A 288358-nucleotide genomic window follows, 5' to 3' on the forward strand; every position below is an offset into this window, starting at 1 on the left:
GATTGTTCTAAAAAATAAAGATATTTAAACTCCTCGACGTTTGATTGTGGACATTAGGTTTTAACAGGTAAGTTTCCTTTTTTCAATTAAAACCATCCAGGTAGGCTTCATGAACTATTGTATCCCAGCAGATTATTTGGGAATAAAAGTCTTTTTTTTTTTTTTAAACCATTCCCAAATGAACCAAATGAAGCGTCCCAGGGTCGTCCTCATCCTGAAAGTAAATAAAATACAGAAACAACTTTTACCAACACATGAAAATAACATTTCCATCTGTTGTGGATCATTTCACTCTTATCAGATCTTATTATTTGACAGAAATCTCATAATTTATAATAAATGATTCTGTTAGATTAACAAATGAAGGCATGATAAAGAGCAAATAAAGCTGTTTTTGTTTTAGAAAACATGAAAAAATTGATTCAAATCTGACATTTATATATAAAACCCTGTTTGCAAAATGATAAAATCCAACAATAATTGCAATGACTTGCATTAATGTCTAATATCTAAAAATATTTCTGCATAACAAAAAAAAAAGTTATAAAAAGCATAACCTGGACATCGAAAACAAAGAAAATGGATTTAAACCTTTATTTTCATGTCAGCATGGTTGAAGGTTTTATAATAAATGCCTCAATATTTGCACTGAAACACACATTTAAAGGAAGGACACTGTTTACCTGCATAAAGTATTAATATGTGTTTGCATTTTGTCACATTAGTCACAAACTTCAGGTTGTTTTAGTTGGAATTTTGAAGGACAGGCCAACCTCACGTAAAATCAGGTGGCTGCATTTTCCTCATCCCATGTGAATTGACCATGTTTCGTCTGCATGTGAAGTGTGACTGCAGAGCGTTGGTTCTACCTTGGGTTCAGGTGTGGAAACAGGGACGCTTCTTAAAGGCGCAGGACATCTGACCTCCAGGACAGGATCTAACCGGACTTTATAATTCTTTGTTCTGCTGAACCTCCAGTCTCTTCTGAAGCCTCCTGATCTGGACATGTTCATGTCTTACATAAGCATCCCCACAGCATGACACTGCCACCACCATGTCTTACTGTTGGGATGGTGATGAACAGGGTTTGATCTAATCCAACCTGAGCTCCTTTTTACCCTAAAAGTCTTGTACCCAGCTTTAATCATGGCTTCCTCTGGTTTTCTTTAAACAACAGAGACTTTCTTCCCTCTATAGTTCTACAGATGACAGATTTGTGAGGCGGATTGAGTAAACCACCAAAACACAAATCTCCACACGCTCCGATCTGACCCGTTTGAAACATACCACTGAACTCAAGCTGTTTATGTCAGCAGCAGAGATCACGCAATAACAGGCCGATTTATCCACACAAACCTAAGTGAATGCAGAACTTTAGCGTTATCTCCATGAACTGAAATAGTTTCATTTTTATGTCCCCATTTTGACCACTTTACTTTGTACAGCGCCTCACTTCCTGTCCGGTCACGATGCAGCGTAGCTCTGACCTCTGATCCTTCACCTGACATACGGTCGCAGGGACTCGCTCACAGTCAGTCCCACTCACATCAGAATGTTTCCACTTCTACAGACCTCATAAAAGCTCATTTTTATACCAAATGCTGCTTTTCGAGACAATGCTTTCCATGTGGGAGCAGTGAGTTTAGGAGGAGGGAGCTGGTTTTAAAACCCTGATTTCCAATGAATCCACTGAAGTGATGGGCAGTAATGTGACAAAATGCGGCGTGCTTCTCCATCAGTCGGTCCACTTACATCGCCTCCATCTGCGTCGCCTCCACTGCTTCCTGCATAAACACAAAAGCACTACTGTTGTTTCACTTCAGCATCAAACAGGGACGATCACAGCCGCTTCACATGTTCGCTCAGAGTCCAACGCATCGCCTTCCTGCCTTCTAATAAACGTAAAGAAATGTCACTTCTGGAGATCTCCCTTTGCTTTGAGCTCATCGTTAATAAGGCTGTGATTGACATTAAAACCCGGCATGCCTTAAACAGATATTCAAGCTGCTGATGCTAATTCCCCCCCACCCTTCAATAGCATACAGTCGGGATTATAAAGCGAATAAAGCGACAGAGTGATTTGGTACAGAGGCGATTGCTCAACGTAAATAAAATGGAATGACTAAACTGTAAAGAGCAGGAGGGAGACGAGAGACAGAAGAGATGTTTTTCTTAATGGATGTTTCCCTAAAAGACCGGCTGATGATCTCAGACATTTGAAATAAAAGCACTCAGGCCACTTTTAGAGAGGCCGTATAAGCAGGACGCCGCCTGAGAACCCTTGGTTTGGACGCTTTAAAAGCTCTGAGTCCTCAAAAAGTGTTTACAAATCTGTTTAAAAGTATTTGCCAGCTTACAGATTTCATGTTTGCTTTTTTCTCCTCACACCTACATGTTTTAGCCAGTCTAACAGATCACATGGTGTTAACCTTTTATTAGTTGTGAATCGACGACTCATTCAGGAATCTGAGCCCAGAATATCATCTACAGGCCTCATTTCTTCACTTTTAATGCTGAGATGGAAATGGGGGAGAATGAAGGCTAAACCTGCCGCTGACCGGCAGGAACAGAAAGGTCCGTCACATGTTAGCCTCAAAACCTTAAATGATCCCCGACTCTTTGTTCTGCAGACTGACAGGAAAAGGTTTTAACCTAACTACAGCCAAACATGGAGGTCAGGGGAGCCTTTGCTGCAACAACATCCAGCAGCTTAGTGGCTAAAGAAATAAAAGTGCCTAATCAAAGCTTAGACTATGATGACTGATATGCTGCATATTAAGCAGTGATGTAAAAAAAAACCTTCCTAATCATCACAAACACCTGATGTTGCTATCAAGTGTCAAAAAAGTGAAATAAAATCGATGATCTAAAACATTTTAAGGCAAAAACTAAAACAGAGGAACATTGGAAAGGGGTTGAAATCCCTCTTCAAACCGCTGCACATCTCTATTTAATTTAAGTGCTTTTATTTTGTGCTTCCTACCATAGAGGACCCACCTGTGTGACTCAGCGTCCGGAGCAGATCTGGACTGACGACCACATGGATGGACTCGGCCTGTGCTCTCCTCTGTGGGCGCCGCTCATCAGCTCTAAACAATGTCAATAACAGAGCTGGATTAGTTGGTCATCTATCAAACATAACAACTTCAGTATCGGATCAAACATTCTAACATAAGATAAAAAAAAAAAACTGCTTTACTGGGGACAGAGCTATGAGTTCAGGTAAACTACAGCTCATCAGTTTACAGCCTGTTTTTATAAACTTTAGTGGGAATTTCCTGATTTCTTTAAGTACCAAACCTTATAATTATGTCTTGATTAACACTATTTGATGTTCTGACAATAATGAGATCAGAACCTAGTTTCATAGCTGCAGGAATGAGTCCTCAGAGGCTGTGGCAGGTGGTGGATATGGTAGCAAGGTCTTCAATGGCATCCCTCACTTAATCTACATCTTATCCCCTGATGTATGTATGTATATATATATATATATATATATATATATATATATATATATATATATATATATATATATATATATATATATATATATATATATATATATATACATTTAGATACAATATGCATCTAATTATAAGATGAAATAGCGAATAAAGCATGAAAATAAAATATATCACACTCATCAGAGATGCTGATTATTTCTAAACAACATCCATCCTTCTGTCTTTGTGAAGGAAGCTTAGCCGAGATGGAGTAGGGGAGGCATTATAACGCCGCTGCTCTCTCTCGTTTGGCTCGGCCAGAAAAGAGCAGCGGCGTTATAATGCCTCCCCTACTCCATCTCGGCTAAGCTGCCACATGCTTCACATGAGAAACAATGAAACTTCATTGGAGACCAGATTACAGAGAGAGGGGGGGGTTCAGAGTAATTTTTCCTCTAAAGGAGGAGGGGGGAGCTTTGTTTCCTCTTCTCCCAGGCCATTGTCTTTGGGGGATCTGCCTTCTTTGCCTGTCGGCGAAGTAGACGAAGGCCTGGGGTTCGTACGGTTGAGATTCTGGCACCAGATCCCCTTATTTTTTATATTTTTCTCCTCTTTGCTTCTTTTAGTGTTTTTAAAAAAAAGAGCTTAGGCCACAGCATCTCTCTTTACCTCTCTCTGGACCCAGATTGCTTAAATTGGAGGGGATTTGGGAAGGATGGAGGAGGCTTAGTGTGTGTGGGGGGGTGGGGGGTGAGTTCAGAGAGTCATCACTGTTACAGTCAAACAGCCATGAAAGCCTACGAGGATGAAGAGGACAAGAGAGCCTTTTTATCTAAAGCACGCAAATCCGGTATAAATGCTCTGATATGTTAGATGGAGTATCCATCACTCCCATCCGCATGCTTCAATCTGTGTCTTCACTCCTATTTGTTGTAAAGTCTGATTTTAGGAGGGAGGAAGAATGGGACCAGTGGGCTGACTGGAAGCGTTACGAAGTGGAACTGTGGCTTTGACATTTGAAGTTTCACAGGGGAGAGGGAGCCGATTTAGGCTGCGCTGCGCTCATCTGGTCACTTCTACGAAGCATAAACACACCATGATGAATCTCTGAGCCTTCAGTCATCCTACAGGTCTCTGTGGGGTCTGAAAATCCAGCCATGCTGCTGTAAACACACAGTCGGTCATAAACTTCACTTAAATGTTTTGGAAAATCTGTTAAATTTTAGCATCTAGCAAAGATAAGAAGATTCAACAGCAAACGCAGTAAGGATCACTAAATGATTGCAGGCAGTTCTTAAATTCATAGTCTACCACCTCTTCCAGCCCCTGAAAGAGGCTCCAGAGCATCACTCTACCACCACCATGTATGGCAGTAGGTCTGATGGTCTTTTTCTGAAGGGCTGTGTTACTCCTGTTTCTCATACTTTCATTTAAAAATGGCCACGCATAATGATCAGAGACCGTTTGCTCCTAAAGTGGGTGGTGTATAGACACACAGTGGAAACAAACAGATTTCACTCAGGAAAACTCACAAAATCTCTAGAGATCAAACGTGAGCTCAGATTAAATAAACGTGGCCAACTAGGTCAGTGAGGGCGGGGCCTGAGTCAGCCGTTCATGTACTTACGTTTTGGGGGTCTCTGAGGGAGAAGGGCCTGAAACCGCGACGCTACCCTCTGCTCCTCCTCGACTAAAGCTGGATCCACATAGACCGCTCCTGTCTCTCTGAAGATCATCTGGCAACAAACATGAAAACAAACAGTTTAACAATGAATAACAGGAGCAATTATCACTTAAACTCTTTAGTGTATGTGATCCATTGAAGACAAGACAACTAATATTGGGGAATTCATAAATGAAAGGATGAGTTGTTACATGTAAGGAAGACACCAAAGATGTGGAGGAACCAGCTCTGTCGAACAAGAATAAAACTTTTTAAAAACACTACATGCGACAAATAACCGATTTACACTAAACAGATATGGTGGTGGCAGCATCATGCTGTGGGAATCCTTGTGTTAAAGAGGGACAGGAAATCTGAAAATACAAGTTGAGCTAAAACCTGAGTAAACCTGCTAGAAAGATCTTTATATGCATTAACACCAGTTTTCTGCCTGGTTGAACTTCACATATTTTTCCTCTCTCTTCTAAACATGAGAAGGGAAACCATCATCAAATACACCATCGGACACCAGCATCGATTAGCGCAGTGGTTCCCAAAGATTTTCTTCTGGGCCCCCCTTTGGATTACAATAAAATTGCCACATTGAAACTGAATTGAAATTGCCACATATTTTAAACATATTTCTTTTTTTTATTTGTAACAATATTTAACTTTGCTATAATCTATACATTAAAAAAGCCTCTGTGCAAAATGGAGTGAAAACATTGAACAGCTCCCTGAGAGTTTTTTCTTTGTACTTTAATCCTCCCATCTTTTCAGTGGCTGTAGTGAGCCTGCTTGTTGCTGCAGATCTTCTCAAATCTGGGTTGCATTGTTACAACTGTCCATTATGCTCAGTCAAGCAAGCGCTGTTTTTTTTTCTTTTTTTTTTTCTTCATTCATCCATACCGCTTCCCGCGCCCCCCCTGCAATGGCATTGCACCCCCCCTAGGGGGCGCGCCCCACACTTTGGGAACCACTGGATTAGCGAGTGTAACTATAAATTTACTGGTTCCTCTAAACTGTTCCATAGTTGCTGGACCTCGATTTTACAAAACAATGCTGGTCCCACAGATCCACTCCCAGTTCTAACAGTACCACCACCTGCTCCAGGAGGTGCAGCTGGATGATCGACTCCAGCGGTTCAGGATCCAGTGTCCATGGCTGCTGTCTTATTTAAAGAGATAACATATGAGCTTTTAGTAACAAAAACCTCCATCTCCTCTGCACATTATAACCTGATGAAACGACCACATCCAAGCCCTACAGTGGTTAACTTAATGCCACATGAAGGGACAGAAAAAAGTTATTTTTTGGAATTCCAGGGAAATCGCTTTGTTCTGTCTGCATTGCCGCATGGCTCCGTTTGCATCACTCAAAACGTCATATGTGCATCGACAATCACTCCATAACACAATAACACGTAAATCCCTGGGCAAATTCACGTTTGGTGTGTATGAGGCTGTAAGGCTACACAACTCGGTTGGAAATCCACCTTCCAACAGGTAATTTACCCTAAAGACACAGCTAAAGGTAAATATACAAGCTCAAGACATAAATAAAATGTCTTGTTCTGACTCTAGAAGGACATTTTTCTGCTGCTCTGCAACTCCCTGACCTCCCTGATCTGTCTCTGCTTTGCTGTGTCTTGTCGTTTCTGAGCTCTCTCTTCATATCAGCCAAACTCAAACAATGGATCTGGTCAGGTGGTCTCTCAATGCAATTGTCCTGTCCTGCCGGGATATACTTCATGGGATACACCATGGACTCCTGGAAGGCTTGGAGGATGGTGTGTTTTACAATGCTGTCAGTGGAGGATATTGAAGATTTATGGATTTTCAGATTTATGATACTTGGATTTGCTGATGGGAAATTCCTGTGCAGCCTGCTCTCGAAACAATAAGTGTTATTCTGGATTCGGCCTCCCTCCTTATCAAAATCTCCCCTAGATGTTATGGCGAAAGGGCACAGAAGAACCTCTCCCTCCCCAATGTGTCTCCTATCTTTCCACAGAATAAAGGCAGTGTTATAGGGAACCACCTATGGGTTGTGGGCCTGGGCAGCCATAAGAATGCGCCAAAGGCAGCGTTCTTTAGCACACGTGGCCTCAGTAAACCGTTCCCCCTCTCAGCCCCCCCACCCACCCAAATGTATGTGATAAACGGTTTGCCACAGCATCTCTCTTTACCTCTCTCTGGACCCAGATTGCTTAAATTGGAGGGGATTTGGGAAGGATGGAGGAGGCTTAGTGTGTGTGGGGGGGTGGGGGGTGAGTTCAGAGAGTCATCACTGTTACAGTCAAACAGCCATGAAAGCCTACGAGGATGAAGAGGACAAGAGAGCCTTTTTATCTAAAGCACGCAAATCCGGTATAAATGCTCTGATATGTTAGATGGAGTATCCATCACTCCCATCCGCATGCTTCAATCTGTGTCTTCACTCCTATTTGTTGTAAAGTCTGATTTTAGGAGGGAGGAAGAATGGGACCAGTGGGCTGACTGGAAGCGTTACGAAGTGGAACTGTGGCTTTGACATTTGAAGTTTCACAGGGGAGAGGGAGCCGATTTAGGCTGCGCTGCGCTCATCTGGTCACTTCTACGAAGCATAAACACACCATGATGAATCTCTGAGCCTTCAGTCATCCTACAGGTCTCTGTGGGGTCTGAAAATCCAGCCATGCTGCTGTAAACACACAGTCGGTCATAAACTTCACTTAAATGTTTTGGAAAATCTGTTAAATTTTAGCATCTAGCAAAGATAAGAAGATTCAACAGCAAACGCAGTAAGGATCACTAAATGATTGCAGGCAGTTCTTAAATTCATAGTCTACCACCTCTTCCAGCCTCTTCTCAGCCCCCCCACCCACCCAAATGTATGTGATAAACGGTTTGTACTGAAACTGAAATCTCGATTACAATGTAAATTGTAGTTTACAATAACGAAATTGAGTTATTGATTGATTGATTGATTAAAATGAAAATAAAATTGTGCAGAAAATATTGAAGATCAAGCTCTTTGATGATCTAGACCTAAACAACGGGAAAGAGAGTCATTTAGAACAGAAGCGTCCTAAGTTTAGACCTCTTTATGTTGAGGAGAAGCAGCTCTTCCCCGAGCCTCTCCTAGATGGCCAACCGTAGGAAGCTAATATCTAGAATCCAAGGTCTCTTTCTTTAGGTGATGACAAATATTTTACAACCAAAGGTGAAGGTAGGACCTTAATCCAGCTGGTAAATCAGGAGGGTCACCTTTTGGCTCAGCTCGCTCTTCACCGCAGCAGCAGAAACAATCAAGGCCTAGACCTTGGATCCAGCCTTGGATACACAAAGCTAAACCATTAGGTAGCGATGAAAGATCTCAGTTACCCTTCTTGAATCGCCATCTCAACTTGGTGAAGACATATGAGAGGAACACCAAACTTTCCATATGGTTCTTTGTAAAAGATGTTTAATGCCCTTATTTCCCTTCCACTTCACACTACTTTATGTTGGTCTATCACATAAAATCTAATGTATTTGCCATTGGCGGTTAAAAGGCTGCAAAATGTGAGCAGGTTCATGAGCTAGGAATACTTTAGCGAGGCTTTGTCGGTGAGAGTGAGCTGCCACTTGGGAGAATTTCTAGATTGAGACAAGAAGTCAAACAGTAATGGAGGATGTGCAAACAAAGCAGCTGGAAAAGAGAGCAGAAACAACCACGTCTTTCCCTCAACGCACAGCGGAGCTAACAGGCTTTCAGCGGAACAACAAAGAGAAGATAGAAAGGCAGAGAGGAGGTGGAGAAGTGGATCTTCAGATAAAGCTCTCTCCCCTGCCCGTTGAAAGGCCCTGCAGTCACATCAGCCTTTGTGAGGGGGAGACACGACCAGCGTAAAACCCAGTTGGCTTTTCCACTTGGCACTGCGAAGGAATAAAAAAAAAAAGAGCGACAGAAGGGGAAAGAGAAAGGCCTTCCCTCGCACTTGTTCGCTGCTCTGCCTCTTACAGCGCCATATCAATTCAAATCAGCACACTTGTCAGCCAGACGGCTATAAGCGATTTCCAAAGCTGTTATGAAACGGAGCATTTCTAAGCTGCGATCCGTGTTCTCTATTGTGCACTTGTGTGCGTACAAGCGGCGGCAGAATCTCTGCGGATCGGGACTTACAATCAATGCACATAAATACGAGAGGAGATGCAGAGAAATGTGGCATCTATCACTGGCATCCACTGTAAACAACCACTCAATCTGGTACTGAGTCAATTCTTAAAGAAAAAAGACATGCAAAATGATCTAAACAGGATGGTGTTACATCTTTTAAATGCAAATCGTCTCAGTTCTCTTTGGTTTTTTCAAGAAGATACAACATCAGCAATTATTGCTTCTGCTCTATTCGTCTGCAACTAGTTCAGTGGCTGCATCTCACACCTGGAGTAAAACCCTCTTCACACACAATCAACATTCTAGCTGGCTTGTTTTTACTTTAATAAACAACTGCTACATGCTTTACAAAGACATGATGATCAGAGCTCAAACCCAGAGGAGTATTATTTATTTGTCTTATCTCTTCTGATTTAAGCTGTAATGGTGCTTTTTATGATGACATATGTAAGTAGGAAGCATCTCAAGAAGAACTCAAACTGGAGCCAATATGCACACCTCCAAACTGCATTGTGAAAACGTTTGGAGGCGGCTTAAAGCACACAGGAACAGGCGATATATGCATAAAATTTAAAAGTCAAAATGTTTCTCTGCAGCTACATGCCTATAGAGATCTTGTTTTCAAAACAAGCTAATGCGTTTAAATGGAAAAGAAAAACTGCTTTATGGAAGGAGTTGGCTAATTAAGTAACAACTTAAATATGAGTTTGTTTAGTCTAAAATGAACTTTACTTTGTTCATGCTGGTAACCGGTTGCACCTTCACTGTTCTACATATATGGCACTGATAATGCAGCTCTGTCAAAACAACCTGATATTTAGCCCAGGCCTCATTTGCTGCTTCCCCACTTTGTCTTGCAGACTCATTTTTCCAATTTTCAACGTTTTTTGTTGAGTTATTTTTTGAGACAGCCGATAAAGGAGTCCATGTTTATGCTAAAGGAAAACAATGCATCAGTAAGAAAAGACTTTACAAACATAAAGCTGTAAAAGCTACAGTGTGCCTCCCTTCACCATCCAATCACCTCTAACCTGCAGCAGTAAAATATTCCACAGCATGACGGCGCCACTACCCTGTTTCACCACAGGGATGGTGCATTCACTGTAGTTTACAAGATATTAATTTTCCATTAAATAAAAATAAAACATTAGATCGTTCTTCCAACCATATTTCTGTCCTGGCTGCTTTTCCGACTGCAGTTTTATATCCTCACCCCTTTCAAAACCACCTCATAATATTATAACGTTTCTTCCACAGCACATATATATGCACTATGTTTATCACATGAAATCCAAACAAGTATGTTAAGCATTTATGACTGTAAAACATTTAAACAAAATACAAAAAAGCACTTAAACTCTTGCAGGAACTTCTGTTAGGTGTGTAGAAATGACACCCGTTATCAGAAGAAGGTCAGAAAGACCCAATCGGAATCAGTGTTATGGTTTTATTTATCTCATGAATCGTCAAACTCTTAAACTGCCTGTTTCTTTGGTGAAAACATATCCATGACTGATTCTATTTAATCATAAATTAAATGTAAAAATAAAGAATTAATTCAAATGTTACACTTCTCTGTCCATAGCTGTAAGACCTATTTATGTTTGTGACTAGTATTAAACTAATCCAGGCTATTTGAAGTTTTCTTGAAGAAAAAGACAAATTTGGTTTATTTATAGTTATAATTATTAAACTGTATTGATCTCACATTGGAGAAATTTATCTCTGCATTTAACCCATCCCCTTGGGGAGCGGTGGGCTGCCATCATGGGGCGCCCAGGGAGCAGTGTGGGGTTAAGGGTCTTGCTCAGAGAGCCAGAGTGTCATTCAGTGGGAGTGGGGCTCGAACTCAGAACCTCAGGAATCCAAGCTCTATAGCCTATCCACTAGGCCGCCTCTCACTTGTGGAGTTTAGGAGCTTTTTCAATTAGAATCATCCAGAATAGAGACTGACAAGGCCTGAAAAACAGGAAAACTCTGAAAATAGATTTTTTTTTAGACACCCTGAGGAAATAGTTATTATGACTGAAGACAATGAGATAGTAATATAAAGGACAGAGTTTCAACCACATTTAAATGAATTAAACAGAAAAAAGAAGTGTAATAAAAGCAGAATAAGAAGAAAACATGACAAAAGCAGGACCATAAATAATAATACCTCAGTTAACAGGTGAACAGTCAAAGGCACTTCAAAGAAAATGGGCTTTTAACTTTGACCTGTTAACTTCCCCTACTGTTGCTTTCCCTCAGTTCACTCACTGCTTTTAACTTTCCTTCACCTCCCTGCAGGTTATTCTGCTGATGGTAAATGTGTGCATGTGAGGGTGTTAAGTGAGACACCTGTTCACTGGGGCCCTGCGCTTGAAGAGCAGCCCTTATTATTGATGACCTGCCTTTCACGTGCTGTTGATATGCACACTTACACGCCAGCAGACTGCACACACGCCACTGAGGTTTTAAAGACGGAGAGTAGGTTACTGTTCCTTATGGACTAGCATAATCAGTGCCTTGCAGTTGTTTCTATGCACTCTGAGGCTGGAAAAAAAAAAAACACAGATCCACACTGATGATCCCAAAATCTGGAGCTGTGAATGGAAGTATTCAGGTTTGGACTTTATTCAGTGGAAGCAGGTTTGTATTTGCATATTTTTTATTCTAAATAAGCTTAAGTGTAAATACTGACATTCCTCGTTACTTTGATCATCCGTTTATTTTTTTTTAACATTATGCTCCATCATGTTTCATTTGTGACGGAAAAGATTGACACACAGATTGAAACTGAACGATTTTACCTTAAAGCGTCAATAAAAACGATGACAATCTTCAGCTTATAATCTCCTAAAACATCTGCTTTATTTAATAAAGAAAAATACGATCACTGTCAGGAACAAACGCTTTGACGCACAAATAGGTATAACGCTGCAACCCATTCACTTCCTGTATGACTTAAAATCAATCAAATGCACCTTCTTTTCTTTTATTTTTGTCCTAAGACCAAAAATGGAACCATTCAAAGTTAGGAATTTGGAAGAAACTACAGCTTTTTAAAAAATAAGTGAAAACAAATCTAATTCTATCAGTAACTGAAAACTGTTTTTTCTGTTTTTACCAAAGTTAAAACCAAGATGTAACTAAATGTAAGTACTGAAGTACAGTTCATCATCCTTTGATATCGTATAACCGTAGAAAAGATCTCATCCAACATTAGCATCAGCCCAGAGTCTTAAATCTTTGTTATATTTTAATGTTGACATGATATTTATGTTTTTTTTTTATATATCAGTCCTTCCATCTATCCCTCCTCTTTCCACCTGTGTCCCTGCCTCCCTGCTCCACAGTGCTGCTGTCCAAGGATAGGACATGCTGCGGGTGATGGAGCTAAATCATCGAGGACATAATTAAGGGAGCTTATGAAGGAGGGGGCGTGTGCGTGTTAAGCATCACATTAGTAAAATGAAAAAAAAAAAGGGAAAACAGATGCAAAAAAGGCCTTAGAGTTACACAAATGCTCATTTTCATTCCCAGCCAGGCAGACGAGACGGTCAGCCTGGGGGGTTTGACCTTATACGGTGGAGTTAAATAGCTCATCAGCGAACACACAAACAAGCCTGCGCAGCCGTTCTGCTGCGCTTTTAAGCATCAATGAAGGACTCATCCGACATGTTCATCTAGTTCCCTCGCTGAATGTTTTTCTGTCCAGCCGTCGGCCCTTGAAGCCTCTGTGAGGACTGAGTGTGTGTGTGAGAATGTGTCTGTAATCAGGAACTCGGCTTGATCCCCTCTGGTATGTGCTTTGGGGAGTGTTTGTCAAAGGCCAGCAGCACAGGCTGAAAAAAAGAGAAAGGAACTCGGGGCCTTGGTTGAGTTTTTCTCCCATGCTGGGTTACACAGAAAAAACTTTCATCTCATGCCTCACATTAGATGTTGTGCAGATTTTAAAGTTTCTATGTAGAAGGGAGGAAGAAAAGCACGGCAACCTGTTGTGTGTTTTTTGCGGCCAAATCTTTTATTCAAACGTGATCTGATTTGATTCTCATTTGATTCTTCCTTCTTGCTGGTAAAAGGTATCTCAGCTGTGTCACCAGGGCTGAGCTGTCATTCAGATGTAAGGAGGAATAATGGGCTTTATTTTATTTTTTATTAAAAAAAATTTTTTTTTTGGTGACAAGTGATTATTTTCTTACCGTTGCCTGCGATGGCCCGGGCTTCGATTTCATTAGCCTTCCTCTTGGCCACGTCCGCGAGCACCACCTCGCCCTTATCACTGGCGACATAATGGAGGTCCTTTGAGGGTAATGCAGGAAAGAAAGAAATGTGAACGTTAATCTAAAATGAATCTAGACTCAGATGACAATAGTTTTTCCTTTTTTTTTTAATGGAGGGGTGGCTGCGGTATTTTGGCAGGAGGGGAAAGAAACAGATGAAATAAGAAGCAGAAAAAAAATAAAATGAAGCCCGTTTGAAGTCCAACATCTGAAACGACACCGGTTTGGATAAAATGCCGCTTCCTCTAAAGAAAAAAAAACTTTGAAATCAGCCTTCTTGCTGCCTGTGCCTCAAACTACACACACACACACACACACACACAAACACACACACACACACACACACAAACACACACACACACACACACACATTTTTTAAACAGGGCTGGATGTTATCAGCCCCATTTCAAAAGTAGGAGAGGAACTGCTCACCTTCTCATATCCTCCTTTTACAAGGAAACACATCCAGCCGAGCATATTATTATATCAGCCGGTCACAATATTAGAAACAGCGTGTATCCTCTGTATCTCTCTGTTTGAGCCTCAAATGCTCCTAAAGGGAGATAATATGGCAAAACATTCGTCATTTACTGCACAGCATCTGACTTCTGGTGCTCTGCTCCGATGTCTGAGGCTGAAAACCACCTTTTCAAATAAGCTAAATAATAATAACAAAAGATGCTTTCATTGATATATCGCTGTTGGATGTTATTTTCACTGGAAGTACTGGACATTTTTTTTTTCTAAATGGTAGATTGATTTTGAATTGATAAAAAAATATTTACTTAGAGGGTGAACAAACAAACATCTGCATCAATTTCATAGAATTTAGTTGTAAAAACAGTCAGTTTATAGATATTGTAGTTTTTTATTTTGCGTTTTCATTTATTTCATAATTAATTTGGATTTTTAAGCCCCTACTCTAGCTTTTTTCTTACAATTACTTCATACTGTATGTATATATTTAAACAATATCTATAACTGTATAATTGAATGATTGTGTTAGAAAACTAGTATGAAGACATGAAACATATTTAATCATATACCTTCTCCTTCCTAATGGCCTTAACATAAATTATCTCCTTATTCCTACATTATTCATGAGTCCATATTACTCAGAAGTCCATTAAGTGAACAAAGAAATTAATAAATTTGATCATAAAACTGGTCAGGACTCTTTAGCCAAAGCGGATGATATGTCATCATCTGCCAGCAGTAGGTAGGAAGAGGGTCCTTTATGTTTCTTATCATATTCCCTTAGCATGGGGAGTTTGCAAGGTTCCTAACTAGCTGCTAAGGAACTATTAGTTTTATAAGCAGAAGTATAGTCCTAATTTGACAAGCATCAGCTATGTGTGTTTTCCATATGTAACAACTTACAGCTTATAATCTGCTGTATTTCAAACTAGAATTTCAGCTAAAAACATAATTGGGAAACTCAGTCTTGGTGGTAAAATAATGTTTTGTATTTTGAACGCAGGATTAATGAAATTCATCAGACTGAAATTTTTAGAACCAACCCCCTTTTTTTACAATGTCTACATGGCGACATAATTTTTTTTTGTAGAAACATGAATGTGTGGATAATGTTTCCCCTCCTTGAACTGCCACCTTAATGTAGTGGAGGGGTTTCAGTGCCTGGATGATCCCAGAGGGTATGTGGTGGGGGCTACATTGCCCTTGGTAGGCAAATAGGCTCTGATTGACAGGTCAGGAAAAAAAGCGGTTCGCAAAGCCCCATGATAAGTAAAAATAATAATTAATAATAATTGAAACTTTATTAATCTCGCACTGGAGAAATTCCCCTCTGCATTTGACACATCCCCTTGAGGAGAACTCGGCTGCCACTGTGTGGCGCCCTGGGAGCAGTGTCGGGTTAAGGGTCTCGCCCAGGGACCCAAAGTGCAAGTTGTGGGGATAGAACCGGGTACTTGCAACCTTCTCATAGCACAAGTGCACTGCTCTAACCACAAGGCCAACACTCCCCTGAGGAGTGGCAGGAGATGTTGCACGGTGTGGAGCAGCCGTGGTCCCATCCTGGAGCCAGTCCTGGGGTTGGGGTTCATTGACAAGCACCTTGTGGTGGAGGAGTGATAGGAGTCCAAAGTTGCGAAGAGGATTGGGTGTCAATCAGCGGCAGAGGCGACCCAGTGCGCGGGTGCTAAGGCTGACTGTGTGCATGTGGAATGTCACGTCGCTGATGTGGAAGGGGCCAGAGCTTGTGCAGGAGGTGTAGTGATACCAGCTAGAAATAGTTGGGCTCTCCACCATGCATTGCATGGTCTCTGGAACCCAGCTTATTTAGGTCTGGGACATTGCCCTTGGTTTGACATGCGGAAGTGGTGGTTCCCCTGCATAAGAAAGGGGAATGGAGGATGTGTTCCAACTATAGGAGAGTCTGGCTGATGGTCGAACCTTGGCTTCAGGAAGAGCATGTGGTTCTCCTACTGGCCGTGAAACATCTCTACACCCTCTGAAGGGTGATTGAGGCTTCATGGGAGAATGCCTAACCAGTCCACAAATACTTTATGGTCCTCGAGAAGGCATGGGGAACTTTGCAGCCAAGTGTGAAGAAGCTGGGAGGGGAATCAGCTCCTTGAAGTCCAAGGCCATGGTTCTCAACCGCAAAAAGGTTGCTTGTCCCCTTCAGGTTGAAGGAGAGTTTGTGCCTCAAGCAGAGGAGTTTAAGTATCTGGAGGTCCTGTTGATGAGTGAGGGGAGAATGGAGTGGGAGATCGAATTGGTGCGGCTGCTGCTGTAATTCAAACTGCCGTGGTGAAGAGTGAGCTGAGCAAAATGGCAAAGCTCTCGATTTACCGGTTGGTCTACGTTCCTACCTATGGTCATGAAATCTGGATCATCCAGAAAGAACGAGATCCCAGATACAAGCGGCTGAACTTAACTTTCTCCGCAAGGTGGGGGTACTCCTTTAGAGATAGAAAAGGATTACGCTGAGGTGTCTTGGACATCTTTTTTCAGATGACCCTTGGATACCTCCCTCAAGAGCAATAAAAGTGAAACGATGCATAGAAAAACAGGTAGACATAGGTCACTAAGATGGCCATTCAAAGAAGGAAGATTTTGTGCCTAGTCAGCTATCCCTTCATGATTAGGTCAAATGTTTGGTTTCCAGTTCTCGGATAGGGTCAAGCAGAACGTTTTTAAATCTTCTCAGAAAAAAAAGTTTACTTTGTGACGTTTGGGTGTGTGATGCTAAGGCATAAAGAGGTTCACTTGGTAAATCTCCCAAACAACCAGTCTTATTGTAAATATGTATATATTGTCTAATGGTTGCTATGGATTGGATGACTTTATGTTTCCACCCTTTCGCAATGTTTTCCGACATCGATCATTTTGCTCAATATCAGAGGTGGAGAAACATGCAGCCTTGTTAAAGAAATATTTAAATGAACGTTTTTGGCTGCAGAAAAGGGTTAAAATCATTTTTGGTTAACTGATTATTTCCTTAGGAACAAAATGTTTTCTGGTTGTTCCCATTTGTTTCCATTCCAGGTAAACAGGAATTCATTGTAATCATTATTTATTGGTTTCAACGTAGGCAAATTAATAAAAAATATAAATAATACCAGTTATATTTACCTAATATGATATATGATATGAATAAAAGTAACTTGAGTGGTGAGTTAAATTAACCAATAAAAGTTAAATGTATTTACCAAGTTTGTCAATAAGTGTTGAGGAAGCCTTATGTTGTTAATAAAAGATTTTTATCAGGGGAAACTGAAAGAATTTCATTATTTCTGCGGTTACAGTGAATGAAATGCTCATCCAGATAGCCAACAGGTGGCCGCTGCCAGAGTGCAGGGTCTGAGGGTTCATCAAAGAGTACAGCGCGTTAAGCAAAGTCTTCCGCCTCAGCAACATCACAGGACAGCAGTGCTATGACTCAGGGCTCGTCATGGATAACCCTCAGCTGGCTAAAGCCAGCCCCCAGCTGAGCCAGCACCTTAATACCCCCATATTGTAAACCCCTGACTCCCGCAATGGCAAGAAAAGGATAGAATTGGGGGGGTGGGGGGTGGCACTGGATCCCAAAAGATGTGTGGAGTAAAGAGGGGGAGTAAAGGGGAGTGAGAGAGGGGTGAGGAGCCTGAATAGGAACAGATTGGGTAATTATAGTGTGGTGCCTGGCCTCTGTGGAGTAGAGTTAGGAGGAAATGTGAAAATGGACGACAACAAAATGGCCTCTAAGATGCCTAAATCGGCTCCCAGGACTGAAGTGACAGATTCAGCCCCCACAAACGATGACTGAGGATTTTTAATTGACAACAAACAGAGCGGAGAAAACTGAGGAAGCAGGACATGGGGAAAGAAGGAGAGTAAATTAGAAAGGGAAAAAAAAAGAACGACAACGAGAGAGAGAGGATGAGACTGTGTGACAGACAGATCGGAACAATATGAACATTTGATGCTGAGGCGCTTTATTCCAGCTTAGCCCCTCATAATACTGTCTGAATCTGTAGAAAGAGACCCAGAGAAAGAATCAGTGAGTGAACAAACGCAGAATGAGGAGAGAGAGAGAGAGGCAGCAGTATCAGCCAGACTAAGAGGGGATAACAATAATACTGCATATAAAACCATCAGATATTACACCTCTTATTCCCTGACGCTCAAACGCGACACTAATCTTATTTATATAAGAGCTTTAGGGGTTGCAGAGAGCCAGCTAACTGCGCTGATAAAGAGGGGCGTTTTACTGGGCCGCTTTTTTTTTTTAAGGGAGCAGAGGGGAGGGGAAAGCAGTGGTGGACACTAAGAACTTGATATTGACTGATATTTGGGTTTCCTCCAAATAAACCAGGGATTAGGTAGACTGGCACGTTTTTCAGTTTGCCAAAGAGACAGGCTGGTGTTCTTTATGGAGTTATACCTAATGGCTGCGGGTTAGAGGGCAAAGATATACAGCCAATAAGGTGTGAGGTAATCTGCATCTAAAGCACATCTGGAAGATCCACTGATGTAGTCACAGAGCATCATGATAAATATTTCTGGTTTTAAGCCTCCACATATATGTTGTAATTTTACATAGACTCAAAAGCAAATGGCTGCATTAAGTACAAATAGGAGTACAAGAGGTTAATTATTTCAGTTAGGGATTATCCCTAAAGTACAGTCTTAAAATGCCTTCCGAACACATCTTTCCCCTTTACGGCACAACCACAAATGTAATGAGTCAAGGTTGTCCACCTAAACAGGCTGGTCAACGTGTATTTTATTAGAAAAATGGGAATAAGGTATGGTATTTCAGTCATGTAAGCTACATCTGGGTTTTATTGCATGAGGAAGGACGTACAAAAAATATTTTTAGTTTGCCCTAAACCACGTAGGGGACACAGCAGACACGGAGGAAGTTAAACTGTTAAAACTGAGCCAATATTAAGATTTTGGTTTCATGTAGCATAGGGTTGGGTGGGGCATTTTGCAACCTGCAGTGGCTCTTGGTAACAGTGATTTTAAATACAGAAGCAATAGGATGGCTGTTTTAATGCAATTTCTACTCAGAATCTTTATAATGGTGCTGCAAGGATATCTTTTTTAGGCTCTTTAATAGGCTGCAAATTATATATCATTCTGAACGATACCATGTTATATGTAACTAACTAATAAGTAAGAAAGCTTGAAGCATTGTTTGAATTGAAACCAAAGCACAGAAAAGTAAGGAATTTTTTTTTTTACAATCGCATACAATGAAAAAAATATCTCATTAGACATAAAAGGTGGCAGACTCCTGACATATATGCTGGTGAAAGTATGATGCTTTGGATAGGGAGAAGGTCTGATGGGGAGATTAATGACGTTCAACTTTAGAAAAAAAAAAAAATGGACAGACAATGTTAGATCTTCCAGCACAACAACCTTACATATTTACCCACAGCGACAGTAGAATGGTTAAAATTTGGACAGATTTGAGTTGGAGCTGCTTTGCAGGTTGAGTTGGAGCTGAAGCCCTGCTGAAGGCTGTCTGGGAAAGTACTGACCCCGGAGGCCTGATGTCTAATGCAAGTTTCTTAATTCTATTTAAGTAAGTAAATAAGTAAAATTTATTTGTTTAGCAACTTTCACAGATAACAAAATCACATTGCAAACTAAAAATACATGCAGTCTAACTGAAAGCTTGTTAATGTAAAAATGCCTTAGAAAAAAATGTGTAAACATTTTAATAATTTATTTATAAGTATTTATTATGTAATAATTAAGGATGAGCGAAAGATAAAACTGACTAGTTTCTTCTTTAACAGTGAGGCTAATCTTTTCAACCATAAATAACACTTTTGTACGGTGACCATGAGTGCCCAGAAAGGTGCCTTTAAAATAAAATGTCTTATTATTATTACTATTATTATTATAATTATTTTATTCAACATTTCAGACTAAATTATTACCTTTTAAGCACAATAAACATTTGAAACATAGTATGTTGAGTGCTTAATAAACACTTATAAATGAGTTTTAGATAAATACAAAAAATAGAATACATTTTAAAAGTTACCCTATATTGTGCAGAGAGCAACTGCAGTGATGCCAGAACAGAATCTGCTCTCATCTAACATCTATTTAAATAAGAAAAAAACAACAGCACTAACAAAGCATCCCTTTACTTCCAACATATAAATCTCTAAACTTCTTAAGGCTTGTGGTTGTAAAAAGTAAAACCATTAGAAGAGCTTCAAGTAGGATGCTGAATTAAATCAAACATGTTTGCAACAAACACTTCAATCCAACATTCAACACCCACGTTTTAAATGATTAATCCTCCAAGTTATAATTAGGTGATAAAGTTTCAAATAAAGTGTAAAGACTTTTTTTTTCTGATACAATATTTGGTATTTTCCAGGTGAAGATCAATTTCTCAGCGACGTTTGTTTATTTGCTCGGAGGGAGATAATAAGTCATTTAAAAAGTTTCCTCCTTTGATAAGTTCGTCGAACTGTCATATATCAGGGAGAAACAGATCATTTATAAAAGTGTGAAATTTGAAAATGTAAGGATTAGTGAGTGAGTAGTCTGGGTAAGGCTGTGCTCTTTGATTCTGAGGAACTGGCAGCCAAATCCTGTTGACTTCCTCAGAGAAACACTCATTGCATAAACAACAACAAATCGAGAATAAATAAATCTAGGTGTGTTCAAATTATCTGCACTTCTTTATTCTTGGCAAGACAAAAAAAATAACTAATCAACAATCGCTCTCACCGACTCTAATTAACGTAATAGTGTTTGGTGTTTTTTTAAATGATGAATGCAATTTTCCATCAGCGTTTGCCAACAATACTGGCAGCAACATACAGGCAGAAATATGCAACCATCGTCAGAAATCAACATAATTAGTTTCACACTTGTCTCACGGCACAAATAACAGCCCAAAGTGTTATGTTAGAGAGGCGTCAAGAGTTTTAAGGGCTAATTAATCATGAGAGAGACAACAGTGAATATGTTGCCAAAGACGCGGAAGCAACATCTCCACCCCTTCCTCCTCCCTGGCATCAGATAGGAGGAGAAGACAACAGCTTCGCTTGAGGATATCTGCGGAGGAAACGCATAGGACCTCGTTCATAGACAGAGGAGCGTGCATTCAACTCAGCTATCACCAAAAATTTGATTTAATTAACAAGTTCTATCAAGACCCGTTTAGAAGGCGGGGAGAAATGGGAGGGAGGTGTTGCGGGCTCGTCTAGCCTGACGAATGACCTAATTGGTTACATTATCAACTCATTATCAAAGGCTAATTAGGGAGTTACAGAAGAGCACCAATAATGAAAATAAAAAAAAAAGAAATTGCCAATGAATTAGTAGCCCCCCTTCCTAACCACCAGCAACCAACCTCCACCCCCCTACCGTTCCTCCTCCCCCTCAATTTAACCCAACACTAAGTGCTTCACTTTAACAAAAGCTTTCTGTTTTTTGGGGGGAGAGAAAGCTTGAAGGACCTCTATTGTTAGCTCGGAAACAATGGAGGGTCGTGTCATGGTGGGGAGGAGGGCATCATGCTGAGCATTTCTAGGAGAGGCCATGGCGTCCATGTTATCTTGGAGTGCATTCTGTCAGGTCGACGGGGCGTTATTGAGTTCTGCGGGCAAGTTAGTAAGTTACAAAGAGTTTGGTGAGGGCGGTGGGGGGGGGGTTGCCCTCATTAACCCTCGCAACCTCAGCCCAATCAGCCAAGCAGCGGGTTAAAGCAACAACACAACCTAATTAGAGCGAAGGACAGGGCGAGGGGTGAAATGTCAATGCGCCCCCTTTCTCTTTCTCCTTACGCTCTTTGCAGACAATGAGCTGCTGCTCTCTTGGTCGCTGAGGTTAAAAAGTGCTTGAAACAGTTTGCTGTGAATGAGCATTAACTTTGTTACGGATCTGGGATGATGAGGGTCGACCGGTATCTTCTGAAACCACTGAACCAGATATGAGCAGATTTCCATTGTTGCCACTACAAAAGGGGCTCATGTTTAAAAAGATGGTAAAAGAGTCAAAGGCTGCAACAGCTTGTGTTTCATTTAAAAAGATGTTCCACAAATGAGGATGTATCTTCAAAAAGAGCTCAGAAGTATGTTGTTTCACTTGTATGGAACATGTGATGAGATCTTTAATTTTAACACCCTGTTGTTACCAAGTTTATAATTTTCAGCTGACTAATTAAGAGGCGTTGTCAATACTTGGTGAAATGACTAAAACCTGGTGACAAACCAAATTCAAAGTATTGTAAAGCTCTGCATGAACAGCGCAGCTTGCTGACTGTCAGCAAATAGCAAGTTACTTTACTGTTGATCAGGTAATTATAGAAAATGATGTTAATACTTCACAGTCCTGCACTGGTCTGATTTTTCAAAATTTTATCCGCCCGCACCCATAGAGTTCATAAACAAGACCTTAACTGCTACCGGCAAGTATCCCGTTTTAAAACCCGGGTTTGACAGCACCTGTTGTTTTCTACCTATAGATGACTTTACACGAGTGAATAAATTGAATGAGATTGGCGTTTATCAAGAGGGCGGGATTGTTGTAGCATCTTAGTGCTAGTAGGTTCCCAATGGGAAATTCCATTGGGACCAAGTAGCACTAAATTTTTGACTTAGAAACGACACTGTCAAGGAACGCTATGGACAGCAGAAACATGCAAGAGGAGTTTTGTGTTGGAGGTCGTGGTTATTTAGAGGAGGAAAGCGGGGATGAAGTTGTCGTGGAAGAGGACGCCAGGGCGGCAGAAGCTTGGTTTGGTGTAGAAGGCTTACAGCCGTACATGTTTGAGCCCTTGCCTCGCAACGCTGCCAGTTCTGTTAGCTCTACGCCTGCTGAAGACACAGACGTCCATCCCCGTGAACACTGGGACGGAACTCAATGGGAAAGGAAATGATTCTCATTTCTGATTTCAACCATTGCGTATATTAACTGCAACATATGAATCAAGATGCTATGACCGAAAAAAAATATGATTGACAGATGGCCCTTGATATATGGTTGGACAAATTTAGGTGTACAGGCTGACGTATAATTAATTGGCCTGCATAAGATAACGGAAAAAACCAAACAGATTTTAAGACAGGTTTTTTTTTTTATATATATAGAAATTATCTAAATTTTGGTAAAATATGGTCTGATAAAGAGTACATTTATATACATGTTTAAGCCAGAATGATTTGACTTTTAAATATGATTTCCCTACGACTTTAAACTTTTGGATAAAAAGTTCATATGACCAGATTTGGTGTTTTGATTATCTTACACAAAGTTAAGGGGCAGGATTTCTGGATGAGAAAAACCAAAATTGCATCATAAATAATTTAAAAAATGATCTACAAAGATGAGGGTGACTCTGTGTGAAGGCCGTGATGCATGCAGCCATGACAGTTCTTCTAACATCAGAATTCACCGATTTGGACCCCATGATTCTAGCAATCTAGTTTATGTTTACGCCTGTTGGTAATTCTTTAGGTTCCATTTTAGCTACGGATACATTTTGTTTGGCTTTAAGCTTTAGATTGATTCCCAGATGAAGCCACCTCCTACTGTTTAATCTACCTTAAATCAGACCAGTTATAGGCAGACATTGCAGTTTTCTTGTCTTGTTTTCTTATCTTTTAAGACTTCAAAAAAGAAACAGCAGTTTTTATTTGTTTTTAACCTTTCTGATGCAAAATAAAATCTTAAAATGTAATGTTAACCTTCTATCTACTCAATGACCCCCCCACCCGGCCCCTCTTTCCTTCACTCTTTCAAGGTTCACCGGCTTGACTCCACCTTTTCAATTCGGCTTCCCTGCAGCCCTGCCTATTAGTGGGGAGGGAATTGGAAGCGGCGCTATCAGTGTGATTGAGGGATAGAGAGGAGCATGAGTGAGTGTTTTTTGTGTTGATGCTGGTGAAGCATGGCGCAAAAAGGTGGCCGCCACTTTAAAAAAAAAAACACCTAGAGAAACATGTGGAAGAAAGAACAAGTTTGAGTTAGATGAGCAGAGCTGAGGCCGAGCTGAGGCCCTGGAGTTGTGAAAAGACAGGGGCCCACACTGAGATCACACCTGCTCTCTGACACGCAGCACACACACTAGCACACACACACACACACTTTTGTGGGTTACAAGTCATGTGCAAATGCAAGTAAGAAGGGTTTAACAGTGAATGAACAACTAAAATAGGGTGTATGGCGCTGAGGGGCCTGCAGGAAGCTCGTATAAAAGGTGCTGGAGAGTGAGCCGATATCTAATCCTCTGGAGGCCAAATATTAATCAGTTGGCCTAATCTGATTAATGTCAAAAGCAAAATATGGTAATCATTTAAAAAGGCTTTAATCCTAAGGTTTTAATGTTTTACAAAGCAACAATATCCCCAGTTTTTAAAACCTTTCCAGATCTTCAGAAAACTGTCAGGTAGGACGGGATATTAGTTTTCTTCTCACAGCTTTAACACTGTGGTGCTCCAAACCTTCTTCCGTTTCCAAAGAGTGGAGACTTTTTTCATATCCTTACCCATATTTGTGCCATGAAACAATTTGTACAACAGAAACTTCCTGTGATTACATCACAAGGTTCTGTTCTATGCCACACCTTATATGGTCTTTCCAATTTAGGTCATATCAGCTGTATTTGAAAACAGATGGTTGTAGCAGCATGTGGAGGAGAGGCAGAGGAAACGGTGTGTCTTTTTTGGCTATTTTCATGGTAAAAAATGTAAATAATTATGAACAGATGTTTTTTATGGCTTAAAATCCTAAATATATTAGTGAATATTTTTAAGAATTGAATTGTAATTGTGTAATCCACAATAATAGCCTTGACTTGTTTTACCAGACAGAGTCATGTCAACAAAGAACCTGGAAAAATACTGAGATAGACTTCGCTTTGAAAGGAAGGTAGGCGTTTTAATATCAGGAGATGCTCATGACAGGAAATCTAATCTGATATTCAGTTTGTAATAACTTATTATTACTTTGCATACATTTGCTTTTGAACTCATATTATGATGCAAATATCCAGATTTGTATTTCAAGGAGTTTATTTCACCAAGCTTAAATCTTCTACAGAGGCTGATTTTAAACAGGAGTTTGTAAATATGGAGGATGCATGGATGGATGGATGAATGGATGGATGGATGGATGGATGGATGAATGGAAAAGTGGATGGATGGATGGATGGATGAATGGATGGATGGATGAATGGGTGGATGGATGGATGGATGGATGGATGGCTTAATTGATGGATGAATGGGTGGATGGATGGATGGAAGAATGGACGGATGGATGGATGGCTTAATGGATGGATGAATATGTGGATGGATGGATGGATGGCTGGATGGATGGATGGATGGGTGGATGGCTTAATGGATGGATGAATGGATGGATGGCTTAATGGATGGATGAATGGGTGGATGGATGGATGGAAGAATGGATGGATGAATGGGTGGATGGATGGATGGATGATGGATGGATGGGTGGATGGCTTAATGGATGGATGAATGGATGGATGGCTTAATGGATGGATGAATGGGTGGATGGATGGATGGAAGAATGGATGGATGAATGGGTGGATGGATGGATGGATGATGGATGGATGGATGGATGGCTTAATGGATGGATGAATATGTGGATGGATGGATGGATGGATGGATGGGTGGATGGCTTAATGGATGGATGAATGGGTGGATGGATGGATGGATGGAAGAATGGATGGATGAATGGGTGGATGGATGGATGGATGGATGATGGATGGATGGGTGGATGGCTTAATGGATGGATGAATGGATGGATGGCTTAATGGATGGATGAATGGGTGGATGGATGGATGGATGGATGGAAGAATGGATGGATGAATGGGTGGATGGATGGATGGATGGAAGAATGGATGGATGAATGGGTGGATGAATGGATGGATGGATGGATGGGTGGATGGCTTAATGGATGGATGAATGGATGGATGGCTTAATGGATGGATGAATGGGTGGATGGATGGATGGAAGAATGGATGGATGAATGGGTGGATGGATGGATGGATGATGGATGGATGGATGGCTTAATGGATGGATGAATATGTGGATGGATGGATGGATGGATGGATGGATGGATGGATGGATGGAATAATGGATGGATGAATGGGTGGATGGATGGATGGATGATGGATGGATGGAAGAATGGATGGATGGATGGCTTAATGGATGGATGAATATGTGGATGGATGGATGGATGGATGGGTGGATGGCTTAATGGATGGATGGATGGATGGATGGCTTAATGGATGGATGAATGGGTGGATGGATGGATGGATGGATGGATGGAAGAATGGATGGATGAATGGGTGGATGGATGGATGGATGGATGGATGGATGATGGATGGATGGATGGATGGATGGCTTAATTGATGGATGAATGGGTGGATGGATGGATGGCTTAATGGATGGATGAATGGGTGGATGGATGGATGGATGGATGGATTGATGGATGGATGGATGGATGGCTTAATGGATGGATGAATGGGTGGATGGATGGATGGATGGCTTAATGGATGGATGAATGGGTGGGTGGATGGATAGATGGGTGGATGGATGGCTTAATGGATGGATGAATGGGTGGGTGGATGGATGGGTGGATGGATGGAAGAATGGATGGATGGATGGGTGGATGGATGGATGGATGGAAGAATGGATGGATGGATGGATGGCTGGATGGATGGATGGATGGATGGATGATGGTTTGATGCAATGATGGATGTATGGATTATGGTTGGATGCAGTCATGGATGGATGCTTGGATGGTCAAACACACATAAACCGTCTTCTTTTTTGCATTATTATCTGTCTACGGTAGCCCAGAGAGGACAAACAGAAGCTGGTATAAAAAAACTATGTAAAGGATGTTTTAGAATCTATTTCATTGTTTTCAGTTCCACTATTTTTACTGTTTACTTCTCAAAATCTAAATTTCTTTCAACTCACCATGAATAAATCTCGGTCCTCCAAGTCTACAGCGAGGAGGAAAGCTTTCTCAAAACGCTGATGCCTGCAAAGGAAAACAGAGAAAAATAAATCCCTCACTAAGATTTAGAGATGAATCAGCCTGAGGTACATTTTCCCTCCTAGCTTTTTATTGTTGCACACAGACAATTAAATCCAGCGATATGCACATAATTCGCTGTGCACTACACTGCCAATAAGTGTACAGTAAATAGTGAGCTTTTTTTTTTTTTCTAGAATTAAAGCCAAAAGAGAGAGCGAACCACCGCAACTTTCCCCGTCTACATCCAACATGAAACAAATAAACAAGTAGAAGGGGGGGAGCTTCGTTATTTGATGTTAATGGAGAGAAAAAGAATGCAGGCAGGTGATAAGGGAGGAGGAGGAGGAAGAGGAGGGAGTCCAAACAACACTCCAGCTCTGGTACAGAGGAGGAGAGAGGAGGTATTTGCTAGATGGAGAGCTGTGAGCAGCAGTGTGTGGGAACAACAGGGTCTATTTCAGTCAAACAGGCGTTTCAAAAGGCTCTAATGGCAGAAGGGAAAATGAAACGACAGTTAAACAGGTCTATGTGTGATGCTTTGCCTCATGAATGACTCAAAGCGGCACTGCTGTGTGTGTGTGACTGATGAAATTCAAAAGCTACGTCCTTTTTAGAAATGTCAAAATAGAACGAGCAAGAGGAAAACAAGGAGTGTTAAATTTGTTTTCTCAACGGTTGTCATTTTTAAAAGACGTTTTTGGACGCAGATAAAGCCAACAATGTGCTCCAGTAGTGTGTTAAAAATACTCTCTGAATGGGTTTTACATTTCACATCACTGAACTGTGGCCCGCGAAAGAATTACATCCTTTTCTTTTACTGCCAGAAGAGCTCTACAGAAGCTGACCTGGACCCCAGTGGGGATGCACAAAGCAGATTTCTCACTCAGAGCATCAAATTAAGAACAGAGCAGCAGCGGCATGGAGAAAGTGTTGTTACCTGAGGAGGTGGTGAAAAAGGCGGCGAGCATACTTGCTGACTGGCTCCCTGTACTCCAGTATCACTGTATCAGAAAGGGGGGCAGCCGGAGCGTAAAACACCCGCAGAGCAGCTTCCAGCTGGGCTGAATGCAGGGCAGAGACACACCAAGATCTATTTAATACATATATTTTTATCACGTTTCTTTTAATGCACATTATGCCTGGTTCATATAGGAACAACTGGCAGTCTAAAGTGGATATCAACAGTGTAAAAAGACTAAAGAGATCAATATAGAGCTTATTTTATCAAACAAAAAAATCTGGGGTAATAACCTGCCTGCACACTAATGTACACATTTGAACTGATCCTTGTTGAAATACACAAAAAACAAACTGTCATTTGTGAATGCACTGTATATACTGTATATATCATATGCACCTATTTCTTCCTTTGGCACATTCTTCTCCTTTGACTATTTTAACTGATGTAAGAAGTACATTTCTCCACTCTGAGATCAATCAATCAATCAATCAATTTCCTTCAGCCTTCTTTGAAATATCGTAAAATGGCAATAAGTATCTACTCTGAGTTATCCTATCCTCCTGTGAGGACATATCAGCTGAGCCCTCAGATTTTATTATGTATCTGGCCTCTCATTAAACATAGACTTCCATTACTTGATTTGGAAGAGGACACAAACAAAGATTGGAACTTTTTCTGAACGCCTATGTTAGCCTCCCTCGCTCCACCTGGCATTTATACTAATTTCAGAGAAATATCCAGTTTATGTAAAGCCATTACTACCTTCCTTCCTGCATTATGTGGTATATTAAACCTTTAGATTTTTTTACAGCCTTCCCCTGACTGATGCTTGTGTACAACAAGACCCCTCTAAACCATTGCAAACTCATTTAGCTCAAAGCTACAGGTTCCAAAATTTGGATTCCAAATACTAGAAATAAACTAAAATGTGGTTTTAAGTTATCAAGAATCACAATTACTGATTATACATGTGAAATTAACAAGACTGAATGCTTATTTAAGCAAATGTTTTACTTTATATATTAGATCGCACCGATGGTGCCTCCTAAACTGATCTAATCAAAGGATGGCCAATGTTTTTACACCTTCCAACATTCTGGCATTATAGAATGGAATAGAACACATATCCTTTATTGTTCCATAATGGGGAAATTCTTGTGTTATGCAGCAGCAAAAAGATTATAGAATAAATGGTCACACAAATGTGGACCTTAGAAAAATGCATAAGAATAACATAAGAGTGAAGTGTTAAAAGATAAAAAATAAAATACTGTGCTGTAGACTGTGCACCTGGAGAGCAAATAACCAATATACAGCAATGGACATTTTTACACTAATGCATATTTGAAATAGCAGCAACATCAGAGATGTGGAAAATCACAGCAGCATATTATTCAACAAGGGCTGTAGATGTTTATGGTCAATGGACCAACAAATAGCTAACCTAGCTGACAGGCTAAATTTCTGCTCGGGAATGAAAAACCAGAGATATACCCTCTCTGTCTGCGTTCAGCGGCAGCCTCAGCAGGTGGTTGGTGACAGAGCTCAGGCCTTGGTAGCTCTCGTCCCCCATGGTGCTCCAGTCCATGGCCTCCAAGATGCCCAGCGCCTCTCTGACCTGACCGCAACGAAGCCTCTGCTGGAGCAGCTCCACATGACCCAGCTGGCCTCCAGTTAGAGCTCCTACCACGTGGAGACAGAGTTCAGGTAAGGTTGAATTAATAAATGTCAGAGTAAATGAAAAAGAAACATCAATTTAAAAAAAATCAGTTGTGAAAGTCACCTGAATAGATGATTAAATTAAATCACAAATAACTTCATCCTACATCTGTTATATTCTCATTATAAAAGAAGCAACCTTTAGGTTTAAATTTGGTTATATAATCATTGCACTTGATGAAATAGGTTCATTGTCTTTTCATGTTTTTATATCTTGTTATTTTTTGTTGTCCTTTTTCTTATTAACCAATATGGAGCCTCCTTGTGTCTGCAATAAAGAATTGGATTTCTCATAAAAGATTTGTGCAGCTCTAAGCTCATGAAAAGAGCAGCTAACATCCGAGCAGAGCCCACACATGCTGGACATAAACTGATTAGACTTTTACTTTTATGGTTTAAAATCACACAAAGAGTTAAAATGTTAAAATATATATATATATTTCTAAGAAGAAAAGCTATGGAAGCTCACTGAAGATAATTTTTCGTACGTAACATTAAGTTATGTTGTTTTTATTTCACTTTTCATTGTCCAGAAAAAGGAAAATGTTTGTTGCAAAGACAATTAAACAGAAAATATATATATATATTGGAGGAAAAATAAGCAACCAATTGAAATCAAAATATTCCCATAAACCAGTAAATACAAAATATAAAAGAGGTATTATAAGAATGTTTATAGAGGTCCTTTCTGAAAATTATGACTCTACATAAAGATGGAATATACGATAATAATAAATTGGCCCATTATTATGTTTTTTAATTGGATAAGATCTTATCCTCAGTTTTCAGCCAAACAGATAAAAAAATGTATCTCTTTAAAGCTGAAAATACTACTTTATTTCTGCAAAAATGTGTTAGAATATTTTCAAAAGATTAATTAAAGGAAATTATAACAAAGTGTGACCTAGGTGCCAATTTACACGTTGAATGATTCACAGGTCAGTGTTAAGCAGCTTACAAAAAAAAACAAAAAAACAACTTTACCCTGAAAATTGGCAAAGAGGCCGAGCAGAAAGCCTGAAGAGTTGTTGATTAAGACAACTTTAAAGGATTACCCGTAGTTCTGACTCCTTAGAAGCTAAAAAATACAAAGAAACAAACCTAAAATTGTTTTACACAGCATTGTTTTTAATCATTTATTGCTTCCTGAAGTCACAATGAAATATTCAGATAAAAGAAGGTCATGGATAGTGAGCGTTTATTGTCGGTGCAGCAGGCTGTTCGAAGTCTTGTTAAAGTAGCTGAAGAAGTTGTGTGTAGATGGGGGAGGTGGAGAGGGTGGTAAGGGCAATTAAAATGACAAGCTGGCAATTAGCAAACCTCCAAATCCCCTAAAGAGAAGGCTAATGTGGCTAATACATCAGCTTGTTTGTGTTTGTGGGTGCTGTTTGTGTGTGGCTGTGTGCAGGAGGGCTAGAGTTGGGTGTTGACTGCTGCTCTAACTAAACTTTTTAGCAGAAACAATGGATCCTTGTGGCGTGAAGGCGTGATAGCTCCCTCTCACACCTGTCTATGCTGGTTTAATTGGCCAGCTAAGAAAAGAACACATAAAAACAAGTAGAAAACAAAAAGAAGAGACCTTCATGTCGAGCAAACATTAAATAAAAAATTGTTTTAAGCTTTATCTTGACTTTATTTTGACTTTAAGATCTACGGAAAGCACACAAGAGAAACAATCAGAGAAATAATTTGATTGAACATCCAATATTTGATCACTAGTTTATATCCTTCAGTGCACGAAAGGTGTTGGTGTCTAATAGGTTAATCCAAAGTGTATCTACTGTATTAAACTAACTAGAAAATTGCCCTTGCTTTCTTTGCTTTGTCCCCTAAATATCCTGTGGCTTGGTTTAAAAGGGTCTTCTGTGGCTTCCTAGTAACAATTTCTTTAACAGTGCCAATCATTTTTAATAACAGATTTAAATAATTGTCAACAGATCATTTTACTACAGTAGCTGTGGATCTCTGGAGCTCCTCCAGTCTGTTGGCTTTGTGGTTGGTTCTTTGTTCAATGTTCTCCCTGTCCTGCATCCTCCAGCACCACTGTCCTGCAGCTTTAGCATGCATCGCAAAGGCATTCAAATTACAGCTTCACTGGGAGAGCAGCCAAAACGTGTCTGACCCTTCCAACATATACATCCCCGAGTGGAAAAAAGTCCAGCGCATTTACTGTCTCCACAGGCAGGAAAAATACAGGAGCCTTAACTGATTTACAAATGAAAGAAAAATGTTAGAAAACAGACATAAAACCTCTGTTACACAGTAAAACCCATTGCTTAAATTAAAGATTAATTTATAAAACATATATAGGTGTAAATATTTGTGCTCAAAAGATAGTTTGAGTGTTGTAGATTTAGCCATGAGAAGCAGTCAGCCAAAAGAATAGATCTGGAAGAGACATGTTGCTTTCGAGGATAGCCGCTGTAACTTTAAGCTCTGAAATCAGTTCTGTACAGTAATTGAAGTTGATGTTACTTATTGTTTTATAACTGATTTTTTTTTCTTTAAAGTAAAAATCTTAATGACTTCAACTCAAAAACACTTAATTGATCCCAATGTTATACTCCAAAAACTCCATCTAACCAAGCTTTTCAATCTTAAATCGAACACAAATGTCGTTTTCATCTTGTTTTGAGATTGATAGACTATGTAGAAGCAGATTCTGCTGGATTATTAATCTTCTTTTAAGGAGGAAATAAGTATAATAATCTGCTAGTGCAGCAAGAGGTCCCACCGAAAGCCACTGCCTTACTGCACTGGCAGATAATTAGATGTATTCTGAGTAGAAAATATTCATACTTTATCCTCTCAGTAAACGTCTCCAGAACAAGTTTGGTCAGTGATGGAAATAAAGTCAGTCCAAATGGAGGCAGATGCCGCAAAATTGTTGCAGCTTACATTTTCATATAAAAGAATAGTTGGTATCCATGAAGTATGGGTGTACCGGGCAGGTCTGCCCAGTAACAGCTCCAACCAGTGGGCCTGTGCAACTCTGACAGCACTGCCTTCTCCAGGCTGTCCCAGTTGTTTACAGTCAGTCCATAGAGATGAGTGAATCAACAGAGTGCAGGTTTTATCCAGGAGCAGAGGAAGTTAGAGCATTAGGTGCAGGAATTAAACAGGAATGCATTAAATCAGACTACAGAGAAATGAAAACTGGGAAAATATCAGTTTAGAAACAAACCTGAGCTTAAAGATAACCCAGCGTTAAATTCTTATATTAACATGTTTTGTTCAGTATTAAACAGTTTCTTAAATGATGCCTGTCTCTAAAGCACCATCAGGCTGGACTCATTGTAAGTAAAGCAGGTCAGTGCAATAAACGTCAAATTAAAACTAGATTTCATTTGTGATCAAAAAACATTATTTCGTTTTGAACATAATTTTAACCAAGTTCTACTATACTGACAATGATGTCATCATTATCTGCTGCATTTATACTGAGACACATTATTGAAGCGGGTGTCAGAGTGGGACCTGTGAAAGTATCAGGGTGCGATGGGGAAATTGTGTTATTAACCTGCTTAAAACCAAGTAAAATATAATTATTTCAAGACAAATAATTTTACTAATATTTCAGTTTTTGCAGGGTTAGCCCACACTGTAAAAATGTATAAAAAAATAAGTAAATCTTTCATAATAAGTGTTTTTACCATTAACTTAAGCAGGAGATTAAGGCGATCAGCTCTTGGAATTAATATTTTTCTCTTAAAATACGATAATTAGATATTATGCACATAAAATAAGACATTGAAGTTGTTGTTTTCTTTTATTTTAAATATAAATCATCTTATTTCACTGGCAAACTGTCAAGGGAAAACACTTAACTCAAGAACAAAATGACATACATAAGTTTTTGCTGTTTGATATTTGTACCGATTTCTAAATATATGAGAGAAGTTAGAGAACATGTTGGGTCTTTTCCAGCATGAATGGAAACCTTTCATGTCTACTTCCTATTCTTTCTACAGACAGCCATTGTAAAGCTTATTGACTAATTAATTGTTCAGGTAGATGATACTTCATTATATACTTCATAAACCTAAACATTTTGATGCATAATGAAACCATAAACATTCACATAAAAAGGTGGTTATAAATATGTAAATATAGTAACTGATCAATCTGATCTCAGACTAAAATGTAGAATGCATTGTTGTGGGGAACAAATAGCACATTTTGATTTCTCCTTTCTTTACTGTCTGTTATCATAATGGCCATATTTTGGTTATGTTTTGTCTAAATCAATGGTTTGAATTTTTGGGAGTAAATCCACCAATTTCTTTGATGATAAGGGTGAAAGCACATAAGAAAAAGTACTACCTACTGTACAGCAGCCCATTTAAAGCTGATAGTTGGGGCTTCTAGTTTTAAAAAATAGTAAGTGATATTTGCCTTTTCTTTGCATTATAATTATTATTTTATATTACTTTGGCTTCCTTCCATTATTCCAGTTTTTCCAAACCCAGATTCATCATTACATCCTGTTTTACTGTCTTCCAAGCCCTGAGTGAAAAATCCTTTTTTCTCTCTTGGTTGCAGCACATTTCCTGGTCTGCTTCTCTACACCGTGTACCGTTGCAGGCCCAGCAGCGGCCAACGCGTGCCCAGATGAGATAACGCGGTGCAGGATGGGGGTGGTGGGTGTGGGGATGGCACAGAGGAGGCCTGCCTCCAGAGGGGAAAAAAAAAGACGAAGGGAGAACTTGGAGCATGGCCAAGTCTTTCTTCCACGCCGCCTTCCGACTCGCTCCTTCTGTCATGTAGCAGGCAGCATGAAACAAGTCAATACAGAGCAGGAGCACAAGCAACAAACGAGTTGGAGAGAGAGAGAGTGTATGTGTGTGTAAAGAAGCACATAAATAGGAGAATGCACACTAATGTACATGCGTATGTTGGGGGAATTATCATAGAGAAAAGACGTGCAGTCACTTTCTTCATCGGAAACCTTGGCAGAGGATCAGAGGAGTCGAAGCTATTGTTGGAAGATCACCCCCCACCCCCCCTTCCTGGTCACATACACAAACAGCACACACATTTACTAGACCCCCCCCCAAACCTGCCTGGTTTCAAACTTCAGCAGAGCTACATGACATCATCTTTCCGAAGTTCCAATTAAAGATGCTAAAAGAACTTGGTGTGTGAGAATGACAGGGATAGACGTCTGTCTCGCAGAATAAACTTTGATTGGCAAACTTTATCTAGGGTTCCCGAGGGACTGTGCAGCCACTGTAAACGATTTATCGGAAAAATGCATCCCAGAATGCACCTGAGGGCGTGGGAGCTCGTGCCCCGGGGCGATTATTGAATGACCTCTGAGAGCGTGACTCCCGCTAACCTTCCCTACGAATTAACTTCCTTCTGCAGCGGGGAGGTTCTGTAACAGGGCGACCCGCTCGCCAGCCTGGTTCTCACAGATCCAAAACAGAGGCGGAGAACTTGGAGGGAACAGGGCGCCTGGTGGAAACAGGGGCAGCCATCAGGGGCTCATATTTACGGTAAATACAGGGCAGGCATGCTCCAGTTTCAGAGGCACATGTTGACCTTTGTCACACTTCTCATTTAATCTATCGCAGATTAGACAAAGAACAACATGGCAACAATATTTCAGCTGTGGCTCTGGGGGGCGCCATCATCCTCCACCTACTGTCGGTCTTCTTCTTATTTTTAAAAGGCAGTAAGGTCCAGCTCCAGATCACATGACTCATGTGATGAGGAAAAGTGTCTCCATTGCAGTTTTGCGAAATATAACAATTTTGATACGATTAAAAAAAAACCAACTCATCGAAGTGTAAAAATTTATCTAAAGACGGGAGTTTCTTTTTATTTGCAGGGTTTTCCATTAAGGGAATTATTTTTCATAATTTGATGGTGACGTAACCACATCTACTGTTTGACAGAGATCACCTGATGCTAACTGGTTCGCTGCTTCCTGCTGAAAGATTCACAACATTCAGCCAGGAGGTCAGAATCTATTCATACGGTGCAATGATTTTTAATAAAATAAACGTAAAGAAGTAAATTTTTTTATCAAAACGTTGATGACTTACCTAGTCTGAATTTTAAGGTGACTAGTGGTCCTCCATTAAAGACTAATGTTAGCGTATCTGTCCCCTCCGGGCCACCGTCAAAACCAGCCCCCCACTGCAGCCCAACCAGGCCTCCGGAGCAGTTTATGTGCTGAGTTAGTCTCAATGTGGCGGCTGGAGATGCTTCTTCTGCTACGAGAGCCATGTTTAAAGGTGCCAAGCCCACATCAAAGCACATCACTTCCTCTTGTCCCCCCACCATAACGACGACAGCCCCCGTAGGGTGCCAGGCCATGTAGGAGGGCGGTACAGGGCAGGAGGCCAAGACCGAGACCGCCCGTCTCTGGTCGTAGAGGACTAAAGAGGAGTCACTCAAGCCTAGAAGGAGAGCGGTCTCTGATGGGTGCCGAGAGCAGGAGATAGGAGGTGATGGCAGTGGGATGGTGGTGAGGGATATGCGCTGTAGGCGACCTCGTGCACATTCATACACGCAGCTATCAGCGGAGAAGCCCTCTCTGGATCCCTGAGGTCCTGCAGGTAACTCTACTGTCAGCAGCTGGTAGTGTTGAAGCTGACTGAAGCTGCTGTCCAGTGGGTTTTCTGGGGTCCGGACAGAGCAAAGGACCTGAGGAGAGAAAAAACTAAATATAAGATAAGATATAGGAAGTAATTGCATGATATTTGAACACATCTAAAATCCATCCTTGTCTCCCCTAAAGAGACCGTACCTGGTAACCAAGAACCCAAGATTATATAATCTTGGTTGGTAGTTCCTTTTTAGTCAACTGTCTTAAAACTCCCTTAAAATTATCAAAATTATATATTCAGAGCATTTTTCCACAAGATTTTACTTCCCGTCAGTGTTAAAAAAAATCCAGATGTGCTGATTGGAGGTAAAACTAGCGAGGATGCTATGTGGGTAGTAAACAGTTTCAAAACTTACTTTTAGAATCATTTTTACTTTTACATAAGTAATATCTTACTAAAATATTGCTCCCCAACAGTGCTCCAGCCCAAGACATCTTCACATATAATGATTAGGTAAACAAGCTTACTTTCTATGTGGTGAACCAACCTTAAATGGTCAAGCTATTATACAGTAAGGATTAGATCATGTCACTGGAGCTAATTTACACTTTTATCATCTCTGTGACCTACTAAATGGACTGGATTTACAAGTTTTTTCTAAAAGAATATATATAATTTCGTCTGCCTGGATTTGTTATTACCATAATCCATTATCAGTAACATTATTCCTTTGTTTTATTTTTTGCTAATAGTGTTTACAATACCAGATTAGTTTTATTGTTTATTTAAAGTGGGTGTTATAATGAGTTACTCAGTACTTGAGAAATGGTATTCCCAAATACATTTTTTACTATTAGTCAGTGGGGTTAAAAGTACACACATTTGTTACTTAAGTAGAAGTATAGATACTGCAGCTTAAAAACACTCTGGTAAAAGTTAAAGTATCAACTTGACCTTATTACTCAAGTAAAAGTGAAAAAGTATGTGCTCCAAAAACTACTTCAAGTATAAAAGTATAAAGTAACCTTTAAAAAAACAGCCAGATGCCACTATATGAATTGAAAGCTCAATTTTTTAACTTTTTTGAAAAAAATTCTTTGAGATAGGTCCAAGGATGAGGGAGGTCTTGTTGGTCTCCGTCTCCCGATACGCTCTCGCCTGTGTCCGACCTTTCAGACATTTCAACATCTTTTCCTGAATCCTACATTGTAGCATGGCATAGACAATTCACGGTTGCAGTTTGAAGAACACCTGCTTGTTTCTGATGATTTCCGTTAGCTAACCAATGAGTCTTTGTGTTATATGATCTATCCAATTACACTAGTTTTTACTAGATGTGGATTTCGCTGGAGTACTTAATTTAAAATAAGTGGGGTCCGAATAAAGAAAATCATCAACCAGTAAAGGTCCGAAGACATTTTGTAATGATCTGTAACTATAAACAGAATTTAACACTGAAATAAAATGAGGTGTTTATGCATCCATGTTATACATTGATTTTTTTAATAAAAATATCTAAAAAAAAAAAAAGAAAGAAATATTTTCCATTTTAAAATCGAAAGTGTTTTTTGAAGCAGAGAACAACAATTGTTCAGTTTGGTATATAGACATTTTCCTAATTCATATTTTTTTAAAACACCTGAACTGACCGTTATTTTCTCTTTTTCTGTCTTATTGAGAGCAGTGGGCTTTATGCTGCCCTGCAAGGCTTTAAACCTGGGTTTGAATGGAGACAAAGCCATTCTAAAGCACATATCAAGTTGCTCATTTTGAGCCTGGATCCATATTTATTTCTAATTCTGTTCATGGTGGAGAATCCTGCCTCACAGCAGCAGGTTGAGCCAAACATACTCAAAATGTTCAGGCTCCGCTCCGGTCCGGCCAGGTCAAGATCCGCTATTGTAATTGAACCAAACAGGAAAAAGAACGGCGAGAAGATCCGGTTTGTCAAATTAAATATTGTAACAACAGATCGGTAACTACAAACTAGAGCATAATTCTTATATATTTGAAAACTAAAACCGTTTATTTAAAATATTGGATGCAAAATATTGGTACTTCAACAGACCAGAAAGCAGATTTCTCTTCTCCATCAGAAACCGCACATATGCTGGATGCCGATGGGGATTATTTTAATATGTCATATTAAATTAAGCGTTCATTTCTGGATGTTCTGCGATGGAGTGGCGACCTGTACAGGGTGTACCCGGCCTCTCGCCCATTGGCTGCTGGAGATAGGCACCAGCACCCCTCGCGACCCCACTCGGGACAAGCGTGTAAGAAAATGGATGGATTTCTGGATGTTTTGCTCCTACGAATTTAATGATAGTATCGCGCATGCTCTCCTTGAGCTCCGAGGATAAGTTGGAGCGGAGCAATGTGGGAGGAACAGCGCAGCCTGGAGGCTTTGCTTTGCGCAGGCAGTCTGGAACGCTGCGGAGCGGAGACGGAGGATGTAGGATTCATGGTAACAGGAGAAGTGGCGCAAGTGACGTTTAGACACTGTCATCAGACAGATATGTGGAAATTTATAAATTTATAAATGTTTTAAATCATGTTGGGTCCGGATTAGCCAGCAGGTGGGTCCGGATCCGGAGCGCGGTCCGCTAATTCATGACCTCTGCATTAAACCAAAGCCAAGAGTAACGAGTAATGTTTGTTTTAACAATGTAATAAATAGAAAGTACGGATACTTGTGTGAAAATGTAATGAGTAGAAGTCAGAAGTAGACAGAAAAATAAGTAATGGAGTAAAGTATAGATACCTAGAAAGTGTACTTAAGTACAGTAACAAAATATTTGTACTTCGTTACTTGACACCTCCGCTATTAGTTGAGTAATTTTTGGGATGGCTATTTTTTACTTTTACTTAGTAAAAATATGTAGTATTGCTACCAATAGTAGAAGTAGAATTCATGGGTACTCTACCCATCTCTGGTTACTTATTAGAAGAAGAGGAGCTGATGGAGGCGGAGATAACTATGCTTACATACAACTTAGATTTAAACATGACCAAAAATAGTCATAACTATGTTTTTAGGAAGCAACAATTGAGTCAGGTTTGGACCAATTGCATATGCCAGCCTTTCAGATTCGCCCACAAATTGTCTATCGGAGTAAAATCACATAGTGGTCGAGTCCAAAACACTGCCTTGCAGTCCATGCTCCACTCCGTAGCTAATTTGGTGGTGTGTTTAGGCTCACTGCTCATTTAATAGAACAATTTTTTTGTGTTTCAGTATCGGCACAAAATCTATTTGCCTTGTTTCTGTTCATGTCAGCTCTATTTTCCATTATCATTTTAGTTAGACTCAGAGACAGCCAGAGGCACTCCATCATGAGGGACTCTGGATAAAGACGGGATTAAAGGATACAAGCTAGACGACACAAGCGTAAGCTAATGCTAACTTGATGTAGCGGTCATACACACAATAAGGCCGTCGGTTTAATGGTGAGGTTATTAACTATAATTTCCATGATGTCAAATATCCATGTAAAACCAGAGGCTCCACTCCAAGACCAGCAGTGCTTTGACTTTACATTTTCAACAGGACCCTTCACGGTTGAAACTGCATATAAGCAGGTACTACAACGGAGAACAGGATTATGCAACAATAATGGAAAAGCTTAAAAAGTGGGTGAAGCTGTACAGAAAGGTGATTTGGTGGTATTAATGGAAAGAAGGATATTTGATGCTACTTTTGTACATTATAGTTAGCTAGGTTTTTCTAAGGCTTGCTAACTTCCTTTACCTTTTCTCTTCCAAATATAACAACAGGTTAGTTTTTAACCACTGGACATGGTTTTGAAAATTCAAGCTTAGGTATCTGTTGGAAACTACTGTCTGATTTTTCTGTTGCTTCGGTATAAAAGCGTCTTTCTTGTCTTTTAGCCCACGCAGGTACTGGTTTGTTTTCTGCTAAGTGAATACATTTCTTGCCAACCTTAACCAGGACTTTTGCGAGGTCTTTTGCTTCTCCCCTGGGTTTGGTACAGACCAAAATACCTCCACCTCTGGGACACATACCCAATCTCTTTTCTATCATGTTTAACCTTCTGTAAACGTATCTGTAAAACATTTTGAATGGATTAATCTGGCACCTTTATCCATCTGTACATTACACATATGGAAGAACCAAGATCTCTTTTCAGATTTTGGGCATGTTTTTCTTGCTTTTCCTCCAATTTAACACAAGTTAACAGCATAGTTGCAGTTTTGCCTTAAATAAACCCCATATATTACCACTTTTGCATTGCTAAATAGAAAAGTTTCTGGTCTTCCTATCTGAAGAAGTCTGATTTAATGTTGCAGAGTGTGAAGAAAATGTTACATCATTTAATAGATGTATGTAAATATTTGATGTCAAGGGAAAACAAGAGCAGTAGTTATAATTTAATCGATTTGTGACTAATTATTCCCAAAACCACATTTTGGAAGGGCACGTTTATTTATTAGTATCAATACAATACAGCATCAATACAGACACTATTCTGCGTTTCACTATGCTGCAAAGCATTTGATATGAAGTGATGCTGTTACAGAATTACCCATTTTTAAATGCGAATAAGGATGGGGAAATAAAGAAAAAGCATTTCAGAGAAAGAAAGACAGAAAGAAAGAGTCAATAAAGAGTCACCTCTTGGCAGGAGCTCTAAACCCCCAGAGATGAAGGGAAAAAAGGTCTGCTCATAAACACCCTGCTGTCAATCAAGACAGCTAATGATAAGAGCTCTATTTTAACTCAAGGTCAACAACATCTTCTCCCTGAGCATGCCAGGGCTTGGCACAAAGTGATAAACAACCACCACTGTTTACCTGTGTGAGGAGCCAGGGGCTCAGTATCAGAAAATGACAGGGAAATAAAACGTGCTTCATTCGATATAAGAGGAAACCTTCGAGTCTTTGGACAAAGGTGAAAATCCAGGAGGAAGATTATTTGTTGCTGGACTTAAACCAGGTAGTGGGCACAAAGACCCTGCTAAAGAAAATGACAGAAAAGAAGACAGTCCATGTCATACTGTTTGATAAAACACCCACCTTGAACCAGAAACCGGAGGAGGAGACAACAGCCTGCGATAAACAGCAGTCCAACAGTCACTAACAGAGCCTTTTAGAAGGGATTTCACCTTACCAAAGCCTCTATCAGAGCCTTGCATTGACCGTGGAAGCTTTGGCTAAACGAGCCTATTTCATTTCGCCATGTAGACAGAAAGAGGGATCGGCTGCTTGCCAGCCTTTCCTTTCCTTTTGCAAAGCTGCTCGGCCCAGTTTTTTGGCAGGCATTGCCAAAAAGGGACTTAGAGGGAGGAAATCTTTTTTTTCACTGCCTGCCCATGGTCTACAGCAGGAAAGAAGCAGATGACTGTCCTCCTGAAAGCCTTTTTTTCCCTTCTCTATAATCCCTCACAGCTAGCTCCTGCTGCTGCCCGGGGGGCCAACACTGTGTGTGTTTATTTGAGGCATCAGGCAAGAGGGGTTCGATTGGGGTAAAAGGTGGTTTATCCCTGGGAGAGCTGCACTGCTGTAGGGACAGAGTGCATTAAATAAACAAGCAGGCAATGATCCATTGAGTTAGTCCAACAGAAATCTATCACAGGTATTATCAGACCAACTACTGTGCCACAAACCCTGACCTCGCCAGACACATCCTATCCTTTAAGCATTTGGTCCCATGCTAGAGCTTCGCTGTGCCAGCATGCCATCACGCCACCATCACTGCGAAAGAAATGCTGTGAGTGCACAGATGGGTATCCCTTTGAAAAATGTGCACCAAAAAATGGTTACGTTTTAAAATATGTCAGCATTTGTAAAACAGCTGCAACCAATGAGCAAATCTTTGTTGTAACTTTTGCTGAAGATTAAAAATAAAATATGCAAAACACACAAAACCCTGAGAAAGGCTTTGAATATCATAAGTAGCGCAGTCTGGATTTTTTTAAGTGAGGTACAAGAAATCCTTAAGGAGGTGATGGGCTGCTGGCTAATAATTATCTTATATCGAGCTTTTTAAGCCCACCAGAGTCTGTATAGGCATTATATGATGAAATAATGTTTGCACTATGGAAGGTAGCTGCTTTCTGGTGATATTTTTCCAACTGGGAAGAAAGACAACCTGCAATGGCGGCTCTAGCCCTCTTGGTGCCCCACATTTCCTGACGTCGCCCTAGAGCCGCTGCAACATGCTATCATGCTTCTCCTGGCGATTAGGCTTCTCTTTAGGAAGGCTGAACAAAGTCCAAGACATCTCTCAGCTGTAAAACACATTTTCTAGACTTAAACATTAGCTGAAAAGGAACAGTTTCTGCCTGTAAAAGAGCCAGGTAGTCTAAACTTTATGAAGAAATGATGCGGCTTTGCCTCACATGACCGCTCACTAATCAGGGAAAGTTTGTTGCTTCCAAGCGGGTAACCAGTGCTTTGCCCAAGTGGTAATAGTTTATCGTTTTCCCAGGACTACTTTGACATAAATGAATCAAGCGAAAAAAACACTTCCTGAGCTAAACTACCTCTGTGTTACTAGGTGTTTTTGTATATACTTAGCACTCCTCCCAGAATCCTCAGATTGTAAAACAAACTGTGAGGTTTGTTAGTTTCACATCAAAGATGGATGCGTCCTGAGCTTTTCTAGGTCTTGTAGTAATTTGGAAAATATCCACACCTTTATTTGGAGCTTAAAGTCATGCTCTACCTCTTTTTTGTTTTTAAAGGAACAAGGCATAAAAAAAAGTGAACATTTCTTACTTCCTTTCAACCTATAAGAAGATTCAAGAGATATTAAGCTTTAATTCTTTGGTTTTTAGTTGCAAGCCAAGGAGTCTTAAAATTCACGAGAGGAGAAGTATCTGGCCGTAGATACTTGTTGATGGAAGGAATACCCTTGTTTGCATATACACGGTTTGGCAGGTTGAGGTAAATCAACCCATAGTTGGTCGTTGCTCTGCTTCAACAGAAGCATCTCACATGATCATGATCATCTCACAACGGCCGACTGAATTTTAAACGTCGGACTTATATCTCGGCCTGATCCCAAATATTCGCTCATAATTGATAATAAGTTTTAGGAAAATCTTTTCAAACACAAGTTGTACAGAACGGTTGAAAAACATGTATAATTTGTCTACCAATTAATGGCTACTATGTCAAAATAACATCTGAATTAACTCCTTAGAAGCGATTGGAGTGATCAGACTCAATGAAAAACTGCAGAGGGTCAGACTATTTTTGTGAGACACTCTTTGGGATTATATGAACAACAACAGTTCTACACAATTAAATTAAATTTGTTTTATATTATCTTTACAATCTAGACACTAAATTACAAGCATGCATAAAGCTGTATGAGCTTGTGAACTCTCTGAAGTTCCTAGTTGAGCATGAGAATGTAAAATATACCTAATATTTCTGGGAGCACAATATAGGAGAAAAGGGGATTAAGGTCAAAGAAGGACAAAACATACTGAAGACAAAGAGAAATGTATACAAAAAATTATAAGAGGAAATAAAAAAAGATTTGGAAGGCAAAGCACAAGAGAAAAGAAGAAATTGAGTGCAAGCATGACAAGAAGAGATGCAAAGAGAGCAGAGGCGAGGAGAAGGAGACAAAGAGGCAGAGAGAGACCTCTGGTAAGTAGCTTTCTCCTGGTTATTGGTTTCAGTGACTGGTCAAAACTATTCTTCTCTATTCTTTCTCCCTCCCTCTTGCCGGCACCCTTTCTCCCCCTCAGTGGCGTGAAAGATAAAGCGGACGGGCCCAACTGTGTGGCTGGCCCTTGTTCACAGCAGTGGCCTTTTGAAGCCAATTTTCCAGCTCACGGAGCAGATGAAGACAGGGAGAGAAGCACGGAGAGAGACGGAGGGACTTGGAGGAGACCGGAGGGATGAGGGGCTGCTGAGAGAGAGGAGAGGAGGGGGACCAGGTGGGACCAGGATGTTTTAGGTATGAAGAAAAAGGGTCAGATATGGGGCACTGATGTGACAAAATGCCTCAGAACAGCAGGAGCACAAAAAACTATGCCCCACATTTTCTCTTTAGCAGCTGCTACCTAACATACTGCATGGTACTTTAACTTGGCAGGTATAAATCCTACGTCAGAACAAGTAATATCATGATATTATACAATTTTTTTTGCCGGAAGCCTTTGAATTGAAGGAAAAGACATGACTGTTCCTAAAAGTCTCTTCCAGGTATCAGAGAGGTGTTGAAAAGGAAGAATAAGCAATATAAGGTAATAAAGTGTATTTTTGGTTGACATGATGAGTTTTGGACTCTGGTTTAGACTGAATAAAAATCAGTCAGTTGGGTAGAAAAAGTTTTTTGGCTTGAATTCTTTGAGCTCCGTAAGTACATTTCTTCAATTTAGAAGTTTTCTAATGGCCTTACTCTTTAAAAAAGAAAAATAATAGTATTCTTACTCTAGAATTTTATCCAAACTATTTTCATTCTCAGTAACTGGCAAAAAAAAAAAAGCTGAAATGAAATAAAACGTTTTAGACATTTTATTACAAAAGTTAGAGACGAGTTTCTAGAATGTGAAAATCTCTCTGTGCAAAACGTGGTTATTATGATAATGTTTGGTTTTCAAACAAACAAGAAAATATTAATAAATACATTTTTTCCCTTTCTGTGTACAGTTTGCATGTTCTCCACAGATGTTGCTGCTTCCTCCCTCACTCCAGAAACATGACTGTAATGTCATTGGGTTCCTCTAAAATAACTATGTTTGCTCTTAATTTGAACAGGTTATTAAGATGAACCGCCAATGAAATTAGTATTTTAATAGTTTGATATGTAAATTTTAAATGTATAAATGTTGATACATTTAAAATAAGGTAATTAAAAATATGTTGTCAAATGGTCTTATTTACCTGCTCAAATCAAGGAAAAATATACTTCTTTAAAAAAGACTTATTTAAATTCAAATATTGTTGGTTCTTTTATGATTGATTGTTATTTGGTCTGAAAACCTATACAGGGTGTTTTTCTCACCCAGTGACAAACTGGAGAATGTGCTAAAAATCACAGTAGTTTCAGGCAAAGTTTGGATAAATTTTTTTCATCAGAGTCCGGTCTTGTTCAACTGCAAAATGCACCTGAAATCCCAACGGCCCCTTAAACCTACATAGACATGTGATTATAAGAAGCTTGTCTTAAATTTTCACATGTCTGAAAACTAACATAGCTTTTTCTTCAAGCTTTCTGTTTACTTTGTAATCATTGGGAAAAATACCATACTGTAGTAAACAACCCAAAAAATAAAAACAACAATGGTTTGAAAGAGGAATAAAAGTATGTTTATAAACAGGAACAAAGTAGCTTAAGATATAAAAGATAAAAAGACCTTAAATCATTAAAACCTGGAAATATTTAGAGCAAACATACTTATTTTGAGAGTGACGGAGTCATGAATGATTAAAAAGGCTAACTGCCTGGAATAAAGTGTATGTTTTCCCCTACCTCTTCCTACCGTGTGCTTTTGGCTCCACTTATCAGCACTGGGGAGATGGAGGGGGGTGGAGGGTTTATGAATTGAGACCACATACAAAATAAAAAGAAAATCAGACTTTTTTTTTTAAAGCAGAGACTGGCTAGAAAATTGGCTTAGTGCTGCAGATAGCGAACTGAACAAAAGGAACATATATATGAGCTTGAAGTGATTGAAGTAGCTGGCGTCTCCTGATGTGTGCCCGCCGTTTGATTCCTGCCACGGCTCTTACATAAACTGCTCGCTTAATTTCACACCGTGCATCTGAAAAATGACAACAAACGCTTTCATTAGAGCCCGATGCCGCAGCCCCACGAAGAGACTTTAATGTTCTTGAGGCGACGGGGAAAGGAGGAGGAGGAGGACGGTGGGGAATGTCGGGGGAAGACACAGAGGACTTAAACTTGGTGAAGGAGTGTGATAAATGGAGAGCGCCTTCCCCAAAAACAAGAAGCAGCAAACAACATCTGCTCTGATTTGTTTTCTTTTTTATATTCATGTGCCACCTTCCCTCCTACACCTCGCCTCATTCTCTCCTGCATGAATTTATTCTCCCTGCCGCCAGTTGTTAATGCTCATCTCTCCTCCCTTTGCACACATTTCCTACCCTCTCACTGCTGTGGTGAATTTTTTGCATCCGCTTAGAGAAGCAGTAGAGTTGAGCTGGGCTTGGTAATGTAGGATCTTTCATCTGGTTTCGGCATGAGGCCCAATCCTGAAATGATCCTTCATCACGGGTATGGTTTAGCCAGAGGCCGTGGATATGTGTGAGTGGAAACCAGCGTACACGTAGGCGTCCTCCTTCATGCTGCACCACAGATTACCTCTCCTTTTTATTTCACATGGTGATGCATGGAGCTGCAACAGAGGTACCACCCTTGAGGTGGCTAACACACCGTCCCCAATCCCATCCATGATGTGAGTCTCAGCTCAAATCGCCAGCTTTTATTTTCTCCTCTGTGTTATAGTCTTTGCCTCCGAGTCTGCAGGAATCGTAACTGGAGTTTTATGGTGGGATGGAAACATTCAATTTGATTTAAGAACTTTCATCAAGGACACTAGTTTTAAGCTCTTCAGTTTTTTTTTCTTCATTTCTTTACCTACTGCATGCCTAGTGCTTTTAAACTCCCCCCCTATGTATACCATTTGACTTGCATGGATTACTTTAATGCTACACGACGATAAAACCTCATTACCTTAACAGGACATAAAGGCAACTAAAATGTTAAGCAGATTTGATTCCTCATGCAAAAACTTCTCAGAGCACAAAGAAGGCATGAAAATATCAGCCAAGAACACTTTCTCACTTTGTTTGAATAAACCTTTAAATGTGTTCAGGTTTTGTCAGGTGACAAAAAAATGTGATAGAACAACACAGGGTATGTGAGCTTTAAAGTTTCTACAAACAAAACTATGACAAGAGTTGCATGAATCCGTATTAGGCCTTTCTGATTCATGCTTTGCATCAAAGCTTTCTGCTAGAATTACAGTAAAAGTGATGGTGAACATCGTTACAGTATCACCACATATACGTAAATCACGTTTAGATTATGTTTCAGTGTTGGACTGTGGGTCCAGTTTTGGTTTTTTACAACACCTAGAGCCTTGCATGTTGGTCAAAAAGTTGAATTTTGATTTGACCTAAAGAAAAGCACTGTCTACTGTACCAGGGCGACAGTGGCGTCGCCCTGGTACAGTAGACAGTGCATGTTGGTCAAAAAGTTGAATTTTGATTTGACCTAAAGAAAGAACAGTGGCGTCGCCCTGGTGTTGTCCTGGTGTCGCCCTTGTCCTTGGGCAAGACACTTCACCTGCATTGTCTAGTGATTGTGGTCAGAGGGCACGGTGGCACCAGTATACGGCAGCCCCGCTTCTGTCAGTGAGCCCCAGAGCAGCTGTGGCTACAATGTAGCTTGCCACCATCAGTGTGTGAGTGTGTGTGTGTGTGAATGGATGAATGACTGAATGTAGTGTAAAGCGCTTTGGTCAAGTCTCCTGACTTGAAAAAGCACTATATAAGTACATTTATACACACATTTACCATATTCATGTTGTGTCCACTAGGTAGCACCTTCCAAGACTTAATGTTTTTCTTTCACCAATTACTTTCCTTTTAGCACTCTCCTATAAGACTAGATTTGAGGAATGCAAGACTAAAGGCTGATTTATATTTGAGGTGTCAAGGTCCTCCCTGGAATGTTGCTGAGACAGTCTTTGCAGCATTTTATATTCGGTGTGGTTTTCCAGGCTGTACCGAATTCATACAAGGCAGTGTAGGACACATCCAAGCTTACAACACCACACTACATGTGGAACTAGAGAACACCGCTGTTTCAAGCATTTAGTCAATCCAATTTCATCAAATCAGTGAGGACTCTTATGCAAAGCAAAGTGCATCAGCGGTCGCCATGACAGGTGCTGTCCAAATTAAGGTGGCAGTAAGGGAGGAGATACTGTAGGAAAAGGAAGCAGGGTGCTTCCTCTTGATAGTTCATTTAGCATAATGACCTCCTGGCATTCCTATCTGACAGTTAGGAGCTACACAAATTCCCACAATCCTTTAAAAGACTAAACATATAAGCACAGCCAGACTCACACTAACAAACATGTTTGATTTTTTGTATATACTCTGTGTGGTGCACGCTAAAATACACACCTTCACAGTGGAGAACATTAGTTGTAACTACATTTATGTCTTTTTTGCAATCCCAATTTGAGGAGCATCATCAATGAGCTTCCGTCGCTTAATGGCATCCAGATTTGGAACAGCAGTGGGGGATTCATTTGCGTTCTGTTCACCACGCAAAAGATGAAGATTTTTTATATCTACAAACTCTCACTAGTAAGAGCTGTCGCTCATTCACGTCCATGTTTTACTTTGCAAAACTTTTCATGAAGTTACAAAATTTCAATGGTTAGAGGTTGGGAAATCTGAGTAGGTGTGATGTCACATACATTATAAGAACTAATCAATTCAACTGAGCAGCTGCCTATGGCTCAGTGGTATTTGGGACCCTTCAAATCCCATTAAGTTCCTTTTTGGGACTGTGGGGCCAACATTGCTCCTTTGCTTCCTGTCTTTTATTGCTGGTGTTAATATAATTATCATTGAGGATGTGTGAGCGTATTACACTTTGATATTGGCTGTCTGATGCATGTCAGAACTGATGTTTTCCACTATAGTTTATCTGGTTAAGACAGTTCCTCTGTCCGGATATAAAATTATAATCATTCTGTACGTGGAAAATATTTGGGAATACATTGAGAGCGGTGTCCTTCTGCTAAGAACAAAGTTTCATATTTTGATAAGGCTGGAGCTTCATCTGCTAACATGTATGATGTAATGATGTGACGATATGGCAGACTGGAGATGTATAAAATGTCTCTTTATCTGATAATCAGGGACACTTCCTGAGAGGGGAGCCAGGATGTGAGCAGCTGCCTTCTGTAAAATCTAAGCAACTTCTCTGATCTGAGTAAAATTACAATTTCTATCAGAATCTGTTGTCATGTCTCCTGGTTATTTAATAGATATAAGTTATTCAATGTTATTTAAAGAGTTTGTCCCAAGTGATCTCTTTTCAGGAATAAGAACTGGAGAGATAGAGCTTTAAGGTGCATACACAGAGCCTATCTTTACCACTAGAAAGACTGATTAATCCAGGTTAGTCTTTGTCGTTATGGTTACTGAGGTCAGACAAACCTGGATTAATCAGTCTGTCCAGTAATGAAAGATAAGAAAAAGAAAGAAGCTGGTAGAAGTTTGGTGGAGTTGGGCAAAGCCAATTTGGTAGAAGAAAAACTGAACCCTGTAGAACAGAGTCGAACCGAGACAAGAGACTTATCCATTCATGTTGGGTCAGTTCAGTTTGGATTACTTTATTTTCCATAACATTAGCATAGTATCTCAGTGGGAGCTGGATTTTTATAACAGGACAGTCCTACAGTAGGACATGTAGTAGTGCATAGCTAAATAAACTTGGCCTTGATAGATTTACAGATGTATCATCTTCTTTCCATTTCCTGGATTTAAAGTAAAACTAATTACACAAGGGTAGATTTTCTTATATTAGATTGCTGCAGTCTAAGGGCCAGTTGTTGGTATTAATTATTGGTGCGTAAATGAAAGGAAGAAATAAAAATACACACCATTGTTTTTAGAGGTTTTTGTTTGAAGGCATCCCAAACAACTTTTTAAGACTTTCCTTGCTTAGTTATAAATCTGCATTTCACACGACATTTTATGACGAAGAAAAGACCTAACAACGAAAGGATTATGTGTTCTCCAGGTTGTATTTTGTATGACAGTAGCATCCATCAAATTAGATTTTCAAATAAAAATCACTGGGGATAAAGGGTTTTTTTTTTAAATTCAGTTTTTTTTTCACAATTTGAAACTTGAAAATTACATATTTACATAATTAACATAATTTCTTTTTTTCTAAATTAATTTTAATTGTTGATTTTTAGGGGCTGAATGATGGCACAGTTTGTGGCACTTTGGCTGATTCCCAGCCTGGGGTCTTTCTGAATTCAGTTTGCACATTCTCCCAGTGCATGCTTAGCTCTCTGTGGTTACTACAACTATCTTTTACAGTCCATAAACATGACTGTTAGGTCAATTGATGTCTCTAAATTGCTCTTAAGTGTGTGCTTGGATGTTGCAATGGACCAGTTCATTTGTTTGTAGTTAAATAATTTTAAACAATTTATAATTCTTTTGTATCTGTTAAAACATTTTTTAGCACTTCCACTTATCTTATACTGCCAGGTTTAAAAGAAAACAATACAAAAGTAACCAAACCAGACAATTAAACTATTTCCCTGATGGGGAATTTCATTGAGCAAAATGAAAATAAAAGATGGAAAGATGCAACTTAACCTTGACAGACCTAATACAGAAAAAGAGTTAATTAATTAATCTATTCATAACAAATCCCTTTAATGAGGGTCTTCTGCTTTTGAAGACAGCACCTCGCCTTCAAAGTTTCCTTCAGAACTATGAAGTGATCAGATAACTGATAGAAAGTGAACACAGTGAACAATGAAGGAGTTTTTGCCATGAGCTATAATGTGGATGTGAATTAGTCTCATCATGTGAGTCAAGTTTAATAATATGTTCAAGAGCAGGAGTGAAAAAAAGTCACTCCAGCTGTGGAGCTGGTTGACAGTTGCCTTTTGTAACTCTGCTTCTGTCTCCTTGAACCCTTGTCAGCCTCGGCAGATGGCCGCTCACACTGAGTCTGGTTCTGCTGGAGGTTTCTTCCAGTTAAAAGGGAGTTTTTCCTCTCCACTGTCGCTACAAGCATACTTAGTGTGATTGCCTTCGAGTCAATGAGTCGAAGCAATCAACTGGTTTTCCTTAGATAGAAAACTTTGAATCAATTTCACTGGATGATCTGGTGAACTGTAAAGTGCCTTGAGATCAAATGCATCGTGAATTGGCGCTATAGAAATAAACTGAATTTAATTTAATTGGATATATAGCAAAAGGGATAATAAAAGAAGCTTTAATTGAAAACTTTTCAAACAAACGTTCATATTAGGGGAGTGTTGGCCTAGTGGTTAGAGCAGAGCGCTTGTGCTCTGAGAAGGTTGCAAGTACCCCGGTTTGATCCCCACAGCATAGATAGATGTATTCGTAGAAGCACAAATAGTGCTGTAAAAACAGAGAATAAAAACAAAAAAACAAAACAAGATTTCACATGAAAAAAAGTTATTTTTTCTTTTATGGGCTGCATCCGTTATTCGTGTGAATGGTGATACCTTGAGTCCTTCAGTAGGCGAGCAGCTTATCAAGAAGAGGTTGTTTCTGTGTGTGTCTGTGGGGCTCCAGGGCCACAGCCCCTCACTAAGTTCGTCCAGTTTCCACCAGCAGAGTGCCATGTCCTGCAGACGGCTGAGAGCGACGTGTCTTTGAAGCCTTCGACTTGGCCCACCCACCTCTGCACACATCACCTGAAAACAGAAACCCACAGATGCAAAAACCTCACTGACTGCACTGAGAAAAGGGGTCAAGAAGCCTGCAGAATAAAACAAATCTTGAGGGGAAGTCATTAGTGATTAATCCATTTTTCTTCACGTTCCTGGTCTGCTGTTTCATCACCTCGGGGCTCTGACGCCTCCTCAGCCCCAGATGCACCTCTTGTCCTTCCCCCATTCTGTTTCTGTTGATGTCTAAGGTTGTGTTTTATCTTCCATTATTAATGTCTGCGAGGGCTTGTTGTTTTAGCCATGTGCATATTTTTTAGGAAGGTCCGCCACGCTCTATGGGCCACAACAAAGAGACGCACAGTAATGAGCTCTCGTGGCGCTTGCAGGGGGGAGGTAGGAGCAGACTCACAGAGACACACATAAGTTTGAGCATGTATGTTTAGAAACATGCAAATAGAAATATAAGCAGAAGCGTGTTTAGAAAATGCTTTTCTAGATGTACACATCGTTATTGCATGATTGCAAAGATTTACACTTTCACCCAGTTTTTGATCAGAGGAAAGATGAAAGAGAGAGGAAGTAGTAAGACATATAAGACATATTATATAAGATGTATAGAACATATTCTGTCTGATCTAAAATGAAAAAAAACATATCAAGAGATATAAAAAATATTCTTCCTTGGCATGTTTTCTTAAAACTTTTATTATTACAACTTTTATTATATTAGCTGGAGCAAATTTTATATGTGTGGTAGAGAACTTGATCCTGCTTGAACCGCCACCCTGACGTAGCTACAGTATGTTGTCGAGGGTTTACGTGCCCCTGGAAGGTTCTCCCACGGCAAACAGGCTTTACGTGATGGGTCAGAGAAATGGCAGCTGAAAAAGCCCTTATGATGACCAAGAAATCATGGCAAGCAATGTTGCCTGGTACAGCAGAGCTGGGGTTCGTCAGCAGCGCCTGATGGTCATGTTCTCATTTACGGGCCCGAACCGGGCCAAGAGCAAATGAGTTATTGGAGGCCTTGTGGGTCCACCACATGCAGGGGGAGTCATTATGAACCAGAGGAAAGAAGACTAGGCATCAGGCAGAGGCAGTGGCCTAAGCAACCTTTTTGACAATCCATTAGCAAGGGCGGCAAGCACTCCGCTAGAGATAAGATAAGTAGCATTTGGGAGAGGCTCAGAGTAGAGTCGCTTCTCCTCCACATCGATAGGAGTCAGCTGAGTTGCTCAGTCGATAAGTACAGGATTATTGCAATGATATATACAGTAAAGTGAAGTCTTATTGGCTAAAGCTTTTACACAGCTTATTCGTTTAATTTGTGCATCTAGCATTACATAGAAATAACTTTTTATTTGTGTGAGACCTAAAATATGGAAAGCAATAGGTAATGAGAAATTTATTTAAAGGCTCTTGACCAATTTTTTATGTAAAAGAGAGGCTGAAGGCTCAGAAAGATGAAGCAGCAACTTGCAGGGCTTTTTCAGCCTTCCTGTTAGTTGATCAAAGGCTTGCTCTCTAGCAGCCTTAAAAATGTTTGACATGCCACCGAAAATACAGTTTCATGTTAATTTGCTTCTTTTTCTTTCCTCCAATTTGATTTTAAACACCTCCCTGATTGCCTGATATGTCTTCTCTTGGTAAGTGTGTCAATTTAGGTTCAATAATACTTTAACAATCGCAGAGAACTTCAGGGAAATGCAGCCCATCTATAAGACAAAAAACTCAGAAAGACAAAAACACTGATGTCATACATACATACACTCTGTAGAATTAGTTAGTTCAATCTCGAATACTATGCTCTGTCTACTTTTTCTCATAGTAGCTTCATCTGGTCTGTTCCTGTTCGGCTGTGACTCCATCAGAAATATAAGTGAAGAGAAGTATCAGCTGAGCTACTGCCATCAACACCTTTGTTTATCGATGTTGAAGCGCTGCCTATTTTTCAGTGTAGTTCTGTTTCTCTGACTGTGGCTGGCTGGATGTGCCCTTTTCATCCTCTGAGATTGGAGCTGGCTCGGAGCTCGTCTTCCTGGCTGTGTGTATCCTGTGGAGCTGGTTTACAGTTGCCTTTTTGTGTCTCTGCTTCTTTCTCCATTTCTGCTTCTGCCTCCTTGAACCCCAGTCGGCCTCGGTAGATGGCCGCTCACACTGAAGCTGGTTCTGCTGGAGGTTTCTTCCTGTTTGAAAGGAGTTTTTCCTCTCCACTGTCACTACAAGTATGCTTAGCGTGAGGGATTGCCTTTAAGTCAATAAGTCGATGCAATCAGAGGGTTTTCCTTAGATAGAAAACTTTGAATCAATTTGACTATATGATCGGGTTGAATTGTAAAGTGCAATGAGATGACATGTGTTGTAAATTGGTGCTATATAAACTAACTGAATTGAAATGTAATTAAAATTGAATTGGGGGGACGCTGTGCCCGAGGCCTTACTGCCATGAAAGGCCCTGCCCTTACAATTAGAAGAAAAAAAATGGATCACACTGGATGAGGGGAGGGAAATCATATATTTCACTCTATCCTTAGCAGGATGCAGTTTGAGATAAAGCCTCAGCACATAAACATCACAGAATCCTGCAGGAAGAATGGTGGAGGAGTATGTCTGCACTGAAGAGTGGCAACACAAACTGCTGGGACTTTTTGGCATCCTCACTGGTGGATAATGATTGTGTTTCTGACCAGATGTAAGACCAGATGTAAGTACATCTCTAGGAATAATGAAGAGTTTTCAAGACAAAGAGGGAGGAGATCATATTTGAAGAGAAGTTTGGAGATTGCAGTAAGAAAAATAAAGTATTGAATAATGGAAAGAAAAGAGAGGAAAGGGATTTAATTTGGAAGATGTATGGGAGATTTTTTTTCTTCCAAAACACATGTTTCTTTTAATATTAAAATAGCCCCTAAAACTCGCTCTATCAGGAGGATGAATATGGCAATATCTCTTTACAAATGAATGTATCAACATAGAAAATGATTTAAAAGCCTAAAAACCTGCAGGAACTCTGTGTTGTATGAGTAGAGAAGATTTGAGATGCACTGGTCCGTGTCTGCCCTCCTTGCTCCCTGAGGGGGCAGAATTTTCCTTGGACATAAAGTATGCCTGTGAATGATAGAAGTACATGTGATGATAAAGGGAACAAAGAGTTTCCCCCAAATAGCTGAACTGGAGATCACTGACAGATTAGAAATGAAAAAGAAGAAGAAAAAAAAACTTAAAAATCACTGGTCTAATAACACACTCTATCTCTACCCCCCGTATGCCCCCTCCAACCCTACCCATCTCCTTGCTCTTCAATTTTTTTCTTTTTTTTCTGCTGGCGTTTGCTGGTCAGCAATTATCAAAAACCACTTTCTGTGGGCCGGATTAGTTTAGCCCCCCTCCCTGCTAAAAGCACCCCCCAACTCTCCCTTTTCCAGCTTAGCCCACTGGACCAGGGCAATGTGTCCGTGTTTGTGCATGTGTGTGTGTGTATTTGTGTGCTGACGTGTGTATGTTGCAGGTTACATGCATTAACGTGCATGTACACTGACACTGGTGCACAGGGTGTGCAGAAATGAGTGGTGCTGGTGATGAAGGTGGTGCCTTATCAGGACTCCGCTTCTGGAAACAGACGCTCGGCGGGAACGATTGCATTGACGCACACACACCATCATGAATGTACGCACACACACACACATGCACACCTTGGAAAAAAAAAAGGGCCTGGCAGTAATGTGATAATGCCTGGTTTAGCTGTGAGGAGCTACAGAGGAAGGAGGCTGTTATTAGGGAAGAAGGGGACTGCTCCTGATCAGATCTATTACCAGCATCCATTAAAACATTTCCAGACCAGAAGGAAATACAAAGGAACATTTAGGATATGTCAACGTTAACATTATATTACATCTGGTCGCAAAATGATTGTTCTACCAACCTATTTACAGGGAGCCCACTTACTAATCCTACATCCAAACAAACAGCTTCTCCATGGAACAAGTGAGGTTAAATCCAGATGCTACGACTGGAGGTGACCAGCTCGATGGGCTTCCAAAACAGTAACTGATGGTTTTAAAAGGATGGGAAACAACTTAATTTTTACTGCAACAGGCTGCAATCTCCCAATGATCACAGTCAACCTAAACAACATTATCTAAAGAATAAAGATATTTTCTTGGTTATAAGAAACGATCAAAAACTGAATGTTTAAAGGGAATATTTCAGCTTCTGAGACTCACATTAAACAGCGATGACAGTCATTTCCGTTTGGAGAATCAGGTGAAAATCTCACTGAGGTAATCTTCACATATTTTCAATTAGGAGCAAATATCTGCAAATATCTCAGGGTGGATGTTCTTGTTTCAAAATACTATGGATGGTTGCTTAAGACAGCACTTTTATTGGTATTGACCGAATCCATGAAGGCAGTATTGCACACGTCAGAAGAGGCTGCTACAGTAAACAAAGCTTTTAGGAGGGCCCCATTTCACAAAATGCAGCATATATTACTCACGCTGCTAAATCTGGGAAGAGAAATGCAAAGCTAACTGCAGGAATACTTCAAATCTGAAGAAGCACCTGATTAAAAGCAAGATTAAAAGCGCAGATCCCAAGCTAAAATGCCTGTGTTCAATGCCGATAGCATCTGTTTGGACTGGTGCTCTGCAGCCAGCAACATGAGGCATCATCATCATCATCATACTTTTCCCATCAGATGTTGGTGAATAAACCAAATACTTCTGAGAGAAGTTCAACAGAGCAAAAACTAAACATAAATGCTATATATTTTAAAGGTAAAGAAAATGTCGTACTTATCTGTCCATTGATCCATCATATTGTTTGTAAATAAAGTGGGGAAACGGAGAATATCACTGCTATCACTAGTATCAATATTAATGAGCAAGTTTACACATACATCAATCAACTTAGCAGCCACAGTTGAATACCTCGGCAGCTTTATCTTTCACTTCAGTGAACACTTGGAATCAAGTGTTTTTCACACTGAATCTTAACTTTTCTTCAGTGTTTCCACAGTTTGTTGGGAGCTGTTCAATGGCTTAGCCGTGGTAACCACTTCCTTGTTTACCCCCTGCACACATTGGCAGTGTAGTACCTCTGTTGTTATTGTAAATATACACAAAGGGCTTTATTAACTATTAAACAAAAAAAAGCATTAAACACCAAGCTAATAAATAATACAACAGCAAAACATGGTAATCTTTCAGAAACACTTTGTATGAAACTAGAGTAAGGCGTATACATTTGAAAATATCAAATAACGTGAATATAAACCTTTCCATCACTACTATCACTTATGTGACTAGATTTGTTAAACTGGTAATAATAATTTGTCTCTCAAAAGAGGCTGATTTCATGTGTTTATTAATCCAAGAGAAAATGTCCCTGCTGTTGGAAATCCAGTGGGATGAAGAGAAAAGAAAAATAAAAACTGGCCCAGGGACACAGAGCGCTTTTCTTTTGTGTCTCATTTCAGTTGTGATGCTTCCTCCTCTTTTGGCCACAAAATTCAACCTGGAAACACACAAACACACATCAGTGCAATCCACTGTACCTTAATCTCAGAAGGTGAGAGTTTGTCTGTTCGCCTGCCAGTCTCCAGGGAATCCTGGCTCTTCCTGTTCAGGAACACTGCAGCGACCTGGCTCTCCTCCAGGAAGGACAGCAGAATCAGCCCGTCGTTCAGCACCGCTGGAAATGACATCACCACACTTAATATTACAACGCTCACCTAAAAAAAGAAGACAGCAGCTTCACACAGTAGAGGTGACCCTAAAAGAAGCTGCTGTTTAATAAGCATTAAAGAATCATTTTATGTATAATGGTTTGAATATTAAGATCCTGAAAATCAATAGAAAATATAGTTTGTACTAACACTGTAATGTTTTAATCGCTGCTATGGCTTCACTCATCCTGTTTTTATACATACTTTGTAGAAGTCCTTTTTGAGGACAGCTATTTAGCTTTCAGAGTAAGTTTCTAAAAGCTTTCCAAATTTAAAGACTGACCGTTTACCAATTCTTCTCTGTAAATTGTTCCAAACTAGGTCAGAAAAAGGATGGTAAGAATACATTTTCAAGTTCGGTCAAAGGTTATCATATAAATCTAGGTCTGGACTTCAGGTAATTATAACAAAGAAACAAGCTTAATTGAAATGATTCCATTGTGCGGTTGCTCTAATTGTTAGTCTTCTATTTAGAGAACATATGGTACATATTCGCTCTTCAGCTCTCACCAGCTTCCCTGTCCATGCAGGAGAAAAGCTTCCCCGCAGCTTTACAATAGCCTGGGTGCCATTCCGAACTTAGTCCCGCCCACAACGTTTGAGGTCGGGAAGTTCGGTCTGGCATTGCTCAATAGTAGCGCGAGTATGCTCGCTCAATTTCTGGCGGGCCAATCAAATTGTCAGGGCGGGCTTTATACGATGATGGACAGATGATCAACAGTAACGTAATCAACCACATCACCAAAGCGCTTGGGTGACAACAACAATGGCTGCCGCTGGAGAGTTGAGGTGAGTAGATTCTGCTATTAGGTCTGTTCTAGAAGATATCGACAGCAAATTAATTTTAAAAGAGGAACAGAGAAACGCGACCAAGGCTCATCTTCTTATTCTAGGCGTGCAACTGCACGCTTTGATTTTTGTTGACAACAACTATGCGTCGCTTAACATACGTCACGCACTCCATTGCTCTTATTGGTTGTAGGTCTATCCAAATTAGTGCATTTTTTTTCCTGGTTCATTCGAAACACGCCCCATAATCACAGCTCTATGGAGCAGTATCAGACTCATATTCTGACTAGAATTGAGTAGGAATACGTCAGGCTAGCTTTATAAGGCCACCACCACAAGTTTTTAATGACAGAGGTTATGTAGTATTTGTTGCATACTACATTTGTAGTGTTTTGGAATATAATTTAAGCGTTACTTTTGCTGAATTTGATAGTAAATAAAGCCTTCCTGTGTATATTTACCATAACCACAACATGTGACCGGGATTACGTCACTGCGGATGTGTACCATTGGTTGACAAGTGGAACTGATGGAGGCAAGTGAGCACGGAATTCCGGAGTTGAGTGAGAAGATGACTGACAAGAAGATAATTGATTCCAAGAAGAATAAAACTGGATTTGCACTGGGAAAAAAGTCTGACCATTGGTGCACACTGCAAAGTTGATGAGCACGAGAACACCTCCTTGCTAGAAGTACTACTGCTGTTAGCCCTATCCTCTGAGCCATAATTTTTTCCAACAGCATTAGAAAATGGTTGGACTCATTTAGTAGCTGCGTAGATGGACACCATCTGGCTTACTACTAGTTCCGCAGTACTGGAGGTAGATGTTGCCACGTCTGCTTACATCAGCTAAACCCATCCGGTGCTGGAGTTCTATGTAGCCTCAAAAAGGACGATCTAAAAACTATTGGGACGGACGCCTTGAGTTTATCCTTATTGTGTCACAATCCACTGGATTCTATTGTTTTGTTTCAGGCATGTTGCCAAATAGTTAAGATTTTTGTCTCATCTGAGCAGCAACCAACATCTGCAGGACTTTGGCTTTTTTACGACCGATGGGTTCTTCTTGGTGCTTTACAATGAAGGTCAGGTTTGATCCGGAAAACGTGTTGAAATTATTTTATGGCTGTATAAGCAAACTGATTTAAAGTTGTGCACAGCCCTATCCCTGACATGTGCGATGTTTTCCTTGGTCAGTAGAGGTGACAGAAAAAAAATTAACTTCTCAGAATAATAAAAAGAAAATCTATTTAAGCCATGTAATCTTTTACTGCAATGTGTTACCTGGTGCTGATCTATCACAGAAGATATCATGTTGTAATGTGTGGAAATATTGAACATTTAGTCTTCATACCTTTCTTCCTTTAAACACGCTTGTTTTCTCTTTCCTTTCCAACCTTTTATGAGTTATTTTTTTTTTGTATCTTCTTGTCAGTGTAGTAAATGCTGTGAGCTCCCCTCCTCCCTTTTTTTAATGGTAGAACACACTTGATCCTGTTCAACTCTTTCTGGAGCTGCATGGAAACGCTGATTAGCAATTAAGCCCCCCTCTCCTTCAAATTAATCTGTTTATGAAACCAATTAAATGGAAAGGGGGAGGGGTTTTGTTGGTGGGGGGGTTCTGCTACACATGTCTCTGAGAAATCCTGCTTTGAGTTGAACGAGTGAGGCTGCACCCCGAGATTTAAACATCTAACCGGCGATTAGCGGTGCCGTGTGTATTTATAAACAGGAGGATATTGGCGTGATTGCGCCTGGAATCATCCTGTTGTGTGGAAATTTCAAATTAATATGCTAATTTTCAGAAGAGAAGAGCAAACACGGCTTGAAAAACACATAAAAAACTAGCATCTTAAATCAGGTCAACTGAGTCAGTCGGCTGGATTATGCAGTTAAGAACTGGTTCAAAGCCTAACTGTTACAAAAAAAAAACATGTACAGCCATTGACGAGCCTTAGTTTTTTTGAAACAACATTTAATGCAATAGTAAGCGTCTTTGTGATAGATTACAGACGAATCAAGTTAAATGCAGTTTAGTATTGATCTCTGTGGGTGTCTATAAACGGGATTAAGAATAATCTCATTCTTTCCCAAACGGGGTCTGTGGCCCAATCTGCGACCAGGTGGCTGATTTGGAATTAGCGGCCAGGCTTGCATGACCTATCCTAGAACAGCACCCACACACACCCACACATGCAGAACACCCCACCCTCAGCCACATAGACAGAGAGCTACATTTTATGGATTTATACACGGAGGTCTGCAACAATATTTTATGCATGCACATTTACTCACACTAACATGCACAAACGCATTCACAGTCAGATGCAGAAAGCAATCCCGTCACATACACACAGACAAAGCCGCACACGAACACAGAGCCCCCTAAATCCATTTAATGCCATCTCCTCTGCAGCATGTTGACATAAGAGGCCAATGGGCTTAAGCAAAGCACATTTAAACATGGGTAAATGAAACCTGCTATGAAAAATCACTTAAGGATGCTTAATCGTGGAGCATATGCTCAACTTGGCCCAGGCATCGGCCAATGGAAACCTGTAATACTTTGATGGTGTAAAATATTTGTAATCTGCTGCTTTGTATGATGCAATCGTAGCTCGCTGTTCCAGCAGCGTTCAACTGGCCTCCAGGTTGCAAAGTTCAAACCAGAACAGCAAACCTGCTTCCAAATAAAAGAAAATAAAAAATAAGATTTGGTTCCCTTTTGCTTCAATCTTTAAAAACAAATCAGGCCTGATGTTTGGTTAAATCCACGCAAATCGGAGAATTTAAATACTCGTTACGCTTTGCACAAAAAGTCAAATCCTGACCTGAAAATGAATAATTGCTGTAAACCGTTGTGGAAATTTCTAAATGATATCAGCCAAAACAATTAGATTCAGATTATAAAGACAAGGCATGGAGCGGAAGAACACAAAACACCTGGACTCTGCACAACCAAGGTCTGCGTGGTTGAAATTATCTTTTTTTTTCAAGTTTATGAAGACTTTTTTGCCCTTTTAAATGTATGATTGGATATTATAAATGTGTGATTCATATATGTCGATATTTGATTCTCACGCTCACATTTGTGGCTTTTTCTTCTATTCGTAAATTTGAGATTCTTTAAAATGTGTGATCTAATCGTAAATTAGTGATTTGTGCTAAAAGACTTGTGAATCATAATCGTAAATTTGTGATTATGACTTACATATTTGTGATTTGAATCCTACTCACTGATTTATTTGTACTCAAAGATTTGTGATTTGTTCTCATATATTTGTGTACTACTTGTAAACTGGTGATTTGTACTTTTCAATGCTGCAACTTTGTGAATTCTAATTGTAACTGCTAGTCTTGAATTCCTACAAATGAAACATCTGATCTCATGCAAGCACACAAGATCCACATATGCGCAGAAAAAGATTCACCAAAGTATTTCTGGTCCATAAACAATTCTAAATTAAATTTCAAAGTACCAGTAGTCTTTAAACTTCACTGCATTTGTATGTGGATTTTTGAGGGCAGTATAAAAATCTGTGCAGTGAAATTTAAAGACTACTGGTACTTTGAAATTTGAAACATCTTCAAGTAAAGAACATTCTAAATGACTGCTATGATGTTCAAGTCTGGCTAGGCAAGTTATCCCACTCTGATTGGACAGTGCAGATACAACGATAAGTGTCCAAATACCCTATTTTCAAGATTTCGAGATGGGAAATTCCACGCTGAACAATCAGAAAGAGATAGCAAAGTTTTGCCTTGTCATAAAAACATAAGCATGAGACTAAAGTTTGCCAGGAGAACATGGGCAAGTTGTTGGTGGGACAAAACGTACCCTATAACCCGTGCTTTAAAACTTTGCAACATATTGAATTTCCTTACTTAATTTAGTAAATAATATTATGAACAAAATAACAGCTGTTTATAATTATTAGTCCAACATTTTTAGAATGTTACAAAGCGCCATATGAACCCTAAACTTTGGGATTGATGAGAATGAAGTTGGTATACAGTAAGTGGCCATAGTTTTGTCAAAATTAAAGGACTGGTAGATGGCTGCCAGAAATATAAATATATCGTATAATTTTTGCTTATTCTCTTCTGCTTTTAGCACTGTAAATACTGCCATTTTTCTGTGGCATCTTTTTGCACCTACAGGTTCGCCCATCACATATTATACAGAGCAGAAAACAACAAGTCCTTTTTAAAGCCACTCAAAGTTGTGTTTTATTTTCTGCTTTTGCATTATGTCAATTTAGATACGCAGATGACATAATGCTGTTATGCCTTTTTTCCATTGATATTTATCTGTTCAGGTTGGGTCAGCTCACTTCCAATTGATTCAGTTTCCATTAAAATTGAGTAATATCCCAATGGAGGACAGATCTAGAACGGCAATGCCACTTTACAGTCCAACCTTAATGCGGTTTGTTGGAGACAAACAGCAGCCTGCTCTGCTTATCGCTGTTGTTTGACTCAGAGTAAAACAGCAGAGCCAAGATGAGCTGTTGAAAGTTCCAGGAAGTGATCTGGAAACAAAGCCACATTATCAAATAAAAGTAAAAGGAGCTACAGCATGTGACAATAAGCTAATGCTAACAACTGGTAGCTTGGTATGATAGTGCTCATATGCATTAGAAGCCCAGAGTTAAAATAGTGTCAGCCTAATGACTGAAAATATTAGTTCAGACGAGTGACACCTGCCACCTAATCAATCAGTGATCAGCATCCGACGTCACATTTTCTGCACAACTTTCAATGGTTGGAACCATATAATGCTAATAAAATCATAGTGAATTGCTCTGAGGTTGTAGTAGTGGAAAAGTGGCATTAGCTCACATCATGCTCTGCCCTGGGACCAATTTTTTTTTTTTTTAGACATTTCCTTGGAATCGATTGTGTCAAACACTAGAGAGTTGTGCTGCTCTGAAAGACAAAAAAAGTTCAGGTCATTTGTACTTTAGCCACTCAGCATCCAGAGCCAGCAGATGGAGCAGGTGGAGCTTTTAAGTTTCCTGGGGCCATAAAATGATGTCAGCTGTAGAAATTTGATTCCCACGCTCACATTTGTGGCTTTTTCTTCTATTCGTAAATTTGAGATTCTTTAAAATTGTGATCTAATTGTAAATTTGTGATTTGTACTCATAGACTTGTGAATCATTATTGCAATTTGTGACTCACATATTTGTGATTTGAATCCTACTCACTTTAATTTATACTCACTGATTTATTTGTCCTCAAAGATTTATGATTTATTCTCATACATTTGTATACAACTTGTAAACTGGTGATTTGTACTTATAACTTGTACTCAGGCTGCACTGCTCCTCATCGCTGTAGATCAGTGCCCTCTGACCTATAAAATATCACCTAACTTGCTTTTAGAACAGGTTAATAAAAACCATTTGGTTGTATTAGCATACTGTTCTGCTTTCATTCAGATTAACCATGAAGGTAAAATTTAGCAATTTCATTTTTCTGTTGATTTTAAGATGTACAGTATCTTCCATGCCCTGAAAGTTATTATTAAACCACAATGTTTTACCAATATTTTTTCCTTATCTTAAAGAGCACGCAGAGACAATTCAACAACAGAAAACGTCTAAATCTGCATGTAAATAGTGATCTTTTACAGATTTATAAACCCCTTACTTACATTTTATCCCAGTGCAACTTTTCTCCCAAAGAGACAAAAAGTCAAATGGTACTAGAGCACAAAGCGTTCCAGCAAAACCATTAGTTTGCCCCAAACTTCCCTCTCTCAGATGAAAAACCAGAGTGTGATCAGCAGAACCATCCTGAGCACAGATCCTTCTCAGCTCCTCCATCTCCCATTCCAGCTGCTTCTATCAGCAGCTTTAATTTATTCTGAGCCAAAAATATTTCTTTCCATTTATTCTAAAATAAATATTGGCAATGTCTACCTTAAACCTTAAAAAGAACTTCACTTTTACACGTGTTTAACCATCATTTTAAACAGTCAACTTTAAAGTGTTTTAAAGTGTTTTTCATGTAGGTGATACGGAGTTTATTGTTCTTTAATGTTGTTATCGGAGCTACCTCAAGGGAATATTTCAGTCGCAGAAACCAGATCTTTTGCATATGAAAGTAAATGTAAATTTTACCAGCATGTTTTTACATAGAGGATCTGTGGCAGGAGCAATGGATAATGTGTCATTGCAGCCTTAAAGATTGATGTCACCACCACCAAAGACAAATGATCAAAATAACAGAGAAACAAGCAGATATTTGGTCAACAATTAGGTAGTTATTGTAAAAAAAAAAAAAAATCCATTGATCATTAAGAATATAACCAATTTTCAGACATTTAAAAAAAAATAAAAGCTAAATAAACAGGTTATATCAAAAATATTTTAAAAATCTTGCTAGAAACAAACTTTTGAGTTAAGAATGTATAAAACTGAAGGAAGTACAAACAAGTTTGGCCTCAACAACCTTTTAAATCTTTCAGTGGATGACTTTATAAACCTTTTTTTTACGTGGGATACCACACAAATCCAGAGATGACACCTGGATTGATACTGTAAACTGTCCCAGTAATCATAAATGTGTTGTGATCTGCTCTGACCCTCTGCTCTTAATTGTCTCAGCCTAATTTAACAAGTGGCAGATGTGAGACCCCCAATCCGACTACAACCCCCCCATTACACACGCACACAAAATCCCCGGAACCCACCCTCTCACAACCATTACTCTAATAATTAGTGCCCTCTGAGGCTTTGAATGAAGCACAGCGGGAGGTGAGTGTGTACCTGAGTGTGTGTTAGCAAGCCTGGCTATGAGCATGTGAGTTCAAGTCTCTTTCTTTTTTTTTTACGTGTGTTAATGTAAGTGGACGTACAGTGTGTGTTTGTTGCTCTTTGCTGGAGGAAAAATAAAAGGAGTGTGTATGTAATTACATGCGTGTGTATGTGTGCGCTGTGGGGGCTTTATCAAGTGTCTCGAGACCTCGGGCGGAAGTGGGTAGGGTGGTGTTATGAACAAATAATTGATACAGAAAGAAAGAAATAATTAGCAGATTTGGGCCGCTGTCCACGGCCTCTTGTTCTCTCCTTCCAGGTCTGCAGAGCGAGGGAGCCCAGAGTGGGGATGGGGGGGTGGACGGTGCTCCCTGGAGGAACGCGCAATGGAAGAAAAACACTGATGGATGCTCTTAAGGGAAGGCCCCTGGACACACGCAGCACAAAAGGATTTGCCCGCAATTAGCTAGCAGAGTCGCCTGGCTCACCTGTGGCACCTGTTATGGTGTGAGTCGCCGCTTGTGTGAAAGAGTGATTGCGTGACAGAGAGTGGGGAGTGGGGAAGTGTGTGGTGGACGTGAAAGTGCATGCAGGGAGCACAGGTGTGGGCAAACAGTCTCTAACAGCAAGCTGAGAGAAATCGAGTGGATGATGATGATGATGCTTTGTAAAATACAAAACTGTTAATAAAAGACATCCAGAAAAAAAACATTTGGACAGTTTGAGTGATATCAAACATAATTTTATGAGTAAATAATATAAGTACTTTTATTGCAGCACTAATTAGCTTTAGTTAGTCTTTGTTTTCTTAAAGAAAATGCATTTACTCTATTTTTTATTACTCTATTTTAGTACACCTTAATATTAGCTGCATGCTGCGTGTCAGAACTAATGTTTTCCACAATAGTTAATCTAATTAAAACAGTTCCTGTGTCCGGATATAAAGTTATAATCTTCGTTTTGTACGTGGCAAAGATTTGGAAATAGAATGAAAGCGGTTTCCTTTATCTTATGTATTTTGATTGTTAGGTTTTATTATTTCTACATCATGTGCATTGTTATTTTGTTAGTCAGATTAGACAGAGCAGAAGGCCTTCCTTCACATTGTGGATGTCACGGTGTGTACGGAGGTCATCTAATCAGGACAGCCTTCCTTACAAGGGGACAAATCCTTCTCACTTTAACATGATAATGCAGGAGCAATGATGTATCCTCATCTGCTAAGGTGTATGATGTAATGATGTGATGATGTGTCAGACTGGAGATGTATTAAATGTCTCTTTAACTGATAATCGGGGCCACTTCCTGGGAGGTGAGCATGGAGGTGAGCAGCTGTCTTCTGTGAACTCTAAGCAATTTCTCTGATCTGAGTAAGATTACAATTTCTATCAGAATATGTTGTCCTGTCTCCTGGTTATTTAATACATATAAGTTATGAAGTGTTATTTAAAGAGTTTGTCCCGATTGATCTCTTTTCAGGAAAAAGAACCAGAGAGATAGAGCTTCAAGGTGTAGACACACAGAGAGCCTATCTATAACAATTATTAAACAGTTATTATACAGTTCACAGCTGCTATAAATCTATATTGAACAATTGCAGTTATCTTTTTATCAGACAAAATACAAAGACTTTGTGACATATTGCATTTCCTCCTGTAATGCTGTAAAAAAAAAAAAAAAAAGTACGATAAAAATAACAGCTGTTTTTAATTTCAATTAAAGAGATATTTTAAAAATCTTTTTTGGGACATATTCGTGATTTTCGGCTGCCCGATATAGTATCGAATTTTCAGTTCCTGGTACCGATTTTAAAAACAAAATTTTACCTAAAACAATGAGGGAAAAATGCACTATGAAAGATGGTGCTGTGGAGCCCTTTTGCTGTGCGGCGCAGCACCATATCTGTAGTTGAGGTCGTCACAGTGGAAGACGTAGACTGACTACAACCCCAAACAACATGAATGCCAAAAATAAATAAATGATCAATATCTTCTGATGAACATAAACAACACTTGGTTTTTCATCTAAACATGTAATTGTGATTGTTGGGAAAAGTAATGTAATATTTAGTGATATTGCAATATCGGGATATTGTATCGTGACCCAAGTATTGTGACATGTATTGTTTTGAATGTGACTAAAGCCCCATATTAAGCTCAAAATGCTTTGGGATTGATTAAGATAAGACAGTTAATGAGAGGAACTTTGGATGAATTGAAGAAATCAGGATCTCATCGTTAAACAGAAACAGACAAAATAGTAGAAGAAGCAAAACACCCAAAAAATAAGACAAAACCATTTTTTTGTTTGCAAATACTAATTTAACAGAGATGATCGTTGTAAGGTTTCTGCCTGTTAGGTAGATAGATTATGCTGATAAAAAACCGAGTAATTAATCACTGATGTGGTTAAACAGAAGCATGTATATTTTGTGGGGAACATTCCAAGGACTGAAGTGAGGAAGAAGCTGAGAGCTGCATGGAAATGGTTTGTTTGAGTGAAAGATGCTGAATTCCATACTCTGGGCAATAGATTTTAGCATTCTTTGGAGAGTGTGAAACCTATTTTTTAATGATTAATATGCACAACAGAAAACTAGAAAAACCAAGCATTGTTATCATTCTTCAGTCAATTATATATAATAGACTGCCATATAACTGTCATATTAGCAAACTCAGGTCATCATTATCTTGTAGCTAAATGTAATTCTAGATTAATTGTGTGCAGAGCCAGACATTGATTTGTCATTTTTTATATCTGGTACTAATCTTTTACCAGAAACAGGTATAAATAGTGGAAGCAATAATAGTTTTTTCTAACCTAATGATTTCTTTTTTTCCCAGTGGCTGATCTAAAGCTCTTAATTGCTTTCTGTGTAAAATCATATATTATAACTGCTTTAATCCATCATATTATTACACAACTGCACACATCATCATGCCTAAATGGAGAATTTGTTTGAAAAACAATGGTTTGTTAAAGAAAACACAATGACATGTTTGAAGCTAAAACCTGGAGTAACATTATTTAAATCCCTCTGGGAATTTTGTGTTTCATATGTTATCATGCACCTGCCACACCAGTAAGCTGCTTAATGGTGGAAAACACATGAGGTCTCTTGTGATTGAAATGTTTTATTGTGAAACTCACCATCAGTCACAGTGTTGGCAGGAAGTCGACCCACTAAGGTTCGGTCTATGCACACCTGATCGAGCTGAGGTCCTTTTAGGGTGACCGTCACCAGCACCGCATTGCTCAGCATCATCTGCATACAGTATATCACATACATTTAGGGCTTTTAGGTGTTTAGGCAGCTTTTATTGATGGAAAAGAAGAATAAAATCAAAAAACTGAAATAAAATGAAACATTCATTTAATAGTGTTGGTAATAAAAAGGTTAAAACTTAGACTTTTATGAACCACAATGGATATTTTAACAAGTTGTTTTAAACACATCATGAATTTCCTTTAGTATCCTGATGCAATTAGCTTCAGATTTCATGGTCCCCTTTTTTTAACGCCACTCTGCTACGTTTACATTGCAAAAACTATATATCTTATCAAGTTTTAAAATCTAATAACATCCCAAAAAGCATTTTCTTAAATGGTTTTGGGATTGATATACTCAGCAAAAAGCTGATTCTGCTAGATTATTAATCTACCTTTGAGATGATACAACTCCAAATAAGCAGAGGTGTCCAAATTAATACTCAAGTAGAATTATAAATTATAATTTTTAAAAACACTTTTGTAGACGTTAGAGTGTCAACTTAAGCTTTTTACTCAAGTAAAAGTGTAAAACTAAGATTTTGAAAAATACGTTAAGTATAAAAGAAAAAGAAACGAAAAAAAATTTAGGGGCAGCTGCTGTAACAGCAGCACTGACCTATTAAAGGGACATTTTTCTACAATTCTGGATGATAACTTCCTTATACGTATAACCAATGGCAAAAGTGTTAAATTTAAGTTTGCATCATCTTGAAAAACTCTTTATGTATGTGGGGAACAACAAGTTGGTGCAGTGAGTTCAACCACAAAGAAATTAATTGTCTGGAGGAAACTAATTATTTTGATGATTTTTGTTTGAAATACCAACAGGCCAAAACCAAAATGAGCTTTAAAAAAAAAAAAAAAAAACAAGTCCAAAAATAATAATTCCAGTAAGGTAACTAAGTATTTGTACTTCCTTACTTGCCACCTCTCCAAATGAGTGCAATATCTGCCAGCGCAGTGAGACAATTTCACTCAGTAAAACTTCTTGTTATGAGTACTTTTATTATGGTTCCGAGAAGTGATATTTTCTTACAGCATCCGCAGATTATCACACTATTTTGAGTACAATCTGCTCCAAAGAAGATAAGTAATCAAATAGAATCTGCCGTTTTTAGCATATCAGTCTCAAAACAAGATCAAAAAGATTGCCTGGCTACATCTAAGATTGTAAAAGTTAATTACATAGACCTTGTTTGCAGTGTTGCTGCATTTTTAAATGTTCTGTGACTATTTCAAAAGTGCAAAAAACTTGCATCGCAAAAAAAGTTTAGACTCAAGACTGTTTTTATCCAAACCTTTAAAAGCTTTATTTATATGCCTGTGGTTCTCTTATTAAAAGAGATACAGTACTTTGGAAAATAACTGATAAAACTTGATGTTTTCCACATGCTTATTAGTTGGTGTTTGAATTAGGTTTAATGTGGCCAACAAACACGAATAAGAGCAAAAAACAAACAAACTAAGGAATAAAAAGAAAGATTTTTTTCCTTTTACAACTAAAGAGAGGCATGGATTTCTACTCACTGATGTTATTTCTTCCTATGTAGAATCATGTAACCAAATGCCAATAGCAATTGCATGAGCAGCCAATACAGTCTGTAGTTTAATACCAGAATTAATGCAGTTACTGTGTGAAGGTCTAAGAGGTTCATTAGAGCACATTAGGGACCAAACAGCATCATGAAAACCAGTGAAAAATATCACATAGGTGAAGTATTACAAACCCAGGAAATGTTATAAAACAACATCAGCAAGACGTGAATAAATAAAATAAAAATTGCACTTTCCTGCACATAACAAATGTTATATGTGGTGAAACATAATATTGCACGCTACATATAACCCACAGGCCCCAGAGTGAAACATAACAGGGCCTCAACAGAAGGCTTTTCAACATTGATTCCCAAAGGTCATGACCCCACTCAGGGTCCAGTATATGGCCTTCAAATCCATAACAGAAATTAAGCTAAACAATAAATATACAAACTAAAGGCTTAAAGTGTTATGGTTTTCTCCATTTGGGACTCTGAGTTTTTAGTTTTCTGTTTCTGTTCTTTGGTTTATTTTCCATTATATTCAAACAATCTTTACTTACTCTCTGTTGCCTCCTTGTGCTTGTTTCCTTTCCCATTGGCTTCCTTCTATTTAGTTCTACACACCTGCTCCTTATTTAGCTCATTAGTCCGTCCTTTGTTCTGTGCCCCTTAAATACTCCACCTCTGCAGTTACTCAGTGCTGGTTCCTTGTTGTCGTTTATTGTTTCCTCATCTCTGGTTTCCCACGTGAGTTTTCCCCTGTAGTTTTTTGGTTCTTGGTATTTTTTTTCTTTGGATTTTACCTCAGTTTATTGAATAAACCTTCAAGACTCACCTCTGCCACCTGATGTCTGCATTTGGGTCTGTAAGCAACCTCACCACCCATTGCTGACATAAAGATATAAAAGCATCACTTAAACAAAGATGTTGATGCTGTTTTTGTATTGTTTTATACCTGTAGCTAATTGATGTTGGGTTGTTTTTTTTGCTCAACCTCTAGTTTGGATCATGAGTCGACTCTAGTACCATTTTTAAAGGGTCAGAAGAGCAAAAGCTTGGGAACTTCTTTAGAAAACAGCATATTCATGTTTTATAACGGCCTAGTCAAAGTTCACAGCACCTAATTCAACTTGTTTGTAGAAAAAACTACTTAGTTTAATAATAATTTATCCAAATCAGATTTTTTCACAGGTGATGGCAGGAAGGATCTTCTGTAGTGGTCTGTGTTATAGCTGAAGCCTCTGACTGAAGACCATCCTGTCTAAGAAACATCACTCTCCATGTTGGTTATTTATTCAACAAAGGATCTAAATATGCTTAGGCAGCTTTAGAGGAAGAATATTTACATGAAAAATTGTCCTGAAGAATCTGACAGACCCTAATAGTGTGTATGAGCAAACTATGGTTGTTCAAGTTCTTGGTTTAATGGGGGCTGAATACAAATGCATGACACACATTTAAATTTTCTATCAGCAACATAAAAAAAAAAAAATACTTTTGTGCTGTTCAATCACATAAAATTCAAATAAAACTGTAAAAATCAGTGTTATGTGACAAAATATAAGATATACGAACAGATTAAGGCTGCAAATAACGATTATTTTGCAGATCAATTAATCTGTTGATTATTTTTGGATGAAATTATAAATAATCGGATAGCCAAAGACTCTTTAAAGAAGAAATTAAATCAGGTGAAACCCAAACTTTTCCACTTGATGAGTTTTTTGATAAGTTTTTTTAATCTTAAATGCAAAATGTTTGTATATATATATATTTTTTTTATCTTGGTGTAATTGCTGCTCTAAGTGGGTCGCTCTGTCAGCTACAGGCATCTTTTAGAGTCTCTAAACTCCATTTAACGATTAATCTGTTACTAAATTAGTTAACGATTATTTCAATAATCGATTAATCTTATTTTTTCATCCCAAGAACAGATATAAGAAAATATAATATAAGAACGTATAAGGTTTAAGATTATTTCTTTTGTGTAACCCCACAAAAAGGTACCAAGTAGAATAGGTTTTGTTGCATTCATTAAAATCACTGTGGCTAAAAGTTGAATATATTAAAACAAATAGAATTGATAGAAAATACACTTCATAATAAAAATAGAAAGAAAAACAGACATGTAGTCAGTTTTACCAGCTAATACGGATCTATTTAGTATGGTCTTCCTTTATGTGTTAATGTTCAGATTAAAAAACACTCTTTCTACCAGAACCTTATAGCTCACCTACATAATGAGCTAACAATGATCTTAGCAGTGATTTCACCCTATAGTCCAGCTCTTTGACCAACACGCTCCGCATTAACAGGTTGGTGTGTGTCTGCTTGAACCCAGTGGGTGTTGAGCTGGGGAAGGGTGTGTACCTGGCAGCAGTACTTGTTTCTCCATCTGGTGTGAACGCAGGTGTTGCTCTGCAACAGCTCCTGAATGGGCAAAAAGGGAGAAAAAGTGAGAGGCAGAGAGTGCAGTAGGTTGAAAAGGGACTCCGTTTGTGACAGTGGACACTTGTCCCAACAGGTGGTCACTCCTGCAGTTCCTGCTCTCAGAGGGGAGGGGGGGAGACTTGGAAACGGATGCAGGTAACCACTGTGTGAGAGTGTAAGGTCAGTCATTCCTGCAGCATTCCAGACCCAGCTGGGCTGATTGGATGGGAGGAGAGAGAGGAGGTGTGCTGGGTGTTTCTGCTTTCAGACAATGGTTACGGGTGAGAGGAGGGAGGTGGTTGGGGTTGTAGAGTGTGTGTGCATGTGTGTGTGTATAACAGCCACAGACAGGTTCCAGCAAACAAAGCTAGGTCTGTACTGACACAAGTAGGAGAAGGAGGTGAATGAGGAAGGAGTCAGGGACAGAGGTGGAAGAGAAGGAGGGAGGAGGAAGGGGGGGGTCCGCTGCCCCTCAAATATCCCGTTCGATGACAGAACCTAGCCGAAAGAGAGGTGATGAGAGAGGGGAAGGGGGAGACGAGAACAAACGGGGGGGACAGGGAGAGTGAAGGCCGAGGGAGAGCAGACAGAGAATGCCCCTATTTGTTAATCAATCAGCCGTTTCGGAAAGGGAAACCGGTAAAAATCCCCAGAGGGAGGAAGAAGCGGGATAGGGATGGTGGAGTAATGAGGTGGGGTGAGGTTACCTCCAACTCCTTCAGCGAGTCGCGCAGCTTTTCTGGTCGGCGGTTCCTGGGGGTCCACGGATAGCCTCGAGCTACGGAGGGGGGGTCAAAAACAAAAAACAAACGGGAGAGTCAAGAGATCATGAGGCTAAACATTTAAACACGGCAAAGAGAGGAATAGTCTTGAAAACAACACCCATGGGAGTCCGTGGGAACAAAACCGGAAAGAATTGAATAACCTGGGAGCAATTCATGCATTAAAACGGTGATAAAGGTGATGTGGAAAGAAAAGGTAGAGGTAGTGAAGCCAGGGGATAAAAACCCTTTAATAAATACAGATATAGCTCTTCTTTAGTTCATTAACATGCTTCTTTATTTACCAAGATAGTTAAAAAGTAAAGCTTTGCTGCTTTTCTGGTTCTTTTGAACTGATTTTTAAGTTTTATATTAGAGACAAATACAGGTTTCAGATGTTTATGTACACTTTTTAAATGATAGAGCGCTTAATTGTGAGACAGTTTGGAAACAAAGTTCTCAAATTTACCTTAAAGTATTTTTTGTTTAACCATTAATAGGACACTCAGTGAAATACTTTTAAAATCAAAATTTCAAGCCAATAGTTTTATAGGAATCAGGGACAAGAACTTATTAGCTTTGTAACATTCAAAACATATGGATATTCTTATGGCAAAAATTAAGGTCAATGTAATAAAAAGAAAAGGCAACTTGCCCGGTGATACAAAAAAAGAAGTAACAAAAGTGCTTCTATAAAAAGTCATGAAAAAGAGAGTAAAAGAAACATTTTTTTTTTTTGGTACAACATAACCTTAGACGTATGCAACTTGTTTTATTTAGAGTTCAAGGTCTGAAGACTGTGACCATAGAAGAAGGCTGATTTGATGTCTGGCTAAACATGTTTGTGTTCCTAAAGCTGTCAGATTAAAATATTCATTCTGCTGTTGACTGGCAAGTTGTATTTCAAATCTTCAGATGTTTGTTATGCGAACACTGTAACACAGGTCCTCTGAAAAAGAACAAGCCACCAGCATCACAGATCCTCCTCTGTACTTGAAGTTCTTTTCGCAACAAACCCAGCTGGACGGTTTGCTGCCTCTGTTCTGTTGTCAAAAAAAAAGAAGAAAAAAAAAAGGTCTGATTTTATTTTTATTTTTTTAACGCTCTCATCATCTGATTATTATGCTACTGCAAGAAAAGGTGGATGCAGTTTTAGACTTTCAAAATACCTTTACCTTTGTCACTTCTGGTTTGATTCTGAATTTGGGTATCTGCAGATTCCAATACTTTTTCTAGACCTAAGCTCTATTTACTTTATTGTTATCAAAATTACAGCAGATATTTTAAAGAGCTGTCATTAGCTCTTCTCTACAAGCAAGTATATGCATGAATGCACACAAGTATCCAAAAAACAACCTTATATATAAGGTAATAAAAACACAAATCATGTTAAAATTCATTACTGAGAAAAATATTTAAATGTTAAAGTTGAAATTTGCCATATTTAAAAAATAAAAATATGTTCACAGAATCTCTGTATTAAGTTTACTGAGAAAAGTGAATAATATAAATAATATCTGTAATGCATTTTTGGGAGGCCCCCAATATATACATATTTACGTCTGATCATGATGCCAAAGTTGTCAAGAATGAATTCTTGAATACCAATAGGAACATTAGGTTGAATTCAGTTGAGTCGGAGCCCAGGTGTCTCCCGGTCCTAGCAGCTCCATGACAGAGCTCAGAAATGACCATCTTTTTAGATTTAAATAAAAAAAAGAAGGAAAATGAGGATGAGCTTTGATTAAACTGTTGAGGTAACAAAGAGATTTAGAAGACAGACAGAGGTTGCTGCTTTTCTTTTGAACAGGTGATTAAATGTTGGCGGTCATGGCAACAATTTGGCAAATTGTACAGAACAAAACTGAACTGAAAAAGTTAAATTATCACCTTTAAATCAACAACAGGTGTTTATAGAGGGGTAAACTTATCTGCTGGAATGAGATTACAACTTAAATTCCTTATAGAAGTACAATGAATAGATCAGCCACTATGGACAGGAACATTTTTGCTGACACGGATTCTCACTTTTACTTCAATATTGGGACCGATATGGATACTAATCAGTGCATCTGTAATGTGGTGTTATGAATCACAGCTGCATATTCAAAGTAGCTATGTCGGTCATTTTATTAGGATTATAAATATGAAAGAGGAAAAAAGATTAATTTAACTGATAATTCTAACAAAATTAATGATCCCTAAATAATAAAATCTAGAATAATTAATACGTTATTCAAGAGTAAACATGGCAAAAACTGGTTGATGAGAAATTACTGAGTAGTAATTCAATTTACTTTTCCTCCATGCAAATATAAGGAATTAAACATGATCGTAGTGAATATAAGATACTATTTTCAAATGTTCATTTCTTTTATTAAAGGAAAACATCTCTCCAAAGCAGCTTGCTTCTATATAGTAATCAACCAAATCATTTTAATAAAGTAAGTTTATAACACCCCTCACAACCTGGCCTAAAAATGTCCAAACATGTAAATCAAGAAATCACTTTAGAAAAAAATCTAACTCTCTGACAAAATGAATCCAGCTCAAATAAACAACAAAAAACACGCACAGCTGACCAGAAAAATACAAAGGATGTTTCACAGTTGCTAAATAATATTTTGATATTTTCCATTTTTGGTCGACATTAGCATTTTTTTGTGTGTTGGATTGGCATCCGTTCGCAGATTCATTGGAGCATTCAGCAGCCAGGCCTTTTGATCAAGTAAACAACTTCCTCCATTTTCTATCTATTGTTCATATTTAGTTTGATATGTTAATTTTGTTTAAATTAAAACTTGTGCCATTTTTATTATAAAATAATATAAATGGCACAAGAATAATAAATTAGTAGTAGCCTACATATCATCAACTTTAAAAAAAAAAACAGTATCTGCTTTTCTCTGGTGTTTATCTCTTCTTCATACGAGGAACATGACACCAATGGTGAAACAAGGTGGTGGTAGTGTAATGGTGAGGGGCTGATTAAATGAAACGTCTAATTATCCTTCAGCTCAAACTTAATCCCACAAAAAAAAAAAAAAAAATCAGCCTCTGATGGGCTGAAATCAACCAGCATCAGATCAGCCTAGTCAAAGTCAAATGGAGATTCTGTGGCGCCACCTTAAACAGAGAGCTCAGACTGAAAACTCCTCCACTGTTGTTGAATTAAACCATGTTTTTGTAGGAATAGTGGAGCCAAATCTCTGATAGAGATTTTAAAGCCTCCATTCCAGTTATCTGAGGCACTTCATAGCAGCAGTGATCCAGAACGGCACAGTTTAGAGGTTAAGGACGGCACTAATCAAATATTCAGAGGATTGACTCTCCCCACATATGTCAATAAATCCAATAAATCATCTCTTGAAAACCATTTTTTCTATTTACTTAGCTTCTACTGGTTTGATTCAACATTTAGTTTGATGATCTTGAACATTTATGTGATTTTCAAACAAGCTGGAACAGGAAAAATCTATTAAGATGAAAAGAGTCAATTAGAGAAACTGCTGCTTTGTTAATTTCAGTTTTGATTGGTTAAGAATGTCACTGAGACTCGGATAGAAGAATGCAAAGGCTGCAGCCAATTTCATTTTGAGTTTGTAACCCAAGTGCTGCCCTTTCATTTAATTTCCAAGCCCTCTATTCCCCACCGATCCCATCTCTGGAGGTTCAACACACAGAAGGAAGCATATAGAAAAAAACAACCCTGTTAATTGAATTTGAGCAGCAGCCTCTGTCAATGCACATCCAAAAATAAGTAAATGAAAATCAGGAGGAAAGGAAGCGTTGCTGCTGCAATCAGGCTCTTATCTGTTTATTTTACAGTCTCTCATTTCATCTTTACAGAAACGAATGATTAGGGAGGAGAGTGCTCTATTTAGAATGAGTTGGACGTAAACAGATGCATGCAAATGAGGGTGTGGAGGATGGGGGGGCAGGAGAGAGGAGAGGGAGGTGAGGGCAGGAGGAAGAGTGTTTGTGTTCTGATAACGCTGTTTGTATTTTACAACTGGGTGAGGAGCAGAGACGGGAGAGAAGAGCACGCAGAGGACGACTGCCGACTGGTCACTCCATCAGAGCCCATGCATATGTGGTTAAACGGTTCATTTTTGATTCACTGCTTTGTAAACTTACCCTCACAGAAGTGGAGTTTCTCATTGTAGTAGTGATGCTCCAAGGGATTGGCTGGAGGAGGAAGACAGAGGCCACATTAGCTGATTGGATACTACTTTTCTTTACGGTGCAGCTAAATAAAAACAGAAGGCTAAGATGTGGCTCCAACAAGCCCCTCAGTTTTAACGGGGGACAACGCTGGCAAAGTGGAAGCCCTGGTCTGGCTGCCCCGAGCGTGAAAGTGGACAGCCTGGTGGCCGGCCTCTCTGGCAGGCAGGGACACCTCCAGGATTAGTAGTATTAATCAGATAAGGGGGTGAAGGGCCAGACAGGCCCAGACATGGGCACCTGCTCTGGGGCTGGATGAACAGGGGGGGTGGAGGGGCACTGGCAGCTGGGGACCCCCCCAGAGCAGCTCTAATGATCCTAGGTCTCCCTCTAGTGGAGGTCAGTGAACAGGATAAGCACTGTGACCACTGACAGGATGCTGCTTTATGTTTGGCTCAAAGCTGAAGCTTAGAATAAGATCTACATGTTGCCTCCTCAGCTTCTCCTTCTGCTGCTTGGTTCTATAAAGGGAAATTATCCAGAACAAAATATGTCATTAAATTCACATTAAGATTTAACTAGACTCCAAAAAGAAGGTCCTGTTAGAAAGTGGATTCTGTTGATGACACAATCCACTTTCTAACCAGGAAATTAAGGTAATTAGTTCACTGTAATGCTATGTTTGATATGTAAAAAAAAAAAAAATGAAATCGGTGCATCTCTATCTATTACATAAAAAGCAATCCAAAGGAGAAAGATTGAATCCCACAATTAAAACATATAGTCCTATAATGCTATGTTTTATTAATTTATAAGAGAATACAGTTTTATTTTATCTAACTGTGTAAGATTGAGTGATAAACTAAGATTCGTGTAAAAACCTGTTGCAAAAGTCAATATGTTAATCTTCTAAACTGTTTTAAGTATTTTTATCCAATAAAAACAAACATCAGGACAAAATAAAATCAAAGATTTCCAGCACCTGTAAACCTAAACATTTAGTAACAAGTGATTTTCTCCCTTATATTGGCTTGAACAGTCCGGCCATGTAAACAAATCTTTTGTTTCATTTAATAGAGTCAGCTGTCATTAAAATGCAACCTCTCAGTAAGTTAGCGCTAAAAGTGAAATCAGCTCCAAATACCTTGATTATAACTAAAACGCTGCTGTATGACGGTTATGATGATTCTGGGTTGGGATTTTGCCTCCCTGGTCTGCTTCTCCTCCCTCCTCCTTCACTATGATATCGAGCTACACTTTAGTAATCCTCCAAATGAAAGGATTTGGGAGGAAAAGCACCGTCCTTCCACTGAGGAGTGGAATGAAAAGAGAAGGCAGCCTCTAGGATGAGGCCTGTGACGAGGATGGGGGACTAACTGCATGCAGTGTGAAAAAAATCCCTAAAGAATAATTAATGAAAAAAAGAGAAAGAAATTAATGAAAGACTGGAGGGACAATGCAGAGTCGGGGAATCAATCAATATCTCCAGATAATATGAAATATATAAGAACTATACATTATGTGTGTGTATATATATATATATATATATATATATACATACAGAAGGAAAATGAAAATACATATATAAATAAAGTCTATATAAAGACTAGAAAGTTTCTATTTTGCTTTAACACTACTAATACATTTACTCAGCTTTATTAGAAAAATGACACAAAAAAAAACGAACAAATCCCTTTAACCTGTTTTCTACAGTCAGGACAGTAAAAAATTGAACAAACGGTTAATAAACAAAACTTGTTATTTGGTTCAGGTTTTTGTAAAATTCACATGAGGACTACTCGATAAATATCTATGAATATTTATTAAATAAACTGAAAAATTACTCCTAAAGAGGCATCCCCATTACAGTGTTACTTTTATTTTGTCCTTTCAGGACCTCTGAATTAAATCAGAAGCAACGGGAAGAGGCAAAGCAATCAAGGTCTATGGAAGCAGTATTTATTAAGATACCTACACAGTATAATAAGGCATCCATATTGGGTTCTGTCCTGGTATTCAGCCACATTTTGTCCCATTAGAAATACTAATTAAAATGTGTTTTATTGGGATTGATGTAATCAACTAACACAAAGGAGCATATGAATAATAAAAATCATGAGCATCATAGACTATTTTTCCAAGCCTCGGAATTAGAAATAAGCTGGGATTATTATTGGCTGTGCAAAAATGGGCAAAAAATCTGGCCTGGAGATTAACTAAAATCACTATAGGGTGCGGTGCGATCACCAACATGATTTATTTGAGATTTTATATGACAGTCTTAACATAAAGTACTGCATTAAAGGATCTATGTTTTTGATCTTTCTGTATTAATAAAATCTGAAAAGTTTGTCAGGCATTTGTAGGAAGCCCTTTCAACTCGGACATCCCAACATAAAGATAATCCTGAACAAACACAGTCTTCAGTTTTTCAGTCTAATCTCACTTCAGTAAAAATAGAAAGTGTATAGCAGCCCAGAGTAACTGCAGGAGCTGCATAGATGCTCAGCTCAGGTGGGAGATTGACCGGGGGTATTTACTGAATAACAGTAAATAATCATGAACGGAAAGCTTTCTAATCTTGCTTGTCTTAAAAAAAAAGATTTCAGAAAAAGAATAATCACTCGAAACGTCTGCTGGAGAGAGATTTTTCTAGTTCTTACATTTATTTTACTTTTTCTTGTAGCCATCGTTCTTTTATTTGGAAAAACAGAACAGTTAAGAAGCTAAAGTCTCCAATAAAGTATTAAAACATTTTTAGAAAGATTACAATAAAAGGCGGAAGCACACAGTGGAAGTTACAAAGGCAACTAGATCCTTATAAACTAGAATATCGCTAAAGAGTTAACCTTCAATAACGACATTCAAAAAGATAAACTCTTTTTATTTAATGAGTGATTCTTTACACCAACTGTGATATTTTAGGTTTTTATTTCTTTAAACTTGAAGATTATGGCTTTAAGCTAAAGAAAAATCTCCTAATTATTTTTATTAAACATATATTTAACATAAGACCAATAAAAAGGATTTTAAACGCAACTAGAACAAATGGATGCAGATGTAGGAGACCATCAGCTGCTCAGGAAGCCATTTTTCTTCCTCACCACCAGGGTGACAGAAGCAGATTTTAGTACCATAGGACTTGTAGGGGGGGAATCTCCATAGAGCTTGTCAGAAGAATAAAGCATTAAGCTCTCTAAAATATTGTAGGTGATTTCTGTGAGCCCTTTTTTTTTTTTTACCACACTTTATCCTTCCACCTAACTTTCTATTTACAAGTGCAGAGACAGCAATCTTAACACCCACAGCTCCATTAGCTTCATCTTTTAGTGGCTTATGCTCTTTGAGGAACTTGTCACTGGCCATATGTAGGCATTAATCAAAGATTCATTTTGATTTTTCATTATTTGAATGCCACAATCATCACAATTAACAGTAAATACATGCTGATAATACTTTACCGTGCTCATAGAGACTCCATATAATGACAAAGTTACACTTGAATGACTAACTGGAAAAAAAACACCCAATTTTCTTCTTTATAATAAGTTTCCAAGGTGTGGCATTTGGACAGAAACACACAAGGGATGCCGCTCAGTGTAAATATGACTTATTTTCTAAATGTATCATTTATTTAGCAAGGAGAAAAAAAAGATATAGAGCATGTTTCTGCTGCAGTGCTGCAGGGTGACGATCTTAGCGCTTCCTGATTACAAGAAAAACCTCCAGGCCTCGAAGTAAAATGAGGCTGGACCGCATGGGGCTTCTTGCTACGAGATCTAGGAGAAAGTCAACAGTTTAGTTTTCCTATCGCCGTATGTCAGGACCCCAGGGTCAACAGGAACACAGGGAGTGTAAAAGATAGAACCGCAGAGACCTTATAATCTGTGTGTGTGGTATGTGCATGTGTATATAAGGTTTTAGGGTGTAAATCCTACACACTAATAGCCTTTGTGTGTACATGTGTATGTGTGGTTAGGGGCTGTAAGACTCTGAATCGTGCTCGACCAATAATCTGGGTGTCAGCAGGCAGCGCAAAGCTCTTCTTTATATATAGGGAAATCACATGCATTCCAAAAACAAGACACATGCAACTTATCTGGAACGCAAACACACATCCAATATAAACACTATTTACCTGGCTCTCCTTTATCGTAGTACTGATAGGTGCCAATATCTGTATCTGAGGGAGGAGAGAGAGAGAGATGAGCATCTCGCTGTCAGGGAAAAGCAGACGACAGATCAGCAATTTCGCACCGTGGGATAAACAATCGCTATCAGCCAGTGGCCTGTCCTGTCTGGTAGCACCACGGCTTAGATAAGACCCAATATGGAAAGTGGGAAGGGAGGGGTTCAAGACAGGATGGCGGGACATGCATACAGGGCTAATAATAAAGACAGGAGAGGGCCTTAACCCGTCCCACCTGAGGGAGAAATCTGATGTTTAGAAGTAGATGCAACTCCAGAGACACATGACCAACGTATGTGAGGCATGCAGCAATTCACAAACACACATATGGTAGATATGGACACGTAACGCAGACAAACTGCTGAGCCGAAGCATTTTTCTGAGTGTTATTCCTGCAGGCCCACGAAACCATAAGCAGACGGTCTTAGATTTGCACGACGCATCGTTTCTTTATCGCTCGCCCCACTGCTGCTGCCTCTGCTGCTCCTGAGGCAGGGTCATGCTAATACAACAGGAGAGCTGAAGAGACGCACACAGGGATGCTATACTCCCTCTCATACAACTTACTTTTATTTCTTCAGAAGATCTGCGACAGGAAAGAGCTAACTCAAGGCCCACGCCCACTTTTTCTTTTTATAACATTTTTCTATTCTCTTTGGCAAATGTCAAGCTTTAGTCCTCAACGGCCAATGTCCTCATTATTTTAGATATTTTCCTACTTTAGCACACCTCGATTTAATAATGAGGGTCATTAGCAGGCATCTGTGGAACCAGACTGAATTCTAAGGAGACAGATCCCCAGCAGCAATCCCACCCCCCCACTTTTAAGTCTGCAAAATACCTGTAATCAATACAAACCAATTTCAAATTTAACATAAATTCACAAAAAATACACAACTGTAGATGAAAGGCTTGTAAAATATATTTAAAAAAAAAAACAAGAATCAGCTGCCCTCAGTAATTGCCATTTGGCTGCCCTGCACAATTATTGCCTTAAGCTCTCCTTAAAGTCACAGCGAAAGATCAGCCCTGTATTTTCATTTGAGGCTGCTTTTTTTTGTACAATGATATTTTTCTTACATTTCTGTGTAATCCTTTATACAATTTTCTAGATTCGCCACTGGAATGGTTATATTTGTAGGTATGGCAGACAGACTTATAGCTATAAGAAAAGTAGAACTGGTCGGACAGTCATTACAGCACACGTTCCTCAGACAGTTAACCCTAAATATTGGGAAGCCTTTCTATGAAATCAGAGTGAGCTACTGGAGTAAAAATACAAAAGTTCATATACATGGATCCATCATAGGGTCCTTCCTATTCAATAGCTAAATGACTCTCCCACTCAGAACTTAATAAACAACAAAGTAAGTTGTCACACTATGCAGACGACAACAGTAATACATTAAAATGTCATCAGGTGACTATGAACCCATTCAAGCACTGGATAAAGGAATGGAAGGAATCGATGCATCAATGTTCTTCAGCTAAATAAAAAAAACACTGACTTCCCATATCTCAGAGAATAGACAATATCATACTTCTGTTATCTTATAAATCACTAAATGGTTTAGCTCCAGAACAGATTATAGAATTGATGTCTGTATATCAATTTTCCCTCTACTCATCCCTAGTGGGATCGCGAGGGTGGCTATCAATGGGTGAGAGGCGAAACACAGAGACAAACAGGACAAACAACCATTCATGCCACACTCACACCTAAGGAGAATTTAGAGAAGCCAATTAACCTAACAGTCATGAGTGGGAGGAAGCCGGAGTACCCGGAGAGAACTCACGCATGCACAGGGAGAACACGCAAACTCCATCCAGAAAGACCCCAGGCTGGGAATCAAACCTGTAACCTTCTTGCTGCTCCCAATTGCATCACTTTGCAGCCTCAAAGCACCATTCAGATTTTTTGGCTCTAATCTACTCAGCAGAATCAGAACCAGAAATGGAGACAAAGCAATTTTTAGTCTTATGCTCAACTAACATTAAAGTCGTAGTGAAACGGCCGTTCCAACCGTTGCATTTCAGAATTCTCCCAAGTGGTGCACAACTTTACACGAGTGAAAAAAGTGAATTTGATTATCAAGGGGGCAGGATTGTTGTGGCGGAAGGTTTGCAAGCAAGTTTGATTGTGGCTGGTATCTATGAGGCATCTTGCTAACCAGTTAGCAACTTAGTGCTAGTAGGTTCCCAATGGGAAATTCCATTGGGACCAAGTAGCGCTAAATTGGTGACTTAGCAACGACACTGTCAAGGAACGCTATGGACAGAGGAAACATGCAAGAGGAGGAGAGTTTAGTGTCGGAGGTCGTGGATGAGTCTCCTCCGTCATACATTTTTTATTTAGAGGAGGAAAGTGGGGACGAAGATGTTGTGGAAGAGGACGCCAGGGCGGCAGAAGCTTGGTTTGGTGTAGGAGGCTTACAGCCGTACATGTTTGAGCCCTTGCCTCGCAACGCTGCCAGTTCTGTTAGCTCTACGCCTGCTGAAGACACAGACGTCCATCCCCGTGAACACTGGGACGGAACTCAGTGGGAAAGGAAATGATTCTTATTTCTTATTTCAAACGCTGCGTATTTTAGCTGCGACATATGAATCAGGATGCTGTGACCAAAAAAATTTGATTGACAGATGACCGTTGATATATGATTGGCTGAATTTAGATGTTCAGGCTGACGTATAACTAACTGGCCTGCAGAAGATAATGGAAAAAACCCCACAGATTTTATGACAGGATATATTTTTGAATAGAAATTTTCTAAATTTTGGGACAATATAGTCTGATAAAGACAGAATGATTTGACATTTAAATATGATTTCCCTACAACTTTAAACTCCAAGAAAACTGTAAAAGCTCTGGAAAGTTGCTTTAAATCAAGATGAAAAACGTATTTCTTTTGTGGACTTTGACAGAGGTACGGGAACATTATTAGTTGAGCTATTGGTCTAACTTTGAATTCTTTTTACAAGTCTTGTATTTTACAATAACATCATCCAACCATTCATTTTTTGTCTTTAATTTAGGCTAATTGTGATGCCTTTATACCTCTGCTATGTCATTTTCTTTTTATTCTCATGCACTTTGAATAGAATTGTGCTATATAAAATAAACTTGCCTTACGTTGTGACTAGGACCCTTTAAAACATAATTTTAATTAGGCTTAACCCTACAGGAAGCTCCTCTCTCAACCACATATTGATACCTTGATCCTGAGGAAAGTGAAACTCTACTAGATAATGTTATCAAACGGTCATTGCCCTGATATTTGTGCTGCTGTTTTGTAGCCTTCAATTAAACAGTCATGGATTGTTTGAGGGGCATATTGATGCACCAAAACATTTTATACAGCCAAATAAATGTATGACAACATGGGTTAACTTGTATTCAAATTGTGTGCCTTAATGTTGAACACACTGGAAGGTAATCAGGAGCATTATTCTCCTACAGCATCTTAATATATATTGGTATATTGGTATATTTTATACTTGGTGTGTTTTAGAGGAACTGTTCCTTGATAGCCTGTCAGAAACTGGAACTCTGACCATCTAGAGCAGCCAGCACAGCCCTACATTTTTAGATGTACAAGAGGAGGAGAATAAAGGTATTTACGGTATAAAACTGTCTAATATATAAAAAATTATATTTACTTTAATTCTAATTAACTGGATTTTATTTGTGCTGATTCTGTCCAATGAGTAAGAGCTACAAGTTTAAATCTCTTCCAGGAACCTCATCTAAATTAAGGTTATGTATAAATCATTTTTCTGTGTAATTACGCTTACTGGTTGGCAACAAAACAAACGGCATTAAATCATAGCAATAAGATGCTTTTTTTCAATTTATATTTTTGATTTCAGACCGATGTGAGGAAGGTAAAGATAGGGAGTGTCACACTCTGGCGACCAGGTCTTCTTTCTCCGTATTCTTTAAGATAGCAGACAAAACACAGCAGGAAAACAAACAGAAAGAAATGTGTCACCATCATCTGAGATATACAGCCTTTCATAGATACAAAGATTTTATAGGCACACACATTTCCACACAGACGGCCACTGAGAGACACTATCTTTGCCGAAAGCTCAGTAGAGTGTGAAAGACGGGACAAAATGGAGGCAAGAAATCAAGAAAATGGAAGAAAGAAAGGTAAAAGAAAAAATACAGAGTTTGCTGTTTGACAGAAGAGATGGACCGATAGGCGGTTTACACAGGATCATAAAAAATAAATAAAAAAAAACTGACAAAAAAGTTCAACTAAAACAACCTGAAAGGAAAGCAGACTGACAGTTTTCTATTGCTTCTAAATAGAAAACAAACAAAAAGGAGCTTTTTTTTAGTACAGATAGATGAGTTACAGGGAAAAATATATTTACTTTTTGCTTCTGTGAAAAAATATGAATTTAAAATAATTTATGTAGTTTCTTTTACTGTGAACATTATTGTGATGTATATTTATAGTTGTTATTCATGCAAACCGAATGAGACAAGAAGGGTAAACTGGAGCGCACCATCAGCTGCTGCTAATGAGGGGAAGAGGACATTCTTTGAGAGACGCATTTATGCATTTCTTGTGTTTAGCTACACCTATTGTGCTGCAACATTCATCAGCTAACACACAATGTGTTATATTCTTTGTCAGGTAAGTTGTGTTATGTCGGTATGCTTTTTTTTTAGTAAAAAAAAAAACTGATTTCATTATGAGCCATGGTTCATTTTTGTATGACCGAATTAAAATAACTGGAAAGAAAAGTAGACAAAAAATGCTCTGTAGTGCTATAAACATATCTGCTGTCTTTTTGTCCTATCTAAATTTAATGGTAACCAGGGGCGATTCTAGGACCAGAGGTTTAGGGGGGCTGAGCACCCAGAGAGCAGTCTGGCCAGACAAATTTAATTTCACTGTTTTCTGCATATATTTTTGAAACTTGTTCAGTGCGTTTTTCTAATGACTGCCTCCATCATTTACTAATGCATCGTATCTGAGATGTGTGCCAAAAACCCCACGAGCAAGGCATTTTTTTGAAGAATATTCCAACCAATTACAGCTTTAAAATCAACTCATTCCATGGAAACCGCTGAATCAGTTTTCAATGAGTTTGCTCTATTGTGTGCCAAAATGACTTCCATGATATATGGAAAATAACCTACTTAAGGAAATGTTTTTCTTTGCTAGTTTAACAGCTGCTGCTATTCTGTCTGTTCTTGGTTTTTCCTGACCTTTCACTTTGCACACTCCCTGCTCCTCTGCTCCCCCTTCTACACATCTCCCACTTTATGCAATCATAAAATGGATTGTAAATTCAAATAACTAGAAATTGAAAAAAAATTATAACGATTTACTAATGATTTGGTAAATTTAGATATTGATATTGAGTTGTGGTTTTAAGGATAATCAAACAAACCCGTCTCAGACACATTAGAGCACCATCTCACCAACACAACATCAATAGGTGCAGAAATCTGACTGAACATTTAAGAAACACCTGAATGCAGCGTTTTCATAAAAGAGTTGGTCAAAATTTTAGTTTAAGAGCTCCATCATCTTTTTTACTTTTTGTTTGTTTATTATTATTTCTGATGAACCAGAACATAATTGAAGGGGTTAAATTACCAAATACTGTATAAAGTTTTTACAATGTCACATTTTTTTATTTTCTTTGTTTTTTTTTTTATTCTAAAAAGCACATATAGTATTAAAAAAAAACGACTCTTATTTTAGAGGTGCTTTGATTCAAATTATTGTTGCTTCAGCAACCCCAAAAATAGGCTAAAAACACCTATGGGGTTAACAAACGCTCAAAATAAAATGTTTTCACCTAATTTCCACTTATTTTTTTCTGTGAAAACTAACAAGCTGCCAATTATTCATTCATTTATTACTAATATTGTTTAAAAGTAGGGTTTAGGCAGCAAAAAGTAACTAATTTAATTTTTCTTTAACTAACTGTATTTTCCCTTGTTTAGAACAGACAAGAATCAGATGATTTATGTTTAAAATAAGTAAATAAAACAACTCCACTATCTTATTTCAAGTGCATACAATAATATCTAATTGTCTTATTTTAAGGACAAAAATACTTTCCAATGATAGATCTATACAAATAAACTTATTTTAAAGACATTTTTACAAATCCTTAGATGAGTTTTTTCAGTGTGTCTAGATTTCAAAAAAGAAAAAGAAAATAAATATATTGTCTGAAAAGCTGTATTAAACAAAATTTCTGTTTTCATACACTCAGTGTATAAAAAAATGACAATAAAAGTTGTCTAAGTCTTAAAAATCTGATTCATGGAAAAAACACTTTATGTTAACAAAGAAAGTGAGGCACAATGCTGTGAAATCACTGATGAGGAGAAAGAGTCAGTGTCAGATTGCTGAAGTAGATATAAGTGAGGACAATGTGCCAAAACAAAGTGACTGTTGACAGGAACCACCAGAACAAGACCGAGTGGGTTGGAAGAGAAAGGAGACAACAAGAAACTTTATAAGAGGGAGGAAGATTGAACATGGTGATAAGTGGCACCTTTAACTTGGAGCGAGTTCTTCATGGACCACAAGTGCAGCTCAGCCAGGCAGAACGCCATCTGAAGGAGGAGTGTAACCCGAGTCTGCAGCGGGGGACTGGAGGCAAATAAAAGATGGAGAGTGAGGCAGGGCGCTCCGAACACAATCGCTGCTGCATATCTTGATGCCAACACAAATAGCCTGGTCTGTTTTAGTCAAAGGCAGAGCATGCATGAAGTAGCACATGTTTAGTAAAAACACTGGTTTTTAAATCACTTACCGGACAGAGAACAGACACCACTCAAAAAAAAGCCTGTCTTTATTTTTCGTGTGTCAAATCCACGACGTTTTTATTCACCTTAAAAACTGTAATGAACAATGAAAAGCTCATCTACAAATGAATTGGACATTGCTGACCCTTTAACTGTCTGCAGGTATTTCTATGCGCTATCCTATAATATAACAGTCAAAACAAAACTATTCTATATTGAAACTAAAAAAACTGGACTTTGTGGGACCTTTTAAAGCAAATGTATTTCTAATGAAAAAGAAATAAAACTTATAAGACATAAAATAAAATTTGAGGATGTTTGTATTTTGTTTCTAGTGGCCATTTATTTTTTTATTTTAGAAAAAGTCTAGGTTTCTGGCATCCTGTCTTAAAATGCTGATCCCGGACAAATATGGTAACCAGCTCAAAATATGTGAAAATTGGATGAGGTTGAAGGGCAGTTTGACTTTCATATGTTCCAGGACAAAGGTTTGTTCTTCATTAAGCCTGTGTGGAAGGGAATGACCTTTTACAAATCTGGGGTGATTAAAGGAGGCAGTGACAGTATTTTGTTTTGCAATGTATCTTCCATATAAAGCATAAAAAGCAAGATAATTGTCATTAAATTCAAATACATGAATGTCAAACACCTAATTATTCATTTATAACTGACAGCGTGAGGTGTTACAAGGCCACAATCACAGTTTCAATATAATTTTACTGGTTGGGAAGGTTTGTCCATTATACCACAGTTTACAATGGTTGAACTACACAACTGGAAAATGTTTTTACTTGCTTATTTTTTTCTTTAAAATAATCCAGCCCAGGTCATAAAGTATTTCTATGGTAAACATTTTGAGGTGTTGAACTCAGAGAGTTGTGAATTTATTTTAAGTGATGCTGTAATCAACCGTCTCATCCCTGACTGACTTTAACTATTAATTGTGAGTTTAAAAAGGGAAATTGACGCAGTGATAATTCTGAACTATTTTCAATGTGTTCATTAAACTCCTCCAATGGTGGGGCTATATAAACCCTGAAAACGTTCTGTGTTGTCGAAAACAGACCTATCAGCCGAAGTAACAGCAGTTACAGCAGTGGCGGCTGGTGAAAAATATTTTTGGTGGGGCTGATATAGCCTAGTGTATGTCTCCAACTAATCCGGAATAAGAATTCAAATAAACAATTGGACAATACATACAATTTAACAGTAATGATTTAATTTACTATATAATAACAGTAACAGTGATGATTTGGGTCACTGTGACGGGGTTCTTTGGCCTCCAAGAATCCAGTCTCAGTCGGGTTACCGGTGTTGGTGATTTATTGAGCTCAAAAACTCAAAACAGGGTGCAAAAGAAACTAAACATGTACAAGATACTCTGGGCCTCAGCCTCCCTCCAGTTACCAGCAATGTAACAAAGAAACAGAAAACAAAAATTGCCGCTTTTCTTCCCACAGCCCTCATTAAATAGTTTAAGCCCCTCACATCAGGCTCTCTTATTTCTGATTTCTTCTCATTAATCAGTTTTGTCCATATATTACCTCCACAAACAATTGATGTAAAACAAAACAAATAATTTTTACAACTTAATTCTTTTACACAGATTCATTGACTTATTCAATTACACCAAACTGGGTTTGAACCCAGCAAAGACGCAGCCAGACTGAAGATGACAAGTCCCCCCCCCCCCCCCCCCCCCCCCACACACACACACACACACACACACACGGCTAACCCCACTGAAATAATAAGTGTGCACCCTCAATATGCCAGCAGGTAACCAGGAACAGCTTGTGTGTTTTAAGTTCATGGAGCTACTGGTCTCAGCGCGAGTGTATTGGTCCTCACAAACACAGTATAACAGGAATGTGTGTGTGGTGCGCAAAGTTAGAGAGGTTGTTTTAAGCGACGAGGTGGATTCGTCACAGTCACAATAACCATGACATGAAATGTTCATATCCTACAACAGGGATATTCTTCTGGCAAACGGGTAGATAAATAAGGATCTCACCGAATTTGGTGGAAGCTGCATCTCGGTCGTTACATTCGCCATCTTCCCTCTAATTGTCTGCACCTGCGCTTGGGTTCAGAAGCCTGTTAAAGCGCAGTATTTTCAGCGCCCCAAGACCATAAAGTTCCGAGACGCTGATTGGCCATTAAATTCACCTAGCAATAGTACATGATTGACAGATTCTCTGCAAATGTGGGTCAGTCTGATCAGCGCCCCCAGAACAGAGACGGTAGGAGTCTGTCTGTGGAAATCCACAAATTAATGACAGTAGATAGGGAAATGTAGTTTATATAATTTGTTTTGCTTATAGGTACACAGTCTAGAGAGTAAAACTGACATTTATGAGTTAATTTCTAAAAATATATTTTACGTTTCTCTCTTCTTATCAGGGAGGGCGGTGCCCCAGCGCCCCCTATGGGCCGGCCGCCACTGAGTTACAGCCATATCAGAGCACAAATTCAAGCTAAAGTAACTTGTCAACCTGTAGTTCTAGTGAAATCATGAGAAAATAATATTGGTAATTGGTGAAAACTGCAAAAATGACAAAGACAGACATGCTCATGACCTCAGACTGACATTTAGAGGGGTCCAGGGTGACAATGCGGGTGATGAAAGATGCCCACTTTGGAGCTGACAGCTTAAAAAGAAGAGGCTGCATTACTTAAATGGGCAAATGAAGCTGCAGCAGGTTAGACACTGATGCTTTCCTTCCATGTTTATCACAGGTCATAGCAGGCAGTTTCAAACTTAAGGGTTAAACTCTTCCATCTTCTGGCCCTAAAGTGTTCAAAGCAGCACTACTATATCTTCTTCTATGTCCCTGTGATGGTAATATAAGTATTTATGAGACGATTACGGGTCTGTGACTTTTGGCAGCTTTTTGCTTGCTGTAAGCAAACAGCTATACGGCAGCCCAGGCTATTAACATCAACATCAATAGCCAACCAGAACCTCTCTTGCTACTTGCAGGTGATTATAGAACGCTTTTAGATTGAGAAGGTTTACAATGTGGCAGAGACCACAAAATAGGAAATAGGTCAGCAAAGGAAACCCATGTCTGAAGAGCAATGGAAGAGAAATCATGAATCGGATTGGGAGGGGCTCGAGCAAGGGAGAATTTGGGCAAAACATTTACTCCATGTCGAGACCTCAAACAAAAACAAGTATCCAAAACTTATGCAGAGCTGGCAGTACTGTTATCACTCCATTTAGTACCATACTTGCCAGCCCTCTTAGTGTTATGTGACTTTAGAGAGATGGAGTTTTGGTGTGGCATTATTTAAACACGATGAGGCTGAATCTTGTTTACCCGAGAGGTAGACTTATAGTGCTTTCAAAGCATCTGATTTACATGCAAAGTCTATGGGGGGCATTGAGATGTCTAGTGGTGCGTCAGAGCATCGGGAGCGTCACATCGTAGCATTTGACACTGGAGTTCAGAAATTTGACCTTTTGCTGCTGGACGCTAGAACGTCAACCAATCAGGAAAGCTGATCCAGGAGTTTTTTTTGGGGAGACAGACACTACAAGCAAGCTGTTATCGCTTCTACTGAGCTGTCTGCATATAAACAATAAATAAATGTAAAGGGGTTAAACTCAAAAGGTATATAAAAAAGCCAGGAGAATGGATTATGTTCAATGAACAGAGAGTGAGCTCTGATCATTATTACTGCACTGAAACATTTATCAATAAACTATTGTAAAACAGTTCATAAATACCCAAATTACATAAAATATTACATGTCGACAAAGAAATTGTTGCTTGTATATTCTAGCGCTTGCAGTTTTTCCAACAAACCTTAAAAACTCTTTATATTCACTTCCAGCCACTACGAGCATCAGGGAGAAATCCCCACCTGGCTGGCCGCTTCAGGGAGCTTTCAGTGGGGATTCCCAGCCCTGCGGGCCGGCGCCATGCTGGCGGTCTGGTGCTCAAAACAAGAACTGCATATTTTAGTGGGAGCATAATCCTCATGAATTGACTGCACAGATGATCTTTGGAGGTGGACTTTGCGACTAAAAAACAATTTTTTTTCAACTCATTAAAGTTGGAGAAACCTGCTCTTTAGCTTGTAGCTACAGAACAGCGCAAGTAAACAACCAGTGCATCGAAGCATCAAATAAACTTGACCAGCGTTTGACCCCACGCAACAATTACGTTGTTTAAGCGTTTTTGATGCCCAGATCGCCTTCGGTGTGAATGCACCTTAAGACATCACTGACTTTATAAAGGGAACAATTTGCACTCAAAAGGCTGCTTTACACTAGTTTAAATTAGATAATGTTCAATACAACCCACCAATTCAGGTATTTCGTTTTTTTATGCCCTGACGGTGAGTGCGCTGTAGCTGTGGGGTGCGATGTAGGCAGTCAGTGTTTACGACTGTTGAAAGATTGTTCAGGTAGCAAACCACACAAGGGCCTAGCAGGAAAAGTTTCAGTACCATAACGTTACATTGCATCTAAGGCTAGAGTGTGGGGGAGGCCCTGCTTCTTTTTACACCTAACTGTTACTCTCTTCTCTGTGTTTGGTTGGTCACATTAAAAGCCAAATGAAATAACCTAGCATTGATGCAGTTGCACAGGCCCTGCATATTCCAGTAGCACCTCATCTTCCAACTTTTAATTTTTCTAAGTTGGTGCAGACTGAGATCGCCACTCCATATTCAAACAGACAACTTTGAAGCTATTCTCAGGTAGCAACTTTGCCTATACTGCGGTTTATATGATCTCTTTTTCTGTATGAGTTTATGTATGCTATCATCTCCTTTAGCGTTATGTCTCCTGCTGTAATAATAGTTAGAATTATGCCACTGAAATCCCCTCAATATTTTGCTAAATTCACCAACCTCTCGGCAATTTGGGAAGAAACGACACAAGCCATTCTAGCGGATTATTCACATGTTGCAGAAGGATTCTGGAATTGTACCAGCAACTTTGCCAATACAAGACTAACGACCTTCCAATAACTGGTGAAAACTGCGGATGAAAACTGCCATTGAAGAATGCAAGGAGGCTAACATAAACTCTACAGGACTGGTTGAAATTTCCAACGTACGGGTAGATTACTATATTTAAGGCAAGACAAGTTTATTTGTATAGCACAAGTACAAGGACAATTCAAAGTGCTTTACATCAATTAAACAAAATGTATGGCAACCGTCAGCAGAAATATTTGAGCTTCAGATATCTGAATGGTCCAAAGAAACATCCAGCCTTTTCTAAACTCTTTGAAAACCATGCCAGTCTTTGTTCTATAGTCTGATAAAACCAAACTTGGACTTTTAATAAAAAATCCAAGTGGCAAGTTTGGCTGGAAATCGAACCTTTCCATTGGCTAAAGGCGGGCATACACTGTATGATATGTTCAATGGTTGTACCCAGCTCAAATTATGGATGAAACTGAATGGCTTAAAAGTTCACAGCTCATGATGTATGTTTTTATGTTGTATGGCCCGATGCTCTCATGTGATCTAAATGCCTACACTGTACATCCAAACACCTCACGTTGGAGTCAGCACCGAGAGATGCCGCTGGTCGGATTCATCAATCTGGAAGAATTCCCTTGCTTGCACATGCGCAGCGCGCAAGCTTCAGGTAAAATGGCTCGTAGACGCTCGTAATTTTGCTTCAATAGCAGGATTTGCTCATGAACACCTCACAAGAGCTGACTGGATTTCAAACATATTAGATTTTCTCTTGCCCATACCTTTCCTGAGCGGGAGGTGGTTGTAAGTGAGGCTTTTAAAGGTATAGTGGATGATGTTCTTTTTCCGAGTGGATCATCAAAATAAGTTTTCCTCCTAATTCTGGTGATACACTATATTGCCAAAAGTATTTGCTCACCCATCCAAATTATTGGAATCAGGTGTTCCAATCACTTCCATGGCCACAGGTGTATAAATTCAAGCACCTAGGCATGCAGACTGTTTTTACAAACATTTGTGAAAGAATGGGTCGCTCTCAGGAGCTCAGTGAATTCCAGCGTGGAACTGTGATAGGATGCCACCTGTGCAACAAATCCAGTCGTGAAATTTCCTCGCTCCTAAATATTCCACAGTCAACTGTCAGCTGTATTATAAGAAAATGGAAGTGTTTGGGAACGACAGCAACTCAGCCACGAAGTGGTAGGCCACGTAAACTGACGGAGCGGGGTCAGCGGATGCTGACGCGCATAGTGCGAAGAGGTCGCCAACTTTCTGCAGAGTCAATCACTACAGACCTCCAAACTTCATGTGGCCTTCAGATTAGCTCAAGAACAGTGCGCAGAGAGCTTCATGGAATGGGTTTCCATGGTCGAGCAGCTGCATCCAAGCCATACATCACCAAGTGCAATGCAAAGCGTCGGATGCGGTGGTGTAAAGCACGCCGCCACTGGACTCTAGAGCAGTGGAGACGCGTTCTCTGGAGTGACGAATCGCGCTTCTCCATCTGGCAATCTGATGGACGGGTCTGGGTTTGGCGGTTGCCAGGAGAACGGTACTTGTCTGACTGCATTGTGCCAAGTGTAAAGTTTGGTGGAGGGGGGATTATGGTGTGAGGTTGTTTTTCAGGAGCTGGGCTTGGCCCCTTAGTTCCAGTGAAAGGAACTCTGAATGCTTCAGCATACCAAGACATTTTGGACAATTCCATGCTCCCAACTTTGTGGGAACAGTTTGGAGCTGGCCCCTTCCTCTTCCAACATGACTGTGCACCAGTGCACAAAGCAAGGTCCATAAAGACATGGATGACAGAGTCTGGTGTGGATGAACTTGACTGGCCTGCACAGAGTCCTGACCTCAACCCGATAGAACACCTTTGGGATGAATTAGAGCGGAGACTGAGAGCCAGGCCTTCTCGTCCAACATCAGTGTGCGACCTCACAAATGCGCTTCTGGAAGAATGGTCAAAAATTCCCATAAACACACTCCTAAACCTTGTGGACAGCCTTCCCAGAAGAGTTGAAGCTGTTCTAGCTGCAAAGGGTGGACCGACGTCATATTGAACCCTATGGATTAGGAACGGGATGTCACTTAAGCTCATATGTGAGTCAAGGCAGGTGAGCAAATACTTTTGGCAATATAGTGTATGTTTACGTAAGGCTGTCCTACGTGCTTGTCACCATTTTCACTTACTGGTGGTGAGTCTTAGATAGGGGAAAAATTGTGAATCTTCTTTTGGAAAGTAAGCTTGTATAAGCGGTGCGAACAGCAACTTTTAAACAAAGCGTGCACAAGAAGAAATGGAGCTCCTGAATGCTCTTGCACATATTTAATAGCTGTTCCCTCTCAGGAACGGGTACACGTTTTTTGTTTTTGTTTTTTTTTTATAGGAGAGGGCAGGTCTTTTAAAAAAATTATACAAAATCCTCAACTTTACCTTTGACATATGATTCTTACATTTAAAATCTGGAATCTATGTTTTTTTTTTTTCTTTACTCGATTTGATTTATATCTATATCTCACAAATGACAGTGACAAACCTCTGTGCTCCTTTTCAGACATTATAAAAGGGCTCTTCAAGCCAAAAATTTTCTGTTTTTCATTACATGCTGCATGTACGGTAATTTTATCTCAATCAGCAGCAGTTCTTCTAATTCAAGTGTTTGTCGCCTCGGTGATAGATCCAGTTTGTTTTTTTTCACCACCAGACACAGCATGATGTAGAAATAAACACACCCAGCAGGCTGCAAAGGTCCTGGAGAGCTGCCACACTTATTCAGATTTCTGGCTGGAGTTGCTCTGGGTTACCTGTGCGTGTACAAACAGTGCACAGAGGGCTGGGTGGGGGGTTGGAGGGGGTTAAGGTTATTGTATCCTGTCTTTACACTACTAAAGAGACAGCTTTTTACATCAAAGGACAGGAGGATGAGGGTGGAGGAAGGGGGGGACACTCGCCTTCACTTTCAAAGACAGTCCACAGGAACTACGACCTTGTCTGCTCTTTGCATCTCTTTCTCTGCTCTTCTATCTCCGTCCCCTCTGGGTGAATACTGAGTGTGAGAACATCTGCTGCTGGTGGTGTTTCTCAGTATCCAACAAAGAGAAGGGACCTCTTTAAAAGAATGATTAGAGCACTTGTGTGTTCATGCTAGCATGCTTGTTACCAAAAAACATATGCTAAAATTGAAAAGACATCAAAAAAAGATGAGGATAAAATAATATATAAAAAGGGAAGAAAATTATTTAGACCAAATGTAGAAAAGCAGTCGGAGAGTGCAGACCTCCACCAAGCAGCAAATGTTGCCCTTACATCTGTAGCTTAAACTCACACGTGATCTGGATCATTACCAAATTTGAATGAATTGATCCTTGGCATGAGGCGCAACTTTGGTAACAGTTTCCATCAAATCCTTTCATAAGTTATAAATAAGGCCAAGCGTGTGTCTGCAGCCTCTGGTGTTTGTTCTGCTCTCCTCATTCATTCTGCTTTCTTATTTGATCCGCAGATCGAGACTTCGAGCAAGGCATGGTACACCCTTCCTGTGTTTTTGTCTTCAGTATAATACTAGAGGACTTTTTTGAGTCTGATGCTGAATCTGTCAATAGTCACTGCTGGAGTCACTTAAGGCGGAAGTGCTTGTTCCACCAAACAATGTTAAAAAAATCCTTTAAAAAATCCTGCGTCCTGTATGATGTGGATCATCACCAAAACTGAATGGATTTTTCATTTGACTTTATAAAAATGTCAGTAAAATTCGCTCATAACTTTTCAAGTTATCATGTACACAGACAGACAGACAAATTAAACACACACAAAGTCGACTAAAAACATGACTTTCTTGGCAGAGGAAATGGTTACTTTTTAAGTATCAAAATTGGCAGATAAATTGAAAGAAATAAGCTACTGTGTGGAGTGATTTAAAAGAATAATATGCTTAACAACAAGTTATTTACAACAAATTAAGGATCTGAGCTAAAAACAGAATGGATCTAAACAAATTCAGCTCAATGGGAGGAAAAATGGGAATTAAGTCCAACAAGCTAAAAAAAAAAAATTCTGGGAAGTTATCCAGAACCTTTGGAGAGGATCTTACAAAAAAAAAAAAGAATCCTCTTACAAAGAGGAACATTATGGACAAGCCCAAGGATCATCTTCTTCAGAATGTAGCATGAACAGTGTCTTCACTCAGAAGCTTCTTCAGATCTGCTCCTCGACAGACTGCTACAGGAGATCCTTCCTCCCTTAATCCATCAGTATCTACAATAGTTCCTTTAAGAAATGAGTTAGAGTTACAAAAACATCTAACTTCCCTTTTGGGTATAATAAACTGTGTTGTGGATTTATTATTATCAATTAAATTTATGGTATGAAATAAGAATCCTTTGACACCTAAGATACACAAACCCCCCTAATGTTTGAATGATCATCAAACAAGATGCCTAGTTTTAGACATTTTTAATCAATTTACTGTTTTACTACTGCATGCTCCACATGAAGGCGGATCAGTCAAAAGATAAATCTTCAATGAAAATACTAAAACTACCAAATTCTACAGCAAGTACAACATGTAGGTATGCTATGCAGTGATGCTGTCCTTCAAAAGAAGTAGCCATTTTTTCTGTAGTATCCCCAATCTGTTGCTGTGCACTCCCAGTCACCTGGTCAAAAGAGGACTAATACACTTCTCCTATACTGTCAAGAGAAAATGATAATAATAATAATAATAATAATAGTTTGTGAATATTTGACACTGCACAAAACGCAGAAATTTGTTGTTTTTAAAGTAAAAGAAAAATGCATTGATCAGTATTTAAATATTTATGAAGTGAAAAACATGATTCATTAAACGATGGTATTCAGGGTGCCTCAAAAATCTACAAGAAAATAACCAAAGAACCCAAGTTACTAATATGGTAAAATATGGCTAAAGATTATTGGTTATTAGATTATTAAATGGTTATAAGATTATTATTATTATTATATGGTAATTAGATTATTAAAGGATGTATTAGAAAAAGCTTATCAAAGCGGGGGCCAGGAAGCGATACTTGCAAGACACCAAGTGACGGGTAGTGAGTAAGCATAATCATTGTGATGTGATCCGTGAGGAATATGGAGGGGAATCATTTATCAAGAAATGCATAAATGTACCCATCCTTTCATTTTCTGTCACGCTTTATCCCAAGTGGGGTAGTGAGTGGTGATGGTGCCTAACTCCAGCTGTCTAAGGGCGAGAGGCGTGGTCCACCCTGGACGGGTCGCCAGTCCATCACAGGGCAACATAGAGACAAACAGGACATGCAACCATTCACGCACACACTCACACTTAAGGAGAATTTAGAGAAACCAATTTAGTCATGTTTTTGGACTGTGGGAGGAAGCCGGAGTACCTGGAGATAACCCACACATGCAGAAAGACCCTGGGCCGGGAATCGAACCCAGAACCTTCTTGCTGCAAGGCGGCAGTGCTATTACAGGCAATACAGTTAAATGTTACATAAATTAGTTAAATGCCTCATTATATAAAACAGAAAAAACATCTAAAGTTATACTTAAAATAATTTAATATAATTCCAAACTATGCATATTTAGAGATTAGTATAATTGAGGTGCAGGCACCACAAGAAACCCGAATCATTCAAATCCATGCATAGAGTATGCATACATCATTGACTAGTCCAGCACCAGACAGGGAAGAGTCCAGGTAAATTTCAGAATAGATTCAAAGCATTGACTTATGCTAACTTGGCTAGTTCAAACCAAAGTTCAAAAGACAGAGACTCAGGGAAATACAGGGAATTTTAGAGGATGAAAAATTATATTTATGTGTAAAAATACGGAATTTTTAAGTGAACTTCTTTTCTCTCCATCTCCTTCTCTGCAGCAGGGCGAGTAGCGGGGCTGGGCCAAACAACTGCACTGACCCAATAATGTTCTATTTAAAATATTCAATTTACCAAATAATAAAATTATTAATAGATTTAAAAATAAATGGAATCCACTTCAACACTGAAACATGGAACAGGGTTCACTGTTTTTGTTTGTACTGCTTCGGGATGCTGTACTGAAATACAGTAATAGAAATAGATATATTTTTATAAAACGTCCAACTTGAAGTATTGTTTTAAGTGAGCATATATTTATTATTTTTAATACTATGATATAAGCATTAGTAAACTATAATTCTTTAAAAATGGATGATTTATCATTAGTAGAGGTATTTAGTAAGTAGTTACATTTAATTGTGTAACCTTCTGAAAATAGTTAGCTATTCAGGAGTGTTTCTCTGCAGGTATCTGTAAAAACACAAGCAGGTCCATATAATTACACATATCACTTGAGTAATAGTTTGTTTATTTTGTTGCTCTTAGTTGAGTAAAATATCAGGCTTCTCATAAGTAATTTTACTTTATGAAGGAATTACCATTCTTATTAAAAGAAGAAGTCTTCTGGCTCCAGCCTGCTCTGCATACCTAGAACCAGAACTAAACATGGAGAAGCAGCATTTAGTTCCTATGCTCCACTTATCTGGAACAAACTTCCAGAAAACTGTAAAAGTGCGGAAAGCCTGAGTTCCTTTAAATCAAGACTAAAAACACATTTGTTTAGGATTTCGACTGTTCTAGTTAAACAGTTCAACTAAAACATATTTTCTTTAGTCCAACTGTTTTTAATATTCTTTTTTTGTTTCTGCATTTTTTATTTTATTTTATTTATTTTTTTTTTAATTTTTCCTACATGCTTTGATTCTGTTTTATCTTCCTGTATTTTAGTCATGTAAAGCACTTTGCATTGTCTTTGTACTGAATTGTGCTATACAAATAAATTTGCCTTGCCTTGCCTTAAAAAACTGGATAAACACACCTTCATTTATGTTAAAATGCAACATCCTACGTGAACACAGGGTTTGCTGATTTAATATTATTAGTAAAAGTGTTATTTTAATAGTATCCACTGAGTCATTTGGAAATGAATCAAACATGAAGTAACTTTTTTTTTTTTTTTCAGAAACAAAAATAAAATTCAGAAAAGAGTTTCTTCTGCATATTATTATTTATTTTTGAAAATTGATCTTTACAATACCAGAATTGTCCCACAATTTTATGTTTGTTTTATATTTTTTTAAATAACAAATCAGCTCATATGATCCATTACTTAAAGTTTAAGAAGCCTTATTACCAAATAGTTTTTACGCCTTGCTTTCCAGCGGTGGAGTGGTCACAGGGCAGCAAAAAGGTGATGCGATCACCTGAGGGGTTTAAAAGCTGCCACCAGGTGATTGACATGAGGCTGTCACACACACCCTGCAGCACACCCACAGACCCTCACCAGGCATCAAACCCATTATCACTCCTTTACTTACCTGGCTTTCAGTAACTTTTCTACTTTTCGTCACAGACTCAAGTCTCCAGCTTCTGCCTTTCATTATTTATCTGCTCCTTTGGTTATAACCTCTAAACATATCTTTCATAGAGTCTATTTTATAGATTCGATTTTTGTTACTCTCAAAGAAAAGCAGTGTACTCTAACTTTCATCTTGAAGCTGTCTTCAGAACAGCTCCAAATGACACAAAACTCATATGAGTGAGTAGAACATGATGTAATAACATAAAATAAAGGGCCCAGTGTAAAAAAAATAATACCGTTTCCCTTTAAAACTAAGTTCTTCTGACTCTCCCATCCAAATATCATGGCAGGAATCAGGACACATCAGACCAGGCAGCTTTTTTCCAATGTTCTATTGTCAAATTTTGATGGGCCTGTGCAAATTGTGGCCTCAGTTTCCTGTTCTTAGCTAACAGGAGTGGCTCTATGTGTGGTAATCTGCTCCTGTAGTCCATTGGCCTCAAGGTTCGCCATTTTGTTTGTTCAGAGATGTTCTTCTGCGTACCTCGGCTGTAACAATTTGTTATTTGAGTTCCTGTTGCCTTTCTATCAGCTTAACCAGTCTGGCCATGCTCCTCCTCTAGCATCAACAATAAAAAATAATATTAAAACTTAATAATAGTTATTTTACTTATCACCAGAACAAGGCTAATGGTTACATGAAGTAAGAGAATCTCCCCTTCTTTGTGTAACTGTCACATGATCCCTTTTTTAATTCATACACCGTGATGTGATGGATTTCAACAGTACAGTGCGTTGTTACCATGGCAGCAACAAAGATGCTTTTTTTTTCTTTTTAAATATTTTTAGATAAATAAAGTACATAAACCTTTGTATCAAAATAGTCTTTCTCTACCTTAGCGTTTTGCTCTAATAAAAAAAATATATATTATTCATTTTGTTTTTATGTCACATTGGTTAAAAATATACAAAAGCATGCAGAGACTGGGCTGTCGGTTCCATTCTGCTCTGGGGTTTCCGTGGAGACAAACCATAAACAAACAGTTTCAAAGAACTCTGTCAGACACAATAGCTGCTCTTTAGAGGTGAGACAAACGAAAAAAGAGACTATGGAGGAGCAAAATAGCAAGAGCAACCAAATTCCCCATTTAGCTTCTTACAAATTAGCCAAACTGCTACATGACTGTGAGATTGAGAAGAAGGCGCTGGCTGCTCAAGTTGAGGAGCTGAAGGCTCAACTGTTAACTGCCAAGTCTCACGTCGAGAACAGCCGAGAAAAAAAACCCAGACTTGCTGCCAATCTGCAGGCGCAACGAACTGAGATGGAACAACTGCAGAGGGAAAATATCAAAATATCTTCCCATAATGCCAGAGGAAACCGTCCAAAACAGCAGAGAGGTAATAATTTAATTTAAAAATATTCTATTAATTCAAAGGGAGATTAAAAGTGGTATGTTTCTTATTGCATCAGGGAGACGCAGCAATGCAAAGATGTTAAGCTATCCACAAGAAAGGCTGATGGAAGAACTGACTGAGAGCAAAATCGGGAATGTCTTGAGCAACTCGAGGATTCTGACAGACCTGGAAGATTTAAAAGTTGCCTACAAAATGGAGAAAGAAAAGAACGTGGCCCTTCAGCAGGAGCTGGAGCAAACTCAGAAGTATCTCCTGCATGAAGATAGATTTCATGCAGAGAAAGCGTTAACAGACCTGTTTCTGATCAGGAAGCTAAAGGCTGTCATAGAGGAGCAGCAGAACAATGTCTCTGACATGAGGCCGCTGCTTAGCTCTGCTGGGGACAGTGAAGGTCTGACCTCTGGGCAGGACCCTCTCCAGCTGCAGAAGGAGGATTTGAAGACCACTCAGGAAGAAAACGGCGCTGTGTTTAACACACAGGTCTCCAAGCTTCCATCAGACTCTGCTTCCTCAAAGGGACTTCCAACAAAAACCAGGAACGCATCGATGAGGAAAACCTTACACCGCTTCCTGGGATGGAAAAAAACTGGAGAAGAATACGACAAAACCAAGTCCTGCTGAGACCGCAACCCCAGGCTAAACATCAGTCATTAAAATACTTGCATCTAATGTTCTTGTGAAACAGTTTATCCTAAAAGGTTCACTTATAACCAAACAACTTTGAAGTATTAACACGTAGGAGTTTTTCTAATCTTTTTAGCTTTTTAGGTGGTTGTGTTTAAATCAGACTAAATCTTTACCTTTTCTTCTAATAGAGAAGAAAATCTGTTAAATCACTTTTTTGATAAAGAGATAACTTTTAGTCCCATTTATATTTGTTTTGACTGAGACTGAGTTCATGGCTTTCCCGAGGTCATTCAGGAAGCTTTACATCAGTTCTGATGTTCTGATGAACAGTTTAAATGCATCATTAAGAGGCCAAAATCAAAACACTTTCCCTTTAACAACACAAAAGCATATTGCCTTGTATTAATCAAGCTGTTGGTGACCTATGGTGTTGGGGATATTTTCTTGGCTAAATTTGGAGTACCAATTAAACATTAAGTCATTGCCGCAGTCTACCTGAGTATTGCTGCTGACCACATCCGTCCCTTTATGACCACACTGGACTCATCTTCTGATGGCTACTTCCAGAAGGATAACACACCATGTCATAGATCACAAATCATCTCAGAGTTGTTTCTTATACATGACATAAGTTCAGTTCACTTATTTCAAATGGCCTCCAATGTAACCAGATCTCCATCTAGTAGATCACCTTTGGGAATGGGAGATTTGCATCATGGATGTGCAGCTAACAAATCTGCAGCATTTGCTTGATGTCATCATTTCAATATGGAGCAAACTCTGACAAGTGTTTCTAGTACTTTTTTGAAACTATGCCACGAAGGATTAAGGTTCAAAGTTCTGAAGGCAAAAGAGGGTCCAACCTGGTACTACCAAGGTGTATCTAATAAATTGGCAGATGAGTGTACTTAAAAATATATTATCTAGGGAAACATAATGCTGAGTGACATTGATCTGATGGAATGTACTAACTCGCTAACATTTTATGTAGTCCGGGCTGTCATTATCTGCTCTGAAAGCTGGCCTTATTTGCTCATTTCACTCACCTGGCTAGTTCTGCACAGTTCCTAATCATTTCTGATGTCATCCACCTCTAGGTTCTGCTTTATATTTTGTCCAGCCCAGCTATTGAGGCCAAATCATTGTTTTGTGTTTGGTTCTGTTAGTTTTAGTTAGTCCAACGTTCAACGTTTATTCTCTAGCCAGTGGTGAGAGCGTTTCAGCATTTCCTTTGTGATTCTGATCTTCCCATTCCGTTCCTCTCATCCACTGGCCCTGTCTGTCCCCATCTGATCTGTTTGCCTGAACCATCCTTTGGACTCCTACTGGATTCTGCCTGTCTGTGCGTTTCTGTCGGAACCTCTGATCGAGCTGAGGTTTCCTGGATTCCTGTACTGTTCCTGCCAGCTCTGTCTTCCCCTGACCTGAATCGGCTTCCTGCAAGTTCTCCTTTATAACGACTCATGAAAACTGTGAGACACAATTATGAGTAATTATGAGTTATTCCATATTGCGGAAAAACTGAAAAAATTAAGTTAATAGGAAAACTACAACATATTAAGGGCAATCTGTTCAACTAGACATCAATCCTTTTAAGAGCAATCTTACACTCTAACCTGCTGAATGCATTTGATCTGAACAGAAAGCTATAAGGTCTTAATATGCACAAACTTATACTCTAGAACAGGGATAATATTTAAAGTAGCAGCAGCAACCCAGACTGACAGCAGCTCATTGGCTAATTTGTATCATGTGTAGCTTGGTGACGGACACTCCGGAGGGCTTTACCATATTAACAGGAGAGGCGGCGCAAGTGAATTTAGCCACTGTCGTCGGACAACATACGGTAATTTATAAATGTTTTAAATCCGGTTGGGTCCATCTTCAGACCATGGTCCGCTACTCCGCAACCTCAGCTCTAGACGGCCAAATTGATCATTGTTGATAAATAAAAAAAAAAAGTGTACAAGAACTAAACACAATGTGTCTGGAGAGAAGAAAACAAAACAACACCAAGTGCTGAAAGGTCAAATGCAGAACCTGGCAAGCTTTGAAATAAACTGACTGACAGAGAAAGTGTTCTTGGATTTGCATTGAAAGTTTAGTATATTACTGCTAAAGCAGTGGAACCTTTGTTAAGCAAGAAATAGGTATGAAGTGTCACCGCAGACAGTTTTGAGGAAAAACCATTCCTGAGTGTCACTAATGGTTCCTCTGAGACATGTTCAGGTCAAGTTCTTTTTCCTTTCTTTCCAACTGTCGGTCTCTCTTTAGGTCGCTATACTTCAGTGATTTTTTTTGAAGACCTGAGGCAATGTAGAACTCAACCTGCTGTGAAGACCTGTTTCTTCAGTGGAAAAGTTGTAAAAGCCTAACAGCAGAGCACACACTTCAACTCGGACAAATGCCACAAACCTTAGCCCAGGAGCAAGTACAGAGGGTCTTCCCAACTGTCTCATTTAAGAAAGAGTGCTTGGAAAGGAGAAGAAAGGGTGGGCAAAGTGGCGCCAGGCAGCGGGCCGAAAACCTTTCATTCACAACCACGTATAAAGTCCCAGAGGAGTCCGCTGAGTCATCAGCACAGAAAGAATGGGGGTGATGGACAGAAAGAACAAAATGAGGGTAAGGTAGCCCTATTCAGTGGAGATGACAGGTACAGTCACCTTTGTATGCATGTGCATGTGTCTACATCTCTATGTCTTTTGCGGTACATGTCAGGCAGTGGAGGGGGAGGGCGGGGCAGCGTCAGTGTCAAAAGAGAATGTGTGGGTGTCAGTTGAGTATGTCTAAATACCAGTGCGTAGAATAACTCAGAAATCACCGGGAGCACTAGCTCATGTTAGAGAAAAGGCATGAGGAAGTGAGGAGTTGAAAAGTTCAAGAAAAGCTCTCCAAGATTAAAGGTCAAGTAAATGTTTTGGCTCAATAAAGTTAAACAAGCTTGAGATTTGGGGTAATATTCTGAGAGAGAGGAAAATTACATCAGCCAGCCTTTGGCTTGAAAAAAAAATCACCCGTTCTCCATTGTTCTTTCACGTTTTCAAACATAAGGAAAACTCAACTTTAAAATAAACTTTTCCTTTGATTGTTTATCAGCAATCAGTTGATTCTGATCCATACTATGTTAAACCATAACATCAAAATATGGTGTTAGAGATCCAACGCTTGGGTGAAAGAATCTGTCAACAGAAGATCTATTAGTTATACAGTCTACTGATAGGTTGTTTTATTTTTCCTAGAACAGAGGAAAGCTCTCATTGGGTGAAAGTTTGTCACATACTATGTGGAAGATATAGCAAACACAAGAACATCATCTCCACATTGAGAAATGCTTGTGGCTACATCATGCTGTGGGAATTTTTTATTTTTTTTGGCAGCAGGATTTAGAAGTGAAATCATTTGGAAAAACCTTTGGAGACTTCAAATGACAAAAGTCTCCAGAGGTTTGCAGAGGTTTCCCTTCCAGCTGAACAGTGACTCCAGCCATACATCCACAACTACATGGAATGGTGAGGATCAAATCATTTTCATGTCTTTCATTGAGTCTTTTATATCCCAATGGGAAATTCCATTGGGACCAAGTCGCACTTAATTGGTGACTTAGCAACGACACTGTCAAGGAACGCTATGGACAGCGGAAACATGCAAGAGGAGGAGAGTTTAGTGTCGGAGGTCATGGATGATTCTCCTCCGTCATCCATTTTTTATTTAGAGGAGGAAAGCGGGACGAAGATGCTGTGGAAGAGGATGCCAGGGCGGCAGAAGCTTGGTTTGGTGTAGAAGGCTTACAGCCGTACATGTTTGAGCCCTTGCCTCGCAACGCTGCCAGTTCTGTTAGCTCTACGCCTGCTGAAGACACAGATGTCCATCCCTTTGAACACTGGGACAGAACTCAATGGGAAAGGAAATGATTATTATTTCTTATTTCAACCGTTGCGTATATTAGCTGTGACATATGACTCAAGATGCTATGACCGAAAAAATTGTATGGACAGATGACCGTTGATATATGATTGGCTGAATTTAGGTGTACAGGCTGACGTATAACTAACTGGCCTGTATAAGATAACGGGAAAAAAAACAGATTTCAAGACAGGATTTTTTTTTAAACAGAAATTTTCTAAATCATCTGATAAAGAGTACATTTATATACATGTTTAAGCCAGAATGATCTGACATTTAAATATGATTTCTCTCTGACTTTAAATAAATTTATGTTATGTTTCTCATGCAAAGCAACTTAACTTGACCTGTTTTAGGAAATCAAATGGGACAAAAACTTCAGTTTCTAGATATGCAACGTTGGCTGCATCATACCCCAAAAATGCTTGCAGCAGTGAAAGTCAGTACAAAAAAACTTTTATAGAGAAGGGATGAATAAAACTAGACCTTATACATTATTTGTAAAATATTTGTTTGGTTTGTTTTCTTCTACTTCCTAATAATGCACTAAGAGCGCTAGAAAAGTCCAAAAGAAAGTAATGTAGTCCTTTTTCCCTGTATTTACAAAGGTCTAAGAGAAAGAAATTCACAGGGAGACAGAACGATGAGTGGATCCTCCTACTAAGTAGATGTGTAAACGTCATTAAAGGAGGTAATGGATGGAGGAAGGTGGGAAGGGGGTAAATACCTTCAGCGACTCCACAAAAGGTATTTACCCAATGCCTGAAGCAGAGATACAAACAGAGGCTTTTAGAAATACCTGAGTGTGCAGAATTAGGAAAAAAAAAGAGATGTTCAAACAGAACATTTATTGTAAGATCTTGATTAGGCAGTTTTAATGTCTATTTTTTTATTTGCATATCAGTTTTAATAAAGTAGTAATGGTTGCCTGTTAATCTAATAGGCCTAATCTATGGGAAGTGTTTTACTCAAAGTAAATGAGGATCTGCCCTGCAGCACAACCTGCAGCCAGGAAAGACAATACTTCCAAACGGACAGCACAATTGCTGACTGACTTCAAGGAGTCTGGAGTTTGACCTCGTCACGCCAAAGGGAACTCATGACTGCTGCTTTGTTTACGTTGTTGGAGATTTTTCTCTTATAGGCCGCCTTGGTGGCCTGTTGTTTGCCCCTCACCTTCTGACAAACAGAGTTATAAACGTACTGTGGGACACAAGCAATCATACATATTGAGATGGATCTGCATCAAGATGGATTAAAAAGTCTAAACACCAATGGTTTTTTGTTCATAGTTAAAATAATTATTATCAAAAGAACATTAAACTAACAGAAAAAATCACTTCTGAGCAAATGTTTAGTTATTTGTCACGATATTCTGGTCCTGTGTCGTCTACTGACATCAATATAAGGCTGATAATTATAATTTTTATCTATACCATAATTATAATTAATTCAAAGGGTTATTTATTGGTTTGGAAAATTAAGAGTTCCTTTGAACATTAATTTTTCCCCAATCTTTTAACATTCACTAGAAATAAGTAACAAAAGAAAAGTGAAATGTGAGATATATAAAAATAATTACAAATAAAACCAACATGCTATACTAAATTGAACATAAATTACAGACAATAAGACTTTTTCTGTAGATGAAAAATAATGAATAGGAAAACATTAATATTGATTAAGCAACTTTACTTAACTTTAAAGTACTAAGTTACTAAAAGCTTACATCTAATCAAAATTTTGTTCTCATTCAAACAATTTAACAGATAGTGTTGTGTACTATAACATAATTATTGTGCCAATAAAATATCATGATGTGCATCATTTACTTCACAAAGGACGAGAAGGGAGAAGGGAAGTGTTGTCAGTGATGAGGAGGTCATTTAACAGGAAACATTGTAAAAATGGGTGTAGCGGAAGACCACCTTAACTAATCCCATAACAAGTTCTAGAGAAGTGTGTGCAGTGATACTCATTAGGTAACATTGGTTATAATTTAAAATATGGCTGAATTGATCTTAAATGTAAAAATATTTACAGAAAAACTACTCTTTCATTGTCTTATTTTTATAGAACCCCCAGCCACTAGGTGGCAGTGCACTGCCCAAGAGCCTATGATTAAGTTGCTTTGCTCCACCGGCAGCAGCAGAGCAACAAGATCTTTTGAGGTTTTCAGAGCTATATAAAAATAAAAATCACAATTTAAGGTCTTTGTTAATGTATCAGGATATATTGTGGTAAATCGTATCGATACAAATGCATCATGATACGTATCGTATTGCCAAATGTTTGCCAATTCACACCCTTATTAATGATAATGGTAAACAGAAAATATTATTTTTAAATGGGCTAAAAGTGCTAATTTACCCATGAGGCTGTTTTTTTCATAGATTTGCATGTTATCTTTTTTTTTTATTGAAGTTGATCCAGTAATATGATGTCTTAAAGGTAGTGTGGAGGATTTTCACAATTTTTTTTAAAAGATCCGCCCTCTTCACGCGTGCCGAAACGTTCACAAGCTCATTTCTGCCTCCTGCACGCTCTGTTAAAAAGTTGCTGTTCTCATAGCTCATACAAGCTTACTGTGTCCGAACATGCGGCCTTAGCCCCAAACCCCTCAATCACCAAATAGAGCGGGGACTATATAGCAAAATCAGTTAAATGACCGTTCGGACAGATGACCAATTTTTGCTCCATTGGTTACATAACTCATCCGCCACCGGGCGGTGTCTGCACCATGTCTGTAATTAGTCTCTGCTCTCCGGTAGCGTCAGCCTATGGCGATAGCAGGACGCTGTAATAGCAAATCCTATAAAAGCAAAGCATTCTGGGATATATCTGCCTCTTCTGAGGCCTTTCTTTTCTTCTCAAATACTTTGCGGACACTTTTTCTATTCAACCCTCGGCCATTTTCAACGAACCACGGTGAAAACGGTGAGCTTCATTGACTGTCTGAAAGCGTAGCTCATCACAGATATTCGCCTGAAAGTGCGCATGTGCAAAAAAGGTAGCTAACGGAACGAGCACATAGGATGGCTTTAGGTAAACATATCACCAGTATCCTCTATACTGGAGGTCTTCAAAAGGGGGGCCGTGACCCCTAGGGGGTCCACGGGGGTACTGCATGGTGGTCGCGAAAGTTTTGGTTGTTTAGACTTTTTTTTTTTTATATTCCCACCTGCAATTTTTTCCACTAATTGAATGTCTTTAAATACACATTAACATGAATTCAACGCACTATAATAAGCAGATAAATGGAGGCAGAAGATGTCTTTCAGTCATCAATGCACACATTCAGCGACACACAGGAGCTCTTTCAAGCTGGACATCGTTTCATTCACAACACCTGTCCCATCAACCAGGAATGAGAATCAGAAATACTTAAATTACCTTTTGTTACATTACTCTATATGTAATAGAGGGACTATAGGACCAGTTTGATAAAACACAATATCATACAATATATATTATTAGGGGGTCCCTGCTCCATCTTGCCATCAGTTTGGGGGTCCTTCGCCTGGAAAACTTTGAAGACCCCTGATCTATACCTTTAATTATCTTTAGCGTTTTTTTTTTTAATCTAATAATATTTTACTCAGTTTTTACTCTAAATTTTCTTCAGTGTTTCTTCCCTGTGAAGCACATTAGTAAACATCTATTATTATGTTGCTCTTTTAATAAATGTGTCACTGACTTTCGCATCCTGATCCCCCCCCCCCCTGTGATTCTTGGCCAGAATCCATTTGTCGCTACTTGAAACACATTTCTGTAGAGTTAGTGCAAATACTTTGTGAACACAAAATGACAAACTTGTGAGCAAACAGCCGAGGGTTTACACAGCCAACAGAAACATTGCTCTCTCTCTCACTTTGTGTAAAGAGGACAGCGTTCATCTCAGATTAACTGCATTCTGCTGTTTCTGCATAACACTTTTAGATTTAACATGTTATTATTTTTTTTTACCATAATATATATAATAATGTCATAATAGTTCATAATAACTTGTTACGTTTGTTTAATTACAGCTTCAGATTTTAATGTAGCTTAGATATTTGTAAAGCTGAAGGATTTTTTTTTTATGTTTTACAATAAAGATCTCAAAAGTGTGATGTGCATTTATATTTGCACTTGGGATCAATCTGCATCCAGCTTTCCAAATGTATTGACTGACATTTTGTACATTCTTTGCAAACCCAGCTTGTGATCATTTAAATTTGCTATATTAAATGCACTTTTCAGATCATTCCACATAATCTTAATTATTATTTTTATTGATTTAATAATTCTAGCATAGGGTTTCACAATTCAAGTCTTCAACGTTTTCCAAATCCTGGTTCTGGATGCCCACTGTCCTCCATGTTTTCAGCTTCTACCAAGGGTCAAGGAAAGATGCCTCTGCAGCACTTCATGACACCCTGAACAGAAAAAAACAATCAGACAATCATTTGAATCAGGTGTGATGGAGCAGACATATATTTTAAACATCCGAGATGTGTAATTTCAGTTAAATCTGATTGGACAGCTTAGGCCTGGGCAATAAACCGGATTTGTAACCGTCATTCACTACCATAACTGGCGACAATTTTCCCATGTCAGTAAAATAAATAAACTTAATTCTGCTGTTTTTCCAATGTTCAAGGGTGGTTGGTATTTCCATTCCCCTTTTAGACACAGCAGCGTGTGTCTGATCACGTGACTCCACCCATACAGACAGAGCGCAATCGAAGAAAATGGCGGATGAAACCGGTGAAGAAGTGGCTAAAACAGCCGTTAACAAAATTAAATCGGGCGAGAGCAGAGATGAAGCTGAGCGTGCAGAGAAGAAGTCGAGAGTGTGTTGTTAGCGTTGAGTGCGCAGAACACCGTTTTTGAGTGAGGGTGTGCGAGTTTAACCCATGCACATTTTTCTAACTGCACGCTCAGTTCGACAGCATCAAAATTACACCATAGATGTTGAAAAAAAAGAAAACCCGAAATGCAAAGTCTGTCTGAAAACTGTCGGGAGCATCCAAAGTAACACATCCAAACTCCAACAGCTACAGCAAAGCCGCACTGTTGAGTTCAAAGATTGCGCAAAAATGTTTGGAAGAGAGGTAATATTTTTCTCCTCTTCAATGAGTCATTGTTGAATGTTTAAACCTGAATGGGTACAAAACTTATATATTTAATTGAAAGCAATATGTGATGTGAATTATGCAATACATTAATTATTAATAGATCAGATGCATTTCCTCCAGATGCCTTTATTTCTGATAGAGGAGCCAGAGCATTTATCGTGGACTTATCGTTATCGATGTAAAACTGCCCAATTTATCGTGATATTGATTTGAGGTCATATCACCCTGCCCTAGGACAGATATTAGTCTCTCAACCTGTCCTGTAATTTCCCCACGATCTCATTGGTTTCTCTTCAGGATTTACCAATCGCCTCATTCTGATAAATATTCTCCTTGTCCTGCTTCTCAGTAAATGTGGACGGCCAGATCTTGGTAGGCTTGGCTGTAAATTTATTTTGTAGGCATTTGGTTGCATTGGATTTCTAATAAAAAATGTAAGATTAAAGCAGGTTAAATGTATTTATGCTGTTCATCCTACCCTTTTTAGATTTCTGTTGGCGCAAAAAACTTGAAGACTTTTCCCTCATGTTTGTGAAGTATTATTTTTTTCTCTCTGCAAGTTATAATAACACAATCCTAAACACTGTATAAGAAAACACTTTTGCGTCTGCAATGTCCGGGGGAAACATGTTTGGTAATTTAGAGCCAAAATACCTTTAGATACAAACAAAAAACCCATCAAGGGGTCAGGAAGGAGAAGTCCTTTAAAGCTGTTGTCAGCTTTACAGAGAGTAAAATGAACCCTGATAAAATGAAAGGTCGGATGAGCTTGCTCGAGACCTCTCAGTGGTCCTATTTAGCCGTCACACACTCACACATGCGCTGTCTGTCACCTCCCGAACAAGGCCGCGACACCTTGGACACTTCTCAGTGGGCAACAACTCCTTCTGCTCATCAGTCTCTCTGACAGGTTAACGTGGCACAGAGTGGTAACCGATTGATCCCACTCAGACCAAGAGGTATGTCTCTTTAGATGTGACCTGAGAGATGGACTATGGTTTCATACCTCTGCTTTGCCACAGTATCTTCCCTTCAAGAAAAAAAAAATGTTTTTCTCTCTGCTCTTACCTTATTCATCAGGTTTTATTTGTCTTTTTTTCCAAACTGAAGGGCAAAGAGGTCAGACATACTGAATGCAATCAAAAACGACGAAAAGAAAACAGTTTGTGACTAAATAAAAGGAAAAGTCTTCACTATCTCTTCCTACTTACTTACTTCTGCCTTAATTGAGATGCACAATGACTCCTCTTAAAGGAATAGTACACCCAAAACATGATTAGCCTTCATTTTCTACTCACCCCCATGCTGAACAACACTCTGGAGTACTTTTTTGATATCTTAAATGCATCTGGAGATCTGGGAGGCTTCTTGCTGTCTGCTGACATTCAAATAATGGAGGTCTATGGTGACCGAGACAGAAAGGTCCATAAAAGTCCACAAAAAACGTGTCAATATTCCTCCATACTGCTCGTCCAATGTATTCCAAGTTTCCTGAGTGGGTAGCATCCAGAATTTACTCGAAACGAAGTCATTTAGAACGTTTTTAGAGCATAAACAGTAGTGTATAGGATTTCCTAAAAGCGCGTTCACGAGTCTACGGAAACCGCGGCAGACCAAACCAGATGAAAGTGCGCATTCAGCGTCTGCTCTGCCGATAATGCAAGCGTAGAAGAAGAAATGTGCTGTTTACCTGTGCAAAGAAAGAAACTACGAAAGAAAAATGTCTGAGGACTTCAGTGTTAAGGAAGAGCATGAGTTCTTTGCCGAGCTGAATGCGCACTTTCATCTGGTTTGGTCTGCCGCGGTTTCCGTAGCATCGTGAACTCGCAGGCGCGCGCTTTCAGTTAAAGTTATTATTAGTTAAAGTTATTAGTCCTTAAAAGAATATCAAGATAGGTTTTAAATATGGAACCTGGCTGTGGAATGGCTGATAAGGGCATCTCCAAAAGTATAGTGAGCCTTAGTGTGTTGTGTAAGATCCCTGTGAGTTTAAAAACTGACTCACCAGAGCCAGCACCTGAACTGGGTCAGCCCTCTAACCACAATGACAGATTAAAAGGATAAACTCTGGACATCTTCTTAAAGTGGCCTTTTAAGATGATCCAATACACCCATCTTATTCATGTGACTGAATTGATTGGACGGCCTCTGGCCAGTCATTAGAAGTGAGCCAACAGGTTCTTGAAGATTATATACTAATTGAGCTACAGCTGGATCTTCATCTTTCAAATATAGGAGATTAACCTGAGGTAACAGTATCTGATCAGAAGGAAGGCTTTAATATTAGACTGCTTTGATAAGGAAGAACAATGCGGTAAAAATCGGATTTAATTCCATAATAATCTGGTGTTTTCTATACATTTATTTCCTATATCTGCTACTGACACATCAGTAGACTCCTCTAAAGGTCTGTTTACTTTTTATAGGTTGAGAGTGCTTTCAGGGATGGAATTATAATTAATTATTGACTGTTTGTTTTAGAAGACAATGTTTTCTACTCAGAGGGATGGTTGCAGCAAATAATTTTTTCTCTATTGATTTTAACAAAAAATATGAAATTCGCACATTGCTTTGAGTTTAAATAGATTCATATCTACTCTTCATCTGTTTGTAACATCTGTTAAGCTTTTTCTGATACCCAAAAACTTATCATTGAGATGTCCTTGGATGTGTAATTATAAAAAAAAGACAAAGAATAAGAAAATCCATCTAACTGCAAACCGATTGCTTTAAAATTTAAACTTGATACACCAAAGCCACCAAAACATAACTATTTTAGAGCAACTTCAGTGATTTTACCAAATGTTCCATCGAAAAAATGAATCTGATAGCAGCACTAAAAGAGTAAAGATGAACATAAGCCACTGAGCATCGAAGGACCAAACACATCATCTTGCTCTCCCTAATCTCCTGCTGCCTATGGCTATTACATAGTTTACCTTTTCTGACCCATTTTCTCCTAAGAAATGTTGCTTTATTTCCTTCATAATACTTATAAAAGGAGTCGATATAAAGTTCTTTTTGCTGATCCATTTAGGAACATCTGAGGAAAATCACCTGCAGTGAAGGGGTCAATTAGGCTCCTGTTGACAGTTGAAAAGAGTTGAAAACAGAGCGACAATGCACACGTTAAAGCACACGTATTCAAGCAAACAAACACACATGTGGCTGTTCTCCAACTGTCAGAGAGCCCAAACATGCAGCCATGCGTGAAACCGCCACGCTCTGTCCAACACTCGTCTTTAGAGTATTGCCATTATGGCCAGTGTCTCTGTTTTGTCGGGCTCTGTTTGCTCTTAAGAACTCTCTGCTTTACTGTATTGAGAGTCACATAGCAGTTTTCACCAATCAGTCTGAAAATCTACAGCAGTGATTGCTGCTCTGCAGTCAGGACAATGGGCTCTGAATGAACATACGCCGGCTCAGGTCTCGTCTTGTCAGACTGACTGTTATGAGTTTTAAAGGTTTTGAATATAATAGAATCTGTGTCTATAAACTAGTCTGAAATATATAAAGAGGAACACTTTTTCCCAAGTCCTATTTCTAATATGAGAAGAAAGAATGGAAGTTGGTGAGACAACATGACAAACGGTATTCAGTCCACAGACTACTTTTAACTAAAGTGGAGAGATGGTTTAGACACCTGGAGTTTTTTCTTTATTCTAGATTAAAATAGACTAAACAGAATTTTAATGGAAAGAGGAGGTGTTAGAAAAGTTACGGAATGAGGTCTAAACACACATCCGAGATCTTAAGAACAAAGGGAAGTCTAGCAGAGGGTCAGATAACGTAGTCAAAGTAGCTGAGCGTACAATGCAAAACAAACACTGAATCAACCACAGCGCCAAATATCGGCCTGGTATTAGTCCTGACTCGATGGTTTATGCTTGAATGGAGGCTTTGATCTGATGTTGGACTCTTCTGTTCAAAACAAACACTCATGCAAAGCTATCCCACCTGGGGGTGGCAACCAATCAGGTGTTTAGCCATACTGAAATTATTTTAGCCATAAAGCAATAATAGCACTGTCGAATAAAAGACTCTGAGACGTTAAAACATTTTATGAAAACATTTTATCGAAAATGTTTTCCCTTGTTCAAAAAACAAATGGTACGATAAACTCTCCACATTAAACGCAAACATGAAACTATTAAAGTTCATAAAAGCATTTAAAACTTCAACAGTTTGGAACCATGAAATTAATAAATATGATTCATTTTACCTTAAAACAAATAAAGTTATTATAATTTCATAAGAAAGTCAAAGTCCTCTGTATGTTGATGAAATCAAAATATTACTTTTAACCCAAATATTACCTTAATTTAAAATATAATAAATGATTTTTCAGCTCAATATGCAGGAATTTATGTGACTCAGATTATTGCAGTATGGCAGTCTGAGCTCCCCTTAAAAAGCTAACTAGACTAAAAGTTACTGTAAGGCAACAAAACAGATGTGAAAAATACCGGATCAGACATATCTTTGGTTCTCTGATGAAGGATATAATCCAGAGGGGTGAATACGGCTTTATATTTATGACTTCTTACTCTGCTGTTCCAAAGTGGTCTGCTATGAGAGTCCAAGACACTGAGGGAGTCCGGTTCATTTCCCAACAGTGCAATCTGGAAGCTAATTTTTGTCTTGTTTGATTTTCTTGATCATCAAACAAATTGTATAAAATGTGGTTTATTGGGTACCTGTGAACTCAGCACTCACGTTAAGCCAAAACAAGTTTCCACTCAGACTCCACGTAGGTTGGCTTAAAATGCAACGTTATCAACCTCAATCCAGCTACCAGGTATTCAGGTATTCCCTTTGTCCTTTTTACAAAACAGAAACACAATGCAACTTTTAAGATGTCTTCTTAAAATCATTTGCTTCATTTCTAAGATCATTTTGCATGACACAGGATCCAATCACACCAATATTGTTATTAAATTCTACCCTTTTCCTATTGGAAACTGTGCCTGTGCAACCAGAAATGTTTCTATTCTTAAATTATCAAACTGTATTAAACTACATTGCATGAAATAATAATGATGCTACATGTTTATCTGAATATGCACTAGATCCAAAACAAAAAAATGGCAACACCTGGCTACATTCCAACATTTCCAATTTGTTTGCATTGGGTGCTTGTGGACCAGTAGTCTCGAAGGATCAATACAATTGCTGACAAAGCCTCACTTTATCTTGGTCTGTTATGACTTTCTGTACTAGAAGCCATTATAATGGAAAAGGCTCTGTTTTCCTTTTCTATCACGGCTTCTCTTACCTCTATTGTTTTTTTTTCTACCAAACTTGACATAATGGCTGAAAAACCTGATGGCTGTGAGAAAAAGTGAAAATCTTTCAGATTCTTTTGCATATAGTGGTTCTTAGTTTCACCAAGCATCTTCTTTTGAATGTTAATGTTAATATGAAAAATATTGCCAACTCCTGGTATGTATTACATCCCTTTTGACTGTAGTCCTTAAGTCTTTAGACAAAGACATTTTCCCCTCGAATACATTTAAAAACAGCTGGAGGGCCTGATTTCAAGCCAGACACACCACAATCTGGTATGAGAAAAGTAAAAAGACACACTTTAGATTGTCAAATGTATGTGATGGCGACACAGATCAGCAATGGGATGCAGATAACCACATAAATGAAATCATTCTCTTCAAAACATACATCAGGTCCTTCTTTTCTTATCCACAGTAACCCCATCAACTCCCTTACACGTATAGGCTTAGCATCTACTGCTCGGGCCGATCCCGCAGGCTCACCGTTGGCACAGTAACGAGCACTATCCTGGCTAACATCTGCTGCACGACCCGGGGCCACTCAGAATGGGCTTTAATCCCCACACAGCCCGTGTTGTGGGGAGGGAAACATTCTTTTCCTTTAAGACCGTGCAGATAAACAGACGAGCGGCGCTGCTGGTGAACCTGCAGACGACCGGCCTCTTGGAAGGACCAGGAATGTTGTCGGTTACGAGGTCCCCTCCCCAGCGCTTGTGCCACAGGCCATTATGGTGGGGCAGAGGGGTGTGACCGCCAGCTTCAGCAGAGAGTTGCCATCGCTGACCCAGTTGGATGGATTTGGGTTTTGGAAGTTATTGAACAGTGATGAGAGTGGGTGGTTTGGTGGGAGGGAGGAAAATTTGTCAGCCAGCGTTATTATGCAAAAACAACAGTTGACATTGATAAAAAAAAAAAACAAATAGGCAACATTCCACTCTGTATAAGTTTGCTGCCACATCATTTGGCTCCAGATTCAGGAGGCTGTTGCTGCTGCATTTTTGGTCACCCTTCAGTGAGTTTGGAGAGTGTTGGTTGCTGTCAACAGTGGAGCAGAGAGAGACAGAGAGAGATGGAGAGAGAGAGAGAGAGAGCTCAGTTGGGACAGAGGCAGAATATCAACATGTGACGGTTTGGTGCCCCCTCATGGTCAAAGTGAGTAAAGTCGTTCCTTCAAAACTGCTGGACGACTCTGATCAAGAATCATTCAAAGTCAAAACATGACAAGTCAACAACTCTTCTCCCCTCTGAGGCCAACCAGGCCATGATCCTTCCTCATATTGCTGTTGCCGATAGCGATCTTCTTCGGCAGGGACTCACAGAAGAAATGAAGACGCCGCCCCGTCAATCAGTCCATCATCTGCTATGAAATATGTATTTGTCTTAATATGGAGTTTGATTCCATCAAAGCCATTTCACGGACCATTTCCCTATGCAAACACCTCTGGGGGAGGGAGGGGGGACGGAGTGAGAGTTGCATGGTGTAGTAAAGACAGCCTGCGGTGAGGAAGAGACACGCCTCAGATTTCTCAGTGTGTAAGTGTGTGTGCGTCCATGAGATTTAATTGAATAGTTCTGCTTCAGTGCCAAGAAGTTAGTTTGCAGAGGTCTGTGTTCTTTCTGATTGAGTGGTATTTGTTTTTTTCCCTCTCACAGCTTGCCAGCACTTGGCTAGAAACAAAGTTCTTCCCTGGTTTCAATCACAGACATTGCGGGCACATCCAGGAAGACATCTCATATCTCTCAAGGCCATGCCCTAATACAAACCCATACAGCAAACAGCTCCAACCGACCTCTAGGTTCCTCAGCGAGGAACCATCCCCTTATATTGCAACCTGAACAAGACACACAGTGAAATATTTCCCTTAAACTGTTTCACATCTTGTTACATTCTCTGGAAAACAGCTCCAGATCGGCCAGATTGGACAGAGAGGACGTCTAAGCAGCAATTATCAAGTCTTGCCTCACATTCTCAGTTTGCTCTTAGTGTGGGCTTTGACTAGGCCATACTATCAAAAACAATGCTTTGTTTACATATAAAACCATTGTAGGACCATTCTAGAAGATGAACCTGTGGCCCAGTTTGAAGTAATTAGCAGCAACTTGCAGGTTTTCATCTATGAATTGTCCTGTATTTAGCTTTACCCATTTCGCCTCTAAAGCTTGATGTAAACTTGACACGCACGGCGTCCAAATTGCGTCGTCATTGGTGCTCACCATCCTCTCTATGTGTGTTCAAATGGACATAATCTTTGGACTGCGCCCGTAGGAAAATTTTGAACTATCCAGACAGCTCAACGCAGAACAACATGGCGATTGATAAACAGCTCCTACTCATGAGGGTTTGTAAATGCAAGCATCTGAAGACATCCTGTGATTTAGCTCCTAAATATGAATATCAACGAGCTGTTGGAAAGAAATGACTGTGGCTCTTGGAATGAAATAATAAAAAGGCTTCGTTGTGAGTTTGCAGTTGGTGCTGAACACGCCCCCCTGGAACCGTCCAGAATGGGGGAAATGCTGCACAGAGTATAAAAGCAGCAGACGTTGTGCCAACCCTAATTCTGACCGACTTTCCTGTTCCTGCAGAAGACAAACCAACCCCCAAAGCATGATGCTCCCACCACCATGTGTCGCTGTTGGGATGGTGTGCTCGTGTTTTTATCTTTAGTTGTCCTGCAGAAATATTGCTTTTTTTGCAGGGGTTCCAAAAGTTGGTAATTTCAGGAGGGTGTGGTAGAAATTAACTGAATAATTTACTTTACTTTATTCTTCCACATGTTTTCTGTTTACCCTGCATGGTAGAGTCAAAACTAGACTTCTTGGGGTTTTCTTCTGGTCACTGTGCCATAAAATCCTGTCCACAGACTCTATGAACCTCCTCCGTAATTACCACATCTGCTTCTCTAAGGCAAAAGGTAATTTCTTGTTAGGTTTGCAGTTTATTATTTTATCCTAGATAAGTACGAATCTATCAATGTTTTCAACTTCTCTAAAACTTCCTGTCTGAGGTGTTGCTGTCTTCAAATGGTTTGTTTAATACTGTTCTCTCAGGCTCTCAGAGAACAGCTGATCGGTTGTTCAATCTAAGGACTGGTTGAAGTGATTTTTACTTTGTAAAAAAACACCCAAATAAGCAAACAAACAGGGCAGGACACAGATGAATGCCATATTTTTCAGATCTGCATTTGTGATGGATTTTAAAAGCAATGTATAATTTTCTTTACATTTGAGCTGTGCACTCCTTTTGTCGCTATATGAAAGCCTGACAAAAAGGCAGAAAAAGTGGTGTGAAAACACATGCACCAAAGTTTTTGTCTTTTTTTTCCCTGCATGACCTCATGCCTATCTATTCCTTTCAAGATTCCTATTCGTATCGACCAAACCAATCATATTTTTCCAAAAACAAAGCTTCCAGGTGTTTAAAATCATTTGCTTTTCCAAAGTTATCAAATTTCAGGATAAGGCTTTGAACCAACAAGTGTCTACTTTTAATCCCTTTCTCAAAGACGGAGCCTCTGCTGTGGCAACAAGTGCACACAAAAAAACAACACCCTTTTCCAAACAATGTGATTACAACTGCTTAAAACTGGTCGCATAGTGACTCCTAGTGAAAGAAGATCTTTACTGCAAGTGTTTATAAATACAAGGACAGGTTCATGTAGGCTTATGGTCATACTGGGTGTGACAAAGATAACATTAGAGAAAAATAAAAAGTAAAAAGAAATAATCTGTTCCATCTGATCTAAAGCTACATCAGCTCATCTAAGGGAGGGACACGATGCTTGAGTCCACAAAGTAAATAAAGTGGAATGAGAAGAATAGAGAGGCTGAACTGGATGAGAGATAACAGTGGGGGTAATGTAATTATCTGCTGGGCTTGCGTCTTTTTTTGCGTGTGCTTTCGTGTTTGAATGGAACCCACAATCTCATTGTGTGCGCTGAGAATCTGTAAGGGGCTATTTGGTCTAGTGAAGGCAGATAAGAGGAGGTGATACCAGGGGGAGGCCGGTGGACGCGCTGCCTATCTACCTCCCAGCGCTGACGGAACGGGGTCACTCAGGTGCACTCTGTGGGGACGGGCGGAGGGGTCGAACAGGAGGAGATAAAGTGGAAGAGAGGAGATAGAGCTGAAAGTGATGAACAAGGAAAGGAGGAGATGGAGTGGATGAGAGACATACTGTAAGAACCCTCCTAAGAACATTTGCAGCTCAAAGCAGGAGTGAGAAAGCAGTGTGTGCATTTTTCATTGCTGCACTTTAGACATGTGTGAACTCTTACCTCTCTTTACCTGTGCTCTACAAAAAAATATATATAAAAAATAAACCCACCCACAAAGCGATTGTTTTCACGCTCACACGCCCTGACTAACACAGAGGATCAAGCCAGGGAGCAAACTGGCACCAGATATTATCGAGCGCCCGCTGCTGTTTCTTGTTTCATTCCCATTCCCTGTTCTTCACAGAGACAAGGTGTTCCTAATCCCCTCATGTCCCCCAGACTGAGGGAACAACAAACACTGCAGTCTGAAGGGTCAAATCACGTTCACAGCAACCACTGATTGGTTCAAAAGTCCGCGTCAGAAAAAAAAACAAAAACAACAAACGCTGATTTTATGGAATATTTAATCTGCATGAAAAAGGTATCTATTATATAAATATACATAGTGAGGAAAATAAGTATTTGTACACCCTGCTATTTTGCAAGTTCTCCCACTTCGAAATCATGGAGGGGTATGAAATTGTTATTGCAGGTGTATCTCCTCTGTGAGGGACAAATCTAAAAAAAATAAAAAATCCAGAAATCACAATATAGGATGTTTTAACAATTGATTTAATAATAATTGAACTTTATTGATCTCAGATTGGAGAAATTTACCTCTGCATTTCACCCATCCCCTTGGGGTGCAGTGGGCTGCCATTGTGCGGCGCCCGGGGAGCAGTGTGGGGTTAATGGTCTTGCTCAGGGACCCAGAGTGGCAGTCTGTGGGAGTGGGACTTGAACTCAGCACCTCTGGAACCCAAGCACAATGCCCTAACCACTGAGTCACCACTCCCCCCTTTTTGTATGATACAGATGCAAATAAGTTATTGAACACCCGTCTATCAGCTAGAATTCTGACCCTCAAAGACCTGTCTGCCTTCAAATATCCACGTCCACTTATTATCCTAAATTAGATGCACCTGTTTGAGGTCGTTAGCCTCATAAAGACACCTGTCCACCCCATGCAATCAGTAGGAATCCAACTGAGACCAAAGAGCTGTCCAAAGACTTGGTGAAAAAATGGAAGAAGCTAAACATGAATGTCAATTTCCCTCGGACTGGGACTCGATGCAAGATCTCACCTGGTGGGGTCTCAATGATCCTAAGAAAGGTGAGAAATCAGCCCAGAACTACATGGGAGGAGCTGATCAATGACCTGAAAAGAGCTGTGACCACCGTTTCCAAGGTTACTGTTGGTAATACACTAAGACATCATGGTTAGAAATCATGCATGGCATGGAAGGTTCCCCTGCTTAAACCAGCACACGTCAAGGCCCGTCTAAAGTTTGCCAATGACTGTTTAGATGATCCAGAAGAGTCATGGCAGAAAGTCATGTGGTCAGATGAGAGCAAAATAGAACTTTTTGGTCATAATTCCACTAACTGTGTATGGAGGAAGAGGAATGCTGAGTACCATCACAAAAACACCATCCCTACTGTGAAGCATAAGGATGGAAGCATCATGCTTTGGGGGTGTTTTTCTGCTAATGGGTCAGGGCGACTGCACTGCATTAAGGAAAGGATGACCAAGTATTGAGAGATTTCGGGGGACCAACATCCTTCCCTCAGTTAGAGCATTGAAGATTGGTTGAGGCTGGTTCTTCCAACATGACAATGACCCGAAGCACACAGCCAGGATAACCAAGGAGTGGATCTGGAAGAAGAATATCAAAGTTCTGGCGTGGCCTAGCCAGTCACCCAGACCTAAACCCAATAGAGATTCTTGGGAGGGAGTTCAAACTCTGCGTTTCTAAGCAACAGCACAGAGACCTGACTTATCTAGAGAAGATCTGTGTTGAGGAGTGGGCCAAAATCCCTCCTGCAGTGTGTGCAAACCTGGAGAAAAACTACAGGAAACATTTGACCTACAAATGCTACTCTACCAAATATTAAATTTTTTTTTCTCAGCTGTTCAAATACTGTAAGTATTTGAACAGCTGATTCATACAAATAAATACTTTAAAATGATTTAAAAAAATCTTATATTGTGATTTCTGTTTTTATTTTTATTATTATTATATATCTCACAGTGGACATGAACCAACAACGACAATTTTAGACCCCTCCATGTTTTCTAAGTGGGAGGACTTGCAAAATAGCAGGGTGTTGAAATACCTATTTTTCTCCCTGTATATTGCGATTCTAAGTAGGAATAGTGTAAATGTGAGTAGCTAAAATGCCTTAGTTCTATCTATAATACTAATATGACTAGTCCGCTTTATGTAGCCCCATTATGTTGTTGACAGTCAAAATGTGTTTGTAGGTATATAATACTGCATTTTGGATAGACATTAAATTTCAGTTATCAGGAAATCCAATTTAACTTTTTATATAATTTGTAGTTGATCTCTGTAATGACATTTCTACTGGTATAAATGTATTTATGATGTCAATAATTTGATATCTAGATGTCTAGAATGCTTTATTGATTTTTGATATCTGAACTGGTGATTATGACTAGTATTAACTGGATTATGAAGATCTGAAATTAGAGTTTATCCTCATCAGAATTCAGTTTTAGATATCCAGAATCAGAAGAATATTATCTTAGATATCTGGAAGTAAAAGCTCAATACGATAAATGGAAAACCTGATGTCCTCTGTTCTAGTAAGAACCACATTTAAGATATATTCCTGTCTAATTTAGATAGAAATAATGTTATTAAAGCTGTCTGAAATTTTCCTTTTGAAAAGGAAGAAAATGGCCAGCCACAGTGACTACGGGGTCATATTGAATGCAAGTTTTCAACCACGAATCCCTTCTTAATAACCGATCATACTTATTACCACAACTCAACCACAATCACTGGTGTCAAAAATACACATATTTGTTATTTAAGTAGAAGTATAGATACTGCAGTTTTAAAACACTCTGGTAAAAGTTGAAGTATCAACTTGACCTCTTTAATATACTAAAAGTGAAAAAGTATGTACTCCAAAAACTACTTAAAGTATAAAAGTATAAAGTAACCTTTACTAAAAACCTCTTGTTGGTCTCTGTCTCCATCTCCCGATACGCTCTTACCTGTGTCCGACCTTTTAGACATTTCCACGTCTTTTACTGAATCCTACATTGTAGCATGGCATAGACAATTCATGTTTGCAGTTTGAAGAACACCTGCTTGCTTCTGATGATTTCCTTTAGCTAACCAATGAGTGTTTGCGTTATATGACTCATCCAATCACACTAGTTTTCAATAGATGTGGATGGCGGCAATGATCTGCATTGGATGGCGCACATGACATGAAATAAATATTTATAAACATTAAACCGAAGCCAAGAGTAACCAGTAACGTTTGTTTTAAAAATAAAGGAATAGAAAGTAAAGATACCTGTGTGAAAATGTAATGAGTAGCAGTCAGAAGTAGGAAGAAAAATAAGTAATGTCGAAAGTATAGATACCTAAAAAGTGTACTTAAGTACAGTAATGAAGTATTTGTACTTCGTTACTTGACACCTCTGAAAACAGGATAATAAAACTTTGTGATTTTTAATATGAATAAGATGACTATGTACTGAGAACAACTAGGACTTAGAAAAAAAAAGCAAAAAGATTGAAATTAGTAAGTAAATGTTCTTGTGATATCCCAAATATGAATTATACAAATAACTGACTAATGACTATGTGCGGTACACTTTCTTTGGGGTCTCACACAGAATTCCCATTTCCCATTTGTTAATAACGAAAACATATAAATAACAATATAAATCTTATTATGAATTTTGCTTCCCTAAAGTAAAATAGAACAGATAGGTTTTTTCAGTTTGATTACATCACACACCATATTTGATGAATAAACAAAGCAGGAAGTTGGTAAATTAGACAATAGAAAACATGAGGAGACATTTTTAACCAGGAAATGCTGCCAGTGAAATGCTGGTAAGTTGTGCATTAAGTGTATCCATAATAGCTCCCATATCTGATCATATTATCTTTAGGGACAATGTTTTAGCTTTGTTTTAATTCTCTAAACATTTTGTAATGCACCTAAAACATATAACATTATATTTGCAAGTCATTTTAGGAATCCCAGAAAATGGTTTTGCATAGATTTATATTTTTTCTATTGATTTTTAGAATACTGTTTTGACTAATACAAAACTATTTTAAAATATTTTGATTAAAAGTTAATATATCTAAGTTTTATTATATGTTCCAATGGGATTTCATGTCACTAATGAAGAATAATCCCAAATTATGGTATGTTTATTATTATCATTCTCAAATTATAAGTCAGTTTTAACAGCAATAACACACACATGCATAGAAAAGGACAGACCTTACCTTTGCTATATCCTTTGTATTCTTTAGTTAGCACATACTTCTCATCTTCACGGGTTGCAAGTTTGCTGAGGATCGGAGCGACACTTATTCTCACTTTACAGCCGGCCAGCTAATGCTAGAGCTGTTACGGCTTTATCTTAAGCGGGTAATGTATTTTTAAGTCAATGTTGTTCTTATTGCAGCTCCCCGAGTCGTTTTTCCAGTGTATCTTTCTGTCAAGCGGCTAAGTTTTCCAGCTAGCTGCTGCAAACGCTACACGTCGCTTAGCAACCACAAGCTACTCTTATGAGGCTAACCAGCTAATTCATTTATAATTCAAATAATAGCAGTTGTTTGACTCAGTACACGGGATTTATGTAGTGACTCAAATAGATTAACACATGACAATATTTTCATTAATATCCAATGAAGCTTTTTATTGAGATTAGTTAGTTCCTTTTCAGACAAGGGCTCACATTCCCGATACTAAACTTCAACTCCCAACATGCTCCGTCTTTCCGTATAACGCGAGAAGTGTCGTAACGAAATTAGGCTTTAAATAGGTGTGACTTCAGGCTTCATTCAGAAGTGGAGCTCAGTTCGACTTGTCCTGACAAAATGGTGAGTAACAGGAGATAAAACAGAATATGCTTTAGTAAGGAACTATTTAACTTTAAATATGTATTTTCAAGAAGAGTGAATCATGTTTTCTTCTTGTAGTTGGTTGTAAATCATGCTTAACTTTGAATAACTTAGTAAAAATGTAGTTAGTAGTTATTTATTTCTCATTGAAATTATTATTTTTTTTTTTTGTGGGAGGGTTTATTTTAAGGTAATGAATGAAGTGAGTGGTTGACATGTGAATAATCCTAAATATATCCTATTTTTTATGTAACAGTGGGTAATGGAGGCCAGAGGGTCTATTTATATACTGGCCCCCTGCTCTTGTTAATCCAGCTTGAAAAAAAAAACAAAAAATAGACACCTTCACTATTTGTGTTTAAAAAAAAATATAAAAAAAGCATTATAATTCATACTAATATTTTTTCTCTGTTTGTATTTTTAAGGCTGAGGCTATCAGAGTCCTGGTGACAGGCGCCGCTGGCCAGATTGCGTATTCTCTATTGCTGAGCATCGCCAAGGGAGATGTTTTTGGCAAAGATCAGGTAAAGATGGACCTTATCTCCCCCTAACAACCCATTTAAAACCATTATTACATTAGGTGGTGTAAAGGTGGCATCACACTATGAAGGATATTGACAGGTGCAAAGGGCCCGCTGTGAATGCAGAGAATGCCATATTTTGAAATGGGTGGAACGGAACAGATGTCAGCTATGTTGGAGTTGAACAAGTTCCACTCGCTCACTCATGTGGCCTCTGATGAAAGAGGATTGTCCTTGAAGTCAGTGAGCAGGATCTTCGGCCAAGAGTCTTAGTGCATCTTTAAAACCACTTGATCCGTTTGGCACACATCTTTGTCTTACAGCTTACGTGTCTGAAACAAGTCCCTTACATTACACTTAATGATTAGACACAAACCATTTAACCAAATATGTTTTGTTATGTTTAATCTAATATCAAATATGTCCCATTTCATTTACCAGCCAATCATCTTGCTCCTTTTGGACATAACTCCTATGCTGCCAGTCTTAGAGGGGGTAGTCATGGAGCTTCAGGACTGTGCCCTTCCACTTCTGAGAGGTAAATATTTAAATTTTAGGATAAAAGAAATAGTAATCAAATTGATAAGATAGAATAAATTTAGAAACTGCCCTAAAATATGTAAAAGACCAGTTTATGGCAGAAATCCATGCAGCAGTTTTCAAGTCCACTATTGATATTGTGGTCTGACCTATGAATGATTATTATTACTATTCTATTTCCCTGTGCTTTAGTCCTGCTTCCTATTTCGGTCTTTTATTTTACATGGCTCAAGAAGCTTAGAAAGTAGATCATGAGTAGTTTGTTTATATCTCTAAGGATGATTTATTTAAAATCCTCTAATCAAAGTAGGGAAGAAAAGAGGCCAGGTTGGGTACAAACTCAGGCATGTTCAGGACAAAACATCAGTAAAACTTTCAGAGTATGCAACGTAGCCAAATGATGAGCATGCTGCAATTAGGTGGAGAGTTGTTCAAGTCAGGTTCTGTTGTGTAAACTTCACTTTATTAAAGGGAGTGACTTTCAGCTTTCCTGTAAGGTTCCCTGATTATGCTTTTTTAGCCTGATATCAAGAGATACCAGCCTATTTTTCTTCCTTTGTAAAGTTGACATAAATAAACTATAAGGAAACATTTAAATTGGAGAGAAAGTTTAGTGAATAATTTATTATTATAAGTTTATTGGTTGTGTTACTAAACCTGCTAATTATGGCAGCTATCTGTTCCTGAGTACTTGGGAGACATTTAGATTTTGACGTATATTAGGTGTCGCCATAGTAACCTGCCGACATGGGATGGGTGGCGAGGGGCCAAATCCATTGTTAAACGGCCCCGTCTGTTGCCTTGTTTGGACTGGGACTGAGAGGCCCCAGTATTATCCAGCTGCACACGCAAAGGCAGCTCTTTAGGACCCAACAGGGACGGACTGATACAGTTCTGGGTCTGTATCAGAAACGTAAAGAGTCAATTAAGGCTTATCTAGTACTGAGGGATTTTTCGTTTTTAATTCCCAAACTGCTTCATTTGTGGCCTATTATTTATATATGCAGGAACATTTTTAAATTAAAAGCAGGAACAGTTGACAGATAACTTGGCAATCTCTTTTTTTGGCTTTTATTGTAAAAGAACAAAAACACAAAAATAAAACATTGGAGCCACACAGAACATAAAACCATAGCCGATTTATTTCTCCTTTCACAGACGTTGTGCCCACTGACAAGGAGGAGGTGGCCTTCAAAGACCTTGATGTGGCCATCCTGGTGGGCTCCATGCCCAGGAAGGAGGGCATGGAGAGGAAGGACCTGCTAAAGGCCAATGTGGCCATCTTCAAGAGCCAAGGAGCCGCATTGGATAAGTATGCCAAGAAGACCGTCAAGGTAATATTTAGTGATTCATTCTACTTTCAAACAGAACCATTTGAGCAGCAGAAGCAGCCGGTTTACATGCAAAGCCTATCAAGCCATCAGAAGGTCTTGCAGCACATTTCAAGCAGCATGAGCAGCGCCTGATGACCATATGAGGCGCCTGCAGTGCTTCAAAGCAACATGCTGGAGTTGGAAAATCTGAACTTTTGCATACAAAATATGTTTGCTTTTATTATACTGGTGGCAGCAGTGTGTACCACGTACCTGAAAAATGCTAAAAAATAAATAAATATATATGTATGTATATATATATATATATATAGGCAAGGCAAGGCAAGGCAAGGCAAGGCAAATTTATTTGTATAGCACAATTCAGTACAAAGACAATGCAAAGTGCTTTACATGATTAAAGTACAGGAAGATAAAACAGAATCAAAGCAAGTAGGAAAAAATAAAAAACAAATAAAATAAAATAAAAAATGCAGAAACAAAAAAAGAATATTAAAAACAGTTGGATTAAAGAAAACATGTTTTTGTTGAATTATTTAACTAGAACAGTCGAAGGCAATCCTAAACAAATGTGTTTTTAGTCTTGATTTAAAGGAACTCAGGCTTTCCGCACTTTTACAGTTTTCTGGAAGTTTGTTCCAGATAAGTGGAGCATAGGAACTAAATGCTGCTTCTCCATGTTTAGTTCTGGTTTTAGGTCTGCAGAGCAGGCTGGAGCTAGAAGACCTGAGTGGTCTGGAGGGTTGATAAACTAATAGCAAGTCTGTGATGTATTTAGGTGCTAAGCCATTCAGAGATTTATAGACTAACAGAAGTATTTTAAAGTCTATTCTCTGAGATACAGGGAGCCAGTGTAAGGACTTTAGAACTGGGGTGATGTGCTCTACTTTCTTAGTCTTAGTGAGGACACGGGCAGCAGCGTTCTGGATCAGCTGCAGCTGTCTGATCCACTTTTTAGGCAGACCTGTGAAAACACCGTTGCAGTAATCAATTCGACTAAAAATAAACGCATGGATTAGTTTTTCCAGATCATGCTGAGACATTAGTCCTTTAATCCTGGAAATGTTCTTCAGGTGATAGAAAGCCGACCTTGTAATTGTCTTTAAATGCTTTTGGAGGTTCAAGTCTGAATCCAGCACTACACCTAGACTTCGGGCCTGATCAGTGGTTACTAGCTGAAGCGACTGAAGCTGTGTGCTAACTTTAGATCTCTCCTCTATTGGTCCAAAGATTATTACTTCAGTTTTGTTTTTATTCAGTTGAAGAAAATTATGGCACATCCAGGCATTGATTTCTTCTAAGCATTTCCTCAGTGCTTGAATTGGTTCATAGTCACCTGGTGACATGGTGATGTAAAGCTGGGTGTCGTCTGCATAGTTATGGTAGCTGATGTTGTTGTTTTTTATTAACTGAGCAAGAGGGAGCATGTAGATATTGAATAGGAGGGGACCCAGAATGGACCCTTGGGGAACCCCACATGTGATTTTTGTCATCTCTGATGTAAAGTTGCCTACTGACACAAAAAAGTCCCTGTCCTTTAAGTAGGATTTAAACCAGTTGAGAGCTGTACCAGAGAGGCCGACCCAGTTTTCCAGGCGCTCTAACAGGATGGAGTGATCGACAGTATCGAATGCTGCACTGAGGTCCAATAGTACCAGCACTGTGGTTCTTCCGCAGTCTGTATTTATACGGATGTCATTAAACACCTTGATAAGGGCGGTCTCTGTACTGTGGTGAGCACGGAAACCTGACTGGAACACGTCAAAGCGGCTGGTCATATCTAAGAAAGTGTTTAACTGTTGAAACACTGCTTTTTCAATAATCTTACTGATAAAGGGGAGGTTTGATATGGGCCTGTAGTTCTGGAGTAGTAGTTTGTCTAAACTGTTCTTTTTCAGCAGTGGTTTGATATTTGCTGTTTTTAGGGACTGCGGGAAAACACCTGACAGAAGGGACGTGTTTATTATCTGAGTCAAATCAGATGCTATGACAGGCAAAACTTTCTTAAAGAAAGCTGTGGGTAGAACATCAAGGCAGCAGGAGGAGGAACTTAGCTGCTGAATGATTTCCTCTAAGCTTTTATAGTTTATTTGGCTGAATTGGGACATTTGGCCAAGATCAATTCCAGTTGGAGACAACTTTGGTACTGAACTTGATATGGATGTATAAACTGATCCTCTGATCTTTAGGATTTTCTCAGTAAAGAAATTAGCAAATTCATTGCAGGCCCTGGTGGAGTGGAGTTCAGGAGCCACGGACACAGGAGGTTTGTTAGCTTGTCGACTGTGGCAAATAAAGCACGAGTATTATTAATGTTCTTGTTAATGATTTCAGAGAAGAAAGATTCTCTTGCATTTTTCAGTTGTAAGCTATATCTGTAAAGTCTCTCTTTATAGATGTCATAGTGAACCTGGAGTTTCGTCTTTCTCCACCTGCGTTCAGCTTTACGACACTCCCTTTTTTCACTTCTAACTGCTGGAGCACTTCTCCAAGGAGATTTTTTCTTACCGGAAAAGACTTTCACTTTAATTGGAGCAATGCAGCTAATGATGTCTGAGACTTTAGACTGAAAGTTATCAACTAGCTCTTCTACTGAGTTGCACCCCAAGGTTGAAGTAGCAGAGTAAGCTTGAATAAAAGTTTCTGTGGCATTTTCCTTAAAGGTGCGTTTTCTTATGATGTCCCTTTGGCTAAATGAGTCACTGGAAATGATGCCCTCAAAGGTAACAGAAAAGTGATCGGATAGGGCAACATCAGTAACACTGACTTTAGAAATCTTCAGACCTTTAGTGATGATCAAGTCTAAAATATGTCCCTGTTTGTGTGTTGGTTGTTTAACATGTTGAGTTAAACCAAAGTTTCTAAGTGTGTCATACAGTTCTTTTGCACTTCTGTCTTCAGGGTTGTCAACGTGAAAATTAAAGTCTCCCACAATAATTAAACAGTCATAATCAACGCATATCACAGACAGGAGGTCACTAAAATCATTAAAAAAGTTTGACGTGGACTTAGGAGGCCTGTAAACATTTAGAAACATAGTTCGTACCGGGCTCTTTACCTGCAGAGCCAAATGTTCAAAAGAGTCAAATTTTCCCAAAAACACCTTTTTACACTTCAGTGAGTCATTAAACAATGTTGCCACTCCTCCACCTTTCCTTTGCTGTCTGCTCTCGCAAAGAAAATTGTAGTTTGGAGGAGACGACTCCAACAGAATATGTGCTTCATTAAGTCCATGTAACCACGTTTCTGTTAAAAACATAACATCAACATTATTGTCAATAATAAAGTCATTAATTAAAAGGGATTTTCCTGACAGAGATCTAATGTTTAATAAAGCCAGTTTATATGAATTAGTGGTTGATGTTGTCTCTGTAGCAGGCTGCATCTGACAGTTTATGACTCTTAAGTGTCTGTTCCTGTTTGTTCCCATTTTGTTTTTCTTATTTCTGCCACGTATCATCACAGATATTCCATAAGCTCCAGTGTAAGGCCCAAGCTGATGCTGGAAACTGTTATGTCTGATAAGCTTGTTGCCGGGGCCCGGTGTGTATCACGGAGAAGTTATCTGAAGGTCCTGACGTTCCGTGATATGTAGAGGAGGATCTGGGGCTCTGCTGCTTTTAGAAGATGCTGGTTTTTTCACATAGCTGCGGCTTTCGGAATGGCTATGTGGAGAGGATGTCAACTGTAGGCCAATCTTGAAACCTTTGTTCATGTTATGAGAAAATTCCAGAAAAGGAACATCTGGGCTTTGTGGGGGAGAGGGGGAATTGGGTGCAGTCTGGACTGGTGTCTGTGGGGATGGAGGTTTTTGATAATTTAAATTTAAAGGGGAGTCCTCTTTTTGTCCTGCTGAGATCTGGGATGAATCCTCCTGTAGTTCTGATGTAGGCTCTTTCTGTGTCATCTTTTTGGCCATCTTTATCTTGGCTTGTTCGGGCTTTACTGGGCTTATCGTTTGTTTAGGCACTGGTTGTACTTTGTTTTGGAACAAAGCTGATGGTGCATGGTTCACAGAATAGAAAATGTTTGATATCAGCCGTTTCGCTCCTGACCTATTTAAAGAGAAACCATCTCTGTTGAACAAATGTCTCCTCTCCCAAAAGATGTTAAAATTGTCTATGAACGTTACAGTTGTTTGTTTGCATGTTGCATCCAGCCATTTGTTTAACATCAGAACTCTGGAAAAAATTTCATCTCCACAATTAATGGGCACGTGAGGGCCGCTGAGAAACACCTTGACATTAAGACCATCAACTAAATTCAGCAGACGAATGTAATCCTCTTTCAGTATTTCTGATTTTCTCAGGGCTGCGTCGCCCAAGGCTTCAGCTTGTATGATGAGTTTTTCCAAGGTCTGGCGTTTTTTCATGATCTCTGGAAGGATGTCTGTTACATTAGACACCAGGCCATAGTTCAAAGGGGTATAAATTAACACCTCTGTGTTTTTCTTGTTACAGAAATGTTTAATCCCACGTATAGATCCACTGCATAATATCAGGGTCCTTGGCCCTGTGGCCTGTTTTTTCTCTGGTAGCTTAGAGTGAAGATTGTTGACATACCTTTGATTGTCTTTGTGATCCTTCTGGGTCTCATCTTGAAGTGGAGCAAATCTGTTTTGTAACGGAATTCCAATATTTCCAGCAGGTTTACTCCTATCATTTGTTGTGAGAACATCCCGTTTTTGTTTCACTTTTCTTGGGATATCTCTCTGTGGTCTCGGCCAGTTTTCTGTGTCTAGGTGGGTTCGTTGATCCTTTGGTCTAGCACCCAGAGTGGTCCAGGGATTCTCCTTTTCCTCTGGGAACTGTTTGTTTGCCGAGTTGCTGGGCTGGTGGTCCCCGTTCGGAATCACAGGCAGCGTTGTTTCATTACCATACGCAGCGTTTACATCATAGTTTACTTCAAGTTGGTGGATTTTCAGCTCCATGACAGCTATTTTCTGTAGAAGCTTGTCAAAGTCGTCTGTGCTGAAGGTAGGCATCCTTTGAATCGGGTGGTTCTTCTCCATATCCACTTCGGGGAAGAAAAAAATAAATAAATAAAAATAAAAATATTTAAAAAGAAATAAAAGAAAATAAATCAAATAACTAAATCCAACTTTCTGTAGTTTTGGTTAAGAGATAAAAAGAAGATAAAAGGACCAGAAAGTGCAAGCAAGCAGGGAGCAGAGAAAAGAGCGTGTGCACACACTGAAGGACAAAGAGCAAAAAAAAAAAATATATATATATATATATATATAGAGATAGATAGATATATGAAGCAGGTATGTGGTACAAACAGGAAGCACCAAGATAACAAAAGCAAACATATTTTGCCTGCAGGTTTTTTTTATTTTAAGTTAATTTAGGGGTTAATAAACTGTTTCGGTGGATTGATCTTGGCGCTCTGCATGAGCAGTGCCGTGCCTGTCTCCCTCCCAGCTTCCAGACCAATCAGCTTCTCTGATTGGTTGATGTGTCACGTCAAGCATCAAATATTAAATTCTTCCAACTCCAGCGTCTGTTGCTTGTGAGATTTTGAACATTTGAGCAAAGTTTCCCGGGGAAAAATTAGGGCGTACCAAAGCAGTACATTCTAAAAACAGGGCATATAATTTGTCATTATTTTAGTAAAGGGCATACAATTTACACCGGTACGCATTGCTAGCTAAAGGCCTGATGAAAACTTTTTTTTACCAACTTATCGTGGTAAATATAACCTTAAAAGTCCCTCTCTGCCACTGAACACAAGAGCAGCACTAGGATCAGATGAATTTCAACTCACTTTACTTGATGTGGACAAGCATCAAAGATAAAGCAGCAGGCAATTCTTATGAAGGTATATTTGTTTCTTTATTATTCAATAAAAAAAGGTTGCTTCAATCAAAAAATGCATTTTCAATAAAAAAAAAATTCACTTCAATGAAAAAAAAAACTTTTCATTCAAAGAAAAAAAGTATTTGAATGCAACTTTTTGAAATTGTTTCTGTTGTTTGTTTGTTTGTTTGAAGCAACTTCTTTTTTGATTGAATAATAAAGACACAGATGTCCTACCCATTATATGGTCCAATCAAAAAACAATGTTACTTCAATTAAAAAAGTTGCTTTAAACAAAAAAGACTGCACTTCTGTCTAATAGAACATTTTCAATCAAAGAAAAGCAGCGTTCAAATGTATTTTTTTGAGTCTCAAATATATTGAAATACTTTTTTTCTTTAATTGAATCTTTTTTTTTCATTGAAATGAAGACTTTTTTTAATTGAAAATACATTTTTTGATTGAAGCAACTTTCTTTTTGATTTTGAATAATAAAGAAACAAATCTACTTTTATAGATTCTTCGCTGCTCAAATCAACTCTATTTCTGTTCTGCATTATTTGGTAAGGGAGGGGGAATACAGCATTTTTTTTCATTTAACTGGTCAATTTTCAGGTGCTGGTTGTTGGAAACCCGGCTAACACAAACTGTCTGATCGCGGCCAAGTCCGCTCCCTCCATCCCCAAAGAAAACTTCTCCTGCCTCACACGTCTGGACCACAACCGGGCTCGCTCCCAGGTTCCTAACCACCCTTTTGGTTTATTTTTGCTTCTCCATTCTAACCTTGAGTGCGATTGGAATATGAACTCTACCTCTCCCATCCTGCAGGTGGCACTCCGCTGCGGTGTCCCTGCCACTCAGGTGAAGAACGTTATTATCTGGGGAAACCACTCGTCGACCCAGTACCCAGATGTTCACCACTGCAAGGTCAGCATGCCTGCCAGCGAGCTCGCCTGCTTTGACGCAGTCAAGGATGACGCTTGGCTCAAGGGAGACTTTATATCTGTGAGTAGATGACTCTGATGTGACTATAATAAACAAAGCAGCCTTCATTATTCCTGTTCTCCTTATAAAAGCTTATAAACCAAGATTTCATCAAAGTAGAATTATTTCACCATAAGAATCTAAAAACACTTAAATAAAATATGGCTTCTTTTTCCCTATTACCTTAATTCATCCATATTTAAAAAGTTTTTAAGAGAATTTGCAATCAAATTACAGGTGCTGGTCATAAAATTAGAATATCATGAAAAAGTAGATTGATTTCAGTAATTCCATTTAAAAAGTGAAACTTGTATATTATATTCATACATTACATACAAACTCATATATTTCAGATGTTTATTTTGTTTAATTTTGATGATTACAAATGACAACAAATGAAAATCTCAAATTCATCATATCAGAAAATTAGAATATTGTGAAAAGGTTCAAAATTGATGGCCCCTGGTGCCACACTCTAATCAGCTAATTAACTCAAACCACCTGCAAAAGCCTTTAAATGGTCTTTCAGTCTAGTTCTATAGGCTACACAATCATGGGGAAGACTGCTGACTTGACAGTTGTCCAAAAGACGACCATCGACACCTTGCACAAGGAGGGCAAGACACAAAAGGTCATCGCTAAAGAGGCTGGCTGTTCACAGAGCTCAGTGTCCAAGCACATTAATAGAGAGGCGAAGGGAAGGAAAAGATGTGGTCGAAAAAAGTGTACAAGCAAGAGAGATAACCGCACCCTGGAGAGGATTGTGAAACAAAACCCATTCAAAAATGTGGGGGAGATTCACAAAGAGTGGACTGCAGCTGGAGTGAGTGCTTCAAGAACCACCACACACAGACGTATGAAAGACATGGGTTTCTGCTGTCGCATTCCTTGTGTCAAGCCACTCTTGAACCACAGACAGCGTCAGAAGCGTCTTGCCTGGGCTAAAGAGAAACAGGACTGGACTGCTGGTGAGTGGTCCAAAGTCATGTTCTCTGATGAAAGTAAATTTTGCATTTCCTTTGGAAATCAAGGTCCCAGAGTCTGGAGGAAAAGAAGAGAGGCACTTCATCCACGTTGCTTGAAGTCCAGTGTAAAGTTTCCACAGTCAGTGATGGTTTGGGGTGCCATGTCATCTGCTGGTGTTGGTCCATTGTGTTTTCTGAGGTCCAGGGTCAACGCAGCCACATACCAGGAAGTTTTAGAGCACTTCATGCTTCCTGCAGCTGACCAACTTTTTGGAGATGCAGATTTCATTTTCCAACAGGACTTGGCACCTGCACACAGTGCCAAAGCTACCAGTACCTGGTTGAAGGACCATGGTATCCCTGTTCTTAATTGGCCAGCAAACTCTCCTGACCTTAACCCCATAGAAAATCTATGGGGTATTGTGAAGAAGAAGATGCAATACACCAGACCCAACAATTCAGAAGAGCTAAAAGCCACTATTAGAGCAACCTGGGCTATCATAACACCTGAGCAGTGCCACAGACTGATCGACTCCATGCCACGCCGCATTGCTGCAGTAATACAGGCCAAAGGAGGCCCAACTAAATACTGAGTGCTGTACATGCTCATACTTTTCATGTTCATACTTTTCAGTTGGCCAACATTTCTATAAATCCTTTGTTTTTATTGGTCTTCAGTAATATTCTAATTTTCTGATATGATGAATTTGAGATTTTCATTTGTTGTCATTTGTAATCATCAAAATTAAACAAAATAAACATCTGAAATATATGAGTTTGTATGTAATGTATGAATATAATATACAAGTTTCACTTTTTAAATGGAATTACTGAAATCAATCTACTTTTTCATGATATTCTAATTTTATGACCAGCACCTGTATTTAGAGGGTATCAAATTAGGCGGCTTCGATTACAATAAAAGATCAATTATTAGACTCCAGTTTTTATTCAATGTATCTATTTTTTTTATAAGCATCATTTCAGGTTCCAAATATTTTTGTTTTTTAACCTTTTTTTATTTATTTAAATATATTTGTTTTCTTGCAGACAGTTCAGCAGAGAGGTGCCACCGTCATCAAGGCCAGGAAGTTGTCCAGCGCCATGTCTGCAGCCAAAGCCATCTGCGACCACATGAGGGACATTTGGTTCGGCACCCAGGAGGTAGACGTCATGTTTGTTAACTCCCTAGTTAAGAAAGAAGAGCCTGTTGTAGTTTACTGATCTACTGTTAAGGGCTGGTTATACTCCCGCAGTAGTTTGTTGCAGTGAGCTTGTAGCAAGTATAAAATAGATATTTTTGAGGCGTGGTCTGCGCTATGGTTTTCTATGCCACAACGCCAGAGGGACAATTGGGAACTAGCTAGGATTGTGGATGTCCGTGTGTCGATTTTACGAGCTTGTTCGCCGTCTACAACCCCCTCATCGAACGCTGGTCGACACACAGTTCATCAATGAGTTGGGCTAAAAGACTGTCCGTGGCGCTGCGTGTTTTGGCTTCGGGTGCAAACCAACAGTTCGTCGCACAGAGATACAAACTAGCGTCCTGCATGGTGTCTGGGATAGTGTCCGAGGTGTGCCAGGCGTTGTGGACGGCACTACAGAGTTTCTCTAGAAATTTAAAAAATAACATATCAAAGCTATATCAAATACATCTATTATTTAGCTACAGATCTGTTAAACATAATGTTTTACTTATTAAAGTTTTTTTGTTTTACTTGAAGTGCAATCCATCATCTATACTCACTGAACCCCTGACAGTTATTCTGAGAGATAAATATACTGCACATCTTTCTATTATTACTGTTACTTTACATTGACTTCTATTATTTCACGTCCATTTCTCTGGTCTAAATCTGACCCTAAACCCATCCCCTACCGGGATGCGTATACCTTCTTGCTCCTATTGCCGTGTTTGCCCTATAGACCCCCCACAAGGGCTCTTCAGACGTCTCTCTTGAGTGATTCCCTCAAACTGTCCCCAAGTTCTCTTGATATCGTCCTCCAGCTTTTTCCGAGTCTACCTCTTTTCTTTTCCCTTGTCCTAACCGTCTCCAGCCTCTTTCGATGGTCTCTTAGCTGGTTTCAGGCCGGTGAGTCACCAGAACTCTTGGTTGTTAATGATCTAGAGAAGTGTCCATAAATGTCTGGACCTTCATGCTAGCGGTTATGGCGATCCATTAAAAAGCACTGACTTCAAGTTGGTATTGAGGTCATTATCTTTGTTTTGATTGACATGTTTCTTGAGCTCTGAATGTTCTTGAGTTGGAGAGAGGCTGGCCTGGCCAGTCCGAGCATTGGCCGTGCTGGAATACGATTTAAAAAAACCAAAGTTAAATGTTTCCCATCTTCAACATCGTCATATGACATTGTTTTCGCTGTTAATCTCACACACAGCCACTGGAAACAGGAATGTAGTTCAATCTGACCACACGAAGATCAGGATATTCCCTTTCTGTGCACTGGTTCTCATGGGAGACGCTGTCTTCCTTCAGGTAAAACAGTACAGCTAATGTCCACTGGGAGGAGCCAAAATTGACAAACTGAAAGTTCCTCAGAACTGCTAGAAAGGCTTGGTTATGCTTGACGTTCCTATGAAATTAGCTTTTATACTCCTTGTTCTACGCCGCTCTGTGCGTATTTACAGGTTTTTCTAGGGGAGTGGTGTGCAAGCTTCAGGGACGGCGTTGGTGCTAAAAAAGGCCTAATTTGGCCAGATGTGTCAAGCTTAATTATTTTATTTTTTTTGCTCTTCCTTTTGTGGACGTGGACTCCAAGGAGTTAGAAGGATGGGTAGTAGATATCTAGCCCCAAATCTGAACTAAAATCATATATTAGTCCCTCAGGCTGGGCCAATAAAGAGCAGTGGATCCTCTAAGCATAGTATGTGTTGTAATAATTTAATTCAAAAATGTCAGAACACAGACGGGCACATCTGTCTTTTAGAAAGTGAAGACCTGCCATCATCTTCCTCTCATTTACAACTTTTCTAACTCTGACCTTAACCCTAAACCGAATCATTTCCCAGTCATAATCTAAAAAAATGTACATTTGCAACAACCAGTAACATAATTATTCTAATCTTTCACAAATGATCAACACTCACGTTTTTGGACTGATGGAGAAAGAAAAGATGAAAACAACCTGCATGCCCAGGATGAGGGATTCAAACCCAGGACCACAAGGGCAAATGCTCCAGGGCTTGAAAACAAAATATCATGGCCTGCTATCCTTCTCATAAAATCTTTCTGAAAAGCTTTTCTATTTTTGCGTTTATAGATATGAAGCAAATAGATTATTTAGGATTGTAACAAATGGATTTAGATTTCCCGCTCAGCTGATTTTATTTTCATAGTCGGCAAGAAGAGACGTTTCACCAGTTTTTACATCTCTGATTAAAGATGTGCAGGAAAGACTAGAGAATCTGATAAGACATGCATGGATAACTTTGATGGATAAACTTGATGTCTCTAGCTAGAATAACGTTTAAATGTTGCGAGGGCTCCAACTAACAATTATTGTGCAACTTGATTAATCTGTGAAGTATTTTTTTTATTAATTGATTAATGATAAGATAGCAAAATGTTCCTTAAAGTAGTCTTTTTACAAAATTAAACCAGGTGAAACTAAAACTTTTCCACTTGAGGAGTTCTGAATAGAGCATATTGACAGACGAAAAAGTTTTTTTTTTTTATCTTAAATGCAAAATGTTTACATATTTTTTTGTTACAATTTTGGGATAATTGGTCCTCAAGGTGGATTTCTCTGTTGGCTAAAGTTAAGTTTTAGAGTCATATTACGCCAGTTAACGATTTATCGATTACTTAATTAGTTGACAATGATTTCAATTAATCGCAATCGGATTGTTTCAGCCGTAAATGTTTTGTTTGGCATATTTTTGAAAATATAAAGCAACGCTGCATTTCCGAGCCTCTGCATTTCCTCTTTTCTTTAGGGGGAGTTCACCTCCATGGGGATCTACTCTACTGGAAACTCCTACGCCGTCCCAGAGGACATCATCTACTCATTTCCTGTCCAGATCAAGGTAGCCCTGATCTGACTTCGCTTTCACATTACAGAAAACCCGCTGAGGAGTTTTCCTCTTCTACATACATCTAAATACAAAACTATAATAGAGCTCTTCTTTTATTTCTGTTTTGTTTTTTAGGATAAGACCTGGAAGATAGTTGACGGGCTGACCATCAATGACTTTTCCCGTTCCAAGATGGACGCCACAGCAGCAGAGCTGATAGAAGAGAGAGACACAGCTGTGGCCTTTATCGGAGCATGACTACCCCCAAGTGGGCCTGCCCTCCAGCATGTACACAGAACCAGAACCCCAGAGCCCCGCCTGTGATGCAGAGCTCCATATGGATTGTCAGGGTTTATATTTGTCCGCTGGATAAGATCTTTATCTATTAATATGAGTCTAGTTTTGGTCAGAAAATACAGCTCGCAGTACATGAAGTCCTAACTTTTAATAAACCTCTTATTGATTAGATTTTGTTCTCTGGAGGTGAGTGAATGAATGGATGGAGACTCTACTGATGCACTTAAATCATTAAACACTGACTGATAACTCAGGGTAAAATAAAAATGTGTATAAAACAAGATTGGCCTCTTGGATTTTTTTTTTTTTATTATTTTCAATAACTTCATTTTTTCATTTCGTTCTCATTGTGAGCGACCTTCAGTCAGGGCTGACTGGGGATTCAAGGAAAGAGAAGCAGACATGCATAAAGAACATGGAAGCATTGATCCATGAGAACCTTTTGTGTTAGAAAAGGTAACAGTAGATTAGCTCCATAGGTGGCTCTGATGAGGAAAGAACCCGTTTACCAGACACACTTTTGTGTCAAAAAAAAGAAAGACAGAACTTTTTGAGCTGCCCCCTCCTCATTAAGCAATCTTCTTCAATGTCTTTTTGTTTTTTTTATGAACTTGTCTTAAAACTTAGTTTTATTCTTTGCTTTTAACACAGCATGATACTCTCTGTTTCAATTTTTTTATATGGTTTTGTTTGTTTTAAATTATTTTATTCTGTTTTATTCCTTTAAACTTCTATGTTGTTTTTATACATTTTAAGCTTAATTGGAATCTACAGAACGTTGTGGCAGCTGTGTTTTTTTTAAAATTGCTTTATGAATAAAGCTGAGTTGAGAAAGTGAACACATACAGTCAGTGACAGTAACCCATATCTGTCTAGGAGAGAAACTGGACCAAATGCTGAAAAACAAACCATCATGTGAACTTTTACTGTTTACTGACATGTTTAGTACCTACGCTTTCATAGTTGCTGTCCTTAAGTAGATTTTTTTTTTCCCCCAGTATCTGTAATTAGCTTGAGAAAGACGTGTCAAAGACTCTTGGTTAGGTGATGAGTTCGACTTTTTACTCTTACAATATCTGAACAAAATATCTTTATTTATTTTTTTTTTTTTACCAACTTTTATTGCCATTACACAGTCACAAGTACAGAGCAACGAAATGAACTCTGTATTTAACCCATCCCCTTGAGGAGCAGTGGGCTGCCATCGTGTGGCCCCCGGGGGGCAGTTTGGGTTTAAGGGTCTTTGCTGAGGACCCAGAGTGGCAGTCTGTGGGAGTGGGGCTCAAACTCTCAACTTCAGGATTCCAAGCTCTATGTCCTAACTACTAGGGCACTACTCCCTACTTCTACTACCTACCTTCTCTAAACTGGCTTTTTACTTCTATACTTATTGATAACCTGCAATGAAAGCTGAAACAAAATAGAGAAAATCAAAAGCATGAAGATGTTCATGTTTCATGGTGGGGGCTGGGGGGTAAATGATGGATCAGACTCAAATGCAGGACATTCCACATCCATTAGATCATTAGATTTGAAATGTGCATGTTGATTGTGTTTCAAATTTTGTTTATATTTCAATATTATTTAAACTTCAGCGCTGTGAACACTAAAGCTAAAAAATATTCAGTTGTTTTTTAGAGCTTCTGTTCACGTCAATCTGTTATCCTGTTGGAAATGTGAAATTGGAACAAAACTAGATTCAGTCTTTTATGTTCTCTCCAAAACAGTGAATAGAAGAGGTACATAAACCATGTTTTGTGTGTAGAACTACATTAGAGGAATAGTTTTTTTAATGTATTTTGTCTCCAGGAAAAAATCTAATTTCACTTTTGCATTTTAGTAGAGTGAAGAAAATTAAATCAGTATGTTTATTGTACAAGAGCCTGTTTCACACAGGTAACTTTACTTTTACTGGAGTAAAAGATGTAAGTACATTTGACACTTCTAGTTATTACTGTATATAATAATTAGATGTATTTATAAAGGGAAAACACTTTTTGGTGGCTGCAGAAAGTGATTTATAATGGCTCTCAAAATTCCTAGGAGTAAAAGCCCACATTAATTTGCTATTTAATTAAGCAGCCTATCCTTTTCATAGTTTTTAAGAAAAAAAATAAATGTGCATATCTGGCAAACTTCCAACTTTTGGAAAGCCCAGTTTTTTCATAAACCCAAGGGACATTTTTGTGCAATTAGTTTTTCTTTAACATGTCTATCGAACTATACAAAATTCAAGCTTATTTTATTTTCACATTGCACATGGGTACTATCTAATTTTAGTTTTTTTATTCGCTGTGCTGTAAAAGCTTGAGATGGGTGAAGTGAAACAGTTCTACCAGACGGGGGCGGTATTTCCCTGTTTATCTCGCCTGCATCACAGCTGTTGGTTACATAAAATTTACTCAGACGGGCAATGGTTAATAATTAAGACGATCTTTAAAAGTAGAAACGCAAACGCGGAAAATAATTACTCTAAGATAAATATGTTTTGCATGTCTTGTTTTTTCAAATCTTTATCAGATTTATTTATTATTCAGCTCAGAGTTTTTTTCCCCATAAAACAATCTCTTATAAATAAATAAAAAAAAATGTACAAGAAGTTGCAATTTTGAAGGCTATTGTATGATTTATACTCTCTTCAATAATTAGTTGTACATCATTTAAGAGCGTTACAGCAGTCAAACCCTTATAATTATTATAATTAACGGGTTTGATGAGTTATCTTTGTAACTACTCTCTATGTGTTCGATACACACACAGACAAAATGCTGTTTATTTATTCGTACCAATACAGAAATAATTTGGTGGTTTCATGCTTTATTTCACATTACAGGAAAAAGTACAATGTATGCTCATTTTGGTGTCTTTCTAGTTAATACTTTTTTGGGGGTTGGATTTTTCATATTTTATCAGTTTTTATGAAAACACCACTGTTGGTATTAAATGAACATGTATTTTTACACATTTAAACTATTTCAGATATTGTTGGACATAAACCTGTATTTTTGTGTTGACTTTTAAGAGAAACGTGCCCCTCACAATATGGCGGCGTCACTAACTGCACACACAACCTTAACAACGTGGCATTCATTCGTGTACGTGATGCACCGGTATGGCAGAGCGTTTGGACAATTCTTAACTTGACTGGATACGTGTACAAAATACATTTTTGCTAATTATATTATAAATGTGATAATAATTTTGTAATATCTGATATCTGAAATGTTCATTTTGACTTAAAAGACATATGTTTGAGACATCTGAATGCGTATTCATTTATAGCATTAAATGCATGTCAAAATTGCCATTTAAAACGTTTAAAAATGCGAGTTATCTGAAAATTCATTCTTACTAGTATTAGCTATATATTTTTTTACATTCTGAAATTTAGATTCTCCTACGAAAGGTGAGCAGGGCCACTGGAAAACTGATTTTTCAATTTTATTTCAGAATAAAAAAAAGAGAAGGAGTACGGTTAACTTTTATTTTTCAGTGGCTCTAATCCTCTTCCGTTTTCTCCTGCCAAAAATGTAATTCTGGAAAACTTTAATTGCATTTCTGACAAGTAGGAATGTAGTTTTGACTAGTAATAATTATATTTAAGTGCGCTACAAATGGAGCAGCAAAGGTTTTAATAAATATGAAAACGTTTTGCCATACAGGTCGTGTTTCATCACTAGCAAGAAACCAAAAGAAACCAGTGAAATACGTCGCAAAAAACTATTGGTTCCAAAAATGTCATCACAGAAAAGCTGCCCTCCCATTGGCCCCCATTTGCCCTTCCTTGGAATGGCAGTGGATTGTAAAATATCTTAAAACTGTTTCCCTTATAAAATTTCTCGCTATCTACAGTATATTAATCTTTTTTTTTCTAAATGTGTAACTGTAAGGGAAACGGTGGCGCAGCGTTTTAAAGCAGGTTTAGTCTTGTATCCGTTTTTCTGCGGTCCAGGCCACCATTGACTTTCTCTCGCCAACATCCTGAAAGCACACAGTAAGGAAACTGTTTGTTATTTCTTCTAAATGTTACTTTATCTGATCTTTGTCGCAGGGTGCCGTTCAGGTACGGGGGTTTTATTGCCGATTGGCACCGATATGGATAGAAAATCTGTTCCAGTAATGCGAACGTTTTCTTCCGTGTGGCGTTCAGGGAGGCGCTAGAATGAGTTGGCTTCATTCCCGAAGCACTTCCCATTTATCCATCCCTTTACATTCTACGTTGAATTTTTTTCTTTTATTACACTCTATATCAGCGGTTAATAATTGACAGTAGATGTGGACTCTGGGTTGAAAAAAGTAATAAAACAGGAGCAGAGGTGCGTTTGGGTTCACAGCCTGGGATTTATGACGCGCTTTCACCAGTAACTGGGAATGTAAAAGGAGGCAGCATAGTTTTGTTTGTCTGAAAGTGACGTTTCACTGCCGCCCAGATCTATAAAGACAAAATGTGATTCACTTTGAAATCCATTCCTGATATGCAGATGATTCCCCTATGCTGGCGTTAGGAATACTGCACGGAAACTTTGGTTCATTTACGGGATGATGTGTTCATTGACTCCACGGTCTTCACATTCATTCTCACGGCAAAATAACTCTTAAAGAAAACTTTTCTCGGTGAAACTGCTTATCTGGAATTATACATATATTTTTGTCCTTGGCAATCTAACCATGGCACTTTATGTAGAAGGTAAGACGATTTAATTCTTTGATTTTAAAACTATATTCAGTTTTTCCCCCCTATTTTTAAAGTCTGCCGAGGCTGTTTTCTAAAGCACTCCAGCTGTTTTACTTAATTTCAAACATTCAAAACTTTTTCACCTACAATCCAATATCTCAAGTTTCCTCCACATATAGATCATTTACAAGTGATTAACAGCTGTCAGGTGAGGATTTGCTAATATCTAAGATAGAAAATGGATGAATAATGATGTATTTTTTCCATAATTATTGCAAAGATTTGATTGTCATTTCCATTTATGGCAACATAAATGTTCACTTGTAGAATAGAGGCGCCTCACGATGGCAGCCCACTGCTCCCCCAGGGGATGGGTTAAATGCAGAGGTAAATTTCTCCAGCGTAAGATCAATGAAGTTCAATTATATAATTATAATTATATTATGCGACAAAGTTTGGGAACCTTAGATCTCAACTGTTAGACAGCTATCAGGTCCTTTATTGTACCACATTAAATTTCAATTCAATTTATATGGCACCAATTCACAACACGTCACCTCAAGGCACTTTACAGTTCAGCCAGATCATACAGCCAAACTGATTCAAAGTTTTGTATCTAAGGAAAACCAGTTGATTGCATCGACTCATTGACTCAAATGCAATCCCTCACACTAAGCATGCTTGTAGCGACAGTGGAGAGGAAAAACTCCCTTTTAACAGGAAGAAACCTCCAGCAGAACCAGGCTCAGTGTGATCGGCCATCTGCTGAGGCCGACTGGGGATCAAGGAGACAGAAGCAGACTGTAAAGCAGCTGTAAAAGGAAACACACAATCAGACAGACGAGCTCTGGGCCAACTCCTATTTCAGAGGATGAAGAGAGCACATCCAGCCAGTCACAGTCAGAGAAACAGGACTACACTGAAAAACAGACTGAACTCCATCTATAAACAAGGTTGTTGATGGAAGCAGCACAGCTGATATTTCTCTCCAGGATGGAGTCACAGCCAAACAGGAACAGAAGAGGCAAATCTACTATGAGAAAAAGCTGAGAGAGCAGAACGTTAGAGATTGAACTAACAGATTCTGCACAGTAGGAGAATAGCGATAGAATGAAGCAGAATTATGAAATAGGGGTCCCCATGTATTTCAGCAGTCTAAGCCTATAGCAGCATAACTATGGAGAAAGCTCAGGATAACCTGAGCCACTCTAACTATAAGCTTTATAAAAAAGGAACGTTTTAAGCCTAGCCTTAAAAGTAGACAGGGTGTCCGCCTCACGGACTAAAACTGGTAGTTGGTTCCACAGGAGAGGAGCCTGATAACTAAAAGATCTGCCTCCCATTCTACTTTTAGAAATTCTAGGAACCACTAGTAAACCTGCAGATTGAGAGTGAAGTGCTCTGTTAGGAACATAAGGAACAATCAGATCTCTGATATCAGGTGGAGCTTGGCCATTTAAGGCTTTATATGTGAGGAGGAGGATTTTAAATTCAATTCTTGATTTAACAGGAAGCCAATGAAGAGAAGCCAAGATAGGAGAGATATGATCTCTCTTTTTAATTTTCATCAGAAATCTGGCTGCAGCATTTTGGATCAGCTGAAGACTTTTAACTACAGATTGTGGATTTCCTGATAATAAAGATTACAATAGTCCTGGCTTGAACTAACAAATGCATGGACTAGTTTCTCAGCATCAACCCTGGAAAGGTTGTTTCAAATGTTTTGAAATATTCCTCAGATGAAAGAAGGAAATTCTAGAAATCTCTTTGATATGGGATTTAAATGACAGGTCCTGATCAAAAACAACACCAAGATTTTTCACTTTATTATGTGAAATCAGTTTAATCCCATCCAAATGAAGTGACTGGCTAATCAACTTCCTTTTCAAAGACTCTGGTCCAAAGACTATAACTTCTGTTTTGTCTGCATTCAGAAGGAGAAAGTTAAGAGTCATCCAGGTTTTTATGTCCTCAAGACATGCCTGTAATCTATGTAATGGATTAGCTTCATCTGGATTCAAAGACAGATATAGCTGGGTATCATCAGCATAACAGTGAACATTAATCCCATGCTGTCTAATAACTCTAACGATTGGGAGCATATATATATATATATATATATATATATATATATATATATATATATATATATATTAGGGATGGGACGATTTATGAAAACCGTCAGAACCGTTCGGTTTGACTGTCTCGGTTCGGTTCGCGTGTGTTTCGTTCGGTTCATGCGCTGCTCCTTTTTCTCATAGAGGAAGCGATTACACTCCAGAGCAGAAGGTGGCGGTACTGCGACCAAAGCCAACCGCCAGTAGTAAACAAGAAGAAGAAGAAGCGAAGCAGCTTAGCCGGGTGTAGCAGGGAAAAAAATCAGTTGTGGAGAATTGTGTCGGACTGGCGAGTGGGAAAGAACTGGAGTTGGAAGACGCGCCAGCAGCACTTTATAGGTCTGCTGACTGCTGTATGGGACCACTTTGCATTTAGAGTGACCTACAGTACGATGACAGCGGAAAGAAAGTTGTGGATAAAAGTGCAACAGTGTGCAAGCATTGTGCAACACGTTTTGTTTATGCTAACAGCAACATGTCATGCTGACCCCGAAATCCCATACTCCGTCAGCAACCCCCGCTCCGCCCCGCTGCGCTCCAGACCGGCTGCTCAAAGCAAAGCCTACAGCCCCCGCTGTGGCTTCGTCTGCTCCCCTCTGAGTTCCTTGGAGATGGTAGAGAGCATGTAACCTGACAACAGCCAGATGCCGGAGCGAGACATGCATCTGGCTGTTGTCAGGTTAGAGAGCATGCGCCAGATGATTAAATTCAAAGCAGCAAAACATACGGAAATGATCCAGGGTTTCCGCGGATCATTTAAAATAATTACAATCCATTATTTTTGGGGGGATTTTTTCATTAATTTCATAATTTTTTATGGAATTTCGGTGTAACAACCAACATGTATCGAATCGAACCGAAAACCGTGACCAGAAACCGTGAATCGAACCGAACCGTGGATTTTGTGAACCGTTCCACCCCTAAAAAAAAATATATATATATATATATAATATATATATATATTAGAGATGTCCCGATCCAGGTTTTTGCACTTCCAATCCGATGCCGATATTGTTTTTGGACTTCCGATCCGATACCGATACTGGCCGATACCAGCCTACTCAAGCATGCATTTAAGTTAAAGCATTTAGCCTTAGTTGTAATACTCATGTTGAAAAGGGTTTTAGTACTCTTGATAACATCTAGCCAGCTGAATTAGGTGAGATTGAATAAAAAACACAATGATTGGTAACAACAAACTTACCTGTTTATTAAGAGATAAACACAAACTGGACAAAATTATGAATAGCAATCTAAGATTGCACAGTGAACAGTAAAACCGTAAACAGTTAAAGGTGCAAGTATTACTGTAAGTTTTAATAAAAATGCAAAACAGAATATGGAAAATATTCTATTAACTTAGAATCAGGACTGTACTCTTGAAAAAAGACTGCTTAAAAAAAAAAAAAATCAGTGCAAATAATAGTGAACTATTACACAAAAATGCCTTATACTACCCAATCTCCTCCACACCTAGTCTCCATCTACACATCGTGCAGGATAAAATAATCCCACACGGCTGACATTTTCCCGATATCTTCCAATTCACCTGTTTTAATGGTTAGGCCGGGAGACAGACCCAAAAAGACCTGTGGGTGTGTTGAAGGTGTTCTGGAAAATGCGGACCGGATTCAGGGAACACTGGCGCAAAATAGTGGAATGGATCATTTCAATCGGTGAAACTGGAAAATACGGACCAGATTTTTTTAAAAACTGGATCGGCAGTCTGGATCGTAGGGCTGCAACAACGAATCGATAAAATCGATAAAAATCGACTTTTAAAAGCGTTGGCAACGAATTTCATCATCGATTAGTTGTGTCGCGCGATTATTGCGTCATCCGCCGCGCCGTCATCACTGCCTCTTGACTGAAAGAGGAAGAAAAAAAATATGGCAGAGCGAGTCAGCGCCGCAGGTGCAGTGTTGCCAACTCAGCGACTTTACAGACCCCTCCAGCGACTATTTTTCAAAAAAGCGACTAGCGACTAGCTCTGGCGACTTTTTTCGGTTTCACTGGCGGCTTTTGGAGACTCCTACGTGAAAGCATGTATCGTTCCTACTCTGCCGTGGGGCGCCTCCCCCTGCTCCCGCAGGAGTCCCTCTCAGCTGCAGTCAGAGCCTCAGCGTCCAGACTGCAAATGAAGCGCGCATGCACCGGGATTGACGGCGCAAATTGATCACAATAATTAAAATAGCCTGCGCTTTGTAAAGCGAAAAAAGGGATAAGATGCAACTTTTTTCAAAAGAAATTAACATGGCACGGAACCACCATGTTTGTTTTGGTTTTAAAGTGGGGAAACGTTACGTTAGTTTCTCAGGTAGCTCATCTGATGCTTTCCTTACCTTGTTAGTAGGTTACAGACAGTGATAAGGTTGGCTACTTATTTTACTTTTAATTTCATTTGAATTAGCTTAAGCAGCGTTTACATTTACTTTATAAATAAATTAACTTGCAAATTATGAGGGCAAGGCTTTTAAAGTTTAAATCTTCTGGCGAAGATAAAGTAAAGAAGATCCTGCAATTTATGGAAGTAAAGCAGAATAAAATCCAGCAAGATCAGTAATATGTCAATTAATTATCAGCCACATTCCCATGTAAATATCTGTCTTTGGAGGATGTGTTTTTTAGCACCCCTAGTTCTCTCATTTTTATTCCAAATACAATTTATAATTTGAATCACAGGGCTATTTTTATCTCTATGGTTCAGTATTTTCTCAAGTAGCAACTTTAACTGCTATACTTTCCTATCTTAAAAGGCAGAACTCTTCTAGTCTAAAAAAAAACTCATTTGTTGAAATGGGGGGACCTATTGTTTGAACCCCTTAGGGGCTTTTAAAGACAAAAATGTCTTTTATTGCGCTTTATGAAACAAAGTACTCTATATTTTGTGGATGTACAGCTACATTTCTCATGTAAGTTTGCGTAGTTTTAACACAAACATTTATTTTTCATATTGCACCAGTACAGTTAATGAGCAACCTGTACTTGTGTGCTTGTTTGTTCTGTTTAAAATGTTTATTTTGGAATAAAGAGGTTAATATAAAAAATATTTTTTGTCCCGATTCATGGATTAATCGAAAAAATAATCGTCCGATTCATCGATTTTTAAAATAATCGTTAGTTGCAGCCCTACTGGATTGGCATTTTTACATGCTTTGCCGATACGCATTTTTTTGCCAATATCGGCATCCGATCCGATACGTGGATCGGATCGGGACAAGCCTAATATATATATTTATATATTAGGGATGGGAGAATTTATGAAAACCGTCAGAACCGTTCGGTTTGACTGTCTCGGTTATGTTCGCGTGTGTTTCGTTCGGTTCATGCGCTGCTCCTTTTTCTCATAGAGGAAGCGATTACACTCCAGAGCAGAAGGTGGCGGTACTGCGACCAAAGCCAACCACCAGTAGTAAACAAGAAGAAGAAGAAGCGAAGCAGAATCAAGAATCCACCTTTCGTATTCCATTTTCAGAGTTTTTTAAAGTGTTTAACAGAGACGTTAGCACCTCGACGTCGGAGTACACAGAGTGAAGCGAAAAGACTACAACTGTGTAAACAGGCCCCATTTCCATTTCCGGTGGCAGGGGAATATTGACTATTCCAACAGAACTCAATGGGATTTACAAAAGCTAAATAAAACACTACAGGAAATTTTTTTCTTTACGAAACTATTTTTTGGAACGTCATTGAACAGCGCTGACGACCTGGTGAGTAGCATATTTAAAAAAAAGAATGTTTAAGGTTGTTTTAAGGACATTATCGGACATGCACAATGGAAGCCATTCTAAAGCAGCCAGGGGGGGATTCTGCATGAGCCAAAAAGCAGAGACAGGACCAATTGTCAAAATTTTGGTGTCGATCATTCGATTTCATCCTGGACACTACAGAAAATGGGCTAAAAGTGTTAAAAACCGGAATTCTCCTTTAAATTCAAAGCAGCAAAACATACGGAAATGATCCAGGGTTTCCGCGGATCATTTAAAATAATTACAATCCATTACTTTTGGGGGGATTTTTTCATTAATTTCATAATTTTTTATGTAATTTCGGTGTAACAATCAACATGTATCGAATTGAACCGAAAACCGTGACCAGAAACCGTGAATCGAACCGAACCGTGGATTTTGTGAACCGTTCCACCCCTAATTTATATATATATATATATATATATATATATATATATATATTAGGGATGTAACGATATTGACATTATCGCGGTGGTAAACGTGTCTCGATGTCGTCGTGGTTGGGTTATAATAATAAAAGGACAGGTGTCCGTTAAAAAGCAAGAGGATTAAACACAGTCCCGCGGAACAAATCATTGTTAACTACATAGACCATGATCCTTTGCGCTGCGTTGTTATACCAACCGTTCTTAAGCCAATAGGATTGCATGCGGATTGCACGCTGTCCTCACAAGCTTAAAGCAAGCTAGCATGGCCAACAGAGATAGTTGTAAGGATGAAAACAACAACCCCGAAGTTGAGATTGTGCCAGCCCCTGCAGCTTTTAAGTCAGATGTCTGGAAACATTTTGGTTTCGGCGTGTCAAAAAACGCAACAGGAGAGAAGGTGGTGGACAGACAATGGACTATATGCAAGCACTTCCACAGTAAACTAAGATACAACACGGGAAACAAAAGCAATATGCAAAGTCATCTGACGACTCATCATCCAGAAAAGCTTGCAGATTCTCTCACAAAGAATGTCCTGTCCGGTCAAAACACCCTGAAGGAGGCATTTTTTTTTTCTTGAAATGTAGATCATTTGATCTTTCTGATGAAAAATGTGAACATAAGCTAACTGATAGGTCAGTGTTTTAAAAAAAGGCAGTTTGACTATTTTATTTAAGTTATGTTCCTAAATACCAGTTTTAAAAGGCTGCTTTTACTTGCCTTGCACATTTAAACCTGACTTAACTTGATATTTGTTTGCACTTAAAGGGAATCCCCTATTGTTTACAATTGTTCTGGTTGCTTCTTAACTTGAACATTATTCACAGAAGAATCAACAGAATATTGATGTTCCTGACTACAACTTGCACTTTAAAAGCACTATGTGATCAGCGTTTTATGTTGTAATGATCCATAAATACAACAATAAATTGCCTGTTGACTGGCAAAAGCAGAAAAAAATTTCTATTTTTTTGCTATTATCATCAAAAACACTGTCGTGAGCTATTTAACAGTACCGTGAGGTTTTCCACAATATCGCAATAAATATCGTACAGTGAGGTCAATATCGAGGGGTAGGCCATTTTCCCTCATTATTTTAGATACTTTTTTTAAACTCAGTATTAGGGACTGAAAGATCGCTCTTATATTGGGCAGGTAAAAATCACGATATATCATCAAAAAAGTTTCTTTCTACACCCCTAGTTTTTAGAGGGATATAACTTTTTTGGGTTTATAGTTGTTTTGCTAAGAAATGGAGGCTGTCTGCCGTATGGCAGACCGTTTTAACATATAATTGGTAGTGTACATCCATTTGTAATTACATTTTTGATATCTCAGATTTTGACTATTAGAATGAACCAGAATTAGAGATTAACTGAGGTAGGGTACTTAAGGTTGATGTAAGCAAAACATCTACCTGCAGCTGTGCAGAAGTTGGCTCATTGCAACCTGTGATGGAGTTCTATTTAGGCTCAAAATGGACGATCTGAACACTATCAGGACAGATCCTTTCTACATATAACCTTTTTAATCATAACCATATAAAAATGCATTTGCCCTTAATTTGATTTTGTAAACAAAACAATCTGCCAATGTAATTAGCATTTTCCAGCTTCAAATAAGATAATTAGATATTATGTACTTGCGGTAACGAGGTTGCTGTTTGTTTCTTTTTAATATTAATCCTCATATTCCTGTGGCCAGTTGACTTATTACCTACTGAAAGCACCGGAAAATACAAGTATTTCAAGAAAGCTTGACTTACTTATGTTTCTTGTTTTTTTTACCATTTAAGGATCTCTTAGTTTACGTCATTTGCACCATTTACACTACCCTTTTGAAACTGTTCTGAGCTTGGTTCGAGCACGGTAACCAAGATCACTGAGTGTAAATGGCAAGCACAGCTGAACCGGACCGCGCCAGACACGACCTAACTAGGCCTGTCACAATAACAAATTTTGCCGAAAGATTAATTGTCTCAAAAATTATTGCGATAAACGATAATATTGTTTGAAGACCTTTTTACACTGATTTAATGGAAATGACGGAATAATGCATGCGATTTCCTGGCAAAGATAAACACACTTTATTTTCAACAGAACACTTAACACTGGAACTGGTTAACAAAATAAAACGAGAAATAAAAATCAAATGGACTCTCAGTCTCTGTTAACTTAAAATACACTTGAATAAAAACACAGTGGAAATAAAAACGTATGTACAACATATCACGTTTGTGATATGTATGTTTTCCTTGTGAGTTCATACTGTCTATCAAATGTCTGCAACATTTTTCGAAATGCCGGCTATTCAACAATATTAAATGGAAGCATCTCTTTAGCAATTAAATTAACTACGCTGTCTGTGAGCGCGCGCCACTTTGCGCCGTCCTTTTTGTATACTTCCTGTCGATTAATTGCTTCAGTGATGGTGGACTGTTGCGAAGTTGAATACGCAGACAGGCCAACGCTTGTACTTTTTGTTTCCAGCTGGAGAAACTTTGCTGGGTGGTTGTGCTTTAGGTGCATGTGTAGGTTGGTTTTATTGCTGCTCTTAGCTGCTACTGTTTTACGACAAATGTGACATACTGGCTCGAATAGGTTCAGTGGTTCGCCTCGGTCATTTGGTTTGAATCCGAAATACTCCCACACTGCGGCTGTTGCGCTCGGCTTTCAAACCAGTTCCATTTCGAGCTTTTCCCCCCAACATAAGATGTGTTTTTTTTTACATCGCTAACTCCTCACGGGGCTCTAAAGCTGCAGAAGTACAAAATGATGCGCGCTGACTACCTGATGCGATAGTCCACTCTTCCTCCCTCCTCAAAAATGAGGAAGGGGAGGGGTCAGTGGATAGCAACGGAGTTATACCTTTTCATCCAGCGTCATCAGTAGAAAGAGAAAAACACAGACAGAGACGATATAGCCGATAAATTAAATGGCGTGGATAGTTTTTATTTATCGTGCGATTAATTATTTTATTGATTATCGTGACAGGCCTAGACCTAACCGCGCTAAACTGGTACTAGTTCATCAGTAGGGTTTGGCGCGGATCAGTTCTGGGACGGTTCTCAGATAACAAAGGGCGCATCAGCAAACCGCCGTCTACTTACAGTCAGCCTCCGTAATCAGGAAATTTCAGACATTCATAAAAATACTAGCTTCCCTACGGTGCCACATGATCAGCCATCTTGATTTGCTTGTTTCCCACTAGAGAGCAGTAGTACCGTAGATGGTCAGTAGGAGGCGAGGAACCGTGCTAGCGTGGTGTGTAAATGGTCGTAAGGAATTAAGCTCGGCATGGTTAACTGATCCAAGCTTGGTCCAAACTCGGCACGGATCGGTTTCAGAGTAAATGGAGCTATTCTTTGCCTTTGGGATATCTGTATTTGTCAAATCATAGTTCCGGGTACCTGAAAATACATTTAAGGTCTCTTGAATGATAAGATCATTTATTCCAGTTACCGGTATACCATAATCAGACATATATTTTTAGGTTAATATAGCAGATCAAAAATCAGTTCAATATGTCTGTAACTTAATACTGGTAAAGATGATTTAATGTTAACGCCGCCTGCCATATTTACTCCTAACATCACTAGCCAGTAACCATTGAAATATTTCTGAAGGAGACTAGATGTTCTGTAGTAAATATTTCTTTGCACATTTACTCCCAAAGAGAGCAAAGGAAAGCAAGGCTCGGTTCTGGTTCTAGTTAAGTTTAGAAAACGGTTTCCCACCATCAGCATATTGGCCACAAACTGCATCTTCTGTATTCCAGCCATCAGGACGTCTTGTTCTTTCCACCAAACTGATGAAACGGTGCTGATCTAAAGCAGCCCTCCACTGCGTTTCTGATCTGTTAGTTTATTGGCAGCGATATAGATGTTAAAACAGCACATAAAAAAGAAAGTGGGGCTACAGTAGAAAGTGGGAAATCTTTAACACACTTCTTTCTACACATAGAAATAGAACTTTGTTGATCTCACAATGGAGAAATTCACTCTCTGCATTTAACCCATCCCCTTGTGTAGCAGTGGGCTGCCACTGTGCTGCGCCCGTGGAGCAATGTGGGGTTAAGGGTCTTGCTCAGGGACCAAGAGTGGAGGCTGTGGATGTCGAACCTGGTACTTGCAACCTTCTCAGAGCACAAGCGCATACCTCTAACCACTAGGAGAACACTCCCCACTCCTTGAATTATCAAGTGAGGAGTGTCATTTATTTCCTTTGGTCGTTGAGGTACTTGTCTTTTATAGGTGAAACTGCGTTTGTGACTAAGATAAGATGTGTAATTATGAATGGCATGTTAATCATACCCAAATAATCTTCATACCTTTGCTCCCTGCTCTATGTATAGAGAACAGATTACAGCTGCATGTTAGCAGCCGAACTGTTAGAACGACTCATTTCTGTCTTTCACAAATGTTTCCTGAACGTTAAACCTGGCGAAGGTTTGTTCCCCATTTTAACACATCCTGAAAGCAAACAGATTCTAAAGTTATGTGCAAATGTGCAACGTTGACCCGGTCCTGTTGCCTAAGGTTTTACTTCACCCTAGATATCTGGATTTTGGCAGCCCGTAAGGATATTTGAACAAGATAAGCGAATGCCATCAGTAGCTGAAAGGAATAAATCAAAACTGTTGGATGATAAGGAGTTCTGTAATCATCTCTGTTCCTTTTTAAAATTCGAAGCGGTTTATTTTTATAGCGCCAATTCACAACACATGTCATCTCAAGGCACTTTACAATTCAACCAGATCATACAGTCAAATTGATTTAAAGTTTTTTATCTAAGGAAAACCAGTAGATTGCATCGACTCACTGACTCGAAGGCAGTCCCTCACACTAAGCATGCTTGTAGCGACAGTAGAGAGGAAAACTCTGCTGAGGCCAACTGGGGTTTAAAGAGACGGAAGCAGACATAGAAAAAGAAGCAGAGATGCAAAACGTAACTGTAAACCAGCTCCACAGGCGGCACCGTCCAAGAAACACACAGCCAGGCAGACGAGCTCCGAGCCAGCTCGCATATCAGAGGATGAAAAAGAGCACATCTTCTAAAGGTGTCTTCTAATGCGATGTTTCGTTCTCAGTTTTGAGATCTTTTTTCTTTACACATTGGCCACAGAAAACAATAGAATAATAAAAAGATCTGGTTTAATAATAAAAACATCTGGTTTTCTGTATATCGATCAGGCAAAAACACAAACTGTTTAGAACATTACTGCCTGGATGTGCTCTAGGCAACCATCGGTTCTTAAATTGGGTTGAAATCGCAAAGAAAAATCCTTAAAAGGTATACTTTTTAAACATTTTTCTTGAAATAAATTTACCAGTTATCAGTAGAGCTGGGTAAAAAAATCGATTTAATCGATTTTAAATGGATTCATTTACATTTTTGCAGAATCGATGTCTAGGGAATGAGATCGATTATTTTTATAGTGACGCACGTGACGATCACATTCAAATGAACAGGCAATATGCACTCAAGATTACGTCAACGCTACAGACAACGCTGCAAATATGGTTTGTGCATTGGAGATAATGCAGCTCATGCATGTCTACTGTGTACCCGCTGTGTCACGACTGCGGCCTTACTTTTTCACTTTTCACAAACAAGTTTGCACTTATGAGACAGTTTTGTTCACATCTCAAGCTTAAACTGTCTGATTTACAAGTTTGGACTTTGTGTTTAATGTCACAGGAAAAAAAGAAAATACATGAGTATTTTGAAACACAGTTGAACCACTTTCATTATTGTAAAAACAGATCGAATCGAAATTAATCAATTTTGAACTTGATGAATCAAAATCGAATTGATTCAGGACTTTGGCGAAAATACCGAACCCTTGTTATCAGATGGGAAAATGGAGCTCATTCAAGTCTGTCCAGATGGAGAAAAGCAGTGAAATGAGGCTCTAAAACTATTGTCTATTATAAAAGTTATAGGTTAACTCCTCAGTTCCCAAACATCAATACACAGATGTAATAAATCCAATGTTTGGCATAAACTTTATGCTGCTGGATCTAAAGATGTCGTCACAGATGGCTGAAGTTAAACAAATGCAGGATAGAAATGTCAACAAATTCTAATGTATAGAACAAAGTGCAGCTATTAAATGCCACCTTATTGCAGTGTCACAACCCTTTTTTCTCAATGCCTTAAAAAGACAAGATTACTTTATGGGAAAAATAAAATACACCCTTGGATTCAGTAGCTTGTAAATGATCTGTTGGCATCATTAGCTTAGAGTAGTCTTTATTTTTAGGACTTTATGAGTCTATAGACTTTTATTCTGTTTTTTCTTCCAGCATTGCCCTTTTTTTGTTTTTTTTTGTTTCTGGCATTGCTTCAATCCTTTCTTGTTTCAAGGTGTTGGTTTCTCTTTTACGGTCCTACAATAACATTTCAATCAGTTACCGAGTCGACACTACCCTCTACGGCATCTTTATTTTAGACCAGACAGATGAGATACACTCCCTTTGATCCAATTTTGATGCATTTTTGAAAATATTATTTTTCCTTTTCAATCTTTGTTTTTAATTTTATTTTATTTTTTATACACAATAGTTTTAGTTCATGTGACTGACTGACATAAAAAAAAGAGTCAAATAATCAAACTAGAAAGGACAGATGATCCAGATGTGTTTTTACCAATTTAAATGAATTTACTATTTCATATCAACTTTTAAAATGGAGAAACCGATTACAGTAATTAGTTTAATTTTCTGTAATTACAAAATCATTTCATTTATAGACAGTTCTTTAGCAAATCAGGATGGAGCTGCTGATGCTGATCCTCCTAAGTTACATCACATCCCCACTTGCATTAACCCCTTTTTAAGCTGAGGAGGGCGCCAAACGGGCGGTTTTAAGGCAACAAAGTAGGATTTTATATGATGTGCTGTATTTAACAGCAAATAAAAAAAATGATTGAAGAAGTAAATCATTGTTTAAACGTCTCACAGCCAAAGTTATCTGTCAGAGCGACGGTGTTCAGAAGAACCAGCCTCCTAATAACGGAGCAGTGGGTAAAATCCCCACTAGTAATACTCTAATAAATGCCACTGATCTTTTATAAAATGAGGTGGAAGTTTGAAATATGTTTTCTTTTTTGCTGGTCTTGTTTGTTCAGGTCTGAGTGGAAGATCGGCCCACAAAGGCATGGCTCAGTTTCAGGAAATGATGCGCCAGCAGCTGGAGAGCTCCATGGACGCCGAGCTGGAGAAACTGGTGGACACGGTCACAGGGGCCGACAGAGACGTACGTCAACACCCTGTCTTCACCCCTCCCTCTCTGTCTCTCTCTCTCTGTACATCTGGTTGTGATTTAAAAGAGCTGACGCCATGCAATGCTGGGAAACCTTAAAATGTGACACACAGTGTAGCATAACACAGAGCAGGGTTACGCCTACTGAGGCTGTTTCACTTGAAAAATCAAACATTTCTGTCAATCTTTGGATTTTATTAAATTTCACTGAGATTTGCAATACAGGTGCTGGTCATAAAATTAGAATATCATGAAAAAGTAGATTGATTTCAGTAATTCCATTTAAAAAGTGAAACTTGTATATTATATTCATACATTACATACAAACTCATATATTTCAGATGTTTATTTTGTTTAATTTTGATGATTACAAATGACAACAAATGAAAATCTCAAATTCATCATATCAGAAAATTAGAATATTGTGAAAAGGTTCAAAATTGATGGCCCCTGGTGCCACACTCTAATCAGCTAATTAACTCAAACCACCTGCAAAAGCCTTTAAATGGTCTTTCAGTCTAGTTCTATAGGCTACACAATCATGGGGAAGACTGCTGACTTGACAGTTGTCCAAAAGACGACCATCGACACCTTGCACAAGGAGGGCAAGACACAAAAGGTCATCGCTAAAGAGGCTGGCTGTTCACAGAGCTCAGTGTCCAAGCACATTAATAGAGAGGCGAAGGGAAGGAAAAGATGTGGTCGAAAAAAGTGTACAAGCAAGAGAGATAACCGCACCCTGGAGAGGATTGTGAAACAAAACCCATTCAAAAATGTGGGGGAGATTCACAAAGAGTGGACTGCAGCTGTAGTGAGTGCTTCAAGAACCACCACACACAGACGTATGAAAGACATGGGTTTCTGCTGTCGCATTCCTTGTGTCAAGCCACTCTTGAATCACAGACAGCGTCAGAAGCGTCTTGCCTGGGCTAAAGAGAAACAGGACTGGACTGCTGGTGAGTGGTCCAAAGTCATGTTCTCTGATGAAAGTAAATTTTGCATTTCCTTTGGAAATCAAGGTCCCAGAGTCTGGAGGAAAAGAAGAGAGGCACTTCATCCACGTTGCTTGAAGTCCAGTGTAAAGTTTCCACAGTCAGTGATGGTTTGGGGTGCCATGTCATCTGCTGGTGTTGGTCCATTGTGTTTTCTGAGGTCCAGGGTCAACGCAGCCACATACCAGGAAGTTTTAGAGCACTTCATGCTTCCTGCAGCTGACCAACTTTTTGGAGATGCAGATTTCATTTTCCAACAGGACTTGGCACCTGCACACAGTGCCAAAGCTACCAGTACCTGGTTGAAGGACCATGGTATCCCTGTTCTTAATTGGCCAGCAAACTCTCCTGACCTTAACCCCATAGAAAATCTATGGGGTATTGTGAAGAAGAAGATGCAATACACCAGACCCAACAATTCAGAAGAGCTAAAAGCCACTATTAGAGCAACCTGGGCTATCATAACACCTGAGCAGTGCCACAGACTGATCGACTCCATGCCACGCCGCATTGCTGCAGTAATACAGGCCAAAGGAGGCCCAACTAAATACTGAGTGCTGTACATGCTCATACTTTTCATGTTCATACTTTTCAGTTGGCCAACATTTCTATAAATCCTTTGTTTTTATTGGTCTTCAGTAATATTCTAATTTTCTGATATGATGAATTTGAGATTTTCATTTGTTGTCATTTGTAATCATCAAAATTAAACAAAATAAACATCTGAAATATATGAGTTTGTATGTAATGTATGAATATAATATACAAGTTTCACTTTTTAAATGGAATTACTGAAATCAATCTACTTTTTCATGATATTCTAATTTTATGACCAGCACCTGTAGAGTCAGATGTCAGAGCACAACATGGAAGCTGAAAGAAAAACTCCAGTATTTTTGTTTTAATTTATGTAAAGTAAATCTTGTGTAAAGTACACATTTTACGTCGTCGTTGGCTGCAGCCTCTTTCAGACCTTCAGGGGGCAGTAATGAGCATCAGGCAAAACAAACTAAACAGTTTTTTACGTATTATATTTTTAATAGAAGGAAATGCACAAAAAACATCATTTAGCAAATGTTTTATGTTCCTATGCAATCACATGTAGCAATTGTAGATAAATGCTAAATAAAATAAAATGCTTGTTTCGAATTAGTTTAAAATTACATTTTCAGTTTATAGGTGTAAAAATCGAAAAAAATTTATATGAATTAATCTGTTTGTTGCACATTTCCTTTTAAGTCATGGGTTAAATATGATGTAATATTTCTATTTTTCATTTGATTACCATGATTTATATCACAAAAATTATAATAATCTGCTTCTCTATGTTATTCCTAAAGACAAAAGCTAAAAATGAAACAAACCAAAAACGTTTTAAACCATAAAATAATCAAACAAAATCCTCTGTAGATATTACACCGAAAACGCATTTATTTTTTGATCTATAAGTCGTTAATTTTCTACATTTCAAGCTGAAATGATTCATTGCATCTATAGAAAGTTGTTCTTTTAGTAAAAGTGAAGTTTTGACTTTTTTTCCCCTTTCTACCTCTTCAGGTCTGTAAGAAGGACTTTGAGGGTTTCAAGAACCTCTTCCACAGATTCCTGCAGGTTAAAGGTCCGTCTGTGGAGTGGATCAAGATCAAGAGGCCTCCAGAAGACTCGGTAAGTCCAGATTAATCTGCTTTAATCAATAATCTGACCGGATTTAGCTTGGATCTATTTCAGGATTATATATTAACGGTATCTTTCTGGAAGCACCTCTTCAGGATGTGTTGCTCATATGTGACTGATGCAAAAACAAAAGCAAAAGTTAGAAACTATAATCTTATTATAAAGTGTCAGGAAAGCCTGAAATGCATAAAATCTAAAGGTTGAGTGTTTGTAGAGAACAAAAAATAAAATCGCTTTCTGGAGGTGGACCAATACCGATATATTATGTTTAGATTTTTTCTATTTTGTTTTGTTCTCTTGTATCGGCCGAAGTGCAAACATTGTCATTTATTAATTAAAGTTCCTTTTTCAGTTGGAACTAGAGCTGATTAATCGATTATGAAATAATTGTCAACTAATTTAGTAATCGATTAATCGTTAACTGGAATATAGAGACTAAAACGTGCATTTAGCGGAAAGAGCAACCCAGCTTAGAGTAGCAAATATACCAAGATTGTTAGAAAAATATGTAAATATTTTGCATTTAAGATAAAAATTGCACAACAAAAATTTTTGCAAGAAACATAATTTAGCAAATGTTTTGTATTCCTATGCAATCCCATATAGGAATTGTAAATAAATGCAAAATAAAATAAAATGCTTGTTTCGAATTTGTTTAAAATCAATTGGTTTACATTTTCAGTTTATAGGTGACTATAGGTAACTAAGTTAGTAATCGATTAATCGTTAACTGGAATATAGAAACTCTAAAACGTGCATTTAGCGGAAAGAGCAACCCACTTAGAGCAGCAATTATACCAAGATTGTAAGTAAAATATGTAAACTTTTTGCATTTAAGATAAAAAAAATAATATATCTTTCTCTTCTATCAATATGCTCAAGTTTTATTTTTACCTGCTTTAGTTTAGTAAAAATCTTCTTTAAGGAACCTTTGGCTATCTGATTATGGTTTGAACTGACTCTGTGTTATTATCATGTGGTAGGATGGGATAAAGGTTCCATCACAAAAGTTTGCTTCTGCAAAAAGCAGGAAATCCTTCAGAAGATAACAATCAGAAAAAGGTCCGGTTAAGTTTCACTCTGATAAACACATTGAGACCGTGTACTAACCGGAAAAACAGCTTTGCTCTTAGTCGGAACAGCCGATGCTGTTAAATTTCATCTTCAATCTGGGCTCCAGTATTTCAGGTTACGCAAAGTAGACCAAGAAAGACTGGAGGATGTATCATATTTTTCCCATTGGTCCACTTCTTTAACATCAATGCTATTTATGTTGTTATGAGTCTTCCTTCACTCAGTCTCTCCTCAGCCTGCTAACAAAAAACAACCCACTTTCTAATTAGTGAAGATTAAGTAATTATGAAGCAGAGTGGATTAAATCAAGCTTGAAATCCAATGTGATTACTCAGTATCAACGATGTGGGCAGGTCCTGAAAAATGCAGCCTCGCTCCTTTGGTAGAACCGATGATGCCTGAAGGCTGATACTACCTGACTGCAGAGGAACACGTCCAAACGATCATCTCACTTCCTGGAGGTTATTTCATGGTTAACTCCTGAAATGATCATTTCCTAGAAGCGTCAGCAAAACTTCATGTTCCTGACATTTGTTTAGATTTGTTCATGTGATTTTCCAGGTTTTTAGATTGACCTTAAGGAAGCGAATGAGTGCCTATTGTCTATTTGAAATGGATTAATAGAGAAGCTTTTTTATTTTTTAGATAAATTAAGTTTATTTTGTTCCATTATTGTTGTAATTTTCCAAATGGAAACTCCTTAATGAAAAACAATGGACCTTTCTTTTCTTAGATCTTATTTACATGTGCTTACTTTAATTTATCACATTTATTTTAACATCAGAATTTTCAAATTTCTCTTTTTTCAGATTGAATTTGACAAATTGCCTTCTTTTCAAACCGCGTTTTCCAGATCAGGTTCTCTTCACTTCTGAGGTCGGATTTCCTCTGGAGTGAAGAGCAGAGACCTTTTTCTATTGGTTTTTTTAATCTTTTTTATTATTATTTCTATTTACAAAATGTATTCTTTGCTGCAAACAATGATGGAATAAAATTTCATCCAGAAAATCATCCTAGCTGCATTTTCCTTTTCTTTGAAAGCACTACATTTGTAAATGTAGACATTTCATATTTATTAATATTTCCAAAAGATGTCTCGATTAAAAAGTGACCAAAATTGGTTTAAAAATAATCAAATTTGCTAATAATAATGTCCTTAAAGTCAAAGCTTTCTTTATTTGACTCGAGGATAAAGTTACTAACAGATCATCCAAACATTTATTTTTTTTCTTTGCTACCTAATTTAAATAATTAAGAAACAGATGTTTAATTCAGCAAAAATATCCTAAAACATTTTTAAAAATCAGATTCATACATTTCAATGCTACGGCATTGAAATGTATGAGGCAGAGGAGGTCTGCAGATTGATACAAAGCTCTGCTCCAAAAGAAGCGTAGCTCTTTAAGTGCTTCGAATCATGCCAACAGAAACAGGCCCATAATTTTGTTCTGAAGAGATCTGATCTTCCGTCCGTCTCCCTCCTTCAGATCCAGCCCTACGATAAGATCGCAGCAAGAGGTCTGCCGGACAGCGTGGCCGACAGCCTGAACAAGCTGGTGGTGGTGAAGCTGAACGGAGGTCTGGGTACCAGCATGGGGTGCAAGGGCCCCAAGAGCCTGATCAGCGTCCGCAACGAGAACACCTTCCTGGATCTCACCGTGCAGCAGATAGAGGTGCGAGATCTCTTCCCTCACCTGTCCATCCTTTCTGTCTTCCTCTTCTTTAGCAGCCAACACGAACCTCTACCTAACTGTTTAATTAGTGGGAGCAATGTAAATATTGTTATTTTTCTTTCGTTGATCTGAAATCAAGCCACCTGGAACATTTCTGATCCGTCCCTCTTCACACACAGAAGCTGTGCAAAAACTCTTTTAAGGGAAACTTTTTTAACACAGATAAGCAGTTAATGTGTTAAAAGCTCCATTTATGATGCAGGGGTTTTAATCATTTTTCTTAAACATTTAAAGTAAACACAGCTCAGCTCCACAGGTCTGGATGAGATGCATTCAGCCTCTGAAAGAGTGAAACTCTTCTGCCTTCTATGTGTAGAAATTTGTGCCTTTACAAATTATATTTAAATTTCCCTAACTGGGATCTATATTCACATAATCTGACATTAAATCCATTAGTTTGAACATTGAAATTATTTTCTTTGTAAATGTATTTTGGTGCAATGTACATTTTATAATCCAATCTAATTTCTTTCATTCGGTTTCTTTGTGTCAGACAACCAGGGCAGGGTAATCAAACACAGATTGACGGATTGATAAATGGAGGTGTTTCAAGGTTAAACTTTTTTTTCAACACATTTTAAGCTTAATCACTGGAGTGTAAACGCAGCCCACTGTGTTTTCTTCTTTTTTTTTGCACGTATAAGGATTTCTATGTAAATGAAAACAAAACACAATGTCATAAGTTATTCATTCAATACATCAAAATATCTCTAACCACTTAGAAGTTTATTATTTATTCATTAAAAAATAAATGAATAGCCTTAAGGCCAGATTGACATACAGACATAAATAAGACCTATTGTAACCTCAAAACAAAGATAATCTTGATATTTTACTGTTTACTTAATTTATTTATGTCTGTTTTGGTACAATTTAATTTATTGATTTTATTTTATTAAAGCAGTTTTGTTTGTTTATCGTTGTTTTTGCACTATAGGGTTATTTTTTTCCTTTGCGTTTGGAACCAAAAAGTATGAAGTAAATGAACATTCTTAAAAAAGTTAAAAACAATCCACTGGACTTTGATTCCAAGTTTGATCCATGCAGGAACTTTTTCAATTCAAATTGTCTGAAATAGCGTTGAGACCTAAGCGTTTTAGAGTAGCCCGAAACAAAGCTTTGTTATGTTTTAGAAAGCATGCAAATTGAACCGAAAACACATTAAAGTTATAAAAGACAGTTTTACTGTAAATAAACTGCATGCTTGTTTATTTATTTCTTTAGGTAACAATTGGTGACACTACAAACAGGAGACTGTAAACGGCACAGCCGCAGTGATTTCAGAGCAGATTAGTGGAGGATCTGATTGATTTACAAACAATAGATCTTATAGACAGAAATGGAGGCTACAAAACAAATACATGACCCTGATGGATGGAATAAACATTTGATTAATCAAATATATTGATGGGAAAACACAAAAAAACTCAACACCGGTGACACTATGCTAATTTAGCATAGTTAGCTAATGGCTACGACTAGCTGTCACTTTTTTGTTAAAGGTATAGTGGAGGAAGTTCTTTTTCCAGGTGGATCACCTACTAATCGTCAATCATTCTGGTGATATGTTTACGTAAGGCCGTCCTTTGTGCTCCTCCCTTACTTACTTACCAGTGGTGAGTCTTACATAGTGGAAAAATTGCAAATGGAAAGTATATGAGTGATGCGAACACCAACTTTTAAACAGTGTGCACGAGGAGAAATGGCCTTGTGCATGCTCTCGCACGCGTTTAAGATACGTTCCCTCTCGGGAGCGGGTACAGCGCTGTGCATGTGCATTTTATATTTTTAAAGTGGAGAGGGCGGGTCTTTTAAAAGATCCTCCACTATACCTTAAAGGGGAACGCCGTTTTTTTACATTAGGCCCTTGATTTTGCGTTATTACATCATGTTCTACTCACCCACATGAGTTTTGTGTCATTTGGAGCTGTTCTGAAGATATTCCGTTAGGTTATATCCAAGTAACATCTTCCTGTTGGCAACAACTTGAAGGCACAAACTAAACTGTTCATAATTTATCATTTATGGTACGCCAGCACTCATAACATGTAGGCGAATCAATGTCCCCCAGATATACGTGGTTATATTTTTCATATTTATATTTTTTTAAAACAAAGCAACGCGCGTATGACATCATCCGCACGCACCGGCTACATTCATTCTTCCTGTCCACTGAACTGCTGCTAGTTTTACTCACAAGCCTGGAAGACGTCTAGTGCTGCTATCACAGATGATCTCGCTCTCCAAATGGAATTGAACGATTTAGATTAGCTAGCCGAATATATAAGAGGTAGAGCGTAGCCCGCTACATTGGTTAAATAAAGTTTTTTTTGAAAAAAAAAAAAAAAAACTCCAGTTCTGGGAGCGGAACAAAACTCATATGGGTGAGCAGAACATGATGTAATAACGTCAAATCAAGGGCCCAATATAAAAAATCTGAAATTCCCCTTTAAAGTGATATACTAGTTAGATTTTATCTGAAATATCAATCCATGAATCTGTGTTCGATTACTCCAGGGTTTAAGGGCCTGACTGTCTGACACAAAGAAAGGCAATTTCCAACTAAAAATGTCTTAGTTTTTAAATTTAAATTATTAGACTGAAAGTAAAATGTAACAATCCCGTATTCAATCCTGCAAAGTTTAAAAGTAAATTAATTCAGTTTTAGTTTAATGATATTCGTTTTTAAACCTAGGCATTAAATTTTAAAATTTTTTTCAGATACAGTTTGTTTTGACAGAAGTTTAGCTTTCCTGGGAGCGACTGCAGTCTCAACAATGGTTTTCCTCGAGGCACAAAAACCAAACAAGCCTGATTGTGGATCCGCCTTTACCGGGAAACGGTGAATAAGCTCAGTGACGCCATCATTGCTCAATCTTTGGCTGCTAGTTTCAGTTCTTCCAGGCTACCAGCCTCTCTGTAGCCATTTTTCAGCTGCTTCTTTAGGAATCATCATGGAGCTCAAAATCCATTCTCTATTGGCTCAATAGTTTGGATGGAATCGGCTGAAAACATTTGAAATTTGTTCCTTGTGGTTTATCCTTGTGTGGCTAAAAGACAGGGTTTTAAATTATGGAGGGAATTTTTTTCCCATGTTTTGTCCGTCGTCATTTGAAAATGCAATCCAGAAATAAAACTTCATTTAAAAGGTTTTCTTGTATCGACATTTTTTCTATTAAAAAATAACTAATATTTAAAAAAAAAATCAATTTTAGAACATTTCATTCTTTAACCTTTATTTATTTTTTTACAGATTTTATATTTTCAAATTTTATCTTTTTTATTCTTTTAGATTGAGTTTTTGCAAATTGTATTAATTTCAAATGACCTTTTGAAGATCAGCTTCACTTCATGCTTAATACAAATGCTCACTTTATTATTTAAAATGTTATTGCTGACGCCCAGCAGACCAATAGAAATGCCTCTTTGCTCCGCAGAAGGGAAGAGCATGTGATCCATAAAGTACAATTTGAAAAAAATGCAATTTGGAAAACTAAACCTAAAAAAGAGAAATATGAGGGGGGAAAAAACAGTTTAAAAAAAAAAAAGTTGCAAAAAAAATTTCAAGGAAATAAATTATGGAAAAAAGAAAATCATAGAATACAGCAAATTTACTCCCAAATCTTTTCTTTTTTTCCAAAAATTTCTTTTCTGGATTGCATTTTTTTCCTAAGCCATGGTAAAAGGAAATATTGTAAATTTGCTTGCTACAATAACGGAAGAAAATTCCCTCCATATTAAATCATTCCTCTGCAACATTAACCCAAACCCATGTTGGGTTATCAGAGACGAGCCCACATGCTGCGTACTAGGAAACATCCCCAGAAAGATGCTAAATAAAGTATTAATCCCAGATTGTGGGACAGCTATTAAAGAAGAAATAAACAAGATAAAAAAAAACAGCTGGTAGAGATTTATAAATGTAAATGTCCTCATCCTGGCATGCAGGTCTGCTGCTGCACCAGGGAGGATAGAGTCTCTGAAATAAGACATTGATTTTTACTAACAGAGCCCAAACTGAAGACTGTACGGTTCCTCCAAACTCTGCAGAACTTTGAAACTGTTCCAGTTTTAAACGCTTGTAATGGATGTCTGCTTGTTCTTTTTTCTCCGTTTGACGTAGGGGAGATGAACAGGACTGCTCTGCAGCCATAAAATATTAACATCCAGTTCAGTCCCAGAGGATAAGCTCCAAAACACAAACGTAGCTTAAAACTATAAATATTTCTATCTCATTTATCTATTTAAAAACAATATTTTAGACTTTAGACATCTGGAGCTTTGATTAGAGCTTCAACGACCAGAAACATCTTCTCCATGTTTGACTGTCTCATATTGCACGCATGCTCCTCTTCCAATAAACCCCCATTTTATTCACAAGCATGTGAACTTAAAGCATGTGTTTACAGGTGCTGGTCATAAAATTAGAATATCATGAAAAAGTAGATTGATTTCAGTAATTCCATTTAAAAAGTGAAACTTGTATATTATATTCATACATTACATACAAACTCATATATTTCAGATGTTTATTTTGTTTAATTTTGATGATTACAAATGACAACAAATGAAAATCTCAAATTCATCATATCAGAAAATTAGAATATTACTGAAGACCAATAAAAACAAAGGATTTATAGAAATGTTGGCCAACTGAAAAGTATGAACATGAAAAGTATGAGCATGTACAGCACTCAGTATTTAGTTGGGCCTCCTTTGGCCTGTATTACTGCAGCAATGCGGCGTGGCATGGAGTCGATCAGTCTGTGGCACTGCTCAGGTGTTATGATAGCCCAGGTTGCTCTAATAGTGGCTTTTAGCTCTTCTGAATTGTTGGGTCTGGTGTATTGCATCTTCTTCTTCACAATACCCCATAGATTTTCTATGGGGTTAAGGTCAGGAGAGTTTGCTGGCCAATTAAGAACAGGGATACCATGGTCCTTCAACCAGGTACTGGTAGCTTTGGCACTGTGTGCAGGTGCCAAGTCCTGTTGGAAAATGAAATCTGCATCTCCAAAAAGTTGGTCAGCTGCAGGAAGCATGAAGTGCTCTAAAACTTCCTGGTATGTGGCTGCGTTGACCCTGGACCTCAGAAAACACAATGGACCAACACCAGCAGATGACATGGCACCCCAAACCATCACTGACTGTGGAAACTTTACACTGGACTTCAAGCAACGTGGATGAAGTGCCTCTCTTCTTTTCCTCCAGACTCTGGGACCTTGATTTCCAAAGGAAATGCAAAATTTACTTTCATCAGAGAACATGACTTTGGACCACTCACCAGCAGTCCAGTCCTGTTTCTCTTTAGCCCAGGCAAGACGCTTCTGACGCTGTCTGTGGTTCAAGAGTGGCTTGACACAAGGAATGCGACAGCAGAAACCCATGTCTTTCATACGTCTGTGTGTGGTGGTTCTTGAAGCACTCACTCCAGCTGCAGTCCACTCTTTGTGAATCTCCCCCACATTTTTGAATGGGTTTTGTTTCACAATCCTCTCCAGGGTGCGGTTATCTCTCTTGCTTGTACACTTTATTCGACCACATCTTTTCCTTCCCTTCGCCTCTCTATTAATGTGCTTGGACACTGAGCTCTGTGAACAGCCAGCCTCTTTAGCGATGACCTTTTGTGTCTTGCCCTCCTTGTGCAAGGTGTCGATGGTCGTCTTTTGGACAACTGTCAAGTCAGCAGTCTTCCCCATGATTGTGTAGCCTATAGAACTAGACTGAAAGACCATTTAAAGGCTTTTGCAGGTGGTTTGAGTTAATTAGCTGATTAGAGTGTGGCACCAGGGGCCATCAATTTTGAACCTTTTCACAATATTCTAATTTTCTGATATGATGAATTTGAGATTTTCATTTGTTGTCAATTGTAATCATCAAAATTAAACAAAATAAACATCTGAAATATATGAGTTTGTATGTAATGTATGAATATAATATACAAGTTTCACTTTTTAAATGGAATTACTGAAATCAATCAACTTTTTCATGATATTCTAATTTTATGACCAGCACCTGTATGTCGACGATGTGGATTTGTTCCTCCTGGCTGTTATGAGTTTATATTTGCTTCCCTGTTGGAAGAGAGCTGATTATTTTTGAAAGGAGTCCAGTGTGATGTAGGTGAGGAGAAGCTGTGAAAGGGGATCCGCCTGGCGGGGGAAACAGAGACGGCTGTGTGCCTGAGGAGAAGTGCACCCGACTATTTAGACCCCCGCATGGAGCCTGCAGCGCTGCAGCCGAGCTCTGGGCGAACATTTGCAGTGAAACACCTTAATCGGTCACCGCTTTTAGAGAGACGCTAAGCTACGCTTAAATTAAAGCAGAATTTGAGTGGGTTTTATGTTTAACAAGAGATTCATCCAAACATGATGAACTCCAGCTTTCAGCCCAGGTGGACTCAGATTACCTGCAGTCTGAGTACTGCTGCTCAGGGACGAGAAAAGTGAATCAGACACACACACACACACATGGTTTGTCACAATATCCTTGTGGGGACCTTCCATTGACTTCCATTCATTTCCCACTAATTTATATGGCCTAACCATGACCCTTGCCCTAACCCTAACCATTACCGACACATACCTATCCCTAAACCTAACCCCACCTCAAGAAGAGAAACTTTCCTTATGGGGACCAGTTGTTGGTCCCCACAAGTACCTATGAGTCCCCAAAATGTAGCATATTCCTAGGAAATTGTCCCCACCAGGTATTAAAGACATAGCCACACACACACACACACACGCACACACTCCACTAGGAGACTAATGCATATATTCCTGATCATGGAAATAAACATTTTTGCATCATACTCCATAAAAAAATAGTTTTCTTAACTTGGGAATAATTTTAGAAAACCTTGGAAATTATTTTCCAAGCTGAAAAGCTTTAAATGAAAAAATATGAATTGTAATAAACATCTTTAGCTGGCTTATTGAAATATGGCAGTACATTTTTCTTTTTTTATTAAAGTACTTTCTGTTTGCATCAGAAAAGACTGTTTATGCTATGATATAACAACTGTTTTGTTCTAGTTATGATTTATTGGTGCCACGGCACTAAAATTTTATATATTAATGTAAAAAATGAATGTAGTGAGAATAAACTCCAAAAGGAAAAAAAGAGTCCAGTTTCTATTTGTGGCGATCATCATCTCTCCTCCACAGTCCACCTACAGTCAACATACTGCGGAGCAAAAGTGTAAATCAAGCTTTTGTTTCAGGTGTTTGCAGAACATTTGGAAGTGTTTGTGCACAGGGGCGGACCACGGTACTTGGACAAACTTCTATAGAAAGGTGGCCATTAATTCAGCTCATTACAAGGGTTCAGTTGTTATAAGTGGGAAGCCACGCCCATCCCAGCTTCACCCCATTGAGTCACATCTGGAATCTGTTTCTGACCCATGAATCATTTTAATGTCCCCCTCCTAGAGCCAGAACGTCTCCCAATTTCTTTTATTTTTCCATTATTTAAATAAAATCTTTAAATAATTCTAACAGTACAAATACTACTAATTTATAAAGTATTTTTTTGTGAATTAATTTAAACTTTTAGTTTATCAATTCAATTCAGTTTATTTCTATAGCACCAATTCACAACACGTCATCTCAAGCCACTTTACAGTTCACCAGATCATACAGTCAAATTGATTCAAAGTTTTCTATCTAAGGAAAACCAGTTGATTGCATGCTATGAGAAAAAGCAGAGCATAGTGTTAGAGTGTGAACTAACAGGTTCTGCAGAGTGGGAGAATAGAGATAGAATGATGAAATAGGGGATATGAAATTATCATGTCTTTTATTTCTAAATTAGAAAACTAGATAGCATTTATTTGGAATCCAAAATGGTAATCAAACTGAAAGCACAAACACTCTCAGCTGCACGGTTGCTGACACTAAAAGTTACGTGCCAAGGTCATGAGGATGGGATGCTGTTTAATCATTCCTGCAGTATAGAGTTTGAAGTTTTTCTTTTATCTCCAAACAGCATCTGAACAAAACATACAACACCGATGTTCCTCTGGTCCTCATGAACTCCTTCAACACAGACGAAGACACCAAGAAAATCCTGCAGAAGTACAATCACCACCGGGTCAAGATCCACACCTTCAACCAGAGCAGGTGAGAGCCGCTACAAATGCAAAGCTCTTTGCTTTCGCAGCCTCTGTTATTAACTCACCACTGTGGGTGAATTTTGTTCCTGAATGCAAACCGTCTAGTAAAATGTGGACAGGCCTGTTGGTACTGAATGTTTTGGTGTTTGTGTTTTCAGCTTTCCCTTTTACACCTCTAATTGAGTTAATCATCAGTATACATGTTTTGCATGTTGTGTCGTTCAAAGGTTTTTGTTTTATTTTTTCTGAGGCAGCAACAGCTGCAGGGCTATTGGAAGGAATGTTGAAGCTACAACAGTAATGCATGAAAATCCTGTTACACAGGCTGATGTTTCAGGTTCTGATTGGAACGTAATCCACAAACTTTGCTGCTGCTCTCATGTTTTGGCTTAAAAACTATCTGATATCTGATAGGTAGAAATAAACAGAATAAAAGGTAGAAATAAACAGAATAAAAGAGTAGGGTTGGGTGAATTGATAAGATTTTCACGATTCCCTTATCGATTCTGTGAAACGATTTGATTCCTTATCGATTCTCTAATCGATTCTGTGAAACGATTTGATTCCTTATCGATTCTCTAATCGATTCTGTGAAACAATGAACTTGGTAAGTGCAGAGTGACATTCGTCTACCTTCGCCTGGGACATTCTGTTTCTCCCTACCTCCGTGAAAACAGAAGGTGGTGAATGAGAGCTGCCAGAGGCTGAGCCAGCCAGGCTACTCGTCTCATCACAGTCATCTATATCTAATGGAGAAGACATCCCTTTAATGAAAAAGCATTACTGTACAATTTCGGGAAATAAACTCATCTCCCCCTGATTTACATAAACGAGCATCATCTTGCTGATGCAGATTCTCAGTCATCCAGGTCATAGTCATTCCGTAAAAGTAAAAAAAAAATCCTGAAAAAATGTCTGACATTTGAATTGAGAAAGCTTCCTGGAGAGGTGGCGAAACATCTTCAAATCTCGGAAACCAAGTCCAGTGGATTTTTTTTTTTAACTTTTAGGGAAGCGCGTCATCTTTCTCTCGCTCCCAAAATTGCGGAGCAACTTTGTAGCATGTTTCGTTAAATTAATTGCAATAGCTAGAATCATGTAAGAATTCCAGCTACCAGTAGTTCTAATTAAACATGCTAGCAATAAAGGGCGGGATTAACGAGAAAGGCACACTCCCTTAATAACCCCAAAGAGAGGTAGGAAATTGGTTTATTTCCAGAAATGGCATTTGATTTACTAGGAACCACATGAAGCACAGTCAGTGATATAAAACTAGCTACTTACCACCAGAGGTGCCTTCCATGCTGGTCGTAACTTTAGCTTCTGTCTGGAAGCATCAAAAACACCACATTCGTTAAAATGTATGCCATGTTGTGTGCACAGGTGTTTCTGCATGTTGGATTATTTCCTCCTGCACATGTAATTGCCACTTTGCAATGATTGCAATGCCACTCTCCAACTCTTGCAATAAAAGCACCTTGTTGCCATCTTTCTCTTCCTTTAAATGAAGCCAAATTTTCGATCTCTTTGAGCGCTTTTGTTTTGCTTTTCTAGACTTATGCCTGGTCACGTCGTACTTGCTTACTGAATGCCGTGTGCATAAATTGTGTTAAAAAAGCGTGATGTAAGTCGTGCTGCCCAGGGCTAGGCTCTGGTTATCGTAAGAGAATCGTTGAGCGAGCTGCCGAACGGTGCCATGGAACTAGAACACACAGAACCGGTTCTGAACAGGAACCGGTTTTCGATTCCCATCCCTATAAATGACACATTAATCATAGTGAAATGTATTAATAGCAAAGTTCAATTCTGTCACACAGGAAAATAAACAGAATTCAAAAAGAATATTCTAGAAAACACTAGAATAAGAAATGTTTGTCATGATGATGAAACTTTGCAAAATTAAATTAAAGCTTACTCAGTATTTACATCTTCGTCTATATTTTGATTTGCTCATAACTTTATTTATTCATTTTACTTATCAGTTTATTATTAATGTTTTCTCTTGGTCTGCTGGTATATAGAGGACCAACTATGACATAATTAAAAATAATACATAAATGCTCAATAAATATATTAGCATGCAATTATACAGGCAAAATCAAATCAATACATGTAACTATTAAATCATGCAGTTTGAAATAAATGTATGAATATATTTTTATTAGCTTTTCTTTTAAATAATCTTTATAATAATACAATTTTTATGGTATATCATTATAATTTTCACCTTCATTAAATTATTTGTTATATGTATTTATTTCTGTGTTTGGTTTTATATATTTTTTTTACTCCTTTTATTTCTTCCATCCCATTTATTTCTTTTTTTTCTGTTTGCTTCCCTCTTTCTTCTCAATATGAAAATGAAAGAAGGTTCATCTTTAGGGGAAACCTTCTACCTGTTGAAGATGCTACCCGGCCAGCCTCATTCACAACAAACATGGCTGCCTACCATGAGGTTATCAGTTAGCTGCGCTGAGGAATTTAGCAACTTTATTTTAAAACACTGATAGAACTGCTGACTTCATTGGTCTGACAGGACGTGTGTTTCTGTTTCCTGCACAGATGGATTTTAGTTGTATGTTATCCTGATCGCCCACAACAGAAGTTACCGCCTGTTTGCATTTAGCAGAGAAAGGAATTCGGTCTCCATCTCGTTTCTGACCAGATATGTTTGTTAAAACATGACAGAAGTGTAACATTAACCTCACCGTTGAATTAGTTACATATGAGAACATTTGCTCAAAATGAGGAGAATAACATCTCAAGTTCTCAACAAGTGAACAGCTCTGCTCATTTCTAGACATCTGACCAGAATACCACAGCAGTTGCTCATCTCTAGCATTCCTGTTTTTCAGCTCTAAAACATTCAATCATTTTCTCTATTACCATCTGCTGAACTTTAGTCTCACTTGATTGGGCAGGTGTTGGAAAATCGGCTCCCAAATAAGGTTTTTGCAACAACTCTGTCCATCGTATCAGAATCAGATTCATTGCCGAATAAGTTTACACTTAAAAGTAATTTGACTTGGTTTGATGGTGCAGAAAAATGATATATATAGAAATCCTGGTGAGAACTCCGTTCAATAAAACAGGTTAAAGGTTCACCTTAAAGTTGAATGCAATGATTTAGGACGAAACGAGGTGACATAATTTTTTAATGATATATTTTTAGCCTTACAGTTGTTCTGACGGACTGTTTTAGAGGAGGCGGGAGGTTAATGGAGGACAAAACAAACATGTTGGGATTTTCTTGAAATGGAAGTGAAGGTTTTTAAAGATTTTTCCGTTATCCTCAGAACTTGGGTTAATCTTCCTTTAATAAGACCTTCCTCCTTCTGCTTTCTAAATCTTTTCTCCTAATAAGCTCACGTGGGTCTGAATTTCCTCGAACTGCCAGTCCCCCTCCAGCGTGACTCCTGGTGAAAAGTGAAGCAATGTGACGTGAATCCTTGGTAGAAATGCTTTGATCTGTCTAAGGCTCACATTTATGATGGCTCAGAAAGCTGAGCTTCGTTCCTCACTGACAGATATAGAATGTATGAAGATTATTTAAAGTGGTGTTGGAAAACGAAAAGAGAAACTGAATATTTCCTCAATCAACCCCATTATTATCACACCTGTCCAGGTATCCCCGCATCCACAAGGAGTCTCTCCTCCCCGTAGCTGCTAATCTGAACGTCACGGGCCAAAACGCGGACGGCTGGTACCCTCCCGGTCACGGCGACATCTACGCCAGCTTCTACAACTCGGGCCTGCTGGACCAGCTGATCAAGCAGGGAAAGGAGTACATCTTTGTGTCCAACATAGACAACCTGGGAGCCACCGTGGACCTGCACATCCTGCACCACCTGGTCAGCCAGCCCAACGGCAAACGCTGCGAGTTCGTCATGGAGGTGACGGATAAGACGCGCGCTGACGTCAAGGTACATGACCCTCAACTTGGTTGTTTATAAGTAACGAGTCTCTTATTTTTCATATTTTCTAATATCACAATTGTCACCTCTTGTGTTCCCAGGGAGGCACCCTGATCCAATATGAAGGAAAGCTTCGTCTCCTTGAGATCGCCCAGGTTCCCAAATCTCATGTGGACGAATTCAAGTCGGTTTCCAAGTTTAAGATCTTCAACACCAACAACCTTTGGATCTCTTTGCCTGCCATCAAGAGGCTGCAGGAACAGAATGCAATGGACATGGAGATCATCGTCAACCCAAAGGTGAGGGAGGAGGACATGAAACACTTTGTTACTCTGGTCCCATTGGACTGCACTGGACGGCTTTAGCTAAAGCCAATCATAGCCTATTAAAGTGATAATGTCTCATCTCTCAGTCGGACAGCGGCTGCTCTCTTATCTTACTCCAGAGCCTCTGGAGCAGAGTTCACGGATTAGCGGACCAGGTTCTGGAACCCCCACCCACCTGCTAGCTAATCCGGACCCAACCTGATTTCAAACATTTATAAATTACTGCATGTTGTCCAACGGCAATGTCTAAATTCATTTGCGCCGCTTCTCCTGTTAATATGAAAAAGCCCTCCAGAGCGACTGGCACCAGGCTATACGTGATACAAATCAGCCAATAGCTGCTGTCAGTCTGGGTTGCTGCTGCTGCTACTTTTAGACACAAACCTGTAGTAAGCCGGGCGACGGGAAAGAAGGAGAAGATGATGAGAAAAAGAGAGCAGAGAAAGTGTAGACTGCTGGAAGAACTGTGGTGAACTGGTGAAAGAAAAGTGAAATGGTGCTCAAAGATGACCCTGAACATTTAGAGGATGTTTGGCTCAACCTGCTGCTGTGAAGCAGGATTCTCCACCATTAATATAATCAAAAATGAATATCAATCCAGGCTCAAAATGAGCTCCTTGATATGTGCTTGAGAATGGCTTAGTCTCCATTCAAACCAGGCTTAAAGCCTTGCAGGGCAGCATAAAGCCCACTGCTCTCATTAAGACAGAAAATAGAAAGAAAAATAACAAACGTTCAGTTCAGGTGTTTTATAAAATATATGAATCAGGAAACGTTTGTTTTTTCCCAATTCCAAAACAATTTAGATTTTAAAATGGAAAAACTTTCTATTTTTTATATTTTTTATTTAGAAAGTCTATGTAGAACATGTATGCATAAAAACCTCATTTTATTTCAGTGTTAAATTCTGTTAAAAGTAATAGATTATAAAAAAAAATGTCTCCGGACCTTTACTGGTTGATGTTTACCTTTATTCGGACCCTGCTGCTTTTTAATTGGTTACCCCTGGTCTAGAAGAAACACCATCCGCTTCTGTTTGTTTTCGTTTCTTTGCTTAAAGGAATAGTACACCCAAAACATGATTAGCCTTCATTTTCTACTCACCCCCATGCTGAACAAAACTCTGGAGTACTTTTTTGATATCTCAAATGCATCTGGAGATCTGGGAGGCTTCTTGCTGTCTGCTGACATTCAAATAATGGAGGTCTATGGCGCCCGAGACAGAAAGGTCCATAAAAGTCCATAAAAACGTGTCAATATTCCTCCATACTGCTCGTCCAATGTATTCCAAGTGTCCTGAGTGGGTAGCGTCCATAATTTACTCGAAACGAAGTCATTTAGAATGTTTTTAGAGCATAAACAGTAGTGTATAGGATTTCCTAATAGCGCCCCCCATGCGCGCTCACGACGCTACGGAAGCCGGCAGACCAAACCAGCGCATTCAGCTCGGCAAAGAACTCATGCTCTTCCTCAACACTGAAGTCCTCAGACATTTTTCTTTCGTTGTTTCTTTCTTTGCACAGGTAAACAGCACATTTCTTCTTCTACGCTTGCATTATCGGCAGAGCAGACGCTGAATGCGCACTTCCTTCCGGTTTGGTCTGCCGGCTTCCGTAGAATCGTGAGCGCGCATGGGGGCGCTATTAGGAAATCCTATACACTACTGTTTAGGCTCTAAAACGTTCTAAATGACTTCGTTTCGAGTAAATTCTGGATGCTACCCACTCAGGACACTTGGATTACATTGGACGAGCAGTATGGAGGAATATTGACACGTTTTTGTGGACTTTTGTGGACCTTTCTGTCTCGGGCGCCATAGACCTCCATTATTTGAATGTCAGCAGACAGCAAGAAGCCTCCCAGATCTCCAGATGCATTTGAGATATCAAAAAAGTACTCCAGAGTTTTGTTCAGCATGGGGGTGAGTAGAAAATGAAGGCTAATCATGTTTTGGGTGTACTATTCCTTTAAGTCCAGTCACAGAGGTTTGACATCCGTGTAATATTCCACGGCCGATTCAAAGATAGCCATCACCATAATGACAAAGCGTGAAAAGACAGAATAAACAGTTTAAGATAAAGCAGCCAAAGAAAAAAAAAAAAACATTAGTTAATTTTAACCATAATGAGCTCAGTCTTCACAACTTGAAAGAAAGATACATGAGTGACGTCTTTGATTGGAAAAATGAGGCAAAAATTCAGCAACTATAAATAACATCTGACTCAGTCTCCCATTTATCAGCCTCTTTTCAAAATGGGCAAAACAGAAGAACATATCGTTTTAGGAGTGATGCCAGGAGGACGGCTTTACTGGGCTTTCAGGAGGGTTTGATGGAAGCGAAGAGTGAAGATGTGGGAAACTTTCTGCCCACTGCTAGGCATGGTGGAGGAGCTGTGATGGGCTGGGCCTAAAAACCTGTTAACTTGTTTATTACCAGAACAATGGGTATGGTGGATTCTACATGAACAGCTGAAATGAATCATTGTTGGATCTTTTAGCAGGATATTGATCAATTTCCATATTGTTTTTTGTCAAAAAAAAACAAAAAAACAACAACAACAACAACAACAAAAAAAAGATCTAGATGTCTTGGAAAATGTCAAGAGTTTTGAATTACTATGAAATGACTTCAGATTAAAAGACGAGGATTACTTGCAAGTTAGAATTTTTTTTCCATTAAAGCATAAAAGTAGAAAGGGATAAAAATATCTTAATTTACACTTATTCACACAACAAATTAATATCCACATCGTATAAAACGATCTAATGCTGTAAAAAGTTATGAGAAGATGGCAATAGAGGGTAATCTGCAGATCCCAAATAAAAACTGTATGTTAAATCCTGTAGTCTAACGCATGGCCTAAATAGTGTTTGAGCAGGTGTTTTTTTTTTTTTTTTTTTATCATACTTATTCAGAAGAGACATTTAGGCAATGGAGACTCATGCTGGAGACTTTGTGGCACAACAGAGGCCAATATTTTCCATTGGGAGCCTTTCTTTTGGTCACAAATATATGATAATATTAATAATTTATTTAGGTGTCTTATACCTTATTTTAATCATGTTACCTGGCAGATACTTTTCTTTAAATAAAGAGAAAATAAGTTCTTGTTCAGGAAACTCTTTTTAAAGCCATAACTAGGAAGTGGCTAAAATCAGCCCCTGCAACCAATCGAATGGGTCAACATTATTCTAGAAATCTACATAATTCAAGGATTATTTAGTTTTAAATTCAAAATTCTGCAGAATATGGCCACAACGGGCCAAGTGTGTTAAGCCCATAGGGTCTGTTAACCTCACTGTTTTTAGTGAATGAGGGTTATTGTTGCTAGAGACACTCTTCTCATGTTTTGTTCCTATTTTTTTTTTTGTCCTGTTTCCTAACGACAAATGAAAAGTTATAAAACAATAAAAAAAACAACTGTGTATAAAAAAAAGAATTCAGCATTTTAGTTAGAAGGACCTGAACAGAAAGGTCTAAAGATGTGATGTTGACCTTCACTCCCTCAGCCTTTCCTTGTTAGCAGAAATTACTGCAGGATATGAAAATGTTCATAAGTTCTTGGCCTCCCTCTTGTTCACTGCTGCCTCAGAGGAGCATGCAGATGTAATCCTCGTTGCTCTACAGAGCTCACTCTGATAAAGTTGTGTTTTATGTAAGGAGCAATAAATGAACAGAGCCTCACGGCTCCCCATAAGTAGAGGACTCTGTTTTTTCTCTACCTTCATGCGTGGTAAAATCACGCATGAAGGTATTGAACGTTGTATAAGAGCCTTTGGCAAACGTGTACCCCAGCCTACTATCATTACTTTGCTCTTAGTCCCCAGCAGCCTTTCAGCAGAAGGCTTTCAGACAGTAAATTGTAGTCGATTATGAGCCTCTGTGTGGTTTGAAGAAGCTTCACCACATCCTTAACTATGGCTTTGTTAGCACCTCCACCATGCAGACACTGCTGATGCCTCTTGCTTTTATTGTTCATTTTATTAGATCATATCGGGTAAAATGCACTTTGGAGAGGGGCTGGAGTGTGCAGGTCCTGAAGGAAAGGGTTTCAGGTTCAGGTGACACAAAATATGACTGAATCAGATAAAAAAATAACATGATTTTGAACATATTAACCTCATTAATGAAACAAAGAGTCATTATTGAGTAATAACGGACATTAAAGCATTTGTGAACACGTCTAGAGGTGAAACAATTAATTAGTTGATGATTATTTAAATAATCACCATTAAGTAATTGATGACTCATTAACTAGTGTATAGAGACTCAAAATAATGCTATTATGTGACAGAGCAACCAACTTAGAGCAGTAATTAGACCAAGATTGTAAAAAAATATATATAAACCTTTTGCAATTAAGATTTATAAAATGTTCTCCTTCAATAAGCTCTATCCTGATCCTCACAAGTGAAAAAGTTTAAGTTTCACCTGGTTTCATTTCGCAAACGGACCCTTTGTCTATCTGATTCTTAATCGCATAATCGAAAAAATAATCAACAGATTAATAGATTAGCAGCCCCGGCAAGAACCTCAACCAAAACACTAACCGGGAAAACAAAACGTGTTTATTAAACAAGGGAACTGTCTAGAGCGTGTATACAATTCAATAACATTTGAGCAATCTGCAGGTATGGTTGTAACTAGTTATTAGGTGCTTTAAAAATATACATTTAGATATAAGTGAAGTGATATCCAGTTGTGTAGTGTAAAACTATTGGTAGGCTTTCCATTTTTAAAGACATTTAACGCGCCATGATTGGTATGTTTAGTACTAATTTGGTGTTAAAAAAACAGTTTTAACTCAACCCAAAATGTAAAAGAAAAAGTTGAATGTGCTTTCAACCTAATTGCTAATAGCCTCTGTATAAATCATACTGTCATGTGCATAGTGGGTAAATATATGTGGATCTATGGAACTTGACCCTAACCCTAGATCACAAATAAGAAAAAAAGTATGTCGTACTTTAGGTCATGCTCACTCAGTCATCCCTGTTCTATTTCTTGGGCTGGAGCCTGTCTGCAGGAGCCTTTGTAAATAAATCTCTGAATGGCTTAGCACCTAAATACATCACAGACTTGCTATCAGTTTATCAACCCTCCAGACCACTCAGGTCTTCTGGCCCCAGCCTGCTCTGCATACCTAGAACCAGAACTAAACAGCAGCATTTAGTTCCTATGCTCCACTTATCTGGAACAAACTTCCAGAAAACTGTAAAAGTGCGGAAAGCCTGAGTTCCTTTAAATCAAGACTAAAACTAAAAACACATTTGTTTAGGATTGCCTTCGACTGTTCTAGTTAAACAGTTCAACTGAAACATATTTTCTTTAGCCCAATTGTTTTTAATATTCTTTTTTGTTTCTGCATTTTTTACTTTATTTTTTTATTTTTTCCTACTTGCTTTTATTCTGTTTCTTTTCACTACACTCACCGGCCACTTTATTAGGTACCCCATGCTAGTAACGGGTTGGACCCCCTTTTGCCTTCAGAACTGCCTCAATTCTTCGTGGCATAGATTCAACAAGGTGCTGGAAGCATTCCTCAGGGAGTTTGGTCCATATTGACATGATGGCATCACACAGTTGCCGCCGATTTGTCGGCTGCACATCCATGATGCGAATCTCCCGTTCCACCACATCCCAAAGATGCTCTATTGGATTGAGATCTGGTGACTGTGGAGGCCATTTGAGTACAGTGAACTCATTGTCATGTTTAAGAAACCAGTCTGAGATGATTCCAGCTTTATGACATGGCGCATTATCCTGCTGAAAGTAGCCATCAGAAGTTGGGTACATTGTGGTCATAAAGGGATGGACATGGTCAGCAACAATACTCAGGTAGGCTGTGGCGTTGCAACGATGCTCAATTGGTACCAAGGGGCCCAAAGAGTGCCAAGAAAATATTCCCCACACCATGACACCACCACCACCAGCCTGAACCGTTGACACAAGGCAGGATGGATCCATGCTTTCATGTTGTAGACGCCAAATTCTGACCCTACCATCTGAATGTCGCAGCAGAAATCGAGACTCATCAGACCAGGCAACGTTTTTCCAATCTTCTATTGTCAAATTTCGATGAGCTTGTGCAAATTGTAGTCTCAGTTTCCTGTTCTTAGCTGAAAGGAGTGGCACCCGGTGTGGTCTTCTGCTGCTGTAGCCCATCAGCCTCGAAGTTCGACATACTGTGCGTTCAGAGATGCTCTTCTGCCCACCTTGGTTGTAACAGGTGGTTATTTGAGTCACTGTTACCCTTCTATCAGCTCGAACCAGGCTGGCCATTCTCCTCTGACCTCTGGTATCAACAAGGCATTTCCGCCCACAGAACTGCCGCTCACTGGATGTTTTTTCTTTTTCGTACCATTCTCTGTAAACCCTAGAGATGGTTGTGCGTGAAAATCCCAGTAGATCAGCAGTTTCTGAAATACTCAGACCAGCCCTTCTGGCACCAACAATCATGCCACGTTCAAAGTCACTCAAATCACCTTTCTTCCCCACACTGATGCTCGGTTTGAACTGCAGGAGATTGTCTTGACCATGTCTACATGCCTAAATGCACTGAGTTGCCACCATGTGATTGGCTGCTTAGAAATTAAGTGTTAACGAGCAGTTGGACAGGTGTACCTAATAAAGTGGCCGGTGAGTGTATATTTTAATCATGTAAAGCACTTTGCATTGTCTTTGTACTGAATTGTGCTATATGAATAAATTTGCCTTGCCTTGCCTTTGGCAAAAGGTTGGGGACACTTGCAGCACTTAATGTGCATTGATGTACATTGTATCACCAGTCATTAAAATATGTGCTATGATTTAATGGTTTCCTAACAGCGAAATGAATCCATTATCAATATGGGTTTAGATGCCATTATACCTATAGAGCCCTCTAATACAAGTATCATCTAATGAAGTAACTGCAAAGTTAAAAACTAATCAACAGGAATGTCTAAAAATAGACTATTTTGGGAGTAAATTTTTTATTTTGTCCAAGAACTTAGAAAAAATTTGAAAAAATGAACCTTTTGGCCTCTGTGTAAATTATATCATCTGCATAGTAGGTGATCATATGTGGATCTATAGAACTTGGCCCTAACCCAAGACCATAAGTAGAAAAAACAGTGTGTCCCAGGATTGACCCTTGAGAAACACCTGAATCTGCTGCATCGTTGTTGTTACATATTTACTCATTTGGCTCTCCAAGTTAGCTAGTTTGAGCATAAGCTAATCTCAGTCATTGCTTAGAAGAATGAAGGTTTCCAAAATGTCTGCTTCTTTTCCACAGCACCTCTAGGTTCTGGCTAAGTGTAACCAGAGTGACAGATCCTGAAAGAGAAGACTAAATGAAAGAAAATGTTGTGTTGAGTCTAATGCAAAGCCAAAACTTTTATGAGGTCACTGTGAGTTTCATCCCAATGATTGTCTGATAATTTCCCCTCAGACGCTTGATGGAGGGCTCAACGTCGTCCAGCTGGAGACGGCCGTTGGAGCGGCAATCAAATGCTTCGACAACGCCCTGGGAATAAATGTTCCCCGCAGCCGCTTCCTTCCGGTCAAGACCACGTCTGACCTGCTGCTGGTCATGTCTAACCTCTACAGCCTGGATGCCGGCTCCCTCACCATGAGCCCCAAACGAGAGTTCCCAACGACGCCTCACGTCAAACTGGGCAGCTCCTTCACCAAGGTGGGACCAGAAAGACTCCTGATGTTGAAGATGTTTTTGGATTTGATTCCTTTTTTAATTTTATATCAGATTTCTCCTTAAAATGCAGTTTTAGAAGTGCGTTAGATGTGTCTGGTACTGAGATAATGTATAATAAGTCATAGTTAGAGATGAATACCTGCTTCATCCTTTAAACCATAAAGATAAGCTCCAGATAAACACACTTGTTTTTTATTCCTTCAGGTTCAGGAGTACCTGACCCGCTTTGAGAGCATCCCTGACATGCTGGAGCTGGACCACCTGACCGTCTCTGGAGACGTCACATTTGGGAAGAACGTCTCGCTGAAGGTGTGTGAGTTGATCGCGTTCGCCTCGATCGACTGTAAAGAATTTCTGTAGTGTTTTAATTTTATCCAGCAGAGGATAAAGGCCAACCGGTTCTCTGCTCTCTCCAAACTGCACTATAGTTTAATGAAGATGAATTTAAGGTGGAAATGGACAAATTATAAGTAGTTACTGTAACCGCTGGAGCTTTTTCACAATTTCTAAGATTACAGACAGAATTTCTGACACATTTGAGGGAATTTTCTGACATTTAAGGAAGAAATTAAAAAGAATGTAGCGTACCTTTTTTTTTTTTTATCAAACTCTCCTTTATGATACACAGTGGAATCCACTTATAGTGGTCACGGATATAGTAATCAACCGCTTATAGTGTTCAAAAGGCTTGGGACAGAATCATTTCACCTGAGTGAAGTTGGCCCCCTCACCCACTTCAAATGAGATGAAATTAGTGTCAAACGTTTGCTACTTTTGTGCTGGTTTGTGCAGCAAAAATTTTCGTTTGTACCGCTATCATTTTAAAGATATAAGGAAATGTTTCTAGAGGTCATCAAAGGTCAACCAGCCCCCCTCCCCCCACACCTTCTTCGAATCAGACAAAATGGGTGTCAATTAACTCGACTCAGTTTGTGCAGCAAACCTGGGTGGGCTGGTTGACCTTTTGACCTTTACCCTATCATTAATATCTTCAAAGCTAAAACAGCACAAATGAACATTTTTGCCGCACAAACCAGCACAAAAGTAGCACAAATGTTTGACATTGATTTTGTCTGATTTCAAGAAGGTGGGGGGGCCAAATTCATTCAGGTAATAATTTCTATACGAATGCTGTTTAAATAATTTGTTTATAGTAATCAGAAAATCCACCTATAGTGTTGATTTTTGGCCATTTTAGGAACGCAAACATGTGCAAAAATTATTTTTAAATTGCGTGTAGCCTGGTTATTTAATTTTTTTACTCCCGTGATTCCTGTCTGGGCATCTGCTTCTGCCTAGCTAGCAAATGTAAAAAGTTGACGACTGGGCAAGTAGAACTAACTTGCGAATCATGACTGGAAAAAGGAAATCATTTTCTATGAATGAAAAACGTCTCCTCGAGGCATATGATAAGTTCCTATAAACGAGCCAACGAGATGCTGCGGCGAACCTAGGCGTTTAAAGGCTGTCCCACTGGGAGGTGAACCTTCACCAGCAAACAGATTGTCCTCATCTTCCCTGCATCTCTGATCAGCTTTGCTTTCCCTGCAAACGAGATTCTTCCCCACAGCATGATGCTGTCACCACTATGTTGTACTACAGCCGGCATTCTGTCAGATCAGCATACCCATAGTCAACACACATGCTCAAGACGTCAGATTTGCATTTATCCCTTTAATTTTGTACGAAAAATACACTTTAAACTACCTCAACGGGCGTGTATCCCTTTAGTTATGTGCAAAAAATTTTATTCAGTTTAATTACTTACTTTTTGGTGTGTGTTTTGAAGCGTATAGCGATATAAATTTACATCTTTGTATGTGTTTTTGTATTGAGTATGGGTATGCTGGTCTGACAGAACAATGGTGGTGGGCTTGTGTGCAATCTCTGTGATGCCCAGATTGAACGGTTTAGATCACCTCATTAATATGAAGCAGAGAAGGCAGAAAGTCTCACGGTGTGAAATTAATATTAATATTAAATTAACATTTCTTTCTTCCTTTTGACAGGGAACCGTCATAATCATCGCAAACCACGGAGATCGGATCGATATCCCGGCCGGTTCCATGCTGGAAAATAAAATAGTGTCTGGCAACCTGCGTATCCTGGACCACTGAGGCCATCCCCTCTCCACTGTGCAGCCCTTATCATGTGACCTGTCCTGAACATGTGACCCGATTGTCCTTTTTATCTAAGAAAAGATGAAGTGACTCAGTTCTGTAGATTGAAACTGAGATGTACTGCCCTCTGCTGGCTGTGCAGCATATAACCATTAGAACATGCTAATTGGAGTTAGTCATTAACTGATTAACCTAACAGATTAAGAGAAATAGGATATAAATTACCAAGAAATAGATTACTTTTTTTAACCAGTAGGTATTTTAAAGACAAAATCTGCATTAGTAGATTTAATGAAAGCATTAATTCTATATTTAGGACTAAAAATATGAAGTGATTTTGGCTCTTAGCGGTGGTGATGCAATCTCAAGTTGTACTAACGATAATAGAGATGTTTGAAGCATTGTTTCCACGACTCATACATGATGAACGGCAGCTTTGCAGAAAATAGAAAAGATTAGCAGCCTCCACACAGAAGAACAAACGTTTTTGTTTCCATTTCATTGCTTTCTTTTTTTCACGGGATCTAACAGCGCGCACTTAAATGCAACATTCAAGTTAGTTTACAGCTCATCGCCTGCACTTTTCTCCTGGGACGACATAGAAAATCATATTCTTATAAAACTTTGACAGCTTTGATGAGGAAAAACTTTCAGCTGGAGAAATGTAACTTTGAACCACCCTGGGATTAGTAAGAAAGTTACCTTAGAGTTATATTAAAACTTTAACTGGTTAGAGGGTTGATTTCTAACCACATTTACCTCCAAGAATCTTATTTTACACATATAGGTGCACATTTAACCTCTTTGAAATATAAAAGAAATAACCAGAGCTGCTTTTGGTATCATAAAGGTACATTTTTGAGATTGTGGAGCCACTAAATAAAATGTAGGTGACAGATAAGTTGGCATCTTTTCTCGAAGAACCATAAACTGTGAGAGATCTTCCTGTACTTCCATTGCAGACCCTCCAACAGAACGCTCTTCAGGTGACGTTTGCGCCATAGAACGGGTCACTTTCAAGGATCCATATTCAGCCATGTTGTAACTTTAGATGTTTGTAGAGAAAACGAGGCCTTTATTTCGCCCCATCAGATGACATAGGGACAGCTTTGTGTGTTATTTTCATTTGATTGTTGCATGTTGTGTCGTCTGAAGCCTCTTTGTCCACCCGACTCATCCAGTGCTGTTTCTGTACGCAGCAGGACAGGATGTGCAGTATTTCCTGTTGCGTTTGGTTTACACACTAACAGGTTTTATAGTTTCTTTTCCAAATCACTTATAGTTATTTGTTTCTTTTTTTGTTTTTCCGTGGGAATACTTGAGACTGGTTTGGGTTGGTGCTTACAAGAAAGTGGGAAGCAATAAGTGTTGATCTGTGACAGCAACAAGATCCCGATCCAGTTCTGCCTCCATAGACCTGAATAAAGTGCAATATGAAGTACACAAAATGTCATCTGTTCATTTACTTTTACAGAGTGGCAGAGGAGATGTTCGTGTTTTTAAGTTTTAAACCTCTTGGCAAACTGAAAATAAAAGAAATAAATTCGCTTTTTTTGTGAAAGTTGCATCTTTAACAATATTTTCCCCAAAATGTCTAAAAAGAAAGAGTGCCTCTGGAGTAGATAGCTTAAACGATCCTTACTTAGAGTAATAGTACACAGACTCTAAAACATACAATCTGCTGAAAGAATAACCTACTTACACCAGTGATTAAGACAAAACTCTACTATATACACAAAATATGTACAATTTACATTAAATATTAAATTATTTAAATAAATTAATGAATGAATCTATATTGTTTTGCATTTTGCCATTTCCAATTCATTAAAAGTATGCAATAAAGGTTGCTTTTCTATGTTTCAAATGTTAATTTAGGATTATTTGTTTATTAAAAGTATTTTTTAAATGAATCGAAAAACCAATTGATGGGATAATCAAATACTAATTATCAGCTATGCTCTAAAGAGGATTCCTCTAAATGAGCTGGTTTCCACCAGTAAAGATAAAATTACATTTAATTCTATCTATTCTAGTTAGTTCTTGTCATAAAGCAGCACCGTCAGCAATCAGTGTATCAGTCATTCATTTTCAATTTTAAACCAATGAAAATATAAGAAACAACTTTTTATTTTATTATATCTCATAAAATAATGTAGAAGAATGTATAGCAGACCCTTTTTTTAGTTTAACATTTTCCTACTAAATGCAGAGATGTCAAATGTATTCATATTTTTTACTAAAGTAAAATTACAGATATCTTTATAAAAACATATCTACTAAGAATTTTGACTGAACTCACACAAAGTAAAAATTTACATGTTCAATATTCTACTTAAATATAAAATGTTTTTGCCTTAAATGATGCAAAATAACTTTGAAAACAATTCTTAAACATTTCAAAAAGGTTTATTTTCCACTTTCACTCGTAGAGAGACTTTTAAAGCATTGACTCGGCCGAGTATTATTCTGAATTCATATTTCCGAGCAGAAATAATTAACTAACTTGAAAAGGAGTCGTAAATAAGCAGCTAAACACTTTTAGAAATATGATTTTCAGAGCATTAAAGCTTCAGATAATATAAAAAGTCTTTGTGCTCAGATGCAGTGATGTAATAGTTAGAAGGTATGTTTTATGACATTGATAAAAATATCTATTTTATGATAGCTCTGTTAAAAAATTCATTTTGTAAAACAAAATTTACTTTCCCTATAGTTTTCAGGGGTGGACCCCACTTTGACAATTACGGTCACAAGAAGATTTGTTTTCTATATGGGGTGAATTTTGGTCCATTATTGTTGCAAGCAAAGAACGTTAAAAGGAAATTTCCCCTCCCCCCCATCCGGATTTTAGGTTCACTTATTGGGTCATCCGATAAACCCGGGACCAACCACCGGTGCCGCCGGGTCTTTGGTCCTGGTATTATTGGATGTGAGTGTTATGTGTGAATGCGTGTCCGCATTTTTTTTTTCTTTTTCTTTTTCTGTGGTGCGAGTGGGGGCACTAGGGAGGGAAGGCGTGATTAAGATTGTGAGTTTTTAAATTTATTTATTTATTTTTTTTTTTTTTCTCCCAGGTTGGGGTCTGAACTGCCCCCTCTCCCAAACACATCTCCAGTCTCCGCTAAGTGCGGAGCCCATTCCCCCCGTCCTGCTCTCCATCCGCTGGCTGGCGTCGGGGCTCGCCGGTGCATTCTGACTGAATTCTGACAATAAAAAAAGTCAGAATTCTGAGAAAAAAAGTCAGAATTCTGAGATTAAAGTCAGAATTCTGACTTTTTTCCAATACTAAACTGAAATAAAATAAAATCTGTTAACTTTTTTTTTTTTTTTCAGTGGCCCTAATCCTCTTCCGTACATATAAACTGTAAAACTCCCTGCATAATTATAATAAAGCAATTTATATGCATGAAACAAGTGGAGCAATATGGCAATTGCCATACTGCTACACTTGTGAAAGTAAAATCTGTCGGGCTCTTTTTGACATCAAGACAAATATTGTTATTGCCACATTGCCAGACAGGACACTGTTAAAAAGAATAAAAAAATAAAATGGAAATTTGAAAAAAAAAAAACATTCAGGCATAAAACCTGGAGAAACGGTTTAATCCGCAAAGGTTCACAAGCTAACTTCACTGATTTCTTTTTATTTATTTATATTTATAAGTTCCTATTTTCTTTTTCACATTAATTGTTTTCAGATATTTTAATTTTATTATATCAAAATAATTTTTATTTTCAATTTTCTTTTAAACATCACATCAACCCCAATACAAATGCTCTGAGTGCTCTGTAAAAGGCAATTTGAAAATAACGTAATTCGTAAAACTCCACCTAAAAAAAAACAGAAATTTGAAAAAAGTAAAAATATAAGAACATTTTTTAACTAAAAAAATACATTTGTAAAAAAAAAATTATTTCTATTTTTAAACATTTTTCAAAATTCAGTTACTCATTTTTTTTCCTTTCCATTCAAAAAGTGAGTTCTTTTGCTGTAAATAATAATGGCACAAAATTTACTCCATACTTCAGCAGCTTCTCCTCAAGTCTTGAAGCAGCAAAGTAACTGAAGATCACCACAAAACAGATTTGGCTGTTTTTTAATTTATTGTTTTTCTAAAAACATTGTTTCATGAAATAAAATTATTAGGTTTTATATCTGTAACACAAAGAAGGGGTCATTAAATCTTAAAAATGTTTTGTATTGTTTTTTGGGAAGTGATTTGAACTTGTTTAACTTTAAGGCTTAGACCAAAATCTCTATTCTGTTGTCCTTTGCAAAAATTCTCTTTTTAGATATAAAAGAAAGCAAATAAAAAGCAGGCAGCTCGGTGGGGCAGTGGGTAGCACTGCTGCCTTGCAGCAACATGGTTCTGGGTTTGATTCCCAGCCTGGGGTCTTTCTGCATGGAGTGTGCATGTTTTCCCTTGCATCCTGAGCATTTCTCCGGGTACTCCGGCTTCCTCCCACAGTCCAAAAACATGAGTGTAAGATTAATTCGCTTCTATAAATTCTTCTTAAGTGTGAATATTGTTTGTCTCCATGCTGCCCTGCGATGGACTGGTGACCTGTCCAGGATGGACTCCACCTGTCGCCTGTAGAGAGTTGGAGATAGGCACCAGCACCCCATGAGACCCCATTTGGGATAAGCGTAACAGAAGATGAATGTTATTTGTGGTGATATTCTCAGCTGAATCACAGGACGGTTCTAGATGTTTAAATTTCTGAACCCTCGCCAGCAGGACCTGCTGCTGTCTCGCCATGTTTTCTGTGCAGATCAGTGTGTCAGAAAATGGATGGATGGACATTGGAAGACTAATGCTCTGTTCGAAAACCTAGGACGCATCCTTAAGGGCCATTCATTAGTGATGGGCTATCTGAAGCCAGGCTTCGAGGCTTGTACCGAGTAATAAGGGGGCGTGTCAATGAAGCCCCGCTTCGAGGCCTGTGTTGTCTTGTTGAAAACCACGTGACTGGCAACAAACGAGGCCTCGCATTGCATTGGTCACGTGACTGCTTCATTTTGCGTGTCGGTTTTCAAAATAAAAGCGCGATGAATCCTGTTGCTCCGTGGGTTGTAGTAGGTGGTTTGGTATCAGCAGAACAGTTTTCATCAGCAGTGGTTTAAATGGAGCCGTCAAAAAAGAGAAAAACCTCTCATATGTGGGAGTATTATGAGATGACAGATCACAATCACAACCTGAAACAGTGAAAAAAGTCCTATTCCTAAATAAAAACAATTAAACCTAAAATCCAGAAATTTCTATATTTTCTTTTGTTTAATCAGGAGATGCATCAGAATCACACATCAAAACCAAAACCATCAAAACCTAAGCCATTAGAAGAGGCAAACTCTATGTGTAACTTAATATTAAGAATCAGAACTGGAACTCTTAGGAAGAGATGATTTTAAACACATTCTGTCTTTAAGGAATCAAGTTTCAAGCTCAAAGTATACAGAGTCTGCAGCAACAGTCACTCAGTTCTCAATACATTAAAGTAACACATATCTTCATTGTCTAATAAGTCCATGACATAAAAGAAAACCTAACACCACCACTGATGGTCAAGGATTAGATTGGCTACAAATCATTTTAATCATTAAAACATGACAATTAAATAGGATTCTCCTCTTACTAAACATGAGTTTGATGAAAACTTTGTGACAATATTGCATTTCCTAATATTTGGAAGTATGATCCAACTGAGTAACAAGGCTGTTACAGTTTCACCAGCAGATGTCACTAGTGAGTGATGAATGAAGCATCGAGTAATGAACTTTTTTCAACACTTTGCGTAGGAAAGCTTCATTGCTTCATGAGGCTTCACTTGCCCATCACTACCATTCATACCTCACGTTTGGCCTGCACGTCCGTATTTCTGTCTGTAAGTTCTATCCGTTGACTCCTTCATACCTCCGTCCGTTGAGGTGCGCAATAACCCGTATTTCCTCTAGGTGGCAGAATCCCGCCATTGTTTAAAGCCCAGAATTCTAACCTTCCTTGTGATTTTGTTGACATTTTGTACTAAAAACTCAATAGCGCCCCCACCGTTTCCGGTAGTATTGCTCCGTATTGATCCGTTTCGTCCGTAAGCGTAAGCTCCCGTGTCATTTTCGTGTCAAAGTACGGACGAAATCGACGGTTAGAACGTATGAAACACTCCACACGTATCCGTATCCGTCTTTTACGTGAGGTATGAATGGGCCTTCATACGTTCTAACCGTCGATTTCGTCTGTACTTTGACACGAAAATTGGGAGCTTACGCTTACGGACGAAACGGATCAATACGGAGCAATACAACCGGAAACGGTGGGGGCGCTATTGAGTTTTTAGTACAAAATGTCAACAAAATCACAAGGAAGGTTAGAATTCTGGGCTTTAAACAATGGCGGGATTCTGCCACCTAGAGGAAATACGGGTTATTGCGCACCTCAACGGACGGAGGTATGAAGGAGTCAACGGATAGAACGTACGGACAGAAATACGGACGTGCAGGCCAAACGTGAGGTATGAATGGGCCTTGAAACACTCCACACGTATCCGTATCCGTCTTTTACGTGAGGTATGAATAGGCCTTTAGAAGACCGGATTCGAAGCCCGATTACGTCATAGCGCGGCGCCGAGGTCTGGTCGGATTCCAAGAGTCCTCGTTATGCGGCCTTAAAATGCGTCCTTCTTTTTGCCCAATTTGAAGGACGGGTCCGATGTATCCTCGGTATTCTTGGATATCCCAGGATTCATTGCGAGACCAAGGAAGCCGTGATCAGAGGAAAGGTTACTTGGCGCCGAACAGTGGTGAAAATTGGAAGTTCAGTTTAATATAATACAAGTCTGTGAATAAGTTCCATATGAGATTAATGAAAATAGTTGTTTTAATGGTTATTGAGTCAGATATGTGGCGGTAATGTTTGGTTTATCTAAAGGTTTTAATCTGTTACTGTGTAAATGGGTTTGGCTGTAATTTAAGGACAGATTCTAATATATTTGCAGGGTGGGGACTATAAATCTGATAGGATTTTTATCTTTTTATTGCTATTTTGCACAATATGCTTAACTTCCTATTTTTTGTTGTTGAATATTAGAGATTTTGCAGATATATTTTTTATACATATATTGTTTAGATTTACTTATATCTTTCTACCCCTTTTATAGAATAGAAAATCTCTTTATTTTCCCACAATGGGCAAATTTACAGCAGCAGAAAGATTATTGAAAATGGTCACACAAATGTGGACCTTAGAAAAAAGTATAAGAATAACATAATAGGGAAGAGTTAAAATATAAACAATAAAATACTGTAAAGTGTTTTAACAATATAAAACTGGAGAATAAATAACCAATATGCAGCTATGGACATTTTTACAGTAATGGATATTTGAAAATAGCAGCAACATCAGAGATGTGCAGAATGACAGCAGCAGGTTATTTAACTGACTAAGGTTTCTATCATTACATTTTATTTTATTTGTTCCTGCTCCCGGTGGTTGGAACCTTTATTCCACTCTGGATTCTTGTGAGTGTAGTCTTTGTTCACTTCACAATAAAAAAGAAATAAATAAACAGTTTTGAAAACTTCTGTATTCATTCTTTTCCTGCTTTGTGTGTCAACGTTCACGGTTGCTAAGCAACAGAGCATACGGCGGTAAAACCCGCCAAAGGGTAGACCTGTTCGAATTTACAGCCAAAACTCTTCCGGTCTCCTTATTTTCAAGGACTTTGAAGGATCCAGTCTAGGTAGACCGCGTCCTTGGAGGACACGTCCTAGGTTTTCGAACAGAGCAACAGGCTATGAAGCTCTGCGCACGCGTGTCTGAACGTTCTGTTCGCGGACGGGAGGGCGGAGTCATAGTGACTGGGCGGGAGGGCGGAGTCATAGTGACGTCACACATTCCATTCCATTGAGAATTCATTTCCAGGCTGGGTTCCAGAGTGATAGCATCATTTTGTTTACTCTTTGGTCAGAAGAATTAAAACCGATTTCAGAAATGGACGCACAGCTAAGATCAAAGGAGCAGCCGACTGGAGACATCAGTGTCTCATTTAGCAACATGCAGGACATCATGGAGCGCCACCTGGAGAGGCTGTCGCCGCTTCAGTGGACCTTGCTTGCTGAGGGTCTAAGTGATTCGGAAATATTAGGGGTCATGACCGACATCATAACAGACGTTTTTCAGCACTATGTGGTGAAAACACTGAGAAACGTTATTCCAGGGATTGAACAGAGTACGGAGGCTGGAACCGAGACCAAGATCTCAGAAGATCAGATCAACATGACTTTGACTGATTTGATCAACACAGAAATGGCCTCCATTCTGGAGGAGACGCCAGAAAGCTGTAAGCTTGGAGAGCAGTTAAACTCACTGATAGGACAGGAGGTCTCTCATAAAGTTTCCCACATTGTAAATGAGATCCAAAACACCTCGGCCTACTCTGTAGAACCAGCGCTTTATGTAGGTCACCTTATCCCCAAGCCCAGCACGCTCAACAATTTAGTTTCCTGCATAGTTCAATGTTTCCAAAGGTGTGGCGGCAGAATGAAACCCTGCTTCCCTGAAAGTTGCTGCAGCTTCTTTCCAAAAGACGGAGCAGCACATGCATCAAACCCTGAGACTGAATCGGACCCTTTGAACAAAAGCGCGTCTCAGACGGTAGCAGAACATTTTCCTATGTGCTCGCTTTCTGAGAGCATTACTGAAATAATACTGCAATATTCAGAAGAATGCAGTCCTACCAGCTCCTCAGAAGATGTTACAGACTTTAGCGCGGAAGAACATTTCCAAGCAATCAAAGCTGCAGAGGAAATCAGCCAAATTATTGCTGAAGAACTACAAAACTCTGTGTCTAAAGATTCAGCTGGACAGAAAGATGGCAAGTCTTTCTCTGCACCATGTTTTCCCTGGAATAGAATTGTTGGTAAGATCAGAAACATTTTATCATCCAGGCTCAGAGCTGCACCAGCGGAAAAACCAGAAAATACCAGAAAACCAGAGTTTCACAAGTTTGTCGAGCAGCAGTTCCAAAAAATGATGGTTTGCCTGAAGAAACCCCTGGATTTAAAGGATGTAAAGGTGATCCAACTGAACCCTGACATCGGTCCAACAAACCAAAAGATGAGCCTCCTGTTTCCTGGATATCTTCCTGACCTTACATCAAATGTGGTCTACAAAGACACAGGCAACTTTTCCAAACTGGATTTTCAGGCCATCAGAGATCAAATTGACCAACTGTGTGCAGAACCAATGGAAGATCCGTTTCTAAATGAGAGGGTCAGAGAGTTCTCCAAGGAACTGATACATAAACTCTATTCTGAGATCATGATCAACCATTTTGGTAGAATTCCCTTTCCTCCAGAAGGGAAATATCTCTCAGATTCTGTCCTCTCATTCAAGAACATAAAGGACACTTCAGGCCAGATTAAAGTCTCCCCTGAAATCTTCTATGCCAGAGTAGAAGATGAGGTGAGGATGTTTCTGCACAAGATTTTTCTTTGGCTGGACAGTGAGAAAACACAGAAGATCAGTGAAGTAGACAGAGTGTGCAGCGCGCTCTCAAACATCCAGGATGTGGTTGGAGAGATACTAGGTGAAACTCTACAGCGAATCCAAAGTAAAGAAAGCAAGTCTCCAAGTCCCAGGGGGTCCACAGATCTCCCCCTGCCAGATCCCGCCATCCCCAGCCAAATTTCAAGAAGCAAGTCTCCAGAGCCACCTGCTGATAATTGTTCCAGCTTAGAGATTACATCTGTTGGCTCAAACCAATCCTGTGAAGGAGATGTGTCGTCCTTCGCATCCAAATCTGATTCCCGGATTTTGAAAAGGAACAGATTTTCCAGGAAGAAGCCGTCCAAAAATCAGTTCTCTACATCAGGGGCCGAATGTGACGATGAAATCCAGTCAAGCCAGGTGGACACCAACGAGGAAGTAAAGAAAGTTTTGGCATTTGCTGTAATGAATGCCGTTTTAAAGTGTTCAGAGACAAGGGGCGGACCCCTGACGTCCAAAGAGCTGACAGAAGCCTTGACTGAACTGTCAGGACAGAAGGTAGAGAACCTGTCAGACTTTTTTTCTGGTGAAAGCGATGAAAGCATTAGAAAAATCGTTAGCGCCATCTGCCGACATCTGGATACCGAGTTTGGCTCCATAGACGCGGCATTCAAGGCTATGCTATCACAGCCTGTTTGTCCCATTCAGAGTGCTGTGCTGAGATGTTTAAAAAGTCACCTCCCCATTAAAAGCCCAAAATGTGTAGGTCTCCAACCCTTTAGCAAAATGAGAAACGTTTTTTTTGGAATCTGTTTAGAAGTAACAAAGTCCATCCCGCTGACCTGTAGATTCCACAGCTCAGACACACAATCTGCCAGCTATGGCCTTTTTATATTTTTAGCTTCAAAAGTTATAATAATAATAAAAAATGTAAATAATATTAATAATAATAATAAAATAATAAAAAAATACATAAATAATAAATAAATAAATAGGTTTTCACCGGGGGCTCCGGGGTTTTCCTTTTAAAAACCAATTCAAATGAACTTTATTTAATAATAATAATAACAAAATTATAAAAAGACATAAAAAAATTAATAAATAAATAAATAATAAAAAATTTTTAAAAAATACATAAATAAAAAAATAAATAATAAAATAAATAGGTTTTCACCGGGGGCTCCGGGGTTTTCCCTTTAAAAACCAATTCAAATGAACTTTATTCTATTCGTCTCTATTTTACTCTATTCAAATATAATTTTTTTATAATATTGTCAGACTCTAACGTTTGCATCTTTTAACTGATCTGCTGAAATAATAGAAATGTTCATGTTGTTTGTTGCTGTTTTCTTAAATGACGAAGGCAGCCTGAGCTTCACAGACAAAGGAAGGAATATATTTTTCTACACAAAGGTTTTGCTTTGTAAAATACCTGTGTAAAAACTAGTAAGTTATTAGCGTTACATCTGCTCAGTGAGAATGTAGACTAGTCAACTATTCTGACTGTTCATAGAGGAATGTTAAGAAACATCAAAACATACTTTACCTTGTCATTTCTATTCTAGATGTAGAAATGATACTTGCCTAATATGTTCTCTAGGTTAGCTAGCTAGACTTTTACAGCACCAGTAGCCTGCTTAGTTTTACAAGTGAGTATGGATGTAAGCTCGCAGAAACAGGTAAAGCTCAATTGCTTCTTCTGGAGTAGCAGGTGGGTGTAGATTGTTTTCTGCCATTGCAAGGCAACAAATGTCAAAACCAATCTTATCACATGGGTGCGGGCCTCTTGGCAGGCATTCCTCTCTACAAGCCTGTATTTGTTGATGGACTACTGGTCTAAGGTAGTTTGTAGAGCCAAACAGGTGGGGACAGCTGTACAAAATCTGTGGTCGTCCACTTGGGGCCTCAGCATTCCTGGTGTGACCAAGTCTGTGGCAGTTCCACAGATGGGCAACTTGCTGCAGTTCATCTGAAAAAAAGTCAAATTAAGAATGAATAATAATTATAGGGATATTTTACAAATGTGTAGAGTCCTCTGTGAAATTCATTGTAAAGCTCTGCTGAACCTTATATAAGGTTTTAATAGAGAAAGCTGTTGTGTTTAAAACTTTTGTTACAGCATTTTTGTTAGAACATGTCATAATTATTCTACTATCTTCAGTGTAAAGGATTAAAAAATGTGAATACAATTATTTACATTTTCTAATGATATACTGAACACTTCTTAGAAAAGCACAGTTAATTATGGTAACATTTATTGCTAAAATAAACAAAATGTGCATAAATTATTTGTGATGCTGTGCCTTAAAGGAGAAGTTCGGTTTTTTACACTTTAAGCCCATTTTCTGTAGTGTCCAGGATGAAATCGAATGATCGACACCAAAAGTTTGACAATTGCAGAGACAGGAGCGATTGTCAAACTTTTGGTGTCGATCATTCGATTTCATCCTGGACACTACAGAAAATGGGCTAAAAGTGTTAAAAACCGGAATTCTCCTTTAAATTATTACTGAAAGGAGCAATACTTAAACAGAACTCTAGGTGGCATAGCACCACAGATTAACGCAGTCGAACAGAATGCAAGCTTAAACTTTCTGCGTCTTCGTTCATACATATAGACCAGGGGTGCTCAAGTCCATTCCTCAAGAGCTACTATCCTGCAACTTTTTGATGCAACCATTTTTAACACACCTGAATCAAATGAGTGGCTCGTTACCATGCCTCTGTTGGGCTAAATGAGGTTAGATTCAGGTGTGCTAGAGAAGAGATGCATCTAAAAGTTACAGGATGGTTGCTCTTGAGGACTGGACTTGGGCACCCCTGATATAGACAGATAAAGGCTTCAGGAATTGAATTAAAAGGTGTAAAAAAAAAGAACACAGGCGCTCCTGTAATTTTATAGCTCTGTTAAAGTCTAATTTCACTTTTACATTAGGTTAATTTAGGAATGCATGTGTGCAAATGAGGACAGTGGATTGTGTCTTTATTTGTTTACATCAGAATTCTGTCAGAAATATTAACAATAGCCTAAGCTATGGAAAGGTGTAATAGTGAAAGTATCCAATAGCTATACTGCAGTAAACAGTACAGCTATTGACAGAGGACTATATTGATCATTTAAGTGAATAATGATTGAAAATGAATTTATTAGCAACTTGAACCATTTAAAATATTATCTCAATTCAACAAAAAAGAGAAAAAAGGGTTTAGGTGATATTGAAAGAACAAATGTGAACAAATGTCTCATCATCGGGATTTGCTCCGTGATCAGAGGAAATGTTACTTGGCGCAGAACAGTTGTGAAAGTTTGAAGTTCAGTTTAATATAATAATACAACTCTGTGAATAGTTCAGTCTGAAATGAATGAAAACAGTTGTTTTAATGGTTATTGAGTCAGATATGTGGCGGTAATGTTTGGTTTATCTAAAGGTTTTAATCTGTTACTGTGTAAATGAGTTTGGCTGTAATTTAAGGACAGTTTCTAATATATCTGCAGAGTGGGAACTATAAATCTGATAGGATTTTAATTTTTTTAATGTTGTTTTGCACAATATGCTTAACTAAGTATTTTTTGTTGTTGAATATTAGAGATTTTGCAGATATATTTTGTAGATACATTGTTTAGATTTACTTATATATTTCTAAGCCTTTTATAGAATAGAATAGAAAATCCCTTTATTGTCCCACAATGGGCAGATTTACAGCAGCAGAAAGATTATTGAAAATGGTCACACAAATGTGGACCTTAGAGAAATATAATAGGGAAACATAATAGGGAAGAGTTAAAATATAAAAAATAAAATTCTGTAAAGTGTTTTAACAATATAAAACTGGAGAATAAATAACCAATATGCAGCTATGGACATTTTTACAATAATGGATATTTGAAAATAGCAGCAACATCAGAGATGTGCAAAATGACAGCAGCAGGTTATTTAACCGACTAAGGTTTCTTTCATTACATTTGATTTTATTTGTTCCTGCTCCTGGTGGTTGGAACCTTTATTCCACTCTGGATTCTAGTGAGTGTAGTCTTTGTTCACTTTAACCTTTTAAAAAATAAATAAATAAACAAACCGTTTTGAAAACCTCGGTATTCATTCTTTTCCTGCTTTGTGTGTCAACTTTCACGGTTGCTAAGCAACAGAGCATACGCCGGTAAAACCCGCCGAAGGACCTGTTCGAATTTACAGACAGAACTCTTCCGGCCTCCTTATTTTCAAGGACTTCGAAGGATCCAGTCTAGGTAAACCGCGTCCTTGGAGGATGCAGCCCAGGTTTTCGAACAGAGCCTAAACCTCATTGAATGATATAATTATTTCACATGTAATAGTGAAAAGCAGCTCAGTGAGACTCAACAAAACCAAATGTTTCACTTTTACACTTTATTGTTTAAAGTTGATACAAAAAGTGTTTTGCTGGAAACATTCTTTGATTTTGCCTTTTACAAGCACAAAGACAGAAGGAGGACGGTGGGGATGAACCGATGCCGGGTTGTTTGCGTCCAAACAGGGCTGAGATAACAGTACAGAAACAGCGGGAAGCCCTTTAATCACACAGAGTCCATAAAGAAGACCAAACAGGACTGGGAGAAGGAGAGGCCTTTTCTTTTTTTAATCCATTGTGATGTATCCTCAGATGGCTGTAGCATAGGGTGTACAAGCGTGTGCACGGGTCATCGGTTTCTCCCTGAGGTGAGTTAGTGTGTCGCAGCCTGAGGATACGAGGAGAGCTACTGCGTGGACAGAAACTAAACACATACAATCAACCCGTTAAATTACAATCTCTCTCTTTCTCACATACAAACACAGAAACGACCGTTGAGGATCTGCAGGAGCTGTTCAGAAGAGACGCTTCAGTTTTATCTACAGCTTCAGAGTGTGTCTCGCTCATGTCAGCCTCTAATGTGTGTTCGGCAGTAGGAGTTTGGGAGAATCTGTGCTTTTATTCAAAGGTAACATATCAGGACCGCCTCAGTTTGCCATTTTCTCAGAATAAGTCCCAATCTATAGTCTCTAAACACAAATCCTTCCATCTAATAATTATCTGAAACATTACTTGTTGGCTTAAGATATTAAAACCACACATGGTTTCTTATGCAGCCTAACAGAGGGTAAATACACCGGGGAAAGGTTTGGTTTGTAGCAGGTATGGGCTGATAAGAGATATTAAAGATGCAGCTCCAAACGTGCTTCAGCTTTAATGAAACCTTAATGATTTACAGGAGAAAGTTTCAAAGTGATCCCTCCCTAAATTCTATCTCTGCACTTTCTACTTGAACAGAAAAGACAAATTCATATTTACGGAAATACCTATGGCATCAGATATCTCTAAAAATAAAGATAACCTTTTTAGATTGTTCAAAGTATAACTATCTAAAAAACAAACAAACAGCATGACCGTAAAGCAGCAGACTGCAGGCCAGCTACCAGCCCGACAAGTTAACCAGCTGACCTCAGCTTGTGCCACTATATATGAACTGAAACTAATGATTTATGCTTTACTGTGACTGTAAAGCATAAAGCACTGTGACTGTGTTCATTTTATATTCTTGATTAAGTCATATAACTATTTCATAATAAATAAATAGATAACCTCATTACAGCTATTCTAATACTGCATAATTATGGAATAATCAATTTATATTCTATTAGCAAAAGGAATAATGATGGCTTTTGTATTTTAAATAAATTAGTTTAAATCCTGCTTTTTTAGAATACTATGGAATTTTAACTAAAATAATAATCCTATTTGTTTGTCTTAAAAAGAAACTAAGACCAGGCAGCCCTGATATTCGGTTTCCTATATTGCTCCACATGTATAAAAAAGTAACACATGCAGATGCTTTATGAAAAGCACAAATTGTCACAAAGCCCTGGTAAAATAAACACGTTTTTCTTTTCAAAGGCTTCAAACCTCTGTGGGCTACAGTCAATATATCGGATCAGTGAATTCTCCAGCACTGCGATTATTCAATCAAAGTAGAGATGCAGCAATCAAATCCTGAAAAAAAAATCCAAATGTCATTAAATGCTTCAAAACAAAACTAAGAAATAATATACTTTGAAGACTGCATCCACTACCAGGAAGAACATGATGCACTTTTTGAGTCTAAAGGGTAAGAACATACACTATATTGCCAAAAGTATTTGCTCACCTGCCTTGACTCACATATGAGCTTAAGTGACATCCCGTTCCTAATCCATAGGGTTCAATATGACGTCGGTCCACCCTTTGCAGCTAGAACAGCTTCAACTCTTCTGGGAAGGCTGTCCACAAGGTTTAGGAGTGTGTTTATGGGAATTTTTGACCATTCTTCCAGAAGCGCATTTGTGAGGTCGCACACTGATGTTGGACGAGAAGGCCTGGCTCTCAGTCTCCGCTCTAATTCATCCCAAAGGTGTTCTATCGGGTTGAGGTCAGGACTCTGTGCAGGCCAGTCAAGTTCATCCACACCAGACTCTGTCATCCATGTCTTTATGGACCTTGCTTTGTGCACTGGTGCACAGTCATGTTGGAAGAGGAAGGGGCCAGCTCCAAACTGTTCCCACAAAGTTGGGAGCATGGAATTGTCCAAAATGTCTTGGGATGCTGAAGCATTCAGAGTTCCTTTCACTGGAACTAAGGGGCCAAGCCCAGCTCCTGAAAAACAACCCCACACCATAATCCCCCCTCCACCAAACTTTACACTTGGCACAATGCAGTCAGACAAGTACCGTTCTCCTGGCAACCGCCAAACCCAGACCCGTCCATCAGATTGCCAGATGGAGAAGCGCGATTCGTCACTCCAGAGAACGCGTCTCCACTGCTCTAGAGTCCAGTGGCGGCGTGCTTTACACCACCGCATCCGACGCTTTGCATTGCACTTGGTGATGTATGGCTTGGATGCAGCTGCTCGACCATGGAAACCCATTCCATGAAGCTCTCTGCGCACTGTTCTTGAGCTAATCTGAAGGCCACATGAAGTTTGGAGGTCTGTAGTGATTGACTCTGCAGAAAGTTGGCGACCTCTTCGCACTATGCGCGTCAGCATCCGCTGACCCCGCTCCGTCAGTTTACGTGGCCTACCACTTCGTGGCTGAGTTGCTGTCGTTCCCAAACACTTCCATTTTCTTATAATACAGCTGACAGTTGACTGTGGAATATTTAGGAGCGAGGAAATTTCACGACTGGATTTGTTGCACAGGTGGCATCCTATCACAGTTCCACGCTGGAATTCACTGAGCTCCTGAGAGCGACCCATTCTTTCACAAATGTTTGTAAAAACAGTCTGCATGCCTAGGTGCTTGAATTTATACACCTGTGGCCATGGAAGTGATTGGAACACCTGATTCCAATAATTTGGATGGGTGAGCAAATACTTTTGGCAATATAGTGTATGTTGCAATGCATAAATGGGAAAGCTGATGATTTCCTCCCTTTTGAAATAACCTGCTTTTTATTTATCCTCATATCTGTATTAGTGCTGAGGAAGAAAATAAAAATCAGTTTATTAAAAATTAGAATTGTAAGTCAAACTTTGAAGAATCAGACTGGAAAAGCCTGATTGGTGCATCTCATCGTGAGAAAAAAAAATACTTTTAACTTCCTTCAATACAAGAAAGGAGCCCAGCATGTTTCGGAGATACTCATCCCCAGTTACCAGCAGAGGGCGCTGTCGAGGCACCAAAAGCATTTTGAGATCCCTGCGATTTCTTGCCTCAGAATCGGACCTTCACTTACATTCCAGCAGCCAAGCAGGCTGAATTAAGTCGCCATCCACACCCGGTAAACGTCTGTACCGCGAGTTCCTGTCTATTAGCCCATTTTATCCTTAGAATAAATAAAAACAGTTCAGGTTAGTGTGGGAGTCCACGGCTACATCATTGCGTTTTTATGGCTAACAGAGATTCACTCGTTAAAGGGAGGGCAGCGGCTGTGCAGGCATTGATAAAGACGCCTCAGAGGCTCCTTTAATGCTTGAGGAGGTTTCTGCTGCAAATCTATTGCTCTGAACTTGAAACGTCGTACAAAGTAGTCGATGAGGACGTGTTGTATATAAATACACTGAATGGCTTTGATAGGAGAACACAGAATAAAACCCTTTGGAAAAAAAAAACACCTAAAACATCAAGTATGATTAACAATATGCTGGATTTTTAAAGGTAATCACTTCAGGATTAGGGATTTCTGACAGATAAAGGTTGAAGCGATGTTCTGGGTCATAAATAAACATATTTCTTTAAATAGGCTCTGAGAGATGTACACATGTGTATTGCAACAAATACTCGAACAAAAATCGCATGTTTGCACGAGGGCGTGTCAGTGATTTCGATAAATACTGATGAGAGTTCTCTTCGTGAAACAAAAGTTCACCCCGCGGTGTTCTTTGTTTGGTTTTTGTTTTGTGTCTCTGGTTTCATGAAAATATAGAAATTTGTTTGTCATTCATGAAAAATCAATACAAAGGTCACTTAAAAAGGAGACAGAGGCAAAAGGTCCAGAGAGGAAAAACATGCGGAGGGGTCCCTCCCCTCCCGGCTAGTCGAGGGGCCCCTGGAAGATGAGTCTGATGAAGCCCCGCTCGCCGCTCAGCTGCTGGGCACAGAAGGGGCAGGCGGCGTGGAAAGTGTGGGTGCCGTGTGGGAGGGGGATTTGGCTCCAGAAGGCCGCTGTCTTCTCAGAGCAGACGTGTCCGCAGGGGTTGAAGGTGTGAGTGGGCGGAGCCGCGTCAACATAGAAACCCGCCTCACAGCCCAGCCACAGCGGCACATAAGGGCCTTTCGCCCGGCACATGGGGCACTCCCTCAGACGGCCCTCCCGGCCCTCCCTCTCCTCGCGGTGGTTCCCCCAGTTGTGGTAACCGTGCACGTGGCCGCACTGCAGATAGACCCAGGGCTGCTTCTCGTCAGGAGTGTCCTTCCGCCGCATGGAGGGGAAGGCCAGCGTGTTGAAACCAACGGGGCACTGCGGCCGGGCCGCGTTGATCTCCTGACGCAACGCCTCCAAGTGTTTGAGGGTCGGGGTGCGGGACAGGCCCTCAGCCGTGCGCCACAGGAGGGTGGCGCCGCAGAGGTCGATGAGTGAACCGTCAACGAGCTCCTGAGATTCAGTCTCCACCTGGAACACACAGCGAGAGCAAAGCTTAGACCCAAGCTACAATCTACCCAGAGGCGGCGCTAGATGGGGACAACCACCGTTTTTTTTTTTTGTTTAGTTGTAAATCCCTTTATTGTCCCAAAATGCGGAAACTCACCCTTTTTCCACCTGGATCCCCGTTCTTTTTTTGCCCTAATGTCCCTGCGTTATGCACAAACTTGCCTCCACTTCCTCACCGCCTCACACAGCTAGTTCGTGATAGTCGCTCTTGCGTTGTGAAATGGAATAACTTAGCAAAGACCCCGACTTCAATATTGGGCATAAATCAAAAATATCTGCGACAAGCTTAGTGCGACACATGGCTGTGGTAGTATAACCAGCCATGAGGGAACAGTGGGCTGCCATTGTGTGGCGCCCAGGGAGCAGTGGGGCGTTAAGGGTCTCACCTAGGAACCCAGCGTGGAGTCTGTGGGGATCGAACCGGGTACTTGGAACCTTCTCACAGCACAAGCGCACTGCTCTAACCACTAGGCCAACACTTCCCTGATATATAGACAATGAAAGGTATGTACAATATTTACAGAATATAAGCCATTCAGTAACAAATGTCCCACCAATAAAATTAGCTAAGAGAAAGAAAAAAAGAAGAAGAAAAAAGGAAAACAAACAACAAAAAATCAAAGGGAGTGGAGTTTGGGGCTGAATGATGGAAAGAAGAGATCTTAGATCAAAATGTGTTGAGATGCAGTAGTTTAGAGAGCGGGGTGCAGTGATTTGAGCAATTATGAGAGTCTATAAGATAGATTGTGTGTGTTTTTTTTTTTTTAAATGGAGCCTCATTGCTCTCCTTCATCCACCTGCGACACAGCCAATCAGCTTTGAACCACACCTCCACGAAAGCCAATCAGCATCCCAAGTTCGCACCTGTCTGCTCCTGTGCGCAGGCGGGGGATGCACTGTGACTTCAATTCAGATGACCCAGTTTCAACCCACCTCCAGCCCCTCCTCCACCATCACAGCTAAAGCTTCATCAGAGTGTTATTCCTCCTGGACTCTTACTGCGTTCCCTGTCTCATCTTAACCGGTCCAGCAGAAGGCCGCCATGTTGAGCCTGGTTCTGCCAGAGGTTCCCAATGGGGAGTTTTTCCTCTCCACTGGCACTTCATGCTTGCTCATCATGGACAGGTTCTCTCAACCTGTGTTATTCAACTGGACTTCCATCTTCCAGGTCCCTGAGTGAAGCTCTAGTATCAGCTCACCCAATCCACTGGATCTCCCCATAAAGCTCAGCAGACCGTCTCACTAACCAGGGGGAAACAGCACTATTCTTTGCTCCTGTTCATGCATATTAATCAAAATTCAGCGCTATGTTTCCTGCCAAGCTCTGAGCACCAAAGACAAAGTAATTGTATCAATACATTTCTCCTAATTATCTTTTCTCTTCGTGTGAGTTTTTCAGATTGAATTGTTATTTAGATTTGACAATTGTATCAATTTATCGTTTTTATTTCAATATGAAATGCTGAAAATGGTGGTTTTGTTTTTTGGAATTTATTTTTGTGAATAAAATATTTGCCAAGTAATATGTGTTAAGGATTTTATCAATTTCTTTGTTTTGATGAGAAAAAGAGGTAAAGATATTTTTTCCAGATAGAGTTAATGAGATAACTAGTTTCTGTAATGAGTGGACTGCGATTCTTTCCTGAAACCAATACCAAGGGATCCTACATGGCCATCATTCATAAGCAGTTCCCCTCTAAACCAGAGGGTGGCAGCAGCAATACTCTCGACTGAAATGATCTCTACTGGAAGTAATTTTAAATTATTTTAATATTATCAATAAACTGACAGCAAAAATATAGTAGTTAATTACTCATATCAACATACTAATTTTAAAGATGATAAATAGTGAGTTTATGCTATTTTCAGAATTAGTCTTTTTGTTTAATGGAGTAGAAGGGAAAACGTGTCTGCAAGTCACTAGGACTCTTATAAACGATAATAACAACTTAATCAATGTAATGTAGGTATTACTAAATATTAGTTAAACTGTAAATATCAATATGCATAACAATTATTTATAAAAGTACAGAGGATTTGTTTATTTTTTTTAATATAATATGTTCTCCCCAGTATTCAAAGCTAAAAGATCATCTACTACACCTTTAATTTAGACAGCAGCGATGTACAAATATATGCAGTTGTTATTAACAAAGGCTTTAGGAAAATCTAGTTTTGTCTTTCTTAGTAAAATACAGATATTTGCTCATCCATTTTTCTGCTGATAAAGAGAAGATTGACCTCAGACTAAAAACGTAAAAAATATTTAGATGGCACAATCAACGGTCTTTCTACATAGAGATGTTTTTAATCTCTATTTAAAAACATATATCTATAAATCTTCATGTATGTTAAGGCTTTAACTTCATATTTATTTATGAAAAATACTTGTTTAGGTTTTACAAAATACTCTATAAAAGTCTACAAAGCAGAATTTTGGGTTAATTTTCAAATCTAACAAAAGGATACACTTGATATATATTTATCTCTCTTTTGAAGATCATTTCCAAGATAAATAAATCATTTTTCTATGATCATCTTTCTTGTGAGGTAAAAAAAACAACCCCAAAACCTTTTATTTAGTCAGCTTAAACCTGTAGGGAGGTTTAAAAAGACATCACTGCCATTTCTGCAGTACCGCTCTGAGGACAGCAGGTGGCATCCTAACGTAGCCATCCTGAGTCTGTCAGAGGGGCAGAAGAGTGACAGCTGGGGGGAAGATGAGATGAGGAAGCTGTGATTTGTGCTGCTTGAAGGCGGACCAGACAGCTGCTGGAAATTTCTGGATGAATTCAGAGTTGAGGAAGAACTCATTCTGCCTTTGCATGATCAGACGGAGCGGGAAATTCCATGTTTAGATAACCAGAGTGCATGAGGAGGGGAAAACACAGAGAATGGAGAGGAGAAAAGTAGGGAATGAATCATACGGCAGAAGCTGATGCAGAGATAAGACAAGAGGCAACTTCAAGGTGTTGAGGTTACCGCGGTGCTCGAGGGGACCACAGCGTGTTGGCTGGCCTGTTCAGCGTGCAACTGCTCTGATATCTCCCTCTTTATAAAACTGTTTGCAGAGCGTGTTTGCACTCTTCATGATACACATGCTCAAATCTCTCTGGCCTGACCTTTACATTTCTACTGCTCAATTACAAGCTAGCTCAGGGAGCAAAAGGTCGCTCCTCTAGCAGTTCTTCACCTATGAACCACATTAAAGCAATCTGAAAAACTGCTCCAGTGAGTATGAATGCTCACATCTGAGATCTATGCACATATAAGCATTTTTCCCTTCATTGTTAACCTTTTTTTTCTACATCAGAGCAAAGCACATTTAGCAGCATCAAAGCTTGCATAACCCTGCAGGAGTTCAGCCATCACCCACGCTACCACAGCCGCTTCACTGGGCCTTAAAACATGACTGCAGTGCTGTGGTCTGAAAAAATTGGAAAAAAACAGCGGAAAGTTGCCTCCTATTTAGAGATGAGCTCTCTTCAACTCATTGTTCGATATTTTCTACTGAAGCAGGATCTAATAAGAAACGGGTTGGATTCCAAAGAGAGATGAGATCATAGAGAAAACCTGGAGACACATCTGCAGTCTGGTGTAAATAACTGAGTTATGTAAAGACAACAAACAGAATGTCCTAAAACAATACAAGAAATATTTATATCTTAGGATAAAGCCTGGATTTTACTGAGCTTTGTGTCTAAGATCTCCATATAAAGGTGCGTTCCTTCCATGCAAATGCAAACAATCCGTGTGACTAATTACGCCTAGTTCGCTTCACCGTGTCATCGGATGGGAGGAGCTGTTGTCGTGTGTCGAACTCAACCACGGGGTCCTTCATTTTACCGAGCGAGTTACGCTGCTGTATGTAATGTGGAAAGACCAACAACGTCCGCTTCATCTACCAGATCCACAGTCAGTTCCTCTAGTACCACCACCTGCTGAAGGAGCCGTGGCTGGATCGCCGCAGCACTTCTGTCCGTCCAGGACCCAACGGCAGGAGCTGTTTTACCGTGGCGGAAGGACAGATCAACCTGACTGAAGAAAAAAAGCTTTTCCGCTGAACTACATCGCCAGGTTAATCGGCCATCATGTCCCCAATCAACCAGTTTGCATCATCAGCATTGCTTGAAATAGGTTCTTCCCATTGGGGACCATTAGTTTACTGCCTTTACATAGAGATAACATATAAATTACTTCCTCGATTTTCCACCATTTGATCTGATAGCTCCAATACGAAGATGACGCTGTCCTTTCTGTGATAAACTAAATGGAACCTGAAAAAAAAGGTATTTATTCAATCCCATCAAGCATGACAAACTCCCACACTAAGGTATGTAGATCTGGTGTGAGGATAAGAGGAGAGCTGTCCCTGTGGTGAGACAGCAGATAAAGAGACGGATTAAGAAGTAGAGGAGGGAATAAAACGGTTAAGTGTCTTGTGGCTGTGGAGATGAGGCAGAGGGAGGGTTGTGATTGGCCAAGAGACAGCTGGAGGATCCTTTGCAAGATCGTGTTACTCACAGCTTTGACTGACAAACTGTTGCCTTGGAGATGGCATCTAGATAACCTTCTGATGGGGAAAAGGTTTCGGAAGAGTGTGAAAAAGATGGTGTAAGGGATTCATCACCTCTGATTTAACAATCATGGAGGCTTTTTCTGGGTTATGATTTATTTATTTTTTTTGCAGATGAGGTACTTGTTTACTTTTAACCACTGTAGGCAAAATGTTTTAATCTTGAATTAAAATATTTCTTATCTCACCATTTTCCCCCGCTGCTGCGCCGAGCGCGTCTCTCGCAGGGTGAAGACGTTTCCACAAACAGAGATCTCCCTCCAGACTCCCGGTTTGGAGTCCTGCATAAAGCCGTTGCGAGGATGCATCACCAGCACGCCATTAGTGGTCAGCCCGTCCATCTGTCCGTCGAGCGTCTTCCACTTTGCAGCTTTCTCCTGAAGCAAAAAGCGATGTGGAAAATCGAAGATTAGGGAGAAGGAATATTTGAATGATGATGCAGTGTGGTGCTGTTTTTCTGAGCCGTGTGAAAATGAAAGATGGCTTACCCCCAAGAATATGTTCTTGGAGGAATCGAAGCCCGCGGCATAGATGCGAGCCGTGTAAGGCGGCGTGCGCTGGCACATGATGCGGCAGGCGAAGCGGGAGATGGTGCTCTGGACCGACTGGGTGTCTGAGTTACTCTGGCTGCCGGCCACTGTGTCCGTCACCACGAAGTCTATCGGACTCTCTGTGGATCGACCGATCTGGTGGAAAACCAAAACAAGCAGGTTCATCTTTACCTTTGGAGGAGCGGGGATTAATACAGACTTAAAAACAAATGTGCTTGGGCATTGAGAAAGAATCCAAACCTGTAATTAGTCTAAATCTGCTGTATTTCTTGCAGCAGGATAACTCTGATGTTGTGCTTTGCTAACAGGCACTGTGTTGCCCATGGCAGCGACCCGCATCACAGCCGTATCAAAATAACAACACAGCAACAGTCTCCCGCTGCGTTATTGCTACTACCCGAGCTCACTGCAGGGTAATTTTAGAAAATGCTGTGAGAATACATTGTACACCCCTCCACTGGAAATTTGAATAAAGATGTTTTGCATTATCTAAATCCAAAATGTGCACATTTAAATATGCAGCTCAGAGTTGGGACTCACAACCTCTCAGTACAATTACAACTGTTGCATTTGAACTCAAATATTTCCCTTTCTTTGTATTTTTTTGTATTTCTTTCTCCTTTTTTTTATCTCTGAAGTGCAAATTACGAGAAGAAAGGCTCTTTAGATCAGTCAACAAATCATACAGTATGTACATTTGTGAATGTTTTTATTCCTAAAAAGAAACATAAACGCTCTAAACCATCAGCACGGTCTGAAATGATCATGTCTCTGTGTGATCAGACCTCACTCAAAGCTTTGACTGAAGTTCTGTTTGTTTCCTGTCAGCTGCATGTTTACTGACATGTAGATCTGATTGGGTTTAGTTACTAAAGTTCAACAATCTGCACGGCTGTTTTCTACCACTTCTAAGGTTTGGAATGATTAACACTAAATAGATACAGAGACCAATTCATTATGCCATTGGAAACATCCAGCTGCAACGTTTACGATCCAAAGAGTCGTTTTTGCAGTTCTTCTTGCCAAACAGTTTGTCTGTAGGCACAAACTGTAACACATGATTTATGTTTAAATTGATGAACTACTGTGAAGTTTTAGAGCAAAACCTCAAAACTTTTAAAGGAGTGAGGGAAAATATTTCTTAAATATATTCAAAAAAGTAAATAAAAAATATATAAATTTTACCCCCCAAATGCAAAAAAAAAGAGAATAAAAAAATATATATATATCAGCTTAAAAAAAAACATTAAATAATTTGATTTTTTCTTTACATTTTTCTACTTTTGGTCAAATTTATAGTCTCTGCAGAGGGCCTGAAGAGCCACACTGGCTCTGAGACTGTAGGTTGCAGATCACCAAGAAAAGGTGCCATTGTAGGCAGAATGTTTAAAGTTGTCCATTTATGGATCATCCAGGAGTTCAGAAGTTAATTTCAAACCCAGGTCAGCCATGTCAATTACTAAGGCCTCCGTAAATGGATGGTATGCCCTAACCACTGCGCCATGGAAACACATTCGTCATTCTGTCAAACTTAAAAACATGACTTGAGATAATAACTGGAAGTTTAAATGACCAACACTGGAGAGAACCAATTTATTAGGGAATAAACAGAGAGGGTAACAAATCAATTACATTTCAAACTTTATTGTGTGAAATTTTGAATGTTTAAATTATTACTTATTGCTTTAATTATATAAAAAAGGCCCCCCTTTTATCATTTTTTTTTTAATTTAAAATAAAATAGCAAAAACCCATTTTGCCTCTCTCACACAGTGTGACATCACCTCTTCTTTTACTATTAATAAAGATCTGTTATGGCATCAGAGGGGCCTTTAGTCTCAACTTTTAAACCTGCAGTGCACCAACCAGCGTTCATAAATCCCAGCAAATTCTACATGTCAAGAACAGTAAGGTGGGAGAAAAAAAAAAAAAGATTAAAAAGTTTGTTGATTGGCTGTAAAAAAAAAAAAAAAGCAATAAAAACCTGGGCTATTTTACCTGGAACATATCAGTATTGCTGTCATGAGTGTACTCCACCACCACCGTCTGGGCTCGCGACAGAGTGTAAGAGATGCTGTGCTGGTCTTTGTTGCTTATGGCCTGATAGGACACAAGAAAAGGATGATGGATGACAACAGAGAAGGTAACCCGAGATGAGGAGACAAAAATAACTGCAGGTCTTGTCATAATTCATGAAAAGACTGGAACATGGTTTGAGTTTAAAGACGACAGATTTTAGACGTCACTAAATCAGAACAACCAGCAGATTGTTGTTGGAGATGTTGCTCGTATTGGCGTGTTGGCTGTAGTAAGAGGGTAGAGCGCTGTTCTCAGAGAGCTTGCTGGCTACACATGTGAAACCTTAAAGCTGTCCTACATTTATTAGCCTTCTCTGAAAGTTTACAGAGGACTTCAGAGGATGGAAACATGTGCTTTCCAGGTTTTTGCAGGAAAGCGCTGCGTCACCTTCCACTGAACCGCTCACACTTACCTCTCTTAAACACCTGCCTGTGTTCCTTTTCTCCAGGAGATTATTCATATATCTTTTCTCAAAAAAAACAAAAAAAAAACCCCAGCCTGAATCCACCTAACTTCATTTGTTTAATGTGTTCCTAAGCCTTAATATTTTAAAGCTTTAATCTTTGGGTAATTTCTCTTTTTCCAAGGTGTGGTCCTTTCTTCCTCATAAATTGGTCTTTATCAACAATTTTCCAGGCTTTCTGAAGGTCTTTCCAAGTTTTTCTTTGAACTTCAGATGCCCCTCGCCCACACAGTACCTGGCATTGAAACCACATCTCACAGTTTGTGCTGAAGTACAAAGAAACTGAACAGATGAAAAACAAAAGGAAAAATTTCAAAACTATACGTCTTTGCACAGCAAATGAAACAGGGTATTAAAACAAACAGGTTCAGTGTGTCCATGGGGAATAACCTCTAAAGCTAAAGTCCTACTTTCTTCTTTCAAACTGTTATCTTCATTTCAACTCAAATACTAACATATGATATCTTTATCACTTTCTGTTGGAAACAGACTGCTAAAAGAGCCTAACTGAAATAGGATCTTTGCTGAGTCGTTTGCCTGGTATTGATATAACACATTTGTACAACCAAACGTGTTGGCCAACCAAAGGTCCTGTTGTTCAGTTAATGCCGTTCACCTGTTTGCTGATCCAAAGAAAGGAGGCAGGTTCCTCACCAGATTCCTCTTGTATTCTTAAAGAAAAGCCACTGAATCGCACTTAGTCTGGCCTCTCACCCAGAACCAGTTTGCCATGGGAGACCCTACCAGGGGCAAAACTGCCCCGGACAACATAGCTTCTGGGATCTCTGAGGCACTCAAACCCCTCCACCACGGTAAGGTGGCGATTCGAGGAGGGGACTCAGATTTAGGAGCAACAGAACGTCTTTTGTCCTAAAGAGTGGTTTGATTTTCAGCCACAACTGTTAAAAGTTGTTCTAAATCCCCCGGGTGAACCAGCCTGAGGTCAAGAGATCACTTCTTAAGGTGTTGTCTACACCAGGCATCCCCAACCTCGGTCTTTGAGGCCCGCTGTCCTGCGGGTTTTAGAGGTTTCCCTGTTTTAGCACAGCTGATTATATTGATTGCAGTAGAGCAAAAGCCTGTTAATCAGCTTTCAATTAAAATCAGCTGTGCTGGAGCAAGGAAACGTCTAAAACCTGCAGGACAGCGGCCCTCGAGGATCGAGTTTGGGGATGCCTGGTCTACACGATACAGGGATGGTAGCTGAATATGTGGAGGCCATTTGTCGATGTATGGACAGGAAATAAACAATGAGCAGATAAAGACACAGGAAAAACTTTGCAAGTAATTTACAAAGCCTATTAAACCTCAGACAAGTTTGTTAGTGTTAAACCACGATAGAAGGAAGGAACAGGAGGAATAAAGAAAAGATCCTTGAAAAACTTACCTGTGACCAAATTATGACCAACGATGCCCTGTAAAAATCAGCTGCTGTCTGTTTTAAGATTCACTCATTACTGATTCAACAGGAATAAAATCTGATTTTGATCATTTAAACAATCCTAAAGCAGAGCTACCAAACAGAAACACGCTTAGATTGAAGTTAAGTGAGTGTCAGCAAATTTCAATGTATTTAAGGAAAGATCAGTGGAGGCTGATTTAGTCTTTTTAGTCTCCCTGTTATCAAAGGATAATGCTACTTTCACACCGCATGCAACTGAAGCAGCAGAAGCAGCCGCTTCACATGAAAAGTCAATGGTTGACGCGTATCGAGGTGCATCAAAAGGCCCTGCAGCGCGTCTAGAGCAACAGAAGCAGTGCATCTTGATGCATCTAAACAGCTGAAGCAGCGCCTCATGAGCTTCTGAGCATCTAAGGTGTGTGATGCGCTTCACAAGCAGTAGCTGCTGGAGTTGGAAAAATGTATGCTGCTCGACACGCCACATCAACCAATCAGAGAAGCTGATCTGAGGCTTGCATGGAGACAGACCCAGCACTGCTAATGCAGATCGCTATGATCACTCCCCTGAAACAGTTTATTAATGCCTAAATAACTTAAAATGTCAAAACCTGCCAGCAAAATATGTTCGCTTTCATTATTCTGGTTCCTGCAGTTTTTGCCACATACATAAAAACACTAAAATCTACTTCCAGTTGCGACAAACAGTAGGGGAAACCCCCCAGCTGCTGCTGGGGATTTCCAGTGACAGCGCACCACTGGTATGTGGTGGCTTCAACAGCTAAATATTTTAAGACAGGATCATAATCTCGATGAACTGCAAAGATAATGCTTTGAGGTGGACTTTCTCGCTTGAAAATATGTTAAAACTACTTTTTACCAGATTATCATAGCAATTATAGCAAAGTGGCTCTCTGCCATTGAACACAGGAACAGCAGAAACATCAGATGCATCTGGACGAACTTTACTGGATGCGCTTCAGGAGCATCAAAGATGATCTTGACCTTATTGTGTACAAGCATCAAAAATGAAGCAGCTGCCACTTTTTAGCTGCCCAAAGCACGGGCGGTGTGAACGTAGCATAACAGGATACTGATACTATGTGCTACTGAGGTTTTTAAAAAGGTCTATATTCTTTTAAAAATACACAAAGATAAGCTGCTTTAGCTATTTCTTGCCTCATAGCCAGTTTGGTCTTCCATCTGATAGACAATCTGATTAGGGTAATGGTCTGGAGGTCTTTCACCCTCAAAGAGTTGTTTATCAGGTAAGATGGAAACATGATGAATTTGCTCATCATTTATAGGAAAAATCCAAAATAATCTTCCGAAATGTTTTTTTTTCTTTTTTATCTCTTTAGATAATAAAACAAAAAAAAATGCATTATTCCCTTTAAGAAACAAAAAATTTGGTTATTTGAAAATCAGTTAAATCTTAATATAGCCAGGAATATGCAACTGTTTGGCTTGAATGATATCATGTTTTTTAAAACTAAAGGAGAAAAACGGCCTGAGGCTAATAAAAAGCAAAATTCTGTCAGTTTTGAAATTCTGAGTGGTCTAATCACTTTAAAGAGTCAGTCTGAGATGGTTTTGTTTTACCTTGGCTGCTTGTGGGGAGCAGGCGACATGAATTGTGCTGGGCTTCACCCCGTTTGCCTTCGGCCTCTTATAAAGTGCGAAGCGGCTTTTGCGTCGGCCTCGGTCTCCATTGGGCAGAGAGCCATTGTACCTGCACGCAAACACACACACACAGATAAACGTAAACACACAAAACAACAGAGCATTCATTGTCTCAGCAGCTGGATAATGCCCTGGAACAACAGGCACAGTGGAAAATGCTCAAGGCTTTTTCGTGCTCTCCCAGACGTATCCACAAACTGCTGCTTAAAGTTTTCATGCATGTATTTTCACAAAAGCACAGCATGGCATTACAAACAACAAAGTCCTCCAAACATCAGAGCAGGATGGCTGAGAATGTAAACAAAGAGAGAGACTAATTTAGACCTGTATTTGTCTGAAGAAAGGAGAATAACCAGAGCAGATTCCCCTTCCCTCGGCTTAACTTCAGGACAAAAACCTTCAGAAGTTACCTTTATCACCACCAACCCAACATCCACCTAGCTCCAGGCCTTTTTTTGTGGTATTGCATCGCAAGGAGGGGTTAAACTTTACATTTGACCAGTGTGAAGTTGCATTCCTGTAAGCAGTGGAATTTTTAAACCCATCATGACATTTTACGTAAAGAAAGCTTTTTATATTTTTAAATAGAGTGAGTTAATGCAGATTTTTATCTTAAAATCCCCACACATACATTTCTATCTATTGTTTGTGTTTATTAAACAGCTCACCAACAATCATAAATCATAATGTGCACAATGGGTTGTTCACAGGCAGTTTCTCTTTTCTTTTTGGCTTTGTTATAATCATAGCTTATTAATTATGTATTTAAGATTCTAGAGGCTGTTTAAAGTACAAGAATAAACTTTATCCAAATTATTATCTAGTATATAGCCTAAACTCTGCCACGTGTCCTGTTTTTTTGTTGTCTTTGTTTCCTTTTTTCTCGTTTTATATCTGCAGGGTCTACTTTAAAAAAGGAAATATGTCTTTACTCCTTGCATGCCTTTTTTATTTTGCTCAGGTTTCATTTTAAGTTTTCTTAAGTGCTGCAAAGTTTTAGGGCCGTACTAATACATTTGTATGCATATTTTTCGAATTACAAGAATAAAGTTGCAACAATATAAGAATAAAGATGTAATGCTATAAAAACAGCTATAATATATGAGAATAAAGTTGTAATAATATGAAACAAAAAGTCATTTTACTAAGATGCTTTGATAAAGCATTTTAACTCAGGGGGAAGACTAGATGTACTTGTAAGAATGCACATAAAATTAGGCAAATTCTTTTATTTTAAAATGTTATGACTTAAATCCAGTGATGTTACCACTTCATTCTCATAATTCTGCAAATTAAATCCCCCACAATTAAGACTTTATTCTGGTATTGTTGCCAATGTCTTTCCCATAATGTAAAGACTTTATTCCTGCAATATTACAACTTTAATCCTCTAACGTTACTTTTTTCTCTTAATGTTACGACTTTAGTCCTCTAATGTTACAAATAATGTCTCCTGATGTACAAATTTATTTGCATAATGTTACGACTTTAACCTCCTAATGTTACAATTAAATCTCCTTATGTCACCACTTTAATCTCCTAATCTTACGGCTTTAATCACTAATTTTATGACTTTAATCTCCTAATGTTACGACTTTAATCTCCTAATGTTACGACTTTAGTTTCCTAATTTTACGACTTAAATCTCCTAATTTTACGACTTTAATCTCCTAATGTTAAGACTTTAATTTCCTAATGTTACGACTTAAATCTCCTAATGTTACGACTTAAATCTCCTAATTTTAGGACTTTAATCTCCTAATTTTACGACTTAAATCTCCTTATGTTATAACTTTAATCTCCTAATGTTATGACTTAAATCTCCTAATGTTACGACGTTAATTTCCTAATGTTACGACTTTAATTTCCTAATTCTACGACTTTAATCTCCTAATGTTACGACGTTAATTTCCTAATGTTACGACTTTAATTTCCTAATTCTACGACTTAAATCTCCTTATGTTACGACTTTAATTTCCTAATTCTACGACTTAAATCTCCTTATGTTACGACTTTAATCTCCTTATGTTACGACTTTAATCTCCTACTGTTACGACTTTAATTTCCTAATTTTAAGACTTTATTTTCCTAATTCTACGACTTAAGCTTCCTTATGTTATGACTTTAATCTCCTAATGTTACGACTTTAATTTCCTAATGTTACGACTTAAATCTCCTAATGTTACGACTTAAATCTCCTAATTTTAGGACTTTAATCTCCTAATTTTACGACTTAAATCTCCTTATGTTATAACTTTAATCTCCTAATGTTATGACTTAAATCTCCTAATGTTACGACGTTAATTTCCTAATGTTACGACTTTAATTTCCTAATTCTACGACTTTAATCTCCTAATGTTATGACTTTAATCTCCTAATGTTACGACGTTAATTTCCTAATGTTACGACTTTAATTTCCTAATTCTACGACTTAAATCTCCTTATGTTACGACTTTAATTTCCTAATTCTACGACTTAAATCTCCTTATGTTACGACTTTAATCTCCTTATGTTACGACTTTCATCTCCTACTGTTACGACTTTAATTACCTAATGTTACGACCTTATTTTCCTAATTCTACGACTTAAATCTCCTTATGTTACGACTTTAATCTTCTTATTTTACGACTATAATCTCCTACTGTTACGACTTTAATTTCCTAATTCTACGACTTAAATCTCCTTATGTTACGACTTTAATCTTCTTATTTTACGACTATAATCTCCTACTGTTACGACCTTATTTTCCTAATTCTACGACTTAAATCTCCTTATGTTACGACTTTAATCTTCTTATTTTACGACTATAATCTCCTACTGTTACGACTTTAATTTCCTAATGTTAAGACTTTATTTTCCTAATTCTACGACTTAAGCTTCCTTATGTTATGACTTTAATCTCCTAATTTTACGACTTTTTTTCTCTTAATGTTACAGCTTTAATCCTCTAATGTTACAACTAATGACCTTAAATGTATAACTTTATTCTAATAATGCTACAATTGAAATCCTGCACTGTTAGGACTTTATTCCCATATTGTTACAATTTTATTTTAATAATGTTAAAATTTTAATCTTGCAGTGTTACGACTTTATTTGCATAAAGTTAAAACTTTATTTTCATAATTTTACAGTTTTCATCCTGTAATATTAAGACTTTATTCTCATAATATTCCTAATTTATTCCCTATATCACCAAAACAGACAGAGGTTAGAAAACTGTAACACAACAGAATGCAGTTCTATTTTCAGGATTTCTGTCTGAAAACAAAAAAGAAAAAAAAAGAAAAAAGAAAATACAGCCACTTAAGCTTTTTTTTATTGGCAATGTTTCGTTTTATTGAAGAAGGCTTTTAGTAAAGTGTTCAGTTTAAAGGATTTTAAAGGAGCTTAAAGGATTTGAAAAAAAAAATTAAAACTACTTTAAGGTCCCCTGTGCTCGGCACTTCAAAACGTTTCTCATCAACCCTCATCTCAAAATTGAAAAATGACTGATAGGTATAAAATAAAGTAAAGCTTATTTAAACGACACATACTGCTAATAAATTGTACCTTAGGAAGCCTTTTGCACATGTAGCAGAGCCTGCTGTTGTGTAACCCCTGTTTTCAAGCTTTATTAAAGTTCATATAAGTTAAATGTAATTTCCACATTCCTGCCCAAGAAGTAAGAGGAATTGACCTTTTAGTGAACTGCACTGCTCCTTTGAGTAGTTTCTGTATAGAGTTTAATCAATCTTGCGAGAATTTTTTTTCAGATGTCTTTTTCACATAACAAATATAAGGTAGCTTTATTACCAGTGGTGTAATTCTATGTATGACAGTCTGGGAACTGTGATCAGAGTCTAGCAACTACTCTATAATTTCTAAGCAGAAAAACAAGTAATAATGCAAAAGAAGTGTCTTTTTCCATCAAACATGATCAGACCAAAGGAGAAGATTGATATCCTCTCTAATACGTATGTCCATGCAAACATTTCTACAGATGCGGGAGTAAAATAAAATATCTATATATAGAATCTCTGCTGAAGTGTTGCTGAACCCTTAAATAATTTCGAGATAACAAACCAAAACAAACATTTTGAAATTGAATCTTAAAAACTAATTAAATAGTAGCTGCTGAGGTTTGTTGCGTTATATACCTGATGTCGTTACAGTGGCATTGAACATTTTACCACCTGTGTGCAGGTGGTAAAATTCCGTCACGCAAGAGTTGGTTATCATGTAACGCACTTCAATATTGCTGGAGTGTGTCTTAGGTCAAGCCACCCCCCCACCCCTCATCAGGTCCAGTGAAGGTAGTTCAGGCATGTTGTGAGGATGCCAAGCCTGCTGGCTAACAGGTTTCCTCCCAGAGAAACAAGGCACTAAGAATCAAACAACACTGAGAGGATTTGTGTGTAACCATGGTGAGAAAGCAACGTTTGGGAAGAGTTGTCATGGCAAGAGCGTAACCATAGGGAAGTTTTGTCCGTATCCATAGAGAGGCCAGATAGCACGGCTGCAGAGCTCAGAGGGCTGCAGGCAGTTCAAAGACAGGCTCTCATGGGTAAAAGAACTGTTTGCCCACATGTAGGCAAACTTTCCCCAATATGGAGGAACCAAAGGTTTACATCAGATTAATCTAAGTCCATGATTGGGAACCTACAGGCTGTTCATGCTGATAGAGAGGTGGAAACTTGTCCTAGAATAACCAGTAATGTTATGAAGGAGTCCTTCCTTCAAACAAACAGCTAAAGTCCGCTACGCCACAAAGAGCAACTGCTGTAGAGAAAATCACCCAAAGAACACAGACTGAGAAAAGGGCAGACTGCCTTCTACCTCGCCTGTGTCTGCATAGGCATGTTGAGATCACAGATTGAACACTTACTGTTCAAATGCCTTTAAAATGACAAAAATCGCCCTGTTTTCCATGCACACACTTAGTATTGTTTATTCCATTTGTAAATCTTCTGGAAAAAAAAAAATTTAAACATTTCTTGGCTGCAACGCTAAAGCATAATACAATAAAAAGACATTTGTATGAACATGTCTGCTGACTAATCACCAGGTGTAAAAAAACACCATAAAGCTGTCATACTTTGCAAAATAAATTAAGTCCAACATGATTAACCGTATTTTCGTACTGACACGCTAATAAATGATGCAACTGAATAAACTCATGTGTCAATCAGGTCTGAAGTGAGTCAAAGATAACGGAGGAAAGTTACACCAGAGGATCATTTTTTACTATTCAAATGGTTAGTAAGAAAAAAAAACGCATGTTAGGATAGCGGGGGACATTCCTTAAAATCCAGTTCTATCCTTTACAGTATTTACCAAGCAGCAGGATTGGATTGGATCTGTAAGCAATGCTTACGCTCTGACCTGTGTTCAGTTCCCATGGTAACCAATTTATCAACATAGGCTACTTGCCGTCTGCAGCTTACACCAAAGCATCAGGATATCTCTATGCAGGTATAGTGCTGTGTCATCAAGACATTTGGAGGTTAGTTTGCAATACTGTTTCCACATAGGATCAGGCTCACACTGGAGACATTTTTGTCTTGTTGCGCCATCTTTATCCAAAACATAGTTAGTACTGCTGCAGAAGTTACCGAGGAGATATTCTACGTACAGATTTCGTACTTTGTGTGGTAACAGATGCACACATAATCAGCGATGGGAAAGTTACTTAAAAAAGTAACTAGTTACTTCTACAAAAAATTATCTTAGTAACTCAGTTACTGCTCAGTGAACTGCTCAGTGACTTTTGATGATCTAAAGCGTCAAAGAATTTGGAAAAACTTTCCTCTTATTGCAATTTTAAACACAACTAGAGGTTTCAGTTATTGAATGCGAGGTGTTATGGTGTTTGGTATAAATTATATAATCCATTAGATATTTAATTTAAAGGTCTTCTCATCTGAAAACTTTAAAAGCTAATTGCAGTATTTTGGCGTGTGTGATTTGACAGTGAGTTGTAATATGATTACGTAGATGGGATCATGTTTCTTGCATCCATTTTTTTGCACCTATACAGTCTTCAATTGGCTGTAAAATAGGCAGGCCTATGGAGCTAAAAATAATTCTTTTAAAGCAATTTAACAAAAATAAAATAAATACTTTGCAATAGAATTAAACAGGGATTACATTATACTGTATGATCGCAGGATTTTTGCGTGAAAAAAAGGTAAACCATGTAAGTAAAATTATTATGAGAAGTAAAGAACGTGTTGCTTAAAGGCAGCAGCTTTTTTAACTTACAGCTTCTTACCTATGTTGATAAAGTCGTTGTTTCGGCATATAATGAGAAAAGATTAAAGATTAAATATCATTTAGCTTTGATAGAAAGGCTGTTAGGACATCCATCTAAAGCTTTCTAAATATTGTCTTCCCATCTTGTCGACGCCTTAGAAGCTGCCACAGAGTTTCATATTTTAGATGATCATTATGTATTCTTTTTCTGGAAGTCTGGTGAAAAAAAAATCCTTATAATGTTTGTTTTACTGCAAAAATAACACAACCAAATTGCTTGCTATGATGTCACCGAAACTAATCTATTCTGTCTTTTGATTCCAATAAACTTGCATCCGGCTTTTTCTGAAAACTAGAAATGCGAACTATGAAACATCAGTTAAATTCACATGGTCGACTCCGCAGCAATCCCTCACACTGAACATGCATGCAGTGAAAGTGGAGAGAGAAAAACTCTGTTCACAAAAAAAAAAAACCCAGCAGAACCAGGTTCATTCTCAGCCTCCTTCTATTTTATATATATATATATATATACACTATATTGCCAAAAGTATTTGCTCACCCATCCAAATTATTGGAATCAGGTGTTCCAATCACTTCCATGGCCACAGGTGTATAAATTCAAGCACCTAGGCATGCAGACTGTTTTTACAAACATTTGTGAAAGAATGGGTCGCTCTCAGGAGCTCAGTGAATTCCAGCGTGGAACTGTGATAGGATGCCACCTGTGCAACAAATCCAGTCGTGAAATTTCCTCGCTCCTAAATATTCCACAGTCAACTGTCAGCTGTATTATAAGAAAATGGAAGTGTTTGGGAACGACAGCAACTCAGCCACGAAGTGGTAGGCCACGTAAACTGACGGAGCGGGGTCAGCGGATGCTGAAGCGCATAGTGCGAAGAGGTCGCCAACTTTCTGCAGAGTCAATCACTACAGACCTCCAAACTTCATGTGGCCTTCAGATTAGCTCAAGAACAGTGCGCAGAGAGCTTCATGGAATGGGTTTCCATGGTCGAGCAGCTGCATCCAAGCCATACATCACCAAGTGCAATGCAAAGCGTCGGATGCGGTGGTGTAAAGCACGCCGCCACTGGACTCTAGAGCAGTGGAGACGCGTTCTCTGGAGTGACGAATCGCGCTTCTCCATCTGGCAATCTGATGGACGGGTCTGGGTTTGGCGGTTGCCAGGAGAACGGTACTTGTCTGACTGCATTGTGCCAAGTGTAAAGTTTGGTGGAGGGGGGATTATGGTGTGGGGTTGTTTTTCAGGAGCTGGGCTTGGCCCCTTAGTTCCAGTGAAAGGAACTCTGAATGCTTCAGCATACCAAGACATTTTGGACAATTCCATGCTCCCAACTTTGTGGGAACAGTTTGGAGCTGGCCCCTTCCTCTTCCAACATGACTGTGCACCAGTGCACAAAGCAAGGTCCATAAAGACATGGATGACAGAGTCTGGTGTGGATGAACTTGACTGGCCTGCACAGAGTCCTGACCTCAACCCGATAGAACACCTTTGGGATTAATTAGAGCGGAGACTGAGAGCCAGGCCTTCTCGTCCAACATCAGTGTGCGACCTCACAAATGCGCTTCTGGAAGAATGGTCAAAAATTCCCATAAACACACTCCTAAACCTTGTGGACAGCCTTCCCAGAAGAGTTGAAGCTGTTCTAGCTGCAAAGGGTGGACCGACGTCATATTGAACCCTATGGATTAGGAACGGGATGTCACTTAAGCTCATATGTGAGTCAAGGCAGGTGAGCAAATACTTTTGGCAATATAGTGTATATATATATATTAGGGTCTAGTGGCCTTTATTGTTTTATTTTTTTAAGTAGGCAGACAAGAAATCAGGAATAGAGAGAGGGGTAAGACATGCAGCAAAGGTGAACAAGCCGAGACAGGACCAAAGCCTCAGTACATGGATCGCACTCCTGCACCACCACCGTACCCGTGCTACATACATTTCTCATTCCACATCCATGTTTGTTTCACATTTTCCTGCTATTAAACATGTACCAAAAATAAATGTATTTTATTAATCATTTTTAATTTAAATACATTCCAACAATATATGCAATAATCTTTAGATTATAATGGTCTATCACTTTGATGTCTGACAGGAGCAAGTTTTCATTGAGATTTATCAGTATCTATATCTGTCTGTCATGCAGTTGTGCTGCAGATGGTCAACATTAGCTTTCCACTGAAAGTTCAGAGCTAATCTAAAATGTTTACGGCAACAAATAACTGCACAGCTTTTAAAATGCTGTTCTCCATGTCAGTTTCCATTACCCAGTGAGGGTTTGTGTTGCAGACAGGACAGGTTGATGGGAGGAACCAGTTTTTAGCTAAGTAATGGAGCCACTTCCCTCCAGCAGGTCAGAGGATAGAGGTCAGGGTGAGGGGGTTGAACTCATATAATTTGAACCCTTTAAAAGTTTTAAAGAGCAGCTTTACTTTCAGCTCAGGAGGATGACGTCTCCTGTTGCAGGGCAAAAAAAAAAAGTGCCCCTCTCAATCTTTTTTTTTTAAGATGAAAAAAAAGAAGGTTGGCCTGACCTAGAATGAAAAACTATGGGCGGAAAAAGCAGAGCAAACGGAAAACTGGGGTTCTCCCTTTTAAAGGCATGGAACTGCGTTTACTGCCTAATGTGTTTTTTCCACAAGGGAAAATTTCCACGGTCAGCTCTCCCTGACAATGCTGCTCCAGCACAAACCAGAACAACAAACTTTAAGTCAGCTGTGACACAGACCGCCTGCGTAAGACGTGAAACAGTGTCCAGAGGAGGAGGCCTACCAGCGCTCACCAGGGAGCGGGTTTGTCCAGGGCGGACGGTGGAACATCTGTGTTATTTTTCTTTTCTGTTTCTTTTCTGTTTATTGTCTTCTGTGCAAAAGAAGAAGGGTGGAGAAGAGAGTCTTTTCCAACTTGACTTAAAAATAATAAAACAAATATCTGATGAAAGAAAGTTGCTCTAATCATATCCAATGCTGCGGTCAGCCAACAATTATCTCATCCCAGGGTGAAGTTAATTTCCTTCTGTTAAAATAACTGCTCCGTTTTGGATAAGGACGGCGCAACAGGACAAAAAATGTCCACAATGGGAGCGTGATCTTACGTGGAAACAGTTTCCGCTTTGATCTCTTCGTCAACCATCCAACTGATGAAGGAGCTCATCCTGCTACACTTGTACATCTGAAATAGTCTTCTACAGAGCGACAATCTTGATTTATACAGCAAACCAAAACCAATGGGAACATCTCCAAGCCAAGAGTGGAGTTGTTAATGGCTGCTTCCATAAGAGCATCAATAAACAAATATATCTAAAAATATGCAATTGTTTTAATAGCAATAAGTCCTTTTGGAGGTCCGACGTTCTGCGTTTTAATTCCTACCAAGAATATTTCTTATGTTCTCTCCAGGTATTCCACATTCATCCCAAGGTCCAAAACGATGCATTTTAGCTTGTTTGCTGCAGTACAAAGCTGTTGAATATACCTCCCCACAGGTGCTTCTTAAAAGCTGCACTCATTTGGCATAAATATGCAGGTGGGAACTTTGTCTATGACTGGGACTCATATTTTGAAGTAACAAATCAAGTCGACTTTGAGTTGCACTGTTGGGTTTTCATCAGTCTGACAGTAAAACCCTAAAATCATCTGTGTGGTAACAGTTTGGTAGCCGAGAGAGCATGAGTGATCTAAAAACACAGAGAGAAGAGTGGGACTGGTCTTGTACTGCAAATCTAATTCAATAAAACCCTAATCTGTCAAAAATATGATAAACTCTGGAATAAGTAATAGAACTGAGTGATGCCTCTGGGAGCATATCATATTCTGATTACTTTAAGACATTAGTTTGATGGGAAATTGGTAGTTTTACAAGAAATACTGATATTATCAGGGCTTTCCTCATTACATAATTATTTTTTTTTGTAAATTTACCCAACTCAACACAGTTTCAGTGACGCATAATGATAATATATATATTTTTTTATTTAAAAGAAATACATTAAATATAAAAGTGGTGATTGAAGGTGCAAAGCAGAAAGGTATTACTGTATTAGCCAACTGGGAAACTTGTTTTCTCTGGCAGTTTTGCCCAAAGTTGGGACTGAGAATCAAAATCACACATACCTGTTTATTATAGTTTTACTATAATTTTATCATAAAGGCAAGAAGTATAAAGTTTATTATACAAACTGATCTTATAAATTTTTTTAAGAATTACTTTGTGTGACAAGTTTACCGGTGTTACTCTAATATTTCCATTGAAGGCCTAAAGTAAAATTATATGCCTGCATGAAAAAGACAAAAAAAAACTTTGTTCTTTATAGAGTAAGGTTATACAAACCAATCATTTGTCCTTTTTGAGTCTATACAGAATTACAGCACCAAGTCCGATTGGATATACTGTACATAAACAGATGTGTACGCCATCATCTGGCAGTACTGTGGAACTACAAGAGAAAAGCCGATAATGAGGGCAGATGTTTAATAAAGCCTGATACTCCTGCCCATAATGACTGTATTCCCAGTGCTATTATCAATGTTCGTACTAAATCATTGTTTTGCAGTTTTTTTAGCATGGATCTTGAACTTCTCTTTTTTATTTCACAGCTTTGCTTGGAAGTAGCTAGCTTTCTCAGCCACATTGCTTCCTTGTTTACCCACTCCGCACATACGCACAAAAAAACCCAATAATATGCCAGTAGGGTGCAGTAATATGTCAGAAGGTATTCGTATTCGAATTAGACTTGGCCGAAAGGTGCTAATCAGAGGAGAACAGCTGATATAAATGCATTTATAAATGTGGAGTAAACCATGGCAAGTGTCATATGAATATTGGAAAAATGGAGGAAATATTGTAGCTTTTTGCAAAGGAAGAGTGTCTGGCAGGTATTCAAAATCAAATCAGAGACCTTCTATTTTCCTCTTGCCTCAGTGATTAGAAGCAAAAAGACAGCTTCCAGCCTCAGAAAAATGTCACTTAAAAATCGTGACCATTAAGAAAATATTTGCTGCTACCTACAAACATTAGTACAGACAAGAAACTATGACCAGGATTTAAGAAATATAAATATTTGATACATTTAAAACATCTGAAAAAAAGTTTTCATCTAGAAATAGGTAAAAACTTCTTAAATTAAGTGTATAAACCCTTGATTTAGATAGGTAAATTAGATAGTTTGCCAATGGAATGAGTATTTTTACTCTTAAAATAAGATAATTAAATAATATGCACTTGAAATAAGTCATTGCAATTGTGTTTTCTTATTTTAAATCTAAATTGTCTTGTTCCATTGGCAAAATGTCTGTTTTATCTCCTCAATTCAAGAACAAATGCACTTATTTTAAGAAAAAATTACTTATCTAGATTTAGATTTAAAAAAAAATCAATAATCAAATTATTTCAACTAGAAATAAAAATCAGGGAAATTAACTGTGACTTAAGGTAGAAGTTACTGTAAAACTCCTTCATTTGGCTTTTTTATGTGACTAAACTGCTCAATCTTCCATCACTGGTTTCACTGAGCTGAAACCAATTGTGTTCAGCAGCGGTTAAGCTGTCAGATAAATTATGCTCACTCCAAAAATAAGAGTGAACATAGAGAGATGCATGAAAAAAACAAACCTTTTGTTTGTAAGAGATGTTCTGTCCAACACTATATGGAAAACATTAGCCATATAAGCAGATTTTTTACCAAAACAGACATAAATTTGATTGCTTTTTCCACTTCACTCCATGTTGATGTTCCTCCAACATCAGGCTGAGCTGTAACCCTTTAATTTTGAGCAAATAATAGATGATTTCAATAGTTTTTGCCTACCCCAGCACAATGAGCTCCCCGTACTTCACTGGCACTTTGGTGGACGAGGTGGTGGAGATGTTTTCCTGCTCCGGGGAATACATTGGGCCCTGCTGACTGAGGCTTGCAGGGGGAGGTCGGATAAGATCCAACAGGGTGAGGCAGGGAGGGATAAGAAGGAAAAGGGGGAGCTACTGATCAACTAGAGAAAGAGGGGGAGAGGAGGAGATGGAAGGGGAGAGGGGTCAGCTGAGCCTCAGCTCCAGCCTTTCATGCTCCATGTGTTCACCTGTCGCAGCACTGCTCCTCCTGCCCTGCAGAGGGAAAACATACAAACAAGGGTGAGATTTTTTATTTATCTATAACTTTTTATGCTTGTCAATAAAAGAGAAAAGGATTTAAATTGGCAAACATGTTCTTTATTTTCCATCTAAGACAACAGCAGGATATCCAGCTGACTGCTGCTTGATCTACAGCGATGCTAACGGCCCAATATTTAAAAACAATGCAATGTTTCACTTTTATAATTAAAAGTGCAAGGCTAGTCAGTCTAAAAGTGGCCTGGGGAAGTTTTGATGGGTAGTGCGCAGACTTTAAGCTGGTGCGTTAAGATTCACGTATGGAAAATAGACTCAACCTGGTAGAATATGAGGCATTTAAAGGCTCCAAAGCTCATCTTACATAAAAAAAAAGAAATCAAATACGAAAAAAATTAGCTAGGTTAAACTACAGTTAAACACTTTAATAGTAGGAATGCATACTAGAAGTAAACATACGATGCTTAATATTAGTAGATAAAAATATAAAAATGTAAAAAACATAAACGTGCTACATAAATAATTAAAAACTGTTAAAGTCATTCTGCTTTGGGTTTATACCCAGATAATAAGTAATAACAGAAATTTCGCCAATTAAGGAAAATTGATAGCATTTTTAAAGTTTTAATAAAGGGCTGCTTTTGGCTCACGTCTGCTGATTAAACAAAAACAGCTCTGTTGCTAATAGTTCTTCACTAAACTACTAGTGTCAAACATAAGCTAACATTTATACCAGTTCAAGTATGCCTCTTCATATGCATTTTGCACACACTGTTACAGCGACAAGGATAAATCCATGGAACATGCAGCAGCCGTTTTAGAGACACCCTTTTCGTAAACAGAAGACTTAATCACTTATCGAATATGATTTAATTGAAATTATTAATGCATATTTTCTGCTGTTGTTTTTCAGTCATCCGCTGATCTATTCATGCAAAACTTTTGCAGGAAATCAAAGGAAAGATAAACGAGGGCATGACAAACGAAAATGCGATGAATCTCAGCCTGCAACTCTCTGAAGCAGATCAACATGGGTTTCATTATTACATGAGAAATTTCTGCTACATCCCTCCTCCCTCCAACATTCACTCGAAAGAAAGATAACGAGACAGATTTCAATCTTTCCACACAGCCACATCATGGCTTCAATTGAAAGCAGCCTGCAACAGGCAAAGCACAATATTTCTCCTACGATTCCCAGAGTGCCCATCTGCTGGGAGTATCCACCACCACAAATGCATGAGCGTAGGACGTAAAGTGTTTTTATGATGAGCGAGGACGGGCAGGGGCCGGAAGAGCGATGCAGTCCCACCAGACTGAGTGGGAGAAGTTCAAGTAGAGGCCCTTCAAGTAAATTTATCAGCCATCTGAAGTCCAGAATCAATCTGGATGGACTAATTATCTGAGTAATTGATATGCATTAAAAGAGCACAACAACATTTCAGGGAAAGCTAAGATATTCCCACCAGGATCACCGTGATGCTGAGAGACATGCTATGATCAAATAATACTGTCTAAAAATAAAATAAAACCCTTTAGATTTAGTTCACGTTTGGATTTCTGTATAAAATCGTTAATGTTCAAGCATATCAAACACATGTAGATCATCCTAGTTAAATAAAATATAAAAGGCAATTTTTAACATAATTTTGGAATGAACCTTCAATCACAGAACAGTCGTCCTTTATTCTTGCATCAGTGGAGAAAATTACTCAAAATCCACACAATCAAATTAAAATCAATACAACCATTAAAAGAATAATAACTATTAAACAAATGTTTAAACACTATGCACTCTCCTGGTATAAGTAGCAGGAAATGTACGTAATCAAAACAAACAACTCACAAGTTAATTGTTATTGGACCATGCAGTGCGTCTCTTTTTAGCTCAATGGATGTTAGCAAGTCAATTAAACAAAAACAGGAGGAATGAAATTTGCTATGTCTTAAAAAATGTTGCAGAGTTAATGTCTAGAAAAAGGCTGTCCAACAAGTTTGCAAAAAAAAAAGGCTAAAATAAAATAACACTTTCTGTTATTTGGGACAAATTGCTTTCTGAAGACATTTTAAGCCTGTAAGATCTAAGAACGCTCTTCAGTGTTGAATGTAGGATTAACACCATCTGAGTGGCAGACAGGGGTTGTGGTCCCACATCTTTGTGATAGTGTGATCCAGATAACAAAACTTCTCAGCCATCCTGGAAAAGCTTACTCTGAGGTTATGGAGTGCATGATGGGAGGTGCAACAGATCAGATCTTAATCCTTGCAGCGCCACTGTTTCCCTAAAGGTATTTTTTCTGAGAGTCATTTATATAGTAAAATGGTAAATGGCCTGTATTTATATAGCGCTTTTTCCATTTCCGGGGACTTTACCAAAGCACTTTCCACCACATTCAGTCATTCACCCTTTCACACACACACACACTGATAGTAGAAAACTATATTGTAGCCTGGCTACTCTGGGGCTCGCTGACAGTACACTGATGCCGCCTGTCCCTTTGACCAACATCAGTAGGCATTGCAGGTCAAGTGTCTTGCCAGGGCTTGAACGGACAACCCTCTGGTTGCAGGCAAACTCCTTTAGCTGAAGCCACTGTTGCCCCTTTAAAGGCTATTCAAAACTTCTATGCCCAAAGAAAGAGCTGTACCGACATTCTTCACACAAGGTCCAAGAAATGACCATCTTTGCAGCTCACAACTGATGATGTTCTGTTTGCTTCTTTGACCTTCCTTCTTGATCTTAGGTCATTGTTCCTGACCTGGAAAAGATAGACTCCCCCCTCTAGGCTTGAGAGTTGGTCTCTGCCTCAACAGAAAGTGTTTAGATATCATGTTAACAAGTGATGGTAACGTTGGTGTAGGGGTTGTCTGCAGTAATGTGAGGGATGCTTACTGTAGCTCAGATCTAGTGGAAAAATAAGAATTGAGCCAAAGAGCAGAGCTCTGAATTTACAATTCCTACAAACAACCAACCCTCATTGATGGGGATGTGTCATAGTTATGGTTCTGTTTAGTTTGGTCTTGGACTTATGGACTTTTTCTGTTTTTCTGTCACTATTCAGCCACCAGTAGTTATCACAGCAGCTCAGTCTGCCTGCAGCCACCACCCCACTTTAGATTATCTCCCCCTGTTCCCACTAATTAGTACTCAGCTCACCTGTTCACCAGCCTACTTATACCTGCCTCTGTCTACTCATCTCCGTCAGAACGTCACACTGCTAAGGTCGCCTGTGTCTGAATGCTGCACTTATGGTGGTTTCCTTCACTACTGGATCCTATGTGCACTGCCAGCTGAACTCTTCTAGTTGAGGTTGCCTTTGTCTCCATGCTCCAGTGCTACTTGTTCCTCAGTGAGTCTCAGCTGCTTACTTGCCTGTTCTGGTGGTTCTCCGTCCACACAGCCTATTGGATCTGTAAACATCTACATCTCCTGGTTCTCTGCTCACCTCTGCAAACCAGCACTTTCAACCAGAATTCCTCTGCCAAGACAGTAACTGTTGCCTGCTTCATTTGCCATTATTCACCCCTTCAATAAACTCTTCAAACGTAACTCTGTGTCTGGCTGAATATCCGGTTCACCTACGGGAAATTGTGACAGGATGTGATGATAAGTGAGAGAAACAGATCCAAGACACAAGCTGCCCGAATGAGCTAGTTCCAGAGTGTGGCTGGACTCTATCATCCAATGGGAGCTTAAGGTGAAGCAGCTAGTCTGCATCAAAAGAGGTCAGTTAAGGTGGTTTTGGCAATTGATCGGGATTATCCTGAAATGCCTCCCATTAGAGGTCTCTAATTGTACAGAGATGCAGAGTTCACTTGTAAGACTACATCCTCCAGAATGAGTAGGCAAATGTCACTGGGGATAGAAATATTTGGGCTTTCTAGATGTTTTAGCTCAGGGGTCTCAAACTGGTTCCATAAAGGGCCGTGTGGCTGCAGGTTTTCTTTCCAACCAAGCAATAGCACACCAGACTCCATCTCTTGTTAAGACTGGACTCACTTGATGAAATGACTGGAGTCATCTTCTATCTATTGGGATTGGGTGGCTGTAAAGATGGATGCAGGAGCTGCCTTAATTTCTGTGTCGTTAAAATGAGAAAATATCACATATAAAACTCTAGCTGCTAATTAAAACACATAAACTACAAAAAAATTGCAGATTTCTCCCTTAAAAAGAGAAAGAAATTAATAAAATGCAATAAAACGTAAAGTGAAAATAAGCAGTTTGTAAAACTAAATCAAACCAAAGTTATTTTTTATATATACAATTATTTAAACAAATAAAACCTGAGCAAACAGCAAAACTACAGGCCCCATTTTTTATTTTTATTTTTTTGATAAATACGTCTTTTTATGTTGTTTTTTTTTTTCTGTAGTGCAGAATTTTTTTTTTGTATTTTTTTTTTTTATCTGTTTTATATTGTGTTCTTCACTCACATCAGTAAACGGACAGAATTCACTCCATACAGCTGCTTTTTATCATATTCTTCAAATTTGTTAATCTTCCAATGGAAAATAGAAGAACAAAAAAATAAAATGTTGACAATTCAGTCACATTTTTTAGGTTTTAAACACCATTCATTCTAATTTATTGGTTAGATGATAAATATTATTAATATTGTCCTGATGATATATGATAATTCTTATCATAATGAGAAATTTATCACAATGATGATAAATGATATGATTAAAGCCACCTTCTAGTTTTGACATGTTACCTATTCAGGACATTTTCTGATATACCAACCTTCTGAGGACCAACCTGCCTTCTGGAGGCCAAAGTCTAGTCCTGTTGTGGCATACTGGTTTAGACGTATGCTGTAGGGTTGAGTGTTACAATAAATGTCAGCAACTAAAATGACTGCTGGCAATTGTGTGCGAGGTTGATCTGGTCATATTTTACTCTTAAATTTGAAATCAGGATCTGTCAATCCTACAATACCTCTTTAAGACTCTTGTGTCTCACCGCAGGTTGTGTGAAGCGGCAACACAGAGTTTTAACACTCGTTTCACTTCTGATCTATTTTTAAAACCCACAGCTGACAATGGAGCGATGAGCTAGTCCCCTCGAACGAGGTGGAGGTGAAACAATTAGCAGAGCACGGAGATAACACCCTTTGCTGAATGTGTTTAAATTGAAACCAGCTTGTTACCGAGTTTAGCAGATGGTTGCGGGGCAGCAAAAACACCTTAGCTGCCTTCATTCAAAGACGGGTTAATCCCACAAAATCCAACTTGGTATGAAATGCATTCGGCTTTATTGGAGGATCTACAAAACACAATGTGCAAAAGTTAGGGGATACATTTATAAATGCACTAAAGTACAAATAGAGGTATAAATAGAAGTAGCTGAGGTGCAAGGAAATGATCACTTATGTCTGGATCCAGACACTAGGAAATGATTAATGTACCGCATTTTCACGACTATAAGGCGCACTTAAACGTCTTTTTTTTCCCTCAAAATGTGCGGTGCGCCCTATGGTGCGGTGCGCCCTATGTGTGTTGTAACTGCGACTTTTGAGACCACCTCATTGAGGAGATGATGAAAGAGTGGCTGAATGTAAGGAGACCAGGTGTTTTTTTTCCACCCCTCACCATCGCTGTTAATATGTAACTCCATGCGTGCCCATCTCACAGCTGATGTGAAAAACATGGGGAAACAAATTAACGCTGTGCTCGCTGTTCAACCGCTCGACATCGGTGTGAACCGGACCCAGCAGGTGCAGCAGAAGCAGCGAGTTTACATGCAAAGTCAATGGTTGACGCGCGTATAGGTGCAGCAAAAGGTCCCGCAGCGCGTTTTGGTGCAGCACGTCGGGAGCGTTTAAGCATCTGACGCACCGCCAACGCGCTGCTGCTGCTCAGATGGAAAAATTGAAGTTTTGCTGCTGGACGCGCCGCATCAACCAATCAGAGAAGCTGATCTGGGAGCTGACAGCGAGACACAGCGCTCTGATGATATTAACGCAAATGAAAAGGCTGGATGAATGAGGAGATGATGAAAGGCAGGTGTATGTGAGGAGACCAGGTGCTTTTTTCCACGCATCACCATCGCTGCGTGCCCATCTCACAGCCGATGTGAAAAAACGATGAATCAAATGAACGCTGTGCTCGCCGTTATCCCGGGGGTCTGACAAAGGAACTTCCACCGCTCGACATCGGTGTGACGCACCCGTTCATAGTAAGGCTGCGAGCGGCGTGGGAGCGATGGATGACAGACTGAGACCACAGTTTTATGATAAATGGAAGGCAGTGCCGTGCAAGTTACGCCACCGTTTGCGGATGGATTGTAGATGGACTGTGTCTGCTGGCTCTGTTGTTCAAGCTTTCGCAAAAGCCACCATTATTTCTGAGGAGCTGCGCTGCACGGAAAGTGACTCTGACAGCGCAGAAGGGGAAACTGGCATGTCTGATTTAGCGCAGCTGTTTTATTCAGAGGAATGCTGAGGATAACAGAGGATGATGACTTTGATGGGTTTAAGGTGAATGAAAAAGGCTGGATGGACGAGGGGATGATGAAAGCTTGGCTGAGGGAGGTGTATGTAAGGAGACCAGGTGGTTTTTTCCACGCATCTCCATCTCTGTTAATCTGTGATTCCATGCGTGCCCATCTCACAGCCGATGTGAAAAAAAAGGTCAAAGAAATGAACGCTGTGCTTGCTGTTATTCCGGGAGGTCTGACAAAGGAGCTTCAACCGCTCGACATCGGTGTGAACCGCCCGTTCAAAGTAAGGCTGCGAGCGGCGTGGGAGCGATGGATGACCGACGGAGACCACAGTTTCACTAAAAGTGGAAGGCAGCGGCGGGCAAGTTACGCCACCGTTTGCGGATGGATTGTAGATGCTTGGACTAACGTTTCTGCTGGGACTGTTGTTCGAGCTTTTGCAAAAGCCGGCATCATTTCCAAGGAGCCGCCCGGCACGGAAAGTGACTCTGACAGCAAAGAAGAAGGGGAAACCGGCATGTCGGATTTAGCGCAGCTGTTTAATTCCGAAACAGAGGATGAGGACTTTGATGGGTTTGATTAATACTCTGTAATAAATACTTGAATAAAGCACAATCATACTCAGTTTTGCTCCCGCTCTATTTTTCTACCTAAAAAACTTAATTCAACAGCAGCCTCTGGGCCGCAGCGCATCCGGGCTCACATCAGCAGGTGTTTTTTCATCTAAATAATCTAAATCTTTTTAAGTGAGAAAGTCCACCGGAAAATTTAATCATTACAGTCAGTTCATTCAGATTATTATCCTGCCTATGCTTTAAGTTAATTTATGCGTGAATAAACGAAGAAGAAGGGGAAACTGGCATGTCGGATTTAGCGCAGCTGTTTAATTCAGAAACAGAGGATGAGGACTTTGATGGGTTTGATTAATACTTTGTAATAAATACATGAATAAAGCACAATCATACTCAGTTTTGCTCCCGCTCTATTTTTCTACCTGAAAACTTAATTCAACAGCAGCCTCTGGGCCGCGGCGCATCAGGACTCACCTCAGCAGGTGTTTTTTCATCTAAATAATTTAAATCTTTTTAAGTGAGAAAGTCCACCTGAAAATTTAATCATTGCAGTCAGTTCATCCAGATTATTATCCTGCCTATGTTTTAAGTTAATTTATGCGTCAATAAACTGTATCAGAGGAGTAATCACAGCCCTGTGTCATCAGCGATGTGTCTCTCACGGCAGGTTCCCAGGTTTGAATAATACTTTGTAATAAATACACCTTGCAGCTTTATTTGCTGTGATCAGTGGGAATAAAGTAGTTTTAATATGTTTTTAAGTGAGAAAATCCACCTGAGAGGACATGTACCTGTATATAAAAAACGCGCCCTATAGTCCGGTGCGCCTTATGTGTGTGTTAAATACAGAAATGGCACACATAACTGAGAGTGCGCCTTTTAGTCCGGTGCGCCTTATGGTCGTGAAAATACGGTAACTGTCTTCTCTGAGTACAAGACACGCAGAATAAAGTCCATAACCCACTGCTTTCCTTTTGGCAGCCATTTTTACACACATTACTGGGCAAATATTCTGATTGGTACTGCGATGCATTTAAAGCAGGGTCTTTAGATTCTTCAAAGAAAAAGATAATGCAGAAAAAGTATTTGCATGTTTCTCTTAAAATAAAATCATCCTACTGCATTTGTCTGTAAACAATGCAAGGAACCAGGCCTTTCTTAATACCAACAGCACAAAATAAATCTTTTCCTTCATCGCTATTATCCACTTTGCACAGGTTTATGTTTGGGTGTGTACATACAGTTTCTGAAGAGTGTGTCTGACGAAGCCCTGCAGATTGGCATGACACTTAAGCCCATTGTGGCCTCTTGCCAACTGCTGCTAAGCTACAGAAACACACAGTGCTGCAACAATGGAGCCCGGGGCCCAGGGCGGCTGACTCTGCAAGCTGAGGTCACAGACTGGAGCAGCAAGGTGCTGACAGCAGGGAGAGCTACATCACACCTACAGAGACCTTCATAGATCCCACCTCAACCAGGCACAGGTGACACCTGCCACTCTGACAGAGCTCAACATCTGACAAACCACTGTGCCGCTCTTATGCAACCGACAGGAGGAAACACCTTGATTCATGTTAGCAAGAAAGCAGCAGCTGCACCTTCTGTTTATTGCATCGCCAAGCCAGCCTGCAAACATCTCCAAATATCCTGTTAAGTGCTTTCAAACAGTAATTCTAGTTTCTTGACTGGATTACAAAACTCTACAATCCTCTCACGTTGATTTAAAAGGCGTGATTAGCTTGAGATGCTAAAAAACGAGTTTGACACTGTGTTTCAAATATGGTGAACACCACTTGTATTCATTTTTTATTTTAACAGAAAAATTAACTGAAGATTCACAGGTTATGTGTAAATTTTTTAATCCCCAGATTCAACTTGCTAATACTCGGCTTAGTAATGGGGCAACTAACATCTCTGTAGACCCCACACATTCCGGACATAAGCCGTTTTGACTTTTACATTGAGGTCCCTACAGTATTAGTGTCAGCAACCACAAACGGACCATTACTTTTAAACTTCCAAAATGCTTAAATTATTATTCATTTAGGTAGAAAATTAAAATGAATAGAAGTTTGCTATGCTCTGCCGACCTATCTGACAAATAAAATAATTCTCCTTTTAAAAGCAGTCTGAAAGAACAGCCGGCATTTGTGGTAGAAAATATCCTGTTCTTACTGTTCTTACACTACATTTACACCGAAATGGTTTACATTTGCTTCTTTTGATAACAAATTCCACACTAAAGGCTGTGATGATTAGTATTACCCATTGACAACTGGCTAATCGACAACCAAAACTTAAAACAATCAATGACAATAATTTAACAATCTTGCGGAAAAGAGGTTCTCTACTATGTTAATGAAACAGAGGTCAGAAATAAAAAAACTTCTTTATTATGAAGTAACCTTTAAAACACATGTTTTATATGAGCTGTAATACAATTCAAAGTACCAATATGGATATAATCAACATAAATAAACAAATTTTCAGACTGTAATAAGTTTAAAACTAGGTTTGGCAAAATAAAAAAAATGTTTACAGATAATCATGTATAATCATCCACTAAAGCATCAAGATGCAGCCAGTTTTGGAGGAAGTTGGTTTAAATTTTGGATCTTTGGTGGTTTAAGAGCTTAAAAAATGTGACATAGAACTTGAAAGATATTAAAACTGTTAGTTTACAAGCTAGAAAAAACAAAACAAAATCACCATGTTGGTACTTTAAATAATTAATAAAAGAGAAGCATAGTTTGACAATGAGAAATCCAGGATCTACAAAGAGGTTCTGGTCTCCATTGCAGGAAGAAATCCTCGGTTAAAGTGGGTCAGAAGATCGATAAATAATTACAGATGCTGGTAGGAGGCTGAGAGTTGATGATGTGAGACGGGCTCTTTGGACATGCAGAGTAATTCAGGAAGAAACGGGTCTGCTGCCGAGTAAAAACTACAAAACCCGTCTATATTCAGCCACGCTTTTCATCTGCTTTCTTTAAAGTTATCATTTAGTGTATATTTAATATCATGTTAAAAGGCATAAAGGTCATGTTTCATCTAACATCTGTCATGTAATTTAATCAAAGCTTTTGTTACCTTAAGCAAAGTAAGCTGCTAAACAACTGCAGAAACTCCCTGGTGACGAGTTCACTTACATGAGTTTCAATATGTCACTCAAAGAGCTGCTGAGCTTCTACCTTAGGAGCTGAAATTTGGTATTATTTAGCACAATCTAAGCTGAGGGCGGAAGAAGGCTGTGTTAAAAGGAGAAATCTGAGGGAGGAAAAGAAAAAACTAAAGAAAACAAGCTCATCTCCAGACTTGTGGCTGCTGTGATCTCTGTCAGAGAGCCCTTTATGAATAGGACCAACTGATATCTAATCATCCCCGTATTGCTGGCTTTCACCACATCCTCCAAACACTTCTGCTTTAAGGCATCTCGCACCTTTCATGTCACCGGAGTGAGTCGTGATGACGCTGGGGCTCTGAAGCTCCCCGGCTGCTTCGTGCTGAGTTGTAGAAATCGCTTCAAAAGCTCTCTGCACCCGCTTTCCAAAAACAGAAAGTCTACCTCGTCCCTCCTCTGCTCTCTTCTCATCTCTGCGTCCCATGATGCCTGGTCTGTTCCCTGTATTACCAGCCGTTGATGAAGAGAGAGAGTTGTGTCATATTCCCAGACCGCCCCCCTCCCCCTTTCACACAACTGTATTTAAACAAAATAGACCGAACAGGACGTAAAAATGTAATGGAAATAGGGAGAAACAGAACGGCCCGTTCTTGTTCACATATCTCCCATCAGACTTCTCTGACCCAACAATCTAATATACCCCAAATCAGAGCTGTGGGTAGAGGAGATCCATTTTTGCTGAACAGTTAACAGTTAGGTAAAAGTTGGCATAAAACCCATCCTTCTCATAAAAATCTGGATTTGTTGTTTTAACAGCTGAATCAGGAGGCTGTTTTGTAAGAGGATAATAAATATATCTTTCAGGACTTACCTCACCGGCTGTCATTTTTCTCCTGCAGAAGTAAGAATGTCTAAATCTATCAACTTTTGGCATTATTGTCAGGCTTTTTAAGACAGGATTCTTAAATATGTGTGAAATTTCAAAGTGGGAACAGGAATAACATTATGTGGAGGGTTCCTCGCTCTGAAGGCTTTTTAAAAGAGGGCTCATGCTGATTTTATCAGGTGTCATTTATAAAGACGTCCAGTAGAAACTTTATTTTGTTTTTTTCTGGCATTAAAATCAATACATGTCGGACCTTTACTATGAAAGAGTTTAAACACTTTCCCTCAGTTGAATGTTTGTGATTAAGGAAGAACGGCGATGGAAATGATCTCGCCATCTTTCTGGGCCGACCCCGAGAGCTCATATCACTTTTTCTTCCACCTTTTACATGAGAAAATATTACAAAATGATAACAGATAGAACTAAATATAAACATAAAGGAACATCCATCAATAAAATCAAACAAAAAATTAACCTGCACTCCATGTGATCTCAAATGCACAAACAAATGAATTCACGGCCGTGCACATATCGGCTGACTGACGGAAAAAAACAGCCGATGTATTGCTCTGTCTCTACCTGAAGAGCCGCATACGGCCCATCAGCCACAGTTTGGACACCAAAGGTCAGTTTCTGAAATCCAAATAGCTAACAGGTCAAATCCACAGGTTGTTCTTGTGTTGATTTTTGTTCCATTTTTGTACCTTTAAACAAAATAGTACTTCATATTTTTATTACAGTAATCTAGCATTAGAAAAATCTTTACAAAATATATTTTATATTCAACTTTTTTTCTGTTTTATATTCTGACGCCTTTGTTTTTTTTTGTTTTTTTAGATATGTGTAATTTCTAAACATATTGGTATCGATGCGATGAGTGAAACTGAACCGGTACTAACAACTGATGCTTAATCTCATCTGTTTTTGTTCCATCAGGGGTTTGGTATGTGGTGTTTGTTTGGAGTGGGAGGAGTTTAACGGAAACTGAGAAGAAATCTTAGCACCATGGTTGTTTTTTACACCGTCAAAAGAGTAGGGGAATATATATATTACCGTATTTAACATCAGTTGTTATCAACATCTGCCCGGTTTTTCATATTGTTACAATCCCTATTTGAGTCAACTGATTCTCATGAAATATGACAGATTGTTGCCATTAATCAAACAAATACTGCTCAGTGTTAAACCATATATATATATATATATATATATATATATATATATATATATATATATATATATATATATATATATATATATATATAAAGACCAAAGAAATAATTACAGTTGGTTTTATTGAAATCGAATTGGACTAAAACGAAAACAAAAGAATGTAGACGGACTGAAGATTCGAGATAGAAGGTTAGTGAGAACCACCAGAAATAGGAATTGACCATGTCTAAAACTAATCAAATCCGTCAAATTAAAATCTAATAAATATTGAGTTTTTTCCACATCTTTTTCTACACATTCAGATGTGTGATGAAATGTAGGGTAAAGGAGCTCTCTAACCACTGCTCAGTACCAATAACTGAAGAATCCAGCAGACTTCGCCTTTAACAAAGCTTCCTTTATTTAAAATCCCTCTGAAAGTAGCTCTGATCCACTTGAAACACGTCCCATATGCAAAGCCTGATAAGTGAGCCTGCTTAGTGGGGAAAAAAGAGGCATTTTCATGTGCTTAACCTCACGACATGGAGGAAAAAGTCTTTGGGAAAAAGTAAACAGTCACTGACACAAAAATAATCAGTGTTTATATAAATCTTTAAGTGTTAAATACCTATATTTATCAAAATGTCTAAATGTTTAAGTTGACCAGAAATAATGAAGATAAATATATATAGAGAGAGATCAGGCTAAAAGCAGCAAATCCAAACTTTAAATTGATCGATAATTGGAACCAATCTCAAAAATAATAATCAGTTTAATACTCTAAGAAAATATAGAAACTTTTCTCATTTATTTAAATCTGCAGAAATGTTTAAGTTTAATCAGTGAGGGCGTACTTGGATAACGAGGTTTGCAAACTACTACAAAGGGACCTAAGGGTTATGACTTCTACGGTGGTGTAACCATCTGCAATTAGCTTAAAATACCTCCAGTGGAAGAGTTTTTCACAGGACGGGAGCTCCCTGTGAAGCGAGCCGGTCCTACGTCAGCGCCCGGCGTCAGAAACCTCAACTTCCGTCAAGAAGACGCGTCAAAGAGCAGCTGTGTGGTGGGAAAGCCAACAGGTCTGCAGCTCATCAGAGAAAATCCCTGAAGATGTTTTAGATCGGAGGGGGACGCCTTTTTAAATTCATGGTGCAGGGCTGGCATTATGATCACTGATGGTTTCATGTCAATAAATGAAGCAGGAAATATCATATTTCTTGCACTAATTGATAATCAGAGAGTATGACTTTTACTCTGAAGCATGAAAACACAACCTATAACAGGCTGTTGTTAAATGTCAAATATCTGAGACAATTGTTGGCAAATGGAAGACGACCAAGCAGTTTTTCGTCACACTTTTGTTGAAAGAGTTGGAGCAGAAGGCTTTCTAAAGTTTCCTGGAGCAGTTTTTGCTCTTTTTCTTCCAGATGAAGCTTAAAATGAAGCATCATGCAGCACATCATGCTGAGGGCTGCACCGTCTGACCACAAACCCCATACTTGGTGTTGGTCTTAAAAACAGCTTAATTCTGAGAGCAAACCTACAATTTACTCCAAAGCTTTTATTTCAGAGTGGGAGGCAATACATATGTGAACAAAAAGAGTTTTATGTATAGAATGTACATGTGTGAGGTCTTGGTGTGACGCCGCTCTCTGGGCCTGGCTGCCGTGGCTAGGGTTGCAGAGAGACGGATCACTTTACACATTTTGAAGATTACACTCCCGATGCCTCGGAAACTGATCTGTTTGAGGGATCTGACAAACTTAATACCCGATCCTCTTTCCCTTCTTTTTTTTCACCTTCCATTTTGTCTCCTTGATTTAACCCATCCAGTCAATGACTTCATTTTCCCCTGAGACACAGGGAAGGGATGAGTTTCAGCCCCTTTGCTCTTTTCACTTTATTTCATTTTTTGTTTCACATTTAATTTTTCTTTTCAGGAAAAAAGACAAACCAATTTGTATGTTGCTTTGGTTTTAGAGCTGTACACAAGAGATGCAGCAAAGGATTCAATTTAAAAATGCAATAGGGCTGATTAATTCAATTAATCGGATTATTCGATTATTGAAATGATCATTAATTAATTTAGTAATCAATTAATAATTAACTGGAGCATAGAGACTTTAAAACATGCTTTTATATGAGTTTGACCCACTTAGAACAATAATTATACCAATATATATATATATATATATATATATATATATATATATATATATATATATATATATATATATATATATATATATATATATATATATATATATTGCTATTAAATCTATTTATTTTGGTCTGTGGTGAACAAGTTCCAGAAAAAGAAATATTCTGAATAAAAAAATATATTTTATAAAAACAGGCCATAACAAAAATTAGCTTAAATGAAACATTATTAATGAGTCTATTTTTAAAATATGAGGACAAGAAAGTAGAGATAGTTGCAGAAAAATTTAAATAGGTCAAAAGTTTTCTAAAAAATATTTACTCCAGTAACGTTTCTGCAAAATTTCCACTTAAGTAAAATAACGAAAAATTTGTACTTTGTTACTTGAAAGCTCTGATGGCAGTGTGATTCAGTTACCATAATATTAATAGTTTTTTTTTTTTTAATATAACATCCAGATGATAAAAATAGCAAGTCTGGCAAACGAATGGCATTTAGATGCTTTTATGTAGGACAAATAACTTAAACATTTTACAAATTAAAATGTTTGAGATTTTTGTTAACTTTAAGCAGGTATATCAGTGATACATTAATAACAGAATAAAACTAGTTAATATTTGCTGGCTGATAAGTAGTGCTATCTGCTCTGGTAGCCAGACCTACCGCTGACTATTGCTTCTGCATTTCTAAAACAGCGTACACTAAATCAGAGTGATGGCAGACACTCATTTAGATCAGAGCATGTTAGTAGTTTCCAAGCTTTTTAAATCCTTTATATATCTACATTCTGGGACCTTTATTAGTTCCTTTTCACACTGATTTATCTTAGTAATATTTTCCAGACATAAATAATCGATGTTACTGAAAATGTTAATTTGTCACATCTTGCAGGCTTTTTGCCGGCTGTTTTTACAACACTATAATGTGTGAAAACACTATTTTTTTAATGATCTAACGTGATGAAGTGTTTTCCACGCTAGAGATTCATTCTGCAGGAAGGAAAGGGATATGAAGAGAGAAACAAAAAGACATTTCACCATTTTGCATTGGATTTTTTTGTGGAATGAATATAACTTTTCCGAACCAATTACCTAAAAAAAGATATTCCTGATCGGTTTTTCAGTTCCTACCATCTGATCGGGTGGTTCTCTGCCAAAGTGAACGCGCCAATTCTCTATCTGGCAAACATCTCCTGTGATTTCTCAGTCCTGCTCACACATCCTCTCAGCGGTGTGAATTGGATCTCACAAGCAAGGCTGCAACACTTCCTACATTTTTAAAATCTCATTTTCTTCATCTCTGCATGTAGAGATGCTTTATGGGTTCAGTCGTCTTTAAATAGTGTCGCTATTAAATCCAAAAGGACGCCATCGGACTCATTTTCCCACATCAGACGCTGGGAGAATGAAGTACAGTAGTTTCTAATCCAAATATAAAAAAAAAAACTTGAACCAGCAGAGGATTTTTATGGCAGGGAAACCTGCTTGCTGGTGCATAGCTAGAGAATAAATGTAGCGTGAATTAACCTCCGGATAAAACTTCGTTATGGACACAAATCAGAGCTTGAATACCTGACATGAAATGAAGCTGAAAATAACGGATTCCGTTCTGAAAAACTCAACATGTCTCCCTGGAGCTGGTTGTGCTCAGAGGTGATTTACGCCGAGCCAGAGAGTCGATGCACACAGGAAGTCCCAATTCCCTGCCCACTCTCGGACTCGCCTCCATCTCTCGCTGGTCCCTAGAGGTGTTTACTACCGCGTCTCTGAATGCGTGGCTGTAGGGGGGTCTTCTCTATGCAATGAATACTAACAAAGTATGCAAGTCTCATTAGAAATGGTTTGAAGGAAAAGAGGAAGTAATGAGGACAAACAGGAGAGACAGATCAACATTAGGTTTCAATTCAGAAATACTTTATTAATCCCAAATGGAAATTCAATCAAAATGTTGTTAGTTGAAGTAACTGTGTTTTAACATAGGCTTAAAAAATAAGAGACGAAAATGAAACATCTAATCTTCAGTGACGATATATATGATCTGTTAAAATTAGTAAAATTTTAAGCCCAGGCCATAAAAAAAAAAGAAAAACGAACACCAGAGTCTCAAAGTTTGACTGAGAAACATAAAAACTTAAGTCTATCAACATTCATTTCTGAACAGAGTCCAACTTTCCTTTCAGTTTTTATAAAACATTTGATCTTTTCTTTTAAAATAATCTTTCTATTTCAATGAGTCACAATTGTTCTCTAATCTTTGGTGTTGCCTTTATATGCAGTGTACTTTTATTTTTCTTTCCTTTCTCATGCACAGCTCTTTGAATCGTCTCTCTGCTGAAATGTGCCAACTAGATAAACCTGCCTTGCTTTAATCTTGAGGAACCCAGAGTGTGTAACTCTAAAGTGTGTAAAGACCCAGAAAGTTTAAGGTGAACCTCACATGCAAAAAAAAGATCATTGCAAATATGAAAGATGTTCATTCCAACAACTACAGCAAAGAATCTGCTACAACTTCTTTAGTCATTGAGCTTTTGGATACAAATCTAAAAGGGGTCATAGAATGCAAAACCGAGTTTACATTGTCATAGATGAATAACGATAGTCCAGTGGGTGAAATTGAAGTACAGAGAAGTTTAAACCCCATCAGGACCTCCTTTCTCTGAAAATCTCACAATTCTAAACTTCCACCATAAAACGGGCGAATTCAGATGAAGCCCAGAGTTGACGTAAACTCGGGTATGTTGCCTTATTTGGTTCTGGCCTGTACTTTGTCAAGCCCCTGGGGGGGCGGGTATGAAGTGTCGAATACTGGGCCATGCAGAGAGCCATGAGCCGCCCGTCCTCAGCCAGAGGAGGGGGGCTGTGGGCCGGTAAGGCAGGCGGGGGGAAGCACTGGGCCACCCATGTCACGGCTCGGTTCTGCTGCACCGTAGTCGACCAAAATCCCGGACGATTTTGAAATTCCCCCCGGACATTTTTTTAGGCATGAAAAGTAGGACATGTCTGGGAAAAAGAGGATGTCTGGTCACCCTACCATATCAACCATTTGATGTTTCAGTGAGTGAGTGCTTGTTGCTATGATGCGTCAGCAGCTTCGCCTGTTGTAAACCAACCAATCAGCACACAGCTCATCTAAATATTCATGATCATACCATAAAAGGAAGAAAACCTGTCGTTCCATTCTGTGGCTTTTAACCAGACTTGCATTAGGAAATATAGAACAGCAAATATGTCATTTTCAGCCCAACCAATCTTACACACCCTATTCAGAGACCTTAAGGACCAGCACCAGATACCCTATAGAATCATTCTATGGCCCCCTTAAAATGAATCATTTTTGGATGCTTAAGGCATCAAGTTTCTCCCTCCAGCCCTTTAGGGGGCAGAAATGCAGTTAAAGGGAAACAGTAGCATCTAGTAGCATGGAGGTCAGGAGTAAACACTTTTCCACACCACAGCAAAGTTCCCCATTAATGGGACTCCAAACAAAAGGGCATTCAAAGCTATGAACACAAACAGGTTATTAGCATCACACTGTCTCTGCCTGCTTCTTATCACTGTCAAAGCGATTTATTTTACTTCCAACTATATAGGACCTATTGCCATAAAGTAAAGAGTCAAAGCACACTACTATCATGAATTTATGTGGAAGAAAATAAATTTTTTTTTATCATTATACACAAAATAAAGGTACTTAAAACATGGAGGGAAAATATGATCAAGAGGACAGTACTGAGGCTACCCTCTTTAGTGCATAGCTGGCAGTATTTCTACACACATCCACCAAAGAGTTCTGAAATAAAGATTAAGGAGAAAAAAACAATCATTTTTGTCTGCAACAGAACTGTTTAGATTGGTACAATGCTTCTCAAACTGTAGTAAAAACTGTAGTAAACCTATGACTGCTGGTATATAAACATCTTTTATGCTGCTTTTTCCAAGGAAATAGAAATGAGGGTTGATGGATCGATTTTTTTTAATTCATTCATCAAATTTTGAGAAATAGGAGGAAGATTCAGAGAACTTCCAGTACAAAATAAAGTCAGAGTGAATACAGGAATGAGAAACTCTCATTTACGCTTTTTAATGCACTTTTAATGCACTTTTAATGCACTTATAAATAATTTTAATGCCATCAATAAGTACCCATGACTCTCATATTTACACAGCAAAATCCTTGGTCATCTTTACTGTCGACAGGCTGCAGCCTTGTCCCGAATTTCTCGTTTTCCAACCACATTTCCAGTTACATTTTCCTATTCTCTAAATTTTTCTCTGCCTCAAGCTTCTGCTCCGGGCTTTACGACCAACCGAAAGCCGTGCTGCGCAAATATAACGCGATATAATATATCTGATGAAATTGTTTTAATAAACTTTTTTTTTTAAATAAAGCGTTTTAAATGGCACAATAATCACATTTAATAAATTTCAATGCCAATTAAGGCCTTGGATGGAAAAGTGGACGAGAGGAACGAGCCAGACGGGAACTTAGACTTTGTTTCTTTTATCTTTGCAGTGAAATCATCGAACACACCCTAATATAAAATAAATTTTTGTTTCAGGGTGGATATTTTCTTTTTATTTGCTCCTTTATAAACTTAATGAACAAGCTAACTTCAATTTGCAATATAAGCAAATAGTGTATTTCTCTACGGTCTATATTTTCAAAACTTTAGCAATATTTTATGAGATAAGAATTATTAAAAGTACAAATGAACATTTTTGTGATTACAGCCACAAATCCTTACATGTAGGCAGTTAGTCAGTTAGTCGGAAACCTTTACATTTAGAAGTTCCCACATCCAGTAAGTCTGAAAGTTTTTTTGAAAATGAATGTTTAGCTTTAAATTGAAATTGCATTACCTTCTTCAATCAATCATCCAGTTTTCTTTTTTTTTTTTTCTTATGACAAAAACAGAAAATGTCCAGATCCTGGTGCACTAATGCTTTAAACTTCATACTTGCTCGAGGCTCCTGTTATGAGAAGCTATTACTCTAAAAGTTTATTGATTATAACAACACATTCAATATATATGAACCCAGTTTCAGCACTGTAAATCTAGACTTTACAACCCAAAAAGGACACAAAGATGATTTATTAGCCACCACATTAAATATCTGCCCTCGGGAACTAAACGGAGAGAAACCCTCATTAGAAAGTCAAATGTCATAAATAATAAAGTTCATAAAACAGTCGATTTCAGGGAAATTAGTGAAGCGCATCGTGTTAGCCTGGGATGGTAAGCATATGTAAAGAAATTACCTAGCTGTAAATCATTTGTCGGTTTTATATAAGGGGGGGTTGCATTCCCCATGTTTTATGAAAACAAAGAGTTACAGGAAATCCTCATTTGGTGGAATAAGGGCTCTCTGGGGGCCGCCTTTAGCTCACACCAGGGATCTCAGAAACAACAGAAACACTTCCTGTTGCCAAAACAGTAACTGTACTTTAAAAATACCACCTTTAATTTCAAGATATTTCCTACTTTTTTTTCAAAATTTAGATTTTATTTTTGCCTGAGAAGATTTGAAGTAAAGGGCCTTAAAACCTACTTCAAGTAAATAAACGAGATGTAGAAGTTAAACTTTGCAGCGTGGATTCATAAGTTGAACAATTTGGTATAGTTGATTCAGCTGATGGTTAGGAGCGTGACTAAAAAGGTCAAACTTAAGGGAATAAAACAATATAATCCTATAAAAAGGGTCAGTTAATTAGACAAAAGCTGCCAAAGTCCAAAGGTAAACTCTAAAAGGTCCTTAAGAACAAGGCAGCATGTAACGACCAGATCAAACTGATCCTCTTGGGCCGGATTCCTCGCACTCGACCACAGTAAACGTTGCCACAACAATATTCACGTCAACTGTGAACTGCCAGACATGAAATATGTAGAGCGGGTCAGGAGGAGGACTTGGACATTAGAAACAAGGTGAGGAATGTAACCCGAGCCGCAGCACTGAAAGCTGCTGTGAAGGTTGTAACTGTGGCTTAAGAACCTGCTGGATAATCCTTTAATACAAAAGAAAATACACATTTTATCACCAACTTTAGTTGACCAGTACTTTCTCAGCGGCAACAGTGACATCTTCACCAACCAGACTGGAGTCAGACCCTTTGGCGCCAAATTCCAGCTGAGCATCAAATTAACTCTTCATAACAAGCTACTGGTTTCTGTGGAGCCACCAGTGGGTCTGGCATATCCACAGGATCCAGAATAGGGCCCGGCTAAGAAAGGGCTCCCTGTTAGAGACAAGGCGGGTGTTCACCTACATTCACCCTGGATGACTGGATGAGAACAGATGCTGGATTTAGGGAAGCAAAGAGGTGAATCTGACTCATGACTAAAGTCGTTACCTTCACTCTGCCCTCATAAAAGCAGCTTAGGAAGGGTAATTAAAACCACTTCTGGTTCTGGTTCTATTGCCCTATGAATCATGTTGGAAATATTTGATTCAGATTTCCCAAAAATTAACTCACAAGGTAACAACAAATTTTTTTTTTTTGTCCATCTTTAACGTGATTTAATCTAAACACCAAGAAAAATGTTCATAGAGAAATCTTTACAAAGAAAACTTTTTATAAAACAAGTTTATTTCCTAAAAAAACACTAGATGATCATTTCTTACATACTTTGACTACATTAGAACTATTATATCTTTGTTATGAAAGATAAATTAGTTTTAATGCACTGATCACCCAAGAAATCTATTTAAAGCTCGACTTTCTGCTCCTTTTTCTGCAGAAACAAACCCAAAAATACCTCAACCCCCCCAAAAAAACAATTAAGAAAATTGAGGCTCAAGTATAGGAATATTGGTCAATTAAATTTTTATTTAATTTAATATTTCTGTCTGATAGAAGCTTTCTAAATGAATCAGAGGATCTAATGTCATCAAGGTGTGCAAAGATTTAATAACAGTTTCAAAACCTCTTTTATGTCCAACTACTTCAGGTTGTTTTAATTACTGTAGACCATACCAGAGCATAGATAACAGAGCTGCCCCTCCCCTACTTGTTTCTGTAATCACCAGCTAAAAGAAGCCTGTTAGTTGCTGCCTTTTCATTACAAATACGTGCAAAACTTCGCTGATGCAAATCATCTGATAAAGATGGAAAACAAAACAGTACTTTGGAAATAAAGCGTTTCAATTAAATAATGCACGTCTATATGGTCCTCCTACTACTTTCTGTGCACTTCTTCATGTTTTCGCCCAGAGCAACATCCACTTGCTGACCACCAGACTTGTGTGAAGCAACAACAACCCATTTTCATTAGTTTGGTAAAATGCACTCTTTAAAATAGGACCGAGAAACGACCTTAAACAGATGCATCGGGGCTGTTTTTTTAAACTGCCATGTTTCCTTTAAGAAATGTTATTTTTGTAATTAAAATGTATGCAATTAGCCAATCAATGAAAATTCAGACAGTGTAAACTAACTTAGGAGTAAAAATGATCTCCTGTTTGCAATAAAAAATCTTCAGAGTTTTTTTTATTAACGCTTTAGTTAATATAGTCCATTTGTGTTGTTTGAGCTTTAAAAAGATATGCTTTCTTCATTAATGCAAACACTAACATTCAGTCCTGATTCAGTTACTGTTCTAGATTTGGGTTAAAGACAGGAGTGCTTGTAAAGTTTGGTTAGTCTTGACTTCACTCCATTCTTCTAGCTGAACGCCCTTTTACAATTAGTGTATAGAGCTGGGATGTCAGACTGGTTCCAGGAAGGGCTGTGTGGCTGCAGGTTTTCTTTCCAACCAAGCTGTAGCACACCAGACTCATTCATCCCATCAAGTGAGTCCAGTCTTTACATGATGACATGAATGGAGTCTGGTGTGCTATTCCTTGGATGGAAAAAAAAACCTGCAGCCCATTCTGGAACCAATCTGACATCCCTGTCTAAGACTGTTAACATAGATACGCTGATGTTAAAAGTATAGAGGATGATCTTTTATTTCCGGGTGGATCATATAAATAAGTGGTCTTCCCAGCTGTCAATCATTCTGGTGATATGTTTACGTAAAGCCGTCCTACGTGGTCTTCCCGTTAGCTATCTATTTCTGTGCATGCGCGCTTTCTGGCGTATATCTGTGGTGAGCTACGGATTCAGGCAGTCATTGAAGCTCACCTTTCTCACCGCGGTTCTTTGAAAATGGGTCGTAAGATAAAAAAGTGTCTATGAAGTGTATGAGAAGAAAAGAAAGGCCTCAGAAGAGGCAGATATATTCCAGAATCTTTTGTGTGGAAAGCTCTCCTCTCAAATCATTATGGGATTTGCTGTCACAGCAGCCTGCTATCGCCATAGGCTGTCGCTACCCGACAGCGGCGACTAACAAAGATGGTGCAGGCACTGCGCAGTGGAGGAGGAGTTACGTGACCAACGGAGCAAAAATCAGTGATCATCTGTCCAAATGGTAAGTTAACCGAGTCCACTATATAGTCCCCGCTCTATACAGGGATTTAGGGGTAAGGGCGGACGTTCAGACACAGTAAGCTTGGATGAGCTATGAGAGCAGCAACTTTTAAACAGAGCGTGCACGAGGATAAATAGGCTTGTGCACGTTCTCGCACAGGTTTAATAGGCGTTCCCTCTAAGGAGCAGGTACAGGGTTGTGCATGTGCATTTTTTTATAGTAGAGAGGGCGGGTTCAAAAATCCTCCACAATACCTTTAAGAAAAAACAAATCTCTCTCTGATATTTGTCCACTTTGTAAGAAAACAGTTTCTCTCCTGTATTTTCCAGGGCTGGTTAATTCTAAGGAGCATCCTACTGGTTTTCCAGAGAGCTGCTCCTGGAGGAGACAATCTGATGACAGACGCCAGGGGGGGGAGGGCAGGTGTTCGAATTACAGCCTCATCAATGATTCAGAGAGCAGAACGCAGACGGCTGCATGCTGTACACACATACAACTAACAGTCTTGTTGGACATGAAACAAATAATGTGGGTCCTCGACCCTTTCAGTATAAAAGCACCAAAATGCCTGAATGATGCCATGCAGTTTGACTCTGATGCTTGTCGTAAACACAGCAATGGTGAACACTCTCTGCATGATGAGAAATCTTATAGGGACGAAATGGAAAATATCTGCATTCCTTCAGAGACATTTCTTTTTCCTTCAGTCTGAGAATCAAGTATCAACATACAGAGAAAGCAACATTTAATTATGCTTTGGGATTCATAAAGCATTTTTAAATAAAAAAAACACTTCTTATTAAAGATTTACGGATCTTTTGTATAGATCCCAGTTTTTATGTTTTATATAGCTACTAGATACCACAGAAACAGTGTCAGGATTTTAGAAAAGACAGGAAGAGGCCGATATTTTCTTTTTATCACCAATATTTCCAATAACTCTGCTTTGTTTTATCTTACGCTTCAATTCAAGACCGAACAATCGACTTTACTGAAACTGAAACAGAGAAGAAAGTTCCTGCAGGACTGATAGCACTAAAGTGATTTACTAACCAACTGTTGGGGAGTAAGATGTTGTAACATCTTCCTCAGTTAGGAAAACACTCCTTGTACTTATGTTTTGTTAATGATAACAAAAAAACAAGTTTTATTTTTAGTTGTTAACTGGGAATGAAATACGTTTCCTTTCCAAGTATTTGGCCCGTGACTCTAACTATTCTTACGGTGAGGTCATCCTTTTGTTGAACTCATTTCCTTTCCCTTGGTCAAGGGAAGAATTTGGATGTTTATTATGTTGAGGAAGTTTCATCTCATCTTAGGTTGTTGCTGTGGGTTTTTGTGATGAAGGGATTCTGAGGTTAAATCCATCAATCCGAGAAGGATTTCCTCAGTTTACTTGGATCTGTGGTCTTCTGGGAGGCAGAAAGTCGTCCTATTTGATTCTGAGGGCAGATGACTCTGATTGTAAAGTTTATCCATCCAGGTCGTTTCTGATCAAATAAGTAGCATGAGGAATTTATCTGCCAGAAACTCTGAAAAACATCAGAGACCACCTGAAAAAAAAAATGATCAGGAACAATTTTAAATGTCACTTCAACTTTGACTCACTGGATCTACAACATTAAAAAAATTATACTAGACTTCAGTTTTTTATGGCTCTAAAGTTGCTGAACTGAGTGGGATTTAAAGGAAACCTTTTAAAATACCTACAAAACATACACTCTCAAAACAATTTATTCTGCTACAGCTAAAGAGAACCTGTCGCTTTAAATCCAACCTGGGCGTAATTTTCACTCCATATAAATCCAGCTGCTCTGTACAGGCCTCCATGGTTTGTTAGAGCAGGGGTTATCAGACGTTTCCAACTTTTAGAAATATTTGTTTAGCATTAAAATAATCCTATTTATCATTATTTTATGTGTTCCCAATGATTAATGATAAGAAACAGAGCTAAAGAAATGTTTGCGTAGTGGGAGGGCTGGGCTTTATGTCCATCAGCACCATATGAATGGCATCATCCACATGGAGACATGTTTTATGTTTTATTTGGAGTCACACAGATGTGTTATTGCAAAAAGGAAAATTGCATTCCATTGCCCTGTCAGCAAAGGTGTGATAGTAATTTCTTACATAGATAGCCTAAAAATACTGATTAAAATTTAGATTTATTCATTTAGATTTTTAAAAAGTTTTTCTATTTTCCCATATTTTATTAGGCCCCACCTAACGCCCCATGGCGGCCCCACAGGGGGTCCCGACTCCTACTTATAAAGCCACTGTTAGCAATGTTCAGCCTGTGACCCCAGAAATAATGCAACACACTGGTGTCCTCTAGGAATACATACATATACTTCTCTTTATTCATTCATACATATAAAGGGGATTATTTTCTTTTTTTTTTTTTAAATAAATAAGATCAAATTACTTAATTCATAATTTAAAATGCATTTCTTTTACTTAATGAGAAAATCCAATTATTTACATATTCATGTAATATATTCAAATTATTCTACAAAGGTTACATCCTGGCTCATGTCACGCTTATCTATAAAAATGTGTCCCTCCATCTACCTGCAGGGAACATATCGATCACAGTTATTGAGAAAACTACCTTCTAGGTGATACTGAAAAAAAAAATGGATCCGCTTTTGACCTTTACTTAAGCAAATTTGGTTACTTTAACACAACTTTTTGAATGTCCTACCCTGCTAACATGAAACAATTGTGTTAAAGTAACTAACTATGATTAATTAAATCCCAAAAACGGTTGCATTATTTTTTCAGTGATATCAATATTTGATTTATATATATATATATATATATATATATATATATATATATATATATATATATATATATATATATATATATATATAAATAAAATACTGTAAAAAAGTCGGACTCTTTGGAAGCTTAAATAATTAGAGACCAGCGATTCTCTCAGCGTTTGCTTTGCTGATTAAAACTCATCGCTGACATTGTTATCGATTTTTTTTTTCTTCCAGCACTACTGCTCAGTCTATTTGTGCATTACCAGAAGCAGCAGCAGGAGCACTTATCTGGGAAGCCACAACATCAACAAGCACCACACTCAACCAATCTGTGTGAGAGACTCTCATCAGCGGCGCTCACTCAGGCTCATTCGACACAGGAAGGTTGGGGAGAGAGACAGGAAATGGTTATTGAGCACGATCACAGGGGCTATGAGAAACTCAGGCCCTGCCTTTGAAATTGTGTCAGCATGTCTGCGTGCTTTTAAAGAGCTAGACAACATCGTGCCATTCTAACAAACAAGGCAAACCACAGAGATGACTTCTCAGCGATCCGTGTGTTTCTCTGTAACCTGAGCAGCACTTTCTCAGCTGTTGGTGTAAAAGAAAAAAAAAAAAGATTCTGATGATTCAAACAGAAAGTGAGGCTCCCCACAGAAACCGTTTAGCACAAGCACAAACGCCCAAACCGAAACTAGAAAAAACATAACTAAATCAGCTGTCATGGTGGATTTTCCTTTCCATTCTCTTACATTAGCATAAGGTAAAACCCTCGATTTTTAGACATTCTCACAGAAAATGCGCTAAAAGTTAAAAATTAAAATCAAATCTTATATTATTACATACACGGCACTCCTGCTAAAGATGAGTAAAAAAACCTTAAAAATTGGGGTGCACCTGCCAATTCGGATTTAGGCTGACACCGATATATGATAAACATGACGTAGGTCACTCATGAAAATGAAACACAGGTTTCTACCCTGCACTTTTTTTTCTGAGTCCAAGTCATTTTTAAAAATGTTTTACAAGTTTTAAATGATTACGAGCGAAGGAACTATGACTGCTCAGTTTTCTACAGAATTTGTATTAAGGCATGTCTGCAGTAGGGCTGGACAGTTCATTATAATTGCTATAAAAATAAAAAAAAACCTGCACAATATCCAAATCGCAGAGGGACACAATTTTTGGTCACATTACATTTAGCAAAAGTAAGATGTTAACTTTTACACTCCTGTCCTTTAGGTGGCGATAAAGAGCTTAAGGTAGAGTTTCTGCACTTTTCAACACAACAGTAAAGTTTCCGTACACCAGAGTAGGGTTGCATCTATTTAATTATTTTAATAATCAATTCATCTGTCAAATATATATTTTTTGATTAATCTAAAATGAGATATATATATAGTTAATAAATATTTATAAAAAAACAAATGTTTGGAATATAGAAAATTTCTTTACTGTTTATTTTTAAAATAACTGTAAATGACAAAAACACTTTTAACTATGTAACAATTATTTATTATTTATTTGAAAAACTGTATAAATGTAATGTTTAGAACTATTTGTAGCTTACTAAGGCTGCAACTAATGATTATCTGTCAATCATTTTTTTGATTAATCGATTAGTTATCGGATAGCCAAAGGTTCCTTAAAGAAGGTGAAACTAAAACGTTTCCACTTGAAGAGTTCTGAATAGGGCATATTGACAGGAGAAAACTTTTTTTTTTTTTTTATTCAAAATGATTGTATTTTTTTTTTTTTACGAATTTGATATAATTACTGCTCTAAGTGGGTCGCTCTGTCAGCTAAAGCCGGGTATACACTGTGCGATATCGTTGCATGCAGCTACAGCTCAAACTGTACCCCCTGTTTAAAGGCATATTTTACAGTCTCTATATTCAAGTTAATGATGAATTGATTACTAAATCAGTTGAAGATTATTTCAATAATCAATAAATCACGATTAATCTGATACATTTCTTCAGCTCTATAGCTTATATTGGTAACATTTTGTCTTAATTTGTCCTGTAAGTGCAGTTTTATTTGGCTAATCTCATGTTTTGTAGTCATTATATCGACAAGGCAACGATTAAATTCAATTACCAAATTAGTCTATGATTAATTCAATAATCCCATTAATTGTTTCAACCCTACCCTGAGCAATGGAATGTAACAGCCAAACATATATGTTCTTGTGATTAGTGCATGTAAAATAAATTGCAAATAATGAAAGTAAAGTCGTAACCGCGATTTTAGTCAGGACCTGAGGAGTGGGTCCAGAGAACGAACTTCCTGGGAAAAATCACTGGTGATTTATTGCCTCCCCCCCCTCCTCTTTTCCTTTCCCACCTTGAACAGAAACAAGGCCATAAAATCATGCCCACTGTCTGACCCACTTTCCATCACAGATGTAATCCCCCACCTCCACCCCCCGTGCCCAAACTTCAGCCTGTTTGCCTAACAGCAGAGAGCAAAGCCGGGCCGGGCAGAGCGAGCCAAGCCTCTCATAACTCAGCGGGAGCAAAGCTGCTGCTCAGCTGAGAGCACGATTACAACCAGAGCTCCAACAAGCAGCCTCAGAGCAACAGATTACCACAAACCCTCACGTAACAAACATCACCTGAATCAGCTGAAAGCGAAGTGACCCACATCTAACTGCTTTTGTTTTCTTTAACATGTTACTGCTGACTTCACACGCTCTGATTTAGGGGGGAAAATGAGCCGCTGAGTGTTTTCAGCCTCCATACCCACCAGTCTGTCATCAAGGCTGGATGTGGAGACATAAAAAGGTGTAGCTCTGTGACGGGTGTGTGTGAGCGTTTACAGTCAGCCTGTCCACGATAACATCACAACAAAGCATGACGCCAGGGCTGGGCTGTGGACGCAAAGATGAAAAACCTGATTAGGTTTCACGTAATGGTACATTTTTAATGGATCTGGAACTCCCAAAGGGTTATTTTTATCCACTGAATAAATGTTCTCTCTTAACAGCTGCGGTCAGTCGACTCTGTGAAATTGCAGCTGATTTCTTCCTCCACTTGAACAAAAAAATAAATAAATAAAAAAGACAGGAACATAGCAGACAGAAAATGTGTTTCTTTTTCCAACTCCCAAGTTGCAATGAAGGGGTTTTTATAACCGACTTTATGAACATTTTGTTCTGCCGTGGTAGAAGTTTGTTGGCCGGAGCTTCATCCATGATAAACACTCGCTTTTTTATACATTGAAAGATGATACTACGTAGCTTCTGCTTTAGCACTGATTCAGCAAACATAGACTAGACACATTAAAACATAAAATAATGGTGTAGCCTACTGTCTAAAACCTCAGAAAGTAAAGTAATTATAGACTCACCTGACGCTAAGAGTCTTACTGCTGTATCCTTTCTTCAAATTTTAATTTTAGCTGTTTTTAACTGACTCTAATCTGCTTTCTCTTCCCAAATAAATGAAAGAATCCCCAAACCATGATGCCAGCTCCACCATGTGTCACTTTCATATCAGTTTATATCCAAACGCAGTTTTACAGATAGGCAGAAAAGCTTAGATTTAATCACAGAACCTTCTTCCCCATGTTTGCTGGTTTCTAACCTCAAACAGGATGTTATATAGCTTCCATGCAATGATACTAGGAGTGCAGGGTTACTAGTAATCTTACCAAGCACCTCTAACACCTCAGCAGTACATTTATACTGCTCTTCTAGATTACAATGTGCCTCTTAGCTGCACTTAGGAATAAAAAGCTGCACAGTTAACTTACGCCAGCTTTGCAGCACATTTAGAGGTATGGGGTAAGATAAGTGCCAATAATATGACTAAGACTTAGACTTAGATTTATTTTGTATACACAAGTGTATACAAACAGAAAGTTTGTTTAGAACAATTCCTTTTTTTAAAGTGCAGCCTTGATAATGTAAGCAGCAGTTGTTGTTGAGCTGCTACTACTGCCTCCAGCTCCTGAAGCACTCGCTTCTCCTTGCTCAGGGGAGGAAGAGGACGATGATGACGATGCTGTGCGGGTGGTAGCCCCCTGGGTTGAAGAGGCTGATGTGGTTGAAGCAGCAGTGGTGCCATCGGCAGGTTTAGCAGCGATAGACGATGCTGGAGAAGGTGTGGAAGCCGGAAGGAGCCGGCTGGGGAGGGTTCAGCATTTGGCAGGGAAGCATCTGGAGCGAGCTCCTCATTTTCACCTGCAGAGGGCTGTGCTTCCTTCCTAGATGCTGAAAATTGCCCCGGAACAGTCTCAGAGAAGTTTCCATTCACGCAGAGCTCTTTGTTTTCTATCAGCGCGGTACAGCATCAGCCCCCCCCGGCCTACAGCACCGTCCGGTACTGCTGGACGCAGCCAAAACCCTGTCAGAATGATGGCGCAGCAGTTAGATAGCTCCTTTGTTGAAGTGAGCTCGAGTCTGAGATTATCCATTTTCTTTTCCAATGAGCAGACGTTGGAGAGCAGCACTGATGGAAGCGGCGGTCTGTGGGGATTTATCTTTAGCTTCGCAGTTAGCCCCCCTCTGCAGCCTCAATTTCTCAGACTTGCGCATCTCTTCCTCCGTCAGTTATTTTCCGCTGTTGTTTTGTCCACATCCGTCCGTAGCACTCCGCAGCTTTTTAAACAGTCAGAAATGTCAGTATTTAAAAACTTTTGTGAACGTAGCTCAAGCATAGATGTCGGTTTGACGTTTTAAATGGCATATTTTGAGAAATTTTTCGAAAGGAGCTGCTCTTGGCCCCTGCCTTGGAGCGCCACCATGGATATAAATTTGTATTTATATATAATAAATATGTATCCTGTTTGTTAATGTAAAAGTTAATGAACAGGAATAAAATTAAGATTTGTGTTATTTCTTTGTTGTAAGCTCATACTTATATAACAGCAGATTAGGGATGCACGATATAATCGGCCCCCTATCGGTATCGCCCTGTATCGGCCTTAAAACTGAATATCGGACATCGGCCACCCCACCGATATTTAACCCGATATTTGATCAGCTTCTGAGTTTCTAAAGTCTAAAAAATAAAATAAAATACTACTTCTTCTTATTCCTCAAAAACTTCTTTTTTACAGACTTAAAAACTTCTAAAGACGAGGGAAAAAATATTGATACATTAAAATATCACAATATCTTCATATGCTGATATATTGCCATTTAAAAACACCATATCAATCTCTTTTACTAATGAAATATTGCTATATGTCATCGTTATGCTACGAAATCCCCCGAAAATTCACGAAATTTTGCCATATTTTTATATGTTGATATATTGACCCTGTATCGATCTATTTTACTAACAAAATCTCACAAGAATTTGCAAAATATCACGAGAGTTTGTAACAGAACGATGAAATTTCACGAGATTTTGAAAGTAAAATAGATCGCGTTTTAAAAATCAATTTGATATCAGCATATGAAAATATATTTGAGTATATTATTTTTCAAATTGTCAGAAATGGATAACAAAACTGCCATTTTCAATGACTACTTATTTTTGTCCAGCTTTAACATCGGTATCGATATCGGTTATCGGCTACATGAGTTTTCAAATATCGGCATATCGGATATCGGCAAAACTCCCAATATCGTGCATCCCTACAGCAGATGTTTCATCTGGAGTAATAAAATACATCTTTGCAAAACTACAAATGTATGATTACTTCAGCGACTTCTGATGAAGCTGCTACATTCCTTACAGTTGGTGGCGGTAATGCATCTGAAGGCTATTTGCGAGAAGATGGAAAAAGACGAACTGAGTTTTAGTTTTGCCGAAATATTGGCTAATTATATTATGATATACCTCAGCTTATAGCTCCTGTTTCTAGCTGCTGTTTCTTCACATTTCTTGCGGTCAACAGTTAGAATCCTATCCAGGGTGGAAATGAAGTTATGGACTGTTTTGGTGATTCTGAACAAGCTCCAGCCTTGTGGATATCATTACAGAACAGACACCCAAATGAATGATGCTGGTAAAAGTGGGATTAGAGGCTGCTAGGAAAAAACAAAAGTTGTAAAAATGTAGGAAATGGATGAATCTCTCCGTTATGAAACTCAGAATATATGAAGATGAGGACATTTGCATGTGTCACACAGAATGCATTTCCTTAAATAATGTATTTTTGTTGAACTTGGTAAGATAGGATAAGCTATTATCATGTGTCACGCAAGGCTAAGAAGGTTAGGAGGTCCCTATGCTAACTGCATGAGCTCAAGGAAGCACACTGCTTCCAAATCCTAGCTCCTTCCAAACTGCCGTCACTATTCGGACACGACTTATTATGACGACTGCAGACCCACTTCTGCCGTATCTTTAGTGTCCCTATCAATTCAAGGTATTCTTAATGAGAGGTTGTTTTCAATGCCTACACAGCATAATGTTCAATCGATAACTCTGTTTTTGTCTTCTTTCTGTTATTCTCGTTAAAAGGTGCATAGGTGCACTACTACAACCAGCTGTTAAGGAGTGCCCCAGCTTGCAAAACTTGTAGTTTTGCAAAGTTTAACTTTTAAACTTGTATTTTCACAGATGAAACATCTGATGTCACATATTTATGAGTTGACAACAAAGAACTAAAATCCTAATATTATTCCCATTTATTGACTCGTGAAAAAGTTCAAATACCTATGCATGCATTTTTATCAACAGTTACCTCAGATTATACAAGCTACTTTGTTATTTTAACCCATAAAGTCCTACGAAGTCAAGAGTTGAACATGCTGGGATTCTAATATCAAGTTCAGTTACAGATATTAACAAGAATCTTTATTTTGTGGCCAGATCAGCAGCCGTTGGGAACAGAAGGCTGGTCTATGGATCCACAAACTGGCTTACTATGCATACAGGGCAGCATTAAGCCTCCATTAGGACATCCAAGCGTCTCTTTTTCTCTCTGAACCCCTGCATGACACCACCGACTCGAGTTTCCTCACTGAAACCGAGACTCTCCAGACTGAGATCCACACACACACCGACATGCAGGAAACACACCCTCCAAAAAATGTGCAACAGAGCTGACAGACCTAAGCCCTTTACACTAAAATTCCCATTGGATAAAATCCTAACTTCTGCAAAGTTCTACTCAATTAATGCATCCTTCCTCCATTTTTAAAAGGAACAAAACAGAAATCCCTGTGCAGATTTTGCATCCTAAGCTTTGCTGAAAATGTCCTTTGTTTAATGCAACATGTATAAGATGTGTTATGCAAGATCTCCATCTCCTTAGTCATACATTCTTAGCATGCATTAAAAACCTACTGACACTTTACTTTTCCTTCCTAATTAGTCTACAGGAAATCAGTATTGCAAAATGGTAATACCATATTAGCAGAGGCGGAGCTAGATGGGGGGCCAGGGTCGGCCATGGCCCTACCATTTTTTTCTCTCAAATAGAATATTCAAAACATTTCAATTTTATATACGGTATATTAACAATTACTGGTTAATTATGTACATCAATATACCAACATTAGAGATAATTAGTACAGAATTCATGCTCTTTCAGAACTAGATTTTGCTTTATATGCCGTAAAGAGAAAATAATGTGTCTCTTCAAGTCATTTAAGTGTCTTCAGTGAAATAATAGATACTGTAAATAACTATTTTAACAAAAAAAATATTGAATTATCAATTTATGTAGATATTAGTACTTTTAAATATCAATTTAATGTAGAATGATATTGATAAAAGTAGGTAAGTAATGACGATGGAAAAAATGTTCGCTCCAGAACTCAAACCTCAAAGAATTTTATCCATATAGCTTTTATCTAGACGGATGTTTAAATATATGCATCTATTTGTTAGCAAAGGCTACAGGAAACTATAGTTTGTCCTTATTTAGGAAATATGGATGTTATGCTTGTTCCTGTTGGAACACTGTAGATTGACACTAAGGTTCTGGTGACTATACACTTTTGGCCACCCCTTAGGATACATTGGTTATTGCCTGGCCACCCTTATAATTTTATTTTATTTTTTTGCTATGCCTCTGTATATTAGCAACTAAATAGCAAATCAGGGAACCTTATTCTTTAAAAAATAATAAATTATTATTAAAATTTTCTTTATGATAAAAGCTTAAAAACTCTACACACCATCAGTTCAAACTAGGACAGATTGAAGGATCTAATCCCTGCAGACTGATCAGAGATTTCTCATGGTGTAAACCCAGGCAATGAGACATTCAAGGAAAAAGCTTAATATAAGAACACAGATGGAGGCAGGTGCAGGTTCAAGCATGTGTTTCTGTGTAGAAAACACTTGGAAGAGGCGAGCGCTTTGCAGCTGCAGCCCTGCCTGATGACTTCCCAGCAGAGTGATAGGACATTACCAAATGAGGTAAGAGGCTGGCTGGACAAAGCAGGTGACGCTCAGAAAACACAGAGGAATAAACTGCTCGCTCTCACACCCATGCGTCTTTTATATTTAGCAGGATAAATCAGCGGACTTACTGCGATACAGATGATGAAGTCCTCTCTCAATGTCTTGGTGCTCAGAAGGAAATGTCACATTAATTGTTCCGCTTCTGAGCTCGTAAATCAGATATTAAACCACGTAATAGAAATAGCGGAGGAAAACGAGGATTTTTTTAATCTGTTTTCCTTTTTTTTTTCCCAGCAGTGAAATAAGTGAAGCTTTAAAGGTATTTGTAGCCCCGGTGCGTTATGTTAGAGAGCAGCCTGTCCGTGTTGCGCTGTCCTTTGTTGTGAGCATCTCAACGTAAACACTGAGCGGAGTCCTTCCCTGCCTCTGTGAGCGTGCGCGTCAGGAGGACGCGCCCGCAAAGGATGCTGGGAGTTGGAGTGTTCTCTGCTTTTCAAGCGACGTGCCTCCAGCCGCGTTCAATTACAGTGAATTTAATGTAGAGAGCTTAATTTTTATAAAGATAAAAATAATTTGAGACTCTTTCAGTGAAGATTTGCTGCTGAGCCAAATTAATCTTGTAAGATTCAAAAATTAAAAAATCCTTATTGTCATTATGAGACAATATTATTGTTATACATTTTGCTCATATTTCACATTTCAGGTAAAATCAAAACACTTTGTTGATGAATGAGCATTTTTCAAATTTTTGGAAGTCTTTAAAAAGTCCTTCCTGTCAAAAAGGGAGGTTTCCTCTCCACTGTCACTGCAAGCATGCTTGGTGTGATGGATTGCTTGAGTCAATGAGTCGATACTGTTGGGAGCTGGAGAAGTTCCACCTTTCTCCAGCAGAGTCCGCCGTGGATCCTTCTGAGTGAGCCTCCTGCACAGCTGCAGCCCATCAAGATCATCAGAGGATTTACTACATAAGCTGTCTTCAGACCTTGCCTCAACGCCGCAGTGTTGATCCAGTTGGTCAGGGCCTAAGCCTAGACTCTCAGTGTAACTTTGTGACTTTGAATCCAGCCTGGATTCTAACCGTTGTCTCTGTCTTCCAGGAAACCAGTGTCTCCTCTGTGAAGCTCTGGAAGAGCTAACCTGCCGAGCCGACCCTCAGAGCCAAACCCGAAGATTCTTAGAGAACCTCGTGCAGCTCAGGACTAAGAGCTGGAAAACCCTAAGCCAAGGTCTGTTCTTTATTAGACGTGAGACGCTGAAGCAGCAAGCGGACTCTGCTGATCAACTCCTCTCCAGATCCAACAGTGACTCTCCCAAAGCTAACCTCAAGAACCCTCAAGGTACAATCTGTTATCTTCAAGAAATCAAGTTCCAACTTGCAACGCTAACTGAACTGTCTCCCACGCAGACTCCGGTGAACCAGTGTCCAGGCCCGAGCCAGAACCAGTACATTCTGTGTGCTTGTAGCAAAATAAACTTGTTGAACTTTTATTCCTGTGTCCATCAGTGGTGTTCTGCATACTTGGGTCGCTCTTTGAGAACCCATCATGACAGAACACTGCGGCCAAACTCAAGGCCCAGCAGATCACCTCACCCGTCGATTGGAGGAGCAGGATGCCCAAATTCAAGGACAAACCCAAACGCTCCGTGAGTTATACCGCCTGGTTGATAGACATAACCATATGCTACAGAGTTATGCTAACTATTTGAACAGCGCTAATGCTGCACCACAACCATTTCCGGGTCCAGTTCCACCTCCGAGGTCACCAGCAGTGACGTCATCCGAGTTCCGCCCAAGTCTTCCAGAAAAGTTTTCTGGTAACATGAAAGATTGCAAAGGATTTTTATTTCAGTGTCGTTTGATTTTTCAGAACTCTCCAGGCAGCTTTTCCACGGATTACAAAAAGATAACCTTCATCCTTTCTCAGCTAACAGGAAGAGCCTTGGAGTGGGCTCAGGCAAGATTTGCCACCGACGATAGCCTTAACTGCTATTACTCTGATTTCCTCTCTGAATTTACTCAGGTTTTCAACCAAGAGACTGATCAAACCATTGACTCTCGAGCTCTTTTCAATCTAAAACAGGGAAATTCTTCTGTGGCTGAATTCTCCATCAACTTCCGGGTTAAAGCGGCAGCTTCCGGATGGAACCAAAGCGCTCTGAAGGGAGCCTATTTCATGGCTTTAAATGAGCACATTAAAGATGAGCTTGCAACCCTCGACGAACCAGCTACCCTCGGAGATTTAATTCGTCTCACGATCAGATTGGACAATAGAATCCGTGCCAGAAACAGTACTAAAAAGCAGGGGACACTTTCTTCTGCCTCACATAACGTAACTGTTTGTTCTTCCTCTACAGAGCAGCTGCCCATACAGAGACCTAAGTCCCAGTCTCTACCGCTGCCTATTCAGGCCTCTCATTCGGGCGAAAGAGATGTTGAACCCATGCAGGTGGGACACACGAGGCTCACCCCAGAGGAGAGACAAAGACGTTTTCTAAGCAAATTATGCATTTACTGTGGTGAGAGTGGACACTTCATCGCTTCCTGCCCGGCTAAATCAAAAGCCTGGGCCCGCCAGAGGATCTGAGGAGTCTGGCGGGCCAAATTAACACTAAGAAATCTCCTCGATTGTTGCTTCCCTCCACGTTGTTTTGTTCTAACCAAAGCCTCTCCTTTTCTGCATTCATCGATTCAGGCTGTGAACGGAACTTAATCGATTCAAACCTCGTCCAACAACTCCAAATTGAAACCATTCCTCTGTCTCAACCTCTTAGTGTTTCTGCTATTGACGGAAAGAGACTTCACCAAGTAACCCATCAAACTCAGCCCCTCGAGCTACTTCTGTCAGGTAACCACCGAGAGACAATAACATTTTTTGTTTTTCCTTCTGCATGCTCCCCTCTGGTGCTTGGCTTCGAGTGGTTGGAGAAGCATAATCCTCACATTAATTGGACAGAACTTCACCTGGAATCATGGTCCATTTCATGCCATGAGACATGCCTCCGTTCGGCTGCCCCCTTGGTGGGGTCTCCTAGAGGTGGGGGGGAAATGGACTCTCCTGACCTTTCTTCTGTTCCTTCCGAGTACCATGACCTAGCTCCCGTCTTCAGTAAGGTCAGTGCGACGTCCCTACCTCCACACAGACCATATGACTGCGCCATTGAACTTTTACCTGGTGCACCACTACCTAGCAGCAGGTTGTATAACATTTCCAAGCCTGAAAGAGAAACCATGGAAAAATACATAAATGAATCATTAGCTGCAGGAATAATCCGCCCATCTTCCTCTCCTTTGGGCGCTGGGTTTTTCTTCGTTGGAAAGAAAGATGGCTCCCTGAGACCATGTATTGATTACCGAGGTTTGAACCAGATCACAATAAAGAACAAATACCCACACTGCATGAAAAGTGGGATTTTCGTCAATATACGGCACTGTAGATTGTCGTGGAACTTCAGGCAATTTGCAGGCCTTGCCGTAAACTCCCGTAAATTGTCAGAAATTGACGTGGAATTTCTTAGGCAGTGTTCCCCCCATGCCTCCCCCCCATGGAATTCTAGGGGAGGCTTTAACATGTAAATGAACATGCTGTGAGCTATACAAATGCAAACCAGGGTTGCAGGGGGGGTTTTACCCCCCCTGCAACCCTGGGTAAGAAAATCTCTGATACAAAGAGATCAGGTATAGCCTCTTACATTTTAGCTTGAATTGATTTATTTAATTAAAGTATAGAGACCAAAACAGATCTTTAGCTGACAGAGCAATACATTTAGAGCAGTAATAATTTTTTTTTAAATTTGCATTTAAGATAAAAAATAAAATGTTGTCTGTCAATATGCTCAATTCACAATTACTTAAGTGGAAAAGTTTCAAGAAATGATTCTGAGATGATTCACTTTATAACATGGCGCATTATCCTGTTGGACGTAGCCATCAGAAGATTGGTACACTGTGGTCATAAGGTCATAGGTCAGCATGCTAAATTGGTTTTAAGTGGCCCAAAGTGTGGCAATAAATATCCCCCAAATAGATGGTAGAAATAGATCAGGCCCAGTATAGCCTAATTATAGACTCTTACATTTTAGCTTGAATTGATTTATTTAATTAAAGTACGCTAGATTACTGTGTATGCAAATTTTATGTAAAAGAAAATACACAAAATAATTTACTTCAAAAATTAGTTTTAATCAGAATCAGTTGGCTGTAATGGTTAATTTTTTTTTTTAGATTTCCACTTTTTTTTTTTTTTTGTTATTGAATATATAAGAAAACAATAACAATCTCAAACAACAAGTCAATAACAAATATTGCAATACAAGAAGAAATATCACAACTCCTGCTTTTGAAAAATAAAATTAAATGCACAGGCTGGAACAAAGTATAAAATAAAATAAATAAAAATAAATAAAATAATAATAGGGTTTAAAGTAAATTAATCAGTGGGGACTACCAACTGAAATTCTTCAATTAACTCAAACAATTTAATTGCATTTAAATTCTGCATCTTTCTCAGACATCTTTTGAAAAGGGAAAGTTCATTTTTGAGAGCAGAGATTGAGAGGGAGCATTTTGCATAGCGACATTTATGGATATAATACTTTGTTACAATTATTAGAATATTGATTAAAAATTCCAATTTTTTTTTCTTTAATGGATAAACCGAATTGAATGTTTTGCCAGGAAATAAAATCTAAATTTATTGTTTTAGAAGACAGAAAGGTTCGAAGTTGATCCCATAAGTTTAATACTTCTTTACATTCATAAAAAAGATGTTTAGTTGTTTCCAATTGAGTTGTACAAAAGCCACAATTCTCAACATTAAACTTAAATCTCTCTCTTAAAAACTCATTTGAAGGATATATGTTATTTATTATTTTAAATTGTAATTCTTTATATTTAGGAGGAATTGGGAATTTCAAATAATTTGTCCTAATTTTGACTATCATAGATTTCTTAAAATTTTGTTAGAGAGCTGTGCTTTTTGTTCTTCCTGGGTACATATTATTTATAGAATATTGATTCAAAAACTTGTTGTTGCATTTATTATCTCTAATGTCCACCTGCTCAAATTCAATCTTATGGAGACAAACAATTGCAATTGCAAACAATTTATAGGTGCATTACCGCCACCTTCCAGAATGGAGCGACGCGAGCTCTTCTCGCGAGTCCTTCCGTATAACAATGACGTCGTATGTGATTGGAGGAGCCTGATGAGCCTTCGGCCCCATCGTCCAATCACGTGTGAGCTTTTGTGCACTACGACTTCTCGCGAGACCAGCATATTAGCAGACATGTTTGTGTTACTACACTTAGAAGAACTTCATCTCCATTTACCGTGTTTGTATTTTGTTGTTACGTGAACAATGGCTGCACGACGTCTCGCGTTCAACTCGCCTCCAACTGCTCTTAGTCCACAACTTTCGGCCAGCCCGCAGACTGACGAGAAGAAACTGCTGATTGCTATCAGCGGACTGTCTCGTCAGCTTGCCCAACATACTGCCGACATGAATGAACGCCTCACTCAGCTGGAGAATTCGATGCGCTCCAGGTTGTAGTCCATAGAGGACAAGATGGCGGCTCTGCAGTCGAGCAACTTTGCAGGATATACGAACTCGAGGAAGAGAAGACGGGTGAACAACGCCACGCTAGCGGTAAATATATGTTCGATTACTGGTAGCTATGCTAAAAGCAGCCTAGCTTAGCTAGGCAAGCTAAAGACAACCTAGCCTAGCTAGGTAAGCTAAAAGCAGCCTAGCCTAAAGCTTTATTAAAGTGTATTTTTTGTGATTCACAGGAAACAATATGCCGTCTTAACAACTCGGAAACTAATTGCAGGTGCTATGAACCGGAGCAGGGGTAAGGTTTAAAGAATATGCGGTAAAAGGACATGGATACGGATGGATACCGACCATAGCTGTACTTTTTTTTTTTTTTTCACAGACTACAGTCGCCTCACAATGAGGCGGTGACCTCCTATTTGCTCGGATTTGCACGATGTTGATAAAGACGACATTGTGTGTAAGTGACTTGTTTTAATGTTTTCTCCTTCCTTGTTACTGTGACTTGCGTTTGATTTTTTTTTTTTATTCATACCACTCTCATTTAATTGTTTTCCAGCTGCCTGTAAGACGTATTATGAGACGGTATGCAGGAGCTTCAGATACACGCTGCTAGCCAGCACGCTGCGTGCGGAGGCCGCCAGGCTATCTGCTCGGAGTCGGGCCAGAAGAAAGAGAGTAAGACTTTATTTGGTGACTATTTTTCAGGTGCATTGATAGATGTGTTGTGTCCATATGCAGTGCGCTGATTCATTGTTTTTTTTTCAGCTGCTGAAGGCGAGGCAGAGTGTGCTATCAGATGAGGAAGTGGAACTCTGTAAGTCCGCCACCGTCGACCTCATGTCCGACGAAGAAGATGGCGTCGTCGGCGGTGTCTCTGGATGGATTGTACGGTCGCCGCCATTTCGTAGGCCGGATCTCACTGAACTCTGTGTTAAGCTGCAGTCCCGGTTAGAAGCGATGCCGAAGTACAGGGCCACGCACAGTAGGCGTCTGCACATCGGACCTGCCTCGGAGGGAATGCTGCCTGTTACCTCCAACCCCGAGGAAACAAACGGACCGTTCACGGAGTTGTAATTTTTAGATACGCATGTGTTTGGATACGCGTTGTATATAGTTGGGTGTGTTTTAATAAAGCTCTTTCTTTGCATAAACAGCTTCCTGGCAAATGTTCATTTCCTGTATAAATTCATTCATGTCCTTGATGGTAGCATAATTGTGTAGTAGTGTAGGATAACATAAATGCACAGCATATGAATGAATAAATATATGAATATATATATATATATATATATGAATGAATAAATATATATATGAATAAATATATATGTAAATATATATATATATGCCAACCAATCACGAGCGACTTTACTTGTTTAAAAGGAAGCGGTTCCGTCCAATACTCAGTAAGAAAATTAAAGCCTGGCGTGGCCACGTGTGGTTTTGCTGCCAATCACGAGCGATTTCACTTGTTTGAGAATAGTGGTTTCAGCCAATACTGAGAAGGTTATTCAAGCCAGACCTGGCCAGCCACGCGGGTTTGCTGCATTCATATGCTAATTAGGGCCATTAGTACAGCTGATCGCTCTCCACATACGTCAGAGTCCGTTTCCGACAATTTGTGGCACGACAAACGCGGACAAGCACGGGTTGCAAATTGTCGGAAACTGACGAAAATCAGGCAGATCTGCGGGAGTTTACGGGGGTTTACGGGGACGAAAATCTCACTTTTCATGCAGTGCCACTTCCTTTACTCGCCTCAGCATTTGAACCTGTACAGGGAGCTACAGTTTTCTCTAAACTGGATTTAAGGAACGCATATCATCTTCTGAGGATCCGAGAAGGAGATTAATGGAAAACAGCTTTCAAAACTCCATTGGGCCAATTTGAGTACTTGGTAATGCCTTTTGGTCTAACTAACGCTCCAGCCTGCTTCCAGGCCCTCGTGAATGATGTTCTCAGAGACTTTTTAAATGTGTTTGTCTTCGTTTATATTGACGACATACTCATTTACTCCAGGAACCTCGCCGAACATAAGAAACATGTCCGCCTTGTTTTACAGAGACTGCTGGAGAACAAGCTGTTCGTAAAGGCCGAGAAGTGTTAATTTCACCAGTCTTCAGTCACCTTTTTGGGGTTTGTGCTCTAGGGCGGCCAGGTAAAACCATCTGAGGACAAGATAAAGGCAGTTTTAGATTGGCCAGTTCCAGAGAACCGCAAACAGCTACAGAGATTTCTAGGCTTTGCAAACTTTTATCGTCGGTTCATCAGGAACTATAGCCAGACCGCCCTTCCATTAACTTCTCTGACCTCTGTCAAACGCACTTTTCAGTGGACTCCTGAGGCGCAAGCTGCGTTTGATAAATTAAAATCTTTGTTTTCCAGAGCACCAGTGCTAATGCAGCCTAACCCAGCTAAACAGTTCATTCTCGAGGTGGACGCTTCAGATTCTGGAGTTGGAGCGGTCCTATCCCAGAGACTTGACACGGATCAAAAGATCCACCCTTGTGCATTCTTTTCCCTTAGACTTTCTTCCGCTGAGCAGAATTACGATGAGGGAGACCGAGAGCTGTTGGCCATCAAACTAGCGCTGGAGGAATGGAGACATTGGCTGGAGGGAGCTGAGCATCCGGTTCTTGTATGGACTGACCACAAGAACCTGGCTTACATCCAGTCAACCAAGCAAGCCAATCCTCGTCAATCCAGGTGGTCCATCTTTTTCTCACGGTTCAATCTCATCATCTCCTACAGACCCGGATCCAAGAATGTCAAACCCGATTCTCTCTCTCGTCTTTACTCCGTCGATCATCCCGAGACGCCTGAACCAGTCCTTCCGGCTTCCTGCACTGTGGGAGTGGTTAACTGGGAAATCACTGACCTTATCAACTCCGCCCTGGCTACTGAACCCGACCCAGGTAACGGTCCCACTAACCGAACCTATGTGCCTTCTTCCGTCAGGTCCCGTCTCATCCAATGGATGCATGCCGCCAAGTTTTCTGCTCATCCAGGAGTCAGTAGAACTATAGCTTTGATCTCAAGACGCTTCTGGTGGCCCACCCTCCATAGAGATGTCAAGGAGTACGTGTTGGCTTGCTCCACATGTGCCCGTAATAAAGCCTCACACCAACCTCCTTCTGGCCTGCTTCAGCGGCTTCCGGTCCCCTCGCGCCCTTGGTCCCATATTGCCATTGACTTTGTCACCGGCCTCCCCGTTTCTCGAGGTATGTCCACCATTTTCACCATTGTAGACTGTTTTTCGAAGGCCTGTCATCTCATTCCCCTTAGGAAACTCCCCACGGCCTTCCAGACAGCCCAGCTCCTTGTCAAACATGTCTTCCGTTTACACGGCATTCCCCAAGAGATCCTTTCTGACCGAGGTCCTCAGTTCATTTCCCAGGTTTGGAAAGCATTTTGTTCCGCTCTCGGCTGTAAACCCTCTCTGACCTCTGGTTACCATCCTCAATCAAACGGACAAACAGAGAGGATGAACCAGCAGCTGGAATCAACCCTTCGTTGCCTCACCTCTAACAATCCCGTGGACTGGAGCCAATTTCTCACGTGGATAGAATACGCACACAACTCCCTCAAATCAGCTTCCACTGGTCAATCTCCTTTTCAGGTTAGTCTCGGTTATCAACCTCCACTTTTCCCCGCAGACAAGAGAGAGATTTCGGTCCAGTCAGTAAACCAACACATCCGTCGCTGTCAGAAGATCTGGAGAGAAACCATTGCCACACTCAACCGATCTTCAGAAACCAACAAACGCTTCGCCGACTCCAGGAGACGTCCAGCCCCCGAGTACATAGAGGGCCAAGAGGTATGGCTGTCCACTTGGGACATTCCCCTTAAGGGGATGTCCCGAAAACTCTCGCCCAGATTCATAGGCCCCTACAAGATCTCCCGAGTCATCAGTCCATCAGCCGTCGGTCTCCAACTGCCTCAGTCTCTCCGGATTCACCCAACCTTCCACGTGTCCCAAGTCAAGCCTGTCGTCTCGAGTTCTCTGTACCCGCCTTCCGACTCCCCACCACCCGCCCTGGAGGTCGATGGTCATCCAGCCTTCACCGTTCGACGCATCGTGGACTCCCATCGACGAGGTCGTGGCTGGCAGTACCTCGTCGACTGGGAGGGCTACGGACCGGAGGATCGTCAGTGGGTCCCGGGCTCGTACATCCTCGATCCTGCACTCATCGAGGAGTACGAGCGTTCCTGCCCATCTACCTCTTCCGGACCGCCAAGGGGCGGTCGTTGAGGGGGGGGGTACTGTTGGGAGCTGGAGAAATTCCCATCTTTCTCCAGCAGAGTCCGCCGTGGATCCTCTGAGGGAGCCTCCTGCACAGCTGCAGCTCGTCAAGGATGATCAGAGGATCCACTATATAAGCTGTCTTCAGACCTTGCCTCAACGCCGCAGTGTTGTTCCAGTTGGTCAGCGCTAAAGCCTAGATCCTCAGTGTTTCTCCATGACTTTGAATCCAGTCTGGATTCTAACTACTGTCTCTTTTCCTGTTCAGACTCACAGAGAACCCCCAAGCAGCTCAGGACTAGAGCTGGGAAATCTAAGCCAAGGTCTGTTCAAGCTAGACGTGAGACGCTGAAGCAGCAAACGGACTCTGCTGACAAACCCTTCTCCAGAACCAACAGTGACTCTCCCAAGATTAACCAGAAGAACCCTCAAGGTACAATCAGTGAACCAATGGAAGTTAAACTCTGTCAGCAGTCACTAACTGTGCTGTCTCTCACGCAGACTCCGGTGAACCAGTTCCCAGGCCCGAACCAGAATCAGTACATTCTGTGTGTTTTGTGCTTTAAAGGGACACTATGCAACATTTTTCAGTTAATTAATGTGTTCCATAACGTTATGGATGACTAAATGAGTCATTTCAGGTTGAACAAAGGTATTCTCGGCCGCCCTGGTGGTCTGTGGGGGAAATACTGCACTTGCAACTGCAGGAGCACCGACCCGCACCCACAGGCTCAGAAGTCTCGTGAGAGTCAGTCTTGCTTTACGGCGAGAACTGCTACACGCCCCCAGTTAAAAGCATTCTCGTTGCTAGCACAGTGGCAATCTTTGTGCAGTTATGCTACGTTCACGCAGCAAAAGCAGCAAAATCGCGTCTGCTGCTTCCTTTTTGCTGCTTGTACCAGTTAGTTCTGACGCGCGGCTGAAGCAGCTTTGCTGCTCTGACTGTGCGGTGCAAAAGTGTGTCTGAGGCGCGTTGGGCGGAGCTTCACTATCCTTTCTCTGCCTTGCAGCTATATTTGCTGTGATCAGTGGGAATAAAGTAGTTTTAATATGTGTTTAAGTGAGAAAATACACCTGAAAACGTAATCAGTGCAGTCAGTTCATTCAGATTATTATCCTGCCTTCAATATTTTTTCTGTCGGAGCCGCTCAGACCCCCACATACCAGCGGGGCGCCGACAGTATGGATCCCTTCATCAGCAGCGGTTCACCGCGGCAGCTGGTAGGTGTTTTTCATCTAAATAATCCAAACTGCATATTCTGCCGGCAGATTTCTGCATTTTAAGTTAATTTAGGTGTCAATAAACTGTTTAAGAGGAGTGATCATCAGCGCTGTGTCTCTCTCCCTGCGTTAAACGCACCCGACGCGCTGCTTCAGCTGCTCAGACGTGCTGCGCCTTGTGCTCAAAACGCGCCGCTGGACCTTTTGCTGTGCCTTGACGCGCGTCAACCATTGACTTTGCATGTAAACTCGCTGCTTCTGTCGCGCCAGCTACGTCCAGTGTGAACGCAGCGTTAGTCATTCGCTGCTAAGCTCAAAACAACCGCGCCTTACTTGACGGAGAAACCAGGAGAACAGCTGTGCTTATTTACGACAGTGCACTTTTACTTTCGCCCTCTGGAGGGAGCCTCACTGGAAAATCAACACCGGTTGCATAGTGTACCTTTAATAAACTGTTCAACTTTTCATCCTTGTGTCCGTCAGTGGTGTTCTGCATAACTGGGTCTCCTTCTGTGAACCCATCATGACAGACGGATTGATGGATGGATGAATAAAACTGAAATTGGCATCGTAATCGGCTGCTATTCATCCTTTTATTATACATTAATGTCTCACTACCTATAAATATAAATATCAATGCATTTTGAGCAAATTTTTGAAAAAAAAAAACCTTATTGAAAGCGTTTGTGTTGAGTAACTGTATGTCCATCAGCCCCCACCCTAAGAGTCTCCCCATCAACTTTCCTCACAAAGTTACACCCATAAAGCACTGCTCATGCTAGCGCAGACTACAGGGGGGGCGATTGCCTTCACAACCTGGGGAATTAAAGAAACTAAAGCAAAGTCTCTAAAGCATCACTGCTTAACTTTTGACCTAATTACTAGCCTAATTTGCAACAACTTTATTGGGTTAACTCCCATAAACATAGGAGCTAACCCAATAAAGTTGTTGCTAGGCAACATGACAATTATCGAATCATTTGGTTCTTTGATTTAGGGTTTAATCCAGAGGGATGGGTGTGTTCTTGTCTTTAAAACTCCATGACTTCTCATTCTGCTGGTCCCAAGTGGTCTGCTGTCAGATAGCTCCTGTATCACATCACCCCACTGACGCAAAGCATGTTTTAACAGTGGAAGTTCACAAATAGCTGGAAAGAGATTCCTGATCCAAAACAGTAGATGATTTGACTTCCAAAAAAAAAAAAAAAAAAAAACTAGAGCTGTTGTTGGACCTTCTTCACAAGCTGGGAGGAGTTTTAAGCCTAGAGAAGGTCTGAGGAGATGTGAATTGCCCAGGGCCTTCAGTAATCCACCATGACCTCCCTGGTCATGCTGGTGTTCAGGATGAGGTTTTTCTCGGGGAGCAACTGTGTCAGACTGTGGATCTTTTCTCTGTAATGAGTGTCATCAATTATATGAGACCCACCACAGTGGTGGGGAACTTCAGGAACATCAGGATCATGTTTGTGTTATGATCAGTGGGGCAGATGACTGTTTCCCCATCCACACCATCTGCTGCCTGTTGGTGAGGAAGTCAATGATTCAGGAGTGCAGAGGTGCAGACAAACCAAGGTTGTGAAGTTTCAAGCTAAGTACAGTGTTTAATTATAATGATAATGGAATTTTATTGATCTCACACTGGAGAAAGTCACCTCTGTATTTAACCCATCCCCTTGGGAAGCAGTGGGCTGTCACTGTGCGGCGCCCAAGGAGTACTTGCAAACTTCTCAGAGAACAAGCCTGTGCTCTAACCACTAGGCCAACATTCCCTAGTACAAAATATAAAGTAGTAGCAGGACTTCTTTATATTTTCACTTAAGTTAAGTAAGTGGCAGTCTGTGGGGATTGAACCTTCTTAAAGCACAAGTGCACTGCTCGTTCCACTAGGCCATCACCTCCCCAAGCCTTTACCTCCTGCTGAAAGCTAAGATGGAGTCCATATAAAACAATCGAAAATAGGTGTCAGGTGAGACAGGGCAGAGCAGAGATCTAACTAGATAGAACCCTTTGTACAGTAATTCTTCCTGTAGACGCAGACAGGGATTGCATCTTTGATGTATTTCAGGACAATCCTCTTGAAGCACTTGTTGATGATTGGGGTCAGAGCGATAGGGGGGTGATCACTGAGTCAGTTGGTGTTTTGTTTTTTGACCCCAAACTCAATAATGCAGACAGGGACCATGGGAAGCTGCATGGAAAGATAAAAGATCCCAGAAAAAACACACGCAATTTGGTCAACATGTGATTTTACCTGCCAACATGTCTGGACCTGCAGACTTTTTGATGTTTCCTTTGTTAACTGACAAATTAAATATTGTGGGGAAAGAAAAAAAAAAGTATCAAATGTTGTTATTGGTTTAACACCTTTCATTATTTATTATTTATTTATTATTATTTTGGGTGTGGCAAACATACTCTTTGCTTCTCACAGAAAAATGTCAGACCATTTCTCCTGACAGAACTGGTATAGCAGTCATTTTCACTAAATATAATTGTCACGCACATCCGAACCAAGATTAGGTATTTCTCTATCTGCTATTTTTATAACCATACTCTAAAGGATGTTGTGGCACGATAGTCATTGTCCATGTGTGGAACCCATTAGTACCTTCATGGCTGATGTTTTGTGATGTTGCTTCAGTTTTTCCTTGTAATATTCGTTTATTGCAGCTTTAATAATCTTTTTGTGAATTTCACCACTTCTTCATTCATTACAACCTGCAGCAAGATGCAGCCTCCTTAATATTTTACAGTAGGGAGGATTTTCTCAGGCTTGCAGGCAGTTTTCCTCATCCAAATGTAACATGATGATTATGGTCAAATACTCTTGTTTGGATGCCATGATATCAATATAAGGTGTAGTTCCTGACTACATTTGGAAACCCTCAATCCAGCTTTTAGGCTTCTTTTGAGTAATAGCTTCTTCCTCTTCTGTAAAGTGTCATCCCCAATGGCTGTAAGGTGGACAAAAGACAAACTCCCGAAGTTTAAGTCAACATGCTTTGTATTTTTTTTTTTCATCTATGTACTTTTATGCTTGATTTTTGAATGAGTGCATAGCAATGCATTAATAGAATGGATGTACAAGCAACAAAATGAGAGTGATATTTCATAAGCTCTAAGTTCTAGATCTGTGGTGCAACTAAATGTCACGCAGTAATCAACATTTGGGACCCCATTAGTGCAGCAGGTAGTTTATATGAAAACATTTTTTTGCTGAAGAACTGCCTGCTTCTTTAGAAGCAGTCTCTTACATCGGAGGGAAATTATTTGGAATTGTGAAAAAAAACAACTTGTACTTTCATTTGACTTTCATTTTCATTTTACACCATGGGCTGTTTCCCTCAGACACAACAACCTACGCATCCAACACAACTTACACGCACTTCTCAACCATAGCTGTATATAATCTATAATCTTTTATCTGCTACTATCTCACATTATTTATCCTGTAATATACTGTAATAAACCTGCTAATATATATATAATCCACATCCTAACATTCCTGTTTAATCTCTATATAGCTTATATATTTATTTATTTTATAGCTTCTTATAATTACTCTCTGTTTATATATACTATTTATAGTCCATACATATATATTTTCTGTGCACATGTAAATAAATATTTATATCCTTTATAGCAGATCTGGATAGATGCAAACTATATTTTGATTCATTGTATTGGTGAGAGTGTAATGACAATAAAGTTGAATTATATTCTTTTCTTTTATAATGGATCACTTTTATCTGTTGTTGTTATATAGTTTAATATTTAATAATCTACTGTAGAAAAATAGGAAAATAAATAGTTACTGTTCCTCATTAGGAGCACATAGTAATAAAAAAACTTTCGGTGTTCAGGAGCTACAAAGCTTCAGACAAGGCCCAAATAATTTTCCCTTAGAGAAGAAAAAAAAAAGATTTTTAATTTGATTTTATTTAGTTTGGTCCCATCACTCTTGCGGAGGTCCTGTGGTTCATTCAGATGTGGCTTTGTTTTCTTTTTAAGGGCCTCCTTCTCCTGGCAACCAATGTAAACAAACCAAACTTGTTTAGTCTTTTTGCTCACTGTATGTCATTAACTTAAACATTTAACCTGTTCCTTTTCTTTACACCTCTGCAAATGAAATGGGCTTAATTTTGGGTGAACTTGTCAGAAAGTTTACTGTAAGAAGGGTTTACAGCTGAGGAAAATCTCTAATCTCTAATTTTGGTGAAATTTTCCTATTAACTCAAAGCGATCGCGGGACGTCCTGTTATCCAGGGCATTATAACATATAACTAAATGTTAAACCTGATGAGGGATTATTTTACACCAGTATATTTAGTTTTGTACTAACTCCACATATAAACATTTTCGTTAAATCAGGTAAAGATTTTCAATGCTTCTTTGCAGCGAATGCTCTAGCATTTGCTATTTTCCCTCCTGTATTTTAGGTTGTTATATCCAGACCTTATTGCTACCATTAAGAAACTATATCTTAGAGCTCCAACACTAACACAGTAATTTATCAGAAGTGACAACACACATTCAAAATGTGACCTTTGGAGTTAAAAAAAATTATCCAAATCAGAGGTTGCATCTGTTCGTACTTAGATTCAACATGAACAGGACAGGAACAACGTTCAACAGTTGCTCTTTTGCTTCACAGAATCATCCAAACCTTTGCATGCGGCTGGCGCTTACAGGTTCAGCCTGGGCGTACCTTTTGGAATGAGAACTGGCTTGCACAACTATCTGTGTTGTTTCCATCTTTTATCTCCATCTGCAAAATGCTGCATGTCCACTTTCTCCTTGTTCCTCCTCTATGTACGTGCGGGTTGGCATGTAGGCAGATGCATGGATGTTTATACTGTAAGAACTGAAATGTGAAATATGCTCTAGGGATTAAATCAGGAGGCTAGCAATGACTACAAAACATGTCCTTGAACACAACATGCGACAGATAATTACAAAAAAATGGTGCAGTGGAGGGAAAATAAAAACTGTTTATCTTCTAATATATGTTGATGTCTTTTAGGGGTGTGTTCTTCCAGCATCTACCCTGTATTTAGCTACAAATTCCCATCAGCTCCGACCAGTTCCCCGGTTCCCACTGAAGACAAATGTTGTGTCACGGAGGGGACAATATGTTTAGGGTTATGCGCAGTGTTAGTTTTCCATCATCACTAGCATCTTGTATGTACACAAAAAAGTGTTGTTTAAGTCTCATCTGACCAGAGGACTTTTCTATGTCCCCTCCTTGGCTTGTGGCAAACCGCAAACAGATCCTCCAGAGCTACTATGGAACTCTGCAGGCTTCCATGACTAATGCTGTCCCTTCCAGTGCAAGTCAACAACCATGTCCTGCCAGAGGAAAGGGGCTCCATCCAGATTGTTAAAACTTTGAATGTTGTTTTATAACCTCGTCATCTTTATACATCATCATCCTGCTGCTTTCCTTGGTCTTCATGGTGTTGTCTGTTCCCAGATGTTCGCTGGGAACACTTGGATTTTTACAATTTTCATGATTTTATCTGGACTTCTGAGGGTAAAGAAGGGGAATAAAAACGTATGCCACACTTTTAAGACTTTTCTATTGAATTGAAAACTTTGCAAAAAACACATGAAGGTTCCATCTGCAAAGAAATGTACTTTCTTTTATCTTCTTTTATCTTACTCTATCTCTTATTCATACAATGAATTGGTTGTTTGAAAAACACAAAAAAAGGGAGTAAAACATTTTTTCCACTATTGTTTTAAAACTATTTTACAAAGATGGCCTGTTAGAACGGATTATTTACCCACAGAAAAATAACTAACTTTTACTTTTATTAAGGTTAGAAGGTTTTGCCAAATGGAAGCAATGAATAGAAAAATGATGGTTGGCCTAAAACTTTTGCACTGGATAAAAACTTCAGTTGAGGCGGAGACCGGATTAAACAGATCTCCCCTTCCCTCCACACATGGACACAGAGACAGACCTTACTTTTGTACTACTGAGCCGCTGTAAAGCACACACTTACATCTGCCAATAAAATACACGCCTGCTGCTACACCGGTTGCCATAAGCGAGAGGCGGTCATTACAGGTTAAAGTGGTTTTCATCCAGCTGCAGAGACTTAAGGGAGACTTTATGACTGTGACTCAAGAAACCATCTGGGCCTTTATGTACACACACACACACAAACACACACTCCTGCACGTACATTGCATAATCTTCGCTTTGCATTTAAATCAATGTTTGAATCATGCTGTTTGTGTTGCCACGGTTACCGTGGCGACACCTTTCCTGGCCCTCTCTGGTGCCGCGAGCAGCAGACACACCTTCCTTTGATTGCACGGGCTAAGGCTCCGCCGTCAGCTCACTTCCCTCCTGATTGATGTTTTGACAAGTGCTTTTCTTCACAGCAAGCTTCACCTCCTGTAAGAAGAACCAGGAAACCAGAGAACTGGAGGGGGTTTATATGCATTTTTCTTCACACATCTTTATATTTGCACAAAAATAAGGTTGCATTATGTTGCCTTCTGTACAGCAAAAGGTAACTGAAAAGAAGTTTTGTTTTCAAATCAGATTGGTGTGGATTCCCTGTAGACAACCTAAAACAATCAAATGCAGCCAACTAAAATCTTTACAAATACATAGCATTCAAATTCTTTTGATTTTCCAGTCAATAGGCTTATTTTCCAGTAAGTCAAATGAAAAAGATATTCAGTATTATCTGTGTTTTTATATTTGGTTTTGAAGATTATGGCTTACAACTAATAAAGTACACTAAATTCATTTATTCTCATAATTTGTATATAATTCATTATTCTTCATATGATTAAAATTCTTCCTCTGAGCTCCTTTTACCATGAATTTCTGAATAAAGGTGATCTGCCTGTGGCACTGCTAACATGTTAAATAGTTTGTCTGCATTGTTATATCTGGTGTCTCTTATCTTGAGTGCATAGATAGGGGTTTAGGTCACACGTGTTTGCTGACCCACGTCATTAAAGCAGGTGTGCGTACCTTTGGCATCGTGGACAGGTGCCAAGTCCTGCAGGGAAATGAAATCAGCTTCTCCAGGGAGCTTTGGGGAAGCATAAACATTTATGGAACTTCCTGACTTTGAGCTTGGGCCTCTCATTGAACATCTGGCAACCTAAACTCCTGTTCCTCTCCACTTTTCATTAACCTTGATTTTAATCTGGAAAAAAAGTTTTATGTCTCTTGAGCAAAAGTCAATACTTTTCCCCTTTGCCTCTCCTGAATCCCAGACGCTTTTGAGGCTTTATCTATGGTTCAGAAGAGGCTTCAAATAATGGATGTACTAGATGTATCTCTGTGTTGTTGCTCTTGACTGCAATGGCATTCTGCACCTTGTGAATCTCCCATTAAATTCTAAATGAATTGCAAATTTTCTATATGCTGCTATGATGCTTGGACACTTTTTTCCTACTATTATGATTATTTTTATTAATGATGTGCACATCCCGTGTCAGAGGATGAGGAGAGCACATATAGCCACTCAGTCAGTGAAACAGGACTAGATTGAAAAACAGGCTGATCTCCAACATCTATAAACAAAGGTGTTGATGGCAGCAGCACAGCTGACACCTCTCTCTAGGATGGTGTCACAGCAAAACAGGAACAGACGATGCAAAGCTACTATGAGAAAAAGCAGAGACAGCAGAAAGTAAGAGATTGAATTAACAGATTCTGCCGAGTAGGAGAATAGAGATAGAATGAAGCAGAATGATGAAATAGGGGTCCCTATGTCCTCCAGCAGTCTAAGCCTATAGCAGCATAACTATAGAAATAGCTCAGGATAACCTGAACCACTCTAACTATAAGCTTTATTAAAAAGGAAAGTTTTAAGCCTAGCTTTAAAAGTAGACAGGGTGTCTGCCTCACGGACTAAAACTGGTAGCTGGTTCCACAGGAGAGGAGCCTGATAACTAAAAGATCTGCCTCCCATTCTACTTCTAGAAATTCTAGGAACCACTGGTAAACCTGCAGATTGAGAGCGAAGTGCTCTGTTGGGAACATAAGGAACAAAATTATCTCTGATATCAGATGGAGCTTGGCCATTTAAGGCTTTATATGTGAGAAGGAGGATTTTAAATTCTATTCTGGATTTAACAGGAAGCCAATGAAGAGAAGCCAGGATAGGAGAGATATGATCTCTCTTTTTCATTTTCATCAGAACTCTGGCTGCAGCATTTTAGATCAGCTGAAGGCTTTTAACTACAGTTTGTGGACTTCCTGATAGTAAAGAATTACAGTAGTCCAGGCTTGAACTAACAAATGCATGGACTAGTTTTCTCATCATCACCCTTGGACAGGAAACCTCTTTGATATGGGATTTAAATGACAGGTCCTGATCAAAAATAACACCAAGATTTTTCACTTTATTATCTGAGATCAATTTAATCCCATTCAAATGAAGTGACAGACAAGTTCTTTTTAAAAGACTCTGGTCCAAAGATTATAACTTCTGTTTTTTCTGCATTCAGAAGCCAACATTTAAGAGTCATCCAGGTTTTTTTGTCTCCAAGACATGCCTGTAATCTATGTAATGGATTACCTTCAACGGGGTTTATAGACAGATATAGCTAAATATCATCAGCATAACAGTGGAAATAATCCCATGCTGTCTAATAACTACCGATTGGGAGCATACAGTATATATAGTAAAGAGAATCTGTCCTAGCACTGATCCCTGTAGTACTCCACAGGTAACCTTTGAGCATGTGGAAGATCTGTCATTAATGTGAACAAACTAATATTGATCAGATAGATTTAGATTTAGACCAGTCTAGCGCTGTTCCTTTAATTCCAACAAAATATTCAAGTGTTTCCAAAAGAATATTATGATACACTGTGTCAAATGCAGCACTGAGATCTAACAGGACAGGTACAAATATAAGTCCATGATATGATGTCATGAGAATATCATTAGCATCTTTCACCAGAGCTGTTTCAGTGCTATGATGAGCTCTAAAGCCAGACTGAAACTCTTCAAAAATTTCAGTATGGTTTAAGTGGTCGCACACCTGTTTGGCAACTACTTTCTCAAGAATTTAATGAATGACCTCTGTCTCTAATTATGGATTTATCTATGGATTTATTTATACCTACTTGTCTTGTAGAGAGTGTGACTGTATACTGGTAATTGTGTAGTGCATAGTAAAACATTTTTAATTAAGAAATTATATTAATATTGGTCTAATTTATTTCATTTTCTTCCTTAATAATGTTTTAAATGTGTAAGTATTTTCAAATATTGAATTAATTAAGTTAAATAACTCTATTATATTGAACTTACATATGAAACCCAGAACTGTAAATGTTTTACAGGTAACCTAAGTGAATAAACTCATCCTGTTGAATTTTATTTTATTTATCTTTTTTTGCATCTCTCTAAACTAATAGATTATTTAGGATTAAAAGGTATAATTAAAGGTTTTTGCAGTCAGTCTTGTAGAAACTTGTCCTTTGCCACAGTAACTGATGCTCTACTTCAGCGTTGTCAGACCATTTGTTCAGCTGACACTGATTTCAAGCTCCAAACCACTTAGGAGTTTTAGGTTTTTCAAAACAATGCAGATAAATATATTCGTCTTATTCTGTCATTAATAATCTCAGTAAAAGTAACATTAACAGGCCTGCCTCTGAAAATAAATATCTTAAAAATAACGTCTTTTAAATCTCAGCAACTGTCTCTGCTGCTGCTTCTCATGTGATGCTGACGCCGGCCAAAGTGTGTTCCCGACCAGCATTTCTTCCTTTGTTGTTGTTGTGAGTGAGACAAGAGCAAAACATAGCAACAGCTGGGATGTATTCAACTGCAAAGGAAGGTGTGTGTGTGCGTGATGGGAGGGGAGGGGGAGTGGGGGGATGATTGGCACCAGAGCTGTGTAAGAGAAAATGTTCATCGGTGTGACAGGATTATGGGATAGAAACATGCTGCGCTCATGACTAGCCAAATATTAAGTAACACCACTGTCCTGTGTTTGAGGGGCTGAGCTGAGCTGCTATGGTGACAGTAACCATGCACAGGCTAATGTTTACTGAATGTTTGGTGTATCACAAAGCAGAGTGGCTGGACCAGATGAATCAAAAGTTTGTGTGTGTGTGTGTGTGTGTGTGTGTGTGTGGTTACAAAACAGAGCACATTTTTAACTGAAAGAGTTTAGCATTGTTTGTCTGTGTGTCCCAGTTCACTGTTCTCTTTATGAAAGCCTCTAACACGGATTTTGCACAATCTGAAACTGCTGCTCTGCACATAATGCTACGATTAAACATGATCATGGCTGAGTTGGATCGCTGTGTATTTATTTTTAATTTCACATGACGTTTTGCAACAAATAAAGCAGGATGCTTGCGCTGCATGAACTACTGCATTGGGTCTGGCCTGCAAATGGCCGCGTGGAGGTAAAAATACCTACATCTTCCTGCATGTCAGATTTACACATGCAGACCAAAGAGGACTTTTTGGCAAACTGTAAAATACTGAGACAGTAAAGAGGATGCAAGAACCTTTAAAAAAAAAAAAGCTGAAATAACAAACTTTCACCTGTCCTCTTAATGTCTGCTTCCTCAAACTCACCTTTTAGTTCAGTTAGAATTAACATAATTATTTACATCTCATGAAATTGCACAAAATGTTCTAAGACTGCCGTTTTCAAATCTTCTCTTCCGGGCTGAGATCAGGATTGGGGTGAACCATTGCAAACTATTGAGTTTGAAGCTGTGAAGCCGCTTTGTATCAAACCGATATGTATTTTTAGGCTTATTGGAAGATCCATTGGTGTCCTGGCTTTATGATGTTTGTAGATATTTGCATGTAATGCTCTTTTTTATAATATAGAACTGCATCGTGCCACCAACCGAGCACTTCACTGTTGGCACAGCTCTCAGACTCACATGCTTCTTCGTTTGTCCTCCTAGTGAAGTAATAGTAATAATGACCAGAAACTTGATTTAAAGGGGCCCAGTTATGACTATGAATTTCTACACCAGTAACTCACTCTGCTTGTAAACATAGACGATTTACGATTAGATCAGAGCTCCCTGTTGGCTTATTGTATTCCTTTTATGTGTTTTACATGTTGTTTTGCTCTATTTGTCTTTAAACTTAGCCTTTTTCCTATTTACCATAACAAAATCATGTGATCAGAGGTACACTATTGCAAACGAGGGCAATGATTAAATCATTTTGCCAGCGGAGGTGCAAAAAGAAAGAGGAGAAGGTTCAAGTGTCAGAAGTTGCAAAATAATATTGGATGCCAGGCTGAATAAATAATATGAAACGAGTAGAGCTGGGAATACAGCATGAACATCAGTGTTTACTGAAACAGCAGTTAAAGCCTCAGAAGCTGTCAAAGTGAGGGATGCCTCACTAAGTGCTGCCAGCAGATGGCGATGGTGGTAAAACAATGTTCCAGGTGCAAGAATTATTTTCAGGCTCAAAAGCGACTGAATAAACACTGTCAAGATAAACGCTTGGTGCATAATGCTCCAATTAACATAATATTCTTTTTTTTTTTTTTTTTAATAGGAATATTATGTGACTATGTCCCTTCTAAGTTTTTGGTAACATTTGTATTTTGTAACTTGGCTGTTTACGATACCTCTATAGTTCTGACTTCTCCCTCTTAAAGGAATAGTACACCCAAAACATGATTAGCCTTCATTTTCTACTCACCTCCATGCTGAACAACACTCTGGAGTACTTTTTTGATATCTCAAATGCATCTGGAGATCTGGGAGGCTTCTTGCTGTCTGCTGACATTCAAATAATGGAGGTCCATGGCGCCCGAGACAGAAAGGTCCATAAAAGTCCACAAAAACGTGTCAATATTCCTCCATACTGCTCGTCCAATGTAATCCAAGTGTCCTGAGTGGGTAGCATCCAGAATTTACTCGAAACGAAGTCATTTAGAATGTTTTTAGAGCATAAACAGTAGTGTATAGGATTTCCTAATAGCGCCCCCATGCGCGCTCACGATTCTACGGAAGCCGGCAGACCAAACCAGCGCATTCAGCTCGGCAAAGAACTCATGCTCTTCCTCAACACTGAAGTCCTCAGACATTTTTCTTTCGTTGTTTCTTTCTTTGCACAGGTAAACAGCACATTTCTTCTTCTACGCTTGCATTATCGGCAGACCAGACGCTGAATGCGCACTTTCTTCCGGTTTGGTCTGCCGGCTTCCGTAGAATCGTGAGCGCGCATGGGGGCGCTATTAGGAAATCCTATACACTACTGTTTATGCTCTAAAAACATTCTAAATGACTTCGTTTCGAGTAAATTCTGGATGCTACCCACTCAGGACACTTGGATTACATTGGACGAGCAGTATGGAGGAATATTGACACGTTTTTGTGGACTTTTATGGACCTTTCTGTCTCGGGCGCCATGGACCTCCATTATTTGAATGTCAGCAGACAGCAAGAAGCCTCCCAGATCTCCAGATGCATTTGAGATATCAAAAAAGTACTCCAGAGTGTTGTTCAGCATGGAGGTGAGTAGAAAATGAAGGCTAATCATGTTTTGGGTGTACTATTCCTTTAAGCCGGGCATACACTGTGCGATATATTCAATCATTGCACGCAACTACAACTAAAACTGTACGACGAAACCACAGGGTTTAAAAGTTCACAGATCACGATACATGTTCTCACACTGTGCGACCTGAGGCTCTGATGCGATCTACCTGCTCACACTGCACGTCCAAAAACCAAACGTCAGACTCAGCGCCGAGAGATGACGCTGGTCAGACTCGTCAATCTGGAATAAGAAGAACATCTCCCTTGTTTGCACATGTGCAGTGCTTGAGGTTGTGTTAAATAGGCTCGTAGCTATGCTTCAACAGCAGGATTTGTCCACAAGCACCTCACAATGGCGAACTGAACTTTAAACATGTTTGATTTTCTCCTGACCTTACGATTCCTGATAGGGAGGCAGTCGTGAGAGGCTAATCACCCCTCGTTACTGGAGAATCGGCCCAAAAAAGGCAAAAAATCGTACAGTGTATGCCCGGCTTTAGAGTGACCTCTGAGGCCCATGAGAGTATACAATCAGGTCTGAGCGGTTACACCTGCAGCAGCTCCGATTACCTGGAGTCATTGATTTTACATCAAACACTGAGGCTTTAACGCATGCATCAAAGTCGACCGAGTAGTTCTGTGCTTTTTTTCAAATCTGGTGGCTGAAAGGATTTGGCTATAGATTCAAACAGGTCCAGCCTTCTCCGAATGTCACCACCCCTCACTCAGTGTACAATCTGTCACCTAGCAACTGTGCAAAGAATGGATACCAAACTTCTCACTACTGTTCTTTGTGATAATTTCATGGTTGAGCTGCTTCAGCATAAGTGCCGTCATTGCAGATATCAGATTGTAATCCATACATTGCAGAGATATTGGAATCTGAGCTTTAATATCAGACAAACTCATTGACAGATAAAAACCTCTCAGTAAACCAAATATTACCCGCAGAAGATAAAATTATTCACATACTTGTATTATATTAAACTGCACTTAAATTTTCGCCATTTCCCTTTTTCCTCTGAAAAAGGAACAGCCAGCTTGCTTGGACTTGCAATGAATCCTGGGATATCAAAGGCTACAGAGAATACGGCCTTCCAAACAGGCAAAAAGAAGTTTGCATTTGTCACATGAATCTAGCCTTTGGAGGATGCAGCCACTGGATACGAGTATGGCCAGTGCATTTGAGATGGGTCAAGCGCCAGTTCATATCCCCGTTCTACACATATTATATGTTACAATTAGCTCTCGTTTTTTCATATTTAGAGATTTTGGATTTTTTTTCGTGGAACAAACATCTAGAGAGTGTTCCCAAGAGTGGAAATATTTAGATTTTAAGCCACTTAATAAGGTAATGTGTTCATTAGAAAACCTAAAGCCTATACTATCTAGTAGTATAATATTTGGTATCATGTTAAGCAAGAGGCGCAGTTCTTACTAATGCCAAATACATAAGAGGTAAGATAAACAATGCAATATCAGGTTGTTTTCTTGGTTTTACAGGTATTACGGGTGCTATAGTGGAGATGCAGGATTATTTATTCGCCCCTGTAATATTGGGCACAGCACAAAACTCTCTATCCAAATCTATACTACCAGTCAAACAGTACCTTATCACAGCAGCTCCTTGTTCTCTCTGTATTTTCAAACCTAGATAATTATGTTTCTCAGTAATACAAGGAGCTACAGTATAGTCCTTGCTCTCCCAGTGGGTAACTGCCAGATTCTTGAAAGCCGTTTGTGTTTGTAGACCATCCTGTAATCCTTGTTCTGCCCTCTTGATCTCAAACTATATTTGTACCTGTATTTTCCTGCTTTTCTTGCCCCTGACGGATACTTCTGTTGTTTTTTGATCTCTGGACATTGACCTCATGCCATGCCTAACAACCTAGTCTGTCTGAAAACTTCTGTCAACCGTGTTTGACCCAAGCCTGGACCTTGGATCTGCCTCTTGCATCTTTCCATCTGGAAACCTCTACCAAGTTTGTGTCCCTCCTGTTACTGACTCTCTCACCCGGATTCTGGATTTCCCTCTCATCTAGTCCTTCTGAAAACCATTGCACTGGGGACTTCTTCTCTGCGATTGACTATGACTCCCCTGGCAGCCATGGCCCTGTCTAATACCAGCAAAATTTTGAACCCATTTAAATGGAGTGACTGGGATCAAACATCACCTCCCAGCTTCTGAGAAGGTTTGTGTCTTTCTGTAAGTGCACCTTCAACACCGCCAAGTTGCTCACAATCATTAACTCTGTTATTCTCCCCAAAATGATTCAGATTCCAGTAAATTCCTCTTCCTGCAACATCAATTTATTTAGAATTAAGTTCTTTGAATGCGGGATTCTTGTATTGGTTAAATCGGCATGTCTTTAGATTCTGTCCAGGCATTACAGAATACTTTATCTTTACATGTTGGTATTTGTGTCTGTGTCTTTCCTAATTTATAATTATTGGAACAGATGAAGGTTGAGGCATCAGGAAATACTATTCAAGGATGAACAAAGGATGAGTGCGTGAGGTGTTGTCCTAAAATGTAACCAAGTGTCCCTTTATTTGCCCTTTAAATCAGAGGATTTTAGAGGCCACAGATCTTTATCTTGGTTATCTCAAAGTGTAGATCTTAAAGGTAAAGTAATCTCTCTGCATTTAAACTTCTCACTCTAAAAAAAAAAAGGGAAGAATAAACATATTTAATGTCAGGCAGTGTATGTAAATATGTGTTTTCATATAAGCAAACGTTATGTTTAATTAGGGCATGTCCAAATGACTTAGCCTAAGAAACTTTCTCTCCCTAGCTACCTGGGCCTACATTTCTAAATCTCTCTGGAAATTTCTTATAGCACCAGATACCATTCATATACCAAAATTAGCTTCATAGATTTAGAAGTTATGCAAATGAGAGGTGAAAAAGAGTAAACATTCACAGAAAAACTTTTAAGACCATAATAACCTCAAAGGTATTACTAATCAGGACCACTTTGCAAGCAAGTCTGCTTTCCCTGACACATGTCAGAAAATAAATCCCCAGAA

General features: G+C 39.0%; 5 protein-coding genes across 8 annotated transcripts; 3 read left to right on the forward strand and 2 right to left on the reverse strand.

Moving 5' to 3' along the window:
* Window positions 1-964: 964 nt before the first annotated feature.
* Window positions 965-125656, reverse strand: LOC119798097 (WD repeat containing planar cell polarity effector). 2 transcript variants are annotated; one of them, XM_038307441.1, is made up of 17 exons: window positions 125260-125655; window positions 87824-87921; window positions 81242-81286; window positions 77077-77127; window positions 72886-72956; window positions 72119-72178; window positions 68091-68205; window positions 57216-57352; window positions 51491-51682; window positions 35736-36339; window positions 29461-29649; window positions 27943-28066; window positions 26945-27008; window positions 13431-13530; window positions 5071-5179; window positions 2998-3089; window positions 966-1784 (listed from the first exon to the last, which is right to left on the reverse strand). In XM_038307441.1, the coding sequence occupies exons 2-17, from the start codon at window positions 87882-87884 to the stop codon at window positions 1663-1665; spliced, it is 2136 nt and encodes a 711-aa protein (XP_038163369.1). In that variant the 5' UTR covers window positions 87885-87921; window positions 125260-125655; the 3' UTR covers window positions 966-1662. The 2 variants fall into 2 exon arrangements, with proteins under 2 accessions (XP_038163370.1, XP_038163369.1); XM_038307442.1 differs by lacking the exon at window positions 81242-81286 and having other exon boundaries at window positions 965-1784; window positions 125260-125656.
* LOC119798107 (myosin-9-like) lies at window positions 101469-102396 on the forward strand. The gene is made up of 2 exons (XM_038307453.1): window positions 101469-101757; window positions 101831-102396. The coding sequence occupies exons 1-2, from the start codon at window positions 101469-101471 to the stop codon at window positions 102394-102396; spliced, it is 855 nt and encodes a 284-aa protein (XP_038163381.1).
* A 61-nt stretch (window positions 125657-125717) lies between the features above and the next one.
* mdh1ab (malate dehydrogenase 1Ab, NAD (soluble)) lies at window positions 125718-140632 on the forward strand. The gene is made up of 9 exons (XM_038307444.1): window positions 125718-125859; window positions 126306-126404; window positions 126843-126939; window positions 128100-128275; window positions 134686-134808; window positions 134899-135075; window positions 137070-137183; window positions 139975-140064; window positions 140188-140632. Exons 1-9 carry the CDS (start codon window positions 125857-125859, stop codon window positions 140308-140310), a joined length of 1002 nt encoding a protein of 333 aa, XP_038163372.1. The 5' UTR covers window positions 125718-125856; the 3' UTR covers window positions 140311-140632.
* A 3474-nt stretch (window positions 140633-144106) lies between these two features.
* On the forward strand, window positions 144107-187674 carry ugp2b (UDP-glucose pyrophosphorylase 2b). Of its 2 annotated transcripts, none has more exons than XM_038307435.1 (10): window positions 144107-144343; window positions 158450-158577; window positions 161133-161240; window positions 163811-163996; window positions 172043-172176; window positions 175795-176092; window positions 176185-176382; window positions 183846-184088; window positions 184311-184415; window positions 186116-187674. In XM_038307435.1, exons 2-10 carry the CDS (start codon window positions 158479-158481, stop codon window positions 186221-186223), a joined length of 1479 nt encoding a protein of 492 aa, XP_038163363.1. In that variant the 5' UTR covers window positions 144107-144343; window positions 158450-158478; the 3' UTR covers window positions 186224-187674. The 2 variants fall into 2 exon arrangements, with proteins under 2 accessions (XP_038163363.1, XP_038163362.1); XM_038307434.1 differs by lacking the exon at window positions 144107-144343 and adding an exon at window positions 144712-145036.
* Window positions 187675-203825: 16151 nt separating this feature from the next.
* Window positions 203826-262198, reverse strand: peli1b (pellino E3 ubiquitin protein ligase 1b). Of its 2 annotated transcripts, none has more exons than XM_038307436.1 (7): window positions 261920-262198; window positions 227666-227958; window positions 215520-215649; window positions 211975-212076; window positions 209914-210111; window positions 209614-209802; window positions 203826-204810 (listed from the first exon to the last, which is right to left on the reverse strand). In XM_038307436.1, the coding sequence occupies exons 2-7, from the start codon at window positions 227746-227748 to the stop codon at window positions 204232-204234; spliced, it is 1281 nt and encodes a 426-aa protein (XP_038163364.1). In that variant the 5' UTR covers window positions 227749-227958; window positions 261920-262198; the 3' UTR covers window positions 203826-204231. The 2 variants fall into 2 exon arrangements, with proteins under 2 accessions (XP_038163364.1, XP_038163365.1); XM_038307437.1 differs by lacking the exon at window positions 261920-262198 and adding an exon at window positions 238418-238565.
* Between the last annotated feature and the right edge of the window lie 26160 nt (window positions 262199-288358).

The sequence above is a fragment of the Cyprinodon tularosa genome, unplaced genomic scaffold (genome assembly GCF_016077235.1).
Source record: "Cyprinodon tularosa strain WSP-4 unplaced genomic scaffold, ASM1607723v1 ctg61, whole genome shotgun sequence".
NCBI classification, from domain to species: Eukaryota; Metazoa; Chordata; class Actinopteri; order Cyprinodontiformes; family Cyprinodontidae; genus Cyprinodon; species Cyprinodon tularosa.

Bases quoted from the DNA above. Each gene is read 5' to 3' on its own strand.
- LOC119798097 (XM_038307441.1), bottom strand. From the start codon at position 87,884: ATGGCGTTCTGCCTGGCTGAGCTGCACTTGTGGTCCATGAAGAACTCG. The intron at 81,287-87,823 runs GTGCCACTTATC...CTCCTCCCTCAG, and splicing joins GAACTCGCTCCAAGTTAAAG to ATACAGATATTGGCACCTAT. The intron at 27,009-27,942 runs GTAACAACACTT...TTTCCTTTGCAG, and splicing joins CTTTTTCACCACCTCCTCAG to GCATCAGCGTTTTGAGAAAG.
- LOC119798107 (XM_038307453.1), top strand. From the start codon at position 101,469: ATGGAGGAGCAAAATAGCAAGAGCAACCAAATTCCCCATTTAGCTTCT. The intron at 101,758-101,830 runs GTAATAATTTAA...TTATTGCATCAG, and splicing joins CCGTCCAAAACAGCAGAGAG to GGAGACGCAGCAATGCAAAG.
- mdh1ab (XM_038307444.1), top strand. The intron at 126,940-128,099 runs GTAAATATTTAA...CTCCTTTCACAG, and splicing joins TGCCCTTCCACTTCTGAGAG to ACGTTGTGCCCACTGACAAG. The intron at 137,184-139,974 runs GTAGACGTCATG...TCTTTTCTTTAG, and splicing joins TTTGGTTCGGCACCCAGGAG to GGGGAGTTCACCTCCATGGG.
- ugp2b (XM_038307434.1), top strand. The intron at 158,578-161,132 runs GTACGTCAACAC...CTACCTCTTCAG, and splicing joins TCACAGGGGCCGACAGAGAC to GTCTGTAAGAAGGACTTTGA. The intron at 176,383-183,845 runs GTGAGGGAGGAG...ATTTCCCCTCAG, and splicing joins AGATCATCGTCAACCCAAAG to ACGCTTGATGGAGGGCTCAA.
- peli1b (XM_038307436.1), bottom strand. From the start codon at position 227,748: ATGTATTCCCCGGAGCAGGAAAACATCTCCACCACCTCGTCCACCAAA. The intron at 209,803-209,913 runs GTAAGCCATCTT...TTTTTGCTTCAG, and splicing joins CCAAGAACATATTCTTGGGG to GAGAAAGCTGCAAAGTGGAA. The intron at 204,811-209,613 runs GTGAGATAAGAA...TGTGTGTTCCAG, and splicing joins CGCAGCAGCGGGGGAAAATG to GTGGAGACTGAATCTCAGGA.